The sequence below is a fragment of the Triplophysa rosa genome, linkage group LG25 (assembly GCF_024868665.1).
Source record: "Triplophysa rosa linkage group LG25, Trosa_1v2, whole genome shotgun sequence".
NCBI lineage: Eukaryota > Metazoa > Chordata > Actinopteri > Cypriniformes > Nemacheilidae > Triplophysa > Triplophysa rosa.
In genome coordinates, this window is record NC_079914.1 from 9,156,036 (window position 1) to 9,443,638 (window position 287,603).

The 287,603-nt window shown below is 38.8% G+C and overlaps 11 protein-coding genes and 1 long non-coding RNA gene across 19 annotated transcripts; 3 read left to right on the plus strand and 9 right to left on the minus strand.

The window, feature by feature from the left end:
- Positions 1-31,081: 31,081 nt before the first annotated feature.
- On the plus strand, positions 31,082-204,704 carry celf5a (cugbp, Elav-like family member 5a). 4 transcript variants are annotated; one of them, XM_057325900.1, is made up of 12 exons: positions 31,082-31,502; positions 44,950-45,032; positions 130,871-130,919; positions 171,689-171,817; positions 173,458-173,537; positions 181,307-181,453; positions 187,929-188,094; positions 195,953-196,165; positions 196,455-196,547; positions 197,584-197,727; positions 199,276-199,441; positions 199,636-204,704. In XM_057325900.1, exons 1-11 carry the CDS (start codon positions 31,151-31,153, stop codon positions 199,401-199,403), a joined length of 1,584 nt encoding a protein of 527 aa, XP_057181883.1. In that variant the 5' UTR covers positions 31,082-31,150; the 3' UTR covers positions 199,404-199,441; positions 199,636-204,704. The 4 variants fall into 4 exon arrangements, with proteins under 4 accessions (XP_057181883.1, XP_057181881.1, XP_057181884.1 ...); XM_057325898.1 differs by having other exon boundaries at positions 181,280-181,453; positions 199,636-204,703; XM_057325901.1 differs by having other exon boundaries at positions 196,455-196,541; positions 199,636-204,702.
- A 574-nt stretch (positions 204,705-205,278) lies between these two features.
- rgmd (RGM domain family, member D) lies at positions 205,279-219,404 on the minus strand. Its single transcript, XM_057325902.1, has 5 exons — positions 219,282-219,404; positions 214,025-214,062; positions 213,129-213,277; positions 211,103-211,614; positions 205,279-209,691 (listed from the first exon to the last, which is right to left on the minus strand). The coding sequence occupies exons 1-5, from the start codon at positions 219,330-219,332 to the stop codon at positions 209,008-209,010; spliced, it is 1,434 nt and encodes a 477-aa protein (XP_057181885.1). The 5' UTR covers positions 219,333-219,404; the 3' UTR covers positions 205,279-209,007.
- On the plus strand, positions 212,426-240,766 carry LOC130548871 (uncharacterized). 3 transcript variants are annotated; one of them, XR_008962098.1, is made up of 6 exons: positions 212,426-212,646; positions 213,317-213,412; positions 216,571-216,681; positions 222,542-222,705; positions 238,195-238,277; positions 238,399-240,766. It is a non-coding gene; the product is annotated as an uncharacterized LOC130548871 (long non-coding RNA). The 3 variants fall into 3 exon arrangements; XR_008962096.1 differs by lacking the exon at positions 212,426-212,646 and adding an exon at positions 213,744-213,794 and having other exon boundaries at positions 213,234-213,412; positions 238,399-240,764; XR_008962097.1 differs by lacking the exon at positions 212,426-212,646 and having other exon boundaries at positions 213,234-213,412; positions 238,399-238,503; positions 240,225-240,764.
- A 1,999-nt stretch (positions 240,767-242,765) lies between these two features.
- Positions 242,766-246,513, minus strand: hsd11b1la (hydroxysteroid (11-beta) dehydrogenase 1-like a). The gene is made up of 6 exons (XM_057325903.1): positions 246,051-246,513; positions 245,100-245,230; positions 244,638-244,841; positions 244,334-244,427; positions 244,088-244,253; positions 242,766-243,796 (listed from the first exon to the last, which is right to left on the minus strand). Exons 1-6 carry the CDS (start codon positions 246,136-246,138, stop codon positions 243,595-243,597), a joined length of 885 nt encoding a protein of 294 aa, XP_057181886.1. The 5' UTR covers positions 246,139-246,513; the 3' UTR covers positions 242,766-243,594.
- Positions 246,514-246,654: 141 nt separating this feature from the next.
- Positions 246,655-249,078, plus strand: micos13 (mitochondrial contact site and cristae organizing system subunit 13). Its single transcript, XM_057325907.1, has 4 exons — positions 246,655-246,823; positions 247,397-247,553; positions 248,310-248,361; positions 248,449-249,078. The coding sequence occupies exons 1-4, from the start codon at positions 246,795-246,797 to the stop codon at positions 248,544-248,546; spliced, it is 336 nt and encodes a 111-aa protein (XP_057181890.1). The 5' UTR covers positions 246,655-246,794; the 3' UTR covers positions 248,547-249,078.
- Positions 249,079-249,703: 625 nt separating this feature from the next.
- Positions 249,704-251,298, minus strand: LOC130548868 (granzyme B). The gene is made up of 5 exons (XM_057325904.1): positions 251,169-251,298; positions 250,939-251,089; positions 250,722-250,860; positions 250,363-250,626; positions 249,704-250,268 (listed from the first exon to the last, which is right to left on the minus strand). The coding sequence occupies exons 1-5, from the start codon at positions 251,224-251,226 to the stop codon at positions 250,110-250,112; spliced, it is 771 nt and encodes a 256-aa protein (XP_057181887.1). The 5' UTR covers positions 251,227-251,298; the 3' UTR covers positions 249,704-250,109.
- Positions 251,299-251,630: 332 nt separating this feature from the next.
- On the minus strand, positions 251,631-253,323 carry LOC130548869 (kallikrein-14-like). 2 transcript variants are annotated; one of them, XM_057325906.1, is made up of 5 exons: positions 253,239-253,323; positions 252,997-253,144; positions 252,787-252,919; positions 252,483-252,683; positions 251,631-251,994 (listed from the first exon to the last, which is right to left on the minus strand). In XM_057325906.1, exons 3-5 carry the CDS (start codon positions 252,910-252,912, stop codon positions 251,839-251,841), a joined length of 483 nt encoding a protein of 160 aa, XP_057181889.1. In that variant the 5' UTR covers positions 252,913-252,919; positions 252,997-253,144; positions 253,239-253,323; the 3' UTR covers positions 251,631-251,838. The 2 variants fall into 2 exon arrangements, with proteins under 2 accessions (XP_057181889.1, XP_057181888.1); XM_057325905.1 differs by having other exon boundaries at positions 252,417-252,683.
- A 694-nt stretch (positions 253,324-254,017) lies between these two features.
- Positions 254,018-255,867, minus strand: LOC130549255 (mast cell protease 4-like). The gene is made up of 6 exons (XM_057326475.1): positions 255,810-255,867; positions 255,320-255,459; positions 254,877-254,995; positions 254,589-254,721; positions 254,245-254,490; positions 254,018-254,167 (listed from the first exon to the last, which is right to left on the minus strand). The coding sequence occupies exons 1-6, from the start codon at positions 255,865-255,867 to the stop codon at positions 254,018-254,020; spliced, it is 846 nt and encodes a 281-aa protein (XP_057182458.1).
- Positions 255,868-256,397: 530 nt separating this feature from the next.
- Positions 256,398-258,560, minus strand: LOC130548985 (mast cell protease 4-like). Its single transcript, XM_057326093.1, has 5 exons — positions 258,435-258,560; positions 257,575-257,722; positions 257,272-257,404; positions 256,913-257,158; positions 256,398-256,830 (listed from the first exon to the last, which is right to left on the minus strand). Exons 1-5 carry the CDS (start codon positions 258,487-258,489, stop codon positions 256,660-256,662), a joined length of 753 nt encoding a protein of 250 aa, XP_057182076.1. The 5' UTR covers positions 258,490-258,560; the 3' UTR covers positions 256,398-256,659.
- A 5,001-nt stretch (positions 258,561-263,561) lies between these two features.
- On the minus strand, positions 263,562-265,917 carry LOC130548983 (mast cell protease 1A-like). The gene is made up of 5 exons (XM_057326089.1): positions 265,476-265,917; positions 265,169-265,319; positions 264,819-264,963; positions 263,963-264,214; positions 263,562-263,882 (listed from the first exon to the last, which is right to left on the minus strand). Exons 1-5 carry the CDS (start codon positions 265,531-265,533, stop codon positions 263,724-263,726), a joined length of 765 nt encoding a protein of 254 aa, XP_057182072.1. The 5' UTR covers positions 265,534-265,917; the 3' UTR covers positions 263,562-263,723.
- A 49-nt stretch (positions 265,918-265,966) lies between these two features.
- Positions 265,967-267,611, minus strand: LOC130548984 (granzyme M-like). 2 transcript variants are annotated; one of them, XM_057326090.1, is made up of 5 exons: positions 267,503-267,611; positions 267,162-267,312; positions 266,920-267,052; positions 266,599-266,841; positions 265,967-266,528 (listed from the first exon to the last, which is right to left on the minus strand). In XM_057326090.1, the coding sequence occupies exons 1-5, from the start codon at positions 267,555-267,557 to the stop codon at positions 266,358-266,360; spliced, it is 753 nt and encodes a 250-aa protein (XP_057182073.1). In that variant the 5' UTR covers positions 267,558-267,611; the 3' UTR covers positions 265,967-266,357. The 2 variants fall into 2 exon arrangements, with proteins under 2 accessions (XP_057182073.1, XP_057182074.1); XM_057326091.1 differs by having other exon boundaries at positions 266,920-267,049; positions 267,503-267,610.
- A 2,467-nt stretch (positions 267,612-270,078) lies between these two features.
- On the minus strand, positions 270,079-280,981 carry LOC130549257 (serine protease 53-like). The gene is made up of 13 exons (XM_057326476.1): positions 279,812-280,981; positions 279,185-279,285; positions 278,986-279,058; positions 278,629-278,776; positions 278,360-278,471; positions 277,995-278,246; positions 277,747-277,894; positions 272,191-272,199; positions 271,730-271,870; positions 271,483-271,633; positions 271,039-271,183; positions 270,616-270,867; positions 270,079-270,518 (listed from the first exon to the last, which is right to left on the minus strand). The coding sequence occupies exons 3-13, from the start codon at positions 279,041-279,043 to the stop codon at positions 270,357-270,359; spliced, it is 1,578 nt and encodes a 525-aa protein (XP_057182459.1). The 5' UTR covers positions 279,044-279,058; positions 279,185-279,285; positions 279,812-280,981; the 3' UTR covers positions 270,079-270,356.
- Between the last annotated feature and the right edge of the window lie 6,622 nt (positions 280,982-287,603).

Consider the following 287,603-nt stretch of genomic DNA (forward strand, 5'->3'; position numbering starts at 1 on the left):
ACAGAGTATAGCTGATAGTAGAATAATTTTATCCTGGAATCATTTATCATTACTTCTCAATATTGAAAAGTTCAACAATATTTCAAGAACAAAATTTCTATTTAAAGCCACTGTGCGGTTTGATGGTTTATTTTCTTTAAATGTCAAGTCAGCTACGATAAAGGCAGGGCTGGGCAAAAATACATCAAAATGTATTTTAAAATAAAATACCAAATACCGTACTTTTAAGTGTATCAAAATAAACTACTGTATTTTAAAAATACTACAAAATACTTTTACAAGGGAGCATGAATTTTCTTCACAAACCCTCCATCAATTGGCCTATTTGATCTATCCCTTCACATTTACACTGATTCTGTGGATTAAGTAAACAATGTTTGATAGCAACAGCTTTTCTCTTTCCAAGTCATGCAATAAATCTGAAATATGCAACCAGTTAACAGATCAAATATTCACATATGCCTGGCTGTGATCTCCCAGATGAAGGTTAGTTTTAAAGTTTCCAACAGTTTAATGTTTTACAGTTTGCAAATGACTTGTAATTGTATCCTAATTTAGTTACTTGTTGTTTGGTAACAAAGGGCCTTCTGTGCATCAGCAACACTGACTCAATAACAAACAAGTCATTCATAAGAAGACAACTGATGGCACCTGTATTCATAGCAACTAGTTTCTCATTAATTAACCATTTGATTGTTAATCATGAATAATAATAAACATATAATAATATATTATGTGACAGGCAGTCATTCATGCAATATGCAAAATCATGCTCCTATTAAACAGCTACTTGAATTAAGGCACCAATATTCAACAAGCATATTTATTCAGCAAATATTTATGTATCAATCATTGGGAGCTGAAAACAAACATTGTAGCAAAAATGATATTTATAATTTTTAAATGTAGCCATAAATATAATCAAGAAGTAGGCCTAGGCGATATATTGTGCGATTCTTGTGCTCTCGGTTTTTCAATGAATTACGGTTAAATGCCGCCACATCCGAAAGCCAGAGGGCGCTCTTGTGCAGAAACTCTGAATATGGGATACAGAAGAAGAACGATTAGTTCCAGGAAATGCCAATGGTCATATTCTATCGCTGTTCTTCAAAAATTATTTTAATGATAATAAAGTATATCTATAGTGACGATGTTTGACGAGTGTTGCTTTTTCAAATGCACGTTATAAACGACACAATCTCGTGGTAATTTTAGATCGAGCAGTACTTCCTACTGATCAAAGAGCCGTAGTTCACGGAAGAGCTGTGCATAAAACACAGAATCGATTTCAGAATCGATTTAGACATGTATAATTAGCTGGGATCGCGATATATACCGCCCAGCCCTGTCAAGACGTATCAACAGAACTTCACAAGGAGTATTAATTCAATTCCAACCATACAACAGAGAATACAACAGAGCAGGTATTCCAAAACATTTATCAAAGGTCTAACAGTAACAGTTAAACTTATGTGTGAATGTGGGGACTCCTATGTATCTGTGTCTTAGAGCGGCTCATAGTAAATGCTGCTGTTCCACGCAAGTTTACACCAATAAACTAAAATAGTGGCATTAGAATGTAATGTTGTACAACACTGAAATGTGTTATTATTTTTTTCCATGCACAACCCCCGAACATAACAGGCTGAAAGTAGCAAGTTAACATGGGGCTGCTGCTCGGTATAATAGTATTTAGCCTAGGCTACTAACACGAAGACCAAAACTTAAGGGGGTGGTGCAACGGTGTGTCATGCATTCTGACTTCTTTACGATGTTAAACGTGCTGTCTTCTCATGCTTAACATGGTCAACTTGTCAAAAAACGAGTTGGGCGTATTACGTAGTATTTCTGTGCTCGATACACTCCCCCCAGCGATCGTACAGGTTTCGGAAAGTTTTTTTCGAACATATAAAACTGTTTCGTAACAATTTTTCTTAGTCCGTTATTGGACAATTCAACCAGAACAGCACGCGGCACGCCCACGCAGCAGCAAGGAGAGCAGGAGAAGGAGCATGCGCAGACGTCACTTTCACTTGTGTGCAGGAGAGAGAGAGAGAGCATATGTTCGCGAAGTTCAGGTGTTTGTTTGTTCACTGCATTTGGGTGAGATGGTTTGAAACTGATATATGGAGCCGTCCCAGCGCTATAAGATGGCGGACATGAACTGCATGCTGTGAGTGAAACTGATGTCTGTGTTTTGTTGGCAATGGGTGCTTTACACATGCTTTAGTTCAGTCTACCCCTTCCCCCGCACGCGCCGTACGCTTTCGGAAATAATCGTACAGCTGTATCTATCTTTTATAAATGTGATCAAACTAAATACTCTTCGAAGATACGAAGTATGCAATACTACTCTATAGGTACTCAAGATTAATATGAGATTGGCAGAAACCGCGTGTGTTAGGGTCGCTTTAACATAAACTCTTAAAAATTAAAGCAATTTACACAATAGATAGATGGAAATCTTGCAGTCTGCACGTTTCTTACCTTGACCACCTTCTTCCAATTTTCTGTTCCGCTCTCAACAACAAGTCCGGGCAAACTACCGAGTAGGCACCAACCAGAGGCCGCATTTCTATGATGTCATCACATAGACTTCTTACAAAGTATTTTGCAGTATTTTGAAACTACAAAAATACAAACACTGAAGTATTTTGAAGTGAAAGTGAAAGTGACCTATTAGTCAGATATGGTGACCCATACCCGAAATGTGACCTCTGCATTTAACCCATCCAGAGAGTAGTGAACACACGCACAGCAAGTAGTGAACACACGTACCCCCGGAGCAGTGGGCAGCTATCACTGCAGCGCCCGGGGAGCAAGTAGGTGTAAGGTGCCTTGCTCAAGGGCACCTCAGTCACTACCCTCCGGCTCTGGGAATCGAACCCGCAACCTTCTGGTCACGAGTCCGACTCTAGAACCATTAGGCCACGACTGCCCCAAAAATGTTTTGATACAAAACATGAAGCCATTTTCATCAACCCAATCAAATACAAATTACAAAACACTATTTTGTATTTAAAATACACATTTTAAATACATGCATCAAAAATACTGCCCAGCCCTGGATACAAGGGGGCACTGGGGTTGGTTGTCACACTTTTTTGTTGATGTCAACAAATTTCTAAGAATTTGTATTACTGGTGTTATTGGCCAGAAAAAAGGTTCACTTCATTAAACCCATGTTGACCTTTTGTAAGTCCCAACGGAATACTGCCCTACAAAAACTATGCTTAATTAATTGTATTTTAAACATTTAAAACGCATGTGACAACTTCTACATCTATGAAAAATTACCCTGTGAAACTGCAGGGTTACATACTGGAGGTGTGTAAAACCAACACACAAAACACACATTTGTGCAATTAAACTTCTGACCTAAAACCTCAAACCTTATCGTGCAGATGCCAACTTTCCAATAATTAACTGCTGCTTAATGTTTAGTTATTTATGTACTTATTATCCATAAAGAAATAAATATTTAAAGCTTGCAACATACAAAATAAGTCTTTGAATTCTCTCTAGGAGCTGAGGGCATGCAGATGAGATGGCACTAGAGACCATTAATGAGCCAAACTGACTAAAGATCCAGACTCAATGTTCTTTATAATTACTTGCCGTGACAATTTGGCCCAGTTGGGAGCTTTGTTGTCAGTACATCAAAGCCCATGTGGTGTGTCTTAACTTACTGAACTCTCTTTAATGTTTGCCTGTTTAATCGTGGTGGTTCTCAGCTGGTTCAGATTCAGAACTCAGATTTTACATTGCACGTTAAGTAGAGCAGTGGTTCTCAAACTGGGGGCCCAAGCTGGATCCTGCGGGGGCACAGATTTTATGGCATTTTATTAAATATATACATATTTCATAGATTTTATGCTATAAATCATAAGAAAAATAAGACCACCAACCAAAAGAATTGATGTTCCAGCATTGTGTAACTGAATATGTTTTTGGTTTAATTAAAATGGTAAGTTTAAGATTATAAATATTTATTTGGGGGCCACAAAGCGATGCACTCTACACAGAAGGGGCCTTACAACGACAAAGTTTGAGAACCACTTGAGAAGGAGAGACTCAACGCAGTTAATCCTAACAACATTTTAGAGGATTGGCTAATCATAGGGAGGGACGGTGCATAATCTGGCAGGGGTGCATTTCTCGGCATTACACAAGGGCATGGGAACATCATCCTCAATGCGTTCCAGTCAATAATGCGTCACGGCACATTAAAGAGCGACAAACCATATTTATTATTTAAATTTATTAATATTAATAAAACGCACCAACGAGACAGTTTCATATCATTGCGTGCTGTGAAAATATTTGAAAGTTTGTTTTTACGTTTTCACATCAGCTCCGCGCTAATCTCGCTGGATGCATTTTGGGAGTGACGTCGAATGACGCGTTTCCATGATCGATTCGCGATTCAGAGTTCAGAGGTCGGATGTACGACTTTAAAGGGGTCATATGACACGGCTAAAATGAATATTATCGTTTGTTTTAGATGTAATGCAATGCTCCGACACTTTAATTTTTGCAATTTTACATGTCTAATACATGCATGGGCAATTTATAACACACCAAATATACAGAAAAACACTTATTCGTGCCATATGACCCCTTTAAATGCTGTTCCAGATAGTTATTTCCGGGTTTGAGGTGGGAAATATCCGAAACGTTCGCTGCGTCACATACTATGACAGTACTTACTTATTTAAATGAAGTACCTACCTATCGACCATTAAAACAGCACATTCTATATAGTATGTGTGGGGGTAGTATGAATAGATTTCGGACGTACTGCACTACTGCGCCATGTTTTATTGTCATGTGACCCGTATGCTCTTTGACCTATGATGTATTAACATCAACCTGTATCTAGGCATCGGTACAAACATAATTTATTCACAAAAAATTCATTAATTTGTACACCCGCTTTGAAGTTTTCCGCTATTTTTATTTTATTCAATTTTGAAATTTGACCATTGCTCAGCTCCCGTTGCATCATGGGATAGAGAGCTGTCCATCTGATGGACACTCACAAATCTCGGCGGAAGCAGTAGACCATCCGGGTATCTCTCGCCTACTGTTTTGAGCATACTGAGGTTTCGGACATACTACTCATGACTCACTCATTTTCGCCTACTATGTAGTATGGAAGTAGGCGATTTCGGACACAGGGGTTTGCGTTTCCCCCGCTGTCTGCGACCTAACCAGGTCACACCTGTGGTCCATTTGTTATACTAAATCTAAATCTATAAACTAAATCTGTGAGCAGCTGTTTTGGACAAAATGAAAAAATACCTGCTTGCATTTTGTTTACATAAAAGTTTATTATGCCTTAAAATATTGTAAAAATCCATGCAATTCCATTGTAATCGTGTAAAGCAAAAGTATGCTCAGCACTTCTAATGTGCCACAAAAAGAGATGCTCCAACAAAGTACAGTAATGAATAACTAATGTAACTACTAACTATGTAACTAATGAATTCTTGCTCAGCAAAGCGAAACCCAGACACAGTATTGAATATAATGTCTCCCCATTCTTTTGACGGGCACCACACACCAAAACTCTGCAGGCATGACTAATTGTGTGTTATTATGGGATGGGTCAACCGAACAGTTGCCTAGCAACAGGCATTTTGACTTTTCATCTTGAAAAAATTCTGCCCTGCCATCTATTTTGAGATGGAGGTGTGACATGTCAACCTCTCCTTGCTCTGATTTAATTTGGCTTATTGGATGTAAAATCCATTCTTTTCTGTGCATTCGTTGCAGTCAATACGTTTGAAAGCCATTATAGTTTTGGTATATAAGCTTAAAATATCGCATACGCGCCAGTCAGCTTAGCTTCCTATTAAACTGTAAAGAAAATGTGGAGCTGTTTGTTTGGGGTATAAATAGCAGTCAATCATTAAACATTTGTGTGCTCCATTTTCCTGTTGGATTTGTTACAACACTAGGTGGCACATGTTCTGTTCAATTACTGTGTGTAAACAGACAAACATTTGGATACCAGTGTGATGTTTTGCTAGATCATTCAGAGTTTTTAGACGTTTTCTAGGTCAATATCTTATGTTGGTCCTGGAACAAGAAGAAATAAATACATAGAAAGTTGTAACCCGTTACCTACCCGTTACCTACCCATAACCACAACAAACCCCTTAAACAAGTACTATTTTACTTTGATAAATATGAGTTAAATGGAAGTATACCTATAAAGTTACATACCTGTATATGCATACCTACATATACATACATTAGTTTACAACATGGCAGCTCACACCCTGAAAATAGCTCCTGCAGACTTATTTTTTAATACAATTCCCTATTTTGATTTATTAAAATGCCTTTCTATAGCACTCTTATCGTTGAGAATCAAAGAAACGGCAAATTATGAGCTCCGTCGGGCCTCATATTAGGCTAAAATGTGAGGGAGGGACAAGCTTTGGTGTTAATGAGGGAACTTTGGGAGGTTGAACCACCAGGAAATGAAAGAGTGTGAGGGCCAGCAGCATGCTGAGCACAAGAAAAAGACAAAGATAAAATAAAATCAAAGGCGATTCTGCACCGTGTGACTTCGAATGTTGATTTCGAGTCCATCAATTATGAAGCCGAGTCAGCTTGCTTTCGTCTGGTTTCACGGTAGAGATGATTACCCATCGTATTTTTTATACCTCGATTTTGACTAAAGTTACGTCTACAGATTCTGAGTTTGATGTCTAGTAGGACTGGATAAAGACACATTGTCTAAGACGGGTAGTTTATTCACTGAACCGTCTCCCTGTGACCTTTTATTGGGCCCATAAGCAACCTGGGTGGATTAAGAGGGTTAATTGTTTCTCATCAATGGCTGATAAGGGAGTTGGCGGGGATGGACACACACGCACACAAGCATTGCATATGTGTCTTACGAGGACACTCCATTGACTTAATGATTTGTATATTATTCTATTAGTAGATTATTACAGTATAATCTATTCTATTCGCCACCCCAACCCTAAACCTAACTATTAAAGAAAAGTTTGGGCATTTTTTATTTAAGAAAAAATATCAGCATTTAGTATGTTTTTTAAAGGAATAGTTCACCTTCAAAATGAAAATTCTGTTATCATTTACTCCCCCTGTTGTCATTTTAAACCATTTTCTTTTTTCTGTCAAACCCAAAAGAAGATATTTGGAAAAATGTTTTTCAATGGGGACCAGCGGTTTTCTGATACCAACATTTTTCAAAATATCTTCTTTTGTGGTTTGCAGAAGAAAGAACGTCGTACAAGTTTGAAATGACAAGAGGGTCAGTAAATAATGACAGAATATTCATTTTGAAAGTGATCTATTTCTTTAAGCGACCTGTTCATATTCAGGTTGTTATACACGTCATTATACACATTCTGTCCTCTTAAACTATACAAGTACACATGGACCTCTATTGATTTTATACACAGCTATAATAACTAACCCTAAAATAAACTTTTAGCATTTTTACAGTTTTGGAAAAAAAACATTATTTATATATATATAGTTATTTATATATATAGTTTTGCTCTGATTTGTCTGGTTTTGCTCTCTGTTGGGTACAAAGTACAAATGTGTCGCCAAAATATAGATACGCACACATTTCTTACAGCTGTAAATTATTTTTTTTATTAATTGAAAAAAAATCAATTTATTCATATAGTAAATTTTTCAAGATTTGATCAAATGTATATTAAAGAACACAATTCATATCTTTTTTATTTATGTTTCTTTAAGTTTGCAGAGAAAAATGTATTGCTCAGAATCTTGCTCTTTAGCTTTTGAGATTTAATGGAGTTTTCAGTTGATTACATTTAAGAAACAACATAGTCTCAGATGTTTCTGGTGAAATTGCTTAGGAAAAATAAAAATAGAAACAAATGAGACAATTGTTAAAATACCTTAACAGCGTGTCTACACCTGACACAACCGGCACTACGTTACACAACACATAGCTTGTTCTAATGGGATTGTCACGCTCTTTTCTTTTTTCTTTTTGTTTTTATTTTATTTTTATTTTTTTTTTTTTTTTATTCTATTGTATTTTGTCGTGTCGTGCCGCATCCGGTGTAGACACGGTGTAAGAGTATGGAGGTTTAAAATGAATGTGGATATAGGAAAATCTTGATTTGGGTTCATTTAATAAGAAATGTTTGAGTTCATATTGAAATCTTCAAAAATATTAACTTCTTTGCAGACTTGCAAATGAGATCAAATGAGATCTTTGGTGAAACTTTTGCGAGATTTCAGGCTCTATATCACTTGAGAAATATCTGAAACAAATATCTCTCTCTCATATTGAAACATAGCTTAGATCTATAAATCTTTCTTTCTTACAAGCATTTAAATAAGGGTTAGCAGGAAATTACATTCTTCCTTACTATAGAAAGTCTTCACTTTTGTGTGCTAAACGCATCCGACTGGTTGTCTGAGGATACAAGTGAACATCAGAGACCTCAAGGGAATTATCATACATACACTTGTAGGTATTTAAGCGAAAATAGAATAAGCCTCTTTAGATAGAAAGCAAGGACCCAGATGTTTTGACAAAAGTAGATCATGAAGGGATTCATCAGGAGAGAAGCGCTGCATCTGACTGTCCGCTTCACAGATGCTCAGTCACTCCGAAATCAAGGAGTAGCGCTGAGCTACTTAGCTTTCCAGCCAAGAGGTGTCAATGAAAATCTCTATCTGGCGTGACCCAGGCTAATGCACTCCATGGCAGTCTTTTCACAGTCTTGATTATTTCGGGGGGCTGAAGAGGGGGCCGTATATTTTCACAACACTTTCTGAATGCAGCACCGGTCCCCTGGCTGTCCCACCTACACAGCTGTTGATTATGGCAGTCCAAATCCTAGATATCCACGAGGAAATTCAATTATTCACTTGGAGGCTGAAGAATGGCCTTATCACCATATTTATTAGCACTCTGGCCAAGCATTCAATGACATTTATTATTCTCCAACGTTTCCTTGCAAACATTCTTCTCATTTCCAGATGCGACACTGGAGCTTCGCCGACGACACGTCCCCTTGAGATTTCTTGAGAGGCACTTTGATGGACCTTAAAACAAAACCGTAACAGTTTTCGAAAAGCGAATGCGAGGAGCTCTCCCACACACTTCCGCCGCCTTTTTCTCGGTGGCAGAAAAACCATGATCAACTACAACACGAGGGCCCCGTGACTCAGAAAAAGCTTTCCAGCGCGAGTGATTTCAGACGCCTTTGTTTCGCATCTAAAGACCAGGCTCCGCTGGAGCGTTGCTTTTGTAGGCTGATGAAATGAAACCTTGAACAGAGGAGAGGGAGACGGAGGCGCTAAAGGAGCGATATCTGCTCTATTTTTGTGTCAACTCCATGAAGCCTCCGCTGTCAGAGAACTGGGCTCACAATTACCATGCATCAGTCAAGCGTGGCAAGGAAAACTCATTCAATCAAAAAAAAAAAATTCAACAAACAGATCAAAAAATGCTAAGGCATATAAGCATCAGAAGAAACTATTGAAGAGCTTGGAGACCATGCTCACACTTCAATGCGTCCATGACCTCTTGTTAATGTAACCGGCCCTACTCGCCCCGCTCTGCGCGGGCCTTGAACCGGCGTCGGTCCGGATGGGAGACTGGCGCTCTAACGAGGAGGCTAAAGACCGCAGTCTCTAGCGTCTGTCGCTAGAGCGTCTCTGTTGGTCGGGGAGTGAGGTTTACACACTGCACAGCTCTTCACTAGCTGGCCTCCGTTACATTAACATGTTTCATGCTTGAAGGAAAGAAAGAGATTTTGGTTAAAACAGCTTGTTGTTGGATCACTGTGTTACCAGGGTCCAGGGGGAACCAAATCATCAAACTAGAAAAAAGTTTCTTTAGGGGTGTCACAATATGCTGGTATTTTTGCCATGGTTTTTAACATCACGGTTATTGACACTGTATGGCTCGGCCATCAAATCAGACCTACGAAGACTACAACGGACAGTTCGTAGTGCTGAGAAGATTATTGGTGCTCCTCTGCCCACACTTCAGGACCTGTACGATTCCAGAGTGAAAAACAGGGCAAGAAAAATCATCATTGACTCCACACACCCCGCACACAAACTTTTTGATCTGCTGCCCTCTGGCCGGCGCTTCAGAGCACCAAACACCAGGACTTCCAGACACAGAAGCAGCTTCTTCCCCCAGGCAATCTCCCTCCTAAACAGATAACTGCTCCTTAAGAGCAATATTCCACTTCCACTACTCCTATAGTGTGCACTATAGTGCCTTATTATATCTACATTTTATTTCTACATGTATATAACACTACCTCTACTTACAACACATTTGCACAAGTGTACATACAATCTGTTAATATGTATATTCTATATACTACCCTGTACAATGTCTCTTATATGTTATTATCCCCCATTTTCTGTACAATAGTCTTTTATTTTATATATGCATATTTTAGAATCTTTTAGACTGTAAATCATATTATATTGTATTGTCATTGTGTTGAATGTCTGTACTAGAAGCTTCCAACACCAAAGAAAATTCCTTGTGTGTGCAAGCACACTTGGCAATAAAGCTCTTCTGATTCTGATTCTGATGCATAAGAGCAGGGAGCGCAGCGATAACCCCCCTTAGGGTAAACAGAACAGAACAAGCAGATGCCATTAGTTCTTAAAGACATTTAAGTGTAACACATAATTAAAATGTAGTTGAGACTTCTGAAAAGGAATAACAGAAGTCAAGTCCCGATTGTAAATTTGCTCCTGAGCAACACGATAAGCTGCTATTTACTGAATGAATTTTAAAACGGAAGCTGCGTCATGTTTCTATAGGTAGTTATATATATACGTAATTACGTTGAAAAGGTCACGCTTGACGTAGGCGGAAGTAAGTCAGTGTTTACAAGTTGAACGTGCAAGTTTTCAACGTAATTACGTATTACGTGAAGTCATGAGCGCGCATCACAGAACAGAGCACGGCGAGCCTTTGTGTTTATAAATCATTTACTTTTTTTTTTTAAATGACCGATCGTTTCGCTAGATAAGGCCCTTATTCATCGTCTGGTATCGTTTAAAGCCCTTTGAAGCTGCACTGAAACTGTAATTTTGACCTTCAACCGTTTGGAGTCATGAAGTCCACTACTTTCTATGGAGAAAAATCCTGGAATGTTTTCATTTCTTTTCGAATAAAGAAGCAAATACATAAACATCTTGGATGACATGGGGGTGAGTAAGTTATCATGAACATTTATTTTGAAAGTGAACTACTCCTTTAAAGAGAACATTGGTTGTAATATTTCTGTACCCATGCTTTATATTTTTTACAAAAAGTTGCCTGTGAGTAAACAGTAATTAGCGGACCCCTTGCAGTTCCACCGTGGACCCCCGGTTGAAGACCCATGCTTTAGAGGGAATAATACATTTAAAAACACCCAGTCTCCTCAGGGCTCACAGTGAGATTCAAGGCAGTATCACATCTAACCCAGTCCTTTTAGACAGGACCCCCTCACAGCCCCCAACAAAACAAACAACTAGAAAAAAGTCACCAAATGTACTGAGCGGCACAGGTAGGCGAAATGAATTGTAGTGTTTAGGCACTGAATGCCTGACCCACCTTTTCTACGCAGATAGCCATTTAACCATGCACCAGGCCCGACAATAAGAAATTACAGCCGTGTGTTTGGTGGCATTACTTTAGTCTCATTAGGTTGATAAATAATGTATCTTAAAGCTGTCCTATTCGGCTGATCAGTAGGAGACTGACCTTTCTCGGCTGCCCCCAGCATTGATAATGATCATGTCCAGCAGAAAGACAACAACAGGCCTGAAATATCACCCAGTGTCTCGGGCTTATCTTCACCTCTTACCGCGTTATGAGTCAACCGCAAAAGTCACCATCGGAAAATACAGCGCAGCCTTCCGCCCTCGCTTTCATTGTGAATGCCATCCCTGGTAAAATGAATAGCTCAGGCAAATTTGAAAATTCTGTCATTATTTACTCACCCTCCTGTCATTTCAAACCAATCTGACTTTTCTTCTTTTGCAGAACACGAAAAAGTGCTTTTGTATATAATGGAAGTGAATCGGGAGCTGTTAAGCTTAGAAAAAGCAACATGAAAGCATCAATAAAGTGGTCCGAATGACTCATGTGTTATATTTTGAAGCCCCATGACAGCTTTTAGAGGAACAGATTGAAATTTAAGTCAGAGACTGCAATTCTTTGGACTGACCTGGTATCTCTCCACAGTATTGAAGCTGCAAATGGCCAGTTGGTTGTGACTGCATGACCTCTGGGCTCGTGCCAGCGGGGAGTGCATCTTCCTAGCACGAACGATCCGACGGAAATGACAGCGGCTGGAAAGTCGCTACACATCAGCCTGATTAAGTTTGACTCGCTGAGAGCTTTAGCGTGTTAAGGTGCTCCGTTTAATGTGATGACTCAACACATTCGTGTACACGAGGAATGACATTCTAATAACCTTTTGAGTGCCTGCCGCACGAATGCGGCCAAGTTAAAGTTGAGTTTGTTGTTAGTGCACACATTGCATTTTTTGCCATGCTGAAAAAGAAAGATATAAATCGAAAATAATATATATTTAGATCTTCGCTGCACACTCTAACTTCTCAACGTTCTTTCTTTTGCAGAACACAAAAGAAGATATTTTGAAGAATGTTGGTAACCGAACAACATTGGCCCCCATTGACTTCCATTTTATGGACACAAAAGCAATGCAAGTCAATTGGTACCGACTTGTCCGGTTACCAACATTCTTTGAAATATCTTGTTTTGCGTTCTGCAGAGAGAAGAAAGTCTGCAGGTTTGAAATGACAAGAGGTTGAATAAATGATGACAGAATTTTCATTTTACAGTGAACTATCCCTTTAACACACTTGTTTAGGCTGATTAACATCATCATTTTTTAATTAGACAAACAAGATATTAAAAAAGCATTCCTCTCACAAGCTGACGTTGGAGATGTTAACATGTGTATTTCTCTGAAGTTCTGCTTCCTCTCATTATCTTCAGCTGTTCTCAAGCAAACAATAGGAAAGTAATTGCTGTTGATTGAGCGTTGAGAGCAGAATATGAACGAACGAGACGCCACATTTTTTATTTGGTTGGGGCACCTGTACATCCTAAATTAAAAAGCGCTTTTTATTACAAACCTTTTAAAATTAGTCCAATATTTCTTATTACATTTTCTAAATCCCGGCAGTCTCGCATCGTATGAAATTCAGTCCTGACAATAAGTGGAAAAATGACATTTTGGTTCTTGGAAGGCTAGAAGATGCAAGGAAAGTCAAAGAGTGACTTGTGAGGAATGCATTTCCATATATTTGATCAGGCACGGCTGGATAGTTTGACCCGTAAATCTACTTCAATAAGCAACCGTCCAATTCAGCGCCAGATCCTCTTTGACCTAAAAACTCTGCAAATACACCCATTTAATTTTAACATCTTTTCGTCTTTGTTTTAAACAATGAAAGTCACAAAATGAAGGTTACAGTGACTTTGTTCATTTAGAATAATGAGATTGTTCACTCTCCCCCCGAAACCACGGCATCTTAAATCTGTGTCTCCTCTCTGCCCTCTACAACAAATGAGCTTTGTCCTGGTGTTCAGCCTAGCAATCTAATGCTAATAATAAGTGGCTAAAACACTGTAAAGCTACCTGAGACCATTTATTTGATGTTCTTTTAGCCTGATGGGGAATGTGATATATTGTTTATACTATTATATTATGTGACCAATACTAAAATCTAAAATGCAAACTCCAGTGTTGTAAAATACTCAATAAAATTGAAATACGTTTTACGCGTTTCGTAAATGTTATCTCCTTCGGCAAAAAAAACGCAACAACACCTTTGTCCTGTGTCAGCCACCGTAGTGCTTCAAAAGGGAGGGGGGAGTGAGCCGTTGTTTGTTATTCACAACCTCACCGCTAGATGCCGCTAAAATCTCCACATTGCTCCTTTAAGTCCGATATGTCATAAATTGTATTTGTGTTTTGTGACTCTTTGTAGTAATATTTGACAACATTTTACATTTTCAAAGTGCAAACTTGTATGGCTGTTGCTTAAATCTGTAGAAAATATGAAAGCACTTTGTAGACCGGATTGACACGACATGTTCTTTACAGCATTGTCAGGGGTAGATCTGATGTTGTATATCTACCAACGTATCCAACTATTTACTTTTCTGAAATTCATTCACTCTGTTGTCACTGATGAAGAAATTAAAAGATGTTTTTAGTCGATAATTTATTAATAATGTATCACAGCGAATTGTTTATGAACCCTTTTCAGCCCAGAACGCTCACAATGTCCAAAATGATGTCTGTTAGAACATGAATGATGTGCGGACATATGGGACACAGTCTAGTGTACCAAAACTAACATCTCACAACCAATTCTTTAAGCTTCATTAATTAAACTAAAAAAGAAATTGAAATGAACCGAAAAATAATCCAAACAAACTGTATGTATAATGAAACCCTGGGCAGATATGAGAACCAAAAAGGAGCAAGAGAGTAGCAACTAACAATGAGGTAAAAATGCATTTCAGTGAGAAAATGGGAGTCTAAAAGCCAAATACAATGTTTAAGGTTCTGTTGGTGGTGATGGGATGGAAATAGAGAAGATTGAAAATGTGACATGAGATTACGCTGTCATTCAAACGAGAGAGAGAGAGAGAGTTGAGTTTTTCTCTCAGGGGCGTGGAGTAAGACAGGGATGCAACTTGAGTCCAACTCTGTTTAACTTCTATATCAATGAATTAGCCGTGTTACTGGAACAATCTGCAACAGCCGGTCTCACGTTAAACAACTCCGAGGTGAAATGTCTTCTGTATGCTGATGATCTGGTGCTTCTGTCAGACACCGCCGAAGGTCTACAGCAACACCTACACCTGCTGGAGAAATACTGTCAAAACTTGCCTTGACAGTCAATCTGAACAAAACTCAAATGATGATTTTCCAGAAAAAAGACAGATTACAGGATAACAGATACACATTCACTCTGGGAAACTCTACAATAGAACACACTTTACACTACCATTATCTCGGCCTAAAAATCAGCGCGTCAGGTGGTTTTGGTCTGGCAGTGATTGCACTGAAAGAGAAAGCTAGATGTGCGTTTTACGCCAGATATTCCAGTTCCAGTCTGGTGTCAAATCTTTGATAGTGTGATTATGCCTATAGCTCTATATGGCTGCGAGGTTTGGGCTCCACAGTGTCTGACAGATTACTCCAAATGGGATAAACACCCCATAGAATCCCTGCATGCTGAATTCTGTAGAAACATTTTAAGAGTTCAGAGAAGAACACCAAATAATGCATGCAGGGCTGAATTAGGCAGATACCCCCTGATAATACACATCCAAAAACGTTCTCTCAAATTCTGGACACACCTTAACTCAAGTCCTCCTAACACACTTCAATATGAAGCACTTAAAACCCAAGAGCTGAGTCCCTTCTGCCAGCTGCCTCTGAAACTTCACACCGGCACAACCGAACAGAACCAAATCAGAATAAACCAAATGATCAAAGAAAGTCAAAAGTCATATTTAGATCATTGGGAAAAGGAAATTAAAAACCAAAGTCAACTAGAATGCTATCGGACCCTAAACAGAAAATACAATGTGTCAGATGATCTCTACACTGTTGGAGATGTGAAACAGAGACGGATCCTGAGCAAATACAGACTCAGTGATCACAGTCCGGCCGTAGAGAGAGGCAGACACAGACAAACATGGAGTCTGTGCACACTGTGACACTGGTGAGGTGGAGACTGAGACACACTTTCTCCTTCATTGTGATCATTTTTAAGAAGTGAGAGAGAAACACTTTCACAAAATGTCAAAGGTCATGCCTGAGTTTGATAGGTGTTGAGAAACAGTGCGAATGCAGATGTTAGTGAGGGAGAAGAGACACACATCAGCTGCTGCTTCATTCATCTATCAGCTGCACAAACTACTGCCTTCATCTGCTACAATCAATGCACATCTACACTCTTGACTTTATTACATTCTCATGTTTCTGCGTGAAATCTACTTTTGATATTGAGATTTTATTTCCATATTTAATTGGTTTACTTACATATACTCTATTTTATATTTCATTCTATATTTATGCCTTACTCAGCACCTTAGTTTAATTTTAATCTCATGTTTGTACTTAATGTATGTCTTTTGTTATATGTTCAATGCTTTGGCAATATTGTAAGAACACGCAATCATGCCAATAAAGTACCTTGAAATTGAAAAATTGAGAGAGAGGAGAGAGAGAGAGAGAGAGAGAGAGAGAGAGAGAGAGAGAGAGAGAGAGAGAGAGAGAAGAGAGAGAGAGAGAGAGAGAGAGAGAGAGAGAGAGAGAGAGAGAGAGAGAGAGAGAGAGAGAGAGAGAGAGAGCGCCTTTCATCATGAAAAACAAAGTATGGAGAGCTGTCTTCATGTCTACAGAGACATCAGCTCATCAACAATGATTTCACATGATGATTTGATATGAGGTGTGCTCACTATCAGCCTCAATGGTTTATCAGGGGAAACTATAAAAGGCCCTTTACATATTCCCGTTTAAACATTGAGCGAATTAAACAGATTTAAAGCACATTAGGGAATAGATATGTCATGTTTGAAGGTGAAGAGTGGGTATAAAGATGTTCTCAGGCCTGCTGATGTACAGTATGTGCAAGCGCATAAAGGAACAGTTCTTCCAAAACTAAAACAATTAAAATGTACACTTAAAAGTCTTTTGGTTAAGACTTAATTTCTAAAGTATCATGCGGGTGAGTACATCAAGACTGAATGTTTATTTCTGTTCTTTTAAGAATATGCCACCACAGCACAAAAATGATAAAACTCACGCATTCACTTTCAAACCTCTGGTCGCATGCAGATTTTCAATGCGGATTGAGCAGGAACGTAAAAAGCCAGAGGAAACAAGACGGAGAAGGTAAAAGGGAGGTAGGAGAGAACACTGGGTCTCAGGGGAGAGCAAAAGGTGGCAGAGATGTGTGCAGTCTGGATGAATGCCTGGCAAAAGAGACAAGATTAGAAGAAAAAAAGAGAGAGAAAAGAACCGCATTCATTTTCTTAATGGTGCTGAGTCTCTGATAGAGGAGTGCTATGAAAAAACAACATGGTCCTATAAACTTGATGCTGATAGGCCGTCCCTCTCTTTTTGTCACATTGGCAGGACATCAACGAAACCGAAGAGTTAACCTTTACATCACACCTATAGGTTCTCTTTGAAGCGACCGAAGATTTTAATTACGCCCGATTAAATTGGAGTCTTTTGCTTGTTGCTTCCTTATAGCTGCCGTTACTTAATCAGCGGCTGTCATGCAGCCGGTGGATCAAACACGTGGCAATTTATCAACGTCAGCACGTGGCTTCCCGGCAGGTCAGATCCGTGGGGGACCGACCTTCCCCGCTTCTAGAATTCACCGACCGTACATACCAACTAATATTAAAAATGTGGACAAATATCAAGGACATTACACAAAATGCATTTCAGCGGCACAATGAAACCAAGGATGCCGACATGCTGTCATTCTTATTTGCTGAGTAGACGCCGCTGATTGTGTTAGCGTGCAAAAGAGGACGCTAACATCGCCGTAATTCGCCGCGTGTATGTGCGCATGCACTTATGTGAAACTTATTGCTATTCATGGTAATCCAATGGCTCGTCCTTGAGAGGCCTTTTAAGAGAGTGCCGTCGAGCTCCCAGAGGGCAGCGGCGCGGATGAGGATATCTCCCTAGCGATGCGGGTGCAAATTGAATCCGCTGGCAACGATTAGCGATGGACCGGGTTAGATGCACTTCGTCCGTGTCCCCTCCCTTCTGAAACGCGCCTTTGAAGTTCACCTGGCACGGTTATTTACAGCTGAAGGAATATAAAAGTACCTGTGCTGGATTCAGGTTTTGAAAGAGCTTACTTCTGTGCGATCTGTATTTATTTTGTTACAAATATTGAGAAATTAATTACTGCATGTTGTAACCCAGATAGCACAGGTACGTCTGTAAGATGTCTGCGACAGATCTGGAAAACATCTGCTGTGTAGAAACATCTGATAAACATCTTTAGGTTAGTTTTACATACATTTTAAATGATAAACATCTATCACAAATCTTCAAGATGTCTATAACACTGTGTCAAATGTTGTAACTAAACAAAAATCTATAAAAACCTAAATATCTTAGCATCTTCTCTGTAGTCTCCCCTTCCCTAGGATTTGCAAAAATGCACGAATGTTTCACCAAGCCTCTTAAAGTATCACCCTAGGAAGCTGGGGAAAATATATACATATAGACACACACATATGTGCCCAAGGCCTTTTACATTTTGTCAAAACCAATAGGTCGTCCTGTAGCAGCTGGAAACCGCTTGAACTGCGGGAGAATATCTCATAAACATTCATGTGACGGCTCATGCCCATCAGCAACAATTCATTTCTCAGAATTTGATAGGAAGTAACAGCGCAAGATTCGGAGATGTTTTTAGTTATGCTCCTTGTTGTGCCCACCTGTCAGTTGATGCCTGCCAATTACTGCACGAGGCTTCAGAGTGATGCATCGCACAAAACTTGGATTAACAGTCAGGAAATCCATAGCAAACATTTGTAAGCCAGTTGGCAGTTGTAAACTGAAACGGAACGCCCCGGCGGGCATGTAACGCTCCCTCGCTTGGTTCGATGAATTAATGAGCCTGCTCTGACTGGCATGAGAATCAAGTCTCTTATCTTAGGACTTGAGCTCTGATCCACGGCACTAATATGGAATACCCTGACCCAAATACGTCTTCATGGCTTGTGTGTCTTTACAAAGTTACTTATTCAAAGTATACCTGCAACGTAATGAAGTGCTGACTTTGAATGGACAGTTCAAAACAGTTTGCTCACCCAACCTTGACTTTGACTTTAACACATGTAAGTAGGAAACCTGCAATTTTATGTTTCAAACAGAAGTGGTGATGTAGACCTAAAAAATGTACAGCTAGCAGTTATTTATTTATCTAAAGAGAGTTGCAATTGCAATTGTGTATACGTTTTCAGACTATGTTTTCCCTGGGATTCAAACCTATGCAGATTTATTATATTGTTTTACGAATATACATACACCATATTTTCCATGCATTAAAAATCGACAGGTGTGTCACGGGCCAAGCTGCACAAACGTATGTCGGTAATGATGACCAGGTGGAAACCAAGATGTGGCTCATTTTGCAAGTCAATTAGAAGACAAGCCGGATGCATTCAGGATGCAAGCAGGAGGCCTTGGCTGCATGTCCCTCTACACCTGTTTTCCAGATACCGTGTCAGCATGCCGTGAATTAGCATTCAAACAGCACAAAACTTGACAGGACGTACGGCTCTGTGTGCAATTCGCCTTGAGCGTCCCTCAGCTCTCATCTCTTTATGAGCGAGAAGCGAGCCCAGCGGCTGGTGGAACACGCGTGAGTGAAATCAGACATGCACAAAAACTAGAGATGTTTAATATGGACAAGATGGTCATGTTGGGGTTGGTGCTGTGAAACTGCAGCTTGCTAAACAAGAAAAGGTTACTCCTTTGAAAAAGTAGCTAGCTGCACTATGAACTCCTGTGAAGTAACTTCAAGTAGCGATTTCGGTAACACTTTACAATAAGGTGCTATTTGTTAACAGTAGTAAATGCATTAACTAACATGAACTAACAATGAACAATATGGTTTTTAGCATTAATCTTAGTTAATGTTAGTTCATGTCAATAGAGAATATGAAGCTGACGTCACGCCCTATGTTGTTGTGGCGCCGCCATCTTGGGAGGAAAATACTCCATTGCTATTATTGTTTTGATATGTACCGTTACTTGTTTTGTTTGATATATGGAGAAATCGAAAGTGAAAGAACCATGGGCTTTTCCTGAACCACTCTGCGAAATGCTATTGCAGTTTTTTAACACAGCAAGACCGACCTACCAAAGTTATATTTTCTAATTAAACTATAAAAACAAAACACTGCATTGAACGCACTAGCAGCCATCCTCCCAAGATGGCGCAACATTCAACGCATCGTGACGTCGATTAACAAGCTCTATACAGTTATTTATGTTAGTTCATGGTGCATTAACTTATGTTAACAGTGACCTTGTTTAATTTTAAGAATGTATTAACTTTAACTTGTTAATAAATAGCATCTTATTGTAAAGTGTTATCGAGATTTCTTATTAACTGTCAGAAAAAAGTACAAAGCTGTACTTTTTACCGTCACTGGGGTGGTACCCCCAAGGGTTCCATTTTGTACCTTTACAGGACCTATTGTGTACCTTTAAAAGTACAGTTAGTAGTTTTGTTCCCATTTTTAACTGTACTAAATGTTAGCAAGGAGCAATGTTAGCATGAACTTGAACTCATTTTTAAAAATCAGTCTATTTAACGTTTCATTCAGTGTCTGAACTGGCGAGAGCGCATTCTTGTAATACGAGCGCGCGAATTTCTCTGCTCGCACGCTGATTTCCTTTGCTCGTGCACAAAACTGGACGCGCTTTTTCAATTATACGCTGCTGTCTTATGATTTTTCTCTCCTCTCGCTCAAGAGCGTGTGCGCACTCAAAATGCGTGCCGTGCATCCACGAATCCTTTGGTTCTCTTGCTCTCGAGAGGTCCTCCTGTGCGTTCCAGGCATTATAGGCTGTCAAAAGTCCATTCCTACATATTGATCCACTGCTGGTTTACTGATAGACTTACTTTCATAACAGAGGATGCCTACCAACAACTGGACCATTTAGACCCATAGGGCAGAATGGAGACGCTTAAGAGAAATTGTGTGCAGTATTTGCTTGTTTGTACAATATATGTGATATTTTGGGAAATTTAACACATCGATTTAGTTTTATTCAATTCACATTTATTTGTATAGTGCTTTTCACAATTCAGGCATACCAGTGTTATGGAGGTGACAGGTTTAGTCAAAACTTGTATATAAATTCTCAGAAATGTGTTTATTACCAATATTTTGAATCATCTGTTTATATTTTACTCAACCCCTAATGATAGAGTCCAGACATCAGTCTTTGTTTATACAATGAGGGTTGTACATACACAATGACAATAAAGAATTCAATTCAATTTTAAAGCAATGATAACATGATCATAGTATGTATGTATTTATGCAGTTTTGTATGATGATCCAAAGCTGATATCATCTGGTGTTTTTGGTTTAGGTTATTTAAAAAAACGCATTAAAATACTAATAGAAAATATTCATATTAAAACCATAAAATATTAACAATAATTAAACTTAAAAAGGTCCTTGGTTAAAAAACACACATTCCCACCTGCCACTATATGCCTCTGCGAATAAAAGCTAGACAACTAAATGTAACAATTTGTTGAAATCATTAACCTATTTTTACTACACGTACATTATAAGATCACTGTTTTAGACACTTATCTCTCATAATTCCCACAAGGAGGATTATGCTGGTGAAGTTGACGTGTTGTCCTTAAGGGAGACAGAAAGAGCAGAAATATATAGTCTTTTTATCTAATGTTCGAAAATAGTCTGCTATTTATCAGCAAGATGGAAAACTTTAACAAGAGCAGCGTCTGGGACGGATCGACGGTTTGAATAATTGCCTGACTCGTGCAGTGTTTGCATAATTTCAAGTTTTGTAAACAATTTGCCATACCGACCGACTAGAACTTTATTTCTGAAGTTAAAGAAGAATGGATTTTGATGCACATTACACGCACAAGACATGTATAAGTGTTTGTGAGGGCTGGCGCATATTTAGACATTAGGACTTATTATATTTTATGCCAATTCTATTATCAATTACTGCCTTCTTTCTCATATTGAAATCAATTATTTCTCCAAAGGACAAATATTTGTGCAATCTGTTTTTTATGTAAATTGAGAGTCTGAATATTAATTTTCATATTTGGAGTTCTGGCGAACCTTTGAAGCTGATAAGGTCAGTTGGTTTTCCTCATTAGGAATGTCTAACTGTCATTCAAATTCAATATGTAATTGTGGCTCAAAGGGCACAAAATTAAGAAAACCAGAGCGGAATTTCATAGTAGTGAATGCAGAATCCTTGGCTTAATTCAAATTGGGAAATCCAACTCAACACTATAGATTAAGATGCTGCTTGAGAAGGTTTTATAAAAAAAACCAATGCTCTTAAACTAACAATAATTTAAAAAAGAAAAAGATTGTAATTCAACCGCATGCAAATATAAACGTCTGCTTTGTTTTCACCCTCCAGCTCTCAATCCAGCTTTTAATTATATTGGAAGACACAAAAACGAAACCGATTTGCATGAAAGTTTGTAAACTGAGAACTTTTCAAAGTCAGAAATGCTTTTGAAAGTCAAGTTGGTGCATTCAGTAGTCACCAACCATCTGTCAGAATTCTTTGAAGACTTACTGTCAATCAAACTTGGGGATTTACTGGATGGAATGACAGAAATGGGAAAAAAGAAAGTTTGGGCATTTGAGATCTTCTACAATATTCCATTTTTTTGTCCAAACTCTAAACTCATCTCATATTTGTGCAAATAACTGATAAAATGGTCAATTTCATTTATTCTGTCTTGTGCATCGTTGTCAGATTGGGTAAACCTTAAATTGTCAGCGGCGGTATACTTGCATGTCTTTTGAGCTACAAATTTAATGTGACCTGGAAGGTAACAGCTCATTATAACTATATTTAGACAATATGTTAATAAGGTCTGAACTTTGTGGATCAAGAAAAATCTAGGATATGGGCCAGCTGGCATTTATAGCTTGTAAAGTAACCCATCAACATGCACTGTGGTGGTAAAAAAACGTAGACTTTTTAAATCAGAAGGGCCATAGAAAGTTCAACAGCGATAACTGACAAAAATAGGATTATGTATAAAGTTTTCTGAAGCCTGATGTTGGCTTTACATTAGGAGGGAACTAGCTAAAGTTTTTTCTGATGGGAATATAAACTCTCCAATTGAATTTCAAGATGAAAAAGTCTGCTAGGGATTAAACAGACTTCCTCAGCTTTATTTGCTTTTCTCCGTTGCAAACATCTGCCCTCCAAGGCACACAGAGACAGAGGTATCCCAGAATAGCGGTTGAGGTACAAGACGATGAGATACGCACTAATCTCTGGATTTTGCGCTGAAGCGTTGGGAGAACTCCTCTCCGAAACTCAACAAACTATACACTGGTGCAGGTAACAGCTGTGTCCTATTTATAAGTCCAGTTATGCTTTCATATCTTGTGTTCAGTGCTCCAAACTAGCTTCATATATTTGCTTTTCTCATTGGTTTTGTTTGACAAAGATTTTAATGAAAGGCATATTGTTTGGTCTACATAACTTATGACATTTTATTTATTATATTTAACCAGTAATACTTCCTTAACATGAAATGATAAAGAAACAAGGCATGAAAACCGGTTCTCTGTGTGGTTTACACTGGGTTTGGTCTACATTCAATTCATTTTGAAATGAATCTGTCATGAAAGACAGGAAGTGTTCTTATTTTTAATGGGCAGTCCCGCTGTCGGAAAGAGAAATGTTGTCCAAAACACGCTGAGTCGGACGTCAATGTAGGTTTCAAAACACAAGGCTTCTACATAAGCACAACACATATCACCAGAACATTAATAAGAGTCAGTGCCACATAGCAAAGCTGAGATTTTTCTGATGGATCTGAGAACAGAGAATCAGAAGAATCATAGAGTTACAGTATATAACAGTTAGTTCCAATTAATTTGTTCTAGTTCAGTCAGACATATACGCCCGGTTTCACAGACAAGGTTTAAGCTCAGTCCTAGACTAAAATAGTCAAAACAACTGAAAGCAACTTGCACTGACATCTTAAAATTAGGGCTGTCATACGATTAATCGCGATTTATCACATCCAGAATAAAAGCGTTATGTTTACCTTATATACGTCTGTGTTCTGTGCATATTAACTTTGTATTTATAAACACATACACATACGTGCTTATATTTAAGAAGAATATAAAAAATAATATAAAATTAATAAATGTTTCAATTATTTGTAAATATTTATAAATACTTCTAAATATTTCCTGAATATACATACATGTATGTGTATGTTTTTTGTGTTTATAAATACAAAACTAAAATGAACAGTACAGACATATACGTATTATGTAAACACAAACGTTTATTCTGCATGCGATTAATCACGATTAATCATTTGACAGCACTACTTAAATTATATCAGAGCCATTGCTTTATCTCAAGATGCACATCTGCAATGTTTTTTTTCTAAGGCATGTTTTAAAACAAAAGTACTTAATTGTCTTACATTAAATTGGCTTAATCCGAGTCCTATGTGTGAAACTGCCCCATAGAATAATAACACTCTGGGTGAACTGAGTCCCAGTTTGTGTTTCAAAGCTCTTCAAAGAAAAAAAAGATATACAACCATCACAGAAATTCTAATGGTTTCCATGAAAATACTATTATGAACTATGGGCTTTTTCCATTAAAATCATTACAAAATTTAATTTTGTAGGGTGTTTCGGGCATTATTCCAATATTCAATAATCCATCACATACCAGTAGTCACCATTATAGTTTCCATTAAAACCATTACAATTCCCATTAACCATTAAATCCATTAAATCTTCTATTCCCTATTTCTCCCTGTCTATCTACTTATCTTCTCAGAATAAAGGCAGTAAGCTTTATCTTAAAAACATTTTGTTCATATAGTCAATATGATTATACAAGAGATGTAAACGTGCTGAAATTTTGTTTAACAGCATTGGAACATTTATTAAAATCAATCAACTTGTTTGTTTGTGACATTTCAGACAGCCATTGCTTTGCAACACACAACACAACACTTGCCTTGATTTGTTTTAGTACTATTTCTGTAAAAAGAAACCTGTACTAATACAAGTGCTGAAATATTAAAGTATGAAATTCAATACAACCGCACTACTGTGAATTTATTTATATATATTTACTGTATGTATGTGTATATATGCTTTTTATGTGAGAATGTGTGGATAGCTACAACGCCATGGTGATATGTGGTCTCTTGGAATTCCACCTCCACAAACGCATCCTTAAAATCACAAGTCAAGGATACTTTACCTTGACAAGTGGAATTGTACATAAAATATTAATCTGAGGTGGTCTGGAAATGGGCAAAACATAGGGCCTAACCAAGCATCCCACATCAAATGAATTGCTCGGGCACATTATATCTTCTACTTGGTAAATAAACACAGCGAAACAATCAGGCAGAAGGCAATGAGTGCATTAACATGACAGTAGGTTAGAGCGATGATAAATGACTCGCTGGCAATGCTTCACCATGAATACTTAATGCATGGCCCTCAAGAGTCAGCCCCGAAGGGCTTTAAAACACAGTTTGAAGCAATAATGAGGTATTATCTCGATGATGTGCAATACTACATAAAACTGACTAGCTGGTGGGTTGCCTGAATTACTAATCTAAGGAAGCTCACTAGATTTTCAGCTTTAAACCGCTAATTAAAATACAAAAAAATGAAACGCAGCGGAGAAAACGCAAACTCACACTAGCACAGCTCTAACTTATCCAAAATGACAGCGGAGATGCGCGTAAAGATCATTTGAATACCTTTATACATCGGCACACGATGTATTTTCACTTCATGAAAATTTAATTTCCCTTGATATTATCGCTGTTACTCATCAAACGTCCATTCCTCTCTGTTGTTTGTTCACACCGACGGGCCTTGGAATGAGGCTAAGGGTGAAAAACTGGAAGCGTAATCAATTTATAAAAGTTTTGCACAGCTTGACTGTTTTAATAAGACCCCTGACGGTCAACTTTGGGCAACCTGAATTGATGTTCATTGATGTTCATTGATGTTCTGAAACCAAGAGTTGCTGGGTGAAGTTTGATAGCATCAAAAGCAATATGAGGTGTGGAGCTTTCTAGTGTAATCTAACTCATTTTAATTGTACAAATCGAAGACGCCGTAACTATGATCTGCAAGATCAAGAGGTAAATTGTTGAGTTGATCAAGGTTGATGCAGAAAGAGGTTGGGTTCATGATTATAAATATTAATTTGTGGCTGAAATTTTCCACCGAGGTAAAAACACAAATTTGTTACAATGGCTTGCAGTGAAGTTGCTCTCTGTGGAGAACTCCAAACTTCTTTAAACTTGAAAAAAGAGCTACTTTAAACAACTATCCCAGCAAATGAAGCACATGAGCGGTTGGTTCATTTCGCATACCATCAAAAGTGAAAGTCACAGAATGTCATCACCAGCCTACTTTAAAACACATTCGTATTTAATCTTTTTTGCAAACAGTTCTGGGGAAGTTTTGACTGCAATTGTCGTTTTTCCTACTATGGTAGTCAATGGTGGCCAAGAACTGTTTGGTTACAAGCATTCTTCCAAATATCTTTCTGTGTTCATCAGAACAAAGACATTTTATACAGTTTGATGGGGAGTAAATGGTGACAGAATTTTTATTTTTGGGTGAACTGTCCCTTTAAGATCAATAAATGCTTTAGCAGTATTGTTTAGTGTTAGTTCATGTTAACTTATGTAGATAACTAATGTTAACAAATACAACCTTATTGTAAAGTGGTACTGAAAAATGTTTTTGATATGATCAAATTTGATGCCAAGCTGCATTATGATTTATCCAGTTGGCAGCTTACTTGACTGAACTTTTTTCAGTAAACAAACAATAGATGAAACTACTTGTGTTTCCACACAGACTGTTCCAAACCAAACAAGTTTGCGATCAATACTCAGTACAGGTAGAGCTTTTATGGCGAGACTTTTTGTTCAACTGTCAGTGAACTCTGTAACAAGTGCTTTGCTTCTCTAGGTGAGGTCTCGGTTGTTTGGGTAGGAACATCAATGTTTCTTTTCTAATCCTTTCATTTTTACAGCCATTCAGCGTTTGTCCAATATGCTGTTTTCCTAACTTTCTGCAGTAAAAAAGCAGCAACGCTGTTAGGAATATATTCATATATGTCTCTATGGAGAATCTGTCATATAAAGACAAAGCGTGTTGTTGGCATTCAAAAAGCCTTGCCATCAAAAATGAATTGTGGTTTTGACGGTATGACATTTGATATTTCAACACATGAATGTTATAGCTGCCGTAAACTGCCTGTTATTGCAAAGATCATCAGTCGGGAGTGACAGACTGATGTCAACAAAGTTTTCAACACCCACATGATTAAATCACATCCGAAGGACAAATAAGATGAAAGTGTGTGGGCATCCTTCCAAATCTTTTTTGCTTATGTTGTAATTTCGGCATAGGATCATTGCCTATAGCTTTTACACAATTAACTGGAAAGGTTAGAGCCAGGGTATCCGCATTAAATAAATAAATAAAACATCACAAAGTACTCAGAGCCTTATGAATCTGGCACACTGAAATTAAGACTGTCCTGGTTTATTAATGAGAGATTAGGCTTTGTTAGCAGAGCAGCTTCTCTCATTACAACAATAATAACACTACAGGTGTCTACAGAATATAAATCAGTGTAGTATTAGCACACAATTAATTATTTCAGTTTGAGTCTCTGTGTTCATGCAAAGATGCACGCTTACCAGGATTGGGAATGCATAGGTTGTGGGTTCCCTCTAGTGTTAAATATATGTTTTGCAGTCTGATGTATTTCAATACAGACCAGTGCCAATCACTATCAGCCTGGGAAGGTTATTGAATTACTGAAATCAGCATCATCAGTCATGTTTCTGCACCATTTAAGTTTAATATACAATATAATGGCTTGTAGTGTTTCAACACATCTAAATCAACTGATCAGCAATTCTTCAACAACATGCCTTTTATAGACATCAGCTGTTCAATATATATATATATATTTACAGTTTTGTCAACTTTGTCTATTTCCAGTGTTTTTCCCCAAACACCTTACAATGGGTATGCACCCCTCCAAACAACAAAAATCATTCTTCATTCGCTTCTAGAATAGAATCGAGTCGAGTCGAATAGAATAGAACTACACAGTGCTGTACTAAAAAGACATAAACATGAATTGAGTTACAAAAACATGATTCTACTTACAGAACCACACACATAAAATAGTAATATAATATATAATATTGCATAAAGAGTTTATTTGAAAAATAGAGATAAGGGACAACTCCATATTTAAATATTTTCAAAAATCATGTTTTTATTGCGAATTACAATAAAACTGCGGTTGTGTTGTTTTGATTATGAAATAAACACAAAAACATGTAGCTAAGTAAGACAATGCAACTTAATAACATTAGAGGACACAAGTAGATTGCAAATACTTTTCATATATTGCACAATATTATACAGCCTATGGCATGTTCACCACATCTAACTTAATATAAAAGAATGCCCTTATATCAAACAGGTTATTTACCAAAATAATAGAAATTTAAATATACGCACATTTTAATAAGAAGACACAAATAATAAGGCTGGTTGAAGAAAATTCAAGAATGGTATGGCGTGTTTTAAGCACAGGTGTCTTCAATTTGTTTCACCATCACGCTGGTGGATTGTGGGATTGCTTTCAAACGTGAAGCTACAGCGATCTTGCCTTTTGAGCTGAGTTTCTTTGCTTCAACAGAAACATGGTAAAAATCTCTTGCTTCATATATCGTAAATGTGATGCAGGTATGGCAGACGGTTATTTGTAAAAACCGAACATCTGATACGCCACCTTATAGAAGGGCCTTTTATTTTACATTGACACGTGTCCTGTTTGTACACTAGAGGGTGCACACGTCCATGTTTTGTCTGTGAGAAATGCGTGGTTATTAATTTATTGCGGTTATTGTTAAGTTGGCTAACACCAGTTTAGCAAGCGCTGGTTTATTCAACTGAATGTACATTGCAGAGAAACGTGTAGGCTAAAATTGCAATAGTCTGGAAAAGGAACTACAGATTGTCTATGTGTGTGGCTGCACAGATCATCAATAAACTTGCTTTAGTCCGATCTTTGTGCATGCTAGCAGCGCAGTGTGTTAAGTGCACACTTCAACTGTCTTCCGCGCCCTCTCCTGAGCCCCAGTTACTTACCGCAAACCGGGGAGGCCAAGCCTCACTGCCCCTCCACGCCCACTGAGTGCTTAACAACCAGCAGCTCAAAAACGCTCGCACGTTAAACTGTAGGCTAATGCTATTTCTTCGGTTCGTGCTAGTGCCTGGCCCATTGATTTCTTGTCGCGGCCCCTCAGCCCGACAAAATACTAATGGTGGTGGTCAATAAAGCACATGAACTGTTGGTTCTTACTTTTCCTATTCAATCAAAGTCAAAAGAGCAACTCCATATCAACAGCAGTCCACTGAGGTCCAGTGGATGCAGTAGTATTTTATCATCAGTTTTCATTTACTTTAGTTGGGCCTCATGAATGTAAATATATATAGGTTTGCCTTTTAATTCTGTTTACTGCTTTGGATCTATATGGGTATTTGAATGACCTTAAATTTACGCATCATTAGTCTGACCACAATTAGCGGATCTTTGAATGTGAGTGTAAGGCGCAACATTTGGTTGGATTATTGAAAAGAACCTCAATATGCCAAGTACAGATGTAGATTTAAATGTGAATGAATACAAAATGCAGTTGTTACGGCTGTAATCTGACATATTTCACTGTGATGTGCATTCAGCAATAACAAAAAAAGGGATTTATTCACCTTGGTGTCATTCAAAACCTTTAGCCTATGTGTATTATTTGGTGGAACATAACGGAAGATATTTTGAGAAATGTCAGTTTTGTGTGACAGTCATACAATGCAAGTCAATGGGGGAAGGATTTGGGATGCTGAAACTTTTTATTTAAAATAATAAGCGTTGATGAAGCCTGCACAATAAAATCAAATAGACAAACTATACAGGTAAACAAGCATAAGGAACATACTATTCATTTGATCACAATCATAAAACTGATGCATTCAGAGATAAACTTTGCCGAGATATCGCAAAGTTTTGACTTTCTCAAAGGACCCCTTTGAGTGAGGTATTGATCTGTTTCTGTTATATAAAAGTTCAATGCCACTTCCTGTTCCTGCCAAGAGGATGCAGTGTTGAAATTGCTACATCACTCGCTGTTGTAAAATTGCTTTGTCTCAAAACAAATGGAGTTCCTAGAATCATCAAAACTGTCAGTTTACAAAAGCCTGTTGTGCTTTCACAAATTCAACAGGCACAGCAGGGTAGCAATGTGACAGCTTTTTCAAAGACCATTAAAAACAAGGCAATGTTTTCTTTTAATTAAGCAACTGTTTGGGACCTTGCATGAATGGTCACATGAAATATGCATGAAACATTGTTATGTATTTTGCTGTTATACACACCTAGTAGCCAACGATTCTTAGTATTTATTGTGTCAACAGTTTTTTATGGATCATTTCAGACAAAAATGCCTTTATGGACAGGTCCATGCTACAATATTTTAAAAATGTTCTTGGATAACACCTGTAACCATGCTTACAGTTCAATATGAAAAGTGAATTTCATTTTTTTCCATTGTAAACATAGTTTCTACAAAAATACTACAGATTTCCACAACTAGCACAGTTATAAACTAATTAAGTAATAAAATGAAGTCGATGCCCATCCCTAATAGATGATTAATCTATAAAACATTTTTTAAATAAAATGCCATTAGTAAAAAAATACAAACATAGTATTAAGGCCTTGTTAGTTAGTACTATAAAAGTAAAGCACGTGCGCTCCTGCGTTACCCGGATGCTGCATTTGATCTCAAGTTTAGGAAACTTCTTGTTGCGGAGCAAACGGGGATTTTCTGACTAAAATCTGTTTTTTATATCTCGTATTTTGTATACACGTCAGATTTAGAGGCTTTGTGATGCACGTAAGCTCGCGGTTGATTATTATTGTCGTTGTTGAATAGTAATGCATATTTTCAACGACAAATATAAACGTATTTCGTAAGCCACGCAGACTCTACTACAGTATATCTAATCGCCCTCGTTGGCCACTGGGTGTCACTCAGGAGCAAAAAAGCGCGTTTTCCTGTCCGTCTCCCCCACCCCCTTTACCATCTACTGTCTGTGTGTGTATCACCTAGAAAGTAAGTCTGTGTTTCCAGATGACTGCTCGCTCTCTCTCAGTGTGTGTGTGCGTGTTGTCATTATTATTATCCAGTCTGCTCCCAGCTCAGAATGGCCAGATTCACTCAGACTGAGAGAAGAACGGAGCAGCACCCACAGCCGCCCCATCCCGCATACTCCAGCCTGCTTTTCACTGGACCCGGGGCAGCACCGACCCAACATCCACTCCTCTTTGTCCCGCACCAGTACGCTCAGATCCCATCTCCTAAACCCATGAACGGGTCAGAATCCATCTCCATTCATCCGGAGAACGGCACCATGAAAGACCAAGATGCCATAAAACTCTTTATCGGGCAAATACCGCGAAACCTTGAAGAAAAAGACCTGAAGCCCCTATTCGAACAGTTTGGGAAAATCCACGAATTGACAGTATTGAAGGACCGTTACACCGGCATGCACAAAGGTAAACGCGTGATCCCAATTCAGTGATTCTAGTAAGAGTGCTAGCTGTGATTTTTATGTTGTTGTTGCTATTTTTTTGGGAAGCACTACAACAATTTTAGTGACACAATAATATTAGACTTTATATATATTTGATTGTCAGATTCTGTTTGCTCAAAATGTCTATTAATGACGCATGCGTTATTTGCGAAATATTTATTGTAAAACACACATTACATTTTTGTGATGAAATAGACCCCTGTTTCTTCTAGGCTACTATGGCATTTAACAGGTGCAACGTTTAAATAACTTTGCACAATAGTTTTGAACCTTTGTATTTTCTAGCATTACCTTAATGAATAATTTCCACACATGCATGACATTGGCAGGTTGTTTTTCTTTTTGGCCGTTTCATTGTGGGCGCTTTCAGTCGTGCTCTCTCGAAACTGGGGCAAATTACGGGGCTTGTATTACAATTCTTATTCGTAGTCTTTCTTTTGTCTGTTAAATGTGGAAATATTCCACCTGAACGAACTATCAGACGACACGTACTGGTGATGGATTTAGGATGATATCATATTTGCACTTAAAACACGTTTGGGTTGTGCGTCATTAAGTGAACTACTACGACCCGCGCTCTACGCTGTGACGTGACGTTCTGCTTGACAATTGGCATGGAAGACGTCATAAATCCCACTCAAACAAATAGACAATGACTAAAATTAAACCTCCGTTTTGGTGTAATCTGTCGACGTGGGCGACACCGACGTGTCAGTTGTTCTCCTCGAGCGATATGTTTCGGAACGGAATTTTCACATTTGTCTTCGTTAGTGTCAGTTGCCATTAAGCTTCATATCAGTGGCGTGTTTATAATTATGCTAATAAGGCTGTATTTGCTCAAGCGCTCATCCACGATATTTACCACCCTGAGTAACGTTAGCCCAGTTTTAGAATAACTGTGGGGTTTAAAATTGGGTTTATGAATGTCCAAGTAATGATAATGCATGGTTTGATTTTGAACAGGTGAGTTTTGTGCATTTTACGTTTGGCAATGTTGAACTTACTTTATTAGCCTTAGCACCGTTTAGGCTGACAGAAAATGACTTTATTCTAGTCATATGCTATAAAGAATAGCCTACGTCTTGTCATCTACATTCATTACAGTTAAAGCATTTGTCGGTTTTAGAGGAAATAGCGTTCTTATCAGAAATGACTGTTGTGAGGAGATTGTACACCAGCAGGAGCCCTTTAATGTAGGAATCCTTGAGGATTAATGTGAAATGAAAATAACTAAATTATTTGGAGTCTTAACTTGTGTAACAACAAGTAATGGGGATTACGAAACAGAAACCTGAGGGTACCACAGTTGAGTGTTCAAGTACTAGCATGCCATTGGAAAGTTGGTGTCAGGCTAATTCATAATTATAAATGGCATGCTAAAGTACGTGCTAAGAATATTTTAAAGCATAGGCTGTTATATGTATGGAAATTGCAATTTTTTTAGCATTGAAGGGTTTTAATGTATTCCTGTTACCTCCATAGAATGAATTTGTTTTCATGAGCTACTGAGTAAAGAAAATTGAAGGAAAAATATTTCTTTAGTCATGTTCTGTATAGGCTGTGACATCTTATAATTTTTTCTAGCTGGTTATCTACATTGTAGTTAAGTGGCAGATTTCAACATCATAGGCCCAGATGTGTACCTGAAACTACCTGGGTGCATCCATGACGCAAACAGGTAAACAAATAAATAATGGGTACAAAAATGGAATATGGGTTGAGTTCTAAAGGCAGTGTTTTTGTCTTCAGGATGAATGGTTTGCGTAATCTTATGCATTATTCTATGAGGGGATGTGACTATAAGGACAAGTCAGCATATATCGTGCAATCTTGTGAGTAGGCTCAGAATGGACTGCATTGGTAATGTAGACTTCAGTGTTGTTCAAATGTTTGGCCTAAATGCAGCCGAGGATGCTAATGTAATTTTTGCGATACAAAAATAGAGTACTATTACCCACAGAAAGGAGGACCAAAAAGATCATTTAAGGACCAGAAGACACAAGAAGAGGAAAATCAATGTTTGTCACAACGCCAGTACTCGCTTTTGTAAATCCTTCCATTTGCATATATGCAATTGAAAAAACTAAATCCACAGAAGGAAATCCATTTTGAGTGGTTTAGCAGAGCAAGCAGTGCAAACTAGACATTTGCGTGTCCTGTTTTTCCACACATTTGTGTTTTAAGAGGTTGTTCATTCTAAAAGGATCATAAGGATGGAACATGGGATTGGGGAGGGAGGGCGATATGGGCAGTGGGTGGGGGCATTTTTTTGAGCTACAGTAAATCAACCCACTAATCCACACAGGAAAACACTGCATTAGTTCGCTAAGCGTGGTAATAAAGCATGGCCGTAATGACTGGGGATTAGCAACTGTAGTTATTGTCTGAGGTTTTGGTCGCTCGGATCGGTTAGTTTGTCCTTCAGCGCTTGCGTCTTTGCAATTAAAGCATGTTGTACTTGTCCCACCTTGCAGTGTTCAATATGAAAAATACTGTTATGAGAGCTGCTCCGTGCCTAACAATTCTCTCGATTTGTATTACTAGGTGAACATTGTACCTTCAGGCTTTTCACCTGTATTCACTTGAGCTTGGCATTTTAACAACGTTTTTGTATGTATATCACTATATTTATATATAACGCTGTGTTATGGAGCTGTGTTATAGAAACATGCACGTTTTACGCCTGCAAAGGTTTATGCCGCTTTTATAAGCTTACATGAGCGACTAGATGAATAGACTATTGTTGCTTTGCTTAGAAAGCCTCTTACCCCCATTTTGCACGCTGCAGGTGATGTCCAAGGATAAGCTTGCGTCTTCACCATAATTTACAACATGAAGGGCCTAGAACGTTCAAACACTGCAGTACACACAGACAAAGACACACAGTTTCTTTAGACGCTTGATGCGGAATGAAGTATCTGACTAATGCAGACGCTTTGCCATCTGCTATTATGAAGTGTCAATAAGTAATAGCTGTCAAGGGGACCATTGTGCTAATGCATTTATGAGTGAAGAAGAAATAAGATGAAAATCTTAAAAAGATGAAGTATGAGATATAAAAGTATGAAATATTGAAGGGTTTTAATTTCTAGCTTTCCTCGTGTGGATAGATTAACAGTGCAAAAACTAATAGCCCGGCTGTGAGTTTCTACAAGTGTTGAGGCTGACGTAGATACAGATTTAGATGTTCCTGCAAGAGAAGACCGTAGTTGTTTGACACTGGGGAAAAAAAATCTATTTTAAGATACATGTTAAAATAATACAGAATTGACCCATGCAGATATATAGTGACCTTACTAGATTTATTAAATGGATGTTTTTGGCTCAGGAAGTTAAATATGTCGAGTGGCTTTATAGCTCAAAGGGACAGTCCAGTCACCCCAAAATAAAAATTCTGTCATCATTTACTCACCTTCAGGTTGTTCCAAATCTGTATAAAATTCTTTGTTCTGATAAGCACAGAGAAAGATATTTGGAAGAATTCTTATAACTAAACAGACCTTGGACCCCATTGACTACCATAGAAGGGAAAATGACTTTACACAAAAGATGATTATTTTGAAGAATGTAGGCCAGAAAACAGTTCTGGGGCACTTGTGACTACCATTGTAATTTTTCCTACTACGGTAGTCAATGGGGTCCAAGGACTATTTAATATCGTCCAAATATCTTTCTCTGTGTTCAAACATACAAAGATATAGCCTACAGGTTTGGAACAACTAGAGAGTGAGTAATTCATGACAGAATTTCTGTTTTTGGGTGAAACCTTTAAAAAGTCTGGCAGTCCGAACACCCAAATATCTGTAAATACTGTAATACACAACAAGGCTGCTTCATAAAAAATGCAAAGCTTCAGCCTCTCTCCAGGCAGAAACTGTTGATGTGAATGTCAAAATGAGATCCTCCCTCTTCCACCGGTGAGCTTTGCTTTTAGCTACCTCTCTTTTCATACGAACCCGCCATTTTGCTCCCCTTTACCTGCCTTTAGATGGACTTGCCTCTATACGGAGAAGGTTATTTTTCTTTTTAGATGGAATGTGTGAGTGTGTGTTTTTTAAGGCTATTACCATTCATCAGCAGATGGCACTTACAGTAGAGTATTTTAGACATCCCTCTGGAAAGAGGTTCAGTGACCCTCTGTAACCTCTTCTTTTATGTGGACCGGGCATAAAACACGAACAGAAAATTATTGATGCGCTATTCTGAGATGCTGTGAATCTCTCCCTAGTGACCGTCTTTATGGAGGACAATAAGCCGATCTTCAAAAGTGTCGTAATGTTATTTGGTATAGAAAGCCCATTAAATTTCCTGTTTGTGTTTTAGAAATATTGTGTCACTGTTGTGGTATCAAAACGGCAACGTTGGTTCGACCAATGGTGAATTGGGACGGTAATGCCAGTCTGGTCAGCCAATAATGATAAAGGGCAGAGAAGTAAATTATTTTTGCAATTGTGTTTCGTATTTTGTAACCTTACAGGATGAGTTCAGGAATGTTGTTTTAAAAGAATGCAATAACGAACAAACTGTAAAGGCAAAGCACAGGACAATAATACATATGATGCAAAAGAATGTCTAGAAATAGGCACTTATGTTTTTTTAAGACGTTCGTTGGCGAACGTATAATAAATGAATGCCCGGCATGTTGACTAATGAACAGCTAAAGAAGTTTTCCGTCGCGCTTGATGAGAACGGCTCAGAAATATGTAAATGCCTCTTCGGAATTTGCACGGAAAAGCCTTTTTCCTGGCTTCCTTTGATTTCGAGAAGGAGGGAATGGCCATTATGTCAGTCAGAGAGCTGTGACAAATGCCAAGCGCACACACGGAGCCGGAGTGGGCAGGCGAAAAATGACGGCGAGGCAGAGGGCTAAGCACAATATATGAACACGCTGAGAGAGATTGAGTGATTGTCAGAACCTCTGAAAACAAATGATGCCTTTAATCTGGAGGCATCGCGAAGTGACGAGCCCTTCTGACAGGATGGGAGAGGCAGATCCACCCCGGCAGAGGAGGAGAGGGTGGAAAAATAGGATTTGATATGAAGAGGGAGGTATGGAGGGGCAGATGTGAGCATCGCCGATGTTGAGAGTAGATGGGATGGGATCGCGTATAAACAATGCGATTTCATTGGTATTCGTAGGTACTTGCAGTGATGGGGCGTGCTGATACAATCGAATGTCAATATATCATGATTCTTTTGTGTCACAGTGTTGCATCAGTGCTTTAGATCCTTGTAGTTTGCATGTTTTAGTTAATGATGTAACGTCTGATACAGTATATCAACTCCACTAGTCAATATTTGAATAGTAAAGGGATCTTCATGGTCGCCAGCTTTAAAATCTGATAAACGTTAGACGAACATTATTCAATGAGCAATAATTTTGTTTATTTTTGGATGGGGATCCCTTAATGGTCCAGTGTATGAAATTTAGTGGCATCTAGCGTTGAGGTTGCCAGTTGCAACCAACGGCTCACTCCACCCCTCCCTTTTAAAGCACTACGGTGGCTGACACAGGACAAATATGTCGTCATGTTTTCGTTTTTTTGCCGAAGGAGATACGTATTTACGAAACGCGCTCTGTAGAGCAGCATGTCCGTTTAGGGCTACTGTAAAAACAACATGGTGAATTCCATGCAAAGGGACCCGCGGTGTATGTAGAAAGAAATAGCTCATTCTAAGGTAATAAAAACATAACGCTTCATTATGTAAGGTCTTTATACACTTCTTAAGACATGGTTATGTATATTATATTGCATTTCTGTGTCAGTAGATCCTCCAAAAAATACACACTGGACCTTTAACAAAATACATTTCCATTTTTATTCATTTAAGTTATTTTTTGTACGTACAATACGTTATCTACGTCTCTCCAAACATTAAAAATGTGCACAATTTATATATAAATACCCACGATTACTGGTTCGATTATATTGGCAGGATCTACTGCAAACTAGAACTACTATTGATGCTCTATTATTGCATACTTGGTATATCCAATAGAAATCATACTGTGACATGCATTCTGTGATGTCACTTGCATCCTTTAGGCAAGGGAATTATTTATTTCATTATTCATGTTCTACATCAGAGCGTATTAGAAACATAATACCCTTTTCACGGAGTAAGGTTGCTGTTTTTATTTTAGCATCGTGAAGTAATGCTTTGACATGAGCGTAGCTGAAAGGTGATCTGTGAGAGGACGTTAGTAGTGAGTTTGTGGGACCCGTCAGGGATGTGCAGAGAGGCCTGCTGCTCAGCACAGCTATTAATAGAAATTTGTGGTATTTCCGAAAATAGGTTAAGCTGCCAGTGCTGGCATCACAACTCGCCTGCCAGCCACCCTCTAAAGACGGGGAGAGAGAGAGACAGATGTAGCCTACCGAGAAAGCTTCTCCTTTGAGGGAGTCTTTGTTTCAGAGTACCCGTCCTGGACTGCGTAAATGTCTGGTGTTGTCTGTGCGAGGACTTCCCAGCATGCTGCAAGACAGCTTAAACAATGTCACGTCTCAATACTTGAAATTCAAAACAGAGGAATTGAACTAGGGTTATCTGAGTTGTATGACGTCAAACAAGTTGTTGCCTATGTATTAGGGAATCACTTTGTTTTCTGTGGTGTTTATACAGATACAGTGGTGGTGGCGGTAATGACATTTTTTTTTTTTTTACAAATTTCTCTGTTAGTTTCATTGTCAGAAGCTACTTTAAAATGTATTTCATTCATTCATCGCAAGCCTTTGTAATATGCATTTTGCATTATATACATTTGCAATACTAAGGCAATTTCAATATATTTTGTAGCCCTGTCTATATTTTCTATACTACATTTTCAGCATGGGGACCGTCATGATGCATCCATCCATTCTTATGAACTGTATTTTCGTGGCTCGTGTGAGGAATCACGTCCATATAACTCGGCTCCGGTACATGGCGGCTGGGCACATTTAGAGGTGGCTGCCTTAATTAAGGTTTACAGGTTACGCTAGCGCACCGCTTATATTACAAGACTCATTAGAAAGTAATTAGGCGAGGGCAGGGACAATGCTGTTGTCTGGACAGTAACTGAGAGAGCAATTTAGAGAAATTCAAACCCCCTTTTCTATTGTAAGGCAGTCAACACAACACGTCCTGTTTACACCGACAGTGATTTTTATCACTGGAGGTCATCAAGTCACTTTGCTGTTGGTGTCACAATATACCGGTATTGACAATAATTGTGATGTTAAAGGGAGTTCACTCAAAAATGACAAATTATTTATTCACCGTCATGTCGTTTAAAACCTGTATATGACTCTTTCATGTGTGGAACCCAAAAGAAGATATTTTGAGAAATGTCTCGGTGGTTTTGCGTCCATACAGTGGAAGTCAGTGGGGGTCAATGTTTGGTCACCAACATTCTTCAAAATAGCTTCCCTTGCGTTCTGCAGAAAAAAATTAAGTCATACAGGTGTTGAATAAGGGTGAGTAAATGATGAAAGTATTTTCGTTTGAAAATATTGGAAATATTTTCGGAAATATTGAACTAGTACTGTGGTTTAGTGATACTACACATATAATAACATTGTAGATAATTTAGTGCTAGTATCTGCTTGAGACTTGAACATAGTACTGTAGGTGTTGCTTTTGCACCCATTTAACCCATAAAACACAAAATAATCTAAAGATTAAATTCATCAGAAGGTGAATTTGATTAATAGCATTTTTTTATTTTTTATTATTTGGCCGCACTAATAGTAGAATGTAAATCTGATATTGTTGCCTAGTTGCTAGCAGGCGTTCCTCCTGCTGGATGTCATTAGACGTAGCTATAAATCTGATCACAAGTGAGATGTATTATCAGTAAAAAATAGATATCGTTCTTATCCGACAATGAATCTTGCTACCAAAATGTACACTCTAAAGCGTTTTTATATACAAATTGCAGTCATGCATTATTCATCATATGATGAGCAACATGAATAATTATCAGCGCATGAATCAAACTCTCACAATACCAACAATTTCAATTTGATTGTTTTCCACGCATCATTTTTATTGTTACCCGCATGTGGGAGAGACGAATCATACAGCACAGGGAAATCACTCACGGTTACATTAAATTCTCTTCCATCTTGCTGACACTCGACTATTATACATCATCTCACAGTAGATGGTTCCAGTGAGCTCCACTGTCCCTGGTCCTGTTGGTTGTCACTGCAACGTATAACTTGTGGTTATCGTCCATTTTCTCTGCTTTGTCAAGTCGTTACATTACAGTGCAAACAGCTTGTTCCTCATGTTACGAAAAAATCAATTGTTATCATTCTGTCATGTAAAATTGGGACTAGCAAGCCCAAAATGCTTGGGTGGTTGTGGTAACATTAGCGTTTGTGTTTCAGGTAACAGCACAACCGAATTCCAGTGCTTTGTTCTCCGAGCTAAACTTGAATGTGCGGGGGAAAGAGCGAAAGGTGTGAATGACGCGAGAGCTCGCGAAGTTGCAAAGTGCTCAGGCGAGAACGAGAAGAATTAGAGCACAGGAGCAGATTTAGCACCGGGCCTTCGCACTTAACAGGCACCTCACAGTTCAGGGCTCGCACACAATTATGAGGGGGCGCTGGGGGGGCAGGAGCAATGGTGCGAAGACTTAGCTCCGCTATTAAAAAAACGGCAAATGGGGGCTGTCAGGAGTGGAGGGGGCCGGCACCTTCAATTCAGTTTGCTTAATTACAGTACTGCACTGCTTCTCTACCTCTCCGTGAGGCTCTACGCCGTTCCATAGACCTGCAAGCCTCATGGGCCTCTGTCGATAGGATTGCTTGTTAGCACAGGGGTTAGATGTCATTTCTTTACTGGAAGAGAGAAGAATGCTTTTGCCAGTCTCAGCTACATTTGGACTTTTTGTGACTTGAGGAGAAAGGATTTTAAATGCATACTGTGGAGTCCAGAGGTTTGAGCACTTGGGGGCTTCTAATTCGTCTGAACCCCTTTTGGCTTCAATGACGGCGTGCGCTCGAGCTGGCATGGACCCCGCAAGGTTGCGCACGATCTGATGATCTGTTTTCACAGCATGATTTGAGAATGTTCCAAAGAGTATCTAGGGTGTTTTAAGTGGAAGCAGGGAAATCTGACCTTTTGTGCGAAGGATTTAAAGAGATGGTTAAGACCAACAATTCATCATTTTCTCACCCTCATGTCATTTCAAACCTGAATGACTTTCTTTCTTCTGCAGAACACAAACGAAGATATTTTGAAGAATGTTGGACCAAACAATATTGAACCGCATTGACTTCCGTTGTATGGACACAAAACCACATTTCTCAAAATATCTTCTTTTCACAGAAGAAAGAGTTATACAGGTTTTGAATGCTATGAAAAAAATAAAATAAAATGGATGAACGATCCCTTTAATATGGTCAATGTCACAGATTGGCTTACATAGGGAACTAAATATAGTGCCGAATGTGAAACATTTCTTCACAATCCTAAACATTTAAATGGGAACATCCCATGTGTCTCAGACTTTTGTTGAAAAACAAGTTGAATATTTTATCAGCAACCAATGGAAAAAAGGCTGAAATTAGCTGCAATTTCAAACTACAGTCCATAGCTTTCTAGCTGTGCATCTAGCTTTGTTAATTATTAAATCACATTTGATCAAACATTAGAGATTGTTATCAAACAATGCGGTAGATCATTTTCATAGACTGTCCCCTGGGTGATGTGTCAGCAGTTTCCCTGCGTGATCTTTTTATGTTGAGTTTCAAACAATTTCATCATGCAGCCCAAGATTTCGTGCCTGGTATGCAACAGCAGGCCAGTAATACGTGTTTGGATTCCAATTATGAAGTTTCTGGTGGCCATGAAGTGCACTCGCATATTACACCAAGCGCAGAAGAACGTAGACACATTAAAATTGAATTTGTGATTTACTTCTTTTCTCTTGATCCATTTTCCTGTCCCTTTCACTTCTCACGCACACACACATGCACGATTTTTTTGCTAATGTTATTGGGTCAGCTAATTTACTCTGGATATTCTTTGCAAACCTTTGCGAATGCATTTTGAATGCATCCAATCTGGCGTCTGAGTAAACAGAAGATCAGATGTTCGGCACAAATTGATGGGTGGAAAAGAGCAGGTGGCGGGCGGATGTGAGACGTAACAAAACTTTGAAGTATTTAAAAGCAATATAGTTGTTTATAAGCGAGTTAACAGTAAAGAAAAGAACACAGTAGATTTGTTTGTTTGTTTAGCAATGCAAGTTATGTGATTTGTGAGGACAACAGCGTTTTAACTAAATGTGGTTTTGTTAAGTTGTTAACTCTCAACTCAACTCAACTTTATTTATATAGCGCTTTTTACAATTTTCATTGTTACAAAGCAGCTGTACATAAGACATATTGACTATAAGCAAAACAATTAAAGTTGTACCTGTAAAAACAAGAAAAAGTTGAAAACACAGAAGACAGACATACCCACATACAAAACACTCCACACACACAATATGCACACGTACTAACACACATAGACACACACACACGGACGAGCACGCACACACACACGTACACAGACAAGTACGCACACACACACAGACATGCACGCACGCACACACACACGCTCAGTGAGAGCACACATTTAAGATAAAGGAGAGCGAAGCACAGGTCAAATATAACAGACTATAAATTCCTATATGCAATATTAATTAAGTAAAACTTTAAAATTCTAAAGCAGCCCCCCCGGCCAGGCAAAAAACAGTATGCAAATGGTGGCGAGGAACCCAAAACTCTAATCGAGAAAAAAACCTCAGGAGAACCCAGGCCCAACCAGGGGATTCCAGTTCCCCTCTGGCAAAAGCTGCTGCCTCTGCACAAGCTCCAGAGAGCTTGCACAACAAAGCTAAATAAAATAAATAAACTTACTAATAAGGTAAATTATAGTTTAAGATTATCATTCATAATCTAATAGCATTTGAAATTTTGTGGTGAAGACGTGTCAGGTGACCGCGTCCTTCTTTATCCAGCTCTATCATCTCAGCTCTTGTCAGGTCGCCGCTTCCCATTCTCCGCTCTACCATCAGGTCAGGCCATGAAGACGTGTCAGGTGACCACGTCCTTCTTTATCCAGCTGTTAGCATTTAGCGATTCATATTTGATAAGTATAGTGCATTTAAAGGTCCAGTTTATAAAATGTAGCAGCATCTAGCGGTGAGGTTGCGAATTACAACCGACGGCTCAGTCCTTTCAAAGCACTATGGTGGCTGACACAGCACTAAGATGACGTCACATTTTCACTAAGAGATAACATATTTATGAAACGCGTTCTGTAGAGCAGTTTGTCCGTTTAGGGCTACTGTAGAAACAACATGGTGAATTCCATGTAAGGGGACCCGCAGTGTGTGTAGATAGAAATAGCTCATTCTAAGGTAATAAAAAGATAACGCTTCATTATGTAAGGTCTTTATACACCTCTGAACACGTAGTTACTGTATGTATATTATATTGCATTTCTATCAATAGATCCTCCTTAGTCTTACACGCTGGTCCTTTAATATGTATGTGTTATGATGTTTTCGACTGCTTGACTCGCAAAAGCAAATTAGTTTGACAAAATATACGGTAGACATAAAAGGATTTGGTGAATATTTGTTGTGTTGTCATAGTCTTGTGTTGTGTTCCAGCTCTGTGGTCTTTATTTCATAGCTATGTGGGACTATAATGCGTGTCAGTTATTTGCTCTTTAACAAAGAAAAAATGACACACTTCAGCTTTAAGGAATAAATATACAGTTATGAATATGAGGACTTTACATTTGGGTGCAATAGAACAGGGCGAGAAGAGCAAGAGGGGAGAACGAGCGACTGCTTGGTTGTTGATTTTACATACAGTATATACAGTACAAGTGCTATCCCCAATATACTGCTTTATTGTTGCCAGTGATCCGAACCAAAGCAAAGTTTGTTTTTACAGTAAACACTTTTTGTGCTGATAATGTCAGAAAAAAATCTGTTTTTGTGCTCTGCTTTCCTACTTTTTCGCATTACCTGTGATAGAAGCTTTTATAGCCTGGTGTATAAATGTGTGCGCGTCTTTTTATATATTCATTTTCTTTCAGAGACCCCAGAGGCTTGAAGTTTCTTGTTGTTTTCCACTACTGGCTTTCTCTCTGTCAGGGTGTCATGGTAGTCAAGGTTTATTCCACCTTCAAATAGGAACGTCCGGCGAATCTGTGGACTCGCTCGGACCGTGCACACACACAGACATGCACACAAACGGGAAACACACACAAGCACATCCAGTGTAAAGTGGACCGGACAGTCTCCCCCATTTAGAAAATAGACTGTCTGTATTTACCTCATCCACAGGGACTCCTCAAGGCACCTCTGCTCCCTGTCTTTGTAAGGGACGCGGAGTGTTTTGTGCTGGCTCGTTTTTTAGAGCCGGAAGAGCGGTGATGGTTGTTGGGAACAATGTTGTGGGTGGATGTGAAACCTGAATTCAATGAAGACCACCATTACAGTGTAGTACAAAGTCACTTTCTACAACCTTCACCCTCGCTGTCCCACAACCGTCACATGGATGGTGAAATCCATTGCAATCTTCAGAAAATGACTGGAGAAACACCTCCTCTGGGAGCACTTGAAGTAATGTTTTTTTTCTGTAGAAAATCAGTGTAACACAAAATTCACAATGAAAGTGAATGGGAACCATTGGGAACCATACGCACGGAAATCCATAAAAATGAGTGATGTCAAATCGATTAATCGTGATTAAAAAAATCACACAAAATAAAGGTTTGTGTTTATGTGTGTTAGTGTGTATATCTCTATGTATATAAATGCACACACAAATGTGAGTGTATATATAACAAATATTTACATAAATATAAAGTATATAAGTTTATATTTAAATATAATTTAAATGATAAAATTATATTACTTTTAAAAAATATACATCTAAGCTTGTGTATTTAAATGAAAATATACACACCACGCACACATATACAGTATAACATAAACACAAACATTTATTTTGACCTCGATTAATCACGAATAATCGATTTGACCGCACTAAAAAAGTATTTTTTTATTTTTGGTTGAACTGTCTTTCAAAATGACAAAAATAACAAAAACATAAATGTTCTATTTTAGACCTTGTGTATATTGTATTGATATCGCTGATCAGCTTGTATTGTGTTCTCCCTCAAATGAACTGTTCTTCTATTCTCATTCGTAAGTTGTTCTTCTATTATTCTCATCCGTAAGTTGTTTTGTATAAAGGCATCTAAATGTCCTGGTCGTCTCGCCACAGTAAGTTGTTACAGAAAGTTGTTCGGTCGCTTCAAATGACATTGGCCACCCACAGACTCGTGCTGAATTGAACACCACTGTCTATCCAAGTCATTAAAACTCTCCTTTCCTCTTTGTCACGCAGGCTGCGCGTTCCTCACCTACTGCGCCCGCGAGTCGGCCATCAAAGCCCAGAACGCCCTCCACGAACAGAAGACGCTGCCAGGGGTAAGTCCGCTGCTAGCCTTTCGCCTCGACTCTTGAGGAGGCCGCCGCACCAGTCAAGCTAAAGCTGTATGTTTTAGACGGGGAGCTAAAGCTTTTGGAGCAGAAATCAGTCGATAACCCAGCCTTTTAAGATCAGGCTTTGAGCTGTTCCATGGTACTTCTCCCTGGGGGCGTTTGGGAGCATTGATCCGATGCTTTCAGCGCACGGCTCGGGGATGCAGCGATAGCAAATGTCAATTCATTTGTTCTCTCAATTTTTTCTAAACTGCTCCATTTACGCAAAAAGCTGGTGAGTCATTGTTGTCCAGTTGCACAAAAGCGTTGCGGACGCACAAAAATAAACATAGCGGGGTGCAGGGGAGAGTGTTTCCATTGAGGGTTGTGGAATCGAGAGTGGCAGTCGATAGCAGCTCCGTTGGAAGTAGCGAGGAAGGACGTCTGGACGTGGTATGACAGTGGAAAATATACGGTTATAGATATGTTACCATGAATGTAGATATGTTGCCAGACTCATTTGAAAGAGTTGAATGAACAGAGAGCAGCACTTCACATTAAAGTACAAATGTGGCACTGGCAACATTTTTCCATAATGTTTTATACTTCTACTTTTAAAATATCTTTAGATTGTTGTTAGTAGATAGAATATAATTTTGCCAACAATTTAGTGTCGTGGAGTAACTCATTAAAAGTTACTCACTTTCTTAGCAGTGTGATGGTAGATCGGTTGCTTTAATGTAGTTTTTCCAGTAATAAGCTAAGTTTTCTTTTAATTAAGGCACATCGTATCGTGTACACCGCTTTACAGCTGAGAAAACTGTACGGTAGTAATTGAATACATTCTTTTAAACAGGTTTCCTTTGTCTACAGTAGCGCTCATTTTATCGAATTGGCTCATTTGGATGGTTCAGATTATATACACCATTTTGCAACAAACAACACTGGTCCAGAAGCACTTTCTGTTTCAGTTTGTTAAAACTACACCTTAGAACAAAATACAAATAACAAAACGGTATCGAAATGTGAATCGAAACTTAATCAGAATAGGAAGAAGTCTTTTTGGACCAGTATTGTTCACGTCTTGCAAAATGGTCTATATATATTTATACTGTATACTACTTTTTATTTAAACCACGATCAGTGTCTAGCTACTTTAAGTTTCTGGGTGAATGACGTATGAGGATTTTTGATTTATTTAAAAATTGGCCTTAAAAATATCAATTGCAATTATTCAAACATTGAGAATGCGGTGTATGCGCAAATGCAGAATAAAGTTTTAAATTAAGTGAATATTATGTTTTTTCATCTAGATCAGTGGTTCTCAAACTTTTTCGTTGTAAGGCCTCGTTTGTGCAGAGTGCATTGCTTTGCAGTCCCCCGTATAAAGACTTAATCTTAATCTTAAACTAAGAATTTTAATTAAACCAAAAACATATGCTTTTATACAATGCTGGAACATCAGTTCTTTTGGTTGGTGGTCTTATTTTTCAGATATTTGATTGCATAAAATTTATGATAAATTTCTATATTTCATTTACATTTATGCATTTGGCAGACTTACATTGCATTGTATTATACTGTACATTTGTTTCTGAAATGCCACAAAATCTGATCCCCTGGATCCATCTTGGGGCCCCCAGTTTGAGAACCACTGATCTAGATGAATTGGCCATGTCGTGGTGCGACTCTTTATCTTAAAATTAATTCATTTCCTTAACATGCTTAACACATTTTTAAAATGTTCTCAGTATTTAAAGTGTTTAGAAACAATATATTTGCATTTGTTTAGGTAAGCAACGATCTTGCAGTATAGTTTTGTTCTGTCATTTTAGAGTTGTCTTCTTAAATGTAGTTAACAAACTTATATTTAACAAACATTGCAGACAACTGACACAGTACAAATGATTTAAAAATACCATTCACTTGAGCATAATGTATCAATGATTCATATTTCAGCCCAATTAAATACAATTATTGCTGTTATTGGTCGCAATGACCCTTCTGTCAATATAAACAACATAAAAAGATGCTGGCCCTTGATTGAATGTATGTTACGTTTTATATAAGAAGCCAATGACAAGCAAAATGCGACGTCGATTTAGCATCATGTTGAATTCAGGGCAACTGTGTCAAGCGCCCGCCCACACACCCGTTTTAATCTCCTGAGAACATTTGCGAAAGAAAGAAAGGGGGTTACTCCGAGTCTGACACGTGTCGTCCAGCCCCGCTGAGAATACATCCCAACCTCTCGTTCTCACCGCGGGTTAAAAGAAACACACTTTGTACATGTGCGACGTCCTTGCGTCAGCTTCGCTCGCCGGTATTATCGTCCCTTGAGACAGCTGTGAATAAGGTAGTAGGTGTTGCCGAAGAGTTTTGGAACTAGACGCCACTGTTTTATATGGCTGTGTTTTGCGTCCACGTACACGTACACACGCACACACTCCTTCCTGCTGTTAAAGTTATCCAGCTTGCAGTGAGCGTACCCCTAAATCTCTCTCCAACAACCTCTGCGGATGGTAAGTAGATATGCCAGTTGTTTGTTTGCTAAATCCTGCTTGATATGCAGATTGCCAGAGGCTACAGAGTAATTCATGTAAACTAGGATTCCCCCAGAGAGGGACCTATAAGTTATTTATGCTCGCGTTTTGTCCTTAACTCCTGAATGACATGCCTATTTGCAGGACCTAGACAAAATACGATCTGGTGTTTGTCTATATTCAATCCTGTTGGATATGCTTTTAAGTCTCTTTTATGTGGCTGTCTGTTTTGATGGTGTAGAATTCTGTATGGCTATCAAAATTAAACAGATTGTTCAGTTAAAGCCATTGGTGGTTTGGATAATTTTATATGGCTTCAGATGTCAGTATATTAAAGGTGTAATGTGTGAGATTAATGAGAATCTGTTGATAGAAATTCAATATAATTTACATAACTATGTCTTCAGAGGTGTATAAAGACCTTACATAAGAAGCGTTATGTTTTTATTACCTTAGAATGAACTATTTCTATCTACATACACCGCGGGTCCCCTTACATGGAATTCACCATGTTGTTTCTACAGTAGCCCTAAACGGACAAACTGCTCTAGAACGTGTTTCGTAAATACATTATCTCCTTCGGCAAAGCAGCAAAAACGTGACAACATTTTATTCCTGTGTCAGCCAACGTAGTGCTTCGAAAGCGAGGAGGAGGATTGGAGTGAGCGGTTAGATGCCACTTAATTTCATACACTGGACCTTTAAGTAAATATAGCTTATCAAGACTAAGCTTGGGTTTCGAGTGTTGTGTATGAAACTCATATAACCACCGATGTCAAACAACATAGATCCTCTCAGCCTAATTCCTGCTGGGATTTCGCAGAACATGCTGTGACGTAAGGGTACATACTAGCGCCATTATAGAAGTAGCCGTGTTTGTCAGAGGACACCCTGAGGCAGAGGAGGAGTTGGAGGAGAAAGCTGGGCGAAGGCGCGGAAGGCATTCTGACAGCTGTCCGCCTCGATTGTGCGCTTCCCCATCAGTGACCTCTCAGGAACATCAACTCTGAAATGTGCGAGATGTGGCGATAACATCACCATGTATACATGGCAGCTTGTCATGAGCATCTAGGGCTTACGGCGGTGATCGGTGTGTGTTTGTGCGTAGGGGGTTGGATAGAGCTGATTGTGTTTTGTATATGTGCTTTCAGAGTAGGGATGGACATTTTGTATCATTTTGAATGTCTCCCTTATCACAGCTAATTCAACTTTGTCAAGGTCTGGAATGGGTTTGTGAGATAAGGGAGACATCCAAAATGTACTATTAGGGTTCTTGCAGGAAAAGGTTACAGTGTTTGAGATTATTTAAATGGATAGTTCACCCAAAAATACAAATTCTGTCATTTATATACCCTCATGTTATTTCATATCTGTATATGAGTCTCGTAATGGGGTTCAGAGTTGTTTGGTCACCAGCTTTCTTCAAAATATCTTTTTCTTCGGCAGTAGAATGAAATTCATGCAGGTTACAGTTTTTCTTTTTGGGTGAACTATGCTTTTAAATTTCGGTTCTTGCTTTTTATTTGTGTTTATTTTTAATTCAGAAATTTACGGATTGCAGCTTTAAATTAAACGTAATAATATCATAATTTAGAGACTTTGTTAAACAAAAATGGCATTTATTAGTTAAATTTACGTTTGTATTTTTTATTAATTTCATTTCATTAATTTAATCATGGTCACTCAGTACGGTGATGTAAAATGGTGACAGGAATAGACGAAGTACAACACAAATTTCTTTTAGCGCTCTTTTAAATACAGTATATTTATATGAAACTTGCACCTCACTTTCCAAGCAGCTGGTGAAAAATATGATTCATAACTGCAAATTGAATTTGTTACATTACCGCGGCTAACCGTTTTTAGAATCTGTCTAAATTGCTTTTAATTCATCGATTTATGTTGCAAACATGGTTACAGTGAAGATCCGAAATATATTAAAAGATCTAGATGGACAAATATGTGAAGATATTTATGGTATCTCCGCCAGGCCTAGGGACTCAGGAGACGAAAAAAATACAACAGAGAAAGAGAGAGAGATACTACGTTGCTCATTCAACACATTGCTTCAGTTTAAAAAGGGACAGTTCACCCAAGAATAAAAATTCTGTCATTATTTACTCACCCTGGAGTTGTTCCAAATCTGTATAAATTCTTTGTTCTGACAAACACAGAGAAAGATATTTGGAAGAATGCTTGTAACCAAACAGCTTTTGGCCACCATTGACTACCATAGTCAACTCGAGGATGAGTAAATGAAGACAGAATTGTCATTTTTGGATGAACTGTCCCTTTAAGTAGTAGTTTAAGTGATCGCTGTCCAGTGCTGAAATGCATTAGTGTAACTTGCTGTCATTCATGGTACAATGCTAAGGCGGTCTGCTTTTTATGCATTTGATTGGCAAACAAAATGTGATGCCAAGTATCAAGTTAGATTTTCTACAAACCTGCCATATTTACACAGAAACGGTAAAGGAACGTATTATTCAACAGTGTCTAAATATAAATGTCGTTGGATCATAAAGAAAGCTAGCCTTCATGTATACACGGAAACAACAGCTCATTTGACACCTAAAATGAGCAACTTAAAAGATGACAGTGTGTGTATATAATGCCAACTACATCCTTGAGAAAACAGACTGTTTGTAGGCACGCTCTTTCACACTCACAGATGTGTGTATGCAAGAAGGCCCGCCACGCAGAGAAAATGAGACGGGCTCGCCACGTTTCCGCTTGCTGTCCACGGGGCTCCACACCCCTGCTGGAATAAGCCTGCTCTACCCCGCTACAAATCCGGTGTAATTTAAGGTGTGTGTTTTACGCCCAGATCACATGCTTGTTATCACATCCGTCTCTGGCAAACCTGCGAACTGGCCAATTTTCATTTTGCTCCTCCTGCAGGGAAAAAAAACAGTGCCTTTCCAACAAAGTCTCATTTCCTACCTGGTAAAGCACTGTTGAAACAAAGGCAACGGTATAGTTTGGTTGCTTACTGGAAGGCTAACAACGCTCCATATTTAGCTTTTGACGATAGGAGAAAGTGGGAGGCGACACTCTGGGTGTGAACATCGGTTGACAAAATGCTCTTTTAGGATGGTTGACGAATGATTAAATCAAATGAATGAAGCATAATAGGCATGGCTACTATAAATATAATTTTGTCAAAGCATTTTACTGGGTTAAATTAAAGATGCAGTCTGTAACTTGACTTAATTGCCATCTCTGTTTGAAACATGAAATTGCAGTTTACTTTATATACTTTACGTCAGTTGAAGTCGAATGATGTCAAAAAGTTCAAATGATCCATTATTATAAGGTTACATTTGAATAGAAATAACAGTAAAAACTAAACTAATCAAACTAATCAAAATAGCAAAATAATTTGATTTAAGAGGTTCCGCGCGATAAAAAGTAGATTATTTTGCCTATGGAGTGCTTGCCAAATTGGTCACTTACGAGGATCTGGCACTGGGCGCCTTCGGATTGGTACACTGCTGCTGTATTCACAATACAAATACAATAAACAACCGTAAGAAATTGTGAGAAAATGACTAAAGCACCATATCAATAGAGTAAAATAAATTGCTATTGTCCTTATTGTTTAATTGTTGACCTTTAGTTACAATGCAAACAGGCCTATTTTCAATATCCTAATTTGAACTTCTTTCTCTCTCTCCCATCTCAACCATCTCACTTTCAATCTCAAACACGCTGATTCATTGACTTGACAATGAAATGAACCAGTGGATTGTAGCGGATATTTGTGGCCGGGCTTGTGGTAATGCTGTTACATGACCGGCGCTCCGTGATGAATAGAAATTCTCCAGTGCCGTCATGAGAAATCCCAGCTGAGCTGCATATGAGCCTGTGCTTCTCACTTCATGAAGTTTTATAGCATCGCTTTCTCTGTTATGGCTTTCCACCGGCACGGCGAGATGCAGACGTATGACTGCGGAGTTACACGATGCATGTGCGAATACATGCGTGTGTGTGTGGAGGGGGTTTAATGGCACAGGGTGTAATGTACATAGTAAAAATCCATTGCGCTGTAGTGCTCCTCTGGGAATTCTCTCCCTCAGTAAACCTTAGAGCAAGTTCTTGAGAAAAACTTGATGTGAAATGCAAGAGCTAGATTGAGCTTTCTTTCTCTCTCTCTCTCTCTCTCTCTCTCACTTTCTACATGGCTAATGTCTCTCTACATGGCTAATGTCTCTCCCTCTCTCTCTCTCTCTCTCTCACTTTCTACATGGCTAATGTCTCTCTCTCTCTCTCTCTCTCTCTCTCTCTCTCTCAATTTCTACATGGCTAATGTCTCTCTACATGGCTAATGCCTCTCGCTCTCTCTCTCACTTTCTACATGGCTAATGTCTCAATGAACATCACACTATTTGTTTCTTTTAGGCTTGCCTCTCCCCTTCTACTAGACGAGCCAGATGTTTAGCCAAACATCACTTTCCCATGAGCCATTAACGCTTCTTTTAAGATGTTTAGTGAAAAGCTTGCTTTGCACTTTGCACCTTCTTTTGAATAGCATAGCAACATTGAAAACCGCAAATAAACAAGCTAATAGCTTTCTTCCTTTTAGCAGCAAAAAGATTTGTAGGGTTTTTGAATGGTTATGTCCTAAGATCGGTCCTTTTCCTACATCTTCATGTCTGGGGTGTTTAAGGTTAAGAGTTTGTAAAGTCTCACCCTCTGTTACTTCTGAACAAAATCAATGGTTTGCATTGAAATGGGGTCTGCTTCTCGTGAGCCATAAGCGCTTCTCCTGAAACCCAGGACCGTTGCCAGTTTCTGCCTTCCGTTACAAATATGGTCTTCATAGATATGGAAAATGCCTCAAAAGCAAAATAATCCTCCACGACGGGCTATTAGTTAGGCACTATTCTGGCACAAGCCCTTTTTTTGTTCCCTGGTAAAAAAATGAAATATTAATGCTTTATATTTTGGTCTTTTTAAAGTCTATTTTAGGTTGTGGCTGGACAGGGAGCAGGAGTCTGAGGGATTGAATCATGTGACAACGTGATCTGGGTTAGCTGTGCAAAACGCGCGTGCATGTGCGTGTGTGTGTGTGTGTGTGTGTGTGTGTGTGTGTGTACACAAACCAGAGTTGTAACGGGTGGGTCTCGTGGGTGTTGTCTAGATGGGTCTGGCTTCAGGACAACAGAAATGAGGGCTGAGCGAGGCCCGGAGAAGACACACATCTTCCGCCTGCCAATCTGTCTTCCTGTCCCCTTGCTGGTGTGTAAGTGCAGGTGTGGCCCAAGCGTGCTTTGTCTGCAGAAAGGTGGGGAGGAATGGGCTTCAGCTAAAGAGGGGCTAGGCTTTTTTTGGAACTACAGACAGGATGCTGGAAAAAAGTGTTGGCTTAAAATAAGGCCATTATTCGGCTTTGTGGTGTATGTGCTTTGTGATCAACCGGTTGCGGTGCATAAATTTGAAAGGCTGTGAGTGAGTTTTACATTTAAAAGAGACGAATGATGAAATGCAGAGTTGGTTTTAAACAAGTTTAGACAGGAAGTACTTGTGATTAAGGGGTGTTGTTGGGCACAATTCGAACTTAAGTTTAGCGCAGTCACCGGTTTGCGTGAATATTTGACAACTTTGAATTGAGAGTCTGAACTCTCTGTTCTGGAACTATCTATCTAGGGTGATTTATAATGGGAAGCAGTTTTTGCACTGATGCCAGACTTATGATTCATTATGAATATTCTTACCTTTTAGTTTGCATCCATCAAGTTGTAAATAAAAAATGAATTAAATGAAATGAGCTATTTTAAGTTGAAATTTCAGCTGTTGTATATTAAAAAGCAATATCATGATATATATCCTATAAGTGAGAGATAAATTATGCTATCTTCATTTTCTGTATATTTGATCCCCGATCCATTAGCTTGCTAAATGAAAACTGTACTGCTAAACCTACACACCTAACACACACAACAAACCAGTTGGTAGTGTATTTTTGTTTTCTGTTGTCTTGCCTTGAGCACCAGATGATCCAGAACTGCTACTCGCATGATGCCCCTGTCAAATTGTTCCATGACACCCCTGATACTGCCCAGCCCTACTTTGGGAAAATGTAGCATTTTATAGGCCATCGAATAACATGGCTAATCATAATTGCTTGTGACACATGCACCCTTCTGACCATATTTGAAGAGGGAATGAAACACACAAGGCATCGTGGAGCTGCAAAGATGGCTTCAAATTAGAGTGATAAAGAATGACAAACAAAAAGAAGCTGGGTCTCAGAGGAAATAGATACAGCAAAGACAGATAGCGCAATAAGGAAAGAGAGATTAGCGCTAGCTTGGAGGGAGCTAGCAAGAGGTTGTGGATAGAATTTCGGGAAGCTGACGTAAGGTCACGTCGACAGCTTGGAGTCATACTTTCAGTGTGCTGCGAGAACCGCGCTTTACGCTAAGAACTCTCTCCCCACCCCAGGGAGAGATGAACTCCCTCTCTCTCTCATTATATCTCGATCTCGCTCTATCCCTCCCTCCGTGCTTCATTTAAAAGTCAGATCTGCCCTGGACACAGAAGGAAGGGCATCACATTTGTCAGCAAACACAAGGCGAAAACCCCGTTCGCTGTGGGTTGTGTCGTTACGTTTGATTGACAGGAGCCACAAGAGGGCATTGTCCGTGACCCCCCCACCTGCAATCTCCGTGGAGGTTAGTGTAGGCCGGCAAGGCTTCCAGCGTGTGGGACAGTGACCCTGAACATCTCTCAGGTGGAAGGGATTGTTTGCATCCAGTGCCGGGGGCAGATGCCGACACTACCGCACGCTGATGCACTCTTTCAAAGTTCCATTGGGAAGAGGGTTGTTGTTGAGAAGTAATGATGCATGGTAAAATATCTTCATCATTAGCAGATGCCTGTTGATTAATAAAAAGCGAGGATCGCAGACTGCGTGATGGTTGTTTGAGTTGATAGTCCCTTTTCCCTAGGGAAGGTGGTTCTTGTCGATCATGTTGAGACTGTTTGAAACGTGTGCCATATGGAAATGTGAAATGTGGACATCTCTGTTCGCATGGGAAGGAAATCAGTATGCAATTGTCTGTTTTTGTTAGTGCTGAAAATAGTTCAAGGTTGCTGTCCAGTGCTGAAACTGATAATTGAATCAGGACTTTTTGATTCACTTGGAGTCATTGATCAGGGCCCCACTTTAACACTACACTATTAATTCAAGTTTAGCGATGAGCTACATTTAGGTGTACAGAACATATACATTTATTCATTAAGCAAATGATTGTGTCCAACGTGTGTTGTAAAGGAGAGAGCATTTAACAGTTTGTCTAAGGAGCCTACATTAAGTGTAGCTATATAAACACTATATGGACAAACGTATTGGGATGCCCCTTTCTAATAAACATTTTTATCTAATCCAGTAATTCCAGTCAAAACAACAAATGTGACCCTGAACCGCAAAACCAGTCATAAGTAGCACGGATATATTTACATTACATTACATTACATATTTATATAATAGACAACAATACACTGTAAGGGTCAAAATTATATATTTTTCATTTATGACAAAAAATCATCAGGAAATTAAGTAAAAGTAATGTTCAATGAAGATGAATTTCCTACCGTAAATATATCAAAACCTTTTTTTGTGAGTGGATGTGGTAAAATCGAGAAAGAAATGGCCGGAAACACGCCTACAAACTTCGCTCACTGCTGCCTGCTATTTGGGAACTACACACTCAAGTTTGCTATCTATATAAATCTTAGAATTTCAGCTTTCGGGTTCATCTACTCTCCACAATGTCATTCCAGTGGTAATGGTAAGGCAATAGAGAGTGTTAAAACAAACCTGTTTCTTCTTAGCTACAGTGCCTCTGATGGACAACTTTAAAGGCAATTTTCTCAATATTTTGATTTCTTTGCACCCACAAGAGGGCAATTTTTAAATAGTTGTATCTTGGCCAAATATTGTCCTATCCTAAAAAACCACACATCAATGGAACGTTTATTTACTCTCAATTAAAAAAAATTACTTGTGTACTTTAGTCATTAATGGGTTTGAGTTTGAGTGTTTGGCTCCAAACCTTGTTTATATATACCTTGACAGTGTATATATAAAAGTTTGATTAACCATTCATTTCACTATGATTTCAATCTTTGACATCTGTTTTCAACTGTTTCTTGATAGCCAGCCTTGCTTATATTCAACAAATTACTTGCAAATGCTCGAGGACATGATTATTAAATCATAACCATAAGTGTCATTCATAGAACAAAATGTGCAGCACTCCTGCTGGATATTTAAGAACATGGTCGCTGTCCAGTGCTGAAATGAATAATTGAATCAGGGTCATTTCTGTTTTTGCAGCGAGTAAGGTAGAAATAAACTAAAGGTGCTTAAAGTCACACAAACAGTGTTTTTTACCATAGAAATGAATTTAAAATGAGTATCAATATACTCATTATTATGAATGTTTATTTGAACAAATATAAAGGACCTTCCATCATTTTTGTGCAAGCAATTCATATTCTGTTGCAACAGTGTGCAACCACATAAGATGTTTTGTGAGAATCCTTCAAGTGACACGAATGTAATTTGTTCACCTCGCTGCTGGCAGGGGAGGGAGGCCTCGCCGTCCTGAAATCTCCTTGTCGGAGCATATGTGCGGACACCTCACAGCTGGGGCGATCCGCCCGCGGCGTGATGCAGAGGCAATTCGGAGCCAAACCGCCCCGCGTGACGAGCAGATCAGCATCTTTGAAAGCCGCTCACCATGTTCTCCACTTTCATTAAGGCTATGTTAGTCCAAAACATAGAACAAAACGGCGGTAATGGCACGCCGCTGGAACGCGCCCCTTTTTCTTCTTTGTCTTCTTTGTCTTTTGTCTGATAAAAAACTTCACAGCTAACCGCAGCTCCTGGTCATGAACTGCGCGGAGCAGCGCGCCACGCCGACCAATCCATTACGGATTGCTATGATGAAAACCAAAAAGCCTCCCGGGGCTAATCATTAAGATGTCAGCGTGGTACTATACAGCACACTCCGGGCACGACTGAATATTGCAGAAAAAGAAAAAACCAAGCAATCACGCTGCACGGGCGCCTCTAGATAGCACACAAAGTTACGGTGATGCATGTTTTTCATATAATAGTAGCGAATCGTCCAGCGAACAGGGTCGATACATTAATTTGGAGGGGCCAATAAAGCTGAACCACACCCTTTTGAAGTAATACTTCATTGTGTATCGCCCCTGTGGGCTTAGATAAGCTGCATGTTGCATGCATGTGCACGTACATATGCACCAGCCCACTTCTAGGGTGTCGGTGCGTGCACCCCTTGTTTTTATGCGTGTGTGTTTATTAGCTGAATTGAGTTGTAGCTCATCGTCACCTCTCGCCTCCGGGCTGCCTGACCGGTCTCCATGGCAACAGTGAAAAGCTACATACCAGGCCGATGCACAATCCATTAGGTGTGGAAAAGGGGGAAGACGAGACAAGACACATTCATTTACTGGGTTTATTTAGCAATTTTTTTCTTATTTATAATTTATGATGTATTGATCTGTGTCACTGTTGGGCAGGAGGCAGTCTACCACCAGGATATATTATCTTTTGTTTCCCTCGATGAGAAAGAAGGTAGTCACTGGTTTTATGTAGCAGTAACCCGCCACCCACCTGAGGGGTCTTTTTGTGGCTCCACTTTGTGTTTTTATTATTGCCTTAAGTCGTTTTTTGTCTTTCATCATTTACTCGCCTTCATGCCGTTCCGAAAAATTAATATTTTGATGAACGTCGGTGACCAAACAACATTGGCCCCCATTGACTTCCATTGTATGGACACAAAACCACTGCGCCATTTCTCAAAATATCTTCTTTTGTGTTCCACAGGTTTTGAACAACATAAGGGCAAATAAATGATGACAGAATTGTATTTTTGGACGAACTATCCCTCCAAAGTCCCCAGATTGCACAAACCCTGTAGTCCACACCTCACACAGCGCTCTCTGTTTAAGACCCGCCCCGCGTCTAATAACCACATTCATTGCATGTGGGCGGATACGCCGTAGTGGCTCCTGAGGGTCCGCTTCCTCCGACGCTTTTATTTTTGGGTTCTCTGTAGAGAGGCATCACAGACTTTAATTTCACCTTTTGCCAGCTCCCGTGGTCATCCGTCCCGGGACCAGCCATGCTCCAGTGCAACTCCATCACGGCATTAGGAAGAGCAACAGCCTAGCCCAGGGTTTGTCCAAGTCGCCTGGCGTCTTCCCAGGATTCAGCTATGGAAACATGGCAGAGAGGGAGTGGAAACTCATAAGCGTGCCAGAGTTTTGCTATGTGGGTGAACGGTATTCTGATGACTGAACGTTCTCTAATAGAGGGAGCGTTGAATGATGTCGAGCGAACATGTTGAATTAACTGGTAGTGTTTTAGGAATGTCGTTAGAAAGTAATTTAAACATTGCTTAAAATGGGGTCCGAAAGTCTGGGATTTCAAAATATAATTTAAACCTGGAAGTAAGCAAGTTTGGGGATTTTGAAGTTTGTTGATGTAAAATGAATAAGAATCTCATGGCCAAATAAGCCAATTCGTGACATTAAACATGCTATCTCTATCGCACAAAAGGTCAAATTTTCTTGCTTCTACTAAGGAAAACAAGATGCTCCTTGGAACATTCTCAGATCATGCTGGGGAAACATGGATCCTCAGGTTTTGCAAATGATGTTCATGCCAGCTTGAGTTCATGCTGGCATTAAAGCCAAAAGGGCACATTTATAATACTGAGCAATTCCTAAATTCACATTAGTTTTTCTTTTTTAATTCAGCTGTTCACTCAAATTGCTGAAATTATAATATTGCTAATAAAAATGAATGTATGCAAATTAGAAAAATGCAAAACAGAAGCATTTTCACTAGTGGTCTCACACGTTTGGACCCCACTTTGCATATTTCCCTATTATTTCCCACTCTACAAACGTTTTTTAAGAAGATTTTAAAATACTTGCGTGCCTTTTATTGCCCTCGTATCACAAAAAAACATCGGCGTTCATCTCACAGCAGACTCGGGGAAATTAGAAAAACAGACAACGGTCTCATTTATTTTGTACTATGTCACAGCAGTCCTGACACCACAGCTTCCAAACATAAAGCCTCAGAATGCCATATAATTACAGATTAATAGAGTTTTGCTGTGACGCTCCATCCCTCTTGTTTTCCCTTTTGAAAGAATATATGGAGAGAGGCTGCTGGGGTGCATCGAGTTTGTTAGTGCCGTCTACATCACGCCGGAGATGTCCCTCATTATAATGTGCTAGCAGCCAGATTGCATCACATCAGGGAAAACAACACAAGGTGCACAGCATATGAAACGTTTTCTGACTTTGGCAAAACAAGAGCAGGTATGAGTGGGATCATATGTTTGCGTGTTATTTTATGTTTGTAGACAATCGAGCGAGGGGATCATTTATTGAGGTGGTAATTGCGCTTGCAGTTGTGTTTATTATTTATTATCCATCATTAATCAACTAATGAACAAGCAAACAAACAAAAGCACAATTAATGTGACTAAAAATCATCAATAAAGATAATTGTTATAGAGTTTTAGAATTTAGCTTGTGAGTAAAGGTAACTGTATATATTTTTTCTAGTCATTTTAAAGCTTTGGTTACTTTTATTGCCGTATGACAAGTAAATGATGACTGAATATTTATTTTTGGGTGATCTGTTGATTTAAAAATATTGTTTAAGATGTCACAGTGATGCTCAAAAGAGGTTATATATCATAGTCTTATATAAGGGGATCACATCATTGAAAATAAACAATAAGCCATCCATTCTGGATCTCCTCATCTTTGAGGGCTCGCGTGCGAAAACACAGACTATAAATTATTCATTACGAGAAGTTACACAAGAATAAATGAAGCAGTCTGCCGTCATTTGCACTATGAGACTAATTGGCTACATTCAAGCCCCTTTGGTCCTGGGGATGAGTTTAATTAAGTTCAGGTATCGAATTAAGATCATGGCACAGATTTAAATGGCTTAGCCTGGGCTAAAAATAGCCAAGCGCTCCATGACTCTCTATGCGGTACTTTAAGTAAGGGCGGAGATGGAAAGACATTTTCTTGTAAGAGATTTGCAAGCAGACGGTACCAAAAAGAATCGTATTGATCATAATAATTTAAATGTATGTAGATAATATCAATTCTGTTGTTTTTACCCTAATTTTGGCTGAATTGACCCTTTCATTAAAGTAAATATTTTTCAATAAATAATGTTTTTTGTCGAATTGTACAAACATTTTTAATGCATCTTTGGAATTTTGGGCTTTTTACTAGACATTATTATATATTCTTTTAGTTTTTCTTGTTGGCATACACAAAGCAATAAAAACGAAATATAGAACTAAATAAAATGGACGGATGACATTAAATAAAAATGCTTGCGTCAGTTTCCAGTGTCTGCGTCGGTCTGGATCTAAATTTCTGTACATACTTTATAGGCCAACAACAATGATTCACATACTATGAATGCAACAGATTAAATAAACTATTTGAATGTTTTAATTAATAGCATGCAATAACATTAAGTCAGCAACAGAACGTTTAAGAGTTTTGCATTCGCTGATTTTAATTAAGTAAATTGGCAAAAATCAATCTTTTATGTAAAGTTCATGCCCACTTCCTTCCATATTTGATTTAGTAAGGCTGACGTGGCCCAGTCAATAAGCAGGAGTGTGAGAAGTCTCCTTACTAAAATTAAAGCAATGTGTTATATGGTTTTATGAAGGCCACCACCCACAGGATTGGCAAGTCAGAAGTGAGTAGTCAGCTGCCTCAGGACCACAAATCCAGCGCCGCTTTTAGTCACACCCACCCACGCATTCCCATACGTCCAGGCTGTATGTTTAGCTTGTGAAACTTGCCTGTTTTTCATCTCAACGTGAGAGAGTTGCAGGAGGGCTTAGAGATGTTTGTCTTTCTTTTTTTTGTATGTGTGTGTAGGTGGTTTTGTTTTCAAGCAGCACCTTAGTCGTAAATTTGGACAGGGAGGATTATGGGAACCGATAATACTGACTTAACAAGTTGTTGTTCGTGACAGGCCAGTTTAGTACACTATAAAAATGTTTGTAATTTTAATGGAGAAAGATAGTAAAAATGTTACAGTTAAACCCTGTAAATTGGTTAATTGTACGTTAGGGTGTTTGTAAGCGTATGTAACTGTAATTAATGATATGGTCTTTAATACTGTATTTAAAGAGACAAAGCAGATTTTAGTAGTTAGTGTATGTTTGTTTATTTTTTATTATTAGTTAAACTTGATTGCTTTTAAAGTGCTGAAATAATAGGGATACAGGGTATTTTTATGTTAACATAAACTATATGGGCATCACAATTCCATCTCGTAATGCCTGAAACAGCATAGAGTTATTATAGATTTTAGTTTCTATTAATGTATTATTTCAATATTTGTATTAATCATGGGAAATTTAGGTGTTTTATTTAAAGTAGTTTTGTTATGTGGTTTTGTATATATATTAATTATTTATTTACTTTTAATATATTAATTTGATAAATAGGTTTTATTAATATTTAAGTTTTAGTTTTACATTAACGTTTAGGCATTTAGCAGATGCTTTTAACCAAAGCGACTTAAAAGATTTAGGAAACAATGAAACAATTTATCACAGGGAAGTAATAATACAAGAAGTGCTTTTACCAAGTTAATAGTTTTCACAAAGCTGGAGCAACACATGTTGAGAGAGAAAGGGTTAACATGTTCCTGTCACGTATTCACAGAAAAGACGTTTTAGTTTTTATTTACTTCCAGTCAGTGTTGGGTGTAACTAGTTACTAATTTAATTACGTTTCCCTTAAAAAGTAAAGTAAGGGATTACTCTCTGTAATTGAATTAGTTACTTTGGATGTAATTGAACTAAATACTGTGTAATGTGTACAATAGTGGAATTTACATTAAAATTTAAATGAAATGCCTGCATTAATCTCACATTTGTAACACTTAATTAGAGTACTTTATGTAGTTTTATATGATATATTATTTTATATTATTTATTTGAATTATATTATTTATTTGAGTCGTTTCGTGTCTATCCTTGAATCACTTAACCAATCAAGGTTGATATAGGATATAGAAAGTAATTAGTAATAAGTAATTAAATACTTTTTGTAGAGAGTAATTTGTAGAGTAATCTAATTACACTATTGAATATGTAAATTGTAACTAGTAATTAATGACTTTTTCCGAGTAACTTTCCCAACACTGCTTCCAGTGAATAATTTGAGTGCATCAACTTAAACTAAACGAAAATGAAAGATGTAGCAATGAACTTGAATAAGTTTACGTTTTTCACATAGTACTTAGGGCCTACAGATCTTATTTCAATGAACAGAAATGTTTTGATAGCTTAAGTTTCAACCACTTTAGCTTAAGTTAATTATAATAACTCTAGAACGTTTCAGTGGTTTCTAACACCGTGTCTGCATCAGACGCGACAGTGTGGACAAAATTTCAAATTATAATGGGTTCTAATGCGTTTCAAATGTCTTTTGTCGTGTCACGTCGCGCCGGTCGTGTCCGGTGTAGACACATGTAATAGCTGCTTTTGAAAACCAAGTAAACACAACAGTTGGACTGAATGATTTGAAAATTCGTCTGCTTTGTTAGAATCCAAATCAGATGTTAGTATAGAAGATTATGGCCTGCACATATTGTCTCATTGTCACATTGTTAATTCCCATGTCTTGAAGCAGCCATTGCTGCTCTCCAAGGTGCTGAAACTGGCTCAGTCATTTGGACCTTGTCTTTTACACTTACATAATTGCTGCCGCCAAAGAGACTGTCAAGAGCGAAGCAGAATTGTTCTCGTGTTAAATCATGTCGTTTTGAATTGGGCTTGCTTGGCGTGTGTTGGATTGAATTTGTTCCACTCGAGAAATCTGTCCGTGGGCTACTGACAGACAGCCTACCTGCCATTATGGCGCCTAGTCAACAGCTTTGGCAGTTTAGACATGTGTAAATGCATTTCTCTTTAACAAATTTGAGTTTCGGAGGAAAACAAATAATAGCCTCGCTGTTTCTCTGCATCTTTAGTTGGCTAAATGGAAAACAGGCTTCAGCCCGCGCGTTATACCGGCATTTGGCAGCGTGCCCAAAGACTGCATGTGAAAACATAACTCGTCCTCCTTTTCCGATTGTTCTCCAGCTCAGTGCATCGCAATGCAATTAACAATGAGCGCAAATACCACAAACAAATTATTTCGTTCAACAGCGACATGTCTGCATACCTGAACAGGCATCCTTAAGGCTATTTAATGACTGCAACGTCCATGCTAATCTGTTCATCCATATGACAAAAATACTTTCAAGATTTACTCACCCGACTGCCCACCCTTTCTCTCAAGCTACGGTTCTTTTTCTCTAAAAATTTTCACGGCCCCATCAAAGGCTAATTTTTTTCTCCGGGGTTTTGAAGCGTTGGGGTGCCTAAAGCAACCTCACAGCCAGTTTTATAACATATAAACAGCCTCCCGTTACCCAACAACTCTTGTGTGCATTACTGTATTTTAAAAACAGAACATTAGCTTTGTAGTCTTTGCTGGCAATGCGAGTCGAAAATTTCAGTTTTTGTTGTTTGGGAAGCTGTGGTTGAGCTAGACTGGAAAGAACGAAAGTTTTATTGGAAGTTTCTTTACAATCCTGCATTTTTCAAAGATAAAGGTCTCCGGCATGTTTACGTAGCCCTCACCTAAACATGATTTTTTACATTTAAAAGTCCTGTTATTTCGATAGTTTGTGTAATTGTAATGGGGCCTCATTATAAACTATCTGTGTAAATGGAGCAGATGAAAAAGATACAGTGGGTTCTCTGGCTTAAGATAGGAAATAACTGTTTTGGTTTCCAATTAAGCGTTCGCTTTATAATTAGCCGAAAGGCTCCTTCGACAACTTTTTGCTTCAACCTCTGCTTTACATTCACCCACACACTCCACACACAAGCTCATGTCCACCCCAGTTTTCCCAATGTGCTGCACAACGAGAGAAATTAGATCACTAGCCCATGCATTCATGCAGAAAGCTCATGATTTCTGGTCTAATGCAGTCAGACAGTGAAGCCTGTGTCAATCCTGGCCTGTCTTTACATGCGGTAGATGTTCTAGGCTCAATCATTCATGCCATCTCCGATAGCCGTAGTCTTCTGAGAATCCACTATTGTTAGACATTTATTTTCAACTATATCTTAAAACCAGAAAAGTTAAGTAGAAAGTTTTTTCTTCCTTTCATGTATTCCAAGATGAATAATTCACAAGGCAAGAAATATCAAAAGTCACCACAACACAAATGCCCATGAAGTCACCGCTGATTTGTAGCCAGTGCAACCAGGTACGGTGCACATAACAAATGGTATTTTTCCCATAATTACCCAGACCTTTGCTAACCAGGGACCCCACTACAGTATGTCACAGCATCTACTCAAGCAAGAGAGTGGTCATTTCGAATCTCCTTTCATCTGCGGCACCATCATCAGCCTTGATATCCAAGCCGAGAGTGGTTTCTGTTTCCAAGAGTCTTCTTTCATTTTGTGGAGGAGAAAGACCATTAATATTGTCTTGCCTTGCCATACATCTAATAGACCGATAATACAGGCATGGCCCCCAGATGAAAAGAGCACATTACTTTCTGTCAGAGAGATGAGACATGAGGGTAAGCACAGAGTCTTGATCTACTTCGTGTTTGGCTGTAAGATACACCGTCTCACGGACTGATACGTCTGTGATAGCTTGACTCTGCATATGGTCGACTCGAAAATATGATACTGTAGTTGTCACTATACACAGTAGTTCTATGAAACAGATGCCTTTTCGAGTTCAAAGAGTAGATTTTTGAAGTAAATGTAGTGCTAGTAAATTGCATTGTGCAGTTTAATGCATTTAGAATGGTAACAGGGTTGACAGTAGACTTGTGCCGGTATTCAATCATTTCAGTAATTAGCATTGTTTTTTTACATTTCTTTGAAATCACTGTAGTTGTACAGTAAGTGCAATACTTACATATTTAGCTGTCTATAAATGAAATAAATATAGATTACAATTTGTTTGTGGATTCATTTAAATGTTCATTTAGTTTCTTAAATACTCACAATTTTTTTACTTAGTTTTTTTCTAAATATCAGTTAATGTTTAGTTAAAATATATTTAACAACAACAATAGATAAAAGCTAATTACCATTACAATACTGTATACCGCGATAAAAGCCACAGCAATTATTGTGATGTGTAAAATCAATGCCGTCACATGTAAAGTTGACAGTAACAGGGCTGACAGGTTAAAAGCTTAATTTGATGTTTCAAGGTTGTGTAACTCCAAGGCGCTTTTTAGAAAAAAAGATATAATAGCATAATTACACAAACAGGGTTGACATTTTAAGGTCATTCCCTGTTTACAAAAAATACAAAACAGAGGATAAAACTATTTAAAAGGTATAAACTGTATTATATTTTTGTGGATGTGTTCAGAAAATACCCATAGTGTAACATTAAAGTTGTCATTATTGAATTGATGTTTTCACGTGCATGTATATGAAGGACACAAATGGGAGGCAATTTGTACAAATAAAACTGAGCTTTCCTCTGGCCGTGTCTCATAACGAAAGATGACAGCGGCGGAGTTCATTGTTCTCAGAAGTCTCATGAGGAATTTCAGTGAAAAAGAGGGACCAGATTAAACATTATAGGCCTCAATAAAAATCCACTTTTTGCTCTTTCATTTCTGTCCGTTTTAGAGAGTCTTCAAGTATTTATGACAAAGGATCCCTCTGATCGCTGCACTCAGTCTGGCTGGAATGACTGACAGCTTCATCAGAATTAAAAGAACAGTTGCACTACTCAGTCTGTTACTTTTCATTGCTTCTCATGGTTCATTCATCTGTGATGTCATAATGCAAAATTCATATCGTTTAATAATGGAGTGTCAGTGTGTAGGGCTGATGAGTTTAGGTTTAATTGGTGGGGGGAGGAGGGTTGGTGTAATTTGCAGAAAATGTATGGTACAGTGATGGGGAACAAGGAAGAGATAAATGCAATATTATTTTAATCTTACTCATGACTCTCAATGGAGAGAGGAGACTTTTGACAGTGTCGGCGTTTCGGAGTTAATCGAATAGGCATGGTATAAAATGAAAACAAAAATAATGAATATTGCTAGATAATCTAAATATTAGACGTGAAATACATGACCAATACATAGTTTGAGTATTTTTTATATTATGGTCACTGTATATATGACTAATTTGTTAGCTAAAAGGTTTTGACTTTGGTTTAGAAATAGAATGCTGGTTTAAAACCTTCATTACCCGAGAAAGCACCACGTCTCAATAAGCTTAATAATAATAATAATCTGTGGCGGCATGTAAACTTAAATTGGCTTTTGTGTTTTGAAAGGGTTGTTTTTTTGTTATATTATATTTGACTGGTACAATGTAGTTGTTTGGCTTTTAAAACCCGAAACCTTCTTTTGGACAGTGCATGACCCTTCTTTATAGCAAGCGCGTTTTGATCTCTGCTTGTTGATTCGTACCCTCTTTAGTGGCTCAACATTGATAGGCTTTGACTTGAAGACTTATCCGCTGCTTAGCTTGATGGAAAACCAGGAGACAAAAGATACGGAAACAGTTTTAACAGCTTCGACATGCCCCCCAAAAAATCTAATTTATTTGTTGAATTGACACGAAATTACTTTTAAACAGTGATGGCGGCGTCAAACGTTGAACAAAAGCTCTCGGACAGCTCGTTCGAGAAATAAAAACATGATGTGGTTAAGCTGCGATTCCATTCCGGTTCCGTCTCAGGCACAAAGGGCCTGTGCTTTTTGCTGGAGAGCCGCCCATCAGAACATTGATGTGATAAAGAATGACACCTAAAGAGTGTCAGACGAATCTCGAAAACCGTATCTTAATGCTAGCGGACGAAAATGCACAAACGCACACGTTTTCTGCCATCTCTTTCTGCTTTAGCCCTGCGACGTGAGGTTTTATTTCCCTGGTGGAAATATTGGACTGTCAGAAGCAGATCAATCGCCAGTGTCCTGGGCACTTCATAGTTCCTCTAATTATAATCTGCTGCAGCTGGTGCCGGGCCTTTTGTAGCTGTGGGGCAGCCATTGTAATAGAGGCATCACTTGGCGATAGATTGTCCGGGAAGCTTCTTGGCACCCCCTGCACGGAGACTCATTGGAACAGCAGAGGTAGGGAGCAGGCAGGCCTTATCTACTCACTGCACGTTTCTGCGTACTCTCCGGGGATGTCTGTTAGCGATCAAGTCCGGCATTGGCTGTCCACAATCAGCCGCGGAAACCTTAGTAAGCCTCCACGGCACCGGAGAACCAAGAAACCACGTAAATTCAAGTAGAGCTCTTGGTGGTGGTTTAGTGTGTTAGCAACCAATTTATCTGGGTGATAGACCAGTGTGGATTCGGTCAGTGTTATTGTGTTTGCTTTTCATTTCAAAGTCGCACAACCTGATGCCCAACCAAAATCTGTTTAGAACATAAGCATTGTGGTGTGTTTTTTTAGACGGTTTCAAAGTAACAACACGAACAAACATTACTGTGCATGCTCGCTTCCGGTACACATCCGCAAAGAATAGAGTCCCTGCAGATCATTTCTGATATCTAGCAAAAGAAGTAACAAGTAAATTACATTACCTAGCAAGTTAAAAGTATGTGTAGCCAGTGTTATTTTGGGTTATCAGCAGAAGAACCGTTATTTGGTTAAACTTAAATGCGACAGTTACAAAAAAGTTACACAACCCATTCAACAAATTGTTTATTTAATAAAATTAACATACAATAAAATTCAGCAAATTGTTTATTTATAAATTAATATGAATATAAATTGATTAAAATAAAAATAGTTCTATATTAGCCACTAGCCAGACCGATCAACAAACACAGATCGGAAGTTTACTTGGAGCCAGAGGTGTGCATCCGATGAAACCGTCGATACATTGTCATTTAAAGGGATAGTACACCAAATAAAATAAATTCTGTTATTAACTCACCCATCATGTATTTTGGAAACTACTATGACTTTCTTGCACCACATGATGAGTTACAGTAGAGATTATATTGTAGAAACCTGATTAGTTACCATTGAATCAAAGTGAATGGTGACTGGCAGTCAAGCCAGATGTTTGAAAGTCAGTGAATTAAGACTTACACGCCAGGCTATCATGTGGCTTCAGAGGACTCCGAATATAGCGCATAAGTGCACATACACTCAAAGGACTACTTTTGTTATGTTTAATCATGCATTTTTCCTTTTAGTAGCGTGACAGCCCTAGACCCCATCCACTTTCATTATATATAAGACAGCATTATTAGACACTTTGCTAAATTTCTTGTTCAGTATTTCATAGAATATAAAACATCACGTGGGATTAAAACAACACAAGGATGAGTAAATAATGACAGAATTTCATTTATTTATTGGTCGAATAATCCATTTAACCTTTGTTGACTAGCATAGCCACTTGCAGTGCATTTCCCAGAATTCGAACCCATAACCTTGCCAGTAGTAAAACCGCGCTTTACCAGTTTAGGTAAAGTTATTAAGGACACCATCTGAAACTAACAAAAGGATAGAGGAGATGTTGAGGGAGGAAAGGAGAGTACAGAGAGATGCCTGACAGTTCGGGCATAGATACTTCAAATTAAACCAAGTTATATAAGCAGATGTTGGCGGAGCGCTGTGGGCTATGGCTGGAGATGAGTAAGAATCCCTGTCACTGGATTGAAGGGGGGAGGGAGAGAGAGAGAGCGCCTAAGGGGTTTGGAGATACAGGGAGGGGGTGCGGCTGTCAGGCTGCCAGGGGTGGCTGCGAGAGGAGAAAAAGATGGTGAATGTCAGAAGAGAAAGTGAGCGAATTACTATAAGAAATTCAGGGAGCGAGAAATATAGAATGAGAAATAGGGAGGGATAAAAAAGATAAAGAAAGGAAAATAATGATGCTGGGAGAGACTCCAGAGGTTGACTTTCACGTGTAAGCATGTTGCATCCGTGTTGCCGTGGAGCCGCCGGGCGAATATGTACTCGCCTCTTCGTTCGGGGTTTTTAATCAGCTTGCGAATGAGTGTACTGGATCCTAGTTGTGAATTTAAAGAGTGTTCCCCATTCCTTATTAAGAGAAGTGAAAGTGACCTATTAGTCAGATATGGTGACCCATACCCGAAATGTGACCTCAGCTTTTAACCCATCCAGAGAGTAGTGAACACATGCACAACAACGCACACGCACAGCAAGTGGTAAACACACTATCAGCTATCACTGCAGCGCCCGGGGAGCAAGTGGGAGTAAGGTGCCTTGCTCAAGGGCACCTCAGTCGTTACCTGCTGGCCCTGGGAATCGAACCGGCAACCTTCTGGTCACGAGTCCGACTCTGTAACCATTAGGCCACTTCTTCTTTAGGAAAATCCTAATAAACAAACCGGGTCTGAAATAAATCAAATTTGTAAATAAATAAAAAAAAGATTAAAGATTATCGAAAATTGATATATTTATAGCTTTATAAAAAATTATAACACATAAATCATTACTTTTAGCTTACCGTTGTAAATTTGGGAAATGTAAGATATTTTTTGTATTTGCTCAATAACTGTTTTTTTAACAAAAAATTAATAAAAAATAGTTGAAAATGATGATTGAAAAAAATATTCAGCGCTTTTTATGGAGTAACAATTTTATTTATGTATTTATTATTATTATAATGGCTACATTTCCAAAAATGAAAATTTTATTTGACGCACATGCCTGGTCGAATTTCCAGTCTGTGTGTGGTTATAATTTAACAATTATTTTAAATTTAATTTATATTAGTATTCATTTATATTATTTTATTGTATATTAATTGTATTTAGTTACATTAAAACTACTCAACAGTCAATGATTCTTTGCAGAGGTCTACTGGAAGTTAAAGGGGTCATATGACGCGAACACATGTTTTTCTGTGTCTTTGGTGTGTTATAAGTTGCCCATGCATGTATTAGACACAAGTGTCAGAACAAAAGATGCATTCTATCTAGAAGCGAATGCTCACCCAGACCTGCCTGAAACACCTCGTGTAACCACACCCCCACAAATCTACCTCAGTTCGTGGTATGATTTGACTAAGACCGCCCAAATGTACACGCAAGTAAGGTGGGCGTACCTGTCAGTACAATTGCTCTGGAACCTGATGTTCCGAATATGGTAAGAGGCGTTACATTTCCGTCACGCTTGCAGTATTCGACCAATCACTATGCACTGGTGAACTGGCCAAACCTCGCTTTTCAGAGCGATGAGCTTTGTAAAAAATCTGCGCGTTTCAGAGAGGCGGGGCAAAGAGGAGATACAAAAATGCACGGTATGTGAAAAATACAGCATTTCTGAACCTTAAATCGTGTATACACATTGCATTACATCTAAAACAATCGATAATATTCGTTTTAGCCGTGTCATATGACCCCTTTAAGTTTGGGCCACATTGCGTTCATGTTGTTGCCGCCAAACCATCTACAGTATATATATATATATATGTATACATTTCTCTTTTTTGAGTTTCACGTTTCCATAGTAACATTACTTCTCTTATTGGTGAATACATTGAGAATCTGTAGGATTATGGGTAGTGTAGTTCTTCATTGTAAATTCAGTAAATTAACACCCTCAATTTTGGCTGTTGCTCCTAACTCTTTGTTCTTCCAGCCACGGCTGGGCTGCTTCTCTTTCACATCCGATTTTCACTCCCCCGCTCTCCACTTCCAGCTGTAGTCTTGGTAACGCATCCTTTCATTCCATTTCCATTTCATTCCACTGAATGGGTAATGCTTGGATTTTACGGAGGAGCTGCGATGTGACAGGTGTGTCATGCTTCTCCACATCACTCTCCAGACTTGTTGACCTCTGTCTCCAAGATTAGTCCGGCTCACGGATCTGCAGTTCCCACCGCGGAGCGACAAGATTGCCTGGCTCTGATAGGATATGTTTCTCCGGTGTGACCATGCCACCTTTGTTCGCTAACACTTGTCTGTTCACACATTTCCCATGTGTATTTCTTATAGGGGATTTCAGATGAGTGGTCTTTGGAGTGGGATGGGGCAGATGGTTTCTTATTGGCTCTTACAAAGAAGTGCCACGCATGACGGTACCCGTGGTTTAGTGATGTATCAGATGGTAATGCTTTGAAGGTGATTGTTCGGTTACCAGGTTTGATTTCTACATCATATATAGTGGGGTCCCAAAATGTGAGGGTGGTTTGAAAATATGGGATTCAAAATAAAATTTAAATATGGAAATGGATAGAGTTTGTAAATGTCAGACAAATTGTGAATTTATATTTAAAGCTCTGTAACTTTTGCCTCTCTATCGCCATCTCTGTTCGAAATATAAAATTGCACGTAACTACATATTTTTGCGTAGGTTTAAGTCAAATGAATCTTGCCAAACTTGCAAAAATATTATTATTTTAGGCTTACTGTTGTGAATTTGAATAGTGTAAACTTAGAGTTTTAACAAAAGATGTAGGTAGCATTTGCGCAAAACTGATTTTTGTTTCTTTAACAAAAAATAAATAAATATGTGAATTTGCAGCTTTAAGCTTGTGCACTATTTCTTTTTAGATATGCAGATTTTTGACATTGACTATACAAAAGATGTATTTGTCTCCATTGATACTAAGTTATATCAATTTTCGTTTTAACTCTTCTTTTCATTGTTTATCTATTGTCCATATTAGCTAATAGTATAATTTAGAAAATAATCATAATACAAACAAAATCAAAGTATTTTTTTCTGTGATCCCCTGCACCTTGTATTTACACTGTTCTTTTATAGATTTCAAAGCATACCGTGCTATAACCATCATGCTTGCGTCTGACAAACCGCGGTACTCTGGAAATATAAGACCGAGAACATCACCTTTTGCCGGCCATGCGTTTCAGATCAAAATACAAATATTATAAGACATAAAACTCAATGGGGAAAATAATTCCAGGTGTCAGGATGCGCTATCTCACGCTCACCCCCTCCGTTTCCTGAACCTCTCGCTTTGGAAAGTGTCATCACTCAACCTTAGTGTTGTAATGTCGCCATCTGGTCTCTTGGAGGATGGCAGCTTTGCTCCAACAGAAAAATGTATTGCATATATCCAGGGTGATTACTGAATCAGCTGTATCTCCTCCTGCCCCCCCCCCCCCCCCCCCCCCCCCCCCCCCTCTCACTCATCCTTTATGTTTGTGTTAAGCGTGGAAAACATTGGCGGCTGATGAAAGGCATAGGAAAAGAGCCTGGGCAGAGAAAATCTTGCCTGCTTCTCCTCGGTGGTGGAAATATGTGATTGAGGATGCTTGCCAGAATCTGAGGATTGTGTATTGATGCAGCTATGGCCGGAATACCAGTAGTTTATGTGTCTGTTGGAGTAAGTTACAAATTTGCTGAAGTACTGTGGAAAGATTGTATTGATCTTAATCTTTTTTCTACCTTATATTTTGACTTTTTATTTTTTCTTGTAGCTCAGTTGGTAAAGATTCGGTTTAGCAGTGCAAAGTTGGTCCGATATTCCAGTTTATACACACACAGTGCATTCAAGCTATGCATTTTTTCAGTCGCTTTGGATATAGCATGCCAACTGCATAAAATATAAAATAGGACTGTCAAACGATTAATCGTGATTAATCGCATCCAGAATAAAAGTTTGTGTATATATAATATATATGTCTGTGTGCTGTGCATATTCATTTTGTATTTATAAACACATACATATATAGGAAATATTTACATGTATTTATTTATATCAACCAATAATTTAAATTATACAGGCCTATAAATGTTTGTTAATTTTTATATTTTGTATTTTTCGTAAATATAAGCATACGTGTATGGGTTTGTAAATACAAAATTAACATGCACAGGCACGCAGACATTTATTATGTAAACACAAACTTTTATTCTGGATGCGATCGTGACAGCCCTAAATATTAAAAAGGTAAATATTACCTTTTGTTCAAATCAGACATGATGCTAGAAAAAAACTGGGTTTGGATCAGGGGTTGTGGACAACATCCGAGTCGTTCTTTAAAGTACAGATTAGGATATAAAGTTCACACTAGGTGCTTAGTAACTACTAGGCAAGTAGAAAGTGGGACATAAGGTTTGTGTGAAATAATGTGTTGCCGTATAATTGTGACATTTATCTCGGATCAAATAAACAACCTTCGTAAACAAATGCAATGCGGTGTTAACTTGTGGCTGTTTCAAACTTATTTTTGCCTTGTGACTCAACAATTTCACAAATATGATCATAAATATTTATTAGTGCGCAAGTTGTAATTTAATGTCTGTTTATGCTTGCGCACGGCTGATGGAACCTGCCCCAGGTCTTTCGTTTTTTTTGCATCTTAAGCGAGAGACAGTTTCCACTAACGCAAGCACCTCAACCAAATGCCAATCGTGTCTAAATTTAACAGCATCCCCCTCACGTCAGCCTCGACGCATCCACTGCTTTAACAGGTACTGCCTTGAGGAGTTACGCATTCGCAACCTCCAAACCGAAATAACAATTTTGTTTTATATCCGCCAGGCTTGATGTTGCATGTCCTCCTTTCCTTCTCATTTACTGTAACCCATCTCGTCATTTTCTTAACAAATTGCTCCGTGTCCCCCAGAGGCGCATTTGGTAAATACTTGGAGGCATAGTTGGATCGGCCGCCACAGTGGCTTCATATGTTGTCATGTGTCACACCTACCCAGAAATCTCATTTCTGCCCGAGAGGTGGGAGATACTACATACTTAAAAAAGCTCTGATATTCAGATTTTGTACATCATGTTTGCCTGGTGTCTCAGATATCCTCATTGCATCCTGCTATCCGTGCTCTATTCTTTATGGCGCTGGAAGAAAAACAAACAAGACACATAGTTATTTTACATTTGTTTCAGCCAGCACGCCAAGCACCATACTGTAAATATCCCACATTTCTCTTTTCACAAACTAATGTCTTGCTGTGAATATAGTTGTATATAACAAAATAAAAAGTGGGATTTTGTCATATGCGGTGGTCAGATGAAGATAAGGGAAGGTCTGAAATGTTTCAGCAGGGAGGTCGTAGTCTGGCTGTGTTTACTTGTCAAACGATGTTAGAAAAAAAAAAAAAAGTGTATACTGACTAGAGATTGTAGAAAGGAAGAAATAACATCAGGGTTGAAAGTTTAGGAGATATTGGATTGAAGAGCGTGACTAATTTGGTGTATATACACATGAAATACATACAATTTTTTTGACGCAAGTAGAACTACAAGTGACATTTAGTTTCACTTAGTTTAAAAGGGACTTTTTTCTTTCTCTGCATTTACAAAATCAGAATTTCTGGCCCTGAAATTCACAAGGCGAATTCATAACGCTGTAATAGATGCTTTTATTTTATTTACTGTCTTTGCCTTTAAAACTCACTCCACATCATTTGTGTTTATTTCATTATTTGCATTTTCATGAATAATGAATGACTTACGAAAGTAAATGTGCATTTCAGTGTATAATGCAGTGTATGGAAACCTGTCTATATACCGGTTTAGCATCTAGATGAATTACTGTCATTATAAAGAGTTTCTCGTCAACAACCGCGCAAACCTTGTTTCTGATCTCCAGCCAAAATGATCTCCACCTGATGCACCCACACCTCTCTAATGCCAGACAGATACAGACACAGAGCAGAGCGAGAAATTTCAGATTTGAACAACAAAGGTATATACAGTATAGACAAATAACTCGATAACAGCACCTGGAGAGAGGGATGGCAGGCATTGCTTATTTTTGTAGTTTCCCAAATCGGGAATCTATATATTAAATGAATTCCCCAATATTTCACTTGTAGCTCTACAACTGCCAATTTTAAAAGATATTGTTGATTTTGTTAAAAGAAAAATTCACCCAAAAATAAAAAAATCTGTCATCATTTATTCACCCTCATGTCTTTTGAAAAAAAAAATCTCTTTTATTGTCTATATTTTATTTTATTTTAGAAAAGACATCTGTGGTTTTGTGTCCACAAATGATGCTATATAATATTATTTATTTAAAATATCTGTAAAGAATTCAGTCAGGTTATCACAATAAGCCATATTGTCATCACCAATGAAACATTCAGCCGAATTTGTTTCACTTTTGTCGGTTATACAGTGCGAATAGAACATCCTCAGCACAATGTGAGAGACTGAGACATAAAGAAAGATTTCCTGCTGTCAATCTCTGTGTCTTGGACAAAAACGAGAGTAATTCCAATACAAACTGTCGTCTTCCATTTCCTGTAATGCCAGGCTTGCCAACCTGCTGTTAGGGCCCGTGGGTCAGACCCCTTGGAGAGGGGGCCATTGTACGGGGCCGTTGAACGGCACCCACGAGAGCCAGGGGAGGGGCCCGGATGACTAGAGGGCATTGTGCTCACTGAGAAATACTGACTACTATATAATTAGGCGCAGAATGCCGCTCTGCCTCCCTACCAACATTCTTCTTTGCGCTTCCATTCATTTCACCTCTTTTGTCTTTCTCGCCCGCACTCTTTTCCGGCAGAGTGTGTGCTAATTAAGCGTCGCTATTAGACAGCATGTAATTGGCTTGAGAAATAATGACAAGCAAGTTTATTTACAAGGCAATTAGAATAAAGGGAGCCTTTGAACTGATAATAATCATTTATGACCAGCAATGAGAGACAGAGAACGACATGGTGGAGGGTAGAGGATGCGCAAGTCTTCACAATCAGCTAGCCAGTGGGTTGACTGAACTTGATAAGTTTGTGTTAAAGGGATAGTTCACCCAGAAAAGAAAACCCTTGTTTGACTGTTTGACTTATTTCTGACGAATGTGGAGGCTCTTTTTTCCATATAAGTGAAAGGAGACCGATGCGGTCATCATTTTGCATAGAGGCTTGTTCACACTACACTGTAATTTTACAGTTTTTACAGAATTTTCACATGTTTTTGAAATACAGTAAAAAAGGTCAAATTACACAAATAGGCTGCAAAAGTTACAAGTTGGGTGTAAAATAACTTGAGAAAACATTTAATTTTGCTTCACAAGAAATTTTATTTTACTGTATTTTCCGGTGCTCCAGCTGCTGGAATATTACTTTATTTAAACAGGATTTTTTTACAGTATAAGAACGATAACAATAACTATAAAGTTAGAAAATTGTTATTATTTATAAATCATTACATATTTTAAAAGTATAGTTCAACTTTAAGATGAAAATTCTTTGAATTTCTTCTGGGAAATCCTTTTGAAATTCTATTTATTAACACGCTCTTGTCATTTCAAACATGTACGACTTTCTTCTGCATTACACAAAAGAAGATATTTTGAAAAACATTACCAAAAAACTCTTGGTTCCCATTGACTTGTATTGACTTTGTGTCCATACAATAGAAGTCAGTGGGGACCAATGGTTTTTGGTTACCAACATTTTTCAAAATATATTCTTTGGTGTCTTGCAGAAGAAAGAAAAGCAGTTTAAAATGACAACAGGGTGAGTAAATGATGACAGAATTTTCATTTTGAAGGGAAATTATTCCTTTAATAGTTAAATTCACATCAGAAGTACTGTATAATGATAACTAAACAGAGGAACTATATTGTTATGGTCACTTTAAAAAAAAATTCTAGCTGATAAATAATAAAACATTTACAGCCAATCAAAATTCATTCAAATTTAAAGGGCTACCACATTTAAAATGTGATACCGTTGCGTACGAGTTTAGAATAAACGTAATGTTATCGTCTGTTGGTATGGATGCTAATATACAAGGTTTTTCCTGCATATAGAAATTGGAGGCGGCCGCCTCTGTCAAATGTCATGCCACCTCAGACTCTTGCCAAAATTATGTGGGGTGTCTTCACAAGAAATGCTGCCTGCATTTAACAGACTGTCATTTGTAACTGCAGTTGCGGCATTACGCCACAGTGGAGGTGCTGTTTCGCTATCAGCACACTGAGGCGTTAAAAAGAGTTGCAGAACAAGAGCTGGCTGTGTTTCAAGGCTGTTCGTTTTGCATCCAAGTATGTTTAACTTCTTGAAGTTTTTTAAATTAACATGACGTACATCATTGTAATGTCTTTAGCTGTGCAGTTGGATCGTTGAATCAGTGTATACTGTACACAGCGAGTTCGCCAGTATGAATGCACATTGCGTTCAGAACGACTCGCACACGAATGACTCATTTGAACCGATTCATTTAAATGATTGAACTTTTCAGTCACTAGCGAATATAAGAGATCATTTAAAGTGAACCACAGAGAATGCAAGATGTGAATGAGCTTTGCTCATTTAGTAAGACTGGTTAATTCAGTTGGCTTTGTGGGCTACAAAGTTAGTTGAAAATGTTTGATAAAAAAACATTTCTGTTTGATTGAATAAAAGTAATGTTTTATATAATTTAATAATTGTCATTTTCATCAAATTTTATTAGAACTTTTAATGTCAAAGTCACTTTGGTTAAGCCACTTAAAGGTACGGTAAAGGCCTTCGTGTGTGTGTACAAGATCAGGATGGCACCACCTCCACCTCATTTTGAGCCAGGAAAAACCCTGAATATAGTTATCATTCTTGGTGTGAACAAGCCTTAACCCATCCATTTTTCCACAGAAAAAAAGAAAGAATGAGTTTGAAACAACATGAGTGTGACAAAATGTTTGTATAGTTTATTTTGGAGTGAATTGTGCCTTTAAAGGTGCAGTTTTTGATTTACAGCGGCCACTAGCGATTATTAGAGATATTATAGATTTTTAGCAGAGATACTCACATATATCTATGGAGATACTTTCCAGCAGAGAGACGTTGGAGCGAAAGATTGTCTAAAAATAACCTCCGAGGATGCTTTGATTCGGATCAGTACGTGAGTAACATACTAACATACCAAGATATGTTGTTGTTGTAATGTTAGCTGTGTGACGGAGCAGTTTTGAGCGTCATTGTTTATCTGGAACCGCTTTAATATTGTACTCATCCAGATACTTGAGAGAGCGAGAGCGCGTTGAAGCTAAAACTGGAGAGCGAGCGAGAGCGCGTTTTACTCTTTTACTCAATGATGAGTAAACTTACAGTTAATCCGCGGGTCACATGCGTTCCTAACCGTAGAGCACGATCCGTACGTAGCATTTCACCACTATACCACAGCGGAGAGGAAGAGGAAACGCGCGTTGTAGAGTTGTTTGTCCGTTTAGGGCTGCTGTATTAAACATGGCGACGAATTCAATGTACTGTATGTAGGGCCGCTCTGTATGTAGATATAAACCGCTTATTCTAAGGTATTACAAACCTAAAAGTTCATTATGTAAGGTCTTTATACACCTCTGAAGAAATAGTTTTGTGTATTGTATTGCATTTCCCTCAATAGATCCACCAAAAATCCCGTATTGTTCCTTTAAGAAAATCCTCTAAAGAGGGTTGTTTTATGTTCAGTTCGAACAAACACATTACTCTGTTTTGTTTAAAAAAGCATGATCTTTTTCTCTTTAATCTACTGTATTTTGAAATAAAACCGCTGAAACTGGTTGACCACACCAAATGACTAGCTGGTTATTGAATGACTAGTCGATTACTGTGACACCTTTCTAGTAACAGGAAACAGAAATAGAAACTTGTGTAACTGTGTACATATGAAACTAAACATCTTTGTTTTATTTACTATGCAAACCTCATACTCCCCACTGGCTTCTCCCCTCCTACCTTTTTTATTGTATCATGTATTTGCACTGCAGGAAACGGCATTCCAGACGCGCCGTCTTTGTTTAATCGAAAGATTGAGCTGCATCGGCATAGACAAGAAGGCTTTGTCATCATTTCCCTTGTTATATTAGTACTTTCAATGTCAGTTTGTCAGCTGGGACACAATGAGCCGCCACATGTGGATTATAATACAAAACCGGCAGTTTATTCATGCCTCTTTCCTTCAACCCGGCAGACTCGGGATGGGAGGAAATTTGGAGGAATGCTTGCGCTCTTGGCCGCGTCTGCCCTTCACTTCTCCAAGCGACAGATGGAACGGGCGTATTAAGGCGCCCCAGGGCGACCCCGGGTGCCCGCTGATAGTCCAGGTTCAGCGGGAGCAGGTGGGCATCTGCTCTGTGTCTGTAATCGGGCCCAGACACATGATTCTCAAACTGTTGGCCTGGCCTGCCCAGATTTGCTCCGGCATTTCAGACGCTTCCTTTAGGACCCTCCCAATCTCCAGGGGCTTTGATGACTTTGACCCCACACCCAGATCGGGCTTGTCGAGAGAGGCACGGGCCGAAAGGTGGCTCCCCTTACTTCGGGTCAGGTTGATTTAAGCTAATGCCATGCAGAGACAATGTAGTCAAACGGTTTAAAATGTCAAGCTGAGCAGCTATACGGTGGAAACAAAGTTACGGGGGCGCGTTGGGAATGCGTAAGCATGTTTGTGCGGGTGTATGTGTACATGAAGGCCACAAATCGCATTTTCTTACGAATACATCTGTGCGCGGGCATCTCCGCACACCGGCTCATATTAAAAAAGTATAAAGTCGGCCTCCCGTAGATGCATCCCAACTTTTGCGTTTTTTCAGGTTTAGAGGTAAATAAACTCGGACGGCAGCTGCCATCTTAAGGGAGTGATAGCAATTCAAAGGCCCTGGCTTTAAATATTGAGCAGGCTTGGCGCTGAAAAGCAAAGACTCTGTAAATATGATTGGCAGAGGTGTTTTGAAAGCCGAGCTAATTCCATTAAGCTATTGATCTCCCATCGTTCCTCGCAGCTGCCCGACCAATGTTTACTCCTGCAAGAGAGCCACACCCACAGACCCGGTTGGTCCTCTCATGATGGATATTAAGTTTGCAGAAATCTCAGAGCGCGATGCCTGTGTGCGGTCGGTAAACAAACCCACCAGAAGCTTTGGCTGAGTTAAGGAGAAAAAGAAACAGGGCAGCTAGATATAAAAATGAATGTTTACAGGTTGTGTGTAGATGTAGGTTGATTCTAATGTCACACGTGACTGCACTGATGTGTTACATGCTCGTGTACACACACTCTCCCCCAGCCGTCGTCATTTTTCGCTCTGGCATTTTTGTCTGATTGCACTTACATAAGTAATAGTGTGTACGTGACCCTCTGTTCTCACGGGGAGACTCCATTACATAAAAAACACATTAATAATAAGGAAAAAGACTGAAAAAAGCCTTTGCCTCTGATGCCCATCGTTTCTTGAGGATTATTATTTAAGATAGGCCTGGGTTTTACTTCATTACTATTCAGACTTTCAGAGTGAATTCAGTTTAACATGTCTTTGTTCCTTAGACACGATTGACGTTCACTGAAATCTTAACGCTAATGGAAATGTATTAAACTGTTTTCAAACACCTTTCTTTCTTGTCTGCCGTTTAAGGTTTGATATTGTGGTACTCTATAGCTAGTTGTCTTTGCATGCTTGCCTGGTATAGACTGTTTTAACATAAAGAATTGCACATTTGGCAAATGCTTTTATCCAAAGTGACTCAAAGGAATACTTCACACAAAAATGAAAGTTCTTTCATCATTTACTCACCCTCATGTCATTTCAACCCTGTATGACTTTCTTCTACGAAACACAAAAGATGATATTTTGAAGAACGCTGGTAACCAAACAACATTGGACCTCATTGACCTCCAGTGTGCGAGACATTTCTCAAAATATCTTTTGTGTTCCAAAGGTTTTGAATGACATGAGAGTGAATAAATAATGACAGATTTTTCGGCATACTATCCCTTTAAGGCCTGTTCACACCAATAATATCTAAAGAGAACGAAAACTATATTAGCGTTATCGTTTGCGTGCTTTGGCTCTCAAGAAGTCCTTGGTGTGTCGAGTCTGACGTCATCACGCAACCGTGTTTTTTTTGGCAAGTTTAACAATCATAGGTAGTTTAGATGGTTAGAGTAAGGTTAGGGTAAAGGTTTCGTAAGACTTGAAACACCAAGGATTTAGTCAAAACCAACAAGCCACGCCCATGGATCTGACTCGAAACACTAAGGATTTACTGAGAGCCTGCGTGCTTTAGCTTCACATTTTAAGTGCACCGGCCCTTTAAATTGGAATGGATTTTGATTGGCTGTCAATATTTTATCGTTCATCAGCTGGAAAAATTGCTCGGAAAGTGATGCCAACTATCGTTCCTCTATATGTACCGTTGTAGTTGGGGTGTGGATTGAACGATTTTTAATTCAAACTTTATATACTTGATACAAAAGCTAATTTTTACCTTTCTTAAATCGCGTGTTCTTCTGTTTGTCAACATCTCCAAACTTCTCCAGCTATACCTCAGACCAAGGAAGCAAACAATGGATCTCAACCGCTGCTCTTAAACGGGGAGCGGGACTCGTCAGCAGTTTAACGGCTGATTGATGATACCGAAGTAAAGATGGTTGCGGGACGTGCCAGCTCCGAGTGACAAGCAATTACTCACTTCATGTAATGAAACCTTAACACCAATCATTGGGCCTTTACACCGCGCTAATGCCTCTTGTAATATTATACATTCTCTCCCATCAACCGCCGCATCCCGCGGGTGTAGGTTTAGACGGTTGCTAAATAACATCATTTGTAATAGCCGCCGACGACGGTTAAATGAGGAGCGAAGAGAGCGCGGGGCTGGCGAGCGTGTTTTTCATGCCGTCTGTCGTATTGCATCTCGCGCTGCATGCACTTGAGTCCTTAACGTCCGCTTTTTATCAAAATATTTGCGACAGAGCTAATAAGCGGCGGAATCAAACCCATGTCATGCGCGCACGCTCTCACTTGGCTTATGCGTTGCCGTGGAAACAGAGACTTAATTACCGTTGGTATACGTGCCCTCTTTTGATGGCGCTCAGCCCGGCCGGCGTCGAGGCTCTGAACTCTGCGGGGCGAGATTGCAAGCCCGCGTTCGCGCTGCTTGCGCAACACACTGCAATTACAGCGCGCTCCTCCCGTTTACGCAAATCACTGTAATTATTCTCGCTTCGGATGTGCTTATTTCCAACAGGTGCTATTTGAATCCAAAGCTCCTCACGATCTAGAGGACGCGGCTTGGACGTGGATAGTTATTTGGAGTATTATTATTATAATATTTTTCTACTTGCCGTTTAGTTTTAAAGCTTCAGGAATCGATAAATAGATGCTGTTTGAACCACAATCGATTATCATATTTGCCCAAATGCGTTTAGTCTCCATGCTGTATAGAAGTTCAAACCAAATATACACTACCAAAATGCTACCTGAAAGGCTAATCGATACCAGAAATTAGGACGGGGAAGGTTGAAACGTAGCATTTCTTAGTTTCTGCTGAGCCATCTGCGCAGGGCTCGGCTGCTTTTTATAGTCGCTCATCTGTCACGGTATGAGTGGAAAAACAGGGATTTTTGCTGTTATGTAAATGGATGGGTATAAAATAAGAGCTTTCAAGGGTGGAGGAACTTTATACTCAAAGAATGAGTTCCCTTGAGAGTGCACTTTTCAATAGAAGTGAAGCTTGTCAGGAAGGATTTTGTGGCATACTGTGTATGTTAAATTAAAGGTGCACAAGATGTACCGCAGCACATGGAACATACAACCAAGTCTTAAGATGACAGCTTGTGAGTATTGCTCTTAGATTCATTGGAGGATAAGGTTGTATATATGTTATGTTAATGCATGTGAATGCTTCTTTAAAAAAAACCAGTTAATCCATTAAAGCTGTTAAATTACACACATTCTTTGGTTGGAATATGATGGCGTATAGTGAAATACATGACTAGCTGTATTGACAATTTATTATTTTATTTATTATCTTCTTATCAACTTACAGCGTATGCCTGTAGAGATCAATCAATAGGTTGATAAGCGTATCGATGGCTGCGATTTTCTCGGAGTTCCCTTCCTTACCCACAGATATCCGCGAGCCCTGACATGGGCGTCTTTGTTGTCTGTCACATCTTTGAGGCCCACAATAGCAGGCGAAAGACAAAGTACACTCCCATTTCTTTTCCCATCACTGGGCACGCTCAGTCCGACGTGGATGTCGCTTTCAAAATTTAATGCTGTTTGTTTTATATTCTTGACTCATTTCCCTATATAAAATGTATGATGACTTTCTCTGGGTTTCATAAAGTATTCATAAATGTCATTCCTAATATATTTCATAGATCATTTAAATTGATCTTTCTGCACACTGTTAACCTCTCTCTCCGCTCAGATCTGTCATATGTAGGAGAGAAATAAAGAGGGATGTATGGAAGTGTGGAGCGTGTGCACCAGGCTGTATGCTTTACGTGCATCTGTATCTCTCTATTTTTGGTGTGCACATACACGTACGTTTCGGTGGGGGGTCGAGCTTTTGCCTGTAAGCGCGGTGTCACATCTGAAGGCATCACGGGAGAATTTCAACCCTCCGCCTGTCTAAACAGCTGCTTATCACTCCATTTTTTTACGCTCCTTCATCTTTCTGTCTATTTCGGTACTTTTCACGTCTTTTAATGTATGCGAAATGCATGGTACACACATCACTAACATTTCAAATGTCTTATAGCACTCACTAGTTTCCACACATATATATATTATATATACAGTATATATGTGTGTGTGTATTAACATGTAAGTGTATATACTGTATGTATGTGTGTATATAGAGTTAGGGCCATAAATATTTGGACAGAGGCACATTTTTTGTTATTTTAGCTGTGTATCAATATGTTTTCGAGTTACAGTTTTATAATAGATATTGTCTTAAAGTGCACACTCTCAGCTTTATTTAGAGTGTATTCACATCCAGATTAGCTGAAGGATTTAGGAATTACAGCTCTTTAATATGAAGCGCCCCCCTTTTTCAAGGGACCAAAAGTAATGGGACAGTTGAATAAAAAGCTGTTTTATTCACATGTATGGGCTTTTCCTTAAATAATTTTGTCATAAATGAAGCATGTTAAAGGTCTGGAGTTGATTCTACATGTGGTGTTTGCATTTGGAAGCTGTTGCTGTGAACCCACATTATGGGGTTCAGGGAGATCTCCATGCAAGTGAAACAGACCATAGTTAGATTTCAAAAACACTACAAATCTGTCAAAAAGATGCCAGGAACATTAAGAGCGGACAAATCAACAATTTGGTACATTCTAAGAAAAAAACAACACACCGCTGAGCTCAGTAACAAAACAATGCTGGGCGTCCATATGAGATAAAAGTGGTGGATGATGACATTATCCTCTCCATGATGAAGAAAAACACCTTCACAACGTCCGGACAAGTGAAGAACACTCTCCAAGAGGTAAATATGTCAATGTTTGTCAATCAAAACAATAAAGAGAATACAAGGAAAAAATAGAGAGGGTTCACAACAAGGTGCAAAAGCCTCAAGAATAGGATGGGTAGATTAGACTTCTGAAACGAGCTCTAGAAAGCATTTTTTGGAGAGATCAAATTAATTTCAGCCTGCATAAGACTAAAAAGAATAAAAGATATGGAAAAGGCTTGGAATATCTCATGATATGAGCATACAACATCTTCAGTAAAATAGTGTTCAGGCAGTGTGATTCCATTTCCATGCATGACATCCTCAGGCACTGGGTCACTGGTGTTTTTTGGTGATGTAACAGAAGACAGAAGCATCCGGATTAATTCTTCACTTGTCTGGAAGTTGTGAAGATGTTTTGCTTTATCATGGAGAGGATAATGTCATCATCCACCACTTTGATCTCATATGGACGCCCAGGATTGTTTTGTTACTGAGCTCAGCGGTGTGTTCTTTTCCCCCCAGAATGTCCCAAATTGTTGATTTGGCCGCTCTTAATGTTCCTGGCATCTTTCTGACGGATGTGTAGTGTTTTTAAAATCTAACTATGGTCTGTTTCACTTGCATGGAGATCTCCCTGAACCCCATCATGTGGGTTCACAGCAACAGCTTCCAAATGCAAACACCACATGTAGAATCAACTCCAGACCTTTAACATGCTTCATTTATGACAAAATTATTTAAGGAAAAGCCCATACATGTGAATAAAACAGCTTTTTATTCAACTGTCCAATTACTTTTGGCCCCTTGAAAAAGGGGGGCGCTTCATATTAAAGAGCTGTAATTCCTAAATCCTTCAGCTAATCTGGATGTGAATACACTCTAAATAAAGCTGAGAGTGTGCACTTTAAGACAATATCTATTATAAAACTGTAACTCGAAAACATATTGATACACAGCTAAAATAACAAAAAATGTGCCTCTGTCCAAATATTTATGGCCCTAACTGTATGCATATATTTATATACATATATTTATATAATGCTAGCATGCACGTGTATGTATGTGCAGTTATAATATTTGATGAAATCAGCAGTTCATCTGGTTATTGTACCAAATGGTATAAGACAAATACCAATTTAGAAAGTTCCACTTGGGAAATGAATTCACAATAAACTTTCCTTGAAACTTCACACAAAATAGGCTTTGGAAGAAAACGATTAACCATCCAACCGATTTAATGTGACAAGTAACGTTTTTGAAGCAGATTTGTTAATGAACCATTCAGGCAGATTCACTAACAAATCATTCAAGCTAGAATGACTTGTTGAAAATAATTGACTCAGAAGAACGATTCATTTGCAACATCTGCCATCACCAAGGCAGAAAACATTTATAATTGAATAAAATAAAAAATTCTTCAGAAGTCTTAAGTAGGTACGGTGACAAAGTGTTCCAGCTTCTGTCACTACGCACCTTTAGTACTGACATTCCAACCCAGGTCAATTGCGAACCTTCAATATCATAAAGCGCTAATCAAATTTTTATTGAACACAGCCTTGCCATCCGATGCAATTACGTTGACATTTAAAAGAGGTGTGAAAGTTTATACGAGGCTTGATTAAGACTGATTAAAATAACACTAATTACAGGTGAACCCGATGGCCCTGATTTGGCGCTTGCTCTTGTGGACAATGGGGCATTTCTGAAACGCATCTTTGAGATGAAAGAGGCCATTGTCTTGCCCGTAAGCCCGAGACAAAAGTGAGGATGCGGATAGAGAGGAGACCGCAGGACGAGCTGATGCAATTGCAAGGGCCAATGATTGAAGTGGAGACTCAAATTATCTCACGAGTGATTGGGCTTTGTCGAGAACTCGGAGCGCTCCTGCCTATGATTAAAATGTCAGAGGTTCGTGTGTAAGTGTGTATCCCTATTTGTGTGAGGAGTGGATGCCTGTTTTCTGAGTGAATTTTTAAATTGCTCGAATGGACCATGCAAAAATGACAAATATGGCCCCTATTGTCCCCATTGCCGCTAAGAGGTTGGGAGCGAAGGATGCGAACCCCCCCTAAAAATAGAAAATGAAAGTACAGTAATATGGCACAATTCCAAACAAATGTTCAAAGTCACTCAGATCCTAGCTTTTCCGCCTTTTTATGTTTGCCTTATATGGAACTATCTAGAGGCATCACATAACCAATGGCAGTTCCACTCCCTCCCAACATGCCTGCTCTTGCATCAGCCCCCCTCAAACATCTAACACTTTGCGCTCGTCTTCTGACGCCCTTTTGCGCACAGCTGAAATCTCACGTTCCAATACCCCCGAGTCTTAGTTTCTCACCCCCTCCCCACCTCCCAAGCTTTACTTCCTGCACGCTTTGGAAAAAAAATGCTTGTTTATTTATCATTCCGGCACGCTCTCGCTTCAGGCCCGGCACATTGAGGCTTGGTGGAGTTGGTGTTGAAGTGTTGTTGGTTAAATCCTTTTCTCCAAAGATAGCTTGTCGCTGTAGACACTTCCAGTGTTGAGCTTTAGTGTCTAGCAGCAGGGTTGGGAGCTGTCCGGTGCTGAAATGTAAGCTGTCTCCTTTATGTTAGAGACCCATTGTGCCCCTACTGTCATGAAATGGTATTGCAGCCTCCAGACATTTTTTTTACTAAAATTGATGTTAAAACTTCACCCAAAATTTATTTCATTATTAACTACTACTACTACTTTCTTCTGCACGAAATAAGATATTTTAAAGAATGTTGATAACCAAATAACATTGCCCTCTATTGATTTCCATTCTATGAACACAAAACCACCGACAGATTTCTCAAAATATCGTCTTGCATGCCAGAGTCACATGACACAGTCACTGTCACTCCATTGCTAGCAATTTTAAATAGCAGTCTTCCAATTAAGCATTTGACCTGCAATTTTTGTCTCTATTTACTCAGAGAAACGGTAACATTTCAAATATGCGAGTTTTGCTGAACGCTGCAGAAACGCGACAGTGCGCCTCAGAGGTCGAACTTTGTAATGTTATTCACACAACCGAGCCCATTCAGTAAACCACAGATAAAGTACTTCAAATGAATCTCAACATGGCCTAATGAAACTTTATAGAGTGTGAGAGGTTTGCTCTGAGATTAACACACTGGAGTTTTCTAGCCTTACCTGGAAAGACTCTTTATGAAGTTCAGCGTAACCGCACTGCAGCCCACTAAATATGCACTTTTAGGTACATTACTGGAGCTCAGTGAGGTGTAGGAATATGGGTCATGAAACTTCATAGAGTTTCGGAGGGCTGAGATGAACATATCTAAGATGAACTTCTCAAGAAAGTCAAAGCTTAGAAAGTCAAAGCATATGAGTGACTGATGTGAATTTTTTTTGGAAACTTAAAATTGGCAGGAAGGGTTTCACTTTTTTCCTCTTTCTGATGCTTGCTGTATGTCAATGCAGTTAGATTAAACTATTTCAGGCGGTGGTTAACTAAGCGGTGCAGAGGTGAATTTAACCTTTCAATACTGACTGGTGACTAGTTATTTAGTTGCCCTGTCGAGTGGTCAATGGGCCAAGACGATGTAGGGTGATGTTAGGCGTGATTTTATAGATAGAGCAGTCTGTTTGGTTTTGTGTTTGTTGCAACCTTTCAGTCATGAATTTTGATGTCTTGAGCTACCACATGCAAGTTATTTTGTTGTCGTTCACTTGATTACTTTACAAAACTAAAAAAGTGCAAATCACAGCCCCGTGCTACAACTCAGCTACGGTAACTTACTTTTTTACGAGCCCGAGGTGCCAAGAATATTTGAACGGTTCTGCCATTCTTTGAATGCAGTAGCATACATCAAAAGCTCCTTCACAGTGTCTATATTTTATAAAAACGCCCCATTGTATTACCCAGCCTGCTACAATCTCCTCTCAGTTTCCATAACATTAAGCAGGGGCGAGGGGTATGAAAATCATCTCTGGCGCGCATTATTCTCTGCACCGGTGGTGGGAGCGAGAGAGATTGAACACCGAGACGCAAGCTGTGTGTTTTCTCCGCCTGCCGTGCCAAGTGTAGGTTGCCTTGGATGAGAACATAGGGAACTGGCGGCGTGCTGAAAGTATGGAAGGCTTCGAGAAAGAAACACAGCTTGACTCGGTCTAATGCAGATGGCCTCGCTGATTTCAACGCAAGGAGGTGGGCGGGGCGGAGGTGGGTGGGTCAAATGGGGAGGGGTGTGGCAATGAATATTTATGAGGTAAAAACGCACTTGGACCTCTAATGAGAGGGCAGGGGTGGTGGATAAGCACTTGCACATATTTGATTGTTGCCATGCAACACACGCGAAAACATAAAACGCACCAAAACACACAAGCCATCTAATTCCATATAATGTCATTCCAGTTAAGGTCTATTTGGAGTCTGTACATCAAACAGCTATCTGTTCCAGGGCTTACTGTGTTTCACGCTTAGATCTTTGCAACCAACAGAGGCATCATATTTTGGCACCTTTTAAAGATATGCGAAGTGATGTCACAGCCAGCATTAGCGATGAGAATTTATCTTCTGTGTAAATGCCGTTTGCTCTGTGATTTCTTGCCAAATGAAACCATCTGAAATTGCTTTGAACCGTTATTTTGAGCGTGTGACTTATTTATTTTTTCTTTCTCTCTCTTTTGCATGTTTTCGAAATCAATCACATGTTCTGCAATTCAGGTAAGATACATTTTGATAAACACTTGAATTGTATTTTTAACTATAGTGCTTTCTTTATTGGAGATCTACAGGTGACGCAAGTCTGATCGATTGAGTTCTGAAATGCCAGCCTGATCTCACAGGAATTCGTAACTACTCTGTACGAATTCATACGAATTAACTACCTCATAATGTAAATCGTACAATAACGTAAATTGGTCGAAAAAGCAATATTGAAGCCCCACCCCTAAACCTAACCATCACTGACGCGAAAGCAAATCATACCGAAACGTAAAAATAAGATCATACAAATGAATACAAATTAGCCACCTTGTTTTCGAAAAACGTGCAATAGCATATAAATATAGTAAATCGTCATCTTCTACACAGTTTAACTACTGTCATGGTTAGTTGGTTAAAACAAATTCTTTCGACATGTTTAAAGCTAACTGCACGAATAGTAGCAAATCCAGTTTATGAACACAAACATATGAAAGTAGCTCTTTTGCCCCCTTGAGGTGTATTTTCCACAGTAACGTGTGTAGTATGAACGGCAGTATGTGTACAGCACGTTGTTCTTTGTCTTCGCTTGCGAGCTAGTGTGTTTAAAATGCTGTTCTGCAACATTTTTCTATTTATCACTATGTTTTTTTGTCTTCACTTAAAACAAAAAAGTCAATATAACTTGCTTACACAAGATAACTTTTGTTTTGTTGGTGTGACAAAAGATTTAATCTCAAGGCAGGCTTTTGTGATCTTTCGTGTATCTGGGAATACCTGCTGTCTTACAATTTCGTTTAGTGTCACTTTAACTTGGACATCTTGAATTGCTATTAATTCCAAATATATTTTTTTAAATCCACGGTGGTCAGGTTATGTAAATGACATGTTTTCGTTCGCTAAGTTACGGCTCGGTTTAGCATTCTAACTTTTGAAATTTGGACCTGCGGCCTGCAGGCAATTAGTAAAATCAGTAGGAATGACAGTTAAGCTTTAGTGTACCTTAATCTATGTCACTATCAATGCTTGGGGCTGTCTCTCCAATCTCTTTTTCTCACTCTCTTTCTCTCTTATACACACCAATACACACACACACACACACACACACACGCACACACACTCTAAACCACACACTCTTCCCCCTGCTGAACAATCAATATACTTGCACATTTGCAGTTTCTCTCTCTCCCTTGCTCTCTTTCCCTCTCTCTCTCTCTGTGTCTTTCTCGCCCTTCTCTCTTTATGTCCAGACACTTTAATAAAGGGCTCTCGGAGGGCTCTGGCCCAAACTACTGGCTGCATGCTTCTATTAATAAATGCCATTAAGCATCCGGCCCATAGGGGACTATTCATTGCAGAGATGAACTACCTTAAAGTACAGCACAGCACACAGACTCATTTCTACAGCTTCCCCATTACAGGAGCAGGCCCCGTCTGCGGCGGCCTCCCGGCGGCCTCGCTCCCGCCTCCACCCGCGCGCAGCAAACACACGGCAGAATTCTGCAGTTGATAGCCAAACAAGAGAAATGATTACAGCTGTGATGAGTGGAAGAGAGAGGTGTCCATTTCATTTCACACTACTGATTTCGATTTTGTTAAATTGGCATCGAAATCTCACTTTTTTTGTATGGTTTTTGCATAGTTATCAGCCAATCAGCATTGCCAAAAAAAAAAAAAGGTCACATGGCATCTATAGCGCGAGTGATTATTACAAATAGTTTGTTGAACTGAGGGATCAGGGCAATATGTAGGGCCAGATTTACTAAACATGGCAAAATAGCGCGATAGCGCAAGTTAAAAAGGTGCGTGGGAGTGGACATTTCTGTGGGTGATTTAGTAACAAGGCGCACATTAAAAAACACATGCGCAATATCTCATTTCTATATGATTCCCATTGACCATACCTGTCAACATTTGAGTTACAGAATCTGGGAGACCTAAGCGTCCCTTGCGTCCATTCGCAGTCGCCTTCCGAGGGAGTCCCCGTCTGTTTGCTTGCGATTGCTCGGTCTCCGGGTGGGAGAGCCCTGAAGAGTGTCTGTCCGTGCGCGTCCCATAGATCCCCATATCTCCATCTGGGGGATGGGGGATTTATTTTTAAAAGCGAATTCGGGTGACGTTAGAGCTCATCCGCGCATCACTAGTGCAGGGTTTAAGACGTACTTTTTTGGGGGCGTTAAATAAAGCCGCAAATACCAGTACTGACAAGCGCAAACCTTAGTAAACCGCCTTGTGTGATTCATTTAAATACTGTCCTCCCATAAAGTTTGCGTCTGAAGAGGAAACTCCCACAAATGTATATGCAATAAGGTCAGTCGCAAAAACATCTGTGTCCACGCCCTTTCAGCGCTAATTGTCACTGCGTGTCGTTAGTAAATACCGACAGCAGTGTTTTTACGGCAAAAAGGCGTTTGAGCTGCTGCAAGCTGTTAGTAAATCTGGCTTCTAATGTGCCAGACGAGTATAGCATTGAAGTGAATGGGAATGGTAACAATGCGTCCTCCCGTTTCTATAGACCTATACATCTCCAGTATAATGTTTTAACATGCCAAGCTGAGGAAATGACTCCATATTAATCTGCTTTATGGTAGAAATGGCACAACAACACTGTATCATGTGACTGCTATCACAATTACAAACCTGCTGCTATTAATGGGCCCACATGAACAATATGTTGGTCGGCCAATTTAGCATGATGCATGATGGGAAACGGCACAGCTATTGGTTAAGCCCGTCCATCATCTCTCCCAATTTTTTCTCCTATTTTTAATTACCTTTCCGTGTCATGTACAGAAATCTCACTGCTGGCGAACATTACATAGTTGTTTCACTAAAAATAAATATTATAGTTTTTTCCCCTCTCAAATCTTTTATTTTCTGTATGCTGTACAAATTTTAAAGAATCATTTTTATTTTATTTTAATATTATATTATACATTACATTACATTACATGATATATTACATGATATATTATGTCTATAAGACTTTTAAATTAATTTTATGTTTATATCTATAATTTATCTATTATATCTTTATTATATTTATAACTATAATATTTATTTATCTTTGTTCTAGAAATGTAGCGCACAAGTGATATGGACTTTTTAGAAAAGACCCCTTACAATTGCTCTTGCTGTAATTACACAAAAAATAAAATATACAAAAGCGTATAAAAGAAAGAAAAGAGAAGCATTCTGGTTCAAAACGACACGAGGGTGAGAAAATGATTAAAATTGTTGTTATTTACAACCAAACTAGTTGCACATCATTGTTGCTCATCCTGCGCATTCTACTGATTTGTTGATGCGTAAATCGGAAAACAAAAGAATTGCACACACCTTCTCTCGCCTCCGAGTCTGTTTGTCAAAATATTTGTTCCGGGAGTAGATATGTTTTAGAATCGGGTGGAGAGACTCGGGTTTGAAGTTCCAGATGAACAACCTCATTATCATCACCCGAGCGCGCTTATTCCGTATGAAGCGGAGATAAGGAGGAACAGAAATGCAGAGCGCGAAGAGAAATATAAAAAGAAAAGAGAGAGGCAGAGTGGCGAAGGGAGCCAAGAAACAAGCATGAAAGAGAAGTTTTGTGGAATAAGAAAGGAAACATGAACAAATTAGGAGGGGGAGGAGAGCGTCGTGTGCGCCTCCGAGGAGATAAAGAGAAGGAATATGAAGTACGCAAGATGGAGACGGAAAGATGAAGTCTCAGCTGGGTCCGTCTTCCTTTTGTTGTAGCTTCCAACTGGCGTCAAAAGCGCTGGAAGCTACACGGGGTCTTCCGATGTTTTGTATCTGTTTTACTTTTAGCAAACCTTTGGGGGTGAATTCGCTAAACCAGCGGTTCTCGACCCGCACCACGAATTTGGAAGTGAGTAGCATCCACTTAAGTTGGGTCTGAAAGGATTAAGTTCTGAAACATTAGCACAAATGACACATCGCATCAAGTTTCTTCCCTGCTCGCACATCTCCTCGGTTTTCCTTTTATCATAGTTTTATCTCGCAGGAGCTTGCATGATGATTAACAGTCGAGCGGTTGGAGTAGAAAGGAGGACAAAGACGGGAACGGTGGTGGGACCAAAGGGATTTCTGGTTCCATTAAGACTTTCAGCACAGCACTGCTCAGTCACCGGCCCTCTGAGCAATGACTTTCATTCTGGCCGAGACAGCTGTGTCCACATAGGGTTCATTTGGTACAGATATTTTAATCCATCACTCCTACGTGACCCCCTTAAATATCCGCCCAACCGCGCAAACCTGCAGCCTCTCACAGAAAAATATATAGAGTGCCATGATCTAAAAGTAAGGGCGAGTCCCGTTTTTGTAAATCATACCTCAGTGTTTGTCAGCGAGGTTGGGAATCAAATTTAGGGTTGTAGATTAAAATTAAGAATGAAATTTTGATAAAAAATTAAGCACTTGCAACTTTATGAATAATGTTACCAATAAAAGCATCTTAAAGAAATTAAAAATATTTTATATTTAAGCATCTTCAATGTGGCCACCCTTTGACTAGAATTTGCTAAATCATTCTCTTGGCATTGTATCATTCAGCTTCCTGAGGTCTCATCCAGGAAGCTTTTTAAAGAGCATTGAAGGAGTTTCCAATCTATTCTTTGTTTTCTAATGAAAGAAATTGAAATGTTCAATTGAGTAATTTCAAGCATTGAGGCATACACCTTGAGATTAAAAGATTAAAAACATTTCTGTCAAGCATTTCTAAACTCTGGTATATAGTAATTCTTATTCAGAAAGAACTAAATTTTGTACATAGATAGATATGTTTTCTGAAGAATGCCATGGCAACCTCAGATGCCAACATCATACTAACATGTTTTAACTTAATGCTAGTGTGATTAAACAATGTTAGCATTTTTAGTAGTTTTTAGTAGGGTATTTTAACTGGAAACTACGTGTTGCTAGGTTGTTTCAACTGGTTACTAGGGTGTTTCATCTGGTTACAAGATGTTGTTAGTCTATAAGTTGTTAACTGTGTGTTAAGGTATCCTTGTTTGATAATAGAACATTTTGACTGGTTGCTAGGGTGATCTGTCTGGTTGCTAGGCATTGTTAGGGGTTTTAAGCAGGTAACTGTGTGTTGTTGAGAGTGTGTGTGAGTATTGACAGCTGGAATTTGACATTTCAAACATTCCATCAGCCTCTACATTGTAAGTCTATGGGACTTTTTCCGTCCACTTCGTTTTTCGTAACTCTGATGACTTAGAAAAGTTAAAGCACACCTCTCCGTCGCCTTATTAAGCTGGTCGATTTGACCCCTCATTCATCAGTCTACATCAAACGTAGTATGCAGGAAAAATTAAGGGTGGGTTATCACTGCAATAGACTAATGTGTTGCAAGTTTAGGAAATCAACACATAGAAACGTTCAAGCTCATCTCTCTCTCTTCTTTTACACTTGTTACTGGTCTCTCGTTCCTCTCTGGAAAGCAGCAGTGGGCCAGCGTGTAACGGTATGAAAGCTCCTGCCAAAACATGCCTTTGTAGCCGAGTTCAGTGATGCTAGCAGAAGCAGCATGCACATGCTAGCTGACGTAAGTCGGCCCACCTCCCCCAACTCCTGCGCTCGACAAACAGACAGGCTGCCGTCACAAATGCTGTCAGAGATGTGAGATTTCTCTCTCCGCTCAAAGGCGGCTAGCGAGGGATTTTCTGAATCTCTTTGTTTTGATGATGTTTTTGCAGCGAGACTCTCGCTCGAATACCATTAATGTTTCCCCTCTTGGAGAATGTGACGTGCTATTTAAGGTGTCTGGCCTCTCTGTAGCTGATTCCTTGTTTTTTTTTAATACAATAGAGACAATTCTTGTTCTGTCACGTTCCATTTATGATGTAATGACTATTATAGAGATAAAGCACAACAGCTAGCCAAAGAACGATTATGGTCTTTGTTCTACAAATGTGCGATTGTGTATGAAATCTTTTAATACTGCATTGTCTTTTTCTTTCAGTAATAGAAGTTATACTTGAACATTCATTTGTAAAACAAAAAGATGTTGATAGTGCCAGCTTAGCATTTTTATGTATAACCTGCCGACAGTTGAATGAGTTATATTGCACAAGTTATTTTTTTTTTAGTTGAATGTTTTTTTTTTTCATTTTAGTGTTTGTTCTTTATACTGCTATAAAAGTTTCATTTATATTTCTTGCAGTCTTAGTTTTAGTTTAATTTATTAGTTACGTTTTTCATTTTAGTATTTATTTTTAAAACTGCTAATTTTCATATATTTGTATTTCCGTCGTGGTTTCGTTTTTATTTTCAGCTAATAATTATTGGGTTTCAAACTTCGTTTATTATTGAGACTATATTTCTAATTTTTTGTTTAGTTTTAGTTTTTACAAATAATATTTAGACCAATATTTTATTTGATACTATTAAGACGGAAATGCAATAGTTTTAGTAACATTGGTGGCATATACAACGATTGTGCGACTTTGTTTCTTTCAGCGCATTTTTGTTTGTTTTTACAAACTTAGGTTGAGTCATGATTAGTTTTTGCAAATGTGCATCTATAAATAGCTCATTTGTACCTTATTGCTCTTTGGAGTTTTCAAAACATGTTAACGTTTGCTCAAACAAGTGACATTTCGGGGTGGGGTTATCTGTGTTCCTGACCAATACCAGATAAGGGGAGTGTTCAGGAAACCTGTTTGAAAACAGTCAGTTTTTTGATGCTAGGGACACTCTTTAACTTCAAACACTAACCTGGAATATTTCTTTTAAAGATGAAAATGTAAAGATCACAGCGTGCATATAGGAGATTCGTTCAATGGGAGATGATTATTGATTTCTTTACTCATCTTTTCACTTGAACAGCTCAACTATTTCTGACATTTTGTGCTGATGTGCACTTTATGGAGCAATTCTCTTATATCTTTGGTATTAGATTACTCGCATAACACACAACACAGGGGCTGACCGTGAAAACTCAACTTGGTTTTAGCATGAAGCAGCAAGAAATCCCCGTTCGGAAGTCTGTAAGCAGGTGAACAAATCCCTATGGGAAAAGCGACGATTGAGCCAGAACCTCACCATGACTGATGTCTGAACCCATCAAGGTTATTAAGTGAATCTGTGTTGTGTTGATTCACTGCTTTTCCACCGGAGTTGACATTGGCAGCTGAGCAGATTGGATGGAGCAGAGGCGATCTTTGTCTTAAACCAAACCTTTAATCAGACATATTTGAAAATCTGGTTCTTTGAAGGCCACGCTGGCTTACCTTGAGTCACATCAGCTCGGGCGGCTAGTGGATTTGACTTACTGAAGCTCTGTAATTGTCATTTGCTGCGATGGACACTTGTATTGATTACTTTATCATCGTCTATAGAGAGAAAATAAACAAAGCCTTGAATGTAAGGAAATTGATGTGGAAAAGGTTTGAGATTTGGATCTTCAAAGCGAGATTTGTGAGCGAGATAAAATGATGAACTTTTAATCATTTGCAATTTAATGAATTTGTAATTCCTTATTTTCAAGAAATAATTTGATCTTTATTCTTACGTTTATGCATGACAAACTGTTGGCAGGATTTTAAATCTTATCTAATGCTAAAACTGTAATCCGAAATATGCAAGTATGAATTAAAAGTGGGTTGATGTGTTTCTTGTAATAAGTCAGGTGTGTTTTTTACTGGCCAGTAGACTCTAAACTGATTGTCCGGAGATGTTGACTACTGAACTCTTTCTTGGAAAATACAAAGTTTTTTTGCTCATACAAATCGATTTGGCATTACGATATGTCATACTAGCTCAGTCACACAGACGCTGACTGTCCATATGAACTTTAGCCCTGGGTTGACATCATGCATTTCATTACAATGATTTAGATCAGCCAGACCTCCAGAGCAAGACATGATTTAGCACAACCCAATAAAAGCTGATAGACTACTAGGCTGTGGGCCATTGTGTTCGAGGTCAAAGTGCACTTCATTAATGCAATAAGCTGGAGAACTGCGTTCGCTTTAGAGCTTGTGTCACTTTCTCTAGCACTTTGACTTCGCTTTGTTTCCTTCATCATAAAAGTACTTTATTGATACATACATCCTTAAGTTGAATGTATCTTATTTTAAGGATGTTTAGTTGTTTTGAGTGGAAAACAAGACAAGGCCAGTCGATAAGAATGTCATTTTGGCAGCGCGGCGCTCAATTTCTAATAAAAAAACAAAGCGTTCTAGTATTGGATGCTGCAAGTTGAAGCAGTCGATGACGAAAAGTGTCACCAAAATGGCACGATTTAAAGGACAAGCCAATTACCAGTCAACTACCCCGACGCAGCCTTAAGCCACTTTTTTGAACAAACTGGCACGCCGAGTCAAAATCCATCTTACTGTACCGGGGGAGGGAAAACTTGGAGGAACAATAGACAAATGCCAGCCAGAGGCAAAACAACAATTCGGAAGCCGCTGCGGAATGTCTAAAGGGAACTTTTAGCACGTGGGAGTGAGGATTATCGGAAAAGGGCGGACAAATGGAGGGGGGGTGATAATGTAGAGAGAGCAGCTGTTAAGACCAGAAAGAAAGGGGGGCAGGGGGGTCAAGGGATATACATTCTCACTGAGAGCTTTAGGAAAGTGATTTTGTCCTTGCAGTTTTAATCGCAGACGAAAGTAATAAACAGATCACATATAATTTTAATTTAAGATTGACACAGTTGTTTGTTGATGAGAAAAGGCTTGATGAAATGTGGTGGATGGTTTAGCTTTGGCAAGGTGAGGCGGTTGTTGTTTTGATTTCTTTTGTGAAAAGTCTAAGGAATGCATAGCCTCTTCAGATTAAATGTTATTTACAAAGTCTTTGTTAATAATTTATATGCAAATTTTTATGTTCAAACACTTCAAATATTCCTTATATTCTAGTTTAATGTATGTTGGGAATCGTAACGCATCCAAAACAGCAATACTGGCTCAACCAATGGTGTGAGTTTAGGGCGGACTTAACTGTATGATCGGCCAATAGCTTACCGAGGGAGTGCTCAGGAAATGAGTCTGAAAACTAGTGAAGTAAAAAGTATGCAACATAAAGTCATTTATAAAGTCTATTTCTATTTCAGGAGCACTGTTGTAATGACCTTGTGAAGTTTTGATGGTTGTGTATGTGTAGTCCATCCTACACAAGGTTAACCCAAAACCTTTTCTGTTGACAAGGGCACCATAAATAATCAAATAAAACAGCCCACCAGTAGGTTTTATTCATATTAAGAATCTTTTCAATAAGACCTTTAGTATGTGTTTCTATACATGTGGGAGAAACATGATAGAAAAGACTCACTGACTATTTAGAAGAGATTTTCGAGCATCGAAGGATAATCTGAACCTGTCAACTCTTCATAAATTGATGTGAATTAAACATCGTACGCTTGATGATCTGAAATTCTAGCTATGAAACTACAATTAAACGTTATGTAGGTCTTATTTTAGGTCTAAGATACTTTAAGCATAAACACGTAAATTAAACTGCTATTTAATGTTTTAAACAGATGTGGCGATAAGGAGGCCAAATTTACCGAATGCAGCTTTAAGTACATGGGTTGAAATCAGATGATGTCAAAATCCTGCAAAATTGTGCCCGACAGCTCAATTTATAAAGCTTACCAGTATAAGTTGAGATCATTTTGAACATTGAGGTTTTTATGCACTTGTTCATTAACTATTTGAATTTATTTTATTTACTTTTAACAACAGCTTTAAAGGGATAGTTCATCCCAAAATGCAAATTCTCTCGTCCTTTTATGCAGTGGAACTAAAGACGGATTTGTACAGTACTAACAATCTGCCTAACATCTCTGTTTGTCTTCCCTAAAAAAAGAAAGTAAGAACGATCAGGAAAAAAATGCTGACATCATTTTTAGATGAACCAACCTCATAAGGGCAACATGACTGAACCCTATTTACTTTCTTAAAAAATGTCCTCAGTCGTATTATAAACAATCTGTGGATGTTTCCATAATCTTCTTAACCTAAGTAATAATTTTCTTTGATGGTCAATCGGACACTCTTTAAAAGTCAAGTCCCCACCCTACCTGAATATTCACTTTGAAATGCATTATATTAGGCATGTAAAATGGGATAGGAATGGTATCTCGTGTTGGTTTTAAGAGGTCATTCTCAGCTAAACAATGGCAATTCTAGAATACATCAGAGCATTTTGACCGAGGGACAGAGTGGGCGGTCCTTACCTCAGTCTACCAGTTCCTCTTGTTTTTAATGAGCTCATTAATATTCACAGGAGCCATTTTCCCCTCCTCTTTACCACCTAATTGCCAGCTTTATTCAGCTTTGCACAGCTGTAGTTCATGTATTATTCAGTGTTAATTGCAACTTCGATAGTCATTAATAAAGACTTGTGTTCTTGTTTTGGAGGAGATGACGCACTCACTTTTTGGTGGTTGTTGTGTGTGTGTGTGTGTGTTGTGCCTCTGGTGCTGTGGATGATGATGGTGATTATTATTTTGGGTGAATGTGCAATGCAGCAGTGCTCAACAGCTGTGTCGAGAGGGCGGAGTGCGTGCGCGCGTGTGCGTGTGCACGTCCTCTATTAAAAACGGTATTGAAATATTTGTTTGCACGCCTCGATGGCATTTAATCTCCTGTTGTTCATCAGTTTCCACTTGATTTATTTCTTCACCTTTGCTTATTTATTGAATTTAATTACACACAAAGGCGAGGACGCCGGCTGCTTGTTGGTGCGAGTTTCGCGTGCGTGCAGAAATGTGTGAAGAGTTTTTGTTTGTTCCCTCCTCGCCTCACCCAATCCCCCCAACCCACGCCTGAAAGAATTCATCACGGTGAAGAATTTAATTTAATGATTTCAGTTCCTTAATAGTTTTAATAACAATTCTTTTAGTAGTTTTGAACATTAAATCTATGGAAATAAGAAGTTTTATTTTATTTAACAATTTTAGTTGCTTAATAGTGTTAATTACAATTCTTTTAGTAGTTTTCAACATTAAACCTATGGAAATAAAAAGTGTTATTTTATTTTATTTTAGAGTTTGCAGAAAAACACATCAGAAACTGTTAAATCAACCAAAAGTAATGAAACTCATTCAGTTCTTTAAGTTCTTAAAGAAACAAAGCTGATTCTGAGAAAGGTTCTTGTATGCCGACACTTAGACTCTGTAAACTGATATACAGCTCACGCTTGGTGGCAGTCAGGCTGCGAGCGGTGCCAAGCGACTCAGGGTCTCTGGCAGCCGGTGTCGTTTGGATAAAATATCACCATGATAATTGTTCAGTAATCGTCCCGTGTGCTCGCCCTATCTCCTCCATAAAGATGAGGCCCAGATGCCGAGGGAAGAGGGGCCTGTGTTTTTAGGGCGAGAAAATGTACCAAAAGAACAAGGTCACAAGTTCACGAGTGATCTATAGATCATATGAATGTGTTCGAGATGTGTCTGTGGGTGACAAATGTTTGGGCAAAATCGTCCGGTATGCATTTTGTGTATGTGTGGAAGTCTGTATGTGATTGGACTGAAACAAGTTCTCTTAGTATTAGACTTACAGTATACTACAGTGTATTCCTTAATTATGACATTATGAGAAAAATAATCTCTAAATATGTTCTGCAGTATTCGCTATGTTGCTTATAATGGCATTGCAAGCAAAATCTTAGCAAATATATCACCACGCTCACTATATTGCTTAATAAGACATTGCAACAAAACCATTGCAAACATGTTCTGCGATCTTCACTATGTATAGTTTTATTTACCAGAACCACCAAAATTATTGCAATTATTTCCATAAAGCCCTTCATGGACTATGTGTTATGTTGCATCGCGTGTGTGTGTGTGTGTGTGCGTGTGTGCGCATGTGTGTGCATGTGTGTTACTGAGTCAGAGATAGAATGACAGTGACGACCCCAAGCCAGAGGGGATGTGCTCGGAGCCAGAGGCCTGCTAGTACACTTCAGCATCACCACTGACCCTCTATGTCACTTCAACTTACGAACTGAAGGCCGAGGATCTCCCGCAGACACACACACACACACACATATATACACAGCTTGCTTCGCTCCAGGGTGAGTCAGTAGTTAGGGCCATGAGTCACATATAAGGGTCTATGAATCACAGGCGTTTCAGTAAAGCTCCGCTCCATAAAAACCCCTTACGTGCAACTACTATCTACACATGCTCTCCTGCTGCGATTCAAAGAGCAGGAGTCCGTCACGTACTAGCATGTGTGTAAACACTCGGGGGATGAGGAGAACCCCTGGAAACAGATTAGTTATTAGGGTGGGTTAGCGTTGAAACACATGATGTATTTGCAAAACTAGCATAAACGTGTATGTATAAATGTGTACTATAAGGTTTTTTGTATTTGGTGTCTGCTGCATAAAGAATGATGAAATGCTAGGGTAACCCACACTTCCCTCCAGCCTTATCGCAATCGCCTCTGATAATTACCTACCCTGCATTGTCACCGGAGCCCAGCGTGCCCACGAAATCTTAACATGCTTTGGCCGTCAGCAAATGAGATTCTTAGTGCAATCAAGTATGGCGAGTCTGTTTTTATAGCTAAAGTCGTGTAGCAATAAAAGGCCATGTCAGAAGAGACCCACACACACACACGCACGCACGCACGCACGCACGCACGCACGCACACACACACACACACACACACACACACAAGGACAAGCAGGGGCAGAAGAAACATTGACACAAACAGTCAGAACACGTTTGACGAAGCAAATAACTCCCATTCAGGTGCTTTCAAGCCTGTCCACCATTCCACTATCTGAAGCTAGCGCGCTGTGTGCAGAAATCTCTCCATCTCTTTCCTGGGCTCGGAGCCTCGCGCTGTGCCGATGGCGTATCTCCAACACGCTCTGACGTGACGAGCCGGTTGGATGGCGGTCTGATGGATGGAGGGCCACATGCTGGGAGCTCAACTCATGCCCCCCCCCGTCCCCACCCCTCAACCTGCCAGCCCACCGAGTCGAAACCGGGGTTGTTGTAGTTCATGATTTAGTTTAAATTAATTTAGTCATTGCATTTGTATTTCTTCTTTATTTACAGTTTTTGCATTACTTTTGGTAGTTGAAATATTTTAGCTTTAGTTTTTAAATGCTTGGAGTTTAGTTGAGTATATTACTGCTGTTTTTGCAGTAGATGATGCATTAAAAACTTTGTTAAACGTCAAATTTCTCAGAGCTGTCTAGCGTTATTGCAGCCTGATCTCACATGAATTAGCAGCTGTTTTAAGAGGTGGCTAATTCGTATGAATTGTTTAAAAACGCACTATTATGAAAAAACTAAGAGATACACCTATTCTAAATTTTTTTGTGATATCTGCTAGGGGTGTAACGATTCAAATTACTCACGGTTCGGTTTGTGTCGCGGTTTTAGGGCCACGGTTTAGGTTCGGTTCGGTTTGTGCTATGTTCAGGGAAAAGGGACTACTGACAAATAAAAATAAGAACACATAATCAAGCTAGAAGTAACAGCACCAATAAAACAACAGAGCAAAGCAGAAAATAAAATAAGATACTGTATATATACCTTTTAAGGTAGAAATGGATTAAAGTAATCAAATAAAACATAACATTGCATATGTACAAATTAAATAAAGACAAATCATAATTGAAGTTACAGAAGCTATTGAGTCACAAGCAGTGAGTGATTTCCTTGACTTTTAACAGACAGCAGGAATATGCTGCTGTCGCTTTAAGAGGAATGAAACCGATCCAGTGTTTTTTGTCTGTTTCGTCCGTTCACGTAAGACATAACCTACTACAGTATGTTTGTTAAGATACTCGACAAGAGGAGCATGTTGACCTACTTCGTCCATTTAAGCGCTTCAAAGACAACTCAATATTTGCGCCATGTCTGAGACTTTCCTTATGCGCGCTTATGCGGTTCAATTTTTTACCGAGAACCGTTACACCCCTAATATCTGCCGATACCAATTAAATTAATATTTCTTAACTTTGTTAAAGTTATTAATTCATATAATTACTTTTAATATTGAACATCAAACTGGTTATGTTCCTAAGATATTCTATATACAGAGCACAAATGCATGGCATTTTTCGGTCCTCTTGATATAGCTGCCCTGATTATCGGCCGATAGTCAATAGTGTGAAAAGGCAATAGCATTTATTGGCCAAAATATTGGTGCATCTCTATTCAAAATGTTAAAATACCTACATTATGAAAAGTAATGCGTAAGTGGCGCGAAAGCAGATTGTACTAAAATGTGCAAAAATATGTGTTTTTTACCATTTATACGAATTGGCCACCTAATAAAATTTACGAAATTGTTGTCAAATTTTATTGATTATTTTGACCAAATAAGTCGGCTGTTTAAAGGTTTTAAAATGTTTTTCAAAAACTTTGCAAAAAAGTTTTTAATTTTGTTTTATTTTGCTTAGTTTTGAAACTATGAAAATGTGTTTGCCGCTTAGTCTTCAGCTTTTTTTTTCAGTTAATGAAAATGTTGTACGTTTTCAGTAATGATAGTACCCTCAAACCTTTTGCAAGTGGGTATTACTCAAAGAAGGACTTTTGCCAGTTCTGTGTGTTTGTTCGCATGAACATAATAGCCATGTGTGACTGGTGGAGCCCCGTGGTATATAAGGTCCATGCTGTGTTATTAGATTGCACAGCGGTTGCTGATTCACGCTGCCTGTCATGAGAGGTTTTTTTGGTAGTATCGTCTTTTTCTCTGAATAACCTCCTGCAAAAAGGCATTTAGACAAAAGGCAGGATGGAGGGATGCGTTAAAGGAAGAGAAGTGGAAAGAAGGGGTGAAATCTCATTGAATCTCATTTGATTTACACTCCAAGAAAAGCCGAGGGGGAATTAGGAAATTAGCTTGTAGAGAAAGCCCCAGTGAGTGGCACGAGGAGACTTAACAGTGTTGCGCCTGACTTAAGGGCTCGCTATTTTTTTTGGTTAGCCCGATGAAGCCATACTACATTGCTGAGAAACGGGGGAGATTAACTTTCCCTGCCCTTGCTCTTTGGATGATGAATTGCTAATACTAGTGAGCATTTCATGAAAAGCGCTAGTACACGAACGCTACATAGCTAGTGTCTGTTTCATGCCAAATAGACCTCCTGAAGCCCTCACTTGCTGTCAAAGATGCGAGAAGATATTCTACTGACTAAGAGGTATTTCAAAAGTCAATGAAAAATGTAAAACCTTCCTCTTTCTCTCATTGGGTTTTTTGCTGAGGACCCAGTCTGCGTTTCATTGCCGCGCTAAATGTGATTAATTCATGCAGTCTTTATACCACTCTGGTTACCACTCGGAAGAAAAGTACAGAAGTCTGCTTGTCTCAGATTAAATGCGCTATCAACAGCACAGGAAAAGGAATTCGGAACCGTTTCATCAACCCACAGGAGATAAAAATCACAAATGAGATCTCTTTAATATCACTTTCGGTTCTCCGAGACAGCAGCGAGATTAGATGAAGAGCTAATAGAGACTTTTGCTTTAGTCACCTGGAAATCCTGAGAAGAAAAAAATAGACAGAGATGAGCTGTAGAATGAATGTTGACGCTATAGCTCAGATTTGTAATGCCTGTTTGGTTAAGGGCCTCACAATTAATCGAATTTTAATCGTGATTATGATTGTAAATATGATAAACTCAGAAATTGTTCATTTTTGAAGTGGAGTGTACAAATGATAGCATACTTTTAAATTTAACAGCGGCATATTATAACGTGTTTTTTTGGTTGTAAAGTTAACAAAAAATGCTGAAGGGAAAACAACCTGACCGAATAATCGCGATTATTAATCGCGATTAAAAAGTTCACCAAAATATTGTGATTATTTTTTAATTATTGTGCAGTTCTGTTCCCTAAGAAATAGACCCCAATGATCTTCGGATGAGATCGCAACTACATCTCAAACTGTGCTCATGTTTGTTCGGTCACAATCAAATCAAGTCAAAACTCTATTCGTCAAAACTATTTGTATTAATTTATAGCTTTTGAGTTGGACGAAAGATCCGAGACACAGTTGATACTTCCAGAGAACTCAATAATGTCTCCAGAGGTTCCCGGGGATTTTTTTCATTACTTTTTCAAAAATGCACTTCTCCTCGAGTGGAGAGGAATTGTTCCACACTCACACAATAGTACAGAGGAACGCAACCGATTGGAAAAACCTGAGCAAAGCAGGTGTTGTCGTCGTATTTTCAGGAACAAACACCAACAAACCATTTTTTTAGTGTACCTTAATTCACTTTCCTGCCACATTTGTTGTTAACACAAGCTTGAGTCTGACTGCTTCCACTGCTCATGTATTCCATCTCACGCCCGGCCCCCTGCATTGCTGCTACCAGCTTGCCAACAGAGAACAAACAACCAGAATACGTGTGCCAGCATTAGTCTCCATTACCACCTGGGTTTAGCGTTGCTTTCGCCACCTCTTTGTTCTTTTATCCGTTTGTAGATAAATAACCAGGTCTCATATTAGTCCTGACCTTTTTGTTCTCTTTCAGATGTACATGACGTGTCCAATAGGACTGTTAAAACCCGATTGTGTTGTGAATCTTCCTTGCTAACAAATGTCAGACCCATCGATCGACAACGTCCAAAATAACACCAAAATAACGGAGACGGCGGGCCGAGGGATCCCTCCGTGCTGATGAAAATGAAGAGAGACTGGGTGTATATGGGTTTGTCGGCGCGTGTGTTTGGGGCAATTGAAAACCTTGCTCATTAACTTCCAACTCTGCAGTTCCAAGTTTTCATGGATTAATCAATGCTAACTTACTTTATCAGAGCCACTTATCTTCCCATACAGAAATCCATGCTTATCCCTGACTAGCAGGAAATATTTTACACCGTTTGTGTCCTAGACAGCTCACCCCCACTTCTTTGGCAATGTGAACATGTACGTGCTTGCGCTGAAGTTGAATCCAGGTAACATATTCGTTCATGACGCCCATATCTCTTCAATAATTTGTAACCGTACCGCTGGTAGAAGATAGACGCTTAATGGAGCTACCCTAAGGTGGCGTGTTCTGTGGGATTCAGGTGAACCAGAGAGAAGTCGGTAAAAGGGGGTTAACCTGGCATGAGCCCCAGCACGGGGGGGTCATTTCTGGCTTGACTGACATACTGGATCCTCCTTCACTCTCTGTCAGGGTGAATTCTGCCAATTGATCTGGGTAAAATGGCAGAATTATATTTATACTGTTTATAATACAGTATGTCGTATCTTCAAAATGACTACTAAAACGCTACAAAACACTTGATATTATACTTTTTATATAATATAATAATATATGATATATCACTGCTGTCCTTCTGAAACCTTGTATCTCCATATTTTATGATTTTTATTTTTGCCATAAATCATTATGATTAGTCATCCTTTATGTTTGTCACTGGGTTTTGCAAATATGTAATCAAGAAAACATATTATGAAGTGCTTTTCAACTTTAGTATTTAACACAGTATTTAATCATTTAATTTAAATTATTAATTTGTATAATATATCATAATTTTTATTTGTTAAATGTTTGCAAAATGAAAAAGGATACCTAAAAACTAGCTTTATGTATATATAGGATTATCTTTATAACAATATATTAGCTTTTTTTTTGTATTTTTGTAATATAAAACTGTTGAGTTATATGATCAAATTAGGATATTGAAGAAAAATGCAAAATGCAATAACTTGCTAAATAATGTGATATACAATAAGTAGTACGGTATTGCTAATGATAAAGTTTGTAAAATCAATTTAAATTATATTAAAATACATTTAAAAATAAAAAATAATATAACCTACATACATGTCTAGCCAGTCTCTCTCCTATCTGCATTGACCTAAAAATCGGATTATTCTAAACCTAAACTTAATTATTCAAAACCATGCCGATATTTCGAAATATATCTCAATCATATAAAATTTATATTAAAATTTTCACACAAAGAAATTTGAAAGAATATACACTAATCAGTCTTTAAAGACATTCAACTCTTTGACCAGTATGCTGCTTTCCCTACCCCTCTCGCCCTGCCGCCTGAGGTTTCGTCTATGATGTGTCGGCCTAGGTCTGATGAACTATTTATATATGTGTTTATTTATGTATTTATTAGATGCAGCTGCTCGGCGATAGCACCGCCCCGCGTGCCTCCGGGGAAGGCTGCGCTACAGACAGACAGCCCCCTTTGACAAGTCATTTGATTTGGTTGAGGTCATAATAATGTAAGCGTTTGAGATGTTAACAGCCTCGCAGAAGAGGCCCCGCTGCCTCTTTGTTGTCTGCAGTAATAACCTGCTCGTTACGGGACGTACCGAATATCTACTCTGAGAGATTACGCTCAAAATAAAAGCCGTGAAAGCACAAAGGTGACAGAAAACGGACCCTCGCGGCATCTGTAATCAGCCGAGGGGATTGTGCATGACGTTCCTCAGAGAGGTTAGCTCTGCGAACGCCACAGCGCCGCACTAAGCTACACCGAGTGCGTAATGAATGTATTTACAGTACGTATGGCCCGTTTGGTTAAGGGGGCATTTACGACTGGGGGCACCAGGTTACAGCTTCTCAAGTTCTGCTCTTCGCCCTTACTTAGGTACATGACACTTGTCATAACAGCCACGCCATTAAAGCAAACCTTTTTCGACAGCCGAATAACTCATTCCGAAAAAACGTATTTTCGTTCCACAGCCTCGCGCGTCTTCACGGCGCTATTCAGAAATCGTGACGGGGAACGTTAAAAGTGCTGAGTCATTTGTCTGATCGCCTAAGTGAAACACATTCGGAGCAAGGAGAAGTGATTGAAATAGCTTGAAAGAGAAACCCAAGTTTCTGCAAGGGGAACGCGTGGGCCGAGGCAGATGGAGGCGAGGGTCTAATCCCCTCATACCCGCCTCCACACACACGCATGCACGCACCCGTGCAGCAACATTGAAGGGCAAATGTTTGAATCATTTAAAACTCAAGGGAACCGGATCTCTTCCAGTGGCCAATGGCACGCGAGAGATGAATGCGCGGCAATGACCCACAGTGGTGCTTAATTAACAGACGCGAGACGAGGAGTCCAGAGACACGGAGCTAGAAGAGGATGAAAGGATAGATGGAGCGACATATACTGTAGATGGGAGTGATAAAGATAGATGGAATAGGAGGGAGCGATCTTTATCGTAGCTGGGTTTACTGGTACTGAAGGAGCAGTTAATTGGGGTTGAGGGCGATTGGCACACCTGTCTCCAACCTTTACGCCCGTAGTAACTTTTATGCATGAGAAGGCAGACCGTAAAATAAAAAAGTGCTCGTGTTTGATGGGGAAAAGAAATCGGAGGCCCCACTGCGCAGTGCTAACATTCATGTTGGGACCCCCCCACACCCCAGTCCTTGAAGATATGACCCTGCTTCCTAAAGATAGGCCGGCTGCCCAAAGCCTAAGAGATTTTGATGATATAGTGCTCCCTTATTTAATCAACTGGCAGCTTTTATTTGGTGTTTGTTACCCTCCTTTGACCTGTGGGGACTATTAAATGTCATTCCCCTTTAAGTGAGAAGGAGAGACAACTTTACCCAACTTTCCTTCACCTTTAAAGGTCACGCATTGCCATGGTGACAATTACCCCCTCCCAGACATCAGCTTCCTTTTGCTTTCGCACTTGATTTTCACCTCTCCGTTTCTCCCTCCTCCTTTCTTGCTATCCTGACAGATTACAGGCTGCCGTTTTTATTAAAAGTACTAGCAGGGGCTTACGGGAGGGGGTGCAACAGGCGGGACGGACGTGTGCGCGCCGAGCACCGAGGCTGCCACGGGCCGTTGATGAGAATTAATGCAGAGGCCGATATGCAGAGAGGTGCAGGAAACGGGGAAGATCAGAGCTTGAGCTTTCTAGTCACGACACAGCAATTTATTAGAATTTGTTTGTTGGCCCTGAAGTCTTCATTCCCGGGCCCCTGACGGAAAGAGGAGCTGGAGGGGGGAAAGTGCAGGAGAGGAGGGGATCGAGGGCCAGGGGCTGGAACAGTACAACACACGACTCTGGGGGATTTGAGCTAGTTTTTATGCAATGCGTTTATGAGATGCAGTTATTTGTCTTTCCACAGTTTGAGTGAAAATGCTTTGCAGTGTGGCACAGTTACAGCCAGTCAGATTATTTGGTTATACAGTTACACTACCGCTCAAAAGTTGATTACCTCATGATTTTAAAAGCCTTTTGACATTTTTTTAGTCAAAATAATTAATAGATTATTTGACTATTATTTTTTCATTTGAATTTTGCTGCAGAACACACAAATATTTTGACGATTGTTGATAACCAAACATCATTGGCGCTCATTGACTTCTATTGAATGGACACAAAACCACCAAGACATTTCTCAAAATATCTTCTTTTGCGTTCCACAGAGGAAAGAGTCATATACAGGTTTTAAATGACATGAGGGTGAATAAATTCTGATTTTTTTTGGGGGGGGTGAATTGTTTAATAATAAAGATTAAGTGTGCTGAACTTTTAAGTGTTAGTGAGAAAGCAGAGAGGAGAATTGTGCCAGGGCTTCTTAGTGTAATTTTGTAGGAATAGAAACCAAGTAGCTGACAATATATACATTGTTTATAGTGATTGTGACTCTTTAGTAAAAAGACTGTTATTTACTTGGAGGAGATAGCTTTTTATGCTTTATCATGATTTTTATTATGTCCCCTATTAAAATAGTACACCGGTGTCAAATACTTCTACAATACTATGGTATTTTCATGGTAAAACAATTTTAAAAAAGGAATGTCCGTGGCAATTCAATAGTATGCACTTGTAAGTTGAATGGAAAATAGACCATTTATTGCAGTAGTGGGAAGAACAAGGTTATACAAAATATAGTGTTTGTACCCATTCAGGTGAACGTCTTGAGAGACTGAAGGCCAACGTGTCCTCTAAGGCAAGTCGGTTCTCAGACAAATTTGAAAATTCTTCTCAAGTACTTGCTGTCAGGGGTTAAGCATTTGGTATTGACAGGAGAGGATTGCAGACAACAAGACTTTCATACAGTAAAATTTGTATGCATAGACAGATTAGAAAAACACAGTAGATATGGTTTGGTGAATTTTAAAGGGATAGTTTATCCAAAATTAAAATGATGTCATTATTTACTCAGTCTCAGTTCCCAAACCTGTATGACTTTCTTTTTTCTGCAGAACACAAAAGAAGATATTTTGAAGAATGTTGGTAACCAAACAACATTGGACCCCATTGACTTCCATTGTATTGACACAAAACAACTGAGACCTTTCTCAAAATATCTTCTTTTGTGTTCCACAAAAGAAAGAGTCACATACAGGTTCAAATGACATTTGGTTGAATAAATGAAGAAATTGTATTTTTGCCTTTAAGACAGCCAAACCAAAACTTTTGTCAAATGCACAAATCAAATGAGAATATCTCGCCTTACAATAGTGTTGGTGAAGATTTTTCACCCGAAAGGTAAGACCACGTAAAAAATGGCAGGCTAATGCTGTTCCTGCATATCTTTTCCAGTCAGCGATCAAGCAAATGAGCAGCACACGCAGAGATATTTCACCCAACACCACAAGTTTATATGGATTGTGGATGGCAAGTATAAATGTTGCGAGTGAAAGAAACAAAGTTAAAGAAGAACTGCGACATTAAGCTGGTGTGATGCTGGCGAAGGAAATGCAATTCGATGTGACAGACATTGAGTCAGCTTCTGTTCTTCAGGGCCTGAGCTCAGCAGGAAAGCATCACTTTAGCTGCGACTTCCCAGCATGCAGTGCGGATGCAGCTTTCCACCTTATCAACTGCAGCAAGAATTTAGAGTCTGAAAAATTAGGATGAGAAACGAAAGCGCTTTGGAAGACTTTGAAAGGGAAAAGTGTTTTCTTATTCCTAATACATTATTTCAGGCCGTAGAGAAACAGGAAAGGTTTAATATTAAATTAAAAGAGAAATAACGTTACCATGAGAGCGAGAAAAAAACGCTCTTATTAAAATATATCATTCATATTCACAACAGGGACCTTTTATTGGGGGAGAAAATGTGTTTTGCTGTCCCGTTTGGCCGGATCTGTAGCGTGCAGATTTATCTCAGTCTATAAATTATTTATTGTGTTTAAATCCAAAGAAATGCATGACCCAAAGAGCTGAATTATGCAATTTTACATATTCCAGTGATAGGTTGGACATGAATTAATTGATAACAAAATGAAAAATGAAATCGATATGTCTTCAAAGGCCCGGGCTCATAAATAAGTCAGAATAAATAAACATTATACTTCAGAAAGCTAAGTGTATGGCTGTAACTTGTAGATTTGTGTATCATAGATTGTCGACACGAAACACAGGTTAGATGAACTGACTGCTTGCGGCTTCTGTATCATGTATAACTTATGTCTTGTAAAAGTTGTTCTACCAGTTTTTTTATCATTTAACTTTTCTTTTTATGTCTTTAGTGTGTCAAGGGACAGCAAATGTGAAAGGGTGGGAATTGAAATCTTGAATAAACCATGTTCGACCTAAAACTGGGGTGATGCAAGATGATGTCGTTCTAATTAACCCTATAATTGACCATTTTATTGCTGTTAGCTTTTAAAACTATTCATCTATGTAGACATCTAGAAAGTGTCTTTAGGACGTTTATGATTAATAATGTATGTAAAACTGCCTTATAGGCCTTTTTACACCGCAGATGTTTTCCAGATCTTTAGCAGACATCTTACAGACATACCTGTGCTGACTAGTTGGTAACTAAACAACGGACGGACATAAAACCACTGAGAAATTTCTTAAATATCTTCTTTTGTGTTCCAGAAAGTCATACAGGTTTTAAATTACATGAGCGTGAATATATCATAACAGAATTGTTCTCTTTGGTTGAACTATCCCCTTAACAGAAGTGGCATTTAAGTTTGTTCCCAATTTTGGTAAAGCATAGAAAAAAAGTTTGCAAGCTTCAAATCCTTATGTAAATCCTTATTGTAGCATTATAGCGACAATCAATTCATACTACTCTCTAGATGTCGGGATCAGCCATTGAAAACCATTACAGTCAACAGCTAGCGCTAGTTAGCATAAGCTGCTGCCGACACTTTGCAAGCAGGATATCTTCTAGCATCGATTGCGACAGACATGCGCCAATACAGCGACTGCACCGTATGACATACTCGAGTGTATATGAGGCCTACGTGTGCAATTTACGCTTTACAAGTACAGCACAAAGAGCTGGGTCTGGGTGGTAGCCGACATCAAGCGCAGTGGTATATGAGTGCGTGTGTGTGTTCGTGTGGCTGCATGACGACTTTACGGTGACGGGGGCCATTTACATATAAATGAAAGTTGCCGATCACAGCGGCTGACCCCATTTATTCTGGCGGACGGACAGGCAGGCCCAGCTAGCGTTGACGCGCTGCCGAATTACTCCAAATTACCACATTTCCATCTCCACATCGGCCCTGTCAAACAAGTGCTCATCGTCGCCACGTTTTCTCCTCTTTCTTTTCTCTTACTCTTTAGTTTCAGCCCTTGCTTGCTCTCTCTCTCTATCCAATAGAAGAATAGGTGTAATTGGCAACAGTGATTTTAAAGTGGTGGTCAATGTCAGTGCTAGGCAGCAGGACCGCAGAGAGCATGATTTAACGTACATTAAAGGGATAGTTCACCTAGAAAGGAAAATTCTTTCATCATTTATTCAGCCTCATGTCATTTCAAACCTGTGTGACTATCTTTCTTCTGCAGAACACAAAAGAAGATATTTTGAAGAATGCTGGTAACCAAACAACATTGACCCCCGTTGACTTCCATTGTATGGACGCAAAACCACATTAAGACATTTGTCAAAATCTCTTATTTTGTGTACCACAGGTTTCGATTGACATTAAGGGAAATAAACCATGACTGAATTCTTTTTTGGATGAACTATCCCTTTAATCCCCACGAGTGCACTATTGAAATATTCTTACCGCACCAAGGATCTCATGTATAAAACTTTATGTAGATTTTACCTTTGGACATTCAAGGTTTGGGAAGGACAGCGACTTGATGCACGTTTTGATGCCCAATTTGTGCATACATAACATTTATACATCAGGCCCCAGATCACTGGTCAGATATGTTCTGTCCTAAATCTGTACTCCTTTAATCTCCCAGTTCTCCTTCTGAGTGTACAACTCTCAAATCATCTCCGGCGTGACTCGCAACTTCGTTCAGGAGTTACAGAAAGATCGCTGAGTGGTGGTTCCCTCAGCTTCTCAAAACTCAATCAGGTTGAAGTCTCTGCAGCAAGGCCTCACAAATGCCATTCATTTTAGTATTCTGCGCAACTCATGTCGCTATAATCTCGGCTCTCTTCTAGATCAAGAAGCAATCAGTGGCACCATGAAATCAATGAAGAACACAATTATGAGCGAGCATAACCTGACTTGGAGGTTAAACGGACACGTGCCCGCGCCGTCTCTGTCAAAAGATGCTAACGGGCTTCCAGTAGGAATAGGTCAAGCGGTCCGAGCATGACAGTGTCTTACGACCTCTCGAAGCTCAAGCTAACCTATCTAGTCAGTAATGTCAGTGGTGACATTGGGTTTCTATTAGTGGCCTTGAAAGGGGAGCTGGCCCAAAGCCCAGCGGTACAGCCATAATTGATCTGTCATAGAAGATGCCCCAGCACCTCCCTTGTGGCCTCCGCCGAATCCCCCAAAAGCCTGCTCCCCGTTCCTCTATCACCACCTAAAGAAAGAAGCCAGAAAGTGGCCTGAAGGTCACATTTAATGACCGAGGTGGAAAATAAAGAGTCCCTGGATGTTGGATAGCAACCATAATTGCCAATGAACAGCGGGGTTATTTGATATTGATTCTCAATGAGGGGAATCCATGATGTCCATACGGGCTGTTTACACGTCCGCTAGATGACTGCAGGCTGGTCAATACCGGCACGCGGCACCTGGGAACCCAAAGGGACCTCCCACCCCGAGGCTCATTTGAATGGGCGAATAGTTATCGGTTTCCCTCTTCCTTCTGTGGCCTCATTTGTATTTTTTGTGAATTATTCTGCTTGTGCATCCTGATCCCACTTAAACGTGTCACTTAGCATTTGTTGAAGATTCGCAGCACCGCGGCTTCATCAGGTTTCAGCCTGGGAGCGTGCGGCTAAGTGGTCTCTTGTCATGTTTATTTATTTCATTCCTTCCTTTTTTTATTTCCATTTCGCGACGCCGGATCGCGTCGGCGGCTGTCTGAGTCATTTAAACGCGACTGGAGGGCGGAAGACAGGTGTAGGTGCCGGCGTAATCCTGCTAAATCGTCATTAGATTACTTTGCCACTCGTTAACCGTTGCGGATACGCCGAGCGCTCTTCGGAATCCCGGCCCGATTCGCAAACATTACGCCGGTGCTAAAGCCGCTAAATCTAAACCCAATTTGAATAATCTATACTTGCCGATGCCTAATCCCCATGACTCCCACTATAGGTGCGCTCTCTTGAACCCGCGCGACCTAACAGTGTGCAAGTACAAACAGCGCTGAATATTGAAATTGGCCTCCGGAGCCGATTCCCGTTCCTTATTCTATATTTTGCTCTCCTATTCCATCTCCTGGTGTCACTTTAGTATGCATGGAAAATGACTCACAAATCCACGATATACATTATAAATGAGGCGTCCGATTCGGCACGCTTGTCACAGAAATTTTTATGTGCCACCACCAGCTTTCCTCTTAATTCAGATGTGTGCGCACGCTTACACAGAGTGTCGATGTCAAGGGTATAGTGATGGGGCAAGTGATCATGGTGGAAATATGTTGGACCTGGTGGCCTCTGGCCACATGTGTCGTTGATTTGTCTCCCCTGGACTTTTTATTGATTTATTTTAAACAAGGTGAAAAAATGTGAGAAATTAGATGCCCGAGGTGACCAGAAAAGGAATAAAAAAGAAGATGGAGGGAGTTGAGGAGAAAATGATGGTGTGATAAGAGAGCAGGGTGGAAGGGCTTTTAAAGGCATAGTTGACCCAAAAAATGATTGAACTTGACTTTTTATGAAATGCAAAAGAAAGTTTTGAACGAATGAATGATTTTTCATGTAGTTACAATGAATGGCACCAAAATTAAGTTTGATTCAGGAATTGTATGAACCATATTTAAAGTGAAGGTAACATGCTCTGTCATGCTTTCTGACTTCTTTACACTGTTAAACGTGCTGGTTTCTCATGCTTAACATGGTCAACTTGTTAAAAAATGAGTTGGACGTGCATGACGTAGTATTTCTGTGCTTGATACACTCCCCCAGCACTCCAACTTGTTTCGGAAAGTTTTTTTTTAAAGTCTGGATCACTGTTTCGTAACAGGGATCCTATTCCTTTAATTGTGCAATTCTCCCAGAAAAGCACGGAAAGGTGAAAGAAAGAGCCCGCCCACGCGCCAACCGACGAGCGAGACCTGCTTGCCATCAAGATTGTCTGCGCTGCGTCAAGTTAGGCTTCGCTGCGCTGCAGCTCGATACTCTTGCGATAGTGAAGTTTAGTTGTGTCTTTGTTCACGGCATTTCAGTGATGGATGTTATATTAATGGTGTATATAACGCTGGATTTGGAGATCGTTTGAAACTGATAGATGGAGCTGTCCCAGTGCTAAAAGATGCCGTACATGAAGAGTTCCGTCCCACTGCTAGCATCCAGCAGCTCGTGTTTTTCCGTAAATAATCGTACAGCTGTATCTATCTTTTATAAATGTGATCAAACTAAACACACTTCGAAGATACGACATATGCAATATTACTCAAGAATATGGTACTCAAGATTAATATGAGATTGGCAGAAACTGTGTGTGATACCTGATATTTAAATAATGATGATCTTAGCTTCATTTACTCCCCGTCTTGTTTTTTAAAACCTATATTGACTTTATTTCTTCTGCAGAACATAAAAGAAGATATTTTGAAGAATGTTTGTAACCAAACAATATTGGCCCCCGTTGACTTCCATTGTATGGACACAAAACCCATGGAATTCAATAGGTACCGCTGTTGTTCGTTTACCTACATTCTTCAATATATCTTCTTGTGTCAATAGTGTTATCAAAAGCACAGCGAACTGTATCTGTAAAAGACTGCAAAGGAGGAAGCGTATAAAATCTCTTTTATATTTCTCTCCTTCAGTGTTTGCTAAATGAGCTCCGGTCACAGAATCGACGAAAATGGCCGTCTGTGACACACCGCAGTCACCTTTTTTAAAGGTGACTCGGCGCTTAGCGAATTTTAAGTTGTTCTCTGCCTAATCGATGCCCCCCATTAAATCTTCTTAGCCTGGCCTTAACAGTACAGGTTTGCGGTGTAGCATTCCACAAAAGCCACCTGTTCTGAATAGGTCACCTTTATGCGTCTCAGGCCCCGCATTGATTTTTAGCAGGACTTATTTCATGAACCAGGTCTTTGGGACAGGACACAGATGAAGATGAACTAGGAGGCTAAATCACTTTTCTTTGGCCTCTTTTTCGTTCACTAGCGCCCTCCCTCTACCCATAATTCTCTGCTGTTATGTTTCCAATGGAGTGCAGCCAGGATGAAGTTTCAGATTAGAACTTCCCAACGTTGTGCTTGAAAATTTTATATTTTGAAAAATGTGTCGGGGGTTCAATGGAAGTCAATGGGGGCCAATGTTGTTTGGTTGCCAACATTCTTCAAAATATCGTCTTTTGTGTTCTGCAGCACAAAGTCACACAGGTTTAAAATGACGAGAGGGTGAGTAAATGATAGTAATTAGTAATAAGTAATTAAATACTTTTTGGAGAGAGTAATTTGTAAAGTAATCTAATTACACTATTGAATGTGTAATTAGTAACTAGTAATTCATTACTTTTTCAGAGTAACTTACCCAACACTGAATATAATTGAGCGCATTGTGTGCGAGCGAGACTTACGGAAAATTCCGTGACGGTTCACTACCTTTAATGTAAACGCTGCATGATTTAGCAGGTTTCCTAAGCTTTACAAATAGATTGTGGGGTGCATTTGAAACTTATAAAAAATGAATAAATGATTATTTAAAGCAAAGCAGGGGCTGTCGCGTGGCAGGAGGCTGGAGTTCATGCGGAGTGCAGGGCGTTCAAGGGACTCGCTTCATCTTTCTCTCTCTCATTCTGTATGACTGTCTGAATATTATTGCTCAGAGGTTGCTCTTTCATATCTCCAGAGACTTCTCAATAATGATTTCACTGTCTTGGGTGTTTTTCCTTGTTTATCCGAGTTCATATTGCACTATTTGGTGTCTGAGCAACTCTGAGCCCAGTTTGATACATTGTTGAGATTTCTCCTAAAATCTAGATGAGAAGCGCAAGATCTCAGGAGAAATATTATGACTAGGTATTTCACCACAGATACATTCAAATGCAAATCTCGCTGTTGAATTAATGTCACGGTAAAATAAATGTGTCTGAATGGTATTATGCACACAATGACAGGAAGTACGCATCTGTCAGCGAGCTGGAATGGATGCAGGTGGCGGAAATGATTATGGAAATGTTTATGGAAGGATCTGGTCTCTCGGTGGGATATGGTTTATACAGGAAAGAAGATGGGGAGATAAGGAGGTAAATCAGTCCCGAGAGGGATCCGCAACCCTTGGGGTCTGTCTTAGTACGATACAAAGCATATGAAATGATGTCACTCTGTACACTATGGCTAAAGGTATGTGAACAGTTATACCATTAGTAGTACTCCCAGCTCTTTACATCCATTTGTAAGAAAAAAAACAGCAGATTCTGTCATAGCGTGCTGATGAGCACCTTGACAAACACATGTAAACACACGCCACACTGACTTTCACCCTCTCTATCAAAATCAAAAGAGATGAACTCTAAGATGGACAGACACTTACATCATGTTTTCTGCCCAGCTGCACCGTGTTCTCACGTATTTGGAATCCTTTAGGGTGAACAAAGGTAAAGAAAATGTTAGTTCATTTGACTGTCAGCACCGAGGTCATGCTGGTTCATGGTCAAGTGTTTTTTATTATCCTGGACGTTTAAGAGGATTCAGGAAATGGATTCTGGAGCAAACAAAAGAGACGAAAACCATTTTGTATCAAACACATTTTTTTTAATGAAGTTGTTTGAAGAGGGATTTAAATCTATTTTGGCATAAGAAGGAATTCAGCTTGTGATGTTTTGCATGTTGGGTTTGCTGTAAAAAGTGTTCTCAGTTTGTCTTTTAAGGGCTATAACATGCTTGTTAGAGCATTTCTGTATTGTGTGGTTAATAGCGAGCTATTTTAGGGGTTATATTTAGTGTGGTGGCCACTGTGTGAAGAGACGTTTTTTATTTGCTTTAGTTTAATATTTGATAGTCGTTTGCTTGTATTAGGAGACACATTCTTGTAGGGAGCATTTGATTGGACATAAATATGTGTAGTGCAGGATGAGTCATCAGCATTTTAGGCTCAATTATTCTGAAAATGAGAGACTGTACATTTTAAATATTTGTTGTGAGTTTTATTAGTGACTACACTACAGTAGCATATACAGCCGCTGAAAAAATTAAGAGACCATTTTAAAATTATTTTCAGTTTTTCTGAGTTTAATATTTATAGGTATGAGTTTAGGTAAAATTATCATTTTTGTTTCATTCTGTAAACTACTAACAATATTTCTCCCAAATGTCAAATGAAAAGATTGTTTCTATTTGGATTTCTTTGCAGAAATTGAAATCTGGAGAAACAGGTCAAAATACTAGAAAAGTATTGCTCTGTATTTTTTCAGACCTCAAATACTGCAAAGAAAACAAGTTCAGATTCACTTTTAAGCAATACAACAGTAATTTGTAATTGTGTAATTTGTAATTCCTAATGTAATTAGGAAAAGGTCAAAAATGATTTTTTTTCATGTCTCTTGTCATGCTGTCAGTCTTTCACATTGCTGTTGGATGACTTTGTCACTCCTGAGGTTTGGTTTTGTTGAAATTCAACAGACACTGGACTTGAATGGCCACAATACATCTAGAAATGCTGATTAAATGAAAATTTGGGTCTCTTGATTTTTTCCACGGATGTACATGGCCTCAAAGCCAACGTACAAAAAGATCAACATTTTTAATCTTATATTTAAAAGAATGTAATTTCTTTGTTTTCACAATACTTTTATTAAAAAAGCAAGATGTACATGTATAAACCTAGACATCATTTCAGTTTCTGACTATAGCATAAACATTATCGGCCAATAATTGTCATAATCTGTGTCAGCATAACGTTCTGTATTGGTTCATTGCTGGTTGTTGTGATTGGAGTGTAGTTGTGTTGTTGAAGTCGATTTGGACTGCCCTCACAGACAGATGGACTAAGCATGCTGGATCTTCATTGAGCCATGGCCTGCTCTCTACAAACACACGCACACACACACACACGCACGCACGCACGCACGCACGCAGGCACGCACGCACGCACGCACACACACACACACACACACACACACACACGCACGCACACACTCGCAATGACAAACACCAAGCTATATTGTCCCTTCTGTAAAACACTCCAGCACACAAAGATCTGTTGTTTCGCTATCGATCGTCAAGGCAACGGTGATCCAGATCACGAAAGAGATAAGTGTACTGAAACGTGGACGAAATGGACAGTGGGTTGAAAAAGATTGAAGCAAGGTGGACTTTAGAGTTAACACTATGGCAAGATAATAAAACCATTATGTAAATAAATGAGCATCAGTTTCATAATGACTTAAAGGGGTCTTCATTTACTCACCCTCGAGTTGTTCCAAATGTGTATAAATGTCTTTGTTCGAATGAACAGAGATGAAGATATTTGGAAGAATGCTTGTAACCAAACAGTTCATGGCCACCATTGACTAGCATATAGTAGGAAAAATGACATAGGTAGTCAAAAGTGCCCCAAAACGGTTTGCTTTCCTACATTCTTCAAAATATCTTCTTTTGCGTTTAACAGAACAAATATTTTTGTTACATTTTCTTACTATGGTAGTCAATGGTTGCCAAGAACAACCATGTTGGTTACAAGCATTCTTCCAAATATCTTTCTCTGTGTTCTTCAGATTCAGAACAAAGAAATGTATACAGATTTGAAACAACTTGAGGGTGAGTAAATGATGAGAGAATTTTCATTTTTGGGTGAACTGTTCCTTTAATATTCGTTTTTTTTGTATGTGCTTCATTGAAAAACCGGAAATACTACCTTTTGTATTAATGTGTTAACGTTCCTGTAGTCACAAAGTCTCTTATTTGATTTGTGACCAATAAAAAGTGCATCATTTTAAATGATGTGTCTTATTTATATGACAACATTCGTTTAAAATATGCATAATCCTACAACTTTAATGAAATAAAAATTATTCTTTTGGTTTTTACAATAATGTTAACCATAAAGATATCTATAAACTAGCCTGCTCCAAGTTGACAAAATTCATATTTAGCACTAAATGCTATAGGTTATTTTAAAGGGGGGTGGGGCCACTTGAAATGTCCCACCCTAACTTCCTGTTTTAGTGGACGTTTTTAAAAAAATGTATATATATGCACATATTTTTGTGTGGATGTATACAGTCGCTGTATATATTATTACAAATAATGCAATGTTTTTTCTCATGTTTGTTCACCGCTGCCAGTTGTGGCAGAAAGCTGGACCCAGTAGACTTAAGTTGACATGTTTATAGGGACATAGTAGATGATAAGATGCTTGCAGCTTTCATTGTTTGTTTTTCATGCACCTTGCTGGAAGTCTAGACGCAGCCGAGCTCATTACCATTATTGCATCATCGCTCATAGCAGATAGGATGAATTGCTTTGAGCAAATGCCACTTTCGGCTTCAGGTCTCCAACTTTACGCCGCTCTCTCTTTCCCTTTCCATCGGTCTATCCTTCCATCTCCTGCTCGTTCCCCACGGGCCTTTTCTGCCCACACCTGACACTTGGTTGACTTGCAGCAAGTTGACTTGACTTGCTCACTCTCTCCATCCTCTGCCTCTTTTCTTCTCATTCCGCTGTTGTCATCCCTCGAGGTCCGCGGGGTTGAAGGAGGTTACGTGTGGTGTGGGGAGGGTGCCGGGTGGCTAAAATAAAAAGCAGAAAAAATTGCAAGCTGTTGGGTTGCTAATAGGCTATCATAGCGCTGAGAAGACGTGGGCTCGCTGGTGGTCTGTAACCAATTAAGGAAACGTCAGCTCGGCATAGGTATACCGGGAATTATGGGTCACTGGCTGGGAAGCGGTGCTGGCTACCCATTGGTCAGAGGAGCGGCCTGTAATCTGTCACAATTGTGTAACGGCGCTGACAGCACGGGGAGATTCCTATTCGCTCGGCCGCGGCGGGGCAGAGAGAGCGGAACAGAACGCAGTGAACCCCCCTAAATGCTGTATTAGCACATACTAAAGAGATCTTGGAGTCGGTAGGGTTGGGTTAGGATGTGATCTCAGAATTTTTGTTTCTTCAGTTTGTCTGGCTTAATGTTATGATTTTAAAAAATTTAATTGAACTAGCTTGAAAAGTAAGGCATCATTTTCTTGTATTTTTTTAATTTATGTGCACAAGAATGTTTCTGCATCCTCATAGCACATAGTCAAATTTTTTGTGAAGCAATTAAAATATTTTTTTTCTCAAATGCCCGCTTTCAACACTCTAATCGAAAGACTTTGAAGACCGAAGAGCGGCTAAAAGTGATTGCCAAAATGAAACGGCCCGTTTAATGCGCTTTTCCGATAAATAAGTTCTACAAGAAAAGGTTTTGGGAAAAAACGAGAATAAGAAGAGATCAAATCAAACAACGCTGCGCTTCTTGGTAATTTGTTGACAGATTTTTTTCCTCCTACAACTCTTCCAAGCCTTCTGTTTTTCTCCAAAAAGCACAGCGATGGCTGCTTCGAGCCCGGAACGCCTTTGCCGGAGAGATGTCTGGGATAGATGCCCTTCCCCTGATAAAAGACCACGGCAGCTGTGAAGTCAGGGAATCTCTTTTGTGCGCAACCTTTCTTTCTTTATCTCGCTTTGACACTCGGGTGACTGGCTTGCTGAGTGTTTGTAGGATTAGATCTGTTTTTTTTCCACAGCTTTTCATTTGTTCTTTTTGATATTTGGCGAGTCAGACCTTTTATCCACCTCCAGTTAAATCAGCGTTATGCCTGGTTTCACTCCGAGAGACTTGTAGATGGTGGAACAGACGCTGTCATCCTGAAGGTCTTTTGTAGGATCGTGGATGTGTGTGTGAAAGGTCAGAACTTGTGTCTTGCGGTGAGAACTTGGGAGGTTGAGAAACGTAATAGGAAGAGATTTAATCTGGACCGTTGACCTTACATTTTAAGGGAGGTTGTTGTGCGGCTCTCACGGGACAAAGATGTCGTCGCATTTTCGCTTCTTTGCGAAAGGCGATAACGTATTTACCAAACGTGCTCTGTAGAGCAGTTTGTCCATTTAGGGCTACTGTAGAAACAACATGGTGAATTCCATGTAAGGGGACCCGCGGTGTATGTAGATAGAAATAGCTCATTCTAAGGTGATAAAAACATAACCCTTCATTATGTAAGGTCTTTATACACCTCTGAACACATAGTTATGTATATTATATTGCATTTCTGTGTCAGTAGATCCTCCAAAAAATCACACACCGGACCTTTAAGTCTATAACTGCATTCTATAAAACATGACTGTAATGAAAATTCACATGTTTAATGTTTAACTTATGTTAAACTTAAATATTTTCCTCACTTTTACTCCCTCTAAAGCATAATTTACTAATTTACATAATTTACAAGGTTTTTTAACTCCGTAGATGGTGAAAAAGGTTTCAGTTCATGCAACCTGTAGCTGGACGACAGTGTTAGATGGTAAAGTAACTCACTTATAAAGACTGTGACATTGTAGAGCGCTTAGAAGGTGTGGTGTCAGTGGTCGAATGAAGTGCAGGTACATCTGACCTCTGGTATTGTGTGGATTGGAGAAAAGCTAAAGGAGTTTTCGACTTCAGACGCTTGAGATTGACAAGTCGACGCAGTCGATGCTCTTATCAGAGCTTCCACAGAGGTGCTGAGAGCGTACCGCACACGCACGCACACACTGACAATACTTTCACCTCTCTCTATCCATTTGCTCTCATTTTCTTTTTTATTTGTTTGCCAGAGCCTCTCAGAGGACGAAAATGAGTCCACTACTAAATGTACATTTAAAGGAACAGTTCACCCAAAAATGAAAATTCAGCAAATGTCCTTATTTACTTATCCCCATGTCATTCTAGATCGATATAAGCAGCTTCTTATTTTCAAATCAACGTTCTAGAAAAGCAAGTTGAACTTTGTCTTCCCACTGTTTATAATGAAAGTAAATGGGGACTGCATGCTCCTAAATGACAAAAAAGCACTATTCACATCTTAAAAGTAATCCACATGACTCATTCGCCACATTCCAAGTCTCTTAAAACCCTTTGAGTTGTTATTTACTGAAACTCTCTCCCCTTGCGGCCCAGTATCACGCCAGACATGCTGGTCCACTTGGAAATGCAACAAAAAAAGTTCTTTGCACTTGTAAAACTGAAACGATTTTATAAATACTTTTATAATACTTTATAAATAATTGTACTTATATATAAAATAATAGATATTTTAGAGCACTTACCCTCACTCCTTCCCTAAACCTACCCACCTCCCGATGATTAAAAAACACGCAACAAGCAAATAGAAGTCAGCCACAGGCATTTATTAAAACACACAGCAAAACAGTATAAAACATTACGTACAGGTCGCGTAGCATTCCGAGTCTTTGTAGTTGTACGATTGTGTGAGCACTGTAGGTTTTGATCACCGACGACCAGGAAGGAACTCATGCAGTTGCGTACTGGCGTTTAGCGTGTAATGCAATCGGAGCAGGACAGCCAATGGCGTTTCATAACGTAAGCGAATGTTATGACGCAACCAGTCACGAGACACACAAGAGCCAATGACATTTCACAATCGAAGCTGACGTTCTGTCGGCTATTTTTGAAATTGTACGCAACCAGAACCGGTTTCTACATCGGACTGAGAAGGGGATCGCTGTTCTTCGACCTCGTAAAGCTTGGAATGGTTGCACTTTTTGAATAAAAGGCATCTGTAGCCGTATCTGCCTGTTATGTGTTGTGTTGTGTTGTGTTGTGTTGTGTTGTGTTGTGTTGTATTTTATATTATATAATTACGTGCTAAAATGCGTCTAAAGTGTGCGCACAGAGTAATAAACATACACAAAATACCATGTACACCAGTACATGTCAAAACATTAGAAAATCGGCCCATTCTGCTAACGTTACTCCACCCTCATGCGCGTGTCATGTTCACATCTAGAGGAGGCAAAGCGTGACACTGACACTCACGCTTTGGCGTGATACTGGGTTGCCCCTTTACTAAGCTCACTGTCTTTCTCTCCTGCTCTCATCTCTTGTACAGTAGATTTATTAGGCCACGGCTTTCACCACACAGCACACTTTCAAATCAATAATTGGAAATATTAATTATCACAGCCGGGATGCTCCAGTCAAGAGGTGTTTATTTCCCTATTAGGAATAACAGAGGACATGGGGCTTTGATGGCCTGCTAATGCTAAATAACGATCTGGGAATAGGCTGTTATCTTGTCGTTAAACTCAAGCCAAACCTTGAGCATTCATTGTCTTTAATAAGACAAGCTCACATACACAGCAGGGTTACTATACGATTTGGAAATGTCTTATTTTGATTTTAGTTAATGGTAATATTAATTCTGAAATGCGGTAATTGAGTTAATACATAAAAAAAATCGGTGCTCAAAGTTGTCAATGTATGTAACACGCAACAGTAAGCTTATAATATTGATTTATAAGAGCTCTCTGGTACGATTTTATAGGAAATGTCAGTATTACATAATTTCAACCTACATACAGATTAGTAAAGTAACCGCCAATTTTATGTTTTAAACAGAGATGGTGATATACTGTAGAGTCAAAAGTTACAGATTGCACCTTTATGTTTATGTAGTTAAACTTACAAGCAATGTAGATTTGATTCCAAATAGTGCTTTTATACAACAGTTTAAGTTAATACCAAGTATTTGTCTGATAAAGCTAATGTTTTATTCCATGGTTGTTTTTATACAATGTATTTTAGCACAGATCAAATGCTGTATTGTCCAATCAGAATCTAAGACTGGAACTATAATAAGATGTAAACACTGGTCTAGAAGTACTTCCGATTTCATTTCTTAATTTTAATTTGATCTTACTATAAAAATATTGTAATATCGTGTATCGTATTGAATCGATACGATGCAGGATACTGGGTTACAATTGCGACTGCATCACGATATTTGAATAAAAAATAAAAATAAAAACCTGACACTCAAATTACAGAGTTTTCCTCAAAACATTAAAGAGTACATAACTAGGGATTTTTAAGGTCCTACTTTGGTTTATGGAGTGTCCTACAACAAGTTTATGTACATAGAAGGTTTAAAAACACTATTATTTCGTAATAATAGGCAGTTATTCTTACCTTATTTCTAGACTGACTCTCAAATGATTCGTTCTGCGATTCATCTGTCCAATCCCCTCCTTTCCGCTAGCCTAGTCTGATGTGATTGGTCCGATGGTCTAGTCTGCTGTGATTGGTCTACCGCAAATGAGGCTCACAAGCTACAGTGTTTGGGGGAGAAGAGTGAAGTTTTCGCGGCCAGTCCTAGCAAAACGTAGGCAGGGACTAGAAGTAGTGACGTAAATCCGCGGTGGTTCGCGAATCGGACTAGGGACGACTCCTGTGCATGATTCAGAGTCGACTCCCTTTTTTACAAGCCAATAACTTTGTTATTTATTCACTTTCGAATTTACAACTTGGCAGACTGCTTACTTTCAAACACGCCAACATTACACACTGCATGAAATTTAATTTTCATGATCTCATGTTATGTACTCTTTAACAATTTTTGTAACATTTGTTATTTTGTTAAAGACTTGACAACACTCAAGGTTTAATTCAACCATCTTTTTTAAACTAATAAAAACTGAATAGATCTGTCACAGAAAAATTAAACTGAATTTTAACATAAATATAAAAAATAAATTTTAATTTTAAAGTATATTGCCTTAGCGTTTTGATACATATCTTAATGTTTTTGTGTTGCGATATGCAATATTTCGATATATTGTTACAACCCATATAAAATTAAATCTTACAGATATCCATTTAACATTTTGATTTTGTTATAAATGATCTGTTGGTTGTATTATATTCAAACATTTGCGTAATGTTAAAAAATCTGAAACGGGAAGTTCTCTTGGACCAGCGTTGTTTACGTTTTCCAAAGTGATCTTTACATACCTGCATATAATTTACATAATATACTAAATATAGACGAGGCTAAAAGGCATTATTAGGCAAGACACATAAAAATCTGTTTTAACTCTTATTCTGAAATAGTGAGACACTGTTGTGAGTGGTTTTAACGTTGCACAGGAGAAAAAAACGTTGATGCAAAACAGCTTTTGAACACACAGCCCAGCAGGTGGGCAAAGCTTAAAGTCTGTTTCCTGAGATTCTGCAAGCTGTGACTCTGCTCACTGACTCCAGTCACCTGGAAAAAATTTAACAGAACAGTCTACTTTCAAATAAATGTATTCTGGGTAAGCTGCTATGGCAAACACAGGATTTTTGAGTGCCATCCTCTGTTTTATTAATGCATGAAAACAAAGACTCTGATTCGAAAAAGCACCACAAACCATTAATTGAATCTACGTTGACTGTTCGTCCCTCATGCGAACCATGACAGACCGTGGTAAAACAAATACTGGAATTATTTCGCATTCATCATAGACGAGGGCGACGGGACGCAGTCCCGATTTGCTCCGAGCAGCTTGTTCTGAATTTCTATCTACCCCGGCACAGCGGTGCCTAATCAAACATCGCTACAGGAGAACAGACTGCCTCTCAGGAGAATGGCTGTCTCATATCCCCCTCTGGATTTTGTTTACCCTGTTTGATAGCTCCCCCTTTTGAAAGACAGCTGCACGGCAAACAACGTGATTATGGAGTACTGTGTGTTTAAGAGAGAGAGAGACAGTTGCTGCTATATCTAATTCCGTCGGAATTCCGGGTCGGAATGCTGGGACCCGAGGGCGTGTCGGAACGCGTGCATCATCCCAAATGAGACGCGGCTCCCGTTGGGACGTGGGGATTTGAATTGTTCCGCCGAGTTTAAACAACAGATTGGCAAACGCGGGGACGCCGGTGCTTTAGCCTCGGGCCGGAAACGTAAAAGTGCACGTTCGTGTCAGCGTGAGTCTATCAGCATATGTGGAGGAGCAATAGGGTGGAGTCACGGTGCTGGAAATGCCACTCAGCTGAGAAGCAATCTTATCTGGCAGTTGCAGGCAGTGGTTTTGCCCTTCTTCTGCACCCCCACCCACCCTCTCCCCATTCCCTCGATTTTCCAAACCTCAGTACAGTCGCACGGAAACCTCCTTGAATCTATCACAATTACAACACGTGTTGTTTTTGTGCCACGAATGCAGCGTAAAGCAAACGGACTCGTTTTATCTTACGTAAAGAGCGGTTTCGGTATGAAGGTACAAAAGCAGCCGAGGCATTAAAGTCTCTCAGGACAGACTAAATGAACGGTTTCCTTGACGACAGCCAGTTTATCAAATGCTGGTTCTATGTGTAAAATGAATGTGTAGGGTTGCATAATACACTAGGTCCATAAATTCTTTGTCGTCAGACGATATTAGACGATCATCTGTACTTACATAAATGTTGTGCTTTAATGTATTTTGTAACTTTTTTTAAGCTTTTATTATCATTTTTTTATTATCAACTCAAAATAACTTGTCTGTTTATGAGACATCATCATCTTTTAGTGAAGATGCAGCTGAAAAATTAAACAAAGAATGCTGACTACAATTGTACATAGTTTCTAGTTTCTATAATTCTATAAATGTTAATGTTTTCATATCCATTCTAATTGATTGTTTACATATTACTAAAAAATAAAATATTATTTTAAATACTAAATATTTAATAATAATAATAATAATAATAATAGTAACTTATGCCTTATGGGTATTATTAAAAATTGTTTGTAAATATTAACTTTTTAATAATAATAATAAAAGTAGTACTAATAATGTTTGCCTTTTAGATATTAGTAAATATTATGTTTAAATAATAACGGTTTGATAACAATAATAATAATTATTATTATTAAACAGTTCATATTTACCAACCATATTTCATATCTAAAAGGTAGATATAAATAACATTATTATTATTTTATGTTACTTCATTTTTATATATTATGTTTTAATTATTTTTTGTGTTTTGTTTTGTTTTTTTGTTATGTTTATTTTTAGACGATATTTATGATACAATTTATCGGTAAAAATAATAACATTTAAATATTTTTCTGATTATCATTATCAGACAGAATTGTTTCATCCCTCTGAGTGTGTGTATAGTGTTGTTGTGAACGTGTGTGTACCTTAAGTGTGTGGTATCCCATTAGAGGTGAGAAAAATGCAATAAACCGAGCGCTATCGATACTAAATGTTCAAGGGAGAAGCACATTGCTCTAAGGAAAACAAATAGACCATTACGCCAGCATTTTATGGCCGGGACAGTGACTGGTTAGGGATGTGGATCCATAAACCCCATCCGAAAGTCCAATGTGTTTGGAATACATCTCACTGATGGTGTGTACAGATGTAGGACAGTTGTGAAGAAAGTCAAATGGCTTCCGGTGCATCGCCTCGCAAAACAGTTCTTCATTACGAGGTGTTGGATGCATATTGCGATGCATTTAGAAATGCATCTATTCTGTCTAATGTGGGCCGCATTTTGCCAGTATCACTTTGTGTTTTTTGTCAAACGGTTTGTTTGGGATGGGTATGTTTCACAAATTGCTCTGGTCTGTTTTTTATTTACGCCTGAGAACTTCTGAGGCGAGGGGAGTGAAAAGCAGTTTAGAAAAATGAAACAACTTACGCAATTCAACAGAATCTCATTGCGTTATTTTAAAGGACACCGGCTGCGCCTTGGGCCGTGCAAACCCAAGAAGAAAAGCTTGCGCGAGAGGACGCAACTGAACTCCAACCTTCAAAAGAATTACATCTTTTTTCCTTTTACCCCATGTACAAAGACTTAGACCCTGCTAGTTATTATTTACGACGGATACATTTATGGAATAATTTCTCCGAGGAAGGTTATTCATATCCTCAAGGTGAAAATGGATACGTTTAACACTTAATGAATCTGGCCTGGCCCTCTTCCTCATATATCAGCATGTTATTAAGGCGTTTTAAAATCCCATTATGGTGTTTCTCCTTGAACAAGTCACGCTTTTATGGGATTGGCCTGTCTTTAAAACTGACCTTTTCTGTTCGCCTCATCGCAATTGGACGGCAAAGAAAATATGTTGAGGATAATAAAAAAATGTTGATCCTGGCATCTCTTAAACATTTTCTTGGCCCCTGAAGTTGGAGTCTGCGTGTGACAAAAGTCATTGCAGCATTCGAAAAGGCTTAATTTCGGGTTACAGATGGCTGGGGGAGCGGCAAAGGACGCTTTGCAAATTTGTGTAATCTTGTCGCAAATCTCAGCGCAGCTCTTGGCCTTTTTCATCCAAACCGGGCCTGCTGTGTTGCTGTTAGCAGTTCATTTTGGATCGATGAAAAGCTCCCATTGGACTATGATGCTGAGAAATGAATGTTAGAGTGTAAAGTAGGCCTTCAGGACACGATCTGTCCTGTTTTTCAACAATTAAAGAGATAGTTCACCCAAAAAATTCAAATGCTGTCATTTAATCATCTTTATGTCATTTTAAACTCTATTTGAATTGCTTTGTTCTGTGGAATGCCAAATGATGAGAATGTTCAGGTTTTTGTCTTCCATACAGTGATAGCGGATGGTGACCAGCTGTAAAGCTAAAAAAAGACAAAATGGAATCAAAAAAGGCATTTACACACACATTATTCTGAAGTCATATGACAAGTTTGTGTGGGAAACAGATTGAAACGTTTACAGAGCCGTTTACTGAGAAACTTATTTTGTAAATCTTGCTTGATAGCTGCATTCACTTTCATTTTGCAGAAAAAGCAGCTTAAGTGCAACGATACTGTAAATAATCACTTTTGTGTTTCACAGATGAAGAGCAAATCAAATAGCTTTCAAAGATTACTTTCTTTCTTCTGCAGAAGACAAAAGAAGATATTTTGAAGAATGTTGGTAACTGAAGAATGGCGGTACCCATTGACTTATATTGTATAAATTCAAAACCAATGCAAGTCAATGGGTACCAATGTTGTTCGGCTACCAACATTCTTGAAAATATCTTCTTTTGTTTTCTGCAGAAGAAAGAAAGACATACAGATTTGAAATGTCAGGGGGTGAGTTTTAGGTTTTTTAGTTTTTAGGTGAACTGTCCCTTTAAATATAGCTTTAGCTATTCCACCTGTATTATTCAGTGTTTAGGATAACGTTTAACTGGCAGTGTCAAAATATTTACAATAAAAATCAGTTTCTAGATTTTTTTGTAACTCTTACCAAATTTTTTTTTTTGTGATGACATTACAAAAAATCGTATTACTAGAACCACTTTCTAATGTTTCTTTAATGTTTCAATAATCAAACATTCCTCCCTTACAATATTCTCTTTGTGCTTTAAATTATATCCCCAGGTAGGCGTAAATGGAAGCGCAGACAAACTCTTTGAACATCCTTTGATCCCGCAGCGAAATCCTTTGAGTCCTTGAACGATGGACAGACGAAAAAACAAACAAAACAAAATCTGTTTTGCTAGAGTTTGCGCAATACAAAAACCAGCTGAGAATACTACACCCTTTACGGGGATAGTTTTAAAAAATGGCTGCGCGCAACACACGACACGAAAACTGTGATGACAGAGGCATCTAATCCAACAAATGCCATTCTTATCAGGCTTTAGTAGATTACTGTTGGCTTTCTACCCACAGAATCCCTCCTTCTCAGACACTTTCCACAGCCTAAGGGCCAGAGATCAATAGAGGTTCATTGATCCTACTTTCTCTAGTGGCTGCCTTCACTTTAATTGTTGTTGCATTTCACTTGCTTCGTGCCACCGCCCATAGCCGGCGTAACCGAGAGAGACGCAAAGCAAATACAAAAACATTCGCTGAATGCACATTGTTAATCAAAACCACCGTGGATGGAAACCTGACCACGGCCCATGTATGCAAATCCCGCCCCCTAGCCTGAGGAAATCACGAGGAAATCTTCGAGCAATCAATTCACACAATTTATACTCAAATATCATAATTTTATGCATACAAACACGAATAAAACACTTGAGCAAATCAACGCTGTTTGTATTTTGCTTATTTAATATATGGCAACAAAGCTAAAAAAGTTATTGAACTGTTTGATGTAACTTCATGTAATTCTCTCTTGTGTTTCTTTTCTCGTAGATGACCCGACCCATCCAGGTGAAGCCAGCGGACAGCGAGAGCCGTGGAGGTAAGCGTCTTGCTCTTGCTGACTATTACCCGGGCAATCTTTCCGATTTACTGTACGCTTTTCGATCTCTACCAGTGAGCAAGTAAAAAAATTAATAACATTAAAAATTAATAATCGCCATTACAATATCAAGGGAAGCGATGGTAATCGTATAGCACTAATGCCTGCGCTCTACTTTATTCTTGCTCACCTGCTTTCCTCTCTTCTCAACTCTGTCTATCTGATGGATGTCCAGATTATTCATTTTAATTAAGGAGGCCGCGGTGCTAGCGAACTGAAAGGAAGTGGCTTCTGCTGCCTGTCTAACCTTCCTCCCCTCGCCAAACCCATTAACCGCATACTGTAAATTAAAAAGTAATTAGCTTTGATATTGGAACGGGAGCACTGAGCCCCGAACCTTGCAAACTTGATGTCTGGTCAAATTGAGGGGCAAATTGTAAACGAAAGGTATTGACGCCATTGGGCCGGATGTTGGGGAAAAGTAGAGAGAGATTGGAGGGTGCACAGGTTGCCAGAAATCAATTTTATTGCAGGATACGCTCCAAGCTAATTTACTTAGTCTTCTTTAGTGTGTAGCATGTGGTCTGCCAATTAGTTTGAATAGATCTACATGTACAGTATGTTCATGGGGGTTATGTGGTGGTCAAAGGCGATTAATGCTGACGTTTTCTGAATGAGTGTCTGAATGAGCACACAATAAAAATTTCGCTGCAATAAATTAAGTACAATCAATATGGCTTTACAAGGCATTTCAACTTAAGTACTTGTTTAATGTTTTTACATTATATCAGCTCATCAATAAATAAGCAGTTTAAACTTATTTGCAGTTACAGCAACTCACCACTGGTCGAAATTGGATATAGAGGGTATGCACTGGCGTCACGTGAAAACGTCAGAACACGCCCCCTTGAGTGGCAAAATGTTCAGCAAAATGGCTGCTTTCAAAAGGAGAAGCGAAAGAAACCGTGACTAAAACACGCAATTATTTGCTAAAATTAAAACAGTTGGACTAGACACTAATCCTTACGACCTACATAGGAACCAGGTGTCCTTGTATGCTAAAATATAGCACGGAATTGCGTTTCCTGGTATTTAGTTTGTACCTGATTTCAATGCCGGGGAAGTACACAAAGCAAAACCGTAAGTAAACATTTTCTACTCGAGCAAAATATGTGTAGTGATTAAACAAACTGAGTCTTTTCCGCGTTGAACCTTGCCGTACGTTAATCTTTAAGTCAATATGAAAAACATCTGCTTAAAATGTTAACGAAAATACCAGATCTCTCCTATTTCAATAATGTAATATTTCTTTATTAACTTGACTTCACAGATTGATAACATAGTGTAAAGCGTGGCTCGTTTGGTTTTTGTGGACGGTGATGTCACGTGCATACCCTCTAGTGTCACGGACTGGCAGAAGAACCCAAGCGCAGGCAGGCAGTGAAGGGGTTAACAGATACTTTTATTTTACAAAACACAACCAAAAACACTCACAATGGGGTAAACGAAACTGATATACATATATAAAACAAGAGACTTCCCACGAGGGGGCAAAATGAAAACAAGACAAATAAACTAAACACAAAGACACGACCAAACGTCTTAAATCATACGAGGCACAAAACTCACAAAACTCACAAAACACGAACAGGAACAGGAACAGGAACAGGAACAAGAACAAGAACAAGAACAAGAACAGGAACAGGAACAGGAACAGGAACAGGAACACGGGCAAGAGCACGACCACGATACAGAAACACACAGTACAGGCACCAAACACATACAATGCACGAGCACAAGACAAAGAAACAAGAGGGTATTTATAGGAAACACAAACGAGGGATAACGACATGGGGCAGGTGTGAGACATTAAACACTCAGGGAAAGATAACGAGGAAACAAGAGGAATGGGGTCAATGACAAGACACTGGAGAGAACGTATATTATTGTCAAACGGACAATAATATGTTTCTCTCCACACATAACCAAAGACTTTGTCATGACTCTGCTACAGGACCAAGAAAAACATGACTAAGGAAGCAGAGCCATGACACTCTAGTAAGTAGAAATGACTTGTAAAGCCATATTGATTAGACTTACAAAGTTAAGGCAGCCAAAACATTTTTTACCAAGTTTTATACCTCCAAGGTTGCCAACTGCAAGATTTTGTTGTCAATACCACTAATCAATTTTCCTTTTAATACCTTTTAAGAATGCATACAGTTTGCAGGTTTTCTAGATACAGAAAATGTTATTGCTTACTTTCTTTTCCAAAAATCCCAATTAATTGTGCATATGGTTGAGTGACAATAAAGGGATTTGATTTCATTGTAACATGCTGCGCAATTCACTAAATCAGCTTGTAATGTTTAAAGAAACATGAATAAATATCTGTGAAAAACTCAGAAAACAGCAACAATTTGCCATTACAAATAGTTTGGGGGATTCATTAAAATGTATCAATCTTGTCTGGTTGTTGTTTTTATTTTTTTGTTCTCTCCTTGAAAGTTTGCTTCGCCCTTCCTCTCGGTTGTGAACCACTCATCTAAATAGATAACTGATGCTGAATGCCAGACCTACTCCAAAGGTCTTCCAGAAACAATGGCACTGTGAACTTTTTTACCCAAAAAAATCCCAATCTGGTCACCAAGCAGACAAAAGAGTCTTCGTGGGGATGCATCATCTGAAGCCCATAAAACCATCACGTCAATTTTCAATGTGCGAGTTCCACATCCAAATGGTCCGTCCCAGCAGTAGACAAGCAGGCCTTTGTACAGGAGATTGATGCCTCATATAGCTCCATTGATTTTGCCGTTGTAAAGGTGTGTGTTCGCATTGACTATGACACTTAGCTGTCTTTGGACTTCTTTGTGAGTGGCCAGCCTTAGGGCTCCCCAGGTGCCCGTTGGACTTCCTCGGGTCCCTTATTGCCCTTCTCTTGGTGACCATGTTGGAGATGGAGAGCGTGCTTAGGTCAGGCCCAATAGTTGCACATCATTTTAAATGAACAGCTCGGAGTAGCACCCCAGGAGCAATCCAACACCATTGTGATTTTATTGGTTCCCGGGGATTTCTGTCCAAACCCCAGACCAATCCTAGAAGTTTTCTGCTTTGATAGACATGCAATTGCTTTTGGCAGCGGTTACGTGCTGTGTAGCGATACGAGCTAATGCTACTTGTGCTTTGTGGGCACGTCCTGCGTTCCCTAGAGTGGTTGAGGATCCATGCGTGAGAACTTAATTATGTTTCTTTCTATAATGGCAGGGTGGCGCCCGATGGACATCAGCTACTCTCATGGGTTCCGCAGGGTTGACTGTTGGGACCCTCAGTGGCTTCGTTTCTAATTACGCTCGTAATCTTGTTAAGTGTATGAAAGGTCACCGCACCTGTTTAAAGAAAAACAAAGGAAGAGACCTTCTAAACCTCAACGAACCTTCTCCACAAGGGCTTTCTGTCAGCGGTTATTAAGTCTGCAGAGCTAATGTGATTTAAAAAAAAGCATCGAGAGGGACAGTTTAATCATTTCAATCTGCATGCGGCCTTGAATTAGAAAGAATCTCCTGGACCGGTCACTTGATTGACACGCCGCCTAGTTAAATTAATAATGCGATGGGTTATCGTGAGAAAGGACAGTACAGTGGCCGATTGAAAGGTTGCAACCTTGAATTAATGGGGAGGGCTTAAGTGGTTGTTACCATTGTCAACCACATGCAATTATCTGCCTGGTAATGCATCTTAGCTTTATCTTTGCTGTAATACAGTGTTTCCTAACCTTTATTTGTCTTACTGTGTGTACCTCCCATCAATACCGCTCAAGCACATTGACATCAAACTAGAAATCTAAATTAAGTACTGGATATCATCCTGCAGTATATATGCCTTTGTGCAGAAGGTTTATTGAGGTTTAGTTTACATTTAACTTATTAAAGTATAAAAAAATCTCATATAGCGACTCATATTATTATAAAATTTGTGGTTTTGTGTTTACGTTTATGAAAGCGGTAATGCTTACAATAAGATTCAAAATAACGTAATTAATATAATAATCAAATATGATTTAATCAAATTTCTATATATGCTAATGCATTTTACATTTTAATAAATCGTTTATACATTTACGTTTTAAATCTTGTTAATGCGTTATGAACGAATATGATTAACAATGAAATCGTATATATTTATAAATTTACATTAATAAATGCTGTAAAAAATAGCTCATTGACATTACATAACTAATGGATTTGCTAATGTTAGCATATTGAACCTTATTGTAACATTCTACCAACAAAGGAAAACCGAAAACCATCCATGCGACTCCTAAAACCTGCTACGTTAAGAGTTATTAGTTTTGTTCTCAATTTTATTGTAATTTGATGAATTTTTTTATTATATTATAAATATAATCCATTTTAATATTATATTAATATTTTCATTTTCATGTTAAATTTTGTTTAAATTGTTAAGCAATTTTGTCCTTTCGTTAAAATTAAAAATAAGTTACATTTATTTTATTTAGTTTAGTTTTTGTAAACTGTAATAGACTAATAGTCACATACACCTGGTTGGAAGTCAATTATACATTTTTATTTTGGATTTTAAAGAACACTGCCAGAGTATGCGCCCATACCGATCAGGAGGAGTATTCGAAAATAGAAATTTAAGTGCGTTTGATTGACAACTCCCTCTGTGCCACACAGGCTACTTTTATATTAGTCCTTACCTCCAGATAACAGCATGTTTGCCTTATTGAACACTTTATATCCTTGCTCTGTTATGCAGCGTGTGTCATTTAAAGCAGCTTTGGGGGACGGACCGCGCACTCACATACACACACTTTCTCCCCTGGTATCTCTGATATGAAACAGATTGATTTTGCTTCACGGCCGGCCTGATGACTGGCACTGGCTGGATATGAAGGTGGCTGCTATTGCTTTTTGAAGGGCTGTTCAATGCCTCTCGGAGGCATTCAAGCCCTAACACAGGATAAATCAGCTTTAGTCGCTTTGATCTCCTACCAACCCGACATCACCCCTCCCCCCCCACCCCCTTGAGGAGATACCCCAACAGCAGCCTTTTCTTTTATTTCATTTTTGCAGCTCAATTCAGAGTGGAAATCATTTCGGTGACAGGTTCCGTGTCTTAATTTCTATTAAGTCGATCCACGTAGGCTTGTCGTTCCGATTTATGGATTTTTTCAAGTGTTGGTCCCCAGAAGAGCGTCCGCAGGGACACTAGAATCCTTCGGCTGCCGTACCGCACGTCTGAGATTAAATCCTAAATTGTATCAAGTGGGATTTTTTTTCTTCTCTACAAACGTGAAGGTATATATTACAGGTCAATTGGCTCTCAGTGCTTTGACTTACTGCTAGGTTGGACTGGTTGAAATTTAGTTACATCCCAGCGTAAAGGATGGATAAGACTGCATGAATTTGCCTTATCGTGTCAGTCAGGGGTTGATGTGAAGTGTGCAAGTGAGTGAGCTGAACACCCATATATTTTCTGCTGGGATAATGAAATCATCTGGATAAGACCACTAAAACAACACTTATGCACATGCATACATGCTAGCGCTAGCTTGCGCGCCAAAAGAAGAAGTTGCCTGAATAACCCTGGAACAAGTCGAAAACGACAAGCGTGGCAGAAGTATTTGTAGCTTCTCCTTGGGAAAGGGAAGAAAACTCTAGATTATGCCTTTCAATTACGCCTGGCTGCTCTGAATGTGTGAAAAATATATGCTAATCCCCTTCACAGAGGCATTGTCGCATGCTTAAAAACTCATCCACCTGGCTGTGGGTATTTTCAGAGTCATCCACACACCTGGATAAAAAATCGGCTTTATGTTCACATTGCGGTAGCCATGAAATATTTCATACAAGAGGACTAGTAAGAACGTGCTAATGGTGCATTCAAGTCCTTCTGGGAAATTTGTATTTACAAGTTGGGAAGTCGTTATTATAGTAGGACATCAAGTTAGAGGAAGATTATGGTTATTATCGCAGTCCTTCCGATACCTCGGATGTCCAAATTCACAGTTTTTCAGAAAACAGAAAAACACTGTGCTTTTTAAAGGTTTCGTGTGACACGGCTAAAATGAATATTATCGTTTGTTTTAGATTTAAGATTCAAGGTTCACGATTTAAGGTTCAAAAACGCTGTATTTTCCACATACCGTGCATTTTTTACAACAGATTTTTTACAAAGCTCATGGCTCTGAAAAGCGAGGTGTGCTATGATTGGCCAGTTAACCAGTGCGTAGTGATTGGTCAAATACTGCAAGCGTGTGATGGAAATGTAACGCCTCTTACCATATTTGGAACATCAGGTTCCAGAGCAATTGTACTGACAGGTACGTCCACCTTACTTGCTTATACATTTGGGCGGTCTTAGTCAAATCATACCACGAACTGACGTAGATTTATGGGGGTGTGGTTACACGAGGCATTGCAGGCAGGTCTGGGTGAGCATTCACTTTTAGATAGAATGCATCTTTCATTCCGACACTTACATTTTTGCAATTTTACGTGTCTAATACATGCATGGGCAACTTATAACACACCAAAGACACAGAAAAACACGTGTTCGCGTCATATGACCCCTTTAAATTATTATGACTGTGTTGGTGTGTCAAAGTTGACAAGCAATTTTTATACTTTTTATTGGTTATATATTTGCAAAACCCAGTGACAAAACTATAAAGGGTGACTAATAATAGTGATTTATGGCAAAAAATAAAAATCACAAAACATGGAGATACGAGGTTTTAGATGGACAGCAGCGTTATAATCTTTGAAAATATGAATAAAACTCAGGCAGTGCATAAAACTTGCAGACGCAAGTTGGAAATCAAAGATATTCTCTTATGTAAATGTTAAAAAATCTATCAATTTACTCTTTTTGCTGAATAAACAAAACAAAATCACTGAAATCAGCTTAGATAAATGATCAATTACAAATTTACTGTCAACTCTGTCACTTTCAATGCTTGTGTTATGTTTTTCACCAAATGCCCTCAACTCAGAAACTCTGGGTTTACAACAAATTCTATTTGCAACTTTTGGGTGGCGTTAATGTGGAAAAATCAGTTTATGCAAAAACACAAATTCTTTGTTTCCTTGCCGTTGTTTCAAACTCGATTGCCATTATAATGAATGGGGACCGAGGCTTTCTCACTTAAGTCAGGTTTGTTTTACACTTGGAAAACCCAAATATGGTATGGACCACGTTTACAGTACTAGTTTCCTGCTTTTAAAACTTTTTAAGCGTTTATGGTTTCAGTCCACCGTTTTTGGGCGTACTGTTCCTTTAAGTTTCCTAGCAAGTTAGCAGTCTCCCAGACATGGAACGACAATTGAAGGAACATCTTTCAACCTCCGGTTCCCTCGTCATTCTCGACTCCAACATGCATATAACCATGCGCACAGCGGTCGGGAATTCATTCCGTCCCGTCTGCACGAGCGGACCACCAAAGGTTACTGTTGAACACAAGAAGTAAAGGTCAGAAATCATGTTTAGTTTTCCTCCAGCTGCGAGGTAATTCCAGCCAGCAGATTGTGTCCCCGTCGAGGCAAGGCAGAGGAGTCTGGCGCAAAAGGGCGAGCAGGCACAAGGTTATCCAGCCTGTACTGCTGCCTGAGCCCCTTCGCTGTCGCCCCTAACAAGAATTGCTCCCTTATCGCTGCTACAATCACCTTGAGAAACAAACTACTCTTCCTTTTACCTTCACGTAAAGGCAGGAACAAAGGTGGCAGGGTTCAGCCGGCCTGTCTAGTAATGGTTTATCTGGTTGTATCGAGATTGAAGAGTTTGGAAAATATAATTCAGGTTGAATAGCTTTAGATGGTCTTGTTACAGTTTTCTTCTTTTTCCTTGCAACTTTAGTTGATCACTGGCATATGTTGAGGTTTGGTTGACGGTTCCCAGCATGGAACGCTGGTGCTCTGGTGCTGTTGCTTACTTAGATAAAAGGAACAGCTAATCCGAAAATTGTGTCAATATCAACTATTTTTATATATATAATGAAAGTGAATGGGGACTGGAGCTGTCCAACTCCAAAATGGTAAAAAGTTTGATAAATGTGGTCCATATGCACTATATCTTTGTCTTCTAAATTCATAGAATTAGATTTTGTATGGAACAGACCATAATATAAGTCATTATATTCTGAATATCTGCTCATCGAGTTGAGAGTTACTCTGAAGTACCAGATACATCTGATTCATGAACACATCATTCAAATCAGTTTCCTAAACAGGAACAACCATTTTTATTCAAAATATCTAATAATTTTTTTCACAGATCAAATATGGCTACTACACTATAAATAAAATATAATAAATATATAATATAATATAATACATTACAATACAATATACTAATATTCAATGTAATTAAAAAAATTGAATTTGTTTTATTTGATTAATATTTTGAATGTGGAATTTTTGTATTTTCAAGTACATTTTACTTTATTTTTGTGCAATTTTGGTATGTGCTTTTGTCATTTTATTATTTTTATTTATTTTTATGTTGCTATATAAGTTTACTTTTTATTTACAGTTTTAGTTTATTTTCAGTTAATTTTTACTTAGTGGCTCACATTAATCTTTTTTCAGTTTTTTTTTTTGCTAAGGCAACATTGGTCATTTTCATTTCGTTTATTAATTATTCATTCTCATTTCCAAATAACATTTAGGCCTATTTGTAATTAGATTAAAATATAGTTAAAAAAATGTTTTACACTATAGTACACCATAATAACCTTAATGTTCATCACACAAAGCTGTCATACAGTTATACAGTAAAAGCCATTGTGTCAAACAGTGCACAAGCTGATGTCCACTAGCTCTTAACCTACTAATTTTGGATCAAAACACAAATACATCTAGATGTTCTTCATATCAGACACATTGTACTACGTTTATTGTAGAAGATTGTTTTTAGAACGTGTGAACATGTGGGTTTTTCTGGGCGGCTGTTGTGAAGCGGGCCAGCGTGTCGGCTGATTGCACAGGTTCTGATAGGAGCTCGCAAGGTGTTCTGATTGGTTGGACGTGTCCGAAAGAGCAGAGCGAAATCACTGCAATCACCGGGCGGCTGTAGCTCTCAACGCTAATAACAGCCCTTCATATGCAGCCGTCTCATTAAAGCTGTCACGCCCTCCAGTGCCACACACACGTGCACACATATAATTCACACTTATAATACACATCTCATATTCAGGACGCACAAGGACATGTGTCATCTAACATGTCTGAGCAGACCACAAAATAAAACAGGAATAACACGTGCAGGATGATTTATAGACTCACTTTAGTAGTAAACTATATCAGTAAAAAGACATTTGATTTTTTGTTCGATTTCTGACAATTCCATTTTTTTCTATACTGAGTGAATGATATTTTACATTATCTACCCTTGAACGTAACCTTTCTGCATTATTACATTTTCATCCTAGCATTTCTTATATGGTAATTTAGCTGTTTACCACATAGGGACCACCAGCTGCCCCCTGCAACATAGGTCAGTGTAGATTTTACTGTCCTTGTGGGGACATTCAGCACAATGTAGGCAAAACCTGACCCACACCCTCGCAAACGTCACAAGAATGAGAAATGTTCTTTTGAAAACACGACATAATATACACGATAATGCAGGCACTAATATAGACACGCACAAAAGATCGAGCAGGTCAGGTGGGTTGGAGAGTTCGAAGAAGCCCAGATGGGGTGGGCCGGTGTCGGGCCTCTGCGCGGGGAGAGATGCTCCTTCGGCAGATGGGAGGAGATTACGACAGGCTATATCCAGAACTGCTCTGAGACCCGACTCATCCTAACACGGCTGTGAGTTTTACATCACACACACATAGATGCTGTCTCTGGCAGGCCTGAAAATACCTCAAGGTTTATCCGTGGCAAGTGAACAAACTCGTTTTGATGAATATTACTTGTAAAACTCAAGGTTGGATTGCGGCAGAAGCATCCTTAGACGTCGGAATTCAGATTTAGTTCAACCTTTATTTAAATGTGTTTGCGCCTATGGATTTGCTGTGAATTGTGCTTTGAATAAAATGATATACAGTATGAGGTCCTTTGATTCAGAAGGTAAAAATAGAGTTTGAGTTTGTAAGTTAAGTTCTTTGCATTCGAACAGTTCATTTTATTGCGTACATTTTTAACTGTGATTTAATGGGTCATTTGTGTAATCGCTAAAAAAGTATTCACTGGGCTTTCCGCATGCCACTTTTCATGTTTGTCTGAATCAAATTTAGGTTAGATTTACTTTTATGAATTTTAAAATTACATCGTAACAAATTACTATGCATTGATAAAATGATTCATGTCAATGCAAATAATTTAGTATCATTAATCCTTTATTTAGTTTGAACATTATTTTTTAATACTATTTTTTTTCACTCATTTTTGCTTTTAGTTTGAACATGTCTTCATTATTACTTTTTAATATTTTATTATTATTACTTATCAGTAGATTAATTATTATTAGAGATGCACCAATACTAAATTTCTCCACCGAAACGATAGCTGATTATTCAGAATGCCATCTGCCGATACCGATTCTGAAGATTACATTAATATTTCTTAACTTTCTGAATATTATTAATTCATTTAATGACAAGGTGATCTTAACATTTTCTATATACAGAGCACAACTCATTTCATCTCCTGTCCTCTTTTGATTGTGACAGAATCGGCTGTTTGGAAACCAATTGCAGATGTGACAAAATTGCTTTTATCTTCCAATACCGATTACTAGCCAATATATCGGTGCATCTCTAATTATTATTATTATTATTATTCTTTATAAATATTAACTACTAATACTGCTAATAATAATAATGTACATTTGTATTATATATCTTTTTTTACAGATTTTTGCGGATTATTTTTCTGTATAATTTTAGGTCTATACTCCAGCTCTAAATGCACTTGAATACTAATACGAAGTAAAAACTAACCACATCAGCACCAGCTACTAGGAACTGAATTAGATTTATGTCTTCAAGGCTGTTTGGTCTTTGAAAAAGCTTTTCAAGCAGGTAAATAACCTTGTTGTTTGTCCTAGAGAGATTTTAAGCACAATTCCAAGAAACACAAGGTATATTTCTTAGGCTAAACTAGAAGGAGGCTTTTCAATAAGTGCACATTTTTCTGTATTTCTCTTTTGTTCAATTTAGCGTGCTTTAGTTTCTGCCAGTGGAAGCCTCTATTTAATCTCTTAAAGTAGTTAGCCCAGCAGAAAGGAAATATGTGTGCGACAGTTCAAAGAAAGTCAAATGACAGCATATGCCGTCTCGTTTTTATGGGAGATGCTTTAAAAAGTTTGTGAAAGGAGACTAATGGATATCTAGTCGAGATTGATCTTGAAAGGCAAGAGGAGGGGGAATCATTTTTTAATGCGCAATGGCTGGACGCGGCTTGTCGTGACACATCCCTAAATTTTTTACTGCAGAATCACAGGGATTTGTACGTCTGTGTACCGAAGACCCGAGATGGCTCGATGCACCATTGGGCTCGTCCTCTTGAATCGCTTCTTTCCCCTTCTTTTTGCTCCTGTGCCAAGTTTGTGAGCGAGACCAGACGCGTATCATTTACAGGTACATTATTTATGATGCATACCACACCTCCAAAAATACCCCAGCAGCAGACAGACACCAGTCCAGGACAAACACACAAGTACGGCGGGGACTCCAATGAGACCCCCGCACTGCAGAAAGGCTTTGAACGTTACTCTCCATAATTGACGATTGTATGTGTACTTAGGTCTTGTTGTCCGGCACGGGCTACTGATTACCCTGCCAGCCGGGGAAAATGAGAGCGCAGATAATGGAGAAAGAAGTGCTCACTAGTCGGTTGTAAAAGAGTCGCAATTTGAGGATCTGTAACCTTTGCTGTGAGGCATGAAAACACGTTAACATTAGCGTTGATAACCGTACACTCTCGTTACACGTACCTGTGGATTTTCGAACACCGGCACACTGTGGGTTCTGCCACGCTTGGCGTTCTGCCCTTGCGTGGAGAGAATGTTCTGAGTTTGATACAAGTTGATGTTTATGAGCAGCTTTTGTGGACCTACAAAGCAAAAACGCCAGTGTTAAAAAGGGTCAAATTTACTCTAGCAGTGTTTATATAATCCACATTTTGAGAGTGTGGATTACATATACACTGTGAGTGCTAATTTGACCTTTTTAACACTGGTGATTTTACTGTGTAGAAGAACATTTTATATCCCATTTATGTTGTTCTAAAATGGCTCAGATGATTGAATACATTTTCTATCCGGTTGTAGGGGTTTACCTTGTCTCAATTTTTTCCTAAAGTTGTTTTGGGATAACAGAAATGGACACAAATGAGACAGTTGTTGACATGCTGTGAAAGTATAACGCTATAGACGGTTTTAATGTGACAGCATAAACGAATGTTACTGCGCATGCGCACGTTCGTGGACCGCCCTTAACTTCCGGTACACATTCACAAACAATAGATTGCCTGTAGATTATTGCCTGATAACAAGCAAAAGAAACCGAGAAGAACCGTTACTTGGCTAAACTTGTCTCTCCAATATTTTGAATTTCGACTGCGATACCAAGCGCAAGCACTATAGATGTCAATGTACTATACGGTTTCCTTAAAATCGTCAAAACTACAGAACCCATTCAACAAATGGTTTATTTAATAAAATGAACATACAACAAAATTCAATGAATCGTTTATTAAATACAATTATTATACAATAAAATAATAATATAAATGAATGTTAACATAAATTAAATTAAATATACATAGTTATATTACTAGACACTAGCCAAACCAGACCAGAAGTTAACTGCAGATGAAACGGTGAAACGGTGTGGCAAGGTGTATGTGTATCCTTTAGAATAGAATAGAATAGAATAGAGTAGAATATATCTTTATTGTCATTGTATAGCTGTACAACGAAATTTTTGCTCTCCGTAAAAAAAGGGAACATGTACACATACACATATATAAGCAAAGATATATAGCATAGCAAAGAATGGGGAGTGTAGAAAGTCAAAAACTGTAGTGGTGCAAGTATGATATGATGTAAACAAGTCAATGCTGTAATAGTGCAAGTACGCATATGATGTAAACAGAGTCAATCAATACTGTAGTAGTACAAGTATCCATAGATGTAAACAGAGTCGATCAATACAATAGTAGTGCAAGTATGATATGATGTAAACAAAGTCAAAACTGTAGTAGTGCAATGTATACAAATATGAATAATTTTATGTATGTACAAAAGTATGTTACAAGAAGTATGCTTCTTTTAAAATAAAATAAAGTTTACTAACAGTGTTCTTTTTATGTACTTTTCATAAATATGCAGCAAGAAAACTTACTTAAGTATAAAATAAGTATAAAAGCTACTAAACTAGTAGTTTTCTTGTAGCATTTTTTTAGTCATCATATATTTTCAACTATGCTCTAAGTATTGAACTAGTAAACTATCAGTATACTTTTAAATTCGCTTGCTGTACAAAAATCGTAGTTGTAAACTAGGTGTGTACTCAAATTTTACTATTGTTAAACTTAAAGTATACTTAAAAGTTTTACTCTTTTATACTACTCTTGTATACTTTAAAAATCTTTTAATATAAACTAATAGTTTTAATATATTTTTTTACAAACTAACACTTTACAATAAGGTGCTGTTATTTAATGTATTAGCTAACTTGAACTAACAATGAACAATCCTTCTACAGCATTTATTAATCGTAGTTCATGTTAATTTCAGCATTTACTAATACATTTTTAAAATCAAATGCTGTTACTGTTAACATAAATTAATGCACAATGAACGAACACGAATAACTGTATTGACATTAACTAACATTAACAAGGATTAATAAAATGAAATGAAAAACTACAGTATATTGTTCATTGTTAGCTAATGTTAGCTAATCCATTTACTAAAGTTAACAAATAGCACCTTATCGTAAATGCAGACATTTTAGTAGTATATAGTAGCAAGTAGAGCACACTATACTACTAGTACACTGATATTAGTGTACTTACTACATAAAGTATACTTAAAATATACATAAAAATATATAAATGAAAATTTATATAATATAATAGACTGTAAGTATACTTTATATATATATATATATATAATTTAGATATTTACCACATATTTCGACCCTAAGCTATCATGCTATCAAGTTTTTTGAGCTTATTCTTCTCTCTGTGTTTTTTCTATCATCCCATTTCACAAAATACGAACACATCACATTTAAAGTCCTTGTATATTCAAAAGATCTATCTACTTCAAACTAGCATTGTTTTTCTGATTCCAAAACCAGATTTCACTTCCCACCTCGTGCATTTAGACATTTAAAAAAGCAAATGGCAACGTTAGGATAAAAAAATCCATGTCTTACCGAAACAAGCTTGTTCCTGTTGCCCCCTGATAATAAACATGATTGGCTGGCTAAGAACACAAAGGCACGGAGGGCTTCAAATGGCCGCCGTTACCTTTGGCTACAGGAACTCTGACCTGACACCTGAACCAATCTTTCAGGAGAACATGAACTTCAAAGAGCGCTTTGATGGCGGGGGAGGCTTATTGGGTAGATCAGAGCACGAGCATCTTCTCACTTCAGATTCGTCTGACGCAAGCTTATGACTAATAATAGAGATGTGCTATCATGAAAAACCAGGGATCTTGGATTCGGAAAGGAAGTGGCGTAAGAGATAAGCATTTCTGCATTTCTTGTCAAATATATATACTGTATATTTATAGATAAGCTATATATATTTTTATTATGCATGTCATATTTGGAAGGTGCATTTCTTAAATGCATTAGCGATGATGTATTACAGTGCATCACTTTCTTGGTCGTAACAATAACATTGTAAATTATTAGTGCATATGTAAAAACTACACAATAATATTCATAACTTTCTGAATTCAGATTTTGGATGATAATAATGCTGACATATACTGTTATAGATTATAGTGACAGCAAATATTGTGTATTCAATTTTTCTAAATGAAACTTCTAAATGAATCTTTTGCAACATTTCATACCAGTCATTTAAAACCAATGTTAGTTAATAAAATATTGAAAATATTTGCTTTAGTCTATCAAACTGTATGAAATAGTGGCATATTGTTGCAGAATTATGGGGTTGTTAGAGTTTAAACAAATATCCATGTGTACTCCCCAACAGATGGCTTAACAATATTATGCAACAAATCGTTTTGAAACAATCAATTGCTTTTCCACCATGGTCGTTTAAAAAGAAATGAAATTGCATTTTTCATCTAGTGTATCTTACACACATACTGTACATGAGCAGTCAGATGTACCTTTCAATAGTACATTGTATGATTATCTTTTTTCAAATGTGTCTTGATGAGGGATGATGGGCAAAAACTTGGACCCTCTTGTGGACATCTGTCTCCTATTAATGTTGCAAGGGAATAAGGGAGAAGCTAAATATGCTTAAAGGAGAATTCATTTAAGGGAATGTTGGAACTGATTCAGAATGCTAATACAAAACCTTGGAGTCAGAACGCAAGCGCAGGAATGGCAAGGCCGGAGCAATCTGGCGAGGCTTTTTAATCCACGCTGCATGTCCGCTGTTACTCAGTTGTATTGACAATGAGCATCAAGCCACGGTATATCAAATCCATCAGGTCTTATGGGCTTTAAAACTCAAAGGCGTAAAAGCGTAAGTGGGAATTTCTCTGGCCCGGAGCGGAAAATCCTGCTTGTAAAAAATGTAGTAAAACAATGCCTTTCCAGGCGGAAATGTGACGTAATTTATGTTTGGGTTCTGTCTGGCCATGTGACTTTTTTGGTAAATTTGCATATATATTTTGCATTTTTGACCTCGGCACTATGAGGTCATCGGGTCGTATTCACTAATAATGATAAAATACGAATGTTGTTGCTCATGTGAAAATGAGTGTTCAGCTGAATGTACAACGCTATCGGTCAAACGTTTAGCATCACTTATTGGTTATTTATTTATTTTTAATAATAGTAAATCATGAGAATTAAGACCGATTCATATTAATATGATAACTATAAAGATATTGTTTGTAAGATAACGTCACCTTCCGATCCAAATATTTAAAAAATCATTACAACATTTCATTGGCCATTTACTCGGTACACAGAAATACGTGTTATTTATAAATATAAGTGGATCACTCTAAATGATCATACATCGATTTGTGCACAGATTCAGTGTATGCATGGTTTGCTTTTGAGACGGATTTGTACAAGAGTAAACAAAGCGTTTACCTTCTTTTGTTAGAGCTTCTTTTCACAGGATTACTCTAAAAACAGGTCTGCTGCTTTGCACCCGAGTCAGGTACACAACTGTGCGCCGCGACAGATTTACAAGTACATCTTTTGTCTCAGTATGTTGACAAATAACCTGTTTTGCGTAAACCGAGATCAAACCGTGTCACCTCATTAAATCATAAATGTTCCTACAGATTCCTTCAATTCGCCGTCGATACTGGAAAGGACAATTTGCGATATTTCACGACTGAATTCTGCCGCGTTCGCTCTGTGGGGGGGTGGCTCGCCGTTCCGGCCCTATCTGGTTGACATTAATGAAACGTGAAGGGGAGGTAATCACAGATCACAATATTTTGCCCTTGATGCAGATGTATCCTCTGAGCTGAGGAGCGGGAACGTTCCTGCATCTCCGTATTACCTTCTACAGATATCACGCCCGCAATGAAATTACACAAGAGTGCAGCAGAATTTTTTTATGATGATTTTTTGAGATCCTTGACCTTTGTTTGAAGTATCTGGCAAATCCAAGCACAGCTTGACATCTGTTTTGAAACTCCAGAGGAGACTTGAGCAAAGGTTTCCATCTGCTCCGTTTAATCTCATTGCTGTCTCTGAGAAACTATTGAGATATTAGAGAGATCTCATTTGTCAGGTTTCGTTCCTATGGGTTGGCAGCCTTAGGGATGGTTTGAGCAGGTGCGATGCAATGTCTATCTTGGGCTTTGTCCACCAATCACAAGCGTGTTTGGAAACAAGAGATGTTGGCACGCTTCGCAGAAAACCAGCTGGATTAGGCATGCCAGACATGCGACAAAACAGCTTTCTGGCTCCAACCTGTGCCAACCTGAGACTGGCACAGGCACAGATACACTTTAAGGTCGTGTGTTAACATGGCAAGTACACAGATAAAGTCTTTAAGACCGCCCGCAGGGCGTACACCCCAAATGGGGTTATAAGCAAAGCTAAAATGGCAAAAAAAAAGTGCTTGTGGGGATCGAGGAAAGTGTTTTGTATTAGCCAGGGGAAGCTGTTTTATGGTTTCAAAGTGTGCAATAAATTAATAAGCAAAGTCCTGTGATGATAAATGCATCCTAAAAACAGCTCTTGTTTTGTAAGGCGCACCTATTTGTTTCAATTTACCAGGCTGGCATTAATTATAATTTTCTTGGATTTTTATTTTGGTTTAATAGTCATCATGCAAAACATGAAACTATTTCAGCCCTTTCCTGGTGAAGTCTCAAGTGCGTTTCTAACTGGTGTGAAAGCCCTGCCAGGCTGCTGCAAATTAACGCAGTTAAAGCACTCCTGCCATTGGCCCAAACATTTCCGAAGGCACTCTGCTTATCAGAAGCTCATACGTGACTCGCATGATTCGCTAGTCCGACAAAAGGAGTTCAGTTACTGTGTGCCGCCTTCTGCAGCTGTACTGCCGTGGTAAAATAAGGGCTGAGAAAGCGAGCCACAAACATCAGGTTTAGTCCAGACCAGATTGTCACTTATCAAATATTACAATTTAAATTGCTCGATGTGTTGTTGTGGTTGATATTTGGTTGTGTAATTTTAGATTATGTGAAGCACAATTAACCACATTTTATGTTTGAAATATTATTATTCATTATTATTATTATTTCATTATATTTATTTTTTTATAATAATAATAGCAATACTACTATAATAATAAAATATAATATATAATGATATAATAATAATAATGATAAATGTTACATGAAATGTACATATTTGTCCTATATGGTGTGACAGCAAAAAACAAGAAAAAAACATCAATAAATCTCTCTCATGCTGTTTTATGTTATGTTAAATGTTAACGATTTCAAATGATATATATTTTTAATCGTTTGTTATTTAAATGTTTTGCTATGTCACACCATAGGTCACATGTATATAATATTTATAATTTATTTATTATATTATAAAATATATTATAAAAATATGTATTTATTACTATATTTTTGTTTATTCATATTTTATGTACTTTTTCATTGATTTTTTATTCATCTCAGATATTGTTGCTCTAAGCCTCGAAGATTTTTCATTTTTATCTTATTGGCACTTGCTCAGGTGTAGCATGAAGCTCTGAAAGATTTTAAACCATCTTTGCAGAGACATTCCAGCAGCTCATTTGTTCAATTCTGTGGTCAGGTGTCCATTTGGGCGCGGTTTTGCCTTTTTTTTATTCAATGCACCCGGTCAGGTGTGCGAGGACTATTTATTGTTTTCTATCAAAAAGAAATGGTTCCGTACTGTCTGCTCACGTAACAAAGCCTTGATTTAGTCTCTGGGGTGGGGGGTTACGATCTTGATGTAATGCATCGCCCCCTGTCTGTAAGGTGACCTCAATGCTCCCGGTCCCAAGTGTCCCCATTAGAGCGTGCTGGGCTTCTGTGAGGAATAAATTGGTTGGACGTGCTTTCGGTGGGCTTAGGCGCACTGCGCTGGCACAGGATAGCGGATCGGCGGTTCATTCAGCCACCGCGTTGGCACAGGATAGCGGATCGGCGGTTCGTTCAGCCAGCTCCGCGCCTCGACAGACGCCCAGAGAGGAATGGCGTTGGGCGACAGCTGTCTCCCCATAGGGAATCTGTGGAGTCAGACCTCCTGGTCATTAGTGGGGGAAACGGCGAGAGAAGCAACATGCTGTGGAAGAATGGCACATCTGCACACCGCTGCAAAGCTCTGGTGAAGTTTACAAAGTTCAACTGTTTGCATGTAGTGTTGCGAAGCTGCTTGAAAAGTGTCGTTTGGAAGGAGGTAATAATTATAATGTAAAGTACTGTAAAGTAGTCACGCCTGAACTGTGGTTTTGTTAAATAGCTAAATGACTTTAGCTTACAGTATGTCAGCCATCCACCAGCATGTGGTGTTTGTTTGTCAGTTGCAGGAGAGAGCATCTGATTGGAGAAAATCTGTGCAGTGCAGGATGAGTCATCAGTATATTTGGTGTGTTTTTAGTCAAGGAAAGGGACTGTAAATTATAATATTTTTGAATAGTAGTGTACACTAGCATATTAGGGTATTGCGTATTGGCTTTAATAGACATGGACTTAAAGCCACAAAACTAACGTTTAGATTTCATGGCATCATTAAGACCTTATGAGACATAAAATCACAAAATGCAGATTATCGTAGCGTCTAGCGAAAGCCATTTAAAACAATACTTTCCGACCTAAAAGTGGACCCAGAGCTTTTACACAGAGCTAAATTATTCCCTTCAGCTGTCTTTAGCCCAGTTCATATATTGCTTAAATACATTAGAGGCCATCACACATTCAGTTTGTTTACTGTCTTGCAAACAGCCTCTCCCACTAATGGGGTTGAATTCAGCGTACTTGCATTCATATATTCTGATAGCCATAATCATCCGCTGTGTTTTCAGACAAAGCAACTTTAATGAAAGATTCAGCCGTTTAAAACAAGCATTCTTATAAAGTATGAAACACAGCAAATTGTTTGCGTCCACTAATGGGTTATATGGAGGGTACTCAATGTTTATGGGGCCAACAATGATCTTCCGACTCTACATGGGGCTCACGTACAAAAGCGTGATCTTTTCAACCTCTTGCTGTTCCGTGTTTTCATTCCAGCCCCTTCCCAAATGCATTCTGCGCTTTTGCATGCATTGTTAAATAGGACTGATGGAAGCACTTCGGCCATTATTCACAATGTCGCTTGGTTAATTTGTGTGCTCTTACAAGTACAAAGATGTCAGGATGGAGCGGCGGGCTTTACCTTGGCATCCCACGGGAACATTAATCCTTCGGCTTCTGTCATCTCCTCCGAACCTACTGGCTCTGCCAGGAAACTGCTGTTTGGGCCATTTTCCATCTCCTCTCTCGGCTATATTTATTCGCTGTTCCAGTCAGCTGTCATCAAGTGGGCAGAATGAGCGTAATGTACTAAACAATGCTTTCGTGATGAAATAACAGTTGAAGCCGGTAACAGTCCTAGTCAAACATTTGGATCTCACACGGGATGCGGTAATAATGCGGAGGGGACTTTGGAGGTTTTAACGATCCACTTAGAAGGTTTGATGGAGTGCGTAATGTAAATAGGTGTTGTTTGTTATGAAATATTTATGTTGTAACGTAGTTTAATGCTTTTTAGCAGCGATGTTTGTTGGTTTTGTAAACAGGCTGTTGAAACGTTCCCTCAAAATAGGTACGTCACTTGAAAAAAATTTGGCAAAATTTAGGAGGACTGTATAAAGTTATAAATTCAGGTTTCTGTGTTTTTATGTATGTAGAGCATTTTTCACATCTTACGGAAAGAATCTGATGTTGAATAATGTTGCCCTTGCGTGTTTTCCATTCTGTAGGAGAATTAAGAAAATCTATTGAGGATAACAAAGATGTTTTAACCCATAATTTAGTGCGTTTGTAATATGACAAGATCCCAAAGTGATAACGGTTATCTATCAATAAAAAAAGATAATTTGGTTATTTTAACGTTTTTAACGTTTTAACGTTATTTTTACGCTATTTTAATGTTATTTTAATGTTATTTGAATTATTTTATTGTTTTTCATTTTAAAAAGAGAGAGGGCTTTTTTAAAAATTTGTACCAATGAGTCATTAACAATAGGACTAGAAATGTATGTTAAAATAGTACATGAGGTCAACATCAATTCCATGACTTTCACGCTATTCTTCAAAAGAAGCACTTCAAAAGAAAGTCAATTAAGTCAGAAATTGTCCCAAAGGTGCAGGTGAATCCTGAGCACGTGAATCGAATTGAGGCAAGAGAGGATTGACCTGATATTTCCACACGGTTGTAGGCGTTTGCCATCGGGGAGGGGGCCGGATCTACATACCGTTCCAAGACCTTTGGCCTTGGCCTGTTGATAAGTTGCGACGTGAGCACGAGCAGAGGAAGGTTGGGTGGGGGGGTGTTGCAAGGGGGGTGAATAGGGGAGTGAGATAAATGTGATTGGATCGCTGGCCGACCGCAGTCTCTCCCATCTGTCTCGGAGTCTGCCATCCCATATCGCAGGCGGCAGGAGGTAATTGGGTTCATTGTTCTCACAGCAGGATCTCCTGGATTGAAAGCTTCATTATCTGGATAACCATGAATGTAAATGAGCCTCACGTATGCAGCCAGATAATGGGGAAAAAATAGATCATTGCCCACAAACGCGCGCGCGCATCCCTCCCCCAACTTACAATCACACTTTTTCGACAATTACTCCACCAACTCACAGAAACATACATTCATTGTTGTCGTCTGAAACCACAACACATTTTGTGTACTTTGGTGTCATTTTTTGGCAAGTGCAATTCACCCAAGGGATAATTCACCCAAAAATAAAAATTGTGTTTACTCTTTAAAATTACTTTAAAATTCTGTTGCATTATTTATTCACCCTCATGTTGTTCTAAACCTGGCTTTCTTTCGAGACTGACAGCCTCTGTCACCATTCACTTTTGTTGTATTTAAAAAACAACTTTAAATTAGAGTTCAAAATGTCGTTCTTTCCATAGAAGACAGAAAAACATACATATTTTGCACCATTTAGGGTGATTTAGGAATAGTAGAATCGTAATTTAAGGCATTAAGGCTTCCACTATATCCCATTTTTCACTACACGGTTATCGTTGGCTCGGCGATTGCTGTAGCGCTATTATCACGGTCTCTATTGCCGTTGTTTTACAAGAAATAAATAATGCTACCAGCCAACTTCATCTTTAACTTAGTTTATTGTTTCTCTCTTTTTTTTGCCTCTTTCTCTTTTTTTGAGTGTAGAGAGAGAGTTTATAACTTCTTAGGGGCGATTCACATTTCGCGTCTAAAACCGCACGGAAAACGCTAGCCGAACTGCTTTCACGTGCAGCATTCTGAAAAGTTGAACTATTTTCATCTCAATGCGGCCCTATTTGCGCGTGCCTGCCGCGTGTCTACATATAAAATTATGAACTTGGGCGCTCAAAAGATTCGAAATGTGAATTGCCCCTTAAGGCAAAACTTTATTTACAATGTGTGTAGAATTAGCACAATATCAATAATCACAGTGTTTTTATAATACCGTCGTTGTATGACATTGTCACAGTATATTGTGTCATCCCACTTCTCCATTTAAAGTACTTCTGTACTTTATTTACTTATTCCTCTTATGCTTGGTGATCACATACTATATTACCCAAGTAAAAGCCTTCTTGTGTGCTTTTCCCAGAGAAATGTTGCTGCCTGCTATGCCAGGCCTAAACAATCTCTCTTGAACCGTGAGCCTGTATCACTGGATAATAGCAGACACAGTGCATGTAAAAATGCAGTTGTCAGCTAATAACTGTTCCAAAAGAGCAGCAGTATATCTGACCCATTTTGCCGGCTACCGCATTTTACTTACTGATGCACTCCGAGGTGGCCCGGCAATTCGCTCTATACGGGCGACAACAACGTGCCCGCTGTACTCGGGCGTCCGTTGTATTATTCATGCAAAACCAACATGCACGCTGGAGAGCATGCACAAAACATTGTAATTGTGTACAGGTCTGGGGAAGTGTCTGGAGATCCTTTGACAAGCAGGTCACCGCTGATCAGCCCCCTTTCCTCCACTGGTGAACGGTTCTCTCTTTTCTTCCCCTGTCTTTGGGCTAAATAAACACGAACATACTGTGGAACTAGCCGGTCTCAGATCCTCTAGCAAATCCATCAATTAGCCGCAGATGTGATCTGCATAGGAGATTAGAGCAATTTAAGCGTGTTGGGAGAAAAGACCCTAATCCCGTCTCTGATGGGCACTCCACTTTTTTCAATTTGCTCTCCGGTGGGAAAGGAGATCCGAGAGGTGGTTGGGTGTAGCTTTAACACGCACTTTGCACCTTAGCCGTTCCTTTGATAAGAGGATTTCAAGTGTGCCAATCCAAAAGTGCCAAGCAACCAAACAGATGAATAAACTGAGACAAAAGAAACGAGTAATCCTGAGCTAAGGGACGCCATTAAAGTGTATGAGGTAAGCAGTAGGGAAAGTGCTAATGGAGAGCCTGTATCTTCTCGGGGAGGCTTTGCTCCGCTGTGTTCTGAAGGACATTCAGAGTTACCTGTTCCTGAAGTAGCATGTCAAACACTTCTTTGCTTTTTCTTCATTCAACATCCATTTACACCAAAAACGATAACTGTATTTGTATCCACACCGACGGATGACAACAAAAAAGTTTTTTGTAAGCTCACATGTTGTAGTTTTACATTTACATACACAAGCCCTTTAAGCTGTAATGGGTTTCGATTGAAAAAACGCTTTGAAAAGGGATTCCAGCAGTATTGTTCCACTGTATTGTGGTGTGGACTCCATTATTCTTCTAAATTTAAAGTGATAAAAAATATCATATTTATTTTGAACATTAAACATTTTTTCAGAGTTTTAAAATCATGCACTTTAAAGCACTGTTAACTACAGTGGTTATTTTTGAACACATTTTGTTTTGTACTCTGACTGACAAAATTGGCATAAAAACCAATTTAAGCATAAAACCACCAATACTGCATTTTGTTTAACCAAAAATTGTGATTGATTTTCTTAGTGTTTTTTATCAGTACAAATATCTAAAAATGTCTTAATCAACATAACTTGAAAAGCAAAATGATTAAGTCTTGTTTTAAAAAAATAATTACAGTTAAGTTAATGCCTAAAAAAAAAAAATATCTGCCAATGAGGTAAGAAAAATAAACCTGAGTTTATTGAATTAAGATGAATTAAGTTGAAACTTAATTGTACATTTTTTTTACCACATTTGCAGATGTTCGTTTCTTGTTTTAATCATAAACTCACTTAATTGTTATGTTTATTTTCTTATAATCAAACTTTTAATATCTTAAATCATTTAGCTTCACAAGTAAATGGATCTTGATGGATTTTTAGTTATTTATACAAAAAAAACCAAGAAATAGTAAGAAATTACAAAAATAAGAGTATTTAAATACTTATACTTAAATACTTTATATTTTTGCATAGTACTCCTCCGACCATGAATATTCATATTCTTGGGTTGTTGTTGAAGCTTTGTGTCTTATGTAAAACCCCATAATGGTGAAAAGAGCTCCCCGCGTATTCTTGATGAACACAGAACATTAATCTTCATCTTGCACACTCGGTACAAACCCTTCTAAAATGTAAAAACTCATCAAAATGGGTGTATGTCTACAGAACCCTGTTGCAATGATATATATAAGCGAAAGTGCATCACTTTGTTTGGCACGCAACCTGCTAAGTCTGTTCCTTGGCTTTTGTTGACTTAAGAGACAAGAGTATATAAAAAAAGATGAATCCAGACCGGCTGCATCTCTAATGTCATGACTTCAGCTTGGCAGATGGCAGGAACAGTTAGGGATCTCATTAGACCAACCAAGCGGAGTATGCATCGTCGCAAAAGCTTTCATTAAAGTTCCATGGCTGGAATGGTACGCCGTTGTAGTATCGGTCAAAGTCAAGATAGAAGAAACGTGTTGCTCGGGGTTTTATTTATGTGCGTGTGACATGATGCAAGAGAGCTGATGTTGTGTTTTTACTGCTCTGGTAAATATACAGGTCCCCGCTGAGCGTGGCAAAGGGGATTGAAAAGGTCTGGGGAGCATTTCCAACATTTTGCTTTGTAATTAACTGAAATTTGTTTGCCGCTAATGCACCGTGATGTGTGCCGTATGAAAAAAAGAACATTTCTGTGAAAGGGCACGCTTATCGATGGACCGGGCCTGTGCGCACACGCCTGTGGGAGGAATTAGCCACTGCTACATGTTGGTATTTATTTAATGTTGTATTATCTTTAATGGCATGAAAACTAAATGGAGCACATTCGAAGTGAATGAACAGAACGCTTTAATACAGCAGCCTTAAGTCAATATGAATATATTAGGGCATTGAAAATGTAGTCTAGGAAATTGTATTTAGGGTGCAGTAATGTTGTTTTAAGTTACAATTCGTGCCCTCGGCACAAGATGTGCCGTTTAATGCTATGTGTGTTTATTTGATGGAGGACTGGTAACATGAGGATCATTTAGATTCAGTTTATTTAGTCATACAGCTGTCCAGCTTGATGAAGAAATAACGTTTTTAATATTGCCACTCATTTAATGTACATTTGATAGTTTGTGACGCTATCTGTGAAATCCAGGCTAAAGTTTCATCATCTAATTTTGCGTTTAAGAGCATTACAAAAATAGGCGATGTGTGTTCATTGCAGTAAATGATGATAGATATGAGAAATTATGTATTTTATAATGTGATAAACATTGAAATTAAAGGGATGGTTCGCCACAAAATGAAAATGTTCATCATTTACTCATTCTCTTGTCATTTCAAACCTGTGTGACTTTCTTTTTTCTGCAGAACACAAAAGAAGATATTTTGAAGAATGTTGGTAACCAAAACCCACTGGTCTCCATTGACTTCGACTGTATGGACACAAAACCAATGCAAGACAATGGGGATCAACGGTTTTCTGTTACCAACATTCTTCAAAATGTCGTCTTTTGTTTTTTGCAGAAATTGTTTGACATTACATGAGGTTGAGTCAAGTTTTCACAAAAATACCAGAAGTTGGCTTTGTTGGCCTTCCATATTAAAAACATTCAAGTAATATTTTCAAAGAATGTTCTTTTCATCATATAGGAAGATTTTATGTAGAAAACACTTAGACTTCATCAGGGTTTTCACAGACTGGCTCGCATTTAAACTTCTTGATCTGTTTGAGCCTGAGCTCTGCTGTGCTTTGAAGCAGCGATGCTCTGGATTCAACGCTGCTGATCGACACCATCACAAAGTAGTCGTCACGTCTATTATATGCCAGGTGGTTTTCCTGTGGCACCTCTGGGTGATGGTGGCACACATGTCGGAGATGAGCAGGCCGGAATAAAATGCGTTTGACGCATGAGCCCTAAGAGACGAACCATTTATGAGAAGCGGCGGCCTCCAAACCCGCTTTCTGCCTGCGGGCGCAAACTACTTGAAAGTAAGCAGCAAGTCTCTTTGATGTCTGCTCCAAATCTAAACGCATTTCAAGTGTTGCTACACGTGAGTCAAGGACACGACTAAATTGTGTTGTGGTATGGAGCTGTGTGTGGGGTGTAAGTAATGAGATTAGTTATTTTGAAAAGTCTTTCGTGTTAAATGTACACAGTAATTAGAAGTTCCTGTAAATTACCGTTTCAAGTAATAAATCTTTTAAAAATTACTTGAGTAAAAGTAAAAAAGTATGCAATGAAAAAACTACTCAAGTAGCTAGTTACTTAGTTACTTTGTATCTGATTATATAGGCCTACTACATAAAATTTATATTAACGCCAATATTTTAATATTACATTTTAATCAATATTTTTAATTATCATAAGCAGATATCTTTGCAATATACTAGAGAGACTAAAGAATAGACAAACACAGAAGAGACGAGCATTTCTGTAAATTTCATCTAGTCCTGATGTCAATGTAGTTTACACAACTTATTTAGAATAATAGACCATGTCAAACTAAAGCATGAACTAAACTCAGAGCATTTCCTAAGATGATCTAGAACATCTGCAGTGCTCTCTTGAATGAAATATACATTTTTGAACAAAGCTCATGTTTTCTCGTGTTGTGTCACGTGTGTGTTGTGAAACGCTCTTACTTGTAAACAAACAGTAAACAGTGAACCACACGCCCATCAACAAGTTTTCTTCCTTCTGTTCTTCAAATGTATATTTCTGCAAGCCCACGTCTCTGTGTCTGACAGGTAACGCGCATGTTGCTGTTTCTGACGAACAGGTCGCGCGGGTGCGCGCATATGTCGGGCATTTATCATCGCTGGCAAACAATATGACACATTTGCAGTTTTGATTGTATAGATATAGATTAATATCCACTTCATCCAATGCTCTTTGTGTTCTGCGTGTTCTTAAATTTCGCGCTACGAGGAGTGAGTAATCCTGCTTCAGATGATTCAGATCGTGCTACGAACTGAACAAATCATTATTTTGAACTGATTCATTAGCCTATTCAAATGGTTTTGCCCATTGTTCAATTAATGCTTTCAAAAGAATCGACTCAAAAGAATCGATCACTCGGGAATGCCCGTAAAAAGAGACGACAACCTTGAAATAAACAACGCGTTTTAAAAAGCAAAAGGAACGAAGGAACGTCACGCAATGTAAGTTATGTAACGAAGTAAAAGTACCGATTTTCTATTAGAAATTTACTCAAGTAAGAGTAAAAGTACACACTTTTAATTTTACTTAAAAAGTACATATTTTCCAAAATGTTATTCAAGTAAATGTAACGAAGTAAATGTAGCGCGTTACTACCCACCTCTGGTTGTTTCTACGGTAGCCCTAAACGGACAAACTGCTCTTCAGAACTCGTTTAGTAAATACGTTCTCATTCGGCAAAGAAGCGAAAACGTGACGACATCTTTGTCCTGTGAGAGCCCCTGTAGTGTTTCGAAAGGAAGGGGTTAAGTGAGCCGTTGGTTACAATTTGCAACCTCACCACTAGATGCCGCTACGCTACAATCTCCACATTGCTCCTTTAATATATAGTATTGGCCAAAAGTCTGATGAGCAATAATCATAATGGGCCATTAAAAATCATAGAGTGCGCTCGACTTCTGTCAAAAATTTTGCTAATGCTTAACATGTACTTTTTCATAATAAGCAATATTTCTTTTAAAAGTCCCAGTTTCCAGAAATACCAGATTTGGTGAGGTTGGCACTGTCTCCATAATGCACATCTGGATTGAGGTCCCCACGATACAAGTGTGTGATGGCTGTCATCCTAAGAGGCAAAGCGTTTGTGACCGTTCATTGATGAGCAAGGATAGCAAGAACATCTTGAGCATGCTCGGCTTGCTTAACAGGCTTGAAGCGGAGAAGGAAAGTGTTTCAAAACCAATCAAGTGAGAGATCTTATGACTGTCTCTATGGGCTGTTTGGGTTCAGTCTTATTTGAGAGCGCGTTCTCCATGGCAATCTGCTGTCGTATCCCGGCAACAGTTATTCTTTACAGTCGCTCTGGTATCCTAGACAGCGTGCCTCTCTAGACTAAGTCGCCGCAGATTAGTAACAGTAGGAAGCCAACTAATGCAAGTATGCACACACACATGTGCTCTTTCTTAAGTCTGCTTAGACACGTACTTACTCTCTGTCATGCATAAGGAATGCAAAGGGCATCTGGGGAAATAAAAAGTGTTTAAAAAGTTAAGTTTTCAAGAGTGTTGGGAGGAGGGAGCTCTTCAGCACATCTACAGAAAACAGTCGAGGATAAACCGAGCGGCCATGCTTTTATGTTTGATTTAGGCCCTGGTGTTACGATCAGTCTCGGGTGATCCGATCGCAAGCGGTCAGACAAGACAGATTGACACATAGTTATAACATGCGTCTCAGATGTGTCTCCTGTGACCAATTGTGATGGGATTTGAAGGGATAGGTCTCTGATTATATACAGAATATATATATATCCTTTGTCAGAACTGAATCTTAAAGGGACAGTTCACTCAAAAATGACAAATCTTTCGTAATTTATTCACCCTCATGTCTTTCCAAACCTGTGTGACTTAATGTCTTCTGCAGAACACAACAGAATATATTTTGAAGAATGTCGGTAACCAAACAACATTGTCCCCCATTGACTTGCATTGTATGGACACAAAACCACTGAGACATTTCTTAAAATAAATGATTTTGTGTTGCACAGAAGAAAGAATCATATACAGTTTTTTTAATGACATGAGGGTCCCTTTAATGTCAGGTGTAAACGGAGACAACTTCCTCAACCTTAGGAATGTCAGGTTACTTCCTAGCAATTTTAAAATTACCCAGTAAAAAGTCAAACAAATAAAACACATACACACTAAATAACATTTTACAAAACCAGGCTTTTATATTTTTCTTCTAAGTTTTCTTTATAAAGCGAAGTCTTTCATGCCTTACAAGTTTGGCCCAATCTCATGCCGCCTTCTGAATTTCCCACAATTTTCTTCACCGCCACTTTAGAGCCACAGGCCTCTCGACTCCGGCCGTCTCATAGACAAGACGTTTGAAGGCCTTGTTTGAAGATAAAAGTGACAGACACTGGAATCCATATTTAGACCGAGTCACTTCTGCCACACTACACGGCCCCCAAGCCATCCTTTTTTCTTTTCTACCTCCCCTCAAATGCCCTCGAGGGTTTTAATGCCCCGTCACCTGCCCCAGTGATACATGCCTATACAGTGAGAGTTTGAGCATGTATATGCGGTGATGACCTTCATATATACCCTCTGGATATAAAGAAACTTTTCGAAGCACTGGATGCAAACTTATGCCACATGAGTCCCGATTTCGCTCATTAAAAACAGTAGTCTACATTTTTGCGAACAAGACCCCATTAGTCTAGCTTGCCTGTAAGATACTCTCATTAATAGCAGATGTACATCAACCCCAGGCTTCCAGTTTCATCTCATCAACCGAGGGAGTGTAGATTTAAAGGTAAGATCTCGCCGTCTACCCTCATACTTTCAGGTTATTGCTACGTCTTAAGCTAGCCCGTGCTCTCGCGGCCCATAAACCTGGCTACGCGACGGGCAGGACAGTATTTAATGAACTGATTCAATTGTGGATCGGAGCCCTGCTAGTCAATCTTCGTTTTCTTCAGAACGGGCGGGAAGATCTGCTCCTCTACCCCCTGTCAGGAGGGGTCAGTCAGGAAACACCCCATCCTTTTGTTCCCGTCTGAGCCACGGCGGCGCGGTATCAATCAAAGTTTCGCACCCCGCACTCGCACGGAGCACGTATTAATCACAGGTAACTCCACGGTTCAAAGGTTTAATTTACGCTCCGAGAGGATGTGGCGCGACGGGATCGGACAAGTAGGATTGTCACTTTGACACCGCCGGCTGATGGATGCGTCGTGGCTTAAAGAGAAGGGCCTACCTCTCACCCCTCGCGCCCGATCCTTCAACCCCCCTCCGACTTGACGCATCGATTTCCTCTCCTTACCTCAGGTCACTGGTTGGAAATTGAATTGGAAATAGTCGGAAACAGAGGTCTATTATTTCTTGTTCTGGTGGCATTTACTTTTTGTTCATCACCCCCACCCTTTACAAATCCAGCCCGCCCCAACCCACGTTTCAAGACAGCAGAGAAGCTGATGGGAATAGCAGTTACCGACAGGACACGTTTAAACGACTGTGCTGACTTTGCCTCGTCTAATAACACTGTCCTCCGAAGCGAAAGGTTATGCTCACCCCTGTGGTTTTAGAGCACATCATTATGCCTTTATAGAAGTCTAGCTTCTCTCCCCTTCTCCCCCTCATGGGATCATCACCACTTCTGAGTGAAGGGGAGAAAAAAATATTAGTGATATTGAGTTGAGCGGCTCACTGAGCTATTGAGCAAATATGGAGAAAGGGCATCGGAGATGGGAGCGTTGAATGTGAGGACGGATGGCTGTGATGCCTTTGCTAAACAGAGTTTTTCTGTTGTTAGGCGTTACGATGTTAGACTCAACCGATATGGAGATCTTATACTGTAGATGATAGCTGAAGGAACTAGTGGAGAACTATAGTCACGCTACTAGAAAATGATGTTGAATTAGCAGCTCTAGTTTTAGCTACTGTAGTTTATCGCTAACACTGATGCGCACGCGCTCATTACGTACATTTAGTAGAGCTACTACACGCTAGCTACAATACTTACTGTAGCACTCAAGGTGCTAAAAAGGGTTCTTTGCCGTGACACCACAGAAAAAAACTATTTGTTTTCATGTAAGTTTCTTAAAGAGCCATTTCATTATTACCTTTTAATAGTCTGTAGAAACTTTTTCCACAAAGAACTTTTTTCCAGAACCATACAACCCAACAAAATCCCTTTTAGGAGCCTTTATTTGTTAAGAGTGTATATAAAATGCATATATTATGTATGTAAAAATCTATATATGAAATATATGAAACACATTGACAGCTAATGTTTTGTTCAACATTATTTTGGTCATTTAAATATGTTAATCTAGCCAAAATAATTTGTAATCTGATTTTATAAAATAATTTTTGAATTAACGTTTTGTACCCCTCTCTCTCTCTCTCTCTCTCTCTCTCTGCTTCAATTTTCAATTTAATTCAAAGGTACCTTTGTGTGTAGTATAGGGCTGGAACGACACAATGTCGCAACACATTAAAAAGGTTTCTTTCTATTTTATTTCACATTTTTGTCCATAACAGCCTTCCACACAATGCATTCTGTGTTATAAACTTTTTTAAAATGTTGAGTCATCGAATCAGTCTTACATCTTGCAGCTCGTATGCACAGCAGATCGTAAAAAAACAGAATTGTTAACACAACCATATTTACCACTTAATATGAACTGTGGTATGGTGTTGTGTGAAAAGTTCTATATAGAATCCATTGAAACTTGCCGCAAATCAGCGTCACAACTAGTGTGGACAAAAACTACATAAAATGGAAAAGATACCCTTTATATGTGTTGTTATGTTGTGTTGCATCTTTCAACGTAATCAATTCGGTCGTAATTCAGTTACAGTATTGCCAAAGCACTATACTTAACCAAATAGTGACAGGTAATATACAGTATCAGAAAGTATCATAATACAACAAACAATACTAAAATAAGGTGCTACGTAGAGGTTTACATCAGAAAAATAGTAATATAAAAGTAGACTTTTAACATGACATTACAAGCAGCAAGAGACAGAAAGAACAGTTTCTCTTGTTCGCTCTCACTTTCTTTCCCTGTCTCCTTCCTCTATGTTTTATGACAGCCTGTTCCGTGTGCCGCTCCCCAAGGAGCTTTAATTGACAAGTGTGTACAATAACTAATCAGCAGTGGAGGGACTGCCCTTTGTAATGATGAATTGACTGAACTAATTTCAGATAATCCTTCACGTTACCCGGCAACGCTGACGCCGCCAATTGATATTTGAAATACAAGCCGCCCCTCGCTCTGCTCCCTGCCAGTCATCTCAGTATCGCTTGTGTGGCGAAAGTGATGCAAGTCCTAATGAGACGCTACCAAGATTAAAACTTTCTTTAAGCCGTGAACAAACAAACCTCCACACACACGCATACAAAGTAATAGATCAGCGTTAAAGGGCAGATGTAAGCGTTTATGTTTTGACTTGCTTATGCTTATCAACATAATTATTTGTATTTTTACAGCAGTTGACCATTTTTAAACCCTACAGGAACCCTTTCCCCCAGAGGCTAATGTGAAATGAGGTATTGGGCAGAGAGATTCTTCCACCCCAATTTAGCCGGCTTCACGGTACAGAAACACCAACGATTTTTATTGGATATAAGGAGTTTAATCAGAATTTCTGGTAACACTGAAGGACAATATCAATAAGGCAAAGGACCCTAGAGGCACAGCGGTAGAATATTCCAGGGCAAATATGTAAAATAGGATGAGAAGTATCCACTGGGCAAATACATAATCACTCTTGGAATATTCTACATTCGGAAAATTTCTTGGCTATTTCATCATTTGCTTATTGAGGGCTATCCATAAAGACCTGCAGCCGAGGATGCCATTAGCAACAGCAGATCTGAGCGTGTTAAAGGTTACATGAGGCTGAAGAACTAGGAAATTACACGGTGTGCAAGCTTATTTTCAAGTGGAACATTTCAGAAGTTTGCTCTTTTTTAAACAAGTTAAGAAAATGTTATTTGTGTGAAGCCTAGCAAGTGTTAATGTAATACTGAATGTGGATTGTTAAAGCTGCAATCCGTAACTTTTGGGGTTAAAAATAAACAAAAAGCAGTTTTTGAGCAAGTACATAAGCCTCCTTAACATATTCAAATTTGCAATGTAAGCCAACAATAATGATTTATTTGAGCGTATAATAGCTTATAATAATGATTTATTGGAGCATGTATGCATTTAAAAATGCAATCCGAGAAACATATTTCATTACGCCTATATGATGCATGCCAATATTAAGATTAAGATTACCCGGGTTGGGTATGGTTGATATTCACTCAGGTTATGTCTGACTGCTGTTTTGACCGCCCTGATGTCTTCTTTTCCCATTTTGGACATCATCCTAATAAGCTTTAAATGGCATAACCACGTGTGGATGTTTCTATCAAGCTGAGCTAGCCTATTTACTGCTATATTACACACCCCACATTGAGAGTAAAGATGTACCCGCTCAAAGTCAGTAGCAGGCTCCGGGTTTCTCTAACCAATTTCCCAGAGTTTTCTCCAGCCTGCATTAAACAGCATCACAACGAGAAAGGGGTGAATAGTTCAAGGTTTATCAGTTCGCAGCACACTGTAATTTTAGCCTGTATACAGCACAGGAGAAATCAAGCTGCGATATTATGAAATCGCCGAGATATGGGATTAGCTTATGTTTTTATTTATGTTTTTGCCACTTTACCTTATCCGGCATTTTTGCTATCAGAAAATGTTAACTCGGCAGATTTGGACATCAAAGCTGCACAAAGCAGCGAACGAACACGGTGAGATTAGAGAGTGAATACGGATGAAAAGATACAGTCACAATGCTTGGACATTGCATGTATTACGATTATGAATATGAATATGCAGCCCCCCTTGCATCCTTCCTTACGCCATTGGCTGAGCTGATGAAGCTGACTTTAATGTAGCCACAAAGCTATAATGTTATACAACCTTTTGGGAAAATCAGCCTGTTCTTTGATAGTTGTTTTTTGTTTGAAGTTGACACTGCAATTTCTTTACAAATGTCTTAAAAATTTGAGTCACGAGAAGCAAAATGACTTACTGTATGATGTTTAGTGCTGTTTTAAAAAAATATATAAAAATTAAGTTTATACTTAAAGCAAGCACAAAATACTTTTCAACGGGGTGAAAATTAAATTCAAGTTTCAACTCAATATAATTAACTTATTTGAAGGTAATTTTTTTTAGTCCACTGGCAGATATTTGTGCTTTTTTTTAAACATGAAGCCACTTAATTTTGATATTTGAAGAAAAACAAGACTTAATATCTTATTTTTCTTGCCTAGTAAATGCATCTTGATTTTTAGACATTTGTACTTGAAAACAAGAATTTCATTATGGTATGTCTGCAAGATGTAGATCTGGAAAACATCTACTGCCTAAAAACATCTGATAAACGTTGTAGAAAAGGCAGTTTTACATACATTCTGAATCATAAACCTTTTACGGACATCTAGATGTCTATATGACATTTGACAGGAGACATCTCAGAGACATATTTCAGATGAGCAAACAACAAAAAGATGCATATTGCAGATGTAAATGCAGACATCAAATAGACGTCTCTCAGATGTATGTGTGCTATCAGGGTTAACAGGTAACAAATACACACATTTTTAAAGGGATAATCTACCCAAAAAGGAATTTTTGGGTGAACTATCCCTTTAAGATGGATTTTGGTGAGTTCTTGTCATAATGGGAATAATGTTTATTATTCGGATATTTATTCAAAAACCGGACGTGCAGTTGGTATTTTACTATGCCAGACTGGTTATTTTCAATTTGCAATGTAAAATAAATCTTTGAAATACTACAATTATCGCCCAAAAAGTTGGAGGGTGTATCGAATGTCTAATAGTGCCATGGAGTCATAATGGTTATTTAGACCATTTCTTCCACAAACAAACGCTCTTCCCATGCCAACTCTGTATGCATTTGCTTTCATCGCTGTCTTTCCCCCTCGTCCTTATGTCATAAATCTTGTTCACTCACCTCTCGTCCTCTGTATCAGCTTCACTTAGTTGCTCCGTGAAGAATCCCAAAAGGCCAAACCGTTCACTCTGTCACAGTTATGAGTGATGTGAGACTCACGCCTGTTCGCTTTTAACCTCTTAATGAAGTTTGTTGTCTCGTGCTGTGGTCCATTGCGTCCTTCAGAAACAGGGAAGAAATGAGGTTAATGATTTGAGCGCAACCGCAGCGACACATTATATAACCAAAAACGCGGCAAATAACCAAGACAGGGTAAGACAGAGAACAAAATAATAGACATAGCCATAAATGTAATGAAGAAAAAAGAAATCCATATAATAACCGAGCCCAAAGAGGCCAGCGAATGGCATTATGGAGGCAGACAGTATAAATAGCCCTGCAGTATTGTAAATGTTTATATACTACAGCGGGCGTGGACCTGAAGATTTATGGCCGGTGCTGTAATACGTTGAAGCCGACACAAGGTAGCAGGTCATATTTCACGCGTGTTATCATATCGAGTGTAAATTTGCCGTGAAGTATACGGTGGAGATAAAACATTTTAGGCCATTTCTTCTACTGTTTCCACCCCCGCACAATTGAATATAAGGCTTGAGACTCCCACACGCGACCGATTTGAAATGCGCATGGCTGGTAATACGTTCAAGGCCGCTGGTGGTGAGGTCATCAACCAATGTCGAAATGATTATTTTAACATTCATTTATTTTATATTTCACAATTAATACATTTAAAAAAGTTATTTTATTAATATTTTTTTGTATTATCACTATTAGTTTTTAATATGTTAAATGTCAAATCTCTCAATAGCAGCTTATAAGAGTATATAAAATTGTTTATATCAAATAAATGTATGTAATAATAATTTGTACGGAATAATATTATTATTTAAATGTATAAAATTATTTGATTATATTTGATTAAGATTTTTTTTGATTTCATAAAATCATTTTTGCCGAAAATCCGGCCTTAGCCTCACAAAAGCGCTATCAGCCATCAGATAGCGCTATTAGAGCGCTCAATAACTTCTCCTTTTAACTTCGTCTGTGATCGAATGGTGACACAGAAAATGTGTTGGCCATTTGCTTCAAGTCCGTCTATGATTTATACCGGCTGTCTGAAGGCCATCTCTGCAGCCGGCTGTTTTTTATGTGTTGACCTAGCAGTTAACTGCAGGCGCAACCGCAACGGCGTACATCTATTTACATTACAGCGTTTGCGGAGATTTAGCTTGCTCATGTACCACATTGAGGATTTATTGTCTTGACGTTGTGAAATAACCAACAATCAGGATCAATCGTTCAAACTGACATAAATACAAGTTAACTAGTTAAAGTTTAATTATTTTGTGCTCCTTGTATTATTACTTTTGTAATTGATTATAATGAAGCTGTTTAACGTAGACATGCCAGCTTGGTATTGTAAGTGGACTCTTTAATCATTAATGCAATGCTTTTTCATATCACATCTAATTACACAACGTGTTTTATTAGCTTGCGTTAGGTTTCTGCAACCTGTGCGCAGTGTAAATTGTTTGCTTATTTTTTCCTCCTCTTGCACAAATTTTCATGCCCTTCTGTTTGATAGAAACTGCCAAACGTCTGTATGCTGTACATAGATTAATCTGCTTTGCCATACCCTCACTAAACTAATCCAGTTCTGATCGTTTCAGATTAACCCACAGGATGTTAAACTCCTACTTGCGTTATTCTTCCATGAGAAAGTTTATCTTAGTTTGACAGCAGCCTGAAGATCTCCCATCGCAGCTGGGGTCGCAATTGATGCGAATATAATCAATTAGTGTCTGTACAGAACAATATGTGTTATATAATGAATTGGGTTACGTAAATCTACCGTGTTTGTTCTGTAGGTTAATTACTTTAACCTTCCGTGTCTGTTTGTTTAGGTTGCGTTTTGTTCCGTGCGATAATTGTTGTGTTGTTTTTAATTAGTGTTTGGGGTGGCACGCCGCTTTCAAAGCTCGGATTCTGGCCTGCCAAGTGGAAATGGCAGAAAAATCCATCTTAGCCCACCTTTATCTGTCTGCATCGCTTATCTGCTCGGTAAACCCGAACACTTTACTTTTTAGGTTTGCTCAGTGAATTATCGCGCGGCCGGTAATTCTCCGGTAATGTGTTTGTTCATTCGTATGTTCCTTTTCTATCAAGATGCTAATATTGTTCATCATTTTCCCTTATCTCCGCCTCAGACAACGAAATTTACGCAGCACGCCCAACAGCAGATTTAGGAACGACCCGCGACACACTGTTTAGGCTCGATTGACAGTTGCCATAGTAACCAACCTCACGCTTTCACAGATTTGTGTTCTTTTACTTGGTTTGTCCACGTCTTTTTTTGTAAGTGAGGATGAGCTGCAAAACAGCGCCAAACGTTTCGGTTCTCTCTCGGTTGAGGACAATGATTTACAAACTTGGCCGGATCACCTCCCGCACTCAGCATGGCTTTGGCTTATCTGAAGCTGCAGGATCTCAGGCTCTGATTGTATTTTTCGTCTGCAAGAACCATCCGCGGGGGCTCTCCAAACATGCAGACGTCTGCGGATGGTTCTTGCAGACAAAAAATACAATCAGGGGTGTTGTGGCATTATCTAATTTACTGTTGAAAACAGTGGTTGATCAAGTCCTTTAGAATGATAGGCTGTGGTGGTGCATTGTATTAAGACTGGTGTTGCATCTAAAGCAGTGGTTCTCAACAGGGGGGCCGGGGCCCACAGGGGGGCCCCAGCTGACATATCTTTAAATTATACAACATAAGCATTGAAACCCATTTACAAAAACTAAAAAACAATATATTTTCTGGCCATTTTTCTGATGAATAAATGTTTTTCCAGTTAATGTCAAGCTCTAAAATTGGGTAGAATTCAAGTTTTTGTGAGTGAGACTGAGGGGGGCCTTTGAATATTGTTGAAAACAATGGGGGGCCTTGTAGTCAAAAAGGTTGAGAACCCCTGATCTAAAGCATTGACTTTCAGAAGTTTCTATGTTTGGCCCAATACTTTCTGGATCTGTTAGCTGTAGATATTCTATTATCTTCAGTGCTTGATTTCTTTTATCAAAGCAACAGTATAGTCAATCCATAATTGCTTTAATTCTGCATTCTTCAGGCAAAGCTCCTGTAATGAAGATAACAAATATCAGTCATGGTATTAAACAATTAAGAAGTTGCTTTCAGTCATATCGCAAGGACGTAAATTGCCCGAGACGTCGAGCTACCGATCTCCTTCTCCCCTCATCATTCCGGAGCTTAATTTGTGATGTATTAAACAAAACTCTTTCTAGCCGCCGAAGTTGATGAAGCCTGATAGTGGTAATTTTTCCAGACACCATCACCAGCTGGAGGGGCTGGACCCTTGATCAAGGACACAGGGGAGTAATGTGCAAATATCAAGAGTAGTATGCAAATGTCAATTAAAAGCACGCTGGAACGGTGCATCATCACCTTCATACCGCTGTGATAAACGGTGTGTGTTAAACAGTCTTTTCGCGTTTGTGTTGCGTGTTTGTGAACTGCGATGATGAAAGCACAAGGTGTGTTTGCGAACTGTGTTTTCGTGCGTTGGGGTCAGGCTGTCGATAAATGTACTTGCTTGCTTATTTATGCACTGCAACTGTGGTATTGACTGCAGTTGACTCGCATAACCGTATGGATTATGCAATGCCATATGTTCCTCAACACAATGAACGTTATATATGTATGTAGTATGATGTAATATAATCTTTGTTGCATTCAGATAATTTTTTATGGATTGTATGTGCATCCAAGAGTAAAGTGTGTGCGTGCATGGATAGCTATAGTTTGTACCCAGTGAGCTCTTATAAATGTATAAATAATTGCAAATAAAGCAATTGCTCTTGTTTTTAATAATAATATGTAATGCTTAAAATGTTTAGGTAGTCTTTTAAAATTAAAATAAATTAATCAATCATTTTAAGAATAAATTAGTAAACCATGTATTTATTATTATTATTATTAATAAATATTATATAATTATTATTATTATCTTAATTGTTTAATATTATATATCAATAATTTTTGATAGTGTCCATTTATAATACATTTTGTTAAAATAAATGTGTGTGTGTAGGATTTCCCAACAGTCTGTTTTTATTTTCTCACATGGGTCCCTAGGCAATGTTTTATTTCCTATCCCTGTCGAAAAAAGAATGATGATAACATTCTTTGGCTGATGGTATTTTTATACAACGCTCTGAGATTCTCAAAACTTTGGAAAAACTAGATTCAAGCTGAAACGCAGAGTAAAAATCCCAATATTAAAAAGAAATGCATTTATTTCTGTCCCGCTTTGTTTCTGAGATTTTGATTTATAGAACGTATTACTGTTGCACTCTTTCTGTCATAAGCATTATTCCATTCAACTGTCAGCTATTGGACAGCTGCTTGTGTGGATTTCGGATGCTGCCACAGCGGCGCTCATAGCAGAAATATTGAGGTGAAACACATGCGGTATTAAATTCATACAGGTCAGATTCATGCATTAATCCACCCTGATCAAAGTCAAATTGCCCGTTTCCCAGAGCACAGCAAGACCTGAAGGCCAAGCGTGTCTGAAGCTGTCCAGGAACAGTGCCACCCCACCTTCAGATGGGAGCTATCCCTCCAGGCGTTGTGGAAGGCCCATCCTGCCCTTTATTTTCCAGTTCAGGGCTTGCTTTTTTGCAGATAAATGCTCTCCGATGTAACGTGACAGATGTCACAATGCATTGCCTCTATTTTGATACATACCCTCTGATCCTGCCACAAACTATAAAGAGTGCGCACGAGGGCCAAGCCGTCCCCAGACAGCCGGCTGACATCTGTGATTATTTTAGAGCACGTCACAGGCCGCGGCGAGACACGTACCCAGCCCGGTTCCAAAAGATGGGCACCCACTAAAGGAATATTAATAGGCAAGCTTCAGAGTCACCACAGCATTGAGGACTTAGCTAGACTCAATAGACACATCCGTCCCATTGACATATATTTAACAAGATCAATAGATGGTTGGTTCATACGGCTGTGGATGACTTTAAGCCAGCGATTTTGTCACTTGTTCATTCTCATGTCATTCAAAACCTGTGTATGACTCTTTCTTCTGTGGAACACAAAAGAAGATATTTTGAGAAATGCAAAAGTGTCCATACAATGGTAGTCAATGAGGGTCAATGTTGTTTGGTTGCCAACGTGTAGGTTACGCCAGTATTATTTGCATTCCTTTTTTTTTGGGATGCCTACAAAACTTGTCGTCCTTTGAAATGATTTTGTATGACTTGGCGTAGTGCCTTTATAATTTGTCATGATCATTTATGCGTTACATTCAAGGTTTAGACGGAATTACCGTACCCCAAGCAAACGACTGGAACAGACAAAGACGGTCAGAAACGACTCTCTCTAGTTTAAATTCAAGGTCAGTCATCCCAGTAGTTGGGTTCTGTCTGCGCCCTCCACAATTTTGTTGAAAGGGCTTGCGCTTTTTTCCATTAAACCCATCCTCTGAGCACATCAACTTAGTAATATCACCTTAGGCCTACCCTGCGTTACCAACATGGGGTTGAACCCAATTATCCCCCAAATTAAAATGAGCAGACTTGGCACAGGGAGCGATTACTGCTGTGACTTCATTCCGCAAGCTAAATGGGCCAAGCAAAAACAGTCCCTGTTTGCACATGCTGGCCACGAACCAAAAGGAGCGTTTGGGTTGTGCTTACAATGGCAATGTACGCTTGTAATGGTCAGGTGAGAGGTTACCGTAGTCATTCAACTCGGTTTGTTGGTTTGTTTTGTTGTTTTAGAAGACAGGAAGCTGTTCGTGGGGATGCTGAACAAACAGCAGACTGAAGACGACGTCTATCGTCTTTTCGAGCCATACGGCATCATCGAGGAGTGCACTGTTTTAAGAGGTCCTGATGGGAATAGCAAAGGTGGGATTGTTTTGCTTTTATCTTAATTTTTTTACGTTGTTTGTTATGTTCTCGATAAATTGTATGTTGTAGGCAGAGTGTTAAAAGAACAGTTCATCCGAATTTAAAGGGACAGTTCACCCAAAAATCTAAATTCTGTCTTCATTAAAAAAAATTGTTCTGATGAACACAGAGAAAGATATTCGGAAGGCTTGTAATGAAACAGTTCTTGGCCACCATTGACTACCAGAGTAGGAAAAATCGCTTTATAATTTTTTGTTGTTCTGTTGAACACAAAAGAAGATATTTTGAAGAATGTAGGAAAGCAAACAGTTCTGCGGTAGTTTTGAATACTATTGTAATGCTATGGTAGTCAATGGGGTCCGAGAACTGTTTGGTTACAAGCATTCTTCAAAATATCTTTCTTTATGTTCATCAGAATGGAAATTTATATAGATTTAGAACAACTGGAGGGTGAGTAAATGATGACAGAATTTTTATTTTGGGGTAAACTGTCCCTTTAAGATTTCGTCATTATTTATTATTGTCTTTCCCTTTGCCATTTTTGGACCTGAACTAATATTTTTATGAAAAAAAAATGAGGACAATTCAAAATTTCTACTTTCATGTACAAAACAACATTATACCGTTTGGAATGACATGAAAGTGAGTAAATTAAATGTTAAATTTTTGGGTGAACTGTTCCTTTAACTATTTTCGTTTTACATTTTCTGTTGTCCGTCTGAGTCGCTCAATCAACATTAAAGACTCATCAGAGGCTTTTTGTAGCTCTACAGAAAAGCAAGTATTTGAGCGGTAAACTTTTTATAGACACATTGTTTGCCCACCTAGGCTTTGGGGACACTAGACGACACTAATACAGCCTGGCATTTGGCAAAGCATCGTGGGAGTCGAAGTTTTCTTCTTGCCAGTGTTACGAAAACTGCTGAAGGGCTATTTATGCTGTTTAGGGGCAGGATCTGTGAATATCCAGTTTTATGAAAGCGAAGAAAAAAGACAGCTGTCATAATGTTCTTGTATAATGAGACAAGAAAACTACATTCGTTTTGCTGTGATGTGACTTCTAATTTAAGGCCTGTTTCAGCAAAAAAATGGTCAAGGCATTTGTGTGTGGCACATTTGTAGTGTTTTAGGACCTATTTTTAATATTTTTACTGGCTTTGTTTATGGCTTGCCACATTGGTACTTCATTGCCTCTCGAGACCCAAATGGGTTTGAATTTTCTTTATAAATATCTGTTGTGAAGTTCAAAATTATGTTGTGGCACTGAATAGCTGAATGACAGAATTGTCTGCTGTCATTCTTTGGCTTTTTAAAGTGGTGTTCTATGTTGTTAAAGAGAAAGTTCACACAAAAATAAAAATTCTGTCATCATTTATTCACGCTCATGTCATTCAAAATCTGTATATGACTCTTTCTTCTGTGGAACACAAAAGAAGATATTTTGTGGTTTTGTGTCCATACAATGTAAGTCAATGTGGGCCTATGTTGTTTGGTTACCAACGTTCTTCAAAATATCTTCCTTTGTGTTCTGCTGAAGAAAGTCAAACAGGTTTGAAATGACATGAGGATGAGTAAATAATTGGAACTAACCCTTTAAAGGTAGTAATTGTGTGTTTGTGTTGTTGTTGTTTTTTCAGGCTGTGCCTTTGTAAAGTTCTCCACACACGCTGAAGCTCAGTCTGCAATCGGTGCCCTTCATGGCAGCCAGACCATGCCAGTGAGTACACACTAATGCTTCAATTCTTGCTTACTTTCTTCCCTAGTCCGTGTTAGAGATGTCACCTGTTTGAATTTTGCTCCAAGCTTACGTATTATGATGGGAAATACATGTTCAGTTTAATGCGGATGTTTGAGCCATCAATGCTGTCGAATAAAAATATTCATTGATTTTATTAAAATGTGCGTTCTCCAAAAGGAGTTATTCTTAAAAGGTTTTTCTATTATAATATACTGTATAAGAAAAGATAAGATAAGATTGACAACCAATCAAAATCCATTAGAATTGAAGTGCATTTAAAAGGTGAAACTGCAGCAACTGAGCTACTATAAACATGACATTATCGTCCGTTGATGTGTACACTATTTATCGTATTTATAGTGTCAACAGCAGGGGGCTAATCATGCCATTCTAACCAGCCAAACCTTGACCACTAACCTAGCGTGATGCTAGTTTGTTCTAGCAGTTTGTTCTAGCTGTCAGATTTCGTAACCCATAGCAACAACTTAAAGCAGGCCATTAAATAGATTTCCAAACAAACAAATAACGGACAAATCAATCACTACCTTCAACTTCCAAACTGCATACTTAGCCATATTGTTTACGTTGAATAGGTGCATAGCTAGCGTGTCAGCGCGTGGCCTTTGTCCGGCTGTTTCAATCTTTAGGACTGGACGCTGAGCCATAAAAAGGCGGCTATTGAGCACAGCCTGTCTGAGTCACAGCGCTATTCAGCCACACAAACATTGTTCTGCTCTCAGAAGCAGCTCTCATGCTGCTGTTTTATTTGCTAAAAGACTCTGGACTCTGCTGGATACAGGCAGAACCTTGGACTGTCAAAATGCATTTTTATTATGCACTTTTTATTTCTGAAAACACAGTTAGATTCAAGGAATAGTTCGCCCAGAGTTAAAAAATCGGTCATAATTGACTCATTCTTGTGCCTCTTAAAACCTACAGTACTGTATAAGACTAAGAGTAATTTATTACTGAATGTCCAAGCTTCTCCTAAATGCATTGAAAGTGAATGGTGACTGCACGATTTTTAAGGAAAGAGTTTTTTTTTCAGAATAAATGGTTGAGTTCAGTCTGTTTCTAATGTAAAATTTGCATTTCACTTTAGGAGACCTAAAGTAAAGTTCACGTTGCTTTTGTAGTGCATTTTTGAAGCTCGGAAGCTCCAGTCCCCATCCACTTTCATTGTATGGAATAAAACAATCTTTAAAACTTATTTTGTTTCACAGAAGAAAAAACTATATAGAGTATAAGAACTTTTTTTTCTGGGTGAACTGTCCATTTAAAATAGAGATAGATCTACGGAGTGATTTTGCTCTCAGTATAACCTATGGGGTCAACCGTGGTGCAAATGATTCAGGGACATTGAAATGTAAACCACAGCCCAAAAATTCCTCACACACACACTCAGACATCCTTTTCTCTCTCTCCCGTCTCTCTCCTCCGTTCATCCTCCCGGGACATTAGGCAATAGACTTGTTTACCTCACCTTTCACCACATTGACTGGTGAATTATTCATTGGCATGTACTAAGGGTGGGAGTGGAGGACAGAAAAAAGAGAGCGAGCGGGATGGTGAGCAAGATAGAGAAATAAAAAGAGAGGGGAAAGCGAGCAGGAAGCTCACGGGGCAGGAATGGAAAAGGTTTATAGTCATCTCGGAAGGTAAATTGATTATGGAAAACCTCGCCGGGCTCCATTCTCTCGAGTCTGAAGTTGGAGGGGGAGGGGTCAAGACTCGCCAGGCTCCCGGGTGCCAAAGTGAGATGTTTAGCTGAGATAATGGAGTTCTTCTCGAGGCAGGGCTTGATAAAGCACTCATCCATCTGTGCACCCTTCAGATGAAGCCCAGCGGAACTTTGCAAACTTAACAAAACCACCCAGCAGCCAGAATGACATGAAACATGCAGTTATTGCGCTAACAGAGTGTTTTAAGCGTACGAACGAACGCTCCAGACCCTGCATTCCGATTTGCATACTATCCATCTTAAACTATCACACTAAAACGTATACACTTACTCATAACAAAAACAGTACATACTTATAAGGCATAGAATAAGTAGGCAAATTGGGACGCAGAAATAGTTCCGTGTAAAATGATTCGACTGTCCACGCTACGAGCATCCTTAATCAGAACAGATTGATGCGCTGTAAAAAAATGAATTTCTTATTTAGTGTTTTTGTCTTATTTTCCAGTTCAGATGTCCAAAACATGTTAAATCATGTTACATTTTCTCGAGAAGCAAAATTGCCTTTAGTCTTGTTTTTTATGATGCTTAAAAAGATGCTGTGTGTTTTCCGCAAATGCGTTTATCTCGCATTTGCCAGTTGGTCAGCCAGATGGGTGGTCCCGCCCAAAAGTCACACCATTGGTTGAGCCAGTTTTGCTGTTTTGGCTGAGAACAGAAATGTTTTGAAAGCTTCATAGCGATAATGTTTTTCTGAAGAGAAACAACCCACAAATATTTTACTTCCATTTCCGTGAAACTAGGATATAATAAAGTATTTCAGAATTTTACTCACTTCACCTTTAACAAAAACACCCACCAGGCTCTCCAGCCCTCATTTTTCCTTCACACTGCAGCTCTTACTGTAGTTATTACAACACCAATGTCCGGTCAAGAAACGAAAGCTAATTCGTTTTAAATATGCATGCATAAAGTAGCCTCTTAATAAAGTGCTCGTGGGCAGCGCTGAAATTGGCCTTATTGCAGAAATGCTTGACTCTTAAAGTCCGTTCCATCTTATATTGAACTCGTATCCCCCGGCACGTCACAATCGCACTCTCTGTGCATTATTTTCATGCACATGCATGCACGCGTAGTCCCCTTTCAACATTTCTGCCTCTGTTTTTGTCACTTTCTCTCTCGCTTTTGCTCGCTCGCACAGCCATGAGCAGAGGTCAGAACCACATGCACAGATCTAATTATTCAGCTCTGGAAGCCCGGCCTGAATGCATTTGCATGTTCTGTGATTGAATGTGGCGTGTGTATGCATGAATGTATATATACTATAATCATTTCTTTCCTCATTTATTCACCCTCATTTCAAACCTGTATGACTTTCTTTCTTCTGCAGAAGAAGATATTTTGAAGAACGTTGGTAACCAAACAATATCGGACCCCATTGACTTCCATTGTAACGAAAACAAAACCCCTGAGACATTTCTCAAAATATCTTCTTTTGTGTTGTTGTGAAGGAGTTATACAGTGTACAGGTTTTGAATGACATTAGGATGAATAAATGATGACAGATTTTTTTATTTTTGGGTGCACTATACCTTTAAGATGATTTCACACTCCATTGATGAGTCCCTTTAAAAGTATAATGCCCAAAGAGACCAGCAGGGGGCAGGGCACAATGGAACCCGCGTTCGGACCAAGCAATCAATCCAAATATGCAAATATGTCTTCTCGTGTGTGTGTGCGTACAGTATGTGAGACAGAGAGGGTTTGAGGCAGGCGTTGGACATACACTCTGTATTCCACGCACGCCTGCCCCTTGAGCCCCCGCACCCCCACCCTCCGTGCTCCGGACATGGCGCAATTAAATATTTACACCCGCGTGTGGTAAAGCAAATTGCCGAGCTTCAGGAAGGCCTTGTAGAACGGAAGACCAGGGACAAAATTACGCCCGGAGAAGGTTGGGGGGGTCAAGGAACTCTAGCCCCCCGTTTTGGTCTCATTTCCACCTGAGTGTATACGCCAGGGATTGGCCGTATTTCAACAAATATAGGAAAATGAAACTGTGGCAGCTATCTGATATTGCAATCTTGGTTTAGGAGAGTTTGCGCCTCCGACCGATTGCCAATGTCTATGGTTGAATGGAAATGTGTTCAGCTGTATTTTCATTTCCTCATGACTGGCTGGATGAGAAAACTTCTACTATATGAGAAAAATCCAAAATAGCAAATGTTGACTACACAATCAATGGCCTACACAACATGTCAGAGAGTTTGTGCTTGAGCCCCATTATGTCAAGCTAGCAGTTTACATTTTTTATATTTTATATTACATTTTTACACATTTAAATATAAAGTAAAAGTTTAGTAGTGTTTAACTTTGATTGGATTGCACATTTTGTATCGAGGCATCAGGTTGTCATGTTGCTTGGCAACAGTAAACAGATAGTCAACTCTGTTACCATTCAGTATTACTATATTTATTAACATCATATTTTTTACACCTAAAAAAAATCGTAGTTGTGTTTAACTTTAATTGGATTGCACATTTTGTATCAAGGCATCAGGTTGTCATGTTGCTTGGCAACAGTGAACAGATAGTCAACACTATATTTGATTATATATATTTTTAGTAATATAGTATATTTAGTAGTACATTTTCATATTTTTTAAAACGATGTAAAAGTTGGTTCGTGCAAAATACACTTTTAAGTTTCAAATGTACACAAACTTGAAATTGAAAATCAGGTGTAAATCTTTATCAGCATGCAGTGCAGGTTTTCTTACATCAGAGGGTAGTGCAGAATAATCCATTCTTATTACCTTATTCAGACTTAATGCCCAAAGACAGATGTGTGTAGTTAAAGTAATATCAGATATATGGCTTAGTTAGTGTCGTTTACGACCCACGTCCACACCGAAACCTCGAGAACCGGAACAGCACCCCCTGCATCCCAGCTTCTCATAAAGATGGAACCTCGCTTTGATTTCAGGCCCTGTTTTTCCTCTTTTCACTGCACATTTTATTCCCACAGTTTTACTCCCTCTCTCTCTTCCGAATCCATTTCGCTGGGCCCTGGGCCTGTGGGAATTCCAGCGGGTGCTCGGCGGCTTAAAATTTAATGAGAGTTTTACTTCACAGATCAAGCACCACTCTCTCTACCTCTCTCTCTCTATCACTTTTTCGTACAAACACACAGCCTATATCTTGCTGGACCAACAAGCCCTCGGCCCTGATATTCATGGAATGTCTTACAGCAAACAAACAGCCCAGAACGGATTGGACAAACACCAGATTTTGGTCAATCGGAAAACAACAGATTTCGAAATTTTGACTTGTAGCTGCAGAAACACGGATTGTGAATTTACTTTTTGATCAGGCTTTGCTCAATGGCTTTTGTGATGCACATTATCATTTGTTTTTTTATTAATAGCTCAAGGTGATTTAAGAGTGTCAGTCTTTAACTTTTGCCTCTGTCGCCATCTCTGTTAGAAACATAAATTTCCAGTTACTAGCGAAATAGTTTTTTATATGTGGGTTGAAGTAAAATGAAGTCGAACTAATATTGCCCACAAAACCCGACAGCTGTGTGTTGACTTCATCCCTGAGTGTTAGAATCCACCAACAACTTAATTCCACTAGCTCAAGAAGTTTATCAATCGAAAAACTGCTGCAGGTCCAAGTGCCAAACTTTTAAAACATCTCACCGGTTAGAAAAATACCTAAAACTCCCTCGAGGTTATAGCCAGAAATCACTTAAACTGCTTTGGTGATAAAAACCTGAAGGGATACAAGATAAGCCTTTTTGTTGGAGATTTCAGCCTCTTGCACTCCGAGTTTGTGAAGTCTTGGCGAAGCCGCGTGGTACGATTCCTGACCCGTATCCAGCAAAGGTCCTTTCGGTTTAGTCATCCAGCATGTCTAATGAGCAGTGGCTGAATACATTGACAGTGTCCCTGGCATTGATATACTTACTAACCAGTGAAGGAAACAATACAATAAAACAGTTTTGGGAAGGCTGAGGGCGTGAAAGTTCAAACCGAGCAAAATCGAAAATCAAATCTACATGTATCTTCCCAAGCGATTATCTTTCACTGCGTTTCTGGCAAACTACAAACGCCCACAGGAGTGGAGCTGTGTGTTCGGAGCCAACGTTGTTAAGCTTAGATGTGCAACGTTATTGCCTTGTGCTTGGCCCTCGTAGTGACTGATTTTCAAAGCATTCTGGGAAGACAACAGAGAGCGCAAGAGTGGGCGTCCACTTTTTAGCAGCCATCGTTTTGAGTATTTTTCCAGTTTGCTTAATCGGCATTTAAAGGTCCTTAACGGTACAACACTTTTGAGGGGAAGATATCTGTTTCCCATGATTCATTGCAAATGATGTAATCATATCATAATTGATAGTATAATATAAATAAAAATGTATTGAATGATTTCTGCATGAATAATGCACTTTAAATGTATTGCTTTATATTAACAGTATTTGATACTGAAATTCAGCTATTAAACTACGACTTGGTTTTTATGCCAACATGCCATCGCTTGACACTCTAACAGCTCCATCCTGAAATGTTCATTTGATTTTTGTCAGACACGGGCATCAGTCAAAAGTATTACTTAGAACAAGCCCCCCATTCATTGCATGGCTTGTGCCCTCAGCTGATACCCCCCCACGATTGTGACCGCTTATCGACTTTTTACCGTCAAATTCAGCCTCTTATCTTACCTGATGCACAACCTTTCTCCACCGTCAGATCACAGTCATATTTCGGCCTTTTCGGCAAAATCGATTCTGCAGGTTTCTTCCTCCGGACAGCGGCGCGAGAACAGGGGATGTTGTAGTCTGATAAAGGTCAAGTGTTGCATGGAGTCATCGGGAGATTCATAATGAATGTGAGCGCGGCTCTTGCGGCAGGTGTTTCATTACCGCGGTACGGGAGAGAACAAGCTAAAGCCGCACTTCTCCAAGGTCAGAACTCGATCGTCGGTGGCCTTGTCAATCTGGAAACACACCCACGTTCTTCTCCTGATCCGTTTGATCTTTCAGGAGCAATATGATAGCGTATTAAGTAACAAATCTGAAATGGATTTGTAAAACAGAGTGCCTGAGGGCCACGTCATGCTGCAAAGGATTGTGTCAATCTACCGATATAACAAAGATGACATACTGTGATACGTTTTTCTTGGGGGAAAAGGGAAGGATTGTATAAACATGAAACATTGTCTTTGGATTTTGGTGGGCAGTAAGCTATAAAGCAGAGATTTGGTGAATTATAAAATACTTCTGTCCGCTGTTCTATTGATACGTTACAAAGGGATGCATCTAACCGGCCTCTGCTTATTGAAAACGCAGTTTAGTTATACTATGTACAAGTATACATATTTCATTCATATAGTAACTTTTTTTAAATCAGCAGTTTTTAAATGGTGAAAATGAAAATATTATTGTAAAAATTAAATATTGTATTATGTTCAATAATAATAAAGCATTCTTGTTATGATTATTATTATTTATGTACTTTTTATTTATTATTTGTTTTATGTGTTTTTAAAATAATAGCTTTTAAATAACAATAAAACATAGCTCCGCCCCAAAATCAAACCTTTAGTTAGGCGAATTGGTTGTTGTTGTTGTGTCTGGCTGGTCGGGATGATGAAACCAAACAGCATTGTTTTAAAAATCAACATAAAGTGTTTTGCACCCTAATTTTGACATATTTTGGATACATTTCTACAAATGGCTACAGTGTCAATTCATATTAAGCTGTGATTGGGAAAACTATTTTAAGATGATAAAAAGGCACCCATTACATAAATTCACGTAATCATGTAATAACTGTTTCGAGATTTTTTTCATCGGAAGAAGAAGAATTGATCTCTTATACGAGGGACATGTTATTCTGCTCTGAATTCTATTGCATGTCCATGCCGTTTCACAGCCGTGTAGAAGACCTGTACCTACACTTGAAGTTTTATTTATTTGGTTTGGTGCGAATGTCCCGTTTGCAAAGCGGGAGGTTAAACGTGGCCTGCCCTCTCTCCTCAGACTGGCTCCGATTCTCTCCTCCCCCAGGGTGCCTCGTCCAGCCTGGTGGTCAAGTTTGCAGACACGGACAAGGAGCGCACCATCCGCCGCATGCAGCAGATGGTCGGCCAGTTCGGCATCTTCAATCCTGCCATCGCCCTGCCCTTCAGCACATACAGCACCTACGCACACGCGGTGAGTACTCTCCCTACGGCCCTCTGTGCCCGGCAAGTTTTGATGATCTCATCTGTGCCCACGCGCGCCCCCCCTTCCTCGTGTGCACACGGGCGTCTGTGGCATACAATCATCCTGGGATGACAAAATATGCCGAAAACTATGCTATGGGTAACCACACTGTCTATTTTTTATTCTATTTGAAAGGACATCAAAATTCACACTATATCCCTGGTTCCATATGAAATAGATATACATTTATTCATGCACTAATAGACATTTTTGATCATAAATGCTAGTTTTAATTGTCAACCCGGGGCTCTGGTGGCTTATCATTCACACTCATTTTCATATCACAGACATGCACCGACAAACAAACCCACAGTAACTGCCAGGACTGTATGGGAAAAACTTTCTCATTATCATTCATGAGATGCGGACCGTCCACGGGAAATGCAAATGGTCCGAGCGTGGCGTGTGGGAGCCCGGGCAGGGTGGTTACTGTAGCTTCCACAGGTTGGCAGGAACTTTTATCTCCCGTGTCAGAGACGCTTCAGCCTGCTGCTTGGTGGTTCTGACACTGTCTTTATAATTCACTGTTCCAGCTCGATCCGCAACCCACACACGCCACAGCCTCTGCCTTGACAACACGTGCAAAGTTTGGGACGTTTTTATACTTTTATATCTGTCTTATTTTAACTTTTTCATTAAATGAAACAATTGGCTAGATGCATCTTTATAAAGCACTTAGAAAGGTTGAATTTCAGAACTAGTAATAGTTAATAAAGCTAATACTGTTGGTCACTTGTAAGGCTGGGACTGCATCTTAATTTATTCTGATGATATAAACGATACGCAGTCTCACAGGAATTCGTAACTATTTTACAAGGTAGCTAATTCATATGAATTTGTATTCGTTTTAGTACGATTTGCTTTCGTGCCAGTGGTGGTTAGGGTTAGGGGAGGGGCTTCAATAGTGCTTTTTCTCATAATCTTACATTTTTGTACGATTCGCATCGTACGAATTCTTGTGAAGTAGCCACTTCGTAAAATAGTTATGAATTCGTGCGAGATCTGGTTGAAATGATGCCGGGCAGACAGTAAAGAAGTTTATAACGTCTTAAAGACTTTAGGGCTGTATATATGAAGGAAAAGTTTTTAACAATTTTTTTTATTTAAAGTCCACACCACACATATAACGATACAGAGTATTGCTAACGCTAGGATCATTTTCAAGGCAAATTGATTTTCATTGTACATTAAGTTACATACTGTAACAATGTGCTAAAAACATTTACAGCACCCTAGCAACCGCATAGCAACCTGGCAACCAGACAAAAAATTGCATTGCAGTAGTGAGTGCGCAAGTATGACATTTTTTTTACTGTTGCTGGCCTTTTGTCATCTCCACAATCAGCTCTTTGTGAAATAGCAGATTAATACGAGTTTCAGTCATTTCTGTACCTGAGTGGAAGCCGAAAGTGTTCAACCTCGGAAAGCATTCACACCTCCTTCATAACAAGCCAGGCAACAAAGCCACATAAGCTAAACATTCAGGCTCAGATATGGCAATGGTACATTTAGAAATGTGGAGGATGAGCAAATTAAGAGGCTTCTCCACAAACACAGCTGTGCTGAGGATTACTGGGTTCAGCTGACAGCCAGTAAATTGGATTTTAGTCGGAGCAGAGGAGGGGGGCGCATGCGAGCGCAAATTGGAGGGGTAATAGCTTTGACAACATCGTGCCAAAAGACAGATGCGTTTTTTTAAGAAGGTACATCTAACTCCTAAATCTGACAAACATCTTCGCATTCAATGGCACATGAAGATGTTCAAAATATCAGATATGGCCCCGTACTTGACTCTGGAGTGGAGGGGGGGTTGACACAACACATGATGAAAGCGAGAAACATTCATTTTCTTTCAGACGCATCTTGTCAATACAAGCCGAACATCTTTTATCTGTTCTTTTTTCCCTGGCTATGTCGTGTTTGATCTTTTCTGAGCGAAGCCATCTTCATTTTCTGCTTTTTTTGGGGGCATGATGAATAAAAGCCCGGCTGTTGATGGAAAGCCAGCAAGATCTCTTTTACTTCACGCCAATCATCAGAGACGGCACGTTAGATTAATATGATGCACAAATGACTTGAAAGCACTTCAGAAGGTTCTGAAGCCAACATTAATGAGGAGAATGTTTGGCTGGGTATTTTGAGGTGGGGTGTCAGGGGGTGTACGTGCTGTACCATTGACCTATATTGCCCCCTGTTGTTGGGAAATATAACACTGTCAGCCATTTAAAGGGACAGTTCAGCAAAAATGAAAATTCTGTCATCATTTACACTTACCCTCAGATAGTTCCAAACCTGTACAAATGTCTGTGTTCTGCTGAACACAAAGAAAGATATTTTGAAGAATGTCAGTAACCAAACAGATTTCATCCCCCATTGACTCCCATAGTATTTATTTTCCCAACTATGGCAGTAAATGGGGGATGGGATCTGTTTGGTTACTGGCATTCTTCCAAATATCTTCCTTTGTGTTGAACAAAACAGAAATTGAGGGTGAGTAAATGGTGACAGAATTTTCATTTTTGGGTGAACTGTCCCTTTAAAGGCTCTTTAAATGTTTGAAATCATGAATGTTTTATGGTTTAAATGTATTGTTTGAAGCAAACTTTTGTTTGAATCATCAACATATGTGGAGTGTAGACATTAAGATTGACTTGGTAGACTTTTAATATTTGTATTTATTTTATTTTATTTTGTTTATTCATTCATTATTGGTGTAAATGTATAACATCTAGTCACAGCTCTAAATATTTCAGTTCTTTATCATAGACAACAATGATATTTAGTGGAGAGCAAATGGACACTTCTGGTTTCTCTTCATCTTCTATAATGTTTCTACTAAAGAAAAATAAGACAATAAAACAGTACTTCGATAGGAAAGTTCTTGGAATGTTTAAGGCCCCTAATGTTACAATTTATCCAAAATGAGTTATTTTATAGCATCATGAAGCACATTTTTGTCTATGTCAAAAATACACAGAAAGATACATCCAGTACAACCGAAACTATATTTGCCCCATCCCTGAGCTTAGTCCCAAAGATGCACCTTAGCACACAGCTTAAAGTATTTTCTGGCCTAAAACATACTCCAGCACAACCCACGCTATGTTTGCACCGTCTCTAAGCTTTGTCCCGAAGACGTGTCTCCGGCACACAGCCGAGAAAGCCGTTGCAGGCAATCTTCAGAGCCGGAGACCTTAATAACCGAGGTCCTCGCGCTCCGCTCAGTCCATTTCTCCCCTCTCTATAAATATCTCCTCAGCCCATTCCGCCATTCTCCCGGCGCTGCAGCTGGGCCAGGCTGAATGCAAGGGGTCATGTGTGATGCAGGCAGAGGTGGGCAGAGACACAGAACAGCCCTGGGTAGATAATTGCCAAGTGATAAAGAGGTGATTGCCTGGTGGCACCGAGGGAGACTAATGCCATCGGCAAGCCATAAAAAACCCACATGCCTGACACTGAACGAATGCCGTCGCCCGGGCAACATCTTCCAGGAGCTGCTTCTGTTTTTTTTGTTTTCCATTCCGAAGGAAGAAGAGGTCGTGACCCCTATGAGAACTCTACTGAAGGCAATTTGGTTGCTTTTGCCTGGGCTTGAATGCTTGGTGTCTATTCATGACGCTGGGTAAAGTGTTGGTCCCGCAGCGGGGAAGCGGAACGTAAAGCAATCGTTCGGTCGCTATTGGCTCCCTAAACTGTCTTGTGTTTTTTCTTCTGTAGAACACAAAAGAAGATAAGTTGTTGACCGAACTAACAGCGGTACCCATTGACTTGCATTGGTATTGTGTCCATATAATATAAGTAAATGGGTACCGCCGTTGTTTGGTTAGTAACATTCTTCAAAATATCTTTTGTATTTTTCAGAAGTAAGAAAGACATACAGGTTTGAGGTCGTGTAAATGATGACAGAATTTTTGGAGGGGTGAACTATCCCTTTAAGAGCATTGTTTGTGTTTTTTTCAGCCTCAAAAAGAGTCCCTTTTTTGTTCCGCTGAAAAAAAAGAACAGACCCTGGGTGACCCGTCCAATAATAAGAACGCGGCACAAGAGATTATTTTTTTACAGTCTCGTCCAGGCACCGACAGCCGAAGGACCTTGTTTTCCCCCTTCTTTATTCCGCCCTCTCCTCTCTCACCCCTCCTCCCCCCAAGAACAAATTGATGTTGCTCACTTCTCCCCAACATAATTACATGCTTGGGCCTCCAATTTTCTGTTTTAATTCCTAAAGAGCAGAACTGAATGCCACGTCGTTATCCGAGGCAATCTGGTGGCAGCCATGAAAGGCGACATTATCCGAGCTGTTCATGGAGGGAAATTACAATATGGAAGTCTTCAACTCACCGCGCCGCGCTGTGCCCGGAGCCTGTCCCTTTGGCTTTTAAAAGGCATTAGCAAACTGTCACCCGGCTAGAGCCGGTCGGCTTAACTGTACTGCCCCATTCAGCTTGAAAGGGGAGGTCGAGAAATGGGCACAAAAGCGTCTGATTACCGTAGCATTGCTATTACGCCAAGAAGAGGCCAGACCATCACGTCCCACCCTTGCCAAACGCATTAAACCCTTGCGCAAATGTACCTATTGTTCGGTTGTTAAAGCTGAAGTGTGTTGTTTTTTGTTGTTACGGTAGATTAACATTTCCTGGCTTAATATGCAGAGACAACTGTAGGTGAGCCATTGGTAGGTTGATGTTTTCGAGAGGTGTAAAACATTGTCTGTTTGTCTAAACAACGGAAGACGGGAGTATTTAGGAAACCTGTTTGAAAACAGTAATGAATTAGGTTGCAGTGCAAAAATGATGCACTTCAACTTTAAACAGTGCTGAACTTTATTTTAATGCCATTGAGTGTTAACAAATATTTCATGATATTTTTCATCACGGTATAAATATCACAAATTTTATAAATATGAATATATACTGTATATCAGTGCACCATTTTAGGCGCATAACATAATCCCTATTTGTCTATTTGTTAACATTATTTTCCCACTCCGTGTAGCCAAAGTGATGTCAGGCTATAATTAGATCTGGAACATGTGTTAAGAAATTAAACTGGGTCAGTTTTGATTTCACATCGACTTTAAGACAGTTCAACATATTGAATGCAGCGGATGTCTATCTCGGTCTCATTTCCACTGGTGTTAAATGAAATATGGCATCTACTCTGACACAGGTCTATGGATAAGCGCGGTGATGTTATTAGAATAGACTTGACGTACAGACACATTTCCCGTTCCCGTGTAGATATTATAAAGCACAAGTAAAGTGGTTCAGGATCAAATAATCATTTAGAATACATCTAAGTATGTCTGTTTTAATGCAACCCTGACAAATTCAAAGAAACGCTTATGCCATGACAGCTGTCAAAGTGTAAATGGTGAAAAAACTGGTTTTCTGTCGAACCTATTAAGAATCACTTTAAAGTACAAAAATGAATTCTGTCATTTTTTTCTCTTCATGTCATTCCAAACCTGCATCTTTGTGTCACTGTATCCGGGCCACTGTTTTGCCATACAATGAAAGTGAATGGGGACTGGGGCTGTCGAGCTGATAAATGATAAAAAAAGCACCAGAAAGCTATCAAACAAGTGGTCCATATGACTTATAGTGCTCTATTATAGTCACGTGGGCCATATTATGATACATTTATGGTGCTTTTTGTCATTTTAGAGCTTGACAGTCCCAGTCCCCATTCACTTTCATTATCTTTCAATAGCAGCTAACATATTCTTGAGAAATATACCTTTTGTGTTTCACAGAATAAAAGAAAGCCATACAGGTTTGAAATGACATTAGGGTGACTGAATCATGATAGAGTTCAGAGTAGTCATTTTTGGATTAACTGTTCCTTTAAAATTTGAAAAACCACCCTCTCAACTCTGGGGTCCCTTAAAGGGATAGTGAAATAAAAGTTATATCATCATTTACTCAACATTATGTCATTCCAAATCTATATGACTTTCTTTTGCAGAATACAAAAGATATTTTGAAAAATGTTTGGTAACCAAACAACACTGGACCCAATTGACTTCCATTGTATGGACACAAAACCACTGAGACATTTCTCAAAATATCTTCTTTTGTGTTCTACAGAAGAAAGAATGTCATACAGGTTTTTGAATTACATTAGGCTGTATAAATGAAGACAGAACTTGTATTTTTGTGTGAACTATCCCTTTAAGAACTAATACGTGGGTCAATCCATCGGTTAGAATGAGCTAGACCGATAGCTATTGAAATATTTCGAGGGCGCTTGTGAAAGCCCTCTGACTACAAAGATGGACGCTTTCACTAAAGGTAGGTTGACACATTTGTTTCTCTTTTTCCGCTCTACTTTCTCGTCTACTCTGGGAAGCGCCGCCTATCCATCTTGCCCCCATGTATTCTGCATGCATCTAGTAACTTTTCTTTCTTTTCCTTCTGTTTTCCAGCTGATGCAGCAGCAAGCAGCCCTAATGGCCGCCAGTCACGGAGGCTACCTGGCACCCAGCGTGGCCTTTCCCACCACCCAGATACACCAGATGGGGGCGCTCAACATCAACAGCCTCCCACCCACCCCCATGACCCCGGTGTCGGGTGAGTTTCATCAGTCACTGGGTGAGTAATACTGCATTGTTTCTTTTTTTATGGGTTGGGCGTCTGGTTAACAAGGTGTTTGTGTCTGATGCCACAATGACTGACCACCTGTAGCCTTTTCTAATTTTCTTTCTTCTGTGGAACACAAAAGAAGATATTTTGAGAAATGTCTCGGTGGTTTTGTGTCCACACTATGGACGTCAATGGGGGTCAGTGTTGTTTGGTTACCAACATTCTTTAAAATATCTTCTTTCGTGTTCTTCCGAAGAAAGAAAGTCGTACAGGTTGGAATGACATGAGGCAATTACTTCCCTTGCTTTTGAACAGACCGGTCTCTTACATTGCATTATTATTATTTACGAAAGCACCAATGCTGACGTTTCCAAATTGGCACGCATACCAAATGAAGAATTGCGGATTATCCCTCGCAGTCGTCCCCTCAAAGCGGAGTGCTTTAATAATAAGGACACACAGCCGTTCCCATTGTCATTCCAAACGCCGGTTATCACGCAATCTAAACAAACAGATCTTATTGGATAATGGCTACCTTTCCTAATTTGCATATGCGGCACTATTGCACTTTTCCAATCCCTTACGAAAACATGCCACCCTGTGATATATGCCCGGCTTTAACAAAGCTCATTCTTCTTTTGTCAACAGCACTGCTGTACCAATTTACACCATACACCGCGACACCGGACAATATCATTTGTCATTCCCGGCAAAGCGCACGGTTTGGCGAATTACGAGTAGCTCGCAGCTAACTGGCTGACCAATTTCAAAACACATTATTAGTTCGGCTAATTGACCGGCCGTGGAATGACTAAACGCTTAGGTTTTTATGCAAAGTAAAATCAAAACAGCGGCGGAAGTTTCATTACCCGAGGCGCTGGCAAAGCAAGGTACTCCCACTGGCATCGCATGTAGGTTTAATACGCTTCTATCTTTTACAAGCTGCCATCGGATCTTGTAAAAGCCTCGTCCAATTAAAGTGCCCGAGCTGTCAAGACAGGCCGCTCTTCAAGGCTGAGGGTATCCATGTGTGGCATTACGTGCAAATGTACTTACTTGCTACTTCAAATATTAAGTTAGACAGACAGGGCGGTTTGTCAAATATTTTGTCAGGACGCGCGCAATGCAAAACATGCAATTTTTATGTTGTGCATCGCTTGTGACATCTATGACTGAAAGTGTGTGTTTGTGGATTAAAGGGATAGTTGACTCTAAAATTCTTGCATTGTGTATTCATCCTTATGTTATTTAAAAGGAGCACAAAAGAAAGATATTTTGATAAATGTCTCAGTGTTTTTTTGTCCGATGGATGTTATTGGGGGTCAATGTTGTATATTCATCAAAATCTCTTCTTTTGTGTTCTTCAGAAGAAAGAAAGTCAGGTTTAAAATGACAAGAGGGTGAGTAAGTGATGAAAGATTTTTGAGTGAACTATCCCTTTAACAATCTTAAACTTTCTCACAATGGCAACAGTGCATCTGTATTCTAAAAGAAACCTAAACCAGGAGTTTACCGTGGTACCATATCCAAAAATAAAAAAACTGTATTATTATAGCAGATGTCCATGAAGCCATCCCTTAAGAAACTTAACCATGGTTTTACTATCGTAAAAGTGTAGTAACCATGTTTTTGGTGAACTGACCAAACCTAAGGTTACTATAGTCAAACCATTGTTGTTATTTAATTCTTTCACCTTTGCAAAATGCTCCAGCTCTGTGTAAAACAACTGTGTTCTCGTGTTTGGATTTTATCCTCTTTGACTGGGATCAGTGTCATATTAACATGCAATGCAGCTGCTGGATTGAATTGGTTTCTCTTACACTGACTTAATTGAAAGAGACTGCCGGAGCTGTGCAGATCTCCTGTGGATGCAAGATGTGCTGAATATGCGCATTGGACACGCTCGCTGTGTGTGTGTGTGTGTGTGTGTGTGTGTGTGTGTGTGTGTGTGTGTGTGCGAGCTCTGCTCCACTGATTGCCTTCCATTATTGAACCTATTGGAATCTGTTGCATTATTAATCCTAAGCGAGATAGCAGAGCTGGCGTTAAAAATATTCCAAGGACTACAATAAATAAGATATTCATACGTTTCTCTTCTTTCCCTCGTTCATTCATTCATTCATTTGCATTTCCCTGGCAGGCCCAGCACCTCTGGTTTATTCAATACATCTGCCGTACAGGCATCAACACACACACACATCGTGTGTGACTTGTGTATAAAGTATTGTGGAAACATAAACCACACCGCCACAAATCCCGTTAGATATTTGGACTGGAGAAATACTCCGTGCTGTCTTGAGAGCTTTGAATTTCTGTTTCAATAAACAGAGCAAATGTTTAGGATGCCAAAGTCATCAGGCTTTAAAATTGGCTGAACAATTGATCCACCGTGATGCAAAAAAGACCTGCTTTACATTCTTCCATCATGAAGTGGTTTGTTGGGAATTCTGCAATCTGAAGACATCTGGCATGTCCACAATTGAAAGCCCGAACAGCTGTTATATAATTCGAAACTGTTTTGTGAACTCCATCTTTTATTTAATGCACAAGTGCAGAATATTACCAGAGCGGAAAAACGTCGGTGTTAGAAATAACATTAGCACAAAATAACAAGTATGCTCAGAATCTTATAGACTAAATTAAAGATAAAGGATTTGCTCAATTGGATTACAAAATCTGGAGCACATTATTGCGATGCGGACCACTATGAATACATTTAAGAACATCAAAGACAACATTATGCACTGTAAGTCATGTGTCTCGGTTTACCTAAAATGTGCTTCATGTGTTAAATTAACAGGTTTTATTCAAGGTGATAATATTTTGTTTGACTGACATAACCTGAATACATTAAAATACACTAGCACGGGTCGGATAAGGTAGAAGTAGCTTTCTTCACCCCAAAATGCCATTCTGTCATCGTGTACTCGCCCTCAGATTGTTCCAAACCTGTATAAATGTCTTTGTTCTGCTGAACACACAGGAAGATTGTCAAATCTCATCCCCCATTGACTCCCATAGTATTTATTTTCCCTACTATGGCAGTAAATGGTGGGACATTCTTCCAAATTTCTTCCTGTGTGTTCAGCAAAACAATAGAAATGTATACAGGTTTGGAACAATCTAAGGGAGTTCATTTTTGGGTGAAGTATCCCTTTAAGGTGAAAACTTTATAGTAACTTTTGTTTAATTTAACCACAAACTGACCATGATTTTATTGGAGTAGCCTAACTATGGGTAAACCGTAACATTTGCAGTAAAAAGTGATAGAATTGAGAGTTTTATTTCATGTATTAACTGTTAATGTCACGTCCATAGTGCTGGAAATAATAAAATAACAATTTGGACTTAATGCCAAAACTTTTACAATAATACACCGCGCTAATATCGCGGTATAAGGGTGCGGTCAAAGCCAAATATATGCTACGTTGAAATGAATCGAGGTATTCGCATGTTGCATTACAGCTCCATTATCCATTCTGAATAAACCTCGACGTCATTGTCCAAAGGTACGTCACGACGTCCAACCGTGCACGCAACGTTTACGAGTGCAGCAGAGAGGTTAAACGCGCTCGCCGACAACAACGGCGCGCTCGCTCTATTAACAGATGTAAAGCATTTAAGCGCGATGGTGCGTACACACTCAGCCAGATGGCGCCCTCTATTAGAGGATGTATCGGTACCGTGATGCATGGGGATGTTTTTCTCCCTTTTTGTTTCTTTTTATCTGAGAAATGTTCAGCAGGTGCAAGCTCTCGAGCTACAAAGAGCTCAAAGTCGACAGCATAATTGTCAGCACCCGGGATTAAATGGCTCAAAACAGTGCAGCTAGGCTGCTCCCGCTATTTGTCTCTGCCCTAAAGTTCGTATGCGCCGGGGCGGGCTTGATGGGTTTCACGAAGCCTCCGTCCCGCTGTCTCCGACGTGTCGCAGACAGATGAGAGGCTGCTCTTTGGTTAAGCGTATGCCGGATGTTTCTGTTGTGTTTAAAGCCCAGGACGAAGTTAATGAGGTGTCAGGTGCGGTATTTGCGAGCCATCCGAGAGACTCGGAACATGATGGGAACGGTTGAGTTCACCTTCAGGGGCATAAAACCCATTGACTTTCTACTTTGTCTCGCAGGGCCGCGGAATAGAGATCGCGCTCGTACAAAAACATTTCACGGCGAGCAGATGCGCGAAGTTGCGTCGCCTAGAAATTTACGATTGCGTGCCGGTGGCTTTTAAGCCGAAGATACCCGAGCATTGATATTTATGATGCTTTTGTCTCTCACGTAAACGTTTTTTTGAGGAAACTACTGGTTATAAAAGTCATGACGGGTGTTTTGTTGTGGGATGAATTTGAGCGAAAATAGCAATGCATGACTGTCAAGGTTGGCTTATTTTATTAATGTTATAGGAAAACCTTTCTTGTACGTAGCATATGAGGATGAGATGTATATTTCTTCTATTATTTTTATAAAAAATATATATGAAACACGTTTATTAATATTTGATCTAAGCATCAGTAATGTTGTCAGTGGGCAGTGACCGTGTTGAGTGACCTCGGCGTGCTGAGAATTTCAAGTTGCAAATATTTTCCTGCCAAACTTGTTGCCAGGACACTTATCAGAAAAATAGTTGATATTTAATTGCGTTGACAAGTGTTTCATTTTTTTATGTATTTATGGACGGCGGTCAAGAGTGGAGACATCAGATGGCCCGTGTATTTGAACAGGATTTCTAAACCTGACAGAATCTATTTACATTGCATTACAACGTAGCCAACCTCTTTATAGATTCAGGCGTAAATAACCATACGTTTAAAACAAAATATGGATGTGATGGTAGTCAGCTGTTGTGATTGGTTTGACTACGCCTAACCAATACGGTTCCACTGTTCCTGTGTATAATTTGCATAATAAATCCTTTTGGTACATATGGTAAGCCGTTCCTCACTTTAGTCACCATCGGGTGCAAATCAGCAAGACGCATGAGGGCAGATTGCAGTAATGTAAATGCAATTACCCTTCCCTAACATGAAATAACAGCGTTTGCACGGTAGTGTACATCTCACAGCGCTCAACATACTAACAGGGGTGGCAGATCAAATATTTGTTTATTAACAGATGGATTTATTCTGGACTTTTGAATTGGATGCCAAAATCGACTCCGTCTGGAACAAATTACTGTTATATGGACCAAACGCAACCACAAAGGGAAGGTTGATGAAGTGTGTACTTCGGATCTACACTAAGAATTGTCTATTGAATCTCTTGACCTGTGAATTAGGTGCCATATGCCAGTACGAGCGACTAGAGAAAAACAGTTTACACTGTGAAGTATCACATGTATCTTTGTTTTTATGTTAATGCAAATTTGTCTAACCATAACCTGATGAAGAAAATGTTAATGTTTGTCCCTCAAAAACGTTGTGCACATTAGCACTGCTATTACTTGGAATGGGGAAATGCAACGCTTAATATGGCCGCTCTAGCAAAAGAAGTCCCGCCTTCCAGTAAAAAGAGCCAATCGTCAATCGATAAAGACAGCTCGTGAGGCCCTTCCCAACCTTGGCACAGTAGCTGAAGCGACCTTGAAAAAGGTATTTTTTAGCCTAATTTAATCTTAGGAAACAAAAGTTATGCTACAGTTGATATCAGGTTTAGTTGTAGGTTGGAAATATGCCATTTAATTGGGATTTTTGCCACACTTGCCCTCATTCAAGTGGATGGACTTTGTCTTTTTGTGACTGAAATGGTGCTGTTGAAATGGTGTCCGCTGAGTGGCATGACTTCCATGGTTATATTTGTACATAAAGTTAATTTAATACCAAATATTAACATAAAATGATCTAATTATTACTTACACTAGCGTTCAAAGGTTTAGGCTCACTTATTCGCATATCAATAATTATTCTACATAACATTAAAGAATAATCTCCAAAGCAGCTACTTTTTAGGACATAAAAAAGATGTATTGTAACTGTTGACAAGGACAGTTTTTATCAGTTAAATATTTTCAAAACCCACAGACAAACAGAATGGTGACAAATATAATGAATTGTAAAAAAGATTAAATAATAAATAATAGAGATCACTGTAAAACTTTGCTGTAGTTTTGCAGCAGATTTGCGAGTAACTTACTGTAGATTTGATTACTACTTAATATTTTCTTATTAGTACTGTTTTTAATTTGAGTTCAACTTTACTTTAATCAAAATTAAAACCCTTTGACTTTTGAGATTCGAAATGAAAAAGAAGAGACTGGTCTCATTACTGGCATTAGCACAGCAACACTGCAAAAAACGACATTCTTCCTAAGCGTTTTTGTTTTGTTTTCTAGTGAAAATATTAAAAACTTCTTTAAATTACGATACATTTACATAACAAGAAAAGTGACCAAGGATATTAAGTCTTGTTTTATTAAAGAAAATATTAGAACTATATTAAATTAAACTTACAGTAAGTTACTGGCAAACCTGCTGCAAAACTACAGCAAAGTTTTACAGGGATGTTAGATTATCACCCGACAGCGCTGAAAAATGTCGTGTTTAGAATTATGTCATGAAAAATGTCTCAAACATGTATTTTAGCATCTTGAGTGTAGTTATCGTTTGGATTGGCCTTTTTATTAGCCAACTTCTTGAGGTCTCACCTTAAAGTGCTTTTAAAACTGAAATAGTTTCCAGCTATTATTGGCTGCTTTTCTTCATTATTCTGTCATCTATTTTAAAAACATTTTACATTTTGATAAAATGTTAGTTTGGTAATGAAAGAAACGAATGTTTGCTTATTTTAATTATAAAAATATGTTTGCGTAATTGTATTTTTTATTTAGAAAACAAATTTAAGACATCCAAGCATACGCCTTCAGGTTTGATATGACAAGTGGGTGAATAAACGATGACAGAATTTTCATTTTTGGGTGAACTATCCCTTTAAGCACTACACTGTGAGGATCATTTTTGTTTATAAATCTTTATTCGTGCCTTTTTTAGGCTTAACTTTAGAACTGTAAGGCTCTATTGTTTCATATATCATTTGTCTTGCTGTATCATCTCTCTTTTCATGCCTTCGAAAATCTCCATATTTCTCAACCAGAACATGATCTGAGTTTTCAAGCCCTTCTAACCTTCCGGCGGGCTGAATCCACCGTCAGCATTCGGCTTTTCCAACCAACACATCACGATGATAGATTCACAACATTACAACAGCACGCAGCTGCGGCCCGGCGCGCACGTGTGGTCGGTTCGGCTCAGGCTCCTGTCGGACATCCCCGAACGCGCCCAGTCTCCTGAGCGCCGGGAAGAATAGAGCGGAGGCGCCATCTAATTTATCAATGTGGCGTGTGGGAAGCAAACAATCGCGAAAAAGCTTAGGAACGTGAACTAGCACAAACGAGACTAAACGGCTCCCTTCGGCCCACCTGAATTCCCCCAGGTTGCAGCGGTGGGCGGCTTGAATACAGTATTGGGAACCTTTAGTCAACATTAACCCGGTTCACATTTTGTCATGCTGTAAGCGAAGCCGGTCGGTCGAATGCTTTGAATCTATCCGCTCGGTCATATTCCTATAAGGAGTCTTCTAAAGGGTCTTTTTCACTGGATTGTAATTGAGGCATGCTGGGGGTTTCCATGACAACCATCCTCTGTCCAGCATTGTTCACGGGTACAGATTGAGATGGTTTCCAATGGGAACGGATTTTCAGCACGTCAAGCAGTGTGAGAACCAAAAGCATACCTGTTGACCTGTCATTTTAAAATAACTCTTTAAAGATGAACAAATTATGAGATTAGAATCAAATCTGGTCTATGAAATTGTAGACTTTATAAAGATTTTTTTAAAGATGGTATTAATGTATGATGTGCTGTCTGTGTTTGTGTGCAGGTCTCAGCTCACCTCCTGCCAACATCACCACATCAGCGGTCCCCAGCATCGTCACTCCAATCGTCAATGGCTTTACCAGTATTCCTCACCAGCCCAACGGACACCCTGCAGTAGAGGCCGTTTACACCAACGGCCTGGCCCCTTACTCCACCCAAAGCCCCACGGCTGCAGACACCCTACAACAGGCCTTTACCGGAGTGCAACAATATACAGGTTAACAAATGTTAGCAAATTCATAAGAAATGGATAAACGATTATTAAAATATACAATATAAAAATATGCATTTGCACAACCCTGGACCATATTTTACAGAATGTTTGATTTTTCTGGAATGTGCCGTTTACTAAAAACGGATGGTTGACTTTGACCAATAACGCGTCAGTTTGTTGATTTTTTTCGCTGGGAAGTGTTGTGTCTGTAATGAGTCGAGTAGCCTTGTTCAATGCTGTACCACATAAATCCAGCCTGTCCGCTCACACAGATTTCTCTTTGTACCTACAGCCATCTACCCAGCGACCACACTGACCCCTATTGGCCACAGTTTGCCACAACCACAGCAAGTCATCCAACAGCAGCAGCAGAGAGAAGGTGAGGGTGAGAGATGTTTTTGTTTTTTTATTTGGTTTCATTAAAATCAAGGCTACGTTTATGAGAAGGAATGGATGTAATATGTTATTGCTATAGAAATGACAAAATCCTCAATACAGCTTGTTTAAAATATACTAAATACTTTATTAATACTAAGTAAAATACTAAATACTATATGGATACTTTATAAAATACTTTTATAGAATATTACATTTTTATAAAGTATTTTTAAAACATTAAATTTTACATATCGGCTGTTTAAAAAAGACATTTGTTGCTTGGGTTTTGATTACATATGACAGTAGTAGGTCACACTTTCAACCAGTGACAAGCCGTTGCATGTGGAAAATATGTGAAAAAAATGTGTAAGAAAAGTTCAAATCTTGTTTTTCATGCATTAAGAGCAATTAAAGCACAGGGGAATAATCATGCAATGGTTAAATAAATATATATATATATGCAGTATATAAACTGTACACAGCAAAATCGCCAGTGTTAAAAATGTCAAATTAACTCTCACAGTGTATATATAATCCACACTATGAGAGTGTTAATTTGACCTTTTTTAACACTGGCGATTTTGCTGTGTCTATATGAATTTACACATATTTAACAAATAAATAAATAAATAAAGTTTTTTTTATCATAATAATGACTCCACCCAGTCTACCATTGGTTGGACAAACAGAAAGTCCCACGCCAAACTTATGCCATTGGTTGAACTTGCGTTGCTGTGCCGGGCAAGTCTAAAACAAACAAAACAAAGTATTTAATGCACAACGAAATATTTAAATTTTTACATTCAAAATAAAATTTCAAATGGCTTTTAATGAAAAGTACCGCAGGAATAACACAAATAACACACTTCACCTTTAATATTATGATCAAATGAAAATCTATCAACATTGCAAGCACTGTATTTAGAAATGCTTGAAGGTTGTTTTATTCGTTGGTGTTTATGTGTCTGTTTTGTCTTTCAAAGTCAAAAGTCTTTAATAATGAATCTATAGTGAGTAACATCATCGTTTACGTTGTGTTTCAGGACCAGAGGGCTGCAACCTCTTCATTTACCATCTACCGCAGGAATTTGGCGATAATGAGCTCATGCAGATGTTTCTTCCATTTGGTACAGTCATCTCCTCCAAGGTTTTCATGGACAGAGCCACCAACCAGAGCAAATGTTTCGGTAAGGCTGCACTTCCGTTATGGATCACATGTAAAAGACAAAAAAATTATGACGATTAATAACGCGGCCAATTCCAAAGCATCCAGTCTACATCCATTCTTCCAACACAAGGTCCATTCAGATTCCCCGTGCTGTATTGAGTGTCAAGCCACAAACCCGAGCACTTTTAAAAGCCCCCGAGTCCGAACCCGAAGCCTTAAGTGAAGCAAAAAGGCCCATTATGGATCAACATCTGTTCTCGCTCCAGGGGGAGACATTTCCCAAGCCACAATTAATAGCAGCTCCTGTCTCCTGAGGGAACTTAATAAGATATAAATTTGTGAAGTAGGACCTATTTGCACTATTGACTCATACACTATGCATTTACTGCATAATGTCAGGTCTGGCTAACAGACGCCCGCTGAAGTAATTAATCTGCGCTGAGGTCAGGGGAAGGGATGGACCTGTGGGACTCGGCTGTGAGCACTGACATACATAGATTCTCTATTAAGCGGCGTAGTGGTTTCTCCCCACGTCACCTCCACACAGATACAAGTGTGAAAATGGGGCAGCTGCGGGCACAGTTAGGCACCTAGGCTTGTGCTCCCAGGTGGCCGATGACCAAAGAAAGCGCATGCGGTTCCCAGCTGGTTCCTGACACTCGTAATGCCAGGAAAAGTGCATCCAGTTGCCGGATCTACACTTCAGGGCAGCGTTTTTGGTCAGTGACTTTTAGAAGGTGATGGGTTTGAACAGGAAGCTGGGGGTGTCGCGTGCTGTGGGTGGCCCCGTTTCGGTGTCCTATGGGGCGATTTGTCCCTGTTCTATACTGCCGGTGGCTTATATATGCTCATAACGTATGAATTCCACACAGTCGCACTTGTAGTGATTTCGCTTTTTTGACAGATGTTCGTGTAGCTTAAACGGTGCTAACAATGTCAAGGTCATTGGTTTGATTCCCAGGAAGCACATGGACTAAATAATATATACTAATAAAACACATTGTGAGTTGCATAAATATAATTTTTATAAATAATGCTATGTAGAATTCTAATATGATTTATATTACTTTTAATATATTTTATATCATATGTTTTTATTTGGTTTTCATAATTATATTTTTACTACAGTAAGCTGCTTTGCAACAATGCAAAATTGTGAAAAGCAATATATAAATATAAATTAAATTAATTACTTATTAACAAACAAACCGTTCCTATGGTGTGACAGCAAAAAAATTGAAAAAAACTGTCAATTTTATATTCTTTTAAATTATTAATATTTTTTTATTCATTTATATTTATTCGATTATTCGATTTATATTCATTGTTATTTTTATCTACGTTTTTGTTGTCACACCAGGACGCATGTGAGGTTTATTTGTTTATAACTATCCAAATAATAAATTATCAATATTTGCAAAAAATAGTTACTTTTGTCTTCACACTCTTTAGAAATTGTAAGCAGCAACACAATAAACTTTACTTTTGTACAACTGAATAAAATAAATTTTAAAATGGACCTGAATAGCCTCAACCGTGTCTGTAACGTTCTTCTGGTTCCTCGCAGGTTTCGTGAGCTTCGACAACCCAGCGAGCGCGCAGGCTGCGATCCAGGCCATGAACGGCTTTCAGATCGGCATGAAGAGATTGAAAGTTCAGTTGAAGAGACCGAAGGACGCGAGCCGCCCATACTGACAGGGCCCGACCTACACAGACTCCCAGCAACAGCACAGGTACAGTTTCTTGGTGCCAGTAATGATTTACATTGCAAATGCATGCTATGATAATGGAGCTGTAGGTCTTTCACATTTAATGATTTATTAGGTAGAATTGCAAAAGGATCTTAAATAAAATGCAAAGGAATGCTGTTGACTAACAATGAACAAAATGATGCTGCTGTGAGTTATATCATTGTTTTCTTTCATAGGATTTGAAGAGTGAAATCTGGAAAGGAATTTAACTTTTTCTTTAAAAACAAACAACGAACAGATTTTTTTGAAGACATATCAGCATTTATTTTACTGAGAAGTTCAGTACGGAGGAGATTTGCGGGCGAACAGGCACCCGTGGACTAAAAAAACCACAGTCGGCACAGCGCACGAACGGCGAGGAAGATTTCTCGAAAGACGGAGAACTCGACACGTCCTCTCTCGCTGAGCCTCGAACCGTTAGTCAAGAAACAAACGAAAAGAAAACCGAGCGAGAACAACTTTGATTTCTATCTACATATTACACACGCATACGTTATTTAAAGGAAGAGGCGCGTACGGCTTTTATCACACTGGACAAATGAGGGTTAAACTTGAAGACCAAGGAAAAATGCAGTGGAACAAAAGCTCTTCTTTCCCACTAGTGGACTTTCTCTCTGTCTTTTTTCCTCTTTCCTTTCTTCTGTCATCGTGTCTTTCAGCAAACGAAGGACTTTCTGTGGTCACCGAGGTTTCTGTACCCTCGGTGAAACGCTTTCACCCCCCAAGGGACCAAAGGACCAAACATTTTTATTCCTCAACAGAAATATATGGTATTATTATTATTATTATTATTATTATCTACTAATACTACAAACTACTACTAACAATGTAAGTTTAAAGAAAAAAAGCATAAAATATTCGCTTCAGGTCGGAGGAAAGGGATTTTGAGTTCTTTTCCTTTTACATTTATAGCTACTGGGTTTCAGAATATTTAAAGAAAATAGACAAAAAAAAGAAGAAAAAAAGATTTTAAAAGCTATACTATTTTAGTGGAGTAGAATATGTGGATTGGAGAGTGTTAGGAGCATGTTCAGCCATTTTTTCATCCATTAAAAATAAAGGGGATGCCAGGGTGGGGCGGGTGGGGGTTTTAACTGTCCATCCTTAATTTTTACTCCGAGGTTGCTCAGATATCAGAAATAGGCCCACATTCCACACAAACAAATGCTGAATAAAACTATACGTATATATGCATGTGCAAAAGTATTGCTGGTTCAGCAAAAACTCGGGTAGGTATTCAGTACGCATAAGCTAATGCATTTATCTGAGGAAAGCCTCACTTATCAAGTACCGGTGGCTTAGGTGCAAACTAATATAACAGCTGTAGCCAATGCACAGGTTAAAAAAGAACAAAAATCACTGGTAATGTTTGTTTTTTGACAGGATGGGAAATATTTACTGATATTTATTATTTTTAACGCTTTAATGCTCTTAGTGCCCTCAATCGGATCTAAAGAGTATTACAGTTGTTCATTTTATTTTTGAGCACCATCGCCCATTTCTACCATACAAGTGAACATCAGAGCTTTTCTTATCATTCATTTCAGAAAACATCTTTCAACGTACTCGACTTACATCGCATCTAAACGCAGCAATCTACTATGAACATGCCGGTTGGTGCCAAATGCTCGATATCAACTGATAAAGCACATTGCTAAATAGACCAAGCAGTTATAGATGCCAAGCCTTAAACCTTGATAAGGTTATTTACAGCCCACAAAAACGCCCCGATGTAGTGGCTTACAAGGAACTCTACAGAAGGGCCAAAACGTCTGAAGCACATCACAATTTTACAGGGACCATCTTGCAAAATAATTATAACGATTTTAAGTTTGCCTCAGAAACATGCACAACCAATGACAAATTGACGTTTTTCTCACTTATTTCGCTAATAAATTATTTTAAGGTAAAATGCCGTGGAATGATCGTAACTTCCCCTCGACTCGAATGTACGTCAAAGAACGTGGAATCCACAAATGACTTATATTTCTAAGAATACGCATCTCAGGCTGGTATGGATTAGCAAGACGCTAACTGTCTTCGAAAGCCTAATGAGCAGACTGTTTAACAGCTTACCAACAGCTTGCAAATAGCAGCCATGGGGGTTTACATTTGGAGCAAACTGATCCATCAATAAAAAAGCCACTGAGTCTGACATTATGGTGTACTTAACCACAGCTGTTGGTTTTCTCACAGACAAGCCACAAATATAGCGGAATGCTAACGCGAGCGAGGCTGACGGGAATCTTAACTATAAACAGTATCAGGGGTGTCAAAAGTACTGAGGAATTATACTTGAGTTGAAGTTTGGGCACTGCGCCACGTTTTATGCAACTGAAATTCAAAGAAGCTAGCTAAAACAAGTAAAAAAAGTTGTATTTTATTGAACTTGTAAGAAGTAACTGTTGCAACCCATTTTCTGTGACTTTGAAAGACTCTTTGACACACCAGGTAACATTAATCTAAAATCAAAGCCTACCTTAAAGTATGTTAAAGTCAGTGTGAACCCAGAAATTATGCTTGATTGAAACTTTTTTTTGTCAAATATGGTTAAATTGTTCGCCACAAAACATATTTAAGAGATTTGAAAACGTTTTTACATTTCGTTAAAAGCGTAATTAGCAGTAAAAAGTAAACAAGTTTCATCAAAACTTTTCGTGACTTTGAAAGAAGACCGATTTCAATATCATGATGTATTTCTGAGTGAAACTAAATATTGAACAAGACTTTTTTAATTGAATCTGGTTGCATTGTTCACCGCAAAACTACTAATGTGCGCTAACAAAGTAAATAGTCCATTTTAGTTTCATGTGGATTTTGACATTTGAACATAGTTTATAGTTTTATGTTCACTGTCGTGTTCGGCTTCATTCACGCTTACGTTTGACCTTGAAATGGATTTCATTGGCTGTTTTAAAATGAAGTCAAATTTGAAGTGTCTGATTTGGTTTGTTAGCTCAGTTAGCCAGTCAAAATAAAGTCTATTTCTTAACAATGATTTACATAACAATGGCAAGTTAAATATCTCCGCTGTCCTTCGGAAACCTCGGATGTCCAAATTCGCTGTTTTTCAGGAAATGGAAAAACACAGTACTTTTTAAATGATTAAATACTGTGTTGTTGAAAAGTTGACAAGCACTTTTTAATACTTTCTATTGGCTAGGTATTTGCAAATCCCGGTGACACACTTAAACGATGACTAATAATATTGATTTATGGAGATATGGAGATACGTGGTTTCAGAAGGACATCAGCGATATGTACTTTGATGGTCTAAATTAAGTTTAGACCATCAAAGGAAGTATGATTTTTACTTCCTTCCTCCGGAGAAGGAAGTATGATTTTTTTCTATTAGAAATGCTATTGAGAATACGCACCAGTATTTTAGTAGTACATCAAAGTAAAAATGAATTATCTCAGTAATTTACACCCCTGATCGAAATACTGTAGGAGGAGCGGTGAGGTAACATGCACAGCGTTCCTGGTTCAGGTTTAAAGGTTTATTCCTATGCATTTCTCATTCGAGTTTTTCGAAATGTTGCGTTTGCACCCATGCTGTCGCTACGCTACGCTTGTCGTTCGCCAACTTCTCGATAACGCACTGCCTTCGTAGATATGCCAAAACTAGTATACGACACAGAAACACATAAAAATAGAGTTCTCGCAGAATTCACAGATAAACAGAGCTCTAGACTCTAGCTGGGACAGAAAAGCACATATTTTGACCTCGTTTGATTTCCACTGTGGGTATTTGACCTGTTTGTCTTACCTAAAAATATATCTGTATGTTAAATGTTTAATCTCGCTGGTGTCAACAGGTTTTGTCGAGAAACATTAACGTCGACGAGCGGCATTTTTTCGCCCTCAGGTCGCGCTGAAATGGATCGCCGTCGATTCGCAGGTTATATTGGCCTTTTCTGGAGAACCCTCTCCATTTCATTTCTTCCCCTCTCCTGTCCTGTGGTGGCATATCAGAAGGCTGTGACATACAGACATGCAGCCTTCGGGCGTCCGCGGTCTAATAACCTCACGTTGCGGGGCCTTCTTCGAGAATCTCTCCATGCCAGATGTGAATTATTAAAATCAAATTAAGTTTGGCCTGCATGTAAAAGCAAGTGTAATGCAAATTAAAAACGGCAACTAGTGCCTGAAGTTTAATAAGTTTGAAGGATGATATCATTACAGAAAAAAGAAGATTGGAAAGGCATGTCAAATGAAAAACGTGGCTAGATTTGTGAGAAAAAAAATAAGGTGACATGTCGACGTTACAAATTGCATTTACACAAGAAACCAAGGTATTGCACTACAGGTACTTCTGAAGAAACTACACCACCAGCATTTCATACCTGTGTTCCGACCATTTATTCATTTATTCTATTCAAAGCATTTCTATTTAGTTTTTTTAAATCTTCATGCTGAACTTTGATCTATGAGCATGCTCATCGGGGGGAAGCTTTGGGGGTTTAAAGTCTTATAAAGGTACTCATATTAACAATATGATTCTTTAACTATGGTTTGTATGCTAAGGAAAGTAGCTTATTATAGAAATGAAATCTGTATATTAGGGAGCAGCCGCACAGGAACATTTCTCAGATTCTATGGGGGTGTTGTCGGTGGGCGGGCGGGGAGGGTTGGGTTTTCGCTTTATAAAGATCATGTTAAAGTTCTGGTTTTCTCAGCACAAAGCGTAAGGAAATATATATCGAGATTATTGATTTTTGCTGTGTGAAATGCGCAGTGGGAGAGCCAGGCACTCACTGCGCCGATCTTAAAGCCTGGATGAGACAATGCTGTTTACAGTTGATTTTGGTTTCTTGTTAATGTTTGTTTTCTTTTGATATTTTCCAAGAGTGCACCTTGTGATCGATGCGCCATCGATCCTCGCGATACGATTGGTGCTGCACGAACAGAAACGGACAGTGCTTTGTTTTTCTTTCTTTCTTTTTAGAGACAGAGAAGATATATCTGAGATAATTGCCTGAAAAACCAAACATCCTGTTGACATTTCTCGAATACTTGCTGCTTACATTGTTTTACTGTTATACCTACTCAACCAATTAATTTATTAACATTAATTTATTTTATTTATTTATGACTACAATCTGTTTATGAATCGCCTATTTATTGGTTATGTTTCGAAAAATGTATGCATCGAAAAGAAATGCTTAATGGGCTTCTCTCTTTCTCTCTCTTTTTTTCAATTTTACAATAAAATTTTAAATTTAATATGCAGTGTATTTGCCCTGGTCCTTACACCAACATACTTTGTTTAACCTCTTAAACTTTGCCACCCCGCAAATCCACAGGTGGGACCAGTATTGAGACAAACTAGAAATGGTATCTTTTGAACGCTTAGAACCTCTTTTGAAAGCTTTCTTACCCATCCAATCAATTTTTGCATTTGTTGCAGAAAAGAACATCAGGTCTCAATTCATCTTCCCCAAACCTAAAAATATATTGCACAAAATCACTAAAAATAGATTAGTCATATATTAAATTAAAGGTCAAGAATGTCACTGCATATTACACCAATCAGACACTTTAGAGTAACATAACATAGACATAAATCGGATAGACAGATGGACAGGTAGACAGACAGACAGATAGAGAGAGAAAGCAAGAGAAAGTGAGATAGACAGACATAGATAGATAGATGGATGGATGGATGGATGGATGGATGGATGGATGGATGGATGGTCCTTAAACCAGGTACTGGTAGCTTTGGCACTGTGTGCAGGTGCCAAGTCCTGTTGGAAAATGAAATCTGCATCTCCATAAAGTTGGTCANACAGACAGACAGATAGAGAGAGAAAGCAAGAGAAAGTGAGATAGATAGATAGATAGATAGATAGATAGATAGATAGATAGATAGATAGATAGATAGATAGATAGATAGATAGATAGATAGATAGATAGATAGATAGATAGATAGATAGATAGATAGATAGATAGATAGATAGATAGATAGATAGATAGATAGATAGAAAGACAAGAGAGATAGATAGATAGATAGACAGACAGAGAGATAGATAGATAGACAGACAGATATATATATAGAGAGAGAGAGACAGACAGACAGACAGACAGACAGATAGATATATAGACAGACAGATAAATTAGACAGACAGACAGAGAGATAGATAGAAAGACAGACAAACCGGATAGACGGACAGGTAGACAGACAAACAGAACGAGAGCGAGAGACAGATAGATATATAGACAGACAGACAAATAAACTGGATCGATAGATAGACAGACAAACCGGATAGATGGACAGGTAGACAGACAGACAGATAAATTAGACAGACAAATTGGATCGATAGATGGATAGACAGATGGAAAGATAGACAGACAGACAGACAAACCGGATAGACGGACAGGTAGACAGACAGACAGATAAATTGGACAGAAACACAGATAGATATATAGACAGACCGATAAACTGGATCGATAGATAGATAGACATACGGATAGATAGACAGACAGATAGAGTAACAGATAGACAGATAGAGTGACAGATAAATTGGACAGACAGTTGACAGAGAGATAAATCTGATAGATAGATAGACAGACAGACAGACAGACAGAGATGGATGTCAATGATTCCTAACAATGAAATGATTAGATAGTCTATGCTGTGTGGACACATCTGCAGGTGGATTCATGAAATGTTGAATATACAGTTTGACCGGCAGCTGAAATATGAAGAAAAAATGAGGATGTGGTTGAAACATTACAGTAATGAACAGAGGAAGAGAGAGAGAGGGGGGAGAGAGAGGAATGGGGCGAGCCTAAAAAGTGGAGGCAGTGGCTCATGAAATAAATTGGCCCAATTACAATAAAGTGTGGCTCTTGGTCAGCGCGCAGTCCTAGCAGTTCATCTTTATTACAATCTGTTAATGAAAATCAATCCTCCTCCTGATAGACTCTTATCTCCACGGCCTCCGAGCGCCGCACACGCGGGAAGATAATAAATTAGGGTAATATTGCCTTTGATGAGGGAGTGAATTGCAAATTATCATAACTTGCCAAGATTTATGATATAGATGCCTAATTTTCAGGCTTGGTTTTTCCAGGCTTGGAGGTGTAGAGGGGCCATTTGTTAAAAAGTTCTATAGCACAGACGTATTAACACATATACAGAGTAGAACCTGAGCACAGCGCAATGCGTTTGAAGCATTGGAGACTTGAGACTAGAGATGGGGAGGTTTGCAGTACCTGTACCACGTTTATAGAATTTTCTCCAGTCAGTCCTTTCTTTTCCAGATGAAGTGAAGTGTAGAATAAAATAGTGAATAAACGAATACTAAAATACTAAAGACAGCAATGACACCATAAAAAGGCATCACAAACAGGACATTTTCTGTGGTTTTTGCCCGAAGAAAAATGCTTACAGTATTCGGTGAGACTGTAAATGTTAATGGTGCTTAAACACAGCTGTTTAAGAGAGCCATCCATCTACCAATTTATCAATCAAGGTGTAGACATCTCCCGTTCTGTCTATTTATCTTACCCGCTATCCTATTAATGTCACGTTCATTTCCCGGTGTGAATATTAATCACTCTAGAGTCTTTCCTTTAATTCATTAGCTCAATAATTGTCCTTGTTTATTAGATCAAAGTGAGCAAAGAACAAAGTGGATTGTCGTTTCTTTATGTACCTCATGACATGCCTTAAACAGAGCAGCTCTATATTATTTATAAATATGAAAAAGCTTCATAGAGAAAGCATGAAAAAAGCGAGACAAGATGCATAAAATACGTTGTAAAAACGCAATAAAAACGCACTATGCTGAAGTATAAGATCATACACTGTAGCTGTCAGCATGTTAACTACAGGCCTGTGCTACCGCAGCCTGTACAAGATGATTTCTGACAGCCAGACTTGTTCTTTCTCGCATTGGGCGCCATTAAAACATGAGAGTGATGGAGTGCCGAGAGGTGCGAAGTACAAGAGAAGGGCAGCGCTGGAAAACGCTTAGTTTAGCATGATGAATGTGGTTAAACTGGCGACGTTTTAATCTCCGTCACACGACCCTGTCATTTCAGCCCGGTTTTCACCCGAGGCCTGAAAGATCCTTATTGCGGACCGTGGAAACGTGTAAAAAGGTTTGTAGATGTCGTCGGGCGGTATACTATTCGCACACGCCGACATATGGACCACTTTAAGCAGTTGATGGACAAATATCAATTGCTTTCGTTCACTGGCCAAATGGTTGAGCTCAGTCTAGGGGAAAAAAAACGAAAGCGCTGCCTACAGACCATTTTGCAAGATGTAAACAACACCGGTCGGGAAGCACTACACTACCCTACACAAATGTTAGAACAAAATATAACTAACATAACATTTGGAACTGAATCTATGTTAAAATAACATTTTATACTTATATGTGAAATTATTAAGAAACTAAAAACTAGAAGTGCACCAGTGTTGTTTACATTCAGCAAAACGATCAATAAGGCAACTTACTGTTTATGCTTAAACCTTTTTAAATGGTTACTGTGTGATTTTAATAATTTTGTATAATGACTAAAGGGCTAAACTGTAGAAGAAACTATATGCAAAAAAAAAGCATCAGGTTCCCAATTGTTTTTAATTCATTTTTTTGGAACCAAATGAGATTGTTTTAGGACCCATTTTGTTACCAAAACAAACCTTTCTGAAACAACATGGGAACCAAAACTTGTTTGGTCACGAAACGTATGACATAAATAAGACCACATACTGTCACAACTCTTTTTTTAATATGGAAAACAGATTATACAATGCATCACATATTAGTTACGTTTTACAAACTAAAAAAATATCTAGCTAGGTGAAACCGCTTCAAAACGTCCAATTTAAAACATTTTCATCTATACACAGGTGAATGTACACATTATAAAACATATATACACTCTTTCAATATATTATTATATAAAGAATTTGTTTTGTTTTCTTTGAACCATAATAAGCAGAGCAGCTTGAGGAGGTCAGTTTGTGTCTGGTTGACGTGACTGTACATTTGTAGCTTTGTTTATGGATGTTGGCAACCCTAAAAGTATATGGATAGGTAGCATTTCCAGTAGTTGTTGGATCCCGTGAACATATCATGTATTTTCAATAACCTTCCACGCTTGTGAAGTGCAACTAAACTCGTGTGATTCTGGAAGATGCGCATCACGGTGCGCCCTAGGCCACCTCTCACTGTCTCTTAATACTTTTCAATAGAAGCTTCATGTCCTTATCACAGGTCTCCTCTCTGGTGAGACTTGAATCTGTGATCATCTAAAGGATATGCAGATTAGCTGCCTTCATCTTTTCCAGATTAGAGGGCCACTGTTGATTTCACATTCAGAAAGCCTGGAGTGTTTCGCCGTTATCCCGCTCCAAAGGATAAACACGTGTTTAAATGGCAGAACAAGGATTCGGGGTCTATTTTCACTTAGCACTTAAGTGCCGGTTTCAGTTTTTCTTACTGGCGTATAGTTTTAAATCAATCTAATTGTGAAACTTGAACAAGGTCGATTTCCAAAAGTGTTTTCGAGGGTCGCCTCGACCAGCGCTTTCAATTCAACAGCAAAAGCAGCAGCAAAGCTGCATAAACAGATGGTGTAACTACTGTTCCCGTGTTAAAAATGTGCGGAGTCCTGGGTGAGCTCTGTTTCAGAGTGCTGGGTGGAAGTGCCTTCAGATCCTCCAGGGCGCCGTAAGCAGCCATGGAGAACTCCGGATCGCCCGTCGTGAGAAGATCAAACACGCACGATTGGAAATAAACGTCCTCTACCTGCAGCATCTCTCTGCACTTTGTAGTGGCGCGTTCTAGCATGTCCACATGCGCCGAGAGGCCCGGCTGCAGCTCGGCGCCATCGCCAAACCAGCCCCCCGTAAGTCGTGGCGGACGGAGACTCTGTTGGCGGTTGAGCACGTGGGCCTTGATGACCTCGCTGCGAGGACAGCCATGCAGGCACAGCTGCAGGCCGCCGTTTTCCTCCGCTAAGTCCTCGGGCATGCGGATAGCGAAAGTCAGGTAGCGGCCCACTTGGCGAACGATGATGGACGTGCCCAGGTATCGAGCGTGGATCTTCACCTGCCGGATGCCGAGACCTCCGCTTCCCTCTACGATCCACAGACTGTCTCCTTTACCACCGCTGCGCGTGCCATCCTGGAATGCTGAAGGCAGGTCCTCTGTGGTGGCCTGGTAAACCTTCTGCTCGGTGCAGTCATGGTAGGACTTGAAGATGACCGTTATCTACAGAGGAGATCAAATGGGAACGGTTAAGTGATTGCTCTCAGCAATACAGTCAATTGTTGTCAGTTATCTAGATACTGTCAGGGTTGTTTTTGTTTGGGCGGGTTTTCATTTCAACCAGTCGTGTCCTTGTCTGTGAAATGTTGTAAAGGCCAAACACATAAATGAAACCAAATACGAAGGGTAAACTGTTTAAGAACTTAAAGGAATAGTTTATCCCCCCAAAAAAAAATCTGTCATGATTTATTCATTCTAATATCATTTAAAACCTTGATATGATTCTTTTTTTCTGTGAAACACAAAAGAAGATATTTTGAGAAATGTCTCGGTGGTTTTGTGTTCATACTATGGAAGTCAATGGGGGTCAGTTACCAATATTCTTTAAAATATCTTATTTTGTGGACTGGAGTGATTTGAGGATGAGTAAACGATGTAGGAATTTTCATTTTAGGGTGAACTATCCTTTTAACAGAACTGCTGGTGGTGGATCAGAGCAAATAACAGAACTCGCCACATGATGGCAGTAGAAGAACTGTGGGAAACCAAGAGGAGACACCTTGAGGCCTGCTGGTATCTAATCTATAACCAAGTCAAGGATATTCAGTGCAATATATTTCACCGAGATCTAAGAAAGTGTTCAACTATTTTTGAAAAACATTTAAGCCATTTCTTATTCGTGTAAACTGGTGCTCAAAATGTTGCTGTTTTTTTTAATCAAGAATTATTATATTCTAATCACATTCCCTTCTATCATGTTACCCAAATACCTTATGGTTGTTCAAAAACTTAAGAACAACAGCATCTGGGGGCTCTATTCTTCTCTTTTGGACCTGCATTGTACCCATGGTTCAACGGTCTAAATCCACTTCCTTCAACAGGAGAAAAATGTCCCTCAAATGACATCATTGTTTGGGCTAACTGTCTGCCTCATTCATGCTTTTGGTTTAGTTTTCTTTGACTGTGTGTGGGGACACAGAACATGTTCCATTTACATGTATTTCAGAATTTTTAATGGATGTTTGTGGTAAATGAAGCTGACTATATAGAAGTCAAAGAGATCAAAAGAGAGTCTGTGTTTTTTTTTGCACATATTAAATTAAATATTCGCTGTTGGTAGATGATTAAAAAAATTGACGAAATGATTTGTCAATATATCGTATTCTTGATCACATTTCCACATTTTTATTATTAAAGTTGTGACTTCTTAGATAAACACTGACCACCACTTCGCAGCGATTTCAGGTTTTCACAACTTTTTTCCAAATCTCATCAATAAATTTTATAAAATTGTATCGATGAGAGTATCCACCTCAGATCTCCAATGAAACCAGTAGGCCAGGCCCTAGTGCCTGACATTTCCAAACTCAAAACCAAGTCACCCTTACCCCAAAATGCAAATCATACAACTAACCTTGTTGGTTGCCGTAGCACTTGACCCTTCAATGACCGGCACATTTGTAACTTGAACCGAAAGATATCGGTTGTGGATGAGTGGCCAAGCCCCCTCCACCCTACACGTCTGAAACTCATCCCGAAATGTCCGCAAGTGTGGATCCCCGAATAATCCACAATGTCCGTACTTTTTCTGCTGGGCCGCTGGGCCCGATGCAAGCACCCGACTTTCATAATTACAGACGTCCACCACGGGCGGTCTAGAAGTGCTGGGTGCTTTGGCCGACGATGTCGGGCCGTCGCTGGAGCAGTTATGCTGTGCAAAGAGCTCTTTGATGCGGAATACAGCGGAGTGGTAGACCAGGTCCCCTCTGCAGCCGCGAGCAGTCCGACGGGTACACAAGGAGTAGGCCCTCAGTGCCGTGCAGTAGTCCACATCTGGAAGCAGCTCCTCTTGCAGGCCACCGGAGGGTGAAAATGAGGCCACGTACTCTGCATTACAACGCTGAATACGGCATGTTTGGCAGCACGCTGTTGAGAATAAAAACAAATGTAAGAACTAAATTATGTAACGTTGCATGTTAAACTGTGGGGAATTGATTTTTGGTGGTGGGTGGGATGGAGTTTAAGTTCTTTGCCACTGATGATGATCTCTAGGTAAACTCTACCTCTTTAACAGCTACACGAATGTTATAATTTTTTTGTCATGTTGACATAAGTTGCATAACACTGCTAACATGGAGGAAAGTGAGAAAAACATTTCTAATCCTATTCTAAAGCAAGGAAATGTTTTGTTTACAATAAACCGTAATAAACACATGTAACAAAGGTGAGAAAATAAAAGTTGATTATGTTTACTGTACTCTGTGTTCTGACTGTGCTTTGACAGACAAGCTCTATTTGTTTTTTGCACTAACATTTTATATGTTGACTTTAACATGGTTTAAATATCGACCCAACAATAACAAACATGATGTAATGTAGTTTTACAAGTAAATATAGAGAAATTCCACCACAAAAAAAACGGGATTTTTATGCTCATCTGTTATAATATACAAATGTAATACGACGCACAAAGCAATTTTTAAACAAGTTGTTACAGTAAGAGCATTAGGCTAAATAAAAATTGTGCAAACCCTATTTCAATATAAGCCTGGCAAGTTCAACACATCGTATTTTAAATATCCATAGTTTTCCATATAAACGCGTTAACAACCCATTCGCACTGTACAAACATAACCGGGAAAAAAATAAAGATTATTTTGTGCGTATTTGCAACACCTTAATTCCTTAAGCGACCATGAAATGTCTAAACAACGCTTCGTTTAAAAATCAGGATACAACCGTGTGTTACATCGCTTTCAATAAAATGACACTCGCGCGCTCCTGCAACTACACAAACCCCCTGCGCGTGTTTTTCAGAGTGGCGTAGGCGTCTGCAGCGCGCGAGTAACGAGAAACGACATTTAATAACGTTTCGCTTATTTTTGCGAAGAATAGAGAAGTTTAGCCTTTTTAACACAACCACGGCTTTCGAAGTAAACCGCAACGAACAACGACATGGTAACTAGCTAGCAAAGTTAGCGAAAGTTTTGTCCAACTGATAAACAACAAATCTGACTGAACTATTATTGACGTAAAAAGTTGAGTAAATTGTGAACGTGTACCAGAGTAAACTCAATTGAGGAGGTTTGTTTTGAAGTTGTGTTAACCCTGAGCAAACGTTTAGTGTGAATGTTTTCGTAAACACGGAGGGGGTTGATCTGCTAAAGTTAGCGAGTTAGCAGCGCAACTCTAGTGAGGCGTCGTTCACTCAGTATGGCGTTGACTTTGGCCTGCCCAACTGAAATAAAATGCGTACGAAATAACGTTCGCATTATAATAATCGACGTCTTTTACCCTTAGGAATGCAAAGTAGATATTTTTCTTAAAAGTTTAACTAGTTCTCCAAAAGCAACGTTACGTTACGCAGGAAAGTTTTCCCAAGCGCTCCGGGATGCAAGCATGCGTACAAAGAGCGGTTATTAGATGAAGACATTATTTACCTGATCGGAGTAGCAAGGACATAGAAAGCACTAAAAGACAAATCCAGTCCCAGAGCCGCCGCTTAGCCGGGTTGAGAGTGCTGCTTCTCCCCATGCCAATCCATTCAGTTAGATTGAAGTTCTCCAACTGCTGCTCATCGGCGTTGAGGCTGCGAGAAATCACACAACTTTTTCATTCCCTTCCCCAGCCGCTGTCATTCAAAGGAAAGCTGCTGAAAAGCATCGCGTGGGAGGAGCCTGTGCTCGACAGCCCTGTTGCACGAATGTGCTCAGTCACGTCTTTTGTGAGTAGTGCAGAAATATGCACGTGAAACAATAAACGGTCATATAACTGTGCTGTCTATAGCCTTCCAGTAGGATTTGTTTTGCGCTAAGGGTATGCCTAGTGGAAACTATGGAGAGTTGACGTAAACTGTGTGTATTATAAACAAACACATTTATTTTGAGATTTATTTGAATAAGAAGATCATAACAATATTAAGAATTATTGTGATTATGTTAGTTTTACTTAAATGGGCTATTTTGCGGTTTCTTTTGTTTACATTTACATATATGTACTGTACATAAAATTAACTCTTAAATGAAAAAGTGCCATGAAGTGGTGAAGAAGTAAAGGTATGGGGGGAAAACATTTTGCACAGTCTGCAGACCCCGTTTTGATATGCAGTAAGTATGAAAGAAATGCTCATAAATCAAATAAAAGCTCAGTTTGAGTGGTTAGTTTTATGGGCTTCAGTACTCTAAACCCTTTCCTTCTAGGTTAATATGTTTGGTGAACTACTTTAGGTTTGTTTACAGTTTGATCATGTTAGTATAGACATATATGGTTATTAAAACAGCAAATGCTGTACACCAACAAGCTTTAAGAAAGACGTGTATAGTGGTTATCAGCTCACCTTTGGAATTGATTTTGAGGATCCATTGAGCCTGTCACCTAAGAGTAAAAACAAAACATGAAACACAAATTTTGATATTTCAGTTAATAGTATATTTATTCGTACATTAGGCCTACAACAGAACATTGTGAAGTGACTCTAAAAAGTATTTGGACACTTTAACAAGTCATCCTTGTGCAAATATCATGGACACAAAATATCATTACATACAAAATTTCAAATCAAATGGTGTCTGCCAATAAATTATTTGTAAGTCTTCAATTTTGGACTAACTTCACTTTCTTTATCATGCATATTGTTTTTAACAAACTTGTAATTTATGAAGTCTCACGTGTTAAAAAATACTGTGGCTGTTGTATAGACTGTTTCATCGGACGCACATGCCTGGCCCGAAGCTAACTTCTGGTCTGTGTTTGGTTATAATATAACCACTTATTTTAATACATGTCTATTTTATTGTATATTAATTGTATATAATTAAATTAAAACTACTCAATAGTTATAGATTCTTTGCAGAGGTCTACCGGAAGTTAAGTTTGAGCCACATAACGTTCGTTTATGTTTTTGCTGCTGAAACCGTCTATATGTAAGATATGTATTATTATATTATCACAGATTGATTTATTACTTGAAGTTTGACTTATAACTGCGTTTCATTCTGCAACACAAGAATATCTGTGTTATAATTCACCAAAAACTACTTGGCACCCATAAAGTTATGGCTACAAGCCTCAGGCCTATAGAAGTATTGATACTACAGAGGCATCATTCAGAATCTGGCTTGGCTTCCGAACCAAATATCTCATTTACTCAGGTGGATGGATCAGTGAACCCCTTACAAGCATCTCATGCCAGCTGACAGCTTGACAAGGCCGATGGGCGGAGAAAGGGCCCTTTCTTTACCTTACGTTTGTGAGCATATTACATTGCATGACCCAGCGAATATACATATTCTTTCACTCAAGACAAGAAGGGAGCGAGTCAATTAGAGAGCTGAATTAGAGAGATGAATCAGGTGAAGGGGGAAGGAGAAAAGAACGGAAAAAGGAAGGATAAGCCTGCACATTTTTCCTGACACTGAGTCACTTGTTCTTGTACAATAGCTGAATGAGGTCAGTCTGGTAAAATTAGCCATCCGCTTCATGGCTGGACTGAATGCCAGGCCAGTGAGAGTCTCCATTCGAGAGCTGGAGAAATCGTAGGCTACGTTTTCAGATGGAGAGTAAAATGAAGTATTGGGAAGAAAGGAGAAGAGGGTCACTTGCTAAAAGCACAGAACTAAACTAAGAAAAAACTGAAGTGTGATGTTTTTGTGGCGCTAGCATCGCCAAATGGAATTTGAAAAATAAAGGTCTCACACTTTCCTTGTCTGCCATTTGTCACCAAACAGAGAGCCCCGCCCCAATTTCACTCCGTTGCTTTAGCCAATTCTGTTGTGTTGGCCTGGTCGAATGCTCAAACAAAAACGTTTTAGGGAAAACAATCCACAAACGGCTGTTTGTATGTTTAATTATGTATTTGTATTTAAATGTTCTGAGAGGGCCAAACATAACAACATTGACCTAATCATTGGCTTGAGTTTTGGGCGAAGTGTTTTTTTTTCCACTCTGAATTTTGCATTTGCAATATACTGTATTTTAACATTGAATCTAATCCACACTTTAGCTTTAAGAAAACAATGGACTGAAGTTTTATTTGCGCAATAAATTCGATAAAGAGTGAAAGGCAGAGAGGTGACAGAAGGAGAGGGAAGAAAAAGAGGAAGAGGGATTGGGTTTCCACTGACTGTATGTCTGGCCGTTTCCATATGGTTCTCATTAAGGTGCTCACTTTGTGGGAGCAGCGCCACACCGTGCTGCTTGTTTTTGTTATTAGGCCCATCACATTTTGGTATGGACCGATGGGTTCTAAACTGATTTCGCCTCAGGGCACAGTTTTTACATTGGACGTCAATTGGCGACCCAGCGGGCGCAGCAATAGTTGCTAACACTGTGACCTAACCATGCCGTACGCTGTTAGTTGCCAGCATCGGGTTTTAAATTGTCTGTACGCACAAATTGAGAATAAGGTGGTGCAATAATAATATTTTTAAACATATTTAATGTTTACTATACAGTGGCTGTATGGGGAGTGGGATTTTGCAAAGTTGACTTTTATTGGACACACTGCCATTAAAGTGTAAAAATGAATTTATTTTTTTCATTTACACCTGTATGACTTTCCTTCTTCTGCAGAACACAAAAGTCGATATTTTGAAGAATGTTGGTAACCGGACAATTGCGGTGCATTTGTTTTGTGTCTATACAATAGAAGTGACTAGGTACCACGTTGTTAGATTACCAACATTACAAAATATCTTCTTTTGTGTTCCGCAGAGATTTGAAATGACAAGAGGGTGAGTAAATGATGACAGAATTTTCATTTTTGGATAAACTCCCTTTTTCAACCAACCAAATTTTTCTATTACTTCTAATTATGCACAATTTTAAGCTTTATTGCATTTTATGATGTGCACTTAGCATAGTCTGATGTCTTTATCTGAACAGATCTGCCACCCACCATCAGAGAACCAACAGTCCTGCTATCTTCTGCATTGCAGAGTCTTGTGTCATGGCAGCTGATGTGAAAAATTAGGACTTAAAATGCGCCCCACAGAGGTAAATATAACTTTTCTCAGTAGTGCATTTGTGAAGGACAGACTTGGTGCTCGCAGCAATTACCATAGATAACACAGACAGAAGTGTGTGCCTATAAGAGGCTGCCACTGATTGTATCTCTGTTCAAGGATCCCACTTAACCGCCTTGATTGATGCCCGACCGTATTCTGGGGGGTGGGAAAAGAGAAGGTCTTTGTAGGCCCTGAGTGGCTTGCTTTCTCCCTGAGAGTAGTCATGTATTAGTTTATAATGACGGAGCTTTAGGCACTTTTAATTGCGTTGGAAAAAAGACTTGTGTTTTCCATTCCTGTAGAGAATTTCTGTATAGTGATATTGTTGGTTTTTAATAGACTGAAAATACAGAAAACATCTCATTTTAGGTGCTATGGCAGTAATTCGATTGCAAACACAAATGCCCTTTTTTCCTCACTCCCCACTTCGAATCGTTTCCTTCTACTCAGGAGATGCTGTTGACATAGTGTCAAGCTCTGTCTTTTTTAAAAAGATAAACACACAAGTAACCTTAGATTCAGGGTCATGGGGTCTTCTCAGCTTGGTGAAGAAAGATAGTGGAAGTAAACAAAGGCAGAAAGAGAAGACGCCTTAGATCTCTTCGCTAAGACAGGTTAAGCTTAAACAAGGATCGGTTTTTAGCTGCTTCCATGCATAGCTGCCAATAGATGGATCTGAATTTGTTGTTAAACTTAAGGTTTCCAAATAAAGCTGCAATCTGTAACTTTTGTCTCTGTAGCGGCATCTCTGTTTGAAACATATATGTGCATATATGTATACAGTATGAAAAATAACATTTCAAGTTATTTTACTTACTTATCTCTACGTGGGATGCAAAGTCAAATGATGTCAACTGACATTTCCTGCGAAACTGTATCTAACAGCACAACTTATAAATCATTATGATACACTTTGCGTTGTAAATCGACGTAAGGGGAAGGAGACAATGCTTTTTGTACTTGCCTATTACCGATTTTTGTTTTTTACCGATTATTTATTTTTATCCAAAAAAGTTATGGATGGCAGCCACGGTTTACTACTGTCCAAAGCTAATAGGAAATCTACAACATCATCGAAGAGTTATTTAACAGCATGAGAATAAAGAAATAACTACTCATTTGAGCTACAATGTTAGAATAACTACAATAAGTTAGAATAATGAAATTAAAGGAGCAATGTGGAAATTTTAGCGGCATCTAGTGGTGAGCTTGCAAATTACAACCAACGGCTCCCTCCACCCCTCCCTTTCAAAGCACTAAGGAGACTGACACAGGACAAAGATGTCATCATGTTTTCGCTTCTTTGCCGAAGGAGATATCATATTTACGAAACGCGCTCCATAAAGAAGTTTGTCTCTTTAGGGTTACTGTAGAAACAACATGGCGAATTGCATGCAAGGGGACCGGCGGTGTACAGTATGTAGATAGAAATCGCTCATTCTAAGGTAATAAAAACATAATGTAAGGTCTTTATACAACTCTGAAGACAAAGTTATGGATATTATATTGCATTTCTTTCAATAGACCCTCCAAAAAATATACATTGGACCTTGAATTGACATTTCAGCTAACAACAGTCCAGAGAAACAGTGTTTTCAATTTTTTTTTGGCTCAAGTATACTGCGTAATAGCTGATGTCAGAATAGAAAAATGCAGGAGGAAAGCTACGGAAACTCCTAAAGTTCTCGCGCTCTTTTTTTGTCTCTCTCTCCCTCCCACAACACCTGCTCAGACTCTCATTTCAAACCGCTCAGCTGTGGGAGCATTCTATGACCAAATAAATCTGTGGAATCAAACGTAACTCCCACTCCCAGACCGCCAGGTCCAGCCTGGAGCTCAAGACATGAGAACACAATATACTCTACGCTACAGATCGTTACTTAACCCATATTGACCCAAACTCGCTGTTATATCTTTTGAAACATTTTTAGGTGTTTTCCAATGTTCGCTGTTTTTAATTTTAGATAAAGTTCCAGCATCATCATTGGGTAGCTGTTGGGCTCCTCCTTCGGTTCTTCGCTAAGATATGTTCTCAAGCTTCAGAATGGACACATCGCTTTTCAGAGACCTAAAACTGTATACCACCACCACTAGACATTGAAAAAAAGGTTTATTTTGGAATATATCCTTGAATTTCTTGAATTTGTTTTGCAGATCCATACATAATATGTAAAACCAAGAATGTTTTTATTACATTTAAGAGCTTCAGCAGCATTTTTAAATTGCCATTTCCACATACCAATTCATACTGATTTAAGTTTATCCAAATGACACACTTACCCCACAGAAAACCGTTAAATTGTAAATCATCCCTCTACAAATTATTAATTTTGTGACATTCATTTTGAGTACTCTACAAAAATAACCATTTACTGTATCTGCTGCATTCAAATAGTTGTTTCTGTTTCGAGAAAGTCAGGTATACATGATAAAGAAATGTCATTCCTGCAACTGCGGCACCATGCAAACCAGCTTTACTTTAGTACTTTTTACCAAGCCAGTGTTCACATTGACAGTCAGTATTAAGTTACATAAGTAATGGCATTGCTAGACTCAAACCCAACGACAGAAAGATGAAATGGAACTTACCTCTGATTTTTGTGACTCATGTGCATGTGAAATAGACGCGCACAACACCATTTGACTGAAAGAAGTCTGTTAACCCCTGTTCCCCAGCCGACTCTACCAGACAACTGTGTCCAGCTTTGCTTGGGAGATAGGGAGATAGCTGTGAATTAAAGCACATGACAACAGCTGTCTTTTTAAAGAATCGGCACTTTGATTAGGGCCGGTTTGTAGTTAGGCGATGTTCTCTAATTCCTACATATCGGGGAAGGGCGGGTGGGGGAAAAAAGCCCAAGAAACACAGTAACATGCACTCGAACATATACAGTACACACACACACCGACATTTATACACATTCAGAGGCTTTGACAACATGTGTCGTCTTTGGCTAGTGTCCCATATTCTCTTGTGGTCAGTTACACTGTGCAGTCTTCGGTAAGGCCCACGAAAGTGATCGGATACTTAGGTCACATTAACAAAAGACAAATTTAGAAGTGTCAATCTGCATTACATTTAATTCAATTCAATTCAATAAACCATGATATAAAATGATATATATTGACATAAAATACTGTATAATAATTAAGTACCAAATGCAAGGCAAATTTGCAACTTTGTCCATTGTATAAAATCTCTGTTGTTCCAAAATTTTACATCTTTTAAATAAAAATAATAATAATACATATTTATGAAATATATTAAAATAAAAAATATGTGAATTTAAGTAAAATATGAATTTTTAAAAGTATTATTGTATTATATAATACATCTATTTTAACAATTTAAATTCAAATTTAAATGTTATAACTTTAAAATTATAATTACTTTATAAGATTTTAAAGTATCTACCACCTCCAATGTGCTGCACTTAACAAATTATAACTGTTTAGAAAAACTACTCTCTCTCTCTCTCTCTCTCTCTCTCTCGCTATACATACATACAGTATATATATATACTGTATATATAACTGTACTATACCCATAGTAAAACTGCACACCCCTCAAACTTTGGAAACCCTTCAAGGTTTTTCGAGCGTGCAAATTCTTCTTTGTTTCTGTCGAATATTTTTGTGCAAGCAGCTGTTCAAATAGACAGCTGCCCGGGCCATTCATTTCAAATGGCAGTGATTACAAATCAAGCCAGTGTTGTCTTTGACTTGATCCATTGCTATTTCAACAAGTAATCCTCTGTATCAGGGTCTCACGAGCACGCTTGCGATCACACGATCGTTCTTGCACGCTTAGCCATTAATAAGTTCATTGACCAAATATGATGCGTGATATTTTAATCACGTTATAAGACATAACAAGCATATTTTCTGAAGACAATAGGGTCTACGCTACAGCAGCATGGCACCGGATTTGGGACGTAACTAGACAGCGAAGCCACCAGGAGCCACGTAATCTCTCACTCGATGTTCTTCGCATTTTTTCCATATCCCTCTGAATGAGAAAAAGGCCACCGGTGAAAGCCCTCGGCGGGACAGCCCGGCATTTCTAAAACATTGTGACGATCTCCATGTGGCCGTGACTGTGCACAATAATACATATATGCACACATAAAGCTGAACACATGCACACAAACATATTCGCGTACGCATTCACGCGCATGCACACCCACAATCCCCCCAGCTGTTCCTCGCCCTCTCTGCATGCAGCAGGTGTAGGGCTGGACCTTGAGTGGGAGTGGGCGAGACGTTTTTGGAGAACAGATTTGCTATTGTTACAGCTATGTGCTGCGTCCCGCGATGTGACTGGAAAATTGTATCATGTTCTTTCTACTTTGTGTAATGCAAGCGCACAGCTGCGGAGCAAAGTTCATGGTGATTCTAGTTCATTCTTGTCTTGTAGAAAGCCTCTTGGGACTCATCCGGCGATTGTGTCCAACTTCGTTGTTGAATTCTGAACTTTCAAGATTACTAAAGCAGAAGTATTTAAGTCCTTCAAAGGTTAACGGTTGTGTTGTGATCAACTACTTTCCATAGTTGCACCCCCCCACCCTCCCACTAAATAGAAATCTAATCAAACACACACGCTCTTTTCCATTGCAATGTTGGCTTGACAGTGGTGAAGCAGGAATAGCAGTCATACTGTTATTAGCCTCATATTTCCATTGAACTATTAAACTGTCTTGGCAGAGTTCAATGCAAACTCATAGATATGACATTGAGAATGGCACTCCTCGCTTGCCCTTGTTTTTTGGACTTAGGTTCACATTATTAGCAAGGGAATATCAAATTCTAGTCACTGCTATAGCCTTCATGTAAACCTTTCATTGCATTTGGTGTATAGGTGTGTGTTGGTCTATAGTGAATTGTAGCAAAATCATCAAATCAAAAGTAAAAATTGTCAATTCCTAAGCATGCAAATGAAAACAATTTGATGCTAATGCTCATCTGTCATGCGTCTTGTGTAGTAATGTCTAACGTATGACTCTGATTGTCTTGGTATAGTAGATACAAATGCATAACAAATCCACAGTTAGAAAGTCCAAGCAGATGTGATCGAAAACAAAACGGTGGGGAAAATAGGCCCCCGGCACCTGTTATTATTTAAAAACAATGTATGGACGTGCAAAAATGAAGGAAAACAGTGCAGCGGTGACATCATCCTTTTGAAAGTGGGTTAGGACGGGAGGGGTTGTTAGTGGGGTCTGTTAGGGGCTCGCTCGTCCGTCGGTTTGAGGGCAGGAAACTGCGAAAGCAGGAATTTGAGCTCAGGAACTCAGCAGCCACGTTTGAAAGATTTAGGCAAACAATCTAAAGCTGGAAGTAAGCCTCTCTGGCTCCTGGTGTTATTAGACATGAGCTGGGAAAGATTAAATGAAAATGTTGATGTGGATCTTCTCATTTCACGTTGTAACTGTTAACATTAGCTAATGAGTCCTGCGAAAGACCACGTTATGTCACGTGATGTGGTTCCACCACATAAGTCATCGTGGTTAGGTGGTTTCTTTAATTACTTGAACGAACGGTCTATTAAATGTAAACTGTCTCTATAGAAACACAGCTATTAAGCATCTTTGTTGGATTCCAACTGTACTTAAGAAGTAATTATCTATGCATGAGGGTTTAGCGTTGGGAGAGGAACTATAGGAACACAAAAATAGGCCATCTAGCATATTCAGTCGATCAACAGCCTAATACCCAATGGGCCACGGAGATCCTTCTGAGCCCCAAACGTGGAGCTTTTGAAGAAGGCAACTAATCATTTGTGTATGAGCTCATGTGGTGCCGAACGCACGAGCATTTATCTTCACATCTTTTATCTTCTCTGTTTACAGCTGGCGGATTCGGAGAGCCTTTGATATGTACTGTCGTGGTGCTACATTCATCTCCCAAGTTCACAATTAAAACCCACTGCTTGCAGGCTGAGGAGAACGCTCAATGTGAGCCATCTGCGAGCATCACGCCGACAAGGAGCGAACGCCCCCCACCCTGCAAGAGCGTAAGAGAAAAGCGAACATCTTCTTTCTTCTCCAGGGCAGGGGAAAGTATTGCAATGAGCTGTGGAGGAAGGTGGGGTTTTGGGGGGCTTTGAATTCTGCTGAGGAGCCTTTGTGCCAAGATCACAACCAGATGTTCTGAGAGCGTCCAAACAGGAATGAGTGTGTGTCTACAATTTCCAGCAATTTGTCAGATTTAAGGGTTCACCCCCAATACCACCTGATGACAAATAAAATCCCCCCCACGCTCACACAATAATTCGAAACACGCGGGCACCCAAGCCCCCCATCCCCCCCCCCCCGAGAGCGAATCTGTGGTACAGTCACTCATTTAGTGACAAGACAAACCTCAAACGAACATTGAACTGTAGACATGTGAATCATTGAATCTGCGTAATTTGAAATGGATTCAAAATGTTCATCAGTCTTTCCCTCATTCTGGGTCTGTTTGGAGCTGAGATGTTGAAGTCCGTTCAGCATTCGCACTCTTTAAATCCATCACATGGCACATTCACAAAAAAAGCCTTGAACGAAAACAAAATTATGAATAAATAAACATGAGCGACAGCCAGTTAATCCCTCTGGTGGCACGTCGTAAATCCAGCCTCAATTTTTTGGCCTTGAAAGAATTTTTGCCACACACATGCACTGTTCCATTGCTTATATAATTTTTCTGCAAGAAGTACAGTTGCAGTGTATAATGCTAATGTTGTCGAGTTAATGATGATAAAAATTCTGTCCGGTGTGTGTTCACTTTATAAAGTCTGGATAGTTCACCCAAAAAATTTCAATCATTATTTTTTCACCCTAATGTCATTCAAAACCTGTATATGACTCTTTCTTCTGTGAAACACAAAAGAAAAGAAATGTCTCATCATTGGTTTTGGGTCCATACAAAGAAAGTCAATGCTGTCCAGTGTTGTTTGGTTACCAACATTCTTGAAAATATCTTCTTGTGTGCCTTTAGAACACAAAAGAAAAACACAATAACTCATAGATGTTCAGAGTGGCATGACATTACTATCTAAGCATTGGTATTTGGTTTATCATAACTGCCTTAAGTGTTCGTAAGATAATGCCAAAACTAGATTCCTTGAAAAATGTGAGAGGTGCTTGGCTGTGCAAAACGTTCGGATGTTGCTAGGGTGTCGCCATGCGGTTGCTAAAGTGTTCTGGTTGTTACTGCATTGCTGTGAGGTTGGTAGGGTGTTTTGCGTGGTTGCTAGGGCACTTGGACGAGAATCCTAAATTGCAGCCTGAAAACATTTTAGCATATGTAAATTTGTTCACAGTTTACAGTAACTGTTTTTTCAGTGTGATTACAATTTGGTTTTTATGTTTATATTTCTCTCCTCTACAAACAGAGTTTGAATCTGTATGTTAAATCATGCATCTATTATACTGCAGTTTCTATTCAACACTGAAAATGTAGTGATGTCGTTTATTTTGTGCTTGTATCTTTAACTGGATTTATTGCACTGTAAATGCGTTAGGCTGTACAAGGATTTAATCAGCCATAAGAATGGGTGCCATTGGCTTACGCCCATTTTCCGCACACATGTTCGTATGTTTGTGCATGTTTATGCCATTATGTGTATGTTTCTAGTGTTTTGAGCCAGAGAAAAGTTTTATTGCTCAATAGTTGCTCTTTTTCTAGCTCTGAAGATTTATGGAGTTCTTGGTTACATTTCATTTAAGTATCAAGTTTGTCTTCTACTACATGTAGATGTGAAGTGTTCTTATAAAAATGTCTGAAGTTTGTTTGCAGACGTTGGTACTCAACAATTCAGATCTCATTGGTGATCTTCAACTAAGGCACTTCCTTTCCTAAGTGTTGTTCTCAGACACATAGGCAAGCTTTGTTTTCTGAAGACAAGAGGACCTATGTCCATAGGCGTTGGCCAAGCATGACTACATAAAACGTGTGTGGTCAGATGTCCATGTATGCACGGGTGCAACGTGAAGAACGTTCATTTGTCGGCGCTTGCATGTTTGCATAGGCAGCATACCACTATGTCCATGAGGACTGAGAGCAGCTGACTGGTACCATCTGTGGCGTAAGCCTCCGCCACCCACTGTCGCATCAAGGCCCCGTCTAATTGCCCCACAGGGGCTGAGGTTTTTGCCCGCTGAATTCATCGGCCATTCACCACCTCACCAGAGTCTCCGGCTAACTCTCTCTGCTTCCGAGGCTGTTGTCATTACCGCAACGGCAAACAAATTCTAAATTAGAGCCGTGTGTATCTTTGCCAATGGTGGCTTTCCTAAACCCTACAGTAAAACTGTTGTCCCACAGTTTACTTTTCTTTGGGTTGGCTTCCCACACGTTGGCGGACAGATGTTTATCAGAACCGTCACTTTACCTCAATTCAAAACCATCTCATATTTTATGGTCCAGGCAGAGGTGGACATATGGACATGTTGTGGGGTCAGGATGTTCTATTACGGTAACTGTTCTTTAGGTAAACTTGTCGTTTTTTCCACTGTGTAAAACTAAACCTGTTAACCTTCCCAGAGGAAAAAGTTATTGCTCATGGGTTGTTCGTGTGTGTGTGTTTATGTCATTATGTGTATGATTTTACGTGCTTTGAACCTGTTCCAAAAGAAAGTTTTATTGCTCAGTGGTTGCTCTTTGGTTGCTCAGGAGCTTTTATTGTGCGCTTGGTTATGTTTCATTAAAGTATCAACTTTGTCAGTCTTTTCTTCTTAAATTCCTTTGGAGAAACAATAGTAGAGATCTCATTTGTTATTTTTACATTGGGTTGACTTGAAATTCGACAGACGCATGATTGTTGCCATCCTGGGCAGCAACATATTGGCATGTAATTTCTTGATGATTCATCTTATTAGCAACACAACCGCCACGTCTGTATTAGCTTCCCAGCCTCCGCCTCTCAGTCTGAATAGCGTAGCGCACTGCCCACCAGCACCTATAAAGAGAGGCTATGATTACTAATAACAGTTAATTAGCCTTGTCAGAGTTTCTCTGTGAAACAGGAAGGGGGAGGGGACTGCAACAAAAGACCCACTATGGATGAAGTCTTCTCGGACCTTTTGCTGGACGTTTACACAGATTGTGTGAAGCACTTCTTTAGATTCCATCTCTTTGTGTAAAGCAACTTTGACTGGGAATTGAAAATGTATTATTTATTTCGGTAACACTTTACAATAAAGTTGTATTTCTTAACATTAGTTAATGCATTAGCTAACATGACCTTACAATAAATAAACAAGACTTCTCCAGCATTTGTTTTAGTTCATCTTAACTTCAGCATTTACTAATACATTTTTTAAATCAAATGTTTTGTTCGTTAATGCACCATGCACTATAGTTAATGCACCATTAACTAACATGAAGAATTGTGTAAATTTTAGGAAGTGGCTAATTTATATGAATTCGTATGATGTGAATCGTAAAAACGTGATTAAAAGCAATACTGAAGCCCCTCCCCTAACTCCACCCCTAAACCTAACGGCACTGGCGCGAAAGCAAATCGTATTGAAATGTCGGAATAAGATCGCCACCTCGTAAAATAGTAATGAATTCACAGTGAGATTGTGTCGGCATAATAACATTAACGTTTAGTTTTTATTCATTTTGTTATATATATGAATAAGAATCAAGTACCTCTTTATTAACATCAAAACAAACCACAAGTAAAATTACATTTTTCGTTTCATTCGCATTTTTGTTTTGTAAGTTTAACAAAGCAATTTCGACATTATTTTATGTAAAAGAAGTCCATTTTTTTGTCTGTTTCTGTTTATATTGGTACTCGTATTAGCATTCACCGCCAGTAATGAAGCCGTTCAGAGCAGCTGAGCTGAGCTCTGCTTATAAAGTGATTTTACGCCGGCACAAAGGAGAGATTGGCTTGGAAGTCATGAGGCTGTATGTGTTAGTAATTTAAAGTTGTGGGGGTCTAACTCCCACAATGCACTGGCAAATTCCTTTAACATATGGCACGTCAGGAAAGGGGTGGTTGACCTCTGGCCTCCCAAGAGTCTCTTGAGACGGCCTAGTCAGGCTGCAGAAGAGATCTAGCTGAATGTGCACGGCAAGACCGCCTGTAACTGCTATAACAATTACTTTCCATCTTCTTACCTTTCCCCTAAAATCTCATGCAATGTCTTCACGGCTCTCACTAAGAGAAATCTTTTGCTGCCTTTTTGTAGTCCCCGTGCCGTTTTTTGCGCTTTGCTTTCCTGTACGATACATCATTTCAACACATGTGATCCATTAAGGTAAAGCCGAGAGAAAGCACAGGAAACAATCTTTCTGAAAATGTGTTAGCCTCGTTTCAACTGTTTCCAGAGGCTGAGAATCCTCCCCCTGTATTTCCTCTCAATATGATTTTTTAAGCATTAAAAAAACAGCAATTCTGATGTTTAAGAATGGCAGCCATGGATGAATGCTTTCTGATTTGATTTTGATTATAAACAAATCAGGCGTCTAATGATTTCAAATGGCTTTGTGATTGAGTTTTGATAGGATCTTTTGTGGTCCCAGACATTTATTATTAGACCTTCTGCCAATTAGATTCCTTTTGATAAAAAAAATAGTTCAAAGTGTTTTATATCATGTGCTGTATTGGTGCTTTTATTTTTTTAAACATACTGGGAAATGAAAAGATTCAAAGCGTAAAGAGATAAACATTTTCTTTTTAGTAACTGGATACTGTCAACATGAGGGTGAGTCTAATATGCAATTGATTCACAGGTATTGATATTTTTTTCTAATAAGATCATATCTTCAGATTGTGGGACATTGCTAAACATAAAGATGATACGTTTAAATAAAGTCCGAAAAATCAGAGATTAATGTTTATTGACATTAAAGAAAATTGTGGATTTAAATGTTGGTTAGTTAGCGAGCACTTTATTTTATACATGATATTTTCAAAAATGTAAATTTAAAAATATGTAAATATTGTCATGTTAATATATATTTACATTTTAAATCAAATCAATATTAAATATAGATGTAAATATTGTAATGTAAATTAAATAATAAATAAATATTATTGAGAACATATTATTTGAGAACATATTAAAATCATTGACAATATTTTTTTTTCAGTTTTTCTTATGAAGAAAAAAGTCTTGGAAGCCTGAAACTTGATTCGCTTTTCATTTAATCTGATGGTTTTCTTTGAGAAACAACTGACACATTAAAGAGATCTCTGATTATTCTTAAAACAACTAAGAGATCAGTGATTATTCTTTTTTACGGGATGCCTCCACCACGACATAACCCAATTCAACACGACTCTTGTCACCAACAGTTATAGATCGAATTTCAACCCTTCCAACAGGTGCGCCTCCAAAACTCAAGCGGGGATCTCTAATTGATGGCTCTCACCATATCAAAGGGTGGACAAATAGCAGCTCAGGGAAGTCCTCTGAAGTTGATAGATCTACAGGGTGGTAGAGAAAGGGTCTGAGGGTCAGGGTCAAGAGAAGGGGACGCATCCAAAGTCTTCATTGATGGAATGAAAGAAGTCGTGTTTGAGGCCTGCTAGGCCAAGCACTGCGGGGGTAAAGATGCACAGGAGGTCGTTTGTGGGGTGTGAATGGGACAGCTGCGTCGGGGAGAATAGGAGGTCTCATTGTGTCCATGCAGCTAATAAAAATCTGCGACCAATTATTGCGAGTCTGTCCCACAAGTGGAATTACTGAGGACTTTTAGGAAAGAGGTTCAACGGGGGGAGGTGGAGATCTTGGTTTGAGGATCGCACAGATGGTGGGATGGGAAGCCCCCATCTTCCTTTGAAAATCAATATATTTTTTATTCATATAGATCACTTTGCAAGATGTTAACACTGGTCGAGAAGAACAGCTTTGTTTACATCTTCTGAAGTGGTCTATGGATATATACAGTGTATAAAAAATTAAGAGACCATTCAAAATATTTGTTTAATCAGCATTTCTAGATGTATTGTGGCCAGTCCGGAGTCTGTTGAATTTCAACAAAATCAAACCTTAGGAGTGACAAAGTCATCTAACAGCAATGTGAAAAACAACAAGACAAGACTGAGAAAACTGTGATGAAAATCAAGGTTATCACATAAAAAATATTTTTTGAGCTTTTCCTAAATACATGTACAAATATTACTGCTGTATTGCTTAAAAGTAAAAATGAACTTGTTTTCTTTGCAGTATTTGAGGTCTGAAAAAATAAAGACAAACTTTTCTGTTGTTTTGACCTATTTTTCCAATTTTCGTTTCCTGCAAATAAATGCAAATAGAAACAATATTTTTATTCGTTTATTAGTAGTTCACAGGATGAAACAAAAATGATCATTTTACCTAAACACATACCTATAAATAGTAAATGCAGAAAAACTGAATATATATATACAGTATATACATGTAAATATATATATACAGTATGTATTTACATGTCATAGCATTTCATACTAGTTGTATATACTTGTAACAATATCAAAATCTCACTGTACGATAATACCTTGCTATAAAGTCCACGGTGCGATATTTACTGCAATATTTAAAATGACAAATGTTGACATGGAAACGTGCAATAAGCATCCTCTTTTCTTTATCCTCTAATCATAGCTGTTGCTTAGAAGTATGAGTTAAAGTATGAGATAGGTCAGATGACTTAAAAATCCCTATTATAAAATAAAATAATTGCACCAGATGGACCTTGCCAAAGGTAGCATCTATTCAAAGCCGATTCTTCCTATAAGCAAACTACGCAAGTTGAGTAGGGCCCCTGCACCACCAGGGGGCCTCCTTCAGTACCGAATCAAAAACACTATAATGTAAACAAGACGTGGATTCAACTTTCTGTTTTCGGAGTGTTCTGTTACAAATTTTACAGGAATCATTTGGAAATTTCCTTTTTAATACTTAATTTATTTAATTACTTTGGTATACTCGGAAATCATGTAGTGCGTGCAGGTGATGACATGCGCATAATGTGATGATGCGTCTTACATATGGCTTCGAAATGAAGCTATCCGTATGTAGCGGAAAAATGGCAACAACGTGAAGCAAAAGAGCAAGAACTAGAAGGCATGTGTTTTTGTACTATTTTAAAGTCTTATTTAGTTTTGTCAACTTATGTACTACTTAAGTACATATTTACAAAACAGTTGGTTTGACTGGACGTTCGATAGTTGTGAATTTAGGGGCCGTCTCCAAAGTTACATACACATTAATATTCTAACTTCAATAGCATTTACAGGGAATGACTTAGTCACAAAACCAGCTGTACAATGTTCATGTGAGTCTCAGCTATATTGTATAACTGTATTTCGTTTGCCAATGATAATATGTAATTTTTGTGTCATCACATTTAGAGAATAATTGATATGTTTTATTTTTGAATGCTTGGCTTTCTTGAGTAAACTATATTTATCATGTTTTATTTTTGTTAATCACATTTGATTAGTAAAAAGCTAGATGGTTCCAGAGCCACGTGTTACTTTAGGTAAAGGATTATTTACATGTGAATCAAAATGTGAATTTAATTTATACTTAATTGCTCTTACTGTCAGTTTAAGGTTTTTTGTCTTTCAGTTTTAATTTGTTTAAGTGAGTTAATTGATTTATCATTTTATTTCTTATACTGTAGTTTACAGTTATGCTCATCTTATTTGAACTATTATGACAAGAGCCCCTCACAAAGGTTTGCATAGGGCCCCCAGACGTCTAGGATCGGCACTGCATCTATTCTTTTTGTATGGTCTGTATGTAAGGTCTGGAAGACCTATCGTTTCATACAGTCATGTGACCACGATAATATTGAGACCATTTTGCTATTGTGATAACACGATATCGATAATATTGTTACATCCCTAGTATATACTATATATATATATATATACAGTATATAGATAGATAGATAGATAGAGATTCAATTTATTGTCATTGCACATGTACAAGTACAAGGCAACGAAATTTGACCTCTGCATTTAACCCATCCAGAGAGTAGTGAACACACGTACCCCCGGAGCAGTGGGCAGCTATCACTGCAGCGCCCGGGGAGCAAGTAGGGGTAAGGTGCCTTGCTCAAGGGCACCTCAGTTGTTACCCGCCGGCCCTGGGAATCGAACCGGCAACCTTCTGGTCATGAGTCCGACTCTCTAACCATTAGGCCACAACTGCCCATATATGCTATGACATGTAATACAATTTTTTATATTACGTAAATTTGAGTGACTTGTCCAATTTGATTTAACTTAGCAATGCAAGGCAGGTTTTGAACATAAAAGAAGTAGGTTTTCTAATATATATATATTAGGTATTGAAGATATTTTTTTATGTTTGAGACAACTTTTAAGTTAAAAATTAACCGTCTTGAACAATAGATATAAAACAAGTTTTTGACTTTATTCACACATTCTTCACACAATCTCTTCAAGATTTCTAAAACTAACAGTGTGGTCAGTACAGAACAGATTTGCACGTCTCTGTCAAGTGTTGTCCGGTGAAAGCAAAGCTGTTGGCCTGAATAATGTGTGTTTATCCATGTGCTAGGCATTAAAAGTTAATTGCTTTTAACAGCCCCAGCTTTAAGTTTAGCCTTGTTAAGTATACTTTACATTATCTAAAGAGATTTATCATCTTCGACAGGCAAAATTGGAATAATCTAAATTCTTATTAGAAAATAAATGTTTTTTATTTAATTTTTGTTTGGTTAGTATTATAATATTAAAACGCCTCTGAATTCGTTTTTTCTGTACCGTCCCATTTTGTGTCATGGCACTATGACTATGACAAATTCCTAAATGCATTTCAATCCACTGCTTAATGAAGTTATGTAGACTATGTTTGGTCACTTTCGAGTAACTAACTGTGAAATAAGAGCTTTCCTCTAAGTAATGACAACCTTATCATATCATAACAAAAGAAAAGCTCCAGCGTGCATTCGTTTCACCTCAAGCTCCGCTCACACCGTAAACCTTGTTTCCATACTGTGATCCAAGGCTAATTGGAGAATTTCAGGCAAGGTATGTTGTGCGTGACCTTTGACCCGGCGGGGGTTGGGTATATTATTGAATAGGTATAGAATGACTGAGCCTCCGATGACCCCGCTCCGACCTTTTCCCTTCGGTCCCACATGGTTGCCAATAGCGATGGCTCCGGTTGATCTTCACCTGTCAAAGCAAGACTTTGACTAAAGACTTGCAGCTTGGGAAGAGGAAACCAAAACAAAAAAGGGAGAGAATGGAAAAACAAAGCATTCATGTTGAAGAAAGCGTCTTTTCAAAACAGAAATGCATGACTAGTCGGCAGAAACACATTCATTACACATGTGTATCTTTACGCCTGTTAACTTTCTGTACGCTTGTTTTGCGTGTTTGATTTCAGAGTCGGGAGGTGTCATCTTTTGAGGTATAAAATACATGTTCTACCTCAGCAGGTATGTATAGCCGATAAAAGCCAGCAGTTATGAGAAGCAAAAAGCCAAGGTGTCGAGTCCGAGAACTGTTTGGTGTTGTAACGGTATGACGTGTCTTTCAATAGCTTCTGGCATGTTTTTTAAAAGGGGTGTTCTTTGAAAACACGGGCAGTTGACTGATGACTCGTGCTCTTTCAACACCAGACAGAGCTTCCTCTCTCCTCGTGAATTTCATGACACATTTCATTCTCAATCTTTTTCCAGTTGAAGTGCGTTTTAAAGGCAACAAGTAGACTTAGCAATGCTAGATTTAAAGGGATAGTTCACCCAAATATCAAAATTCTGTCATCATTTACTCATCCTCATGTCATTTCAAACCTAAATATGACTTTCTTTCTTCCACAGAACACAAAAGAAGATATTTTGAAGACTGTTGGTAACCAAATAACGGCAGTACCCATTGACTTCCATTGGTTTTTTGTCCATACAATAGAAGTGAATGGGTACCGCCATTGTTTGAAATGATATGAGGGTGAGTAAATGATGACAGAATTTTTTATTTTGGGGTGAACTATCCCTTTAAATGTGCAAAAAACACACAACATATTTGGATTGAAAAATTGTTAGTTTGTCTTGTCCTTTGTGTTTGTACAGAAGAAATGAAACAAAGCAAAACGTCTTGCTTGGAACGCATTGGGTTTTGGACGTAAAAGTAGACCAGGAAGCTAACAAGCCCCGTCTTTGGGATAACATAACTGGCCTCCTTGTAAAAAGCCAATAATCCTTACAGTTCTGGTTGAGTAGTTTAAGACCCCCCTTGATCTTTGGGAGGATTGGAGTCGAGCATTCCAATCCCAACTATCCCCTACGGCGATCCCCGTTGAAGGCAGACAAATTTGGCCCACATCTTTTTCCTGCAGGAGTTTTATTTGCGTTGAAAAGAGGTTATGAAAATAACTTTCTCTCCTTTGTCGAAGTCTGGCCCGGTTTGGGGGGAGTGTTTTAAAAAGGCTGAGCTTACAGTCGGACTGAGTGTCTTCAACAAGAAGCTGCCGTTTCTTCTCATCTGCTTCTTTGTTTGTTTCAGTAGACCTCAACAATTCAGCCTTTTTCTATTCACGGTCTATAAGAGGAGTCGAAAGCAGTGGGGGCTACCTGTTAACAGTTATGCTTTTATTCAAGGCACCCCAGGGAGGCAGCGAGCACGGTCCGCTTGTACTTGAAGACTTGGCCGTGGAGCCAGAGACACATCTGGTCCTTTTGAACAGTGCAGATGTTGCTTGCAAGCATCTCCTCCATACGGGCCGCCTGAAAGAGTATGAGACACGTAATAATGAGCAGTTTTCTCAGAACTGTCTGGATTAAGATGAGGCTGATTTGAGCTACTCTACGTAGCTTTAACTGGAACATGATCTGTGACTAACTGAGCGAATAGCTATTCACTGAAAAGTCACAAGTCTCAACTGTCTTTTCATGTAAACTTGTTTTGAAAAGTTTTGAAAGACCAGAGTTCTCATCATATATATGGCATACATCCAGTAAAGGTCCTGTAACAAATTGGAAGGATTGTTTGCCACTATCTTCCATAGCTGAAGCTGGTTTATGCTGGTTTACTAAAGATGTCTTACTAGTTTAAGGGAAAGTTCACCCAAAAACCCTGTGTAAGCAGTTTTGCTCTGTTAAACACAAACGAAAGATAAATGGAAGAATGTTCGTAACCAAACAGTTCTGGGGCACCATTGACTACCATTGTCATTTTTTGTACTATGGTAGTCAATGGTGCCCCAGAACTGTTTGCTGTCAGTATCTTTCTTTGTGTTCAGCAGAACAAAGGACCTAAATACAGGTTTGGAACAACTTGAGGGTGAAAAAATGAAGACAGAAATTTCATTTTTGGGCGAACTTACTTTAAAACCCAATGTTAACAAAAGGGGATTTTTTCATGTGTTGTTTTGGCGATGGACATCATTCCAACTACTTGTAATGATCTAAGTCTGAGATATCCCAGTCTGTTATTAAAATCTAAAGTCATCCAGCTGAGACTCACTCATCGAGGTCATCTGCTAGCCTTCACCTGCGTCATTCAACAAGTACAGTACACAAAACCGCAACCTTGCCAAAACAGTTTTTATGTTACAATTATTTATGGCTCTGGCTTTGACCACGTGACCATGTTTTCATCAGCCTTTATACTCAAATAAATGGCAGGTTTCTAGGCAGCAGAGAGATGATGAAGGGTGCTACCTGATGATCTACAGACCTGATGGAAAAACGACGCACACGTATGCTCAGACTCAGAGTGATGTTCCGGGTGTTGTTTGAGAGAGAGACACGGTTCCATTTGTCCCTAGAGAGCCATGAAAGCAAGATTGTGCCTTTTTCCTACTGGTTTAGTCCAGACAGAAGGGCCTGTCTGGAATGCAATGTGTTGGCCATCTGCAGACGGATGTTCATAGCTGCTCTCCAAAGACCAAACACTCGGCTGAGAAAGGCAACATCTGAACGCTGGATGGTGGCAGCTGCCCAATTTTGTCGTTTTCTTGCCAGAGGAACGTTTTATTGCAGAGAGGTTGCTCTTGTAGAGCTCTGGGGACTTTATTAAATTCCTAATTATGTTTCATTAGAACTAATATTCCTTTAGTAAAATAAATTAGACACAGTTGAGACTATTGTTTACATAAAGAGCTTTTACATTTATGTGGATAGCTTATTGACTTTTTGTGAGAATGTTAAGATCTCTTATGAAAATCTATGAGACACATGTGAGATCAGGAAAAAAATCTAAATCTGTTAATCTCAATACTGTCTAGGACAAAAAAACTTGGATATTAAATATACACATTTCGCTGCTGTCCTTCTGAAACCTTGTATCTCCATATTTTGTGATTTTTATTTTGTTGCCATAAATACGTCTTATTAGTCACCCTTTATTTTTGTCACCAGGTTTTGTAAATATCTAAGCAATAAAAAGAATAAAAAAGTGCTTGTCAACTTTGACAACACAGTATTTAATCATTGAAAGAGTGTTTTTTACATTTCCTGAAAAACTGAGAATTTGGACATACAGGGTTTCAGAAGCACAGCGACGATATGTATTTTTCTTCTCACAGGTGTTATCTTCATTTATATGAGAGTGTAAAATGTATAAACTCCCTCTTTATTGATTTATTGGTCTCCTCACACAACTGACACTTCTGACAAACAGCACTAGTTTTGTCTATGAACAAGCCGAGGGATCGTCTTCAAGAAATATGTTGCTTTTATCAACACCGAGTTCACCGGGACACGCTTGGGTGACGGAACGAGTGTGGAAGAAGATGAAAGACTGGCGTTTTCCCTCTGATCCTCTGGTTTACTCTCATTGTCTCCCCCACCTCTCCCCTGAGTTCTCTTGAGATCAGGGTTATGGACGACAGAGAAGCTGAATTTGGACGCCATCCATCCACATCTGTTCTTCTGCTGTTGCCGTTCTCTCGCCTGTATTTTTACACTTACTGCACTGCTTCTTTTTATATTTTTGCAGCTTGCTCAGACACGTTTACAGGTTTTAGCAAGACTGTAACTCTTAAAGGTCCAATGTGTATTTTTTGGAGGATCTATTGACAGAAATGCAATTTACTATACATAAATATGTCTTGCGATGTGTTTAAAGACCTTACATTATGTTTTTATTACTTTAGAATGAGCTATTTCTATCTACATACACCTCTGGTCCCCTTATATGGAATTCGCCATGTTGTTTCTACAGTAGCCTTAAACGGACAAAGCACTCTACAGAGCTCGTTTCATAAATACGTTATCGCCTTCTTTAAAGATGCAAAAACGTAAGGACATCTTTGTTCCGTGTCAGTCGTCGTAGTGCTTCGAAAGGGAGGGGTGGAGTGAGCCATTGGTTGCAATTCGCAACCTCACCACTAGATGCTGTTAAATTTCCCAAACTGGACCTTTAAGTGTAGACTGTGAAAAATTCTTTAATAAAAATATTACTATAGTGATCATATTTAAATTAAAAGAGCGGATTTTAAAACCAAAAGCCTCATCTGTGATCTTGTCAGAGGATGGAGAGACTTTTCGAGAGCAGGTGTTTGTAACTGGTGGAAAGACCATCAAAATGAAAATCTTAAAAGTGCTTGTGATGATCCCCATAAACGTTCACATAGAGAATGATGAAAATAGACACATTGAGCAGAGGGAGGTGCATTAACGTTTTAGAGAGGGCGAGCCGAGAAAAGCTGAGTAAAACAAGGCCCTGTCTCTAATCACCGGCTGTTTAATAAGACACATCTCTCTCGTTTTTTTCTCTCGAGCTTGTGCCAACATCACACCAAGATTGAACCTGTCCTGGATGCCAACAGTAAACAATTATAAAATCTTGTGAGCGCTGCGAGGCGAGGGGGGCGGACAGAGTCGCGCGCTGAACTCCTGACCCGCTTCGCACACCGAGCGTCTGTTGTGGACTCCGGGAGGTGCGAGATGGGTCACAGCAAGCTGTGAAGGGGAGACCAGGGCTGGGGGAGGAGGTTGGGGCATTGAAAGGGGCTTTCGGGTGGGGTGGATGGAGGGAAACAGTGGCTACTGTGTGGGGAGATTTGCGTGCTGGAGTGTCACTATGAAAGGCTCATCTGATAAGGAGAACGTGGATTTGAATAAATGCTGTGCATCACCTGACAAGTTGCGATGGATGTCAACAGATTCTTCAGTGGTTGTCTGTAGCGAACGTTATTATTGTGTTGTGGCCATTTGCATTTATTTACGTTAGTACAAGGTTTTGCGTTACTGTACTGACTTTACAGTTAAGACAGCCCATTTTTTTAATGTTTTGGTTTCAGACCCCAAACTCATACATCAGTCCACAGCTGGCCATTGTGCAAGTCCAAAGCCATTGGCAATGGATGTAGTCTAGTCTAAACAATTCAAGGGTCATCTTTAATAAAAACAACAGGTTGCCCACGAAAAGGTCTGCCTGCGTTTAAGCGTGCATGTGCTCGCTTTCATGCATAAATGTATGAATTCATGAGGTCAGGAGTCACAGAACAAGATGTGAGATACCTAATTTGGTAGATCCTGCGCAATTGCTTGTTACTCTGTCGTTTGCATAGACTTTGAAATTCATCTTCTGGGGGAATCGTTCCCAGATGTGGAATATTTCCTTTAATCATTTCCATTGGTCCACTTTCTTTCTTGCAGGCTGCATCCAACCGGCTTTGTTTTCTTCTATAAGTCGCATGGGAAGATCAAGATATGTGTAATTATCTTAGAAAAATGTCAAATGTAGTCCCCAAAATTTATACTTAAAACTAAATAAAGTCTCCTGAGCTATGAATGAAAATTCAAACAAAAATATGTCTTTAAAGATTTGTAGATGTACTGAAATGATACGTCATCCCAAACAATCAATTTGACCTCTAAATGAAAAAACATTAAATTACAGTATTTTGCCTAATGAAAATTAAGCAGGAACTTTTTTCCATCTCATGTTTATATAATACATTATTTCCTTTAATTTTTGGGGTGAAATATGTCGCAGACAATGCTCTTGACAGGTTCTCTTCTCCGCCTGAACTTCACATAACCTCTTCCTCATGAGTTACAGTACCAAACATAACTTTCCGACCAATCTCCTGCTCTGTTTGTCTCTTTGTCTCTCTTATTCTGTCTCTTCATATCTTCAACTCACCCTTCTGAAGGGGTCACCGCAGTCCCAGACAGACACACTGCGCTTCACACGACACGGAGTCGGGAAATTCCACCCAGCGCAAAAACAGATGCAAGTGGAGGGAAAGAGATGCACATGTTGTCTCTTTGATGCACTGATGACCCAGTCATCCTGTCACATATCAAGAAAACGGATCGAAAGAAATTCTAAATGTGTTTTTGTGTTATCGTTTACTCTTTCATTTGAACATTATTTGGATTTAGGAATTAACTGTTCACAATAAGACCAAGAACATGCATTTAATAGGAAGATCAATTACGACCAAGTGGAAAATAATTTTTGTTGGTGTTTTATAATGTAATATAGTTGATTCAGCTTGAATAAAACAGTACATGTAACTGTAATTTCAGTTTTGTTTGAAACTTGTGTATAACATGATGTGTTGCACTTTTTTCACAATTGCAGAAGGCATCTAAAACCCTGCAAGTTTGATCATCTGACCCCCATCATCCAGACTTTACACTTGGACCAGACAAGGTTAATTTGAGGTCAGATTTTCTTTTAATACACTGATGATTGACTGATCCCGTGTTGCCTGTGAAGGATGTTCAGACTGGAGATGTGGGCATGTTCATGGGTTTAACCCCATTTGGCCTCTCTTTTATTTAGCCTGCTGATTTATGAGCCTATGCAAAGACGAGAAACAACCACGTCACCGCTGTACGATGCACGAAACGACCTGAAGTGGCATGGTGACGCTCTCTGGAGCCTGCGGTTAGAGAGTGTTTGTGCGTTTGCATGAGCGTGTGCTTCCTTTGCATATTTGCATTCAAAATGTGTAAACATGAGACTTTTAAAGAGGGTTTAATGTACAGTTTGTTTGTCAGATGCGGCCGGCAACCGGCCGATGCAGGATGTTGTTATTTTTGACGTAACATGGGTGACTAAATAGGCTAAATAGACTTTTTTCACTGCTTGACCCCAAACCAAAGTGTTGCCAAGGCTTTGCTAAGGTGTTCTGAGTGTTTTTTATCTCGTGGCTATGTGGTTGCCAAGTTGTTGTAGGTTGTTGCCATAGAGTTACTATGCATGGTGTTCTGAGTGCTTTTTAGGTCAGGGCTGTGGTTGCTTAGGTGATATGAATGTTTTTAGCATGTTACATGTTGTTATGTGCTGTTGCACAAGTTGTTCTACGTGGTTGCTAGGGTGTTTTTGATGTTGCTAAGGCATTCTAAATCTTTGTTAGCATGGGGCTATGTTGTTGCTAAGGTGTTCTGGGTGGTTGCCAGATTGTTGCTATTAATTTGCTAAAGTGTTCTGAGCTATTTTTTATGGGTTATGTGGTTGCTAAGGTGTTGGAAGTGATTGTCTAAGTGAAGTTGCTAGGGTGTTCTGAGTATTTTTAGCATAGGGCTATGTGGTTAAGGTGTTCTGGGTGGTTGCCAGATTGTTGCTATTAATTTGCTAAAGTGTTCTGAGCTATTTTTTATGGGTTATGTGGTTGCTAAGGTGATGGAAGTGATTGTCTAAGTGAAGTTGCTATGGTGTTATGCGTGTTTTAGAATGTGTCTACGTGGTTGCTAAGGTGTTCTTGGGGGTTGATAGAGTGTTACTATGCAGTTGCTAAGGTGTTCTGAGTGTTTTTTAGGACATGGCTGTCCTGTTGCTAAAGTGTCCCTGAGGTTGCCAGTGTGTTACTATGCAGTTGCTAAGATAATTTTTTGCATGTGGCTATGTGGTTGCTAAGCTGATCTGTGTTGTTCCCAAAGTGTAAGTATGCGGTTGCTAAGGTGTTCTGAGAATTTAGCATGTTATGTGGTTGCTTCTGGGTTCTGGATGAGAGGTAAGAGCTCAAGTCTTCATGATTTTCCGTTCCCTAAAAATGTTCTCTTCAATGTAAGTCTATGGGATGTATTTGCTAGATTCTGTTTAAAACAGTAATAGCGCCGTTAGCAACACACAACACAATCTGAGATTTCATTCATGCCTATAGCACAAACTCTGAGGTACATCTTTAGACCAATAAGCCACAATGACAACCCCCATCCCAGAGAAGAGCTGCCCCTCTCCTCTGCTCCAAACAAAATTCTTTGGGGAGTCATCTTATATCACCCTTTGAACGTGCATTGAACTGTAAAACCAACCTATTGGAAGAAAAATAAACGAATTGGGGATGAGAAGAGAGAGAGAGGGAGAGATTGATGGGGGTGGGGGAGCCAAAGGAGGAGAATTATAATTCTTCGCAGGCCCTCTGTATTAACCCGAAAACCATCGCTGTCAGTAGCTCGGGGAGCGAAGCGCAAGGGCCAAACATTCGGTGCTAATTGGCACTTTGTAAGCTCTGAGCCTTCCTTTTGTGATAGGTGGAGGGGACAGAAGATGGGGTAAGAGAGAGAGAGGGAGAGAAAGCAGGTTCTTGTTCTTGCTCGGCCTTGTTGAGGGTATTTACGGTTCACTTCTTATCCCTTGTTAATTGGTCTTTCTCTTCTTTATAGAGGATAGAAAACGAGATCCCCCACCCTGCCACACGTGAGTCCCTCAAAACGGGGGAAAAGTGGATGGCTCGGGCACGATAAAGACGCACACCACGCGTAATTGGGCATTGGACTTCATTAAGATCAGATACACGCCGAAAACATGTCACGTCGAATAATGCCTGCGAACACATTCGGACCCATGGCAGATGACCCCTGATGATGTAATCAATACATCACCGTCGTCCACACTGAGACGGCAACTTTCATTCAAACCCAAGTGGATGAATTGAAATAGGGGGTTGTTTAGTCATGTGATGCAGTCAAGTGACCCATTCAACAAACATTTTGTTTGAGCATTGTTGTGCAAGCTATTTACTTTTAATAGCATTGTTAAAGGGACAGTTCACCAACATTGTCTCCCCCTCATGTCATTCAAACCTGTATGACTTTCTTTCTTATGCAGAACACAAAAGAAGATATTTTAAAGAAAGTTGGTAACCAAACAACATTGACCCCCATTGACTTCCATTTTATGGACACAAAACCACAGAGACATTTCTCAAAATATCTTCTTTTGTGCTCCACAGAAGAAAGAGTCACATGCAGGTTTTGAACGACATGAAGATGAGTAAATGATGAAAGAATATTTTTTGATGGAATGAAATGTACACTCATACAAAGTGTGTGTTTGGGCCCGGGCGAGGCATCCTAATTAAAACGAGGGCGAGAGAGAAATAGGGCCGCGGCTCTGACCCGCTTCACAGCTCCCTTGGCCTCTTCCTCTCCTCTGCTGACTGTGTAAACAATAACAGTGAGCTCTCTAAAAAGACACAGGTGTCAACCATTGTGTGCTATTAGAAAAGCACGGAGGGGAGAGGTCGGAGGGCTAGAGGGTGGGCTTACGCGCCATTTTCATCCAAAGCCCCCCCCCCTCTTTAACATCTCACAACTATGCTGTCTCTTCGTTAACAACATGCTGTTGTTATTGTGGACCCAGATATCCTGTCTCTCGAGACGGATGCGGGACGCTTTTAAAAAGCAGTTGACGTGGCGTGTCTTTTGAAAAACATGTTTTAGTGATTGTAAATTATGAAATTCTTTCATGCCATCCCAGATGTATGTGACATAAAAGTAATTTCATATGGTTCACCCCCACCCTCCAAAAAAAGTTCTGTCATCATTTATTCATCCTCATCTTGTTCAGAATCTTTATGCGACTTTTTCTTCCGTGGAAGATATTTTGAGGAATGTCTCAGTGGTTTTGTGTCCATACAATGAAAGTCAATGGTGTCCAACAATGTTAGGTTACCAACATTCTTCGAAATATCTTCTTTTGTGTTCTACACTATGACATAATGGTGAGTAAATGATGACATCATTTTAATTTCGGGGTTAACTATTCCTTTAAAATGTCATCATGTTACCTTATGGTACTCAAAACGTGGGTAATAAGAGTGACAAAAATACATTTGTGAGAAATACTTTGACCCTATTTAGCAAAAATTAATAAATGTGATACGTACAAATATGGCGGCACATCGATAACTTCAACTCGATAACTTCTGACTAGTTATCATATTATAAGTACCAATAAGATTCAAAGTTGCCTTTCTATTTGAATGTATCGCTCGGACCTGTTTTCATTTCCTAGTGAACTAATCCTTTAATGATAAAACTTATTACCAATTAAATTAAATAATAAAATTACCAAAAACTGTTGTCGTGCCCATATGTGCTTGGTGAGCGTTTAATATCAAACCCACTGGAGTTTGTAAGAAGATGCTTTTCAATTTTTATGGTCAAGATTTTAACCAAATAACTTCAATATACAGCCAGACAGATGTGTTTGCAGCGCCCGCTCATGATGTTGGTTGAGGGTGGGGGATTTATTGCTCAGCATTAAGAGCACTAATCTGTTGCAGGTGTTACTGGCTGCTGTCCCAGCCAACTGGGCCCTGTTCATTTCCCTCAGAAGGGCCCCACCATGAGCCAGTGTGTGTATGCGGATGTGCGGTGTGTGTCTGAGAAACAAGGGGAAAGTGTGAGTCAAAAATTGACAGTGTGTACGCGGAACGCAAATGTTAAGTTAAGTAGGGGGAGGTTCTGGCTCGGCTTTCTCCTCTTAAAAACAGTCAAGCACTGGAAAGTGATACAGATTGATGTCATTTCACTTCTTATAGCTCTTCAATGATGAATTCAACCATTCATCATGTTAATTTCTGCAAATTAATGTGGAGCGTCTTCTATTGAATGACTTTCATTTGGGGTGTTGAGAAGTGTCTTATAATCTCATCGGTCAGAGAATTAAACCATCTAGTGGTCAAACATTGAAGATGGTGAACTACGGATGTAGTTCTTGTCTCTATTAACAGGAGACTGCTGCGCTCTGGTGGACAATGTAACACTCCCTAAAAATCTTCCTAAAAGTTTGAGGTATTGCTTTTATATAAGGTCAACCCAATTTTATAGTTAGGATATTAAAATAATATATTTAGAAGTTTGAAATAATGTATTTAAAGACACAAAAGAGTATTTGCAACCATTTTAAAACTTTTATTATATATATATATATTATGCTGCCACAATTTAGGAATATATATACAGTAAACATGTAAACAACGCTTATGCTCTTAAAATTACATAAACACATAAAATGAAGTAAATGAACGTAAAACATCTTTACAGATGCAATTTTTATATTTAGCTCTGTATTTTAGGATTTTTGAGCTTCTTTAGCCATTGTTATAGATAGGGCTAGTGGCAAATTGTCATTACAAGCCTGCCCTGATGTTAACTTCCGGTCTGTGTTTGGTTATAATATAACAATTTATTTTAGAATCAATTTATATTAATATTCAATTATATTAGTATTTTATTGGTTATTAATTGTATTAAATTACTTTATAACTTAACAGTTATTGATTGTTTGTGGGAGTCTATGGGAAGTTAAGTTTGGGACACATAACGTTTGTTTATGTTGTTGCCGCTAAAACCGTCTATGGTAAAAATACAACAATGTAAACAACATTTATACATATAAACGTGAATTGAAGTAAATTACAATAAAACATCATCACAGAAGCAGTTTTCATTTTTAGCCGGCGCTTAGTTTTTAAGGTTATTTGTCTTTTTAGCCATTATTTTTGATAGGACTAGTGCCAATTAGTGCTTAAAATCATTTTTACACAATTTATGAATATACACGGTAAAATGCATGAATGTAAACAACATTTAAACTCATAAAAGTATATAAACATACATTATAAAAGTCTTATCTTCACATAAGCAATTTTCATTTTTTATATCGATAAGAATAGTGGAGTGGAATTGGAGTGTTTTATTGTTTCATGTGTCCTTCCACAGACAGATTTCTATTGAAATCTTTCACTCACTGATTCCCTACAGCTTGTGGATTATACGTGTAGGAATTTCGAATCACCAGATCCCTTACATAAGGAAACCAATCCCTAAAGAGACACACGTAGTAGGTGTACCAGGGGTAATAGGCCTCCGTCTGCCGAGACGCTCCACCTGCAATGATGTGCCAGGCGGCTTCGTGTGCGGGGTAGGCGGTGATATTGATGTAACCTCTGTATTTAAGAGAGATAAGAAGTGTAAACCAACCATGCGTGATATGGATCTCTCGAGTTATATAAATCAGTGAACAATTGCTATCTTTGACAGAGAGTTAGACTTCCACCCTTTCAAAAAAAAAATCTGGAACTTTAAACTTTGACATATTTAAGAGTTTAATAAACATGAAAATTATATTAAATTAGCTTTAGCCATGGAGGTTATGTATATAACCAGATGACGGATGATAAGAAAACCACACTGTGTGGTTGTTTGTAAGAACAGACAGCCAGACAGTCGTATCTCACTTGATTTTTTCCATTGCGGTCTCTGTGTCGATAAGGCCGAGTGTGCAGATAGTCACAGAGACATTGCTTCCTTGCATCGCTAGTTCATGTTGCAGACCACCGAAGAATCCATTCAGCGCAAATTTAGTTGCAGCGTAAGGCAACTCAAAAGGGTTACTTACTTTTCCTAAGGAAGACAGTTTGACGTTATACAAACACTTGTCTTTTGCTCCAGATACAAATGTGAGAAAAGTTTATTTTAATCACCCAGCAGGGAGGAAACGACAACTATGGATCCGTTGCTATTTTCAAGTGTTGGCAAAGCTTTCTTAGCCATCTGGACATAACTGAGAAAATTTACCTATAAAGAGAGTATAAAAAACACTTTTTCAGGTTAAAAGACTTGAGTTATATTAACATTAAATGGCAGATGCTGTAATTCAATTCACAGTGCATTTCATTTCTATAAATTTTTTATCCATATGAGGTTTTTTAATGTGTGATTTAATGTAACATTACATAAAGCTTTACCCCAAATCATCATTAAACATGCAGGTATCTAAACTGTGACCTGTAATAACCATCGAGTGTGCTCCACATCTCCATCCCACATTCCATATGGACTTGGCCCGATATGGTTCAAAACCAAAAAATCCAGCCCCCCAAGCTGGTCGATGGCATACTGAACCACACGGTCCGAATCTGCAGGATTGGCCATGTCTGCTGGGATAAACAAGGCTTTCTGTGCGCCCATTTCCAGGCACTTGTTCACAACCTGGAGTCAGATAAGTAAGAGCAGGTGAATTGTTTATGAAAAAATATCATTTAATAAAGTACCAAATATATTGATGACTCATCTTGCACTTAAGGGAATAGCCAATACAATGGCACCACTGACTAGAATTAGCAGAAAATTACGATTTATTACTGTGATGTAACTAAAATATTGTGTGGCCTACAAATGTCAAACCGAAACTATAAAGATATCTTATGTATCGGTCAAAATGTAAACAAATAATGCAAGCTTACTGACTTGTTCTAAGACATTTCCCCTTCTCGCTGTTAGAACAAGTTGGGCTCCCAAGCGGGCATAGTGGTATGCCAACTGCTCACCGATCCCAGTACTGGCACCAGTCACCAGCACCCGGGCACCTTTCAAAGACTCTGAAAAACATACAAATCATGCTATGTCTTAAGCATTGTATCAATGACGGTCATTCATCAATTACTCACTCTCTAGTTGTTCCAAACCTGTATACATTTCTTTGTTTGGTTGAACAGAGAAAGATGTTTGGAAGAATGCTTGTAACCAAACAGTTCTTGGACCCCATTGACTACCATAGGAAAAATGACAATGATAGTCAAACGTGCCCCAGAACGGTTTGCTGTCCTGCATTCCTCAAAATATCTTCTTTTGTGTTCAACAGAACAAAAAATATTATAAAGTAATTTTTCCTACTATGGTAGTCAATGGGGTCCAAGAACTGTTTACTGGTTACAATCATTCTTCCAAATATCTTCCTCTAGGTTCATCAGATCAAAGAAATGTACACAGATTTGAAACAACTTGAAGGTGAGTAAATGACAGATTGTTTTATTTTGGGGTGAACTATCACTTTAAATGATTTATGACCTTGTTTCAATTTTTATGGATAATTTGTGTGGGGGTGTGTATATTTAATTTCTCATTCATTAAAAAAGTTAATAGCCAAAAATACTGTATGAATGAACAAAAAAAGAATCAATCACTGACGTAATGTATAGTGCAATACTAAGGACGTGATGCAACTGGTATGAGTCAGTCATTATGCCAGTTCAGTAGAGTTTAGATAAGCCTATTTTATATCATATAAAGGTATATATTATGAGAGAGAGAGAGAGAGAGAGAGAGAGAGAGAGAGAGAGAGAAAGAGAGTCACAGGTCGTACGAATTTAGAGAATTATAACGTGCAATGAATGCAAATTGTAACGTTAAGTTACCTACCTGCATGAAAAGACGAGCCGCTCCATTGAACCGCAATGAAAGCGACTCCAAGGCTGCAGAGTAAAAATAACTTCGTATAAAACTTCATTGTTGGATAACCGTAAACGTTCAACACGAAACGAAGCAAGCCAGTAGTCGATAAAAGAAAAGAACCGGTAAAACCGGATCCTGAGTGTCGAAAGAGAAAAAGTCCGACAGGTGGGGCTATGCCAAAGTACAATCCGATTTAACTGCAGTTTATAATAACCTTGGAAGCAGTTAATTCACACTCCAAATAACGCTTAATATGATGGTTGGATGTTGTTTTTATTATTGTTACTGTTGTTGGGATAAAAAATATAAAAAATGGCATTAATGGGAAAAGTTATACAATGGATATGAAATAGTCGCAAGTGCACTAGTTAGCGCTTGGGTCATGTCGTCACTCGTACAATTCACCATTATGAAAAAACACCATGAACATTTAACCTAACAACGATATGTATTTATTTGATTTAAACCGTACACATACAACTCAATCTTAAACAAGTGAAGTTGCCTTGTGTCGAATGTGCGTCTTGCAGATGATCTACACATCATTCAAAACGAACTTTATTTACACCGGCTGTGTTGCTGCTGGTGCAAATGCCCTTGTCAGTGCAGCTCGCTGTCAAGATAAAGTAGGATATCTAGTAAAAAGTAGTGTTGTCGTCGAATTCGTCTTAATAGACTCTTACTTTATAACATATCCTTGCTTTTAAGACCATGGCGGCGAAGATTTTGCCTGTAGTCAAGTAAGTGTCTTTGCATTGCTGCATGTACAGCTAGTTAGCCGTTAGCTAACAACTGTGTGTCAACAGAGCCTGTCAACGTAGGAATGACTTTATAGAGTTATTGGCCGGTTTTTATTTTTGTATTGTTATGTTTCGTATAACCATAACATTTATACATTTACGTCTAGAGTTTTTAATGAGCTGTCTATGTTTGCATTGTAGGGTAGCTACTAGCTAGCAAAGCTAGAATTACTTAAACATTATGTTTCTATGTAGAGTTTGTTTATTTTTAGTAGTTTAGTAGTTATTATAAGAACCCAAGTAGCACGTCAGCAGCATTGTCACTGGTTTCTCAGAGTCTAAACACGTGGCCCTGTGTTTTTCTTAAACGTGTATCATAGAAATGCATTATTATGTATTAATTATAGGAACAAGCCAGTCCCCCTGACCTAAAGGATTCACTTGGGCTCCACGTTCTTAATTTCTTCATGTTTACAATTCAGTTTTGGCCTACTTTTATTCCAGACACTGTATAATAACTCTGTTCAATTCTAAGGCTAAATGGATATTATCATTATTTCTTTGTGTTTTTAGACTTGCAACAAAAGTGACCATTGCTGGAGGTGCCATATATGTAGCATATGATTCAGGGTTGCTCGGAGGTGGTGAGGAGGGTTCGGTTGCCTTGGCCAGAGCTAAAGCTGCAGTCCCCCCTGCTGTTGAAGAGTGGATGAAGTACTTTGGCTTTGAGGTGAGATGCCGTTTGAATTTGTCATGCTGGCATGTTGTGGTTCTCTTGTCATGAATGCTTATTTCATTCAAATCAACTGATATTTATTTTTTCATTGTTAGAAATTAATTGTGACACTTGCTCATTTTATGTGGATATTTGTATTTAAAAACATTTATGTGTACAGATGTTCATATCTGGATTGCAGCTTTAATGTTCAAGACACCACAAACCCGGAAGTAATGTCTGGATTTACTAACATTAAAAGTATTTGGTATCATTAAAACATTAATGTTACTACTCATGATTTAGCAGCATTAAAACATTACAAAGTATCTGTTAACATTAAAAGAGCACCGTTCCATAAATTATTTCCGGGTTGAAGTGGGAATTATCGAAGTTCCTCGAGCATGTCAAGGCAGCTTAAAGTTCTTTGGGCTTGAGGAAGAGTGATGGTTATTGTCATTTCGACTCTTAGCTCTCCATTTAACTGATTCATTCGGAGAGCAGCTATTGCTTGAGATGTTGAGACAAAAGCGTTATGGCTTTTAAAGTAAAGCAGACTCCGTCAACTAAACCTCAGCTGACATGCATTTGCAAACATGTGAAACCACAGAGAGAAAAGAAAATGTGTAGTTTCATTTTGGCAGCACAATGATAACCAGTATACATGCCACGGTGGCCTTGGTAATCAAAGTATTTTTCTTTTTTTAAAGGTGACTGTTTTAGGATGTTTTTTATAATAAAATGTAATATTAACATGATTAAACATTTTAGCTTCCAGCCACACCTAAAATCGAGTTCTCCCCACTGGATGCATGGAACTCAGGTAAATGATGTTTATGTGGTGGATATTGTGTCTTCATAATCTAATTTAACCATAAATCTAGTTTTACAATCTCTCTGTTTCTTTCAGGAGTGCAGAAGTCTATTCACGCCCTGTCGGTAGCTCCCTCCACAATGAGCGACTACAGCAAGCAGGGTCTACAATACCTTAAAGACCTTTCAAAATAAGTATTTATCTCATCATAACCGACACAATACAGTACACGTATACAATCTCATGTTACAGTGCCTGAGAGGACTGACAAAAACAGTTTTCCCCTGTGTAAATCTCTGACTAATCTAAAAAGAATGAGAAAATTCAAGATCCATACCAGGAATGATCCGTTTTCTGTTCTCTTCACGCTTTTGTTTGGGGTTAATTTAACAAAAAATACCTTGTAAAGGTCCAAGATGAGTCCTAATTTAAAGAAAATAATATAAACATGTCCTATATGTATATTACAGTTATTTTACTTATCGATAGATCTCTTCATCCCAGACACGATATTCTGTATTATGGCATATGTAATGTGTAATTGGATGTTCCGTCTATTTATGCATGCCTGAAGAACCCCAGTGTGTATAGTTTGTATAAGAAATCCCTTGTTGCTTTTTCTAATGTACAATAAAACATTTCACGTTTTTGATGTTGTTCTACGCGTAAAAAAAGTTTGCAAACTTGCATATTAAAAGGACGAATAAAAAAAAACTAAACAGTCTCTTTTAAGAAATGTTAGCCATGGGAAAAGTCTATACAGCTGCTAACCGCGTTAAAGCGTTACCTAGTAACACTTTGCAGTTTTGGTAACCACTGAGTAGTGCTGCTGTCTCAGAGACCCCAAACTCCTTTCTTAACATCTTGACTCATTGTGAAATGTTTTCTGCGGCCGCACGCTCTGCATTACCAGAACATCTTGCATTAACATGTATGAGCTAGAAAAACGTTTTAGGGTTGTGGGTTTTTGTGCATCTCGGCCTACATACGTGGGGCCTGTTTAAACAACTTATGAGAACCTTTAATGGTTGAGATGATAGTTGCTGGCTTTGCATTTTTATGGTCCTTTACACGCGTACATGTTGTGACCACAAAAAAAACATCATTTGCGCCTTCAGGAGCGAAGTGAAACGAAATGACCCTTAGTTAATTCCGTGCTTTGTGTCGATATCTGTCAACCTGACAAATTGATTCTATGTGACTTCAGGGCTCTTTAAATGAAGTCAAACTTGACATAGATGAACTTCAGTGTTTAGGCGAGAATATTCTGCGACTGTTGCACTGTTATTTCTATTCTTGCTTTATGAGACAGTTGTATAATTTAGGATGTGGTGGTGGTAAACTTTTGTAGTGGGTTTGTATCAAACAGCCACCCGAAAGGTTTCGCTTTCTCTGAAGTGGTACTTAAAAAAACAACAAAGAAAAGCAGAAGCAAACAATTTGAATTTATTTCTATAGCGCTTTTCACAGTTTTTCCATTGTTATAGAGCAGTTTTACATAAAACTAGAGACAAAATGATAAGAATTCATGGTATTATTGCAGTTTGCAAATTGTTCATAAGATACTAAAAAAAATTAATGTTCTGTCATACTGTTTTGTATATATAGCACTGTTATGCAAGTCAAGTGCAAAGTACTGTTCATTCTTCTCTTACACTGATTGTTTGATATTTTTCATCTTTACCCAAAATCCTAGACAAAAAGCTATAAACCAATCGAAATGCACAAGAATACAATCAGAGATCAAAGACATAACATTAAGCACCTCCTTTCATCACCTTCTTGATCCAGGGTAAATATTTAGAAATCCGGGTGTAAATGTTGGGCACATTTGGGTAGTCACACCGGCTCTTCAGGTTGAATGAGACAATTCCGACTGCTAGCCCACTGCACACCAAAGGTCCACCCGAATCACCCTGGAATAAAAATGTGAAAAAATTGCATTTAGAAGACACTCCGATCCATCAGAGCGAAGTGATGAAGTCTACTGAAGTATTGGGATCAATTTACCTGGCAAGCGCCACTTTTGGTATCGACGCCCCCAGCACAGATGATGTTGTCAGGAAGTTTCACATTCACCAATTTCCACATCGACTGGCATGTGGTGAAGTTAATAGTCGACACGTCCGTGACTAGAAGGTCGTTCACCACATTTTGCTTTTCAGTTTTGCCCCATCCTGCTACAACGCACTTGGATTTCCTCTTTATCGGTTTGTCCTTGCTTGGAATTTGGACGGTTTTCAAAGCTTTACTCAGTTTTAGTTTTTTGAAGAGCTTGACATAACAGAAAAGTGTCATTTTATGATATTGTTAAATACATAATTATAGTATATTTAATAAAAATGATCGAGTCAGGGAATATGCGGTACCTTCACAAGCATGATGTCATTTCCATTTTGTACATTCTGGTACGACGGATGCTTATGTTTACTTTGCACTCTATATCTTCTCAGATTCGACCCCTGTGGATCGATGTTGTGTGTCCCCAGTATCACAGTCATGTTGCCACTTTTTTCATAATATAAACATTAGAAGATTCGCATTAAGATTGCCCAACACTTTAGTTGCATAATATGGAAGTCTTACCTCGTATCGCAATGTGCAGCTGTGAGCACGTAACTCGGATCGATCAGGAATCCTCCGCATTTGTGTTTTCCGTCGGTCTGTATCGACGCCATGTACAACAGCGAGTTCTTGTTTGCTCTTTTCCCATTGATGATATCTGCTCCGAAAGTACCTACATCAATGAAAGATACAAACTTGAGTCAACTGCAAAGTGTGCAGATATTCTCATCGTAGATTAGTAATGATTGTACCAGACAGCGTCAGGCATGTTAAAGCCACAGTGAGCAACATGCTGTAGGTGGCTCTCATGATGCTCGCAAGATGATGGTGAGACCACCACGACCGTTTATATAGGCCTGTACTACGCGGCGTGCCCACGATGACACATCATTTCCAATTGCAGTTGCAAAAAACACCAAATGTCTTCAATGGATTTGTAGAGATCTTCTGTTAGGAATTTACATGTATACATTTGGCTGATCTAGAGAGACATACGGTGCATTTATGTTATGCATTTTGTCAGTATGTATGTTTTCTAGGAGATAACCCTGAACCTTTGTGCTGCACATGCCATTCTCGACCACAGCATTTTTTCTCAAGTATACACAAAGGTAGATGGCAGTCTTTCTAAATACAGGGATGTTGATCTTAGTCATCTGTTTTTTGGACTTGGTATGTGTCAAAAGGGCTCTTATTGAGCAAAAAAATCATTTTGGTACATGATAAGAAAATATAATATTTATTTATTTGGATCCATTTCTTATCCACTCCATTTCAAATGCATATTTCAGTCAGTTTTTGGACATAAAATACATGCACAGAACATTTTTTCAAAACCACAGACTTGGTCATCTTCCATAAATGAGGTTTATTTGCTCCATAAATGTTTTAATGAATACAGCAGTGATCGACTACAGACAATCAAGTTTCTCTTTTGTTCATCATTTCTTTTATCCAGCTTGAATATTTCGATAGATCAGTGTAGATGTTTGGTACATCTGGATAGTTACACGTCTTTACGAAGGATACAATGCCCACCGCCACTGAATCGCATACCAGTGGACCTCCTGAATCACCCTGAAAATAGATGCAGAGACAGGGTTAAAAGAAATGGAACATCCATGAAATACTACAACACTGTAAAAAAATTGGGGTTTTTTTTCGCTTCCAACATAAGTTACCTGGTTGTCTTAAAACTTTAAGTTATAAAACTTAAAAATATGAATTAAACCAATATATTTGATGCAAACTCGTTGTGTTGACTAAAATGTTTAAGTTGCATTAACTCTTAATTTTAAGGCAACCAGATAACTTTTTTTTTTAAGTTGAACCATTTTAGTTTTATGATGAATGTGTCTACACATTCATTACGTTATGTAATACAATACATATGCACACATAAATGTAAAAAAATACATCATATATGTTTTAATAAATATAAATGTGTAAAATGTATTTATATAAAATATATATAAATAAATGTATTGTAAATATACTACCAAGCACACTCCTGCATTTTGTTTATATCCCCCAGCGCAGATTATGTTTGGTGGGAGTCTTTTTACATCCGCTTTCGTCCACGCTTTCCTGCACTCGCGGATGTCAACAGTTGATACGTTCAAAGCCAGAAGTTCGTAAACTTTTCCCGCCCTTTTAGTTTTACCCCATCCTGCAACCAGACACTTGGTACTGCGTCTAACGCGGTGGCGTTTATCTGCAATATTCACCGTTCTCACCTTTCCTCCCAAAACTGCTTCCCTGCCGAGCTGTAAATGCAAAAACACTTTAGTTACACACTACAGTTGTTCCTTTCAGTGTTTGACCACATCGTTCTTGTGCGAATTCACCACAAACCAGCTGGCTCTTTACCTTCAGAAGCATGATGTCATCGCCCTTCAGTACATCGGCGAATGATTTCTTGAATTTGCGAACCACCTCGTATCTTTCGAGATTTTTCCACTGAACGATGTTATGGTCACCGAGGACGACCGTCATGTGTTTACTGAAATACATGTTAATCGTTCATTTCGAGTCAAACTCCATAAATGCTACTTTTCTGATATACTATGTGTCGTTTACCTATCGCAGTGTGCCGCTGTAAGAACTTATTTCGGGGAAATCAGAAATCCTCCACAATGATGCGTTTTATCGGCCTGCACTGAAACCATATATTGCAAGGAATTTTTGGAGGCTTTTCTCCCATTGATGATATCATCTCCAATCACAGCTGTAGAGAAACAGATTTTAATCCCTATAAACTGAAGTCACAGTAAATCGTATTTTATGATTAGATGTTTAATGGCACAGATTAAAGAACATACCTGCGATTTGCAGTGCGGTCACAGCTGCCGCAAGCAAAACGGCAGCAATTTAAGTTCTCATCCTGCTTGTGGAGTGACAAGAACATCAGTGTCTTTTAAACTACTAAAGACAGAAGGGCTGGCTTACCCCCTCAGCAAACCACAATGCATTTCCTTTAGATGTAAAATGACTTTTCTGCAACACTTTTTACCAGATATCTATTTGTCTAAATGATACATAAATGCATCTTATCGTGAAATATGGGTTTATTTTAATATGCATTCAATAGAGCAAACACTACTGTAAAACCAGTACAGTATATATAGTTATTGTCATATATCACAACATGATGCTAATTATTTATTACTTGTCATTTGCTTTTTGTTAGGTAATAGATAATCATAGTTGAAATGGAGTTGAAAGTTAAAACGAAATATTTTACAGGATTTACATTTCAGTTTTGCATTTATGCCAAATGTCATGACCCGAAACACAAAAGCCATACTAAGATGCCTTCTGAAACTCGAATCTTTCTCAGAAGATGACTGACCACAATCGATAAGCTCAGCCCCCCCACAGGAAACTGTGGAGGGTCGACATTGTTTTTCCGCTGAACAGCATCTGTGGTCACATTTTTTTCACATTTGATGTTATCAGAAGTTCTTGTCTGAGAGTGTAAAATCAGTCAATGATGATGTAGATTGGAAATGCAGTTCAAATGGATCACAATTCATGCTGATGCAAAGCAAGTTTATTTGTATATGGCAATGTACTACATTTTATTAGTCAAGCTCTTGGTTCACACTAGTATAGCTTTAATCCAGGGCAGAAATGAGGAAATCTTGGTGTAGACGTTAGGCTTTGTTGGTTTGTCGCAGTTGTTTTCCTGGTTGAATGAAACTACACCAACAGCAGTGCCGTCACACACCAGAGGACCTCCAGAATCGCCCTGTGAAAACGCATCAGTTATACACTAAGAAATGTTTTCTGATCTTATAATCTCTGTTTCAAGAATCTACTTTGTACCTGACAAGATCCTCCAGGATGAAGTGCACACACTATCCTTGAGGATTTTTCTTTCCATATCTTCTGACATGCTTTCGTGTCAATGACGGTGACATCAGCCTCCATAAGATGTTCAGTTGGAGAACCATTGGTGGTCTGTCTTCCCCAGCTTGCAACACTGCATTTAGACTTGGCCTTGATGTCCCGTTTTTTATTTGGTATGGAGATCGGTTTGGCGGTTTTTCTGTTTTTGGTTGTTCCATTGAACTAGTGGAAAGATCACAGATACTCAAACACCATTAACTGGATGACAAACACCCCCATTCCCCTCATAGAAAATTGTAGTAGAACTGATAGTCATTTACCTGAAGTATCATGATGTCATTTAGCACATTTACAGAGTCATACCCAGGATGGATATGATGGAACTTCACAGCTATGCGGTCAGAACTTTGTCTGGGATCATGAGCTCCAACCACAACCGTCAACTTCCGTCCTCTGTCAAGAGAGTCAACTTTGTTCGTTTACAAATGATAAATGATGCCAATATAGAGCTTTAGATAAAATTGAAATATTAAAAAGGTTAATATTGATTGTTATTTTCACATGTTTGCTTTTTTTGGACTCTGAAATGTTGAAACGAAAAAGTTTACTCAAAGCAGTGTGCAGCCGTCATGACCAATCGTTCAGACACGAGGAAGCCGCCGCAGAGGTGTTGCCCACCATTTTGAACAGAAACCATGTAGGGTCTTGAATGATTGTGGGACTTGTACTGTTAGTCTCCAGACGTCCCCAGCCTGCAACGCTGCATACTGTACCCTAATCATCACTGGTTTCTTTGGTATGGGAATACCAAGACTGGACCGTCTTAATGTTCTTATATAGTTTGACTTTTCCATCTAGCTGTAAAATGTGATTTTTTTCCAAACAAAGCATCTTTTTTTCTCGCTTCGGTGATATGCTTCTCTATAAATTGCTATGTTGTGGAATGTAATGAAGTATTTGTACTTTATCACTTCCCATCTCTAAATGTTTTTCATCAAATGATGTCATGTTTGTGCCAGTTGATCTAACAGTACTGAGGGCAATGTATTACCTTCAGAATCATAATATCCCCTTGTAAAGCTTTTCCTGGAACAGGCTTGTATGTCGGATGCTTCTCATAAGAAGATCTCACGCCAATATGGACAGACTTTTCTGTCAACAGAGTCTCTATGCTGTTAAAGGTAACAACCCCTGTTTATCAATATATTCAACTTGAAGTTTTATACATTTATAATAAAAGGTTTTGAACTTATTCAGTTTTACACCCAATACAAAAATAAATAGTCAAAGGTTTTTCAGACCAAAATATATTTATAGTGGATTCATTAGTTGGTAGCTCAGTTTCCAGATGTGGTCATGCTTTAAAACCCTCTATATTTAGTTAAGATATTGAGTCATGCAAACGGAAATATATTTTATATAAAAGTGTATAAAATGTAATATATGAGACCATTCTGAAATGTTAGTCATGAGTCATAGTGAATTGTATAGACTTCTCCCAAGTACATCATGAAATGAAGATGTTGTTAAATGAATGTTACCAGAGAAGCTCAGGTGTGGCAGCAGAGAGCCCAACAGGAGCAGAGAGATGATGATCATGATGAAGATGAGAATCTGAGAGATCTCACTGAGAAAAATGTGTCATATATATTGTAAGGTGAGTGGGTGGAGACATTGAGTTACCCACGGGCCTTTTTTTAACCTTGTGGCATTAAGTTTGATCTTTTTAGGTGAGACAGGTAACAAGATGTGATACAGTTGTGCAAAATACATGCATTCATCTAAAGAAATTATGTAGTTTTGCCCAAACGAAACTTCTCATGCTAACTAAAAAACCCTATACTTAAATACTTATAATGCACACAAAGATTTGTGTACAGCAAAGAAAACAACGTTTGCAGCCCACCAGTACCCTGTATTTCCGCTTTTACACTTTGCAACAATAATTGGACATGTTTGTGGTCTTGGTGGATGTTCAACAGATTTGAATCTCACACTCATCTCTAAACCCAAAACTAGTAGTTTGATCCTTCATGCATCAAACATACATAGTATGTCAAACAACCATAGTCAGGTTTTGTGTGTTTTTATGGCATGAAAAAGATGACTTCAAATTTTTTTGTCTTTATTTGCCTTTAATTTGAAAGGACAGAGGAGAACAGACAGGAGGAAAGCATTGGATAGAGGCAGGCCAGTGGGACAGACAAAGGACGCTCGAGACGAGAATCGAACTTGGGTCGGCTGCAAGTGCACTGGCACTATATGCCGGTGCACTAACCACATGGCTATTGCGGCTGACAAGATTTCAACTTTTGAGACACAATTTTTTATTTTCCGCTGAAGCAGACAAATGAAAAGATTTGATAACTTTCTCAATCGTATTGAGTTTTGTTAGTCAAGTTCTTGTTTCACACCTTCAAGTATAGCTTTAATCCAGGGCAGAAATGAGGAAATCTTGGTGTAGACGTTTGGCGCAGTTGGTTTGTCACAGTTGTTTTTCTCGTTGAATGAAACGACACCAACTGCAGTGTCCTTACACACCAGAGGACCTCCAGAATCACCCTGTGAAAAGTCATAAAACGTTATACGCTGAGAGAAGTTTCAATAGAGTAGAATGTCTATTTGATCAGAATCTACTTTGTACCTGACAAGATCCTCCAGGACCAAGTGCACACACTATCCTTGAGGATTTTTCATTCCATATCTTCTGACATGCTTTCATGTCAATGACGGTGACATCAGCCTCCATAAGACGATCAGTTGAAGAACCATTGGTGGTCTGTCTTCCCCAGCCTGCAACACTGCATTTAGACTTGGCCTTGATGTCCCGTTCTTTATTTGGTATGGAGATCGGTTTGACGTTTTTCATCTTTTTGGTTGTTCCATTGAGCTGTGAAAAATCACAAATATTGCAGTTTCAAACAGGGCATAAACTTGACAGCAAACAACTTCCCCTCAGGTTGAGAACCGTAGAAACAGAATTGTAGTATGATAGTCATTTACCTGAAGTATCATGATGTCATTTAGCACATTTACAGAGTCATACCCAGGATGGATGTGGTAAAACTTCACAGCTATGCGGCCAGAACTTTGTCTGGGATCATGAGCTCCAACCACAACCGTCAACTTCCTTCCTCTGTCAAGAGAGTCAACTTTGTCTGTTTACAAATGATAAATGATGCCAATATATGTATAGTCGTAGAGTTTAATGTAAAATTTATTTCATGTGTTATTTCATGTTCACTTTTTCGGACTTTGGATTTGCAGAGAGTGAAATTTAGAAATTTTCGGAAACAAAAAGCTTACTTAAAGCAGTGTGCAGCCGTCATGACAAATTGTTCAGACACGAGGAAGCCGCCGCAGATGTGTTTTTTATTTTTTTGAACAGAAACCATGTAGGGTCTTGAATGTGGCTTTGCTTCTGTGCCGTTCACTATACCCACATTTACATACGCTGAGAGAAAGACAGACATCTATTAAAGAGTACACAACATAAGATCATGAAAATGACATTTCATGCAGTGTGTAATATTGCTGTGTTTGAATGTAAGCAGTCTGCCAAGTTGTAAATCGGAAGGTGAATGAATAACAAAGTTATTGGATTGGAAAAAAGGGAGTCGACTCTGAATCACGCAAACGATTCGCGAACTGCCGCGGATTTATCTCATATTGTCCCCGCCTACGTTTTGCTAGGACTGCCCGCGAAAACTTCACTCCTCTCCCCCAAACACTGTAGCTCTTGAGCCTCATTCGCGGTAGACCAATCACAGCAGACTTGATCATCTGACCAATCACATCAGACTAGGCTAGCGGAAAGGACAGTCAATAAGTAAGGTAAGAATAACTGCCTATTATTACGAAATAATAGTGTTTTTACACCTTTTATGTACATCAACTTATTGTTGGACACTCCATAAACCAAACTAGGACCTTAAAAATCCCTAGTTATGTACTCTTTAATATTAAATATGACTATATAGCAATAATGTTTAAACTAGAAATTAGCGCCACAACACCACGGGATAATTTTTGCTCAGTTTTGTTTTTTTATTTTCTGTCATATTAGTTTGAAGAAAACATAAGAAATACATATTTTATACTTTTTAAACATTTTTAATAGAAATCATCCTGCAGAAGAAGTCAAAATAACATTACACGAGACTTACCTGTTAGAGTCACATGTGGTAGCAGAGCCCCCAGCACAAGCAGTGAGAAGGTCATGATGATGTTTCTCTAGAAGTTGTTTTTGAGGAGTGAAGTTCTCTTTAGTGTTATGGGCGCTGATATTTCTATCAAACTGGGTAGGTTCAGCCTCCTAAGTGTTGTTTCCTTTTTCACAGCAACAATGATGATGTGTTTGTGGTGTGTGGGTGCATGTTCACATGTTAGACATGATCTCTAAATCAAAAACTATCATCAGTTTAAATATTTGGTCACTGATGAGACACCTTTAGATGACCCCGTGTGGTGAGAAGGAGTAAAAGAAGTTCAAATTGAGTGATAAACTTCTTCTGAGCTTGCCCTTTTTGTGTGTTTATCATTCACATAGCGCTAAACTGCCCATGAAACACTATTTTAGAGACCACAGATGGTTGATTTATGATTCTCATTCACTGCTGAATTAAAAGTAAAATCGATAACAATTTGAAGAAATAATTTTCCCACATTAAAGGAAGTACGATGGTCTACTATTTTCAGTGAAATTTCGAAATGTAGATCCATGAACGCTGAAACTGCGAGAGGGCAGAGTTTAGTGAAGCTCCACTGCATTGATAAAATGAAATGAAATTGACTGAATTAATAAATGATTAAGTATACAGTATACATAAATACTTCTGTTGAAGAAAGAGATGTATTTTGATGCATGCGACTGGTAATGGTCACAACGTTGTCCGCGTCTGAAAGCATACTTGTTGCCTTGCTGCGCAATTAGGCAATGACATGAGGCAGTATTTGCGCTCGAAGGCAGCTCACAGAAACTTATTCGGACAGGCTTTATAAACAGCGTGGAATTATATTTGAATTTTAAATAGAGTGTCTTTGCAATCACATACTTGACATACAATACTACTATACTCATTTTTGTTTTTAAACTTATTGAAAGTGCAAATCAAACTTAGTTTTTTTTTCTCAAGATTGTTTTCCAGCCATGTTGTGGGACATGGAAGACATCAAAGGATAAATCTATGCTGCCTTCAAAAAAATCAGCCAATGAAGGTATTATAGGAGACAAGTAAAGCAAGCATTGAATTCAAAGAGTGAAAATATAGGCCTATATTAAATATAAATATACATTAATAGTCACTTTGGCAATATTTGCAGTTAAACTTCAGCCACGCCAGTTGACCACTGAAGTGTAATGTTCAGCACATACAGTTAGGCTTTTAGGCAATTGTTTCACAACTTTTACACACTGCAGAGAAATTGCAGGTATGTCTTTTACATGAGAAATTGATGTCTGAGCGTGAGAATAGAGCTGACAGGCCTAAAATAATTTGAAGTTACTCACTTTTGTTGCCAGCGGTTTAGACTTTAATGGCTGTGTTTGAGTTATTTTGAGGGGACAGCAAATTTACACTTTTATACAAGCTGTACTCTGACTAATTTATATTGTAGAAAAGTGTCATTTCTTCAGTGTTGTCACATGAAAAGATATAATAAAATATTTACAAAAATGTGAGGGGTTTACTCACTTCTGTGAGATACTGTGTGTATATATATACAGTATATATCACTTGTTATATATTAGAGAAAGTGTTTCCCTAATGTTGTGCAGGATGAATCTACAGGACCATAATTCATATAAAAAAGATTATAAGTATAATATATCTAATATCTAAAGCAGAACTAATAATCAACATTCAAGATTGTCATCATCTGGTCTGTCGCACCCTAAATTTTATTTGGTTTGATTTAAAAAGTAATATTTTACACTGTAGTAATAAAAAGTAAAAAAAGTCACATGGCCATAACTCAAACTCTTACTAATTCAAAGTCAAATACAAATATAAAATCTTGACACACATTCTTTTCCAATTCCATCAAGATATATCACTTATCTGTAAGAAAATAAGTAAGAAAAAAGTAAGAAGCCTCTGTAATTGCCCTCAAAAGTTCCGTTTTTGTAAAATTACACAATTTCCTTAGAAAAATGTATGTATTTTTCACAACTGCATTTATACCACAAGATTAGTAGGAAACATGCTTTGGTCAACTCAATGTCTCCAACTCCTCCCCATTACAGTATACAGTATATATGACACAGTTTTCTCAGTGGCATCTCACAGATTCTCATCTTCATAATGATCATCGTCTCTCTGCTCCTGTTGGGCTCTCTGCTGCCACACCTGGTAAGATTCAATTAAATACATACTAATTTCATATCGGGGCCGGACTACGACACAATTTCAAGCCAGGAAATTGCACACTCATCCATGTCACCAAATTAAGAAACCTGGGCTGTGTTCCCCGATAACGTTGTCTCTTAGCGCGCTATACGAAAGGTTTACCTTAACTACAGCTATACCTTTTGTAGGCGTGTTCCCCGAACTATACCTTAAGTTTACTTTCTTTCGTGTGACGTTAAGTGCTGTCCATGGCGGAAGTGCTTCACTATTAGAGCTTCGGAAGCGGCGCCTCATATCAGTCAGCAATTCAGCAGCAGTCAGCATTTTAGCAATTCTAAAATATTGATTTATTCACACTTTTCACCTTGAATGCCTAACTTTAAGCAAGCGAAACATCAGGTTTTCAAAGACATCTTAAGGTAGTCATTCCAATCCTCACTTTTATTTATTTAATGTCGGTAGGCCTGTATAGCTACCTTGTTGCAAAAAATATGTCGGTGTCTGTCTGTTCTTTTCGTTTTAAGTGAAGTATGCACATCGTTATGGGGGCTGTCCGGTGGTGCTGAGGCAAAGCTAGTGTTGTAAGCGCTATATAGTTTGATAATAGGTGCAGTTCAACCAGAGGCAAACCTACAGTACATTAAGTGGGGGCCCAAGGCAAAATTATTCAATGAAGCCCTTCTGACTTTTTTTTAAATATTTGTCCTAAAAATTGAATTGTAAAATGATCAAATAAAAGTATAGTCAAAATACATGTGACAGAATATAAAATGTTGACTTTTACAACATTAAAATGTCAATGTCCAAATATTTACAATATATTATCAGTACACTGAAAATTAAGAAATGCTCCTATGTACTGTATATATGGTTAGCATCAATTTTGTTTTACACTTCTATTTTAGTCACTGTTTCATAAAAGCAGCCATATCACCCTGTAGCCCAAGACTGGTTGCCCACTGGAGGCTGAGCCTGGTCAGTACCTGGATGGGAGACCTTCTCGGAAAACTAGGTTGCTTCTGGAAGAGGTGTTAGTGAGGCCAGCAGGGGGTGCTCACCCTGTGGTCTGTGTGGGTCCTAATACCCCAGTATGGTGATGGGGACACTATACTGTCAAAAAGCACCGTCATTCGGATGAGGCAATAAGCCGAGGTCCTGACTCTCTGTGGTCATTAAAAATCCCAGGATGTCCTTCGAATAAGAGTAGGGGTGTCTCCCCGGCATCCTGGCCAAATACGCCCATTCGCCTCTATACATCATGGCCTCCTAATCAATTAATTTTTGACTTTCTCTTAACTCTACACAGAAAACCAAGAAAACCCAACATGCAAAGTGTCACACATATGTTTAAAAATAACCATGTCTTTCTGAAGGATTTGGACTCTTCTAAAATTTGTGTTTTTGCATAGTCACTCTACATACAACCATATACTGTATGCAGAGCCATATCAAAGTCCGTTTACGGAAGTCGTCCCGCTCGGTGGCCATGTTTGCAATGCGACAAGCGAGATGGTGCAACTTCAAACAGCAGTTTATTGACACACAGTAATGTAACAGGTGAGTATATGGCATATAATATGAACTGATGAGAGAAGCAGAGGAATAATACTGGCCTTTTGTTATAGGGGATCGTCGACGGCTAGCAGAGGAATCTGTGGAGGTGCAGGTGAGTAGGTGCCGTGGAGAATTTGGATGACTTGGATGGCAGGTATGGCATGGAAGACTTGGAAGTTCAACAGGTAGGTATCGTTAGAGAGTTTCTATTTGAGACCAGACGAAGACTGTGGCTGCGTCCGAAATCGCATACTGTGACAGCACGTACTGAATTTGAATAAGTACCTACCTATCGGCCGTTAAAACAGTACGTTCTATATAGTATGAGTGGGAGGAGTATGAATACATTTCGGACATACTGCGTCCGCCATGTTTTATGGTCATGTAACCCGTATGCTCTTTGACCTATGACGTATTAACAACAACAACCTACACGTGAGAGTTGATAAAAACATAATTTAGTCACGAGAAATTAATTTATTGGCACTTATGTTAAAAACGGACATCCGCCTTAAAGTTTTCCGCTATATTTATTTGATTTACTTTTGAAAATTGACCGTTGCTCAGCTCCCGTGGCATCATGGGATAGAGTAGCGTCCATCCAATCCACACTCACGAATCTCGGCGGTAGTAGTTGACCATCCGGGTATTTCTCGCCTACTGTTTTTTGCATACTGAGGTTTCAGACATACTGCTCATGACTCATACTCATTTTCGCCTACTATATAGTATGGAAGTAGGCGATTTCGGATGCAGCCTGTGAGTTTGGGTGAGTCTTTTAAAGTGTGGCTGATGACGGGGCTGATGATGTGCAGGTTATGATGATTAGAATTCCTGTATGCATGAGCGGGGTGCGGGAGTGGTGAGAGAGCCTGGTGTCTCCGTGACATAAACTGCAGATTTCCGATCAATAATTAAACATGACATGAACTTTAACATAACTTTGGTTTGCTAAGCTTAAATTGCGCTAAAAATCACCTTTTTCAATGTCGCCTCATCTACTCCGCCTGCGCACAGGCTTCCAAGCGCCTCACGAGACCCCCTCCCAGAGAATCGTCAGTCAATATTGATTGACGATTGACGCGTTTTACTTGCTTCGCTAGAGCGGCCATATTGAGCGTTGCATTCCTTGCCATTCATTACAATGGCAGCGGCTCATCTGGTTATTAATAATATCTTTGGCCGTAAAAACACTAATCTAAACACAGATAGACAAAACACCAGTAGTGTGCACAGGACTTTGTCATAAATATATGAACTGTAAAATGTGATAAAAATCAGCAATGCGCCATCTCAGTTTTACTGTTTTCTGGCAGTTTCATGAAGATGCTGACTCATTGATGCTTGACACACAATGCTTTATTTGGAAATATTTATGAAGAAAATAGAGAAATTAAACAATTAAACACTCCCATACTACCACTGTAACACAATTGGAAGAAACACATTTACAGTAGTTGTACCGTTTGTAATTGTACTTAGGCTACAGCAGATTAAAGTATGCTAAACAGGGGTCATTTTTGAGAAATGAAAAACAATTTGTTTATGCAGAGGTCAATTAGCTCTTCTAGTTACATTATGGATCCATGGAAGAAATGCTGAAATTTCAGTATAAACTTCAGGTAGATCAGGATCATTGCAGTTGTTAATGGAACCGAAGGATGTTACACCCACTGCAGTGTTGCCACAAACCAATGGACCCCCTGAATCCCCCTGTTAAGAATATAAACACACACATGAGTTGCCAAATTAATGCAATTAATGCACTTACATCATTTGTTATTTTAACGTACGTCACAGGATCCTCCCTGGCCATGTGTACACATCATCTGTGAAGCTACATACAAGTGGCCCCATCGACTTGCACAGACCGCTTCACTCATAATCCTCACGTCTGCCTCCATAAGTTTAGGACTCGGTGCACCATTAGTCTCCAGACGCCCCCAGCCTGCAACGCTGCAGTCAGTACCCTTTTTGATCTCCTCTGGTGTTGTTGGAATGAGGATCGTCTTAATGTTGCTATTTAGTTGGACTTTTTTCTCTAGCTGTAATCCAACAACAAGATCATATTTAGTAAAGAAGGATACTTATGTTTAAATATACTCTGGTAAAGTAGTATGGACGTGTATTTAAGTAAAAAGTAGTCATTAATACCTCTTTTTGTGTCACGCTGGTAACTGGACCTCACATTAATACATTGATACAATAGAGCTTACGTTTTAATTTTTGTTAGCTAATGAATGTATCTGAACAACCACCATATAACACAAGCAGAGAAAAGAGCTGATGAAAAATCACACATCCTAGGCCACATTGTAGGGTTAGTCTGCCTCGATCTTGTCCTTGGAAACAGCTCAAAAATGATCATGATGCTTTAAAATAACAATACTGAGGTGAGTTATACTGTAAATGTTATTAAAATACCAACAGAAAGCTCATGTGAGTGCAAGCATAATAATAATACTGACACAGCTAACTCTCTCTGTCTCCTCCATAACAGTTGCATAACTTTCTGGTAACTTCATAGAGTAGCTTACGCCTGTGGTGTGTGATAGACGGAAGGACATGATACACCAATGATGGGGTTTTGTTTCCTGTATTACTTAAAGACGCACAAGAAATAATATCGATCGTGCCACCGTTTATTACCTTCAGAATCATAATGTCCCCTTGTAACTCTGGAACTGGCTTGTAGGACGGATGCTTCTCATAAGAGCTCACACCAATACGGACTGATTTTTCATTTTTATTTCTTAAGTCATGTGCACCTGCCACAACCGTCAGAGTCTCGGTGCTGTTGAGAGAATGTTGTTGAATATATTTCACTTTTATCAGTTTTCTATATTCTTTCTAAAGAAGTGTTCTGATTTTGTGATGAAAGTTATGGCCGTCTTTTCTAAACAATACACCCAATATAAAAAATCTATAAGCGTCATTTATAAGCGGATTTAAATGTATATCAGAGAAAATGGTTGATCATGGTTATGTTTGTAATTTACGTGTTTCTGCAATGTGCAGCAGTCATGACAAACTGATCAGAGATGAGGAATCCTCCACACTTATGCGACCTGTACTGCTGAACAGAAACCATGTAAGGTCTGGAGTGAGGTCGTGCTTCAGTGCCATTTACTATTCCTACATTCACACTGGCTGAAAGAAGAGAGAGATTCAAGTCAACATATTCACCGTGAATCATGTCATGCAAATAGAAATATATTATATTTGATATAAAAGTGTATGAAATATGAGACCATACTGATTTGTTAGTCATGAATCATATTTGATTGTATTGACTTCCCAACTTACCAGAGGAGCTCAGGTGTGGCAGCAGAGAGCCCAACAGGAGCAGAGAGATGACGGTCATGATGAAGATGAGAATCTGAGAGATCTCACTGAGAAAACACTGTTATATATACTGTAATGAGAAGGAGGTGGAGGCATTGAGTTACCCACAGTTTTTTTATCTTGTGGTATAATAGTTTAACAAGACTTTTCGTGTGATACACTAGGTGTAGTGCAGTTGTGCAAAATACATGCATACACAAGAAATGATGTCATTTTGCCTACACGAACCTTTCGAGGAAGCAAATGCGGTCCGCACTAGCATGTCATTTTCTGTTAGCCTCATGAGGACTTCAATAAAAAGCCTAAAGGTCCAGAGATTGACCTCACAAGATCATGTAGCTGTTAATACTCTTTAATAATGTCTCTTATGTTTAACTACTTAAATACTTAAAATGCATGCAACAACTTGTGTACCCCCCCCCGTACCCTTTCTTTCCGCTGTCACAGCTTGATGTTTTTGTCACTTTGCAACAATTTTGGTGATGTTTGTGGTCTCGGTGGATGAACAGCAGATTTCAATCAGACTCCCACTCATGTCTAAACCCCAAACCAGCATCAGTTAAATTTTTATCTGATGTGTTTTTATTGCTCTTCAGGCACGAGAAACAAAATTTGAATACATTTTATTTTCTGCTGGCGTGGACATGTGAAGACATGTGCAACTGTGCCATAGCCTACATGTATTTTATGCATACACAAGAAATGGCTTTTTGTTAGCTGTTCACGTGTGAAAGGGTTGGCAACTGATCAGACGCAATGTTTAGAAATAATGCTTGGTATTAAACTCGAATTATAGAAATAAACAACAATTCACAACAACTTCCTGAACTGTTATGTGTTTTATCAGTCCAGCTCTTGTTTCACTCCTTCAAGTATAGCTTTTATCCAGGGAAGAAATTTAGATATCCGAGTGTAGACGTTTGGCTTTGTTGGTTTGTCGCAGTTGTTTTTCTCGTTGAATGAAACAACACCAACTGCAGTGTCCTTACACACCAGAGGACCTCCAGAATCTCCCTGTGTTAAAAAGTCGTGAGAAACGTTTCTATGGAGAAGAATGTCTATTTGATCAGAATGTACTTTATACCTGACAAAATCCTCCGTGACCTATCGCACACACCATCCTTGAGGTTTTCCCCCAGTACTTCTGACATGATTTGCTGTCAATGACGGTGACATCATCCTCCATAAGACGATCAGTTGGAGAACCATTGGTGGTCTGTCTTCCCCAGCCTGCAACACTGCATTTAGACTTGGCCTTGATGTCCCGTTCTTTATTTGGTATGGAGATCGGTTTGACGTTTTTTGTCTTTTTGGTTGTTCCATTGAACTATGTAAAAGAATCCCAGAAACTCAAAGTTTGGATAAAAGCATGTGCTGGAAACTTACATATTGTTTAGTCATTTACCTGAAGTATCATGATGTCATTTTGCAGATTTTCAGAATCATACCCAGGATGGATTTGGTAGAACTTCACAGCCATGTGGTCAGAACTGTGTTTGAGATCTTGAGCTCCAACCACAACCGTCAAACTCTGTCTGCTAGATCAAGAGGTGAGAAAAATGAATAAATGAGAAATGTAATGTACAGTGAATATTGATATTTCATCGACTTGCAGGCGGTGAAATTCTGATTAAAGAAAAAGCGTACTCGTCTAAGCAGTGTGCAGCCGTCATGACAAATTGTTCAGACACGAGGAAGCCGCCGCAGATGTGTTGCTTATTTCTCTGAACAGAAACCATGTAGGGTCTTGAATGTGGCTTTGCTTCTGTGCCGTTCACTATACCCACATTTACATACGCTGAGAGAAAGATAGACATCTATGCAATCAATGCTAACAACACCAGGGCATTGGTTCAATTTTACCATTTACTCTCATATCAGTTTGAAGAAAACGTGAGAAATACATATTTTCAATACTTTACATTTAGCCCATGTTTATAATCGAAGTCATACTGCAGAATGAGTGAATTATATTACATCAGACTTACCTGTTAGAGTCACGTGTGGTAGCAGAGCCCCCAGCAGAAGCAGTGAGAAGGTCATGATGATGTTTCTCTAGAAGTTGTTTCGAAGGTGTGAGATTCTCTTTAGTGTTAAGGGTTGATATTTCATTCGGAGTGGGCAGGTTCAGCCCCCCAAGTAGCCTGTGTTTCCATTTTCACAGCTCTTACTTTGCAACAATGATAGGTGATGTTTTTGTGGTCTTGGTGAATGTACATAAGAATTGAATTTGACTCACGCTGGTTAGACATGATCTCTAAATCCAAAACTAGCATCAGTTATTTTTGACCTGACACAGTTTTCTGACACAATGTTTAAAAAACATTTTTTGGCACTAAAGAGAATTTGAAATGATAATTTTAATAATAACAAATTCTAGTATTAAATTTTGTAATATATAATTTTAGTATTTTTTGATACATTCTAGTGTTCTTTAACTTTATACTATATGCATGTAAATACAGTAGCCCATCAGCTTTGTATGGTGTAGTTAATATTTACGAATGTAAATGACCTGTGTGTGGTACTGGACTAGCAAGACCATCACTGTTGGTGGATCAACCCTATATGACTGTATCATTCAATTCAAAAGGCTGGGGATTGTGACCCTGTGTGGTGAGAAGAAAGAATTGCAATTGAAATTTATAAACATGCTCCTTAAAGGGAAAAAATGTCCCCTTGCTTTACTCACCCTCAAGGCATCCTGACTGAATATGACTTTCTTCCTGAAGAATAATGCGGTCGAAGTTATAATACCACGCATCTTTCTTCCAAGCGTTAGAATGGGCGTCAACTTTTTGAAGCTCCAAAAAGTTCATCCATCGGTCAAAGAACTGCTAGACACGGTCTTAACAAACGTATTCTGAAGCGAATCGATGCGTTTGTTGAAGAGAAATATCCATATTGAGAACGCTATTAACGTTAATGTCTAGCATCTCTCGGCTGCACGTTAACCTGAGTTTTGTTTTTCCGGAAAATTATGGTGACGAAAGCTCCCGCGTAGAGGAGGCGGCATCCTATTGGAACAAAACGAAAAATGCTGCGTTGGTCACCGGAACTTATGACACGCCTGCGTCATTTGCTGGAAAAACAAGCCTCAGTTTCACGTGCAGTCGAGCCCATTCACTCCCACTTGGAAGTAAAATGATACATGGTATTATAACTTATAACTTCGACTGCATTATTCACAGTGTTGGGTGTAACTAGTTACTAAGTAATTAGTTACTGTAATTTAATTACTTTCCCCTTGAAAAAAGTAAAGTAAGGGATTACTCTTATTTTTTCTGTAATTTAATTACAGTTACTTTTGATGTAATTAAACTACAAAGTAAATACTTTGTGTAATATATGTGTGTGCAATAGTGGAATTGACATAAATATTCAAAGTCTAACTTTAAAATCCCCGCTTTAATGTATAATTCTCACATTTGTAATACTTTGGTCAGTTAATAAGAGTACTTTATGTAGTTTAATATTATTTATTTGAATGAATTAAAAGAGCCCTTTCATGTCTATCCTTGAATCACTTAACTAATCAAGGTTGATATAGGATATAGAAAGTAATTAGTAATAAGTAACTAAATACTTTTTGGAGAGAGTAATTTGTACAGTAATCTAATTACACTATTGAATATGTAATTAGTAACTAGTAATTAATTACTTTGTCAGAGTAACTTACCCAACACTGATTATTCATGAAGAAGAAAGTTATATTCAGTCAGAATGCCTTGAAGGTGAGTAAAACGTGGGGAAATTTTGATTTGCCTGTGAAATATCCCTTTAATTTGGCATCTTTTGAAGGATGGATGAAGTGTATCCATCGCGTCCTCCAGTCACCTACAATCTGCACACATTCCAAAAACAGACCAATTTCGTTATGAAACAAAATCTTTTATTTTGGGGGTAATATTATACCCGCATATAGTGCTAAACTGCCCTTGTTTAAAGATCAACGAGACCACAGACGGTTTGTTTATGATTCTCATTCACTGTTGAATAGAAAGACAATTAATAAAACAAATTAAGGACGTTTTTTCTACATGTTTTTTAGTAGTTTTTTGCTATACTCCAATGATGTTCTGCCAAGCCTTCATATTTACGTCATTAGACATGGATCACCACTAGAGGGCAGAAGTACGTGTTTTGATTTTTAATGCGGATTACAAAAACAATTCTATTACCTAAAATAAATAAAAGAGAAATCAAAATGTACAATTTTCATATATTACAGTGTTTATTATCTATTTTTTAGAGCTAAACTTCGCGCGCGCTACCACCACCACCATCATTCCAGTTCCAAAGAAGTGATCTCCATCCTGCTACAATGACCACCGTCCAGTTGCACTTATACTCCTATTCTCATGAACTGCTTTGAACGATCAAGTCTGTCCTCCTGACAATAAAGCAGACTTTGACTTTGATTATAAACGACCAATTTACTGTCCAGTGGCCAGGGTTACAACTTCCAACAATCCGATCAATTCCCAAAAGACAAAATCAACCCTGCCCTAAATGTAATACTAATTTTAACCTACAGAGGCCGCCATTTTCTTTTTTGATGATGTAAAGTGTTGTAGCAGACTCCATTTTCTGCTATTTCATGGCAATGAGACAAACTGATTTATTTGATGCTTGAGACACAATTCTTTAATTGGAAATCATTTTAAGGAAAAACATGAAACAATCCCACACCACCACTGTAACACAACAAGAAAAAACTCTGAAGTGCATTTAGTTGCACAAATTATAATTGTACTGAGCTTACAGCAGCTTAATAAATGATAAAAAGAGGACATTTTTAAGAAAAGAAAAACAAGTATTTCGATTTTGTTTATGCAGAAGTCAATAATAATAACTATTAATTACATTATGGATCCATGGAAGAAATGCTGAAATTTCAGTATAAACTTCAGGTTTATTAGGATCATTGCAGTTGTCAGAGGAACCGAATGATGTTACACCCACTGCAGTGTTTCCACAAACCAAAGGACCTCCAGAATCCCCCTGTGAAAAATATAAACACATGCACACATCAGTTGCAAGTTAATGCAAATGAATACATTTACATAGTTTGTGAATCAAGTGTCTTTATAATACATACGTCACAGGATCCTCCATGGCCATATACACACATCATCTTTGAAGCTATATAAGACCTGTCCCATCGTCTTGCACAGCCTGTTTTACTCATAATCTTGACGTTTGTCTCTATAAGTTTAGGACTTGCTGGACTTTTAGTCTTCAGACGTCCCCAGCCTGCAACACTGCAGCGAGTACCCTTTTTGATGTCCTCTGGTGTAGTTGGTATGGGAATCGTCTTGATGTTCTTATTTAGTTTGACTGTTTGATCTAGCTGTAATTCAACAACATGATCACATGAGCTTCTACCTCCCAAAATGTCCAGCAGAACCACCTGTACCCTATCAATGAAGTTCTTATAAATTTCAATAAAAATCAATAACCACAGTTAAAATTATGTCATGTTTGTGTCAGTGATCTAACAATACAGAGTGCAATGTATTACCTTCAGAATCATAATGTCCGCTTGTAACTCTGGAGCTGGCTTGTAGGACGGATGCTTCTCATAAGAGCTCACACCAATACGGACAGACTTTTCATATTTATTGCTTAAGTCATGTGCACCTGCCACAACTGTCAAAGTCTCGGTGCTGTTAAAAGAAAACCAACCCTGTTAAGTTTGATCAGTTTTCTATATTCTTTCTAAAGAGTTGATCAGATGTGTTCCGACTCAGTGATGAAAGTAAGTTAAGATGGTCTTTTCTAAACAATACACCCAACACAAAAATATACAGAGAGTCAAAGTTTTTACCACAAATATATTTATAGTTGATGGCTCAGTTCTCATTGTGGTCATACTTTCAAACATGTCATTTATGAGCAGATTTAAATATATATGAGAGAGTATGAGAGTCGTATATGGTTGATTATGGTTATTTTTGTGATGTACCTGTCTCTACAATGTGCAGCAGTCATGACAAACTGATCAGAGATGAGGAATCCTCCACACTTATGCGACCTGTACTGCTGAACAGAAACCATGTAAGGTCTGGAGTGAGGTCGTGCTTCAGTGCCATTCACTATCCCCACATTCACACTGGCTGAAAGAAGAGAAACTTATTAAACTGAAATGTATGAACTTTCATCTAAAACTAAATATGATATAAAATTGCTATCGCATCTCTATACTCTCTTACCAGTAAAGCTCAGGTGTGGCAGCAGAGAGTCCAATAGGAGCAGAGAGATGACGATCATGATGAGGATGATAATCGGTGAGATCTCACTGAGAAAACACTGTAATAGACAGTAGACTGTAAAGGGGAGAGGAGGAGACATTTCTGTTGTTCATCTACCAAGACCTCAAACATTACCAAAAAGTTTTGCAAAGTGTGAAAGCGGAAATACAAGTTACTAGGGGGCTGCACACGTTGTTGTTTTTTGCTGTACACAACTGCATTGCACCTAGTGACATGTCTCGCACAGAAAGATGAAACTGTTAAATCCTTTCATGCATCAAATATAACAACCATTGTGTTGAACTGTAAGGCAGAGGGCATCTCGGTCGGTTGCGCACCAACGTGGCGGCTCAAACGCTCCTGCTGGTTACCGTTCTATGCGCAATCCAATCATTTAAAATATTTAGATCAGTGGTCGTAACTCTGCTTCCCTGTTGAAAACACAATCGAATCATGTCCAAAACACAGTAGAACATATGATGGATTTAATGGTTATAATGGGAATCGTATTGGTTTTAATGGATATTGTGTCTACTGGTAGCCTATGTGATGTATTCTATTCTATTGACGGGGTGTAATCTGGTTGATTAAAGATTAAAACAGGGTTAGTAGTTGTAATGTTACAGTACATGTGTGGTGTGTTAAAATCTGTGGTTTCTTATGTTCTGTTGTCTGTGGGACATTTCGTAATAACCACTTCTCAATTGTTTACAGCAAACTATTGTGAAATGTTATTATAAACATGGAAAATATGTTTGTTGTAATAATGCTAAACAACCCCATACTTGTGGCATTTTCTTACTACATACATTTTTGTTTTTATAACTAAGGGGACCTATTTCAGTATAACGTGGTATGTATGCTGTGTAACTTATGATTGACAGAAAGCCATTAAAGGCTTCAGTATTGACCAATGCTTGTTAGCAATTGAAAAAAACCTGAAAATTTCAACAAAAGGTGCATCTTGTAACAACTTTGGTTAAGCCTCAGATTGTAAGAGGAAGCGGCAAAACCTGTAGTTCCCATTTTTTTTCAAGAGACATCTCAGTTGTAGAGCCTAACATTTTACTGTGTTTTCTGTAGGGCTGTCAAACAATTTTGTATTTATAAAAACATACATGTATACATGTTTAGGAAATATGTACATGTGTTTATTTATATTTACCAATCATTTAAATTATGAATGTATATAAAGGTTTATTAAATGCATGTATGTGTTTTTATAAATACAAAATGAATAGCCAATGCACAGTACACAGACATAAATTATGTAAACACAAACGTTTATTCTGCAAGTGATTAATCGCGATTAATCGTTTGACAGCCATAGTTTTCTGCAATTTCATGGCAAAGAGACACAATAACTTGATGCTTGACACACAATGCACAAAGTATTTTTATGAAAAAAGAAAAATCAAACCATTAAACACTCTTACACCACTGTTAGATTATTATCCCTATACTTACTTCAGTTTAATGAATGATAAAAAGAGGATGGTTTTAGAAAAAGAAAAACATTTCAATCTTGTTCATGTAGAAGTCAATTAGTTCTTCTAGTTACATTCTGGATCCATGAAAGAAATGCTGAAATTTCTGTAAAAACATTAGGTAGATCAGGATCGTTGCAGCTGTTTTTGCGACCGAAGGCTGTTACACCCGCTGTGTAACCCCTGTTCCCCCCGTTAAAAAGTTAACCCACACATTTCAACATATTTGCCATGTATCGCAATTAATGGCAGGAATAAAGCCAAGTAATATACAATGCGTATAGTCTGTGAATCAAATGTTGGTTTATACCTTACAGGTTCCTCCATGGCCATTTACACATCTTTGAAGCTATAAAGATTGCCCCATTGATTTTTACAATCTGGTTTACTCATAATCTTCACGTCTGCCTACATAAATGTAGGACTTCCCGCACCGTTAGTCTCCAGACGTCCCCAGCCTGCAACGCTGCATGTACCGACTTTGATCTCCTCTGGTTTGTTAGTATGTGAATCGTCTTGATGTTCTTATTTAGTTTGACTGTTTTCTTTAGCTGTAATCCAACAACAGGAGTGTGTGGTCAATATTAGAGTAACAAGTAAAACACTCTTATTCACTAAGCATGCATACACACACATTTTCATTAACCACTACTATTAATTACATAATACATATGCCTGTTGACACATTATTGAACTGCAAACCTTTCTGGCGTATGCCTTCCAAAATCTCCCTCAAAACTTCACATTCGTTCTTTTATGTTTGTGCGAGTGATGGTTGTGCCAGGAGTGATTACCTAACAGTATACTGAGTGCAATGCATTACCTTCAGAATCATAATGTCCCCTGGTTTAGCTTTTCCTGGAACAGGCTTGTAGGACAGTTGTTTCTCATGAGAGCTCACACCAATACGGACAGATTTTTATTTTTTAAATCATGTGCACCTGCTGTCAACTGAATCTTTGTGCCGTTTATAGAAACAAGCTTTTATCAGTTTCCGATCATTTTTCCGTGATTTTGTCATGAAAGTTATGATGGCCTTCTAAACAATACAACCAATACAAAAATATTTGTATAAAGCGGTGTATTCCAGAAAGCAGGGTTAACTTACCGTCAGCTAAACCCTGAACTCTGGGTTGGTTAACCCGAATCTTACTTACGCTGGTATGTCGGTTCCAGAACACGTTTGAAGAGTAAGTTTAATCAACCTCCCGAAAGATACCCAGTGTCACGGTCCCACCGTCTTGTTTATGAAATTCTAGTCGTGTGGTGGGATCGGGGCAGAGTCCTTGGGTTTTATGTGGGAAGACCATGAGATGTTTATACCTCTCATGTGTTTTTCCAGTGTCTCGTCTCTGTTCCCGCCATCTCGTTTCCTCGTTATCCTTCCCTAAGTGTTTGATTACCCACACCTGCCCTGTGTCGTTATCCCTTGTTTGTGTTCCCTTTAAATACCCTCTTGTTTCTTTGTCTTGTGCTCGTGGATTGTACTGTGTATTATGTATGTGCGTGTATTGCGGTGTCCTGGATTTTGTTAGTGTTAGTGTTCATGTTCCTGTGCTTACCCGTGTTCCTGTTCGTGTTTGTGAGTTTTGTGCCTTTTATGATTTTAGACGTTTGGTCGTGTCTTTGAGTTTGGTTTATTTGTCTTGTTTTCATTTTGCCCCCTCGTGGGAAGTCTCTTGTTTTAGTTATAATTCTTAGTTTCGTTTTTCCCCCATCGAGGGTGTTTTGTGTTGTGTTTTTTGAATAAAGTCTTGTTGTTAACCCCTTCACTGCCTGCCTGCGCTTGGGTTCTCTCTTCCCCTTACCAATCGTGACAACCCAGAGTTAACGCGCTCTCACAGAAACAACATGAAGACATTGTCAATGGATCACAGATTTCACGAGTCACCATGGATATGGCCGGGAAGCTTAACGTTTTTGACTGTAAAACAACGTTATAAATTAAAAAAAATAAAGTTTTTTTTAACACAGAAGACTTAAATCTGCATCAGTGTATAAAGTGCGGGATTAAAAATCATAAAATTAAATAATTTAAGTTATGTGTTTATAAAACTATCAACGCTATATATTATTTATATATTTTAAATATATGCACTATTTTTATACTATAATATTTAAAATACTCATCACGGCTATCTTTGTTATTATAAAGTGTAGATTTATTGAGATGAGATATTGAGATTATTCTATATTTTGTTTAAACTGGGAAAATTAAATAATGAACAAATGAAATAATGAATAATGCCTGTTTTTTCAACCATGAGCTACCGTAAGTTTTTTTGCAAACAGTTGTCACCGACAGGGGGAGCAAAGTCTGAAATGTAATCGTTTTAGAAAGGTAATTTAAAAAACAAAAAAAGACCCTTGTTTTTATTTTCTACTAATAATCCAGAACCAAGCGGTGGAAAAACGAGTCAATTTTGCGGTTCTTCTGTCATTTACAGAAAAGAAAATCCATTGAAAACGAAAACAGAAAAATGCCTCACTTTCCAATTTAAAAAACGCCATAACTGGGAACGCCCACAAAAACGTCACAGACTTAGTCGGTGTGTCGTATCTGGGGGCGTGGCCTTGCACGGCGTCAGCGTGGGGAAAATCATACAGTCTATGGGCAAAACAAACGATCCTTTCTCCTTGACTGGAAATGCATAACGTTAACCCTGTATGGCCTACATAAAACCTCTTTTCCCGTTCAACAGAGCAAGAAACAGAAAAACCAAGCCGTATTGGGAAACTCTATGATTTAAATGTCTTAACATTAAATGAATACATTGCACAGTTTCGACAGTAGCACGCGACCTTCTCCCAAAACAAGTCCCTTATAACTTAAGGAAACTTTATAAAGGAAGCTTTATAAACTTATATAAAGCGCATAACTTGGCTCAAGGCAGCGATAAGCCTGGTACCCAGGCCTGTCGAGTCGACACCCTGTCCCTGTCCTGCCGGCGATTCCAGGCCGGTGCATCCGGCCATTCCAGTCCGTGTCAGCCGTCAATCCAGTCCGTGTCCTTGTGGACTTATTTGGACTTCCTTGTTCCCCTGTTTTGCCTTGTGTGGACTTTATTTTGTATTTAACCTCTGGTGCTTGTTTTTTTAGTCATGTTTATAGTTTGTTTGTGACTGTTATTATTTGTCTTGTCTGGTTTGTGCCTTAGGGAGCGTCAGGATGCCGCTCCTTAAGGAGGGGCTTCTGTCATGATTCTGCCGCATCTTGTTATGTTTCTGTTGGTCTAGTGGCGGGATCATGGCAGAACCCCATGTTTCATGTGGAGAGAGGCATTTTGGCCTTCCATACTCTCACCAAATTGTGACACTTGTGGCATTTACAGTGATGGCATCTTTACACGAGAGCCATTTGGTTGCAGCATTACAAAATGCATAGATTAATTTACACTGCTAATTGAATTTTAGCCAAACTTGAGTTTTATCATAAACTGATTATTTGTAAAAAAAAAATTTTTACATGTGTTAAAACCCACATATACAGTAGGTCTGTACACTTGTTTTTTTAATAAATTTAAGGAAACAGGAACATTTGTTGTTTTCATCAGTGCCGAGATGAGAAGCTGTTTCTTCAGTTTCAAATCTGTTCAATTTTGCATCACATTAGCAAGCAAAGCTATTAATTGCCGTTATAATTACTGTAAATATCTTTTTATCTGTGTGTGTTATGGCTTTGTTTGCCATTTACAGTAAAGACAAATTCTTTAGATTTATTTTAAGTTGCAATTTTTTTGAGTAAATAGTTTTTAACGTTTGTGGTTAATACAAATAAGTCTGTCACTTTGGCTTGTGTTCACAGTTTTCAGTTTTACAGTTTTTTTTCTCGATTGCTACATGTAACAGGCATCGGTCAATACTGAAGTTCTGAAGAAAAGAAGTCTAGTCACGCCAAACTGTTTTCATTGGTTTCACACAAAATGCATTCAATGACTACTGTACAATTTCCAAAGCTCTTTTGTCATTCATACTCCATCACCTGCGAAACAATTAATCATTTCAGCACATTTTTCAAATGCAGACACACTGCTTGCAAAAAACACATTCATTCAAACAAAATTTCATTCATGTCATATTAATGATTTTGAAAACTTTAGCAGAAAATGAAATATTCATTCTGCAAAGCTCAGGAGTCCTGTTTGGTCAATGTGGTCACTGAAAGCATTTTTTACAGTTTGGCCTGAATAAACTTCTATTTCACTTTCTGTGTGAAGAGTTGTGCATGCATGTTAGCATGTGAAAAAAAAAGACAAAACAGAGTACATATTTCATTTTCAGTACACAAAATTCAGTGACATTGATGCTTGACACTCAATGCTTTAATAGAAAGTACATTTCTGAAGAAATTAATATAAATTCAACCATTAAACACATCCACCTCTGTGACATAACAGGGAAAAAAAGTTTACATTTGTATTTGCTGCAGTCTAATGGATGTGTTGGGGAGAAAGAATTATAAAAAAATATTTAAATCCTTTTTAAACTTTTAAACTGTTATCTTCCTGATCCATGGAAGAAATGCTGAAATTTTAGTATAAACATTAAAACGATCCGGATCGTTGCAGTAGTATGGGCTACCAAAGTATGTAACACCCACTGCAGTGTTGCCACAAACCAACGGACCTCCTGAATCCCCCTGTGAAACAACACAGTTGATGCTTTAGCAATTCATGGCCTCAGTAAACCAAATTGATTCATTACATAATCTCTGAATCAGGTGTTATTGTTTGACATACATTACAGGTTCCTCCATAGCCATACACACACATCATCTGTGAATCTATGTACTCATGGCCCCATTGACGTTTACAGACATCATCACTCATAAGCTGCACATTTGCCTCCCGGAGGTTTAGACTTAAGGGCCCATAAATTGTAATATCTCCCCAGCCAGAGACAGTGCAGTTAGTATCCTCTATACTTTCTGTTGGTCCCGTTGGTATGCGGATCGTTTTGATGTAGTCATTTAGTTGGACACTTTCATCCAGCTGTAATCCAACAACAGAATCATCTAATTGTTTTTAGTGGAAATAAGTTTGATAAGAAATAATTGGAAGCATAGTTTAGTGTTTAATGTGCCAATGCGTATACAGTTTATTACCTCTAAAATCATGAGGTCAGCCTGCTCGTAATAGGACTTCGCAGAAAAGCGCATAGTATCTCCTTTCTTTGTTAAGTCATGCACACCTGCCAAAACTGTCAAAGCTCCATCGCTGTTAAAGGAAACATGTGTTTTAATGTAAAAAAGGTAAAAAGTGTTTTAAAAGTGTGCTAATTTGGTGTGCGAAAATCATCACTTTTGCTGTACTATTGTTTGTCTTTTTTTATTTAAGACAGAAATACGATTGTAAATTGTCAATGCAGGATCACCTTTGGCAATGTGCTGCAGTCAGGACAAATTTAGAAGAAATAAGGAATCCACCACAGACATGTCTTCCATTCTTCTGAACAGAAACCATGTAAGGTCTGGAGTGCGGTCGTGCTTCAGTGCCATTCACTATCCCCACATTCACACTGGCTGAAAGAAGAGAGATACCAGTCATCTTATTCAGCGATATAAACATTTTAATAGGGCATCAACCAAGATTTCTCAGATGTTGAGTTATGCAAATGGAGGTCTAATTTTATATAAAGGTATGTTTTCTGAGACCAAACTTATGTGTCATTGGTTCATTGTTATACAAAACGTAATATAAGATAAATAAGGTATTGTTAAATGAATGTTACCAGAGAAGCTCAGGTTTGGCAGTAGAGAGCCCAACAGGAGCAGAGAGATGACGATCATGATGAAGATGAGAATCTGTAAGATATTTACAACAGTGTAATACATACAGAGTAAAACAGTGTAATGCATCCCTTTTTTATAATTTTATCTAATCTATTATGAATTTACAATTCATGAATACGCAATACATAACAAGCTTACCCTATTCAGGCAGTATAACTGTGTGTTCAAGATGTAATGTTAGGTGTTTATCACTCAGGCTGTGATCTGAATGTCTGGATCGTCTTCCACTCACCGCCTCTCTCAAGAAAACCAAGACACGAGAACTACTACTTAAGACTTATCATCTCTATTTATAGTCAGTTTAAGTGTTCATGCCTCTTTGGCTACATGTATGTGTTACTTTCATTTTCGTCAATGCTATTTCCTATTTACATTTTCCCTCTTAGTTAGCAAAGCATATTTTGAAATAGCGTGAGGAAAGCTAAAATGGGGCTTTTTTGGTTAATGGTTTAAAAACGATCGTAGCCACAATATCGAATCATTTTTGTTTTTTTTATATCAGGTCTCCCTTCACTGTAATGTGTTAAATATAATGTTTCTGTTCCACAGCAGTCACCAAGACAACTCTACAACCTTATGCCAATGAATCTGTTTTGTAAACAAAATCGGATAATAATGCTAATATGCATTAAATTGGAAAGTGGCCCATTTTATCCTTAATTATAAATTAAGTTTATTTTATATAAATTAGCCTTAAATAGCCCATGATTCTTGGTTCTATCTTGCAGATGTGAAGCAATGATCATGACCACAAAGGTGACTGACCACACAGTATGAGCTCAGCCTCACATAGGAAGATGACCATTTTTTATGGCGTTATTATAATGACAAATCTCTCCGCTCGCACGCCGATTTCCTTTGCTCGTGCACAAAACTGGACGCGCGCTTTCAACTGAGCGTGTGCGCACTCAAAATGCGTTCCGTGCGTCCACGAATCTTTTGGTACTCTTGCTCTCGAGAGGTCCTCCTGTGTGTTCCAGGCATTATAGGCTGTCAAAAGTAGTCAACCAATCAGGGATAGGCTTCCACGGCGGGCCAATGAAAACGCGACCTCTTACATGGCATCTTATTGGTTGAAAGTGACTCGACGTTTTCAACGAAGCGAGATGGATCCACCACGTTCTCAGGTAACAATATTAATATATTTGATGCAACATTATTAGTCAAATGTGTATTAGAAATGAACGGGGCATTAGGATGCTTTGTAGGCTACATATAAACATCAGTTTAACTACCATGTTATTCAGACAAAACAGGCCAACACCCTCAAGTTCATGTGGTCCTCATGCATGTCCTACACTAAACATAATATTGTCAAAATAGTACTAAATTGATTACCGAACAATTTAGATTGGTGTCTTAAGTTAGCTTTATTCTAAAATAATATTTACTACAAGTAACGGTACATATCAAAACAATAATAGCACTGGAGCATTTGGAAATATCATATAATATTCTATACCTATTTGGTTATGCATTTAATGCGTTTGCAGACACACACTGTAAGTGTTCTGCATTCAGTGTTCCAGAAGTTCAGGGCACACAACTGAACTTCTATGCAATATACCAAACGCTCCCTTACCGTTCATTTATAATATACATTTGATGAATAATGTTGCATCAAATATATTAAAATTGTTACCTGAGAACGTGGTGGATCCAGAGGCGTATTAAGACCTCATGGTGCCCCCCATCCACCCACCTACCCACACGCAAGAATCCACTCATTAAAAGATTTATATATTAAAAAAATTTATAAGAATGAAACTCAGCAATTTACAATATACTATTTTACAAGAATTACACATTAACATGACACTTTTGTAGAAAAGAACACGAAAAACAACTCTTCATCAAGCATTTTTAACAATTAGGCCTACTGTAGTTAAGAGGTCGCATTTTCATTGGCCCGCCGTGGAAGCCTATCCCTGATTGGTTGACTATTTTTGACAGCCTATAATGCCTGGAACACGCAGGAGGACCTCTCGAGAGCAAGAGTACCAAAGGATTCGTGGACGCACGGAACGCATTTTGAGTGCGCAGACGCTCACTGAGCGAGAGGAGAGACAATTCATAAGAGAGCAGCGTATAGTTGAAAGCGCGCGTCCAGTTTTGTGCACGAGCAAAGGAAATCGGCGTGCGAGCGGAGAGATTCGCGCGCTCGTATGACAAGAATGCGCTCTCGCCTTGTAATAATGCGCTCGCGACATTTGTCATTATAATAACGCCATAATTTTTCAACTGAAACGCATTTGTGGTTGCATTTGTCACATTTGATATGTTCGGAAGTTCTTATCTGAGATCAGCATCAACTGCATGAAATGTTAGAAATTTTATTAGATCTTGTCAGGGTGACATGATGGTAATGCACATTACTAAAAAAAGTTTTGAAATAATTTTTCACTAAACTCAAAGAGAATTATACAGTGGTTAGTTTTTGTTTGCTAATTATTTAAGCGCATGCTAGTGTTTTCTACTTCATGCTGGAGGACAGAACTTTATGCTGACATTTGCTAATGTGTTTATAAAGTGTGTATATACAAAAACAATTTACAAATTCCCAACCTATGTAGGACCCCCTCAAAAAAAATATGACAATTTAATGTATTATTGGAAAAAATCTAGAATGCAGACGACAAAATTATATATATCTTACTTAAATAGTTTAGAAACTCTCAAGTTCAGATCAGAGGGTAGTGGATGATGATGACCCCGTGTGGTGAGTTGAAGGAATCGCAAAAGTTACATTTAATAGTAAATTTGTTCGAAATGATGTTTTTATGCAAAGATCATTTTGCAAAGATGCTCAGAAACAAAGTTGCTATTTTTTATTATTTAACATATTTAAAGCTCTTACTTGACAACAGATAAACCTACATGGATCTATGTATATACTGTATCTATATACAAACCCGATTCCAAAAAAGTTGGGACACTGTACAAATTGTGAATAAAAACAGAATGCAATGATGTGGAAGTTTCAAATTTCAATATTTTATTCAGAATACAACATAGATGACATATCAAATGTTTAAACTGAGAGAATGTATTATTTTAATGGAAAAATAAGTTGATTTTAAATTTCATGGCATCAACACATCTCAAAAAAGTTGGGACAAGGCCATGTTTACCACTGTGTGGCATCCCCTCTTCTTTTTATAACAGTCTGCAAACGTCTGAAGACTGAGGAGACAAGTTGCTCAAGTTTAGGAATAGGAATGTTGTCCCATTCTTGTCTAATACAGGCTTCTAGTTGCTCGACTGTCTTAGGTCTTCTTTGTCGCATCTTCCTCTTTATGATGCGCCAAATGTTTTCTATGGGTGAAAGATCTGGACTGCAGGCTGGCCATTTCAGTACCCGGATCCTTCTTCTACGCAGCCATGATGTTGTAATTGATGCAGTATGTGGTCTGGCATTGTCATGTTGGAAAATGCAAGGTCTTCCCTGAAAGAGACGACGTCTGGATGGGAGCATATGTTGTTCTAGAACTTGGATATACCTTTCAGCATTGATGGTGCCTTTCCAGATGTGTAAGCTGCCCATGCCACACGCACTCATGCAACCCCATACCATCAGAGATGCAGGCTTCTGAACTGAGCGCTGATAACAACTTGGGTTGTCCTTGTCCTCTTTAGTCCGGATGACATGGCGTCCCAGTTTTCCAAAAAGAACTTCAAATTTTGATTCGTCTGACCACAGAACAGTTTTCCACTTTGCCACAGTCCATTTTAAATGAGCCTTGGCCCAGAGAAAACGCCTGCGCTTCTGGATCATGTTTAGATATGGCTTCTTTTTTGACCTATAGAGTTTTAGCCGGCAACGGCGAATGGCACGGTGGATTGTGTTCACCGACAATGTTTTCTGGAAGTATTCCTGAGCCCATGTTGTGATTTCCATTACAGTAGCATTCCTGTATGTGATGCAGTGCCGTCTAAGGGCCCGAAGATCACGGGCATCCAGTATGGTTTTCCGGCCTTGACCCTTACGCACAGAGATTGTTCCAGATTCTCTGAATCTTTGGATGATATTATGCACTGTAGATGATGATAACTTCAAACTCTTTGCAATTTTTCTCTGAGAAACTCCTTTCTGATATTGCTCCACTATTTTTCGCCGCAGCATTGGGGGAATTGGTGATCCTCTGCCCATCTTGACTTCTGAGAGACACTGCCACTCTGAGAGGCTCTTTTTATACCCAATCATGTTGCCAATTGACCTAATAAGTTGCAAATTGGTCCTCCAGCTGTTCCTTATATGTACATTTAACTTTTCCGGCCTCTTATTGCTACCTGTCCCAACTTTTTTGGAATGTGTAGCTCTCATGAAATCCAAAATGAGCCAATATTTGGCATGACATTTCAAAATGTCTCACTTTCAACATTTGATATGTTATCTATATTCTATTGTGAATAAAATATAAGTTTATGAGATTCGTAAATTATTGCATTCCTTTTTTATTCACAATTTGTACAGTGTCCCAACTTTTTTGGAATCGGGTTTGTATAAATATGTCACGATTTACGTGGCTGAAGAACCCAAGCACAGGCAGGCGTGAAGGGGTAACAAACAAGACTTTAATAAACAAACAAAAACCCACGATGGGGTGCAAAACAAAACTGGAACTAGATAAACGGAAACAGAACTCAAAACAAAACACTTCCCATGATAGGGCAAAAACTGCAGGACAAAATAACAAAATATAAACACGACACTAAATACAGACGGGTGGTAACGGCAGGGCAGGGTAAATCCACAGACAAAGTAACAAGGATCAGGAACACAAGCAACAGACAAGGGCTTGTGGGGGGAACAGTCCTAATCCCCGGCTGCACTCGAGGTTGCGGAGTCCTGGGGGACTTAGGGGAGGAAGTCCTGGGGGGACCCAATTGGGCGCCGGCTGGAACGCCGGCTGCTGCACCGGCTGGAAGGCTGGCTGCTGCACCGGCTGGGATGCCGGCTGGATCACCGGCTGGGATGCCGGACTGGACACCGGACAGGACACAGGACAGGACACAGGACTGGACACAGGACCGGAACCCGGCTGGACCGGGCTGGGCACACGACTGCAAACTGGACAGGGCACTGGACTGGCTGCCGGCTGCACTGGACTGGACGCCGGCTGCACCGTACTGGACACCGGCTGGATCACTGGACTGGACGCCGGCTGCACCGGACTGGACGCCGGCTGCACCGGACTGGACGCTGGACTGGACACTAGACTGGACGCCGGCTGCACCGGACTGGACGCCGGCTGGATCACCGGCTGGGATGCCGGCTGCACCGGACTGGACGCCGGCTTGATCACCGGCTGGGACGCTGGCTGCACCGGCTGGGGAGAGGCCCGCGCTGCCCGCCGCTGCCTCTTTTTCTTCAGTCGAGCCACCCGCCTGGAGGTCGGCTGAAGAAAAGAGGCTGCTGCTGACCAACTTTATGGAGATGCAGATTTCATTTTCCAACAGGACTTGGCACCTGCACACAGTGCCAAAGCTACCAGTACCTGGTTTAAGGACAATGGTATCCCTGTTCTTAATTGGCCAGCAAACTCGCCTGACCTTAACCCCATAGAAAATCTATGGGGTATTGTGAAGAGGAAGATGCGATATGCCAGACCCAACAATGCAGAAGAGCTGAAGGCCACTATCAGAGCAACCTGTTCTCTCATAACACCTGAGCAGTGCCACAGACTGATCTACTCCATGCCACGCCGCATTGCTGCAGTAATTCAGGCAAAAGGAGCCCCAACTAAGTATTGAGTGCTGTACATGCTCATACTTTTCATGTTCATACTTTTCTGTTGGCCAAGATTTCTAAAAATCCTTTCTTTGTATTGGTCTTAAGTAATATTCTAATTTTCTGAGATACTGAATTTGGGATTTTCATTAGTTGTCAGTTATAATCATCAAATTAAAAGAAATAAACAGTTGAAATATATCAGTCTGTGTGTAATGAATGAATATAATATACAAGTTTCACTTTTTGAATGGAATTAGTGAAATAAATCAACTTTTTGATGATATTCTAATTATATGACCAGCACCTGTATAGCAGCCTCCCGGATGATATTCGGTTGAATTTTAATGTTACGTGCACAAATAAAGCCTAGAGTAGTTGATAATTTGACATATTTTTTAAAACGTGGTTTTAATAAAAGCAGTGTGGTAGCATTTGAAAAAGACGCTGAAATAGACTCCTGTTTCACTGTCTATGTGTAGAGTTTTGTGACTTGAAGATTGTGCATGCATGTTAGCATTTGAAAAAAACTGTAAGTGGTCAAAATAGAGTATATTTCATTAAGATAGTAAGCCTTAGACAGATACAGTTCAGTGCTAGAATTTGAAAAATGTGCTGAAAATGTGTTTGTGAAGAGTTTAGAAAACGTGATTTAAATTTTAAAGGGGGCATGCAACGGTGTTTCATGCATTCTGACTTATTTACAATGTTAAACATGCTGTCTACTCATCCTTAACATGGTTGGACATATGACGTAGTATTTCTGTGCTCAATACACTCCCCCAGCGTTCGTATAGGTTTCGGAAAGTTTTTTTCATGAAAATCCGTTTCGTAACAACTTTTCTTAGTCCCTTATTGGACAATTCTCCTGGAAAAGCACTCCCACACGTCACCCAAGGAGAGCGGGAGAAGGAGCATGCGTACAAGTCACTTTCACTTGTGTGCAGGAGAGAGCAATACGTTGGTGAAGTTCAGCTGTGTTTGTTTGTTCACTGCATTTGGGTGATGAATGTTATATAAACGGTGGATATAACGTTTGAAGATTGATCGTTTGAAACTGATAGATGGAGCGGTCCCAGCGCGGACATGAACGGAACCGCATGTGGTACGTGAAACTGATGTCTATAGATGTGTCTCGTTTCGTAAGGCTGCGTCCTTGTGTCCTCCAGAGGTGTTGTACTTCCTGTTTCCTTTTCTGCCCATGGAGGGCGTCTCGTTTACAGTAAATCTAAGTTGAGGATCCTCCGAATACTGCATCCTTTTAGGATGACATAGCTATGACAATACATTGCACTCGCACACCTGTCAAATTAATTAAAATTACTTTTTTTAATTGAAGGACAATGAGGGTGTTGCTGCGGGTAACACAAGACTATTAGGTTGCAAAAGCGAAAGTGACCCTATCCTTGTGCTCCGCTGTCAAACAATAACAATCATAATATTCCGTCTCCTAAATTGCAATCTCAAGAATGCACAAACTGACATTAACGCTTCAAGAGCAGCAAAAACAACCTTTCTGAAAAAACAATAGAACTAGAAGGAATTTTGTTTGTTATAATTGAAACTATAATGGTGTCTACTGGTATGTGATGGATTCTATTGGTGGGATGTTAAAAAATACCCCAGGTGGTCAATATCAAGTTGTATTTTCAGCTCTATTTTCTTTTTACATTTTTTATTTGAAAAGTATTGCAATATATTGCAATTATATATTGTATCGAAATATATTCAATATATTGTATTGTAACTTATCTATCGTGATATGGATTGTATCGAAAGGCCGTTATACACAGCCCTAGTTATTTCCCCCCTAAACAATGCCAAAAGAGTTAAACAAATGTATCATTTTTTGCCTTACTGTTTTAAAACGTTTAAAAATCACTAAACACTTGTAAACCTATTTACTACATAATATGCTGCTAAGATAAAAAAAAGTGAAAAGAATTGTAAACTATTAACATTTAAACACCACATATTTGATTGAATGTGCAGCTGCTGCCGTTTATTCAAAAAACAGACGTTGGAGGACGCAAAGAATTGTGGGTTATCTCTAGCAACGAAGGATACACCTCATGTGTCCTCCGAATTCTCGTGAAAGTAGGTCGCATTAGAAGGGTGCATACCTGCTTTTATGAAACGAGACAGCCTCGATGACGTAGCAGGCTTCAAATGAGACCTCTGGAGGACGCAACCTTTCGAAACGAGACTCAGCATTTGTGTCCCAATTCGAAGGCTGCCACCTTCTAAGGTCGCAGACTTAAAAACGAGGTCTCTGTCTCTTATATGTTATTATCCCCCATTTTCTGTAAAATAGTCTTTATTTTATATATGCACAATTTAGAATCTTTTAGACTGTAAATCGTATTATATTGTATTGTCATTGTGTTGAATGTCTGTACTAGAAGCTTACAACACCAAAGAAAATTCCTTGTGTGTGCAAGCACACTTGGCAATAAAGCTCTTCTGATTCTGATTCTGATTCTGATTTAAAGCAGGCCGCCCCCCGAAGTCCACGAAGCGAACTGAAATAAGACGGTCAAGCCTTATGCAGGATTTCCAAGTTATGTCACCTGCTGCTCCTGTCACGTGGTGACAGCAGCGGGACACAGCAGATACAGTTCTGACTTTTTTTAAACAGACATGGAACCAAAAAATATTTATTTTATTTTAGAGAAAATTATGCGTTTATTTTGATTAAAACAGCCCAACAGTATATAAAATGAACCATTAATACAATAATGTATTAATAATATGAATGAACAACATCAGGTATAATATAAAAACATCGACAGGAACAGTTTTCTGCAGATTACATACTTTTATTTA

Coding starts and splice junctions, on each gene's coding strand:
- celf5a (XM_057325898.1), top strand. CDS start 31,151: ATGGCCAGATTCACTCAGACTGAGAGAAGAACGGAGCAGCACCCACAG. Junction 171,818..173,457: donor TCCTGATGGGAATAGCAAAG/GTGGGATTGTTT, acceptor TTGTTTTTTCAG/GCTGTGCCTTTGTAAAGTTC. Junction 181,454..187,928: donor ACAGCACCTACGCACACGCG/GTGAGTACTCTC, acceptor TCTGTTTTCCAG/CTGATGCAGCAGCAAGCAGC.
- rgmd (XM_057325902.1), bottom strand. CDS start 219,332: ATGGTGTTGTGCGCGTCTATTTCACATGCACATGAGTCACAAAAATCA. Junction 213,278..214,024: donor CCTCAAAATCAATTCCAAAG/GTGAGCTGATAA, acceptor GATTTCTCGCAG/CCTCAACGCCGATGAGCAGC. Junction 209,692..211,102: donor GTGCTACGGCAACCAACAAG/GTTAGTTGTATG, acceptor TCTCCTCTGTAG/ATAACGGTCATCTTCAAGTC.
- hsd11b1la (XM_057325903.1), bottom strand. CDS start 246,138: ATGAAGTTTTATACGAAGTTATTTTTACTCTGCAGCCTTGGAGTCGCT. Junction 245,231..246,050: donor CGGCTCGTCTTTTCATGCAG/GTAGGTAACTTA, acceptor TATGTTTTTCAG/AGTCTTTGAAAGGTGCCCGG. Junction 244,428..244,637: donor ACACTCGATGGTTATTACAG/GTCACAGTTTAG, acceptor CTCTCTTTATAG/GTAAATTTTCTCAGTTATGT.
- micos13 (XM_057325907.1), top strand. CDS start 246,795: ATGGCGGCGAAGATTTTGCCTGTAGTCAA. Junction 246,824..247,396: donor AAGATTTTGCCTGTAGTCAA/GTAAGTGTCTTT, acceptor TTGTGTTTTTAG/ACTTGCAACAAAAGTGACCA. Junction 248,362..248,448: donor ACTGGATGCATGGAACTCAG/GTAAATGATGTT, acceptor TGTTTCTTTCAG/GAGTGCAGAAGTCTATTCAC.
- LOC130548868 (XM_057325904.1), bottom strand. CDS start 251,226: ATGAGAGCCACCTACAGCATGTTGCTCACTGTGGCTTTAACATGCCTG. Junction 251,090..251,168: donor AACATGCCTGACGCTGTCTG/GTACAATCATTA, acceptor TCATTGATGTAG/GTACTTTCGGAGCAGATATC. Junction 250,627..250,721: donor ATGACATCATGCTTGTGAAG/GTACCGCATATT, acceptor TGTTATGTCAAG/CTCTTCAAAAAACTAAAACT.
- LOC130548869 (XM_057325905.1), bottom strand. CDS start 252,912: ATGACGGTCGTCCTCGGTGACCATAACATCGTTCAGTGGAAAAATCTC. Junction 252,684..252,786: donor ATGACATCATGCTTCTGAAG/GTAAAGAGCCAG, acceptor TTGCATTTACAG/CTCGGCAGGGAAGCAGTTTT. Junction 251,995..252,416: donor AAAATGCAGGAGTGTGCTTG/GTAGTATATTTA, acceptor ATCTATTTTCAG/GGTGATTCAGGAGGTCCACT.
- LOC130549255 (XM_057326475.1), bottom strand. CDS start 255,867: ATGATCATCATCTCTCTGCTCCTGTTGGGCTCTCTGCTGCCACACCTG. Junction 255,460..255,809: donor GCCACACCTGAGCTTCTCTG/GTAACATTCATT, acceptor ATTGATAAACAG/GGGTTGTTACCTTTAACAGC. Junction 254,168..254,244: donor ATCCTGGAGGATCTTGTCAG/GTACAAAGTAGA, acceptor GCGTTTTCACAG/GGCGATTCTGGAGGTCCTCT.
- LOC130548985 (XM_057326093.1), bottom strand. CDS start 258,489: ATGACCTTCTCACTGCTTGTGCTGGGGGCTCTGCTACCACATGTGACT. Junction 257,723..258,434: donor ACCACATGTGACTCTAACAG/GTAAGTCTCGTG, acceptor TCTTTCTCTCAG/CGTATGTAAATGTGGGTATA. Junction 256,831..256,912: donor GTCCTGGAGGATCTTGTCAG/GTACAAAGTAGA, acceptor GACTTTTCACAG/GGTGATTCTGGAGGTCCTCT.
- LOC130548983 (XM_057326089.1), bottom strand. CDS start 265,533: ATGACCGTCATCTCTCTGCTCCTGTTGGGCTCTCTGCTGCCACACCTG. Junction 265,320..265,475: donor GCCACACCTGAGCTCCTCTG/GTAAGTTGGGAA, acceptor CTCTTCTTTCAG/CCAGTGTGAATGTAGGAATA. Junction 264,215..264,818: donor GGGACATTATGATTCTGAAG/GTAATAAACGGT, acceptor GTTGGATTACAG/CTAGAGAAAAAAGTCCAACT.
- LOC130548984 (XM_057326090.1), bottom strand. CDS start 267,557: ATGACCTTCTCACTGCTTCTGCTGGGGGCTCTGCTACCACACGTGACT. Junction 267,313..267,502: donor ACCACACGTGACTCTAACAG/GTAAGTCTGATG, acceptor TCTTTCTCTCAG/CGTATGTAAATGTGGGTATA. Junction 266,529..266,598: donor GTCACGGAGGATTTTGTCAG/GTATAAAGTACA, acceptor TTTTTAACACAG/GGAGATTCTGGAGGTCCTCT.
- LOC130549257 (XM_057326476.1), bottom strand. CDS start 279,043: ATGATCGTCATCTCTCTGCTCCTGTTGGGCTCTCTACTGCCAAACCTG. Junction 270,868..271,038: donor CGGACATTATGATTCTGAAG/GTAATACATTGC, acceptor GTTGAATTACAG/CTAGATCAAACAGTCAAACT. Junction 270,519..270,615: donor GCCATGGAGGATCCTGTGAC/GTATGTATTATA, acceptor TATTTTTCACAG/GGGGATTCTGGAGGTCCTTT.